General features: G+C 40.3%; 1 protein-coding gene, 1 long non-coding RNA gene and 1 pseudogene across 2 annotated transcripts; 2 read left to right on the top strand and 1 right to left on the bottom strand.

Moving 5' to 3' along the window:
• Positions 1–10,902: 10,902 nt before the first annotated feature.
• On the top strand, positions 10,903–17,071 carry LOC116737897. Its single transcript, XR_004343219.1, has 2 exons — positions 10,903–11,108; positions 16,877–17,071. It is a non-coding gene; the product is annotated as an uncharacterized LOC116737897 (long non-coding RNA).
• Positions 17,072–134,111: 117,040 nt separating this feature from the next.
• On the top strand, positions 134,112–282,208 carry SHROOM4 (shroom family member 4). Its single transcript, XM_032592055.1, has 10 exons — positions 134,112–134,115; positions 134,966–135,033; positions 136,510–136,661; positions 230,010–230,144; positions 232,509–235,005; positions 241,328–241,389; positions 266,642–267,439; positions 273,308–273,488; positions 278,149–278,418; positions 279,714–282,208. The coding sequence occupies exons 1-10, from the start codon at positions 134,112–134,114 to the stop codon at positions 279,981–279,983; spliced, it is 4,437 nt and encodes a 1,478-aa protein (XP_032447946.1). The 3' UTR covers positions 279,984–282,208.
• LOC115507935 lies at positions 217,739–217,838 on the bottom strand (annotated as a pseudogene).
• Positions 282,209–288,358: the final 6,150 nt, after the last annotated feature.

The following is a 288,358-nucleotide window of genomic DNA, read 5'->3' as shown; positions in this document are numbered from 1 at the left end:
TGAAGGAGTCAATCCCTGGCTGAAACTCCTCTAGAGCAATGGCAAACATCCATTACATACCAGCTGAACCTGTATCAGATAACTGATTTTGCCAATGGCAAATTGAGGTTTTCCAATTGGGCTGACATTAGTGTGAACTTAGAATACAAACAAACCAACTCCTGCCCCAACAAGCCTTCTCAGAGAGCACCAATCACCACAGATGTCACCTCTTTTGCACACACACACACACACACACACACACACACAAAAGCTGTCTAAATTTGTCAGTTCAAGGATGAAGAGGCTCTACATCTATAGTCTTAAGCATAATACCAAGTCAAGATTCTGAGATTCCATGAGACAATTGGTATTTTTCCTGAGTGGATAAAAGTATAGCATGATCCAAATGGGATACCTTGACAATAAAAGGACTCTTTATAAAGTCACCCAAGAAGAAATTAAAATTCCATATGTCTTTAGCACTATGTACTTACTACAACCTATTTAACTAAAATAGTTAAATAAGGTGATAGTATACTAATATTATAGTAGCTTTACCTCAAAAGAAACAGTCCTTGACCATAAAATCTTTCCCTAACCCTAGGCAAAATTCTCCAGGAATCAGACTCTTTAATAGGACAGTCTACCTAAAATTGTCCTCTTCTGCACTCCTCCCACCACACCCTTAGATGCATAGCTTGGGTGGAGGGAAGAGCTTGATATTATTTTCATATAATCTGTATATGAATAATACCTGATACATTAAACTATGTTTCCCTTTTCATTGATAATTATCATTGTCCCAGATCTCTCCTCTGTGAGAAATATTCAGAAGAGCCAGGTTAATTGTTGGGCAGGGTGAGGGTAAATCGGGAATAAAGGAAGAGGGGCTGTAGAAGTCCAAGAGGAATAGTCCAGCATATCTAATTGATAAGAGAACTTTTGACATATTTATAACAAAATCCATTTCATTAAAAAATGCTCTGGGTCCCTATTTGCCTATGAGTTAACTGGTCCAGGAATATTATGGGCCCACCAACATTTGATTTTCCAGGGAAGCATGGATGGATGATTAGTAAAGCAATGAATCTATTTTGCCTTTGGTTTCACCTATAAAATAGTGACTTCAATTCTCTTACCTTATTTTTTCCCAAGGTTCTGATGAAATAAAGAAGAGAACTTGATAAAAATTCACTGAGTATGTGCCATACAGCACTAGATAACAATTACAAAACACAGGTTAGATTTATCTAATCTGATCATTTGTCTATGACAAGTGAGAACCCCCCTAGTCAGGAAACAATCTGTAAACTATCTTGGAGCTAGAAGAGAAATGGTTTCTTAAATGGTGACTGTTAGCACACACACAGAAAGAGGGAAGTCTCTGACTCCAGAATGGAAGAAAAGGTAAAGAAATGGGACCAAGCAGCCTTTCTAGGTAAAGCCTGCTTCTATGGGAGAAGGGCAACAATCACTTGTGGTAACTATGGGAAGATGGCCTCAAAGCCAAATTCAAGGAGTGTTCTTGATTCTTTCTCTCTTTCCTGCATACATTCAGATCAAACTCCCTTAAGGATCATATGGAGCTTGGGCCTAATACCCACACACACTTTATTTTTTCTCTTTTATATTCTCTCTTGTTTTCAACATTTATTTATTTATTTTTGAGAGAGAGAGGGAGAGAGAGATAGAGCGCTTGAGTGGGACAGGGGCAGAAAGAGAGGGGGACAGAGGATCTGAACCTGGCTCTGCACTGACAGCAGAGCCTGATGTGGGGCTTGAACTCACAAACCATGAGATCATGACCTGAGCTGAAGTCAGACACTCAACTAACTGAGCCACCCAGGTGCTCCCATACTTTCTTTTTTTAAAAAAAAATCCCATCCTGTTTTATTTTATTTTTCTTAATTCCAGTTAGTTAACATACAATGTTATATTAGTTTCAGGTGCACAATATAGTGATTCAATACTTTCATATATTAATCAGTGCTTATCATAAGTGAACTCCTAATCCCCTTCACCTATTTTACCCATCCCTCTATCTACCTCCCCTCTGGTAACCACCAGTTTGTTATCTGTAATTAAGAGTCTGTTTTGGGGTTTTTCTATTTTTCTCCTTGTTCATTAGGGTTTTTTCTCTTAAACTTCATATATAAGTGAAATCATATGGTATTTGTCATTCTCTGACTGCCTTATTTCACTTAGCATTATACTGTCCAGATCCATCTATGTTGTTGCAAATGGCAAGATTTCATTTTTTATGGCTGAGTAATATTCCTGTGTGTGTGTGTGTGTGTGTGTGTGTGTGTGTACCTCATCATCTTTATCCATCATCTATCAATCGATATTTGGGCTGCTTCCATAATTTGGTTATTGTAAATAATGCTGCAGTAAACACAGGAGTGCATATATCTTTCTGAATTAATGTTTTTCTTTTATTTGGGGGGTAATTACCCAGTAGTGGAATTAATGGATCATATGGTAGTTATATTTTTAAATTTTGAGGAACCTCCATACTGTTTTCCATAGTGGCTTCACCAATTTGCATTCTCACCAACAGTTTTTGAGGGTTCATTTTTCTCCACATCCTCGCCAACACTTGCTGTTACTTGAGGTTTTTATTTTAGTCATTCTGACACGTGTGAAGTCATATCTCATTGTGGATTTGATTTGCATTTCCCTGATGATGAGTGATGTTGAGCATCTTTTCATGTGTCTGTCATCCATCTAGATGTCTTCTTTGGAGACACAGGGAGATGCCTAGTCAATCAGCACTGTGTTAAGAAATAGGCCCATATAGACATTCAGGTGACAATATGGAATATATAAGGACACACAAACTATGTAGAAATAGCACCTATCTCGTTTACTCTCAAGTTCGGAACCAACTGAGAAACACAGGAAACAGACAGGCAGAGATGAAAAATATCTGTTTATTACTGTTAAAAGTTGGATAGTTCGACAAAGAATATAAAGACAGTAATAACAGGCTTCATAACACTCTTCTCAATTAGCCAGACAGAATTACTAATTCCCCCAGGGGTGGAGAAAGAGGTCAAATGAGTTATTCTAGCAGAAGTACTCCGAAGTAGAAATATGAAGAGAACAGAATGGAGGACTCCAATCACTTGCCCCCTTCCTTGCAAAAGGGAAAAATACGACAGAGACACGATTAATACAGTTATCACAGGATGCTTCCCCGCCTCCTTGCCTTGTAATCCTGGTTTTACCATTTCTTGCCTCAGTTGAAAAGTCACTCACTTCTCACTTGGAAAACAGTTAAAAATACCCACTTTGCAGGGTCATTGTAATCATTGCCAATAATGAATGGAAAGTGCTTTACAGAATGCCTAGCATTTAGTAATTGTTCTCTCAATCTAGGGCAACTTAAGCACACCTGAATGAATATTATTAAATTTTCTCTTGAAACACTGTTTCTATAAATATGTAAGTCTTTAAATGAACACATGTTACTTCCATATAACCCAAAGTGATCTATAGATTTAATGCAATCTCTATCAAAATTCCAATGGCATTTTTCACAGAAAGAGAAAAAACTATCCTAAAATTTATATGGAACTACAAAAGACCTTGAATAGCCAAAGCATTCCTGAGAAAAAAGTAGAAAGCTGGAGGCATTACACTTCCTAATTTCAAACAAAGCAATAGTAATCAAAACAGTATAATACTGGCATAAAAACAGACACATACATAAATGGAATAGAATAGAAATCCAAGAAGTTAAACCCAAGCATATGTGGTCAGCTAATCTTTAAAAATGGCACCAAGAATACACAATAGGGAAAAGACAGTCCCTTTAATAAGTGTTCTTGGGAAAATTGGACCTCTACATGCAAAAATAATGAAACTGGACCCCTATCTTACACCACCCACAAAGGTGAACTCAAAATGGATGAAAGACTTAAATGTAATACTTGAAACCATAAAATTCCTAGTAGAAAACATAGGGGAAAATCTTCATGACATTGGTCTTGGCAATGATTTCTTGGACATGACACCAAAGACATAGGCAAGAAAAGCAAAAGTAAACAATTGGGACTACATCAAACTAAAAAGCTTCTGCACAGAAAAACAAACAAAAATAACAAAAGAATAGGCAACCTACATAATAAGAGAAAATACTTGCAAACTGTATATCTCCTAAGGGCTTAATATCCAAAATATATAAGGAACTTCTACAACTTCATAGGAAAAAAAACAAAAACAAAAACAACTCTCCCCCAAAAAATCTTGATTAAAAGATAAGCAAAGGACTTGAATAGACATTCATCCAAAGAACACATATAAATATCCAACAGGTATATGAAAAGATGTTCAACATCACTAATCATCAGGGAAATGCATCATACCTGTTAGGATGATCACTATTAAAGAAAGGAAATCTATATCAACAAGTGTGGGTGAGGAAGCTGAGAAACTGTAATCTTTGTGCACTATTGGTGGGAATGTAAAAAATGGGATAGCCACTAGGGAAAACAGTATGGAGTTTCTTGAAAAAATTAATAGTAGAATTACCATATGAGCCAGCAATTCCACATCTGGGTATTTATCCAAAAGAATTTAAATCAGGATCTTGAAGAGATATTTGCACTCCCATGGTCACTGAATCATTATTAACAACAGCCTAGAGGTGGAAACAACCTAAATGCCCACTGACAGATAAATTGCTAAACAAAGTGTGGTATATACAGACAGTGGAAATTGAATATTATTCAGCCTTAGAAAGGAAAGGAAATATTGTCATAAGCTACAACATGGATGAACCTTGAGAACATTGGGCCAAGTGAAATAAGCTAGTCACAAAAGACAAATACTGCATGATTCCACTTATATGAGGTATCTAAAGTAGTCAAATTCATAGAAGTAGAAAGTAGAATGGTGATTTCCAGGGGCTGGGGAGAGGTGTTGCTGTTCAACAGGTGTTGCTGTTCAATAGGTATAAAGTTTCAGTCATGCAAAATGAAAATGTTCTAGAGATTCACACAGTACATTGTACAACATAGTGCAAATAGTTAACAATACCATAATGTAGACTTAAAAGTTTGTTAACAGGGTAGATTTCATGTTATGTGTTTTTTACCACAATAAAAAAAATCTTATATTTTATTAGAGCAAGGATTCTGAAGCTATGGTCTATAAGCCTCAGCCCAAATTGAATATAACATTGCATGATGATGTGTAGCTCTCTAGGGAGGAGTGCATAGATTTCACTAGAACCTCAAAAGAGTCCTTAATTCATAAAGGTTCTAGAGGAATGGCTCTGAGGAAAATTGTATTCAAATTTGAGTTTACAAAAGTGGAGCTAAGGAAGTTAAAAAAAAAAAAAAGTTCAGGGAACGACTGGTATTTTAGTCTTCTTCCTTCCAAAAAGATAAACTGGTCAATAGATTTTCAATGAAGAAAAGACTCGTGAGGATTTTTTCAATGAGGTGGAAGTAAACAGCCTGTTTTTAATTTCTCTCCCTGTTTCTGCAGATTGGCCTTTTGCCCACCTCCTCTGTCTGCTCCTTTTTAGATCCTTTGTGATCCTTCTTGACTTTTAAATATTAGCACAATCCAAGATTCCATCTAAAACCCCCTTTTCTTATCATTGTGGTACCCCTGGGTGAGATTATCCACTCCAAAAGGCTTCAACTGTAATCCAAATGTGTATTATCAATCACCACTCTTCTTTTGACATGCAGTTTCCTATTTTTACCTGCTTACTGGACTTTCCACCTTTACTCTCACAGGCAATGTAACATACTTTAGAGTGCATTCATTATCTGTCCCTTAGCCACACAATGTGTGCACGCCCACACAGAGAAATACATCCTTGGATTTTTCTCCATTGCATTATTTTCACTTGGTTCATCTCCATCATCAAGGCTTTGTTTTCACATATGCTCTATTTTTTGAGAGAGAGAGAGAGAGAGAGCACGCACTCATGCATGAGCAGGGGAGGGGAGCAGGGGAGGAGAGAGAGAGAGAGAGAGAGAGAGAGAGAGAGAGAGAGAGAGAGAGAGAATCCTAAGCAGTCTCCTCGCTGAACAAGGAAGCCTACACAGGGATTGATCCCACAACCCTGGGATACAACCTGAACCAGAATCAAGAGCTGGAGACTTAACCCACTGAGCCACCCAGGTGCCCCCACATATGCTCTTTTTAGCCACCTGCCAGGAAGTAGTTAACAGAACTTGCAAACTGTAGAGAAACTTAAGAAATCAAGTAGCTCGAACCCTTCAGTTTACAGAGAGGGGGTGTGATCTTTTTTTAACATCACATGTCAATTTAACAGTAGAACAAGCTGAGAATCCAGGCATCTCAAGTTCTACTCAGTACCCTTTCCACTACATAATCATGCTCCCACTAACTGGAAGGAAGAATAAGATCCCTGCTACTAGCAGTGATTTTTACCAGTAAAGAAGGCAACATTATCCAGCCATCTGATGTTCAAAATGTCTACTTGTGTGTTCTTTGCATCAGGGGCAAGGTAATTTAGTCTCTTCTGTTGTAATGATAAAAAGGATAAACTAAAGAGTGAAGGAGGACATAGTGTGTAATAAATCTTGGTATAAAAATAGATTGGTTAAAGGCTAGCTCAGCATTTTTTTCATAATCATGTTATGAGGATTTTTACTCTTTACTTACCAAAGTGTTTTCATACGTATTATTTCATTTTAGTCTTCAACACGCCTGGGAGGTTATGTAGGTCAGGGTTTTTACTAGCTGAAGTTTAAAGATGAAGAAAATGAGACTAATAACAGTTCAGTGATTTTCCCAAGGTCACTGATCTAGTTAGTGACAAGGCCAAGGCTCACATGTGTGTCTCCTACTTCCAAACTTCTTCCTCTAGTCTAGACACATAATTCCAGTAGACTTTGAGTGATGACTACACATTCTATGAACTGAACTTTACAGATTTCAATGTGCTGAGACTGAAACATGCTGAGTTCTAGCAAGGAACAACCATGAAGATAGGAGTCTTATCCTGCAAAGAGAAAAGTTCAGTTTAAAGGTGAGACCAAGCAAATTCATGTCATAGGTTGACACACAATTAAGAATCAAGATATAGAGATGCCATTTTTCTCAAACTTTCTACTTTCTAGGAGGGGAAATGCAAACCAATGAACATGATCAAAATGGTTCCTGTGGGTCTAGAAGTCTAAAAGATTGAAGGTGGTTTCCTATGTGAATCATCTCTAAAGGTTTAAAAAGGAAGGCTATCACTGTTATTCAACATAGTATTGGAAGTCTTAGCATCTGCAATCAGACAACACAAAGAAATAAAAGGCACCCAAATCAGCCAGGACGAGATCAAACTTTCACTCTTCGCAGATGACATGATACTCTATATGGAAAACCCAAAAGATTCCACCAAAAAACTGCTAGAACTGATTCATGAATTCAGCAAAGTTGCAGGATATAAAATCAATGCACAGAAATGGGTTGCATTCCTATACACCAACAATGAAGCAACAGAAAGAGAAATCAAGGAATCGATCCCATTTACAGTTGCACCAAAAACCATAAAATACCTAGGAATAAATCTAACCCAAGAGGTGAAAAATCTATACACCAAAAACTATAGAAAGCTTATGAAAGAAATTGAAGAAGACACACAAAAAAAAATGGGAAAAGATTCCATGTTCCTGGATAGGAAGAACAAATATTGTTAAACTGTCAATACTACCCAAAGCAATCTACATATTCAATGCAATACCCATCAAAGTAACACCAGCATTCTTCACAGAGCTAGAACAAATAATCCTAAAATTTGTGTGGAACCAGAAAAGACCCCGAATAGCCAAAGCAATCATGAAAAAGAAAACCGAAGCAGGAGGCATCACAATCCCAGACTTCAAGCTATACTACAAAGCTGTAATCATCAAGACAGTATGGTATGGCACAAGAACAGACACTCAGATCAGTGGAACAGAATACAGAACCCAGAAATGGACCCACAAACGTATGGCCAACTAATCTTTGACAAAGCAGGAAATAATATCCAATGGAATAAAGACAGTCTCTTCAGCAAGTGGTGCTGGGAAAACTGGACAGCGACATGCAGAAGAATGAACCGGCACCACTTTCTTACACCAGACACAAAAATAAACTCAAAATGGATGAAAGACCTCAATGTAAGACAGGAAGCCATCAAAATCCTCGAGGAGAAAGCAGGCAAAAACCTCTTTGATTTTGGCCACAGCAACTTCTTACTCAACACGTCTCTGGAGGCAAGGGAAACAAAAGCAAAAATGAACTACTGGGACCTCATCAAAATAAAAAGCTTCTGCACAATGAAGGAAACAATCAGCAAAACTAAAAGGCAACCGACAGAATGGGAGAAGATATTTGCAAATGACATATCAGATAAAGGGTTAGTATCCAAAATCTACAAAGAACTTATCAAACACCCAAAAAACAAATAATCCAGTGAAGAAATGGGCAAAAGACATGAATAGACACTTCTCCAAAGAAGACATCCAGATAGCCAACTGACACATGAAAAAATGCTCAACATCACCCATCATCAGGGAAATACAAATCAAAACCACAATGAGATACCACCTTACACCTGTCAGAATGGCTAACATTAACAACTCAGGAAACAATAGATGTTGGCGAGGATGCGGAGAAAGAGGATCTCTTTTGCATTGTTGGTGGGAATGCAAGCTGGTGCAGCCACTTTGGAAAACAGTATGGAGGGTCCTCAAAAAACTAAAAATAAAACTACCCTAGACCCAGCAATTGCACTACTAGGCATTTATCCAAGGGATACACGTGTGCTGTTTTGAAGGGACACATGCACCCCCATGTTTATAGCAGCACTATCAACAATAGCCAAGTATGGAAAGAGCCCAAATGTTCCTCGATGGATGAATGGATAAAGAAGATGTGATATATATATATATATATATATATATATATATATATATATATACAATTGAGTATTACTCAGCAATCAAAAAGAATGAAATCTTTCCATTTGCAACTACGTGGATGGAACTGGAGGGTATTATGAGAAGTGAAATTAGTCTGTCAGAGAAAGGAAAAATCTATATGACTTCACTCATATGAGGACTTTAAGAGACAAAACAGATGAACATAAGGGAAGGGAAACAAAAATAATATAAAAACAGGGGCGGGGACAAAACAGAAGAGACTCATAAATATAGAGAACAAATTGAGGGTTGCTGGAGGGGTTGTGGGAGGGGGGATGGGCTAAATGGGTAAGGGGCATTAAGGAATCTACTCCTGAAATCATTGCTTCACTATATGCTAACTAATTTGGATGTAAATTTAAAAAAATAAAAAAATAAAGTTAAAAAAATAAAAAAAAATGAAAAGGAAGGCTATCAATACCGAAATTGCAGTTTTATTAAAGAAAAGTCTGGTCAGCATCATATAATGCAGGCAGTTTAGAAAGCTCAGAAGAAAGGATTGGGGGGAAGGAGGGGGGCCTGTGAGAGAAATTTCAGTGGCCTGTTGGGCTACACAGCAGGCATGGGGAAGAGTCAGTGACAAGTGAGGGAATGGAAGTAGAGAGTGGAAACCTTGTCTGCATAAAGCTGACTGTAGAAGGCTGGGTGCCACAGTGTGTTTCTTGGAGATTTGGAACAACTTGCACAGGAAGAGGGCAAGAGACTGAACAGGCAAGAGGGAGTGGGAAGGTCCCCTTGAGTCACAACTGACTTGTTAAAACTTTCCCTCCTAGTGTGAGGTCCTTTAAAAACTCACTGCCTGCATGTGGCTCTAGAGTGAATACCTCAGAGAGGGTAGGCAACTTGTCTAGGTCAAGACTATAAAATCAGCATAATATTTAATAACAGATTCACTTTTTGAGACTATTACTGGGCGTTTGCTTGTGTGTGTGTGTGTGTGTGTGTGTGTGTGTGTGTGTGTGTGTGTTTGGTCTGTTCTAAAAGCCCAGCTTAGAAACTACAGCCTCAAGTATGGATAGATGAGCAGAAATATTCTGGACCCTGTCTAAAAGCTGATTCTTCCAAAAGGCACATTGTTAATTGGCCAGCTTATTAATGGATGCTCTTTCCTGTAGGTTTGTTTAGGAGTGGAAACAATAGTAGTAGTCTGCTAGCAGTTTAGTGATTCCTGGCTTGGTCATCTCAGTGGGAGCAAGTGCAAGGCCGTGCCAGGAACTCCAGATGACTGCAACATACACAAGCACAGTGCTACCCATAGACGCCAGCGCTGAGCCAGGGTGCGGCTAAGCCCGGGCAGGGGGCATCCTCAAAGTGCTTCTTTATTTAAACTATGCTCCGGGGCAATGTTTCAAAATGACCCCACACACCTAGTGCATACACACACAGCAGTCTACACGCACAGTCCCACTGTGTTCGCTGGCCTGCTTGCTTTACTTTCTATCCCTCTAGGCAAGGTCCACAAATGAGCAGCCTTGTAACCCTCCCAGGACCCGGTTTGGGGACCCTCAGAAGAAAAAGGAAGTCAGAGAAACATGAACGCACTAATCGGGAAGCCAGAGTTTCAGCCCACTGGGCCACACGGGCTATCCACACTAATGACTTTCACCTCCCCTAGCTTTGGCTGTTCCGAGGGGCGGGGAACCCGGCCGTAAGGAGGAGGACCAAAGGCGGGGGGGGGGGAGCTTGAATGAAACAATGTAACAATTGATGTAAGGCCTCGCCTGGCTCCCGCTCCCCAGCGATCCTATAGGCGAGGTCCCACTGACTGCCCCTCCCCATTGCTCCGTTTTCTTGTCCATTACGCGCTATCCCTCCGCCTCTCCTTCTTTTCTTTTCTTTTTTTCCCCTTCTCCTTCCCCCCCTCCCCCTTTCTCCAGCTCTGTGTCATTTCCTCCTCGAGCTAGGCTCGCCCGCTGCCCGAGCTTCTCCTGCCGGGAGAGTAGGCGGAGCAGGGCGGTGCGGGGTGGCGTAGCACTGGAGGGCGATGGTGGCGGAGCTGCTGGGGGCGGAGGCAACGTAGCCCCCGAGGAAAAGGAGCTCTGCCTCGCCTGAGAGGAGCGGAGGATGGAGAGCCGGCCTGGGTCCTTCCAGTACGTCCCCGTGCAGCTGCAAGGGGGGGCGCCCTGGGGCTTCACCCTGAAGGGGGGTCTGGAACACTGCGAACCGCTCACAGTGTCTAAGGTAAGACCTGGCGCCTGTGTCCCAGCAGTGCCCAACTTTGAATGGGCAAGCGGGTGCGCAGGCTGCCGGGGGACGCGGCCCTCAGACCAACTCTGAAACTTGGTCGGAGCTGGGCGTGAAAGCCCTCCTGTGGAGCATTTAGCTGCCCGCAGGAGTCTTGCCACCAAGGCCAGTCACAGACACCCTTGACGGCGGCTGGAGCACTAGACGGGAGCACGCCTGGCCCTGGGGCGAGAGCCCAGTGCGCGCACACTCGGGAGGCTCTGGGGACAGTTTTTGCTCCCCCACGTCGGGGCGGCTGCTCCCCTCAGTTTGAGCTGGAGGAAGTGGTGGCTGTTGGAGGTTTCTCCTTGGAAGTTCCCGCGCCCCTGCGGGACAGGCAGCGCCGCTTGGCAGCTCTCTTGGAAGCGGGGTCGTCCCACCAGGGCAGGTTGCAGGTCAAGGGTCTGGTGTGGGAACGGAGATGGGGCACTGGTGGCTTTCGTCGGACTCACTTCCCACGGCCGGAGGCGCGCACATCCATTCAGCTGGCGAGGCGTTGCTCCTGCGGCTTCGGCCCGGCCTTTTCCTCCCTCCGGAGTCCTGCCCCAGCGCCGGCGAGACTTCCTGCACGTTGAGAAGTGTGGAGGAAACTTTTGCGCCAGGGAGCGCAGCTGTGCTGGAGCTGCTGCTGCTGCTGCTGCCGCCGCCGCCGCCGCCGCCGCCGCCGCCGCCGCCGCCGCCAGGGTTTGTTTGTTTTAGGAGGCTGTGATCCGCTGGAAGCCAAGTTGCAGCCAAGGGCAGGGGAGAGGAGCTCTCCTGAGTGCTCCAGAACTCCCCAGACGAGCCATCGTCAGCAGGGGTGAGGGGGTGTGGGGGCTGCGGGGGCCGTTCCTGGGAAGAAAGATTTGTGGGGCCACTCACCTTGTGGCGCCAGATTGCCAAGTGAACGGACTTCACGAACTTTATCCCATTTTTTGTTTTGTTTTGTTTTGTTTTGTTTTGTTTTGTTTCTCGTAAACGTTCGCATCTTGAGAAGCTCTTCCCCTGCCAGCCCACGCAGATTGCAGTTGGGGTTGTGGATGTGGGTTTGGGCTGGAGATAGAAAGGTGTGGCTTCTCAGCAGGGCACAAATGTCACTAAGTTTTGGCTTTGTAAGGGATGGTCACGTCTCAGCAGGGGGTGGCTAGTGTCCTGCCACGCCCCCCCCCCCCCCCCCCAGGAACCAGTGCTGCTTTTCCCCTCGCATTGGACCTGCTGGTCAGCTTGTAGTGTAGAGGTCCTTCAGGCCTTGGGGCCCATATCGTCACCCAGCTCTCTCTTCCCCATACTAGTCATGTATTTCTAACCAGCCTGAGATGCCTTTGTCACCCACTGTCCCTCCCCCTCTTAAGGTACTCTCCCTCCAATATTTTCTGAGGGAGTAATAAGCTTTCTTTGAAAAAAAAAAACAACAACAAAACAAAATGAAACAACACTCTCAAACAACCATTTTGGGGAGGGGAATCCTGACCTTCAGGAATTTCTTCTAATCAGACTCCTGTCTTCCCCTTTTCCACCAAGGTCCGAATTGGCTATACAGCCCTCCAGGGTCTGGCAGTTCCTCCCTTTCTTTTTCTCCTTACACCACCCACAGAATTTCCAGTCTGCCTAAACAGCCTATCTTGGAGAGATCATGGTTTCACCTCTGCCCAGGGCTGACCCATCCTGAGAAGTGCCCCAGAGAGTGCTTATTGCTGTGGCCCTTCCTGGATTGTTTTGTGTGCCAGTGCTGAGCATAGCAGGGGGTGTTACTAAGTATGGGGCAGCCAGCAATTTGTGGTCTGGCTGGGGGATTATTTGAGGGTAGATGAGGGTTTCCTTGGCCAAGCAGTTGAGGAAGTGACTTGTGTGTTGAGAGGCAGGGTGCCTTTTAATGATTCCCTTTCCACTGAATGTACAGTTGACCCCTATTATATGAAAGCTCATTATTACACACATTTGGGTATGCAGGGGGTAGAATCATTTCTCCCATCCCTCCCACATAGCCTGGCACCTTACAGTAAAAGCATGGTATTTAAGTTCAGTGGTATTTTTTTTCTTACCAAGACACTCTGTGGCATAGTTCATTAGTCCCCTTTTCATTTTTCTAACTTATTTTTGTTTCCCCTTATGCTTCAGAACAATACAGCTTTCTTCTCGAAAATAGCCTAAGCCCGCACACACTGGTGTGGATGAGATGGAAGGTAGTAGAAAGAGAATTGTATTGGCAGATTGAAAACTTGGGTTCTAATCCTTACTCTCCTGCTTATTTGCTTTGGGGTCCTGAGTTCATCACTTCCCCGCCCGCCCCCCTGCCACGCTGGGCTAAGGTGTGTATAACGAGGTTCAAGTTGGGGGGGGGGGCTTTGAATAAGACTATGACAATCTGGTAGGCAACCCTTTCTGCTAGCTTTGGCCCTTTTCTCAAGGGTTGTGGACTGAAGAAGAGGCTTTGTTCCATTTGCATACAGTGTTACTGTTTATACTGTGTTTCAATATCCCTTGTTTCATTAGCCTCTTCCCGCCACCCTGTGAGGCAGTCACGGGAAGGTTGTGGAGAAACTGATGGAAAAACTGAGGCTGTGATTCACTGAATGGCTTGCCTAGGTCTGCCATACAGTGAGTCAGTGGTAGGCTCTAAGTCTATCATATTTTCTACTACTTGGAGAGTTTCTTGATTCTTCTGGTAGTATTGCAGTTTGTGAAGGGGCATGGGGCAGTACCATTCAGGGACGTACCTAGTCTTGACAGCTTCCCCGGTGACTTTCCGTGCCAGCTTGTGGCTCCGTAGTAGGTGAGGTCCAGATTGCAGACACTCCCTGCTGAAGTCTGGGCTCAGGAAGTAGGAGAGGATGGTTTTAGTGCCTCCAAACCACTGTGATCATTTCAGGTCAGGCAGAGAGAGGGGCAAGGTCCAAGACCCATGGTGAGAAATGCTGGAGAGCCTCCTTTTATGTCACGGGGAAAAAAAATGGGTCTGGTGTGGTGTACATGCTTGGAGATAGCTTGTGGAGACATCTAGGGAGTGGTGGGATTTGAGAAAGGGTGACTAGTGGGAAAAGATCACATTGAGTGTGAAAGTCTATCTCATATTTGTCATGATCAGGTTGGAAAATGGTCAGTTCCTACTGACTGTTGTGATTTTCTTGAATGTGGGAATTCAACTGCCCACGTTTTAGGAGACTGGTGTAGTCTTCTGACGATCAAGTGAGAAAAAAAGAAATGTTAAAAACAAAACAAAACAAAACACCTTTTATTGATTATCCCAAGTGTTAAGGGATGGTTTATGATTTCACCATACATTGTGATGTTTCCAAAGAAACATAACCCACAAGGGCCTTAGGCCCATGACCTTGGTGTTATTAATTCCTTTGGTTAGCATCTTCTACTACCTCCTTGGCCCAGGAGGCCTGTTTAGATAAAGTGGAAATTCTCTTCTAATCATATTTATCTGTTTTGCTATTTGGGGTCCCATCTACAGTATAAACAGCCATCCATGAAGTTGGCTCCCTGCACTGGAAAAGATCTTCTTTGGGGATGGGTGACCCTTCCAAGGTTCTGGCAGCAGTAATTCTGCATCAAACAGGACCTCTCAGAGGCCTCAGAAATTCAGTTGTATCCTCCTGTGGGGTGTGTGTGCGTGTGTGTGTAGGAGAGAGAGAGAGACAGACATACAGATAGACAGACAGATGGACAGACGGACAGAGACACAGAGAGAGAGAGAGAGTTACTGAGCTGTAACTTGAGGTTCCTATACTGATTCTGAGTTCTTGCAAATGTGCCCTGAGGTGAGTGAAAGGTGAAGAAAAGGAGTGGAGACCAGTGGGGATGCAGGAGAAGGAGGAAATTTGGGGAGGAGAAGACAGACTCCTCCTACATATTTGCCATGTTCCTGGCCCATTTTTGGTGGCAGTCTCCATCTGGCATGGTGAAGCAAGCGGGGGGGGGGGGGGGCTAGTTATCGCTGTGGTACAAGGTAGGGTGGGATGGGGGAGTAGCCTGGAGGAGAAGGAAACTTCACTTCCTCCACTTAATGGGTATTGCTATTGCTATATCATTTTACCCTCTGTATACCCAGATGTCTATTTGCTAAATGGGAGTAGGCAGATATCTTTATTATCAAAGATGATGTGAGAATGAATTGGGAAAACTCTAATACTGTTTGCTGTCTTTAGCCTAGAAAGATGGCAGAGCATGCTCTTTAGGTTGTTTTTAACTCCCCCTCACCCATCCCCACTGTGACCTTATTTCTAGGAGAAGCACACAAAGAGTTGGTTGAGATTTCAAGAGGACGTGGGTAAAGTAAAATGGAGGCTTTCATGTGACTGGCAGTAAATTTGTCTGTGAGTTTGAGTTCTTGCTGGCTGCAAAGATAGTGTTCTATGAGAACCATTAGTTACAGTGAAACCTTCCTGGGCCCACCCCAGACCAAGGCTTGGCATTCACAGAGGGACCTTCAAGGGGTGTGCTTCTTGGGAGTTTAGTCCAGTCTGGGTACTTACATGAATACCCTCCTCATCTGCCTCTAGAATCAGCAAACACATCTAGGGCCTCAGTTCCCCAACTGCTACCCTCTCCCAGAAAGTAGAAGGCATTTAGACACATGGAATGGGAATCCATCCAGAGAGATACAAAGAAGGTTGGATGGAGGTAGGGCAGGAAGAGTGGGGAATGGGTGGTGTGTCTGGAAATCCTTGGCTGAGCTTTGGGTACACACTATTTTGGGGCCTGCTAGGCTGTCATAATACACCTGGTACCCTATTGAGATCCACACATGTGCTTCTTAAAGTGAAACAGGTCAAGCCTGTTAGAGGATTTTCCCCCTCCAAAGCCTCAGACAAAGAAAATAATTCAATTCCATCTGGAAGACACTTGAGCATTGTCCCTTTTAAAAAAAAAATTAAAATGATTTCCCCTCTTGCTTTTCCCAACCCTCTCCCAGGATTTTTTTTTTTTTTTAAAGAGGAAAGAGACTCAGGCTTGACATTGGTGTTTATGGAGCGATTATCTGGAGGGAACACCACAGTTTTTATAGTTAAGCTTCTTCAGAACCAGGAGGGGAAAAGGATGCTGACCCATCTGAGGAGAGTTCATCACTACCCCACCCCCATCAAGCACCAAAGGACAGACTTGACTCAGGGCTGCTAACCAAATGCTGTTGTTGGAGGAGGCCTAGAATCATCACAGACTCTCAGAGCCAAGAGGGCCTTTTGGAAGTCACCTGGTCTTAATCTTAACCAGTCCATTAGTCTTCTGTGTATTTTATTATTTTTTTAAATTTTTTAAACGTTTTATTTATATTTGAGAGAGACAGAGAGAGACAGAGCATGAGTGGGGAAGAGGCAGAGAGAGATGGAGGCAGAATTGAAAGTAGGCTCCAGGCTCCGAGCTGTCAGCACAGAGCCCAATGCAGGGCTTGAACTCATGAACCGTGAGATCATGACCTGAGCTGAAGTCGGACGCTTAACCGACTGAGCCACCCAGGCGCCCCATATTAGCCTTCTGTGTAGTAGCTCTAACCTTGTTCTCCTGTGCTTATGCTGGGAGTTCACTGCCTTCTTAGCCAATCCATTTCCTGGTTGGAAAGTTTTGACCATAGACAACTTTTTCGTATATTGAGCTGCAGTCATTATCCCTCTAGCTTCCATCCATGGGTCCTAGCCCTACCTTCTGGGACCACACAAAACAAGAATGCTTTCTCTTTGTCTCAGGACAGTCTTTAGGAGGTCCAAAGACACAGACCACGTCTCCTTGTCTCACTTTTCTAGGCTAAAGAACCCCAGCAACTTCAGCTATTCCTTATGGCATCTGAGATCCAGCCTTCTCTCCTGCTTCCTCCTCCTACTTTGGATGTCGCCTGTCCATGTTTCTCTTGAATTATGGACCCTGCAGCCAAATACAATAGCTGAGGAGAATCTGACCAGAAGGATGATTCTTTAAAAAAAAAATACAACTGAAGACCACTCTGGCTCTTTCTGGTGTCCTTACCTACAAAAGCCCGATGTCAAGCAAGACCTTTTATTGGAAGTCCATGTGCTGCTGTGAAGCCATACCTGCCCAAGGTGTCTACATAGGCATCTGAGATAGCCACATAATAGATTTGGGAGGAACACATTTCATCTCTTATTGTTTAGTTAAAATTGCCCCAGCCCCATGCCTAGCTCAGGCGAGTGTTAAGAAAAGTGTTCTAAGGGAGATGAGAGAGAAGATATAAGCCCTGACCTCAATGAGCATATATGTTTATACAAAAAGGCACAGAGAAGGAAGGTGTATATTAGAAGAAGGAAGCAGCATTTAATGAATAGGGTCAAAACCAGAGTTTCAGAATGTCAGATTTGTTTTATTTTATTTTATTTTATTTTATTTTATTTTATTTTATTTTATTTTATTATCAACTTTTGGCTTGGAATTTGTAGGAGTAGCCTCTCTGAACGGAATGTTCCCTTTCTGAGAAAAACAGGTGTCTCCAAGATTGAAGATGCTGACCATATGTGACATACAGTCTCCAAGTTGCAGAGCCCCTATGTAGGATTTTAGACACAGCAATTCCCATCCCAAACCCCTGTCAGATATTTATCTCCCTGCATATTGCCACTGGCCCAGACTGCAAAAGCTCCTGCTGTTGCTATCATCCCTGGGTTCTGAGGTCTTCTGTCTATACCTTGAATACCCATAAGGGTCACTTCTGCTGGAGGCCTTGCACCCATGGCCTTATCTCCTCATGGCCTTCACATCTACCAGTTTGCCACCTGAGTTGGGCAAATATTTTTTCTTGCTACTAAAGCCCTGATCAGGGAGTGTATTGGATGGAGCTTAATCCTCATTATTATTGAAGGATGAGAAGCCTGGAGGAGACACCATTGGAGAGTAGGAAACATGTCTTTCTGACACAGTGTTATTGATAGTGCCTAGGTTCACAACAGTTCTGGGGAGGCCTACTTAATCCATAGTGTAACTGAAGAAATTATAGAACCTACGGACCATTTATAATATTCTGTCTACAGGAAACCATCCAAAGCTCCAAGCTGTTTATTTTCAAAAAGTATTCTTGAGAAAACAGTTTATTCATAAGTTAGGGACAAGTGCTCTAGAATCTCTGTTACAGAGATCTGGGTGGGTTTGGGGTTTCTACTACTATCGGTGCCCAACATGTTCATATTCTTTTTTTTTTTAATTTATTTATTTATTTTGAGAGAGAGTGCATGTACACAAGTGGAGGAAAGGCAGAAAGAGCGAGAGATAATCCCAAGCAGGCTTCATGTTGTCAGCACAGAGCCCAATGTGGGGCTCGATCACATGAACCATCAGATCATGACCTGAGCTGAAATCAAGAGTTGGATGCTTAATCAACTGTACCACACAGGCACCCCCCTGAACATGCTCATCTTCTTTTTTTTTATGTTTTACTTATTTTTTTTTATTTTTTTTTATATATATGAAATTTATTGACAAATTGGTTTCCATACAACACCCAGTGCTCATCCCAAAAGGTGCCCTCCTCAATACCCATCACCCACCCTCCCCTCCCTCCAAAATGAACAAATCAGGAGACTATAGATGCTGGGGAGGATGTGGAGAAACGGGAACCCTCTTGCACTGTTGGTGGGAATGCAAATTAGTGCAGCCGCTCTGGAAAGCAGTGTGGAGGTTCCTCAGAAAATTAAAAATAGACCTACCCTATGACCCAGCAATAGCACTGCTAGGAATTTATCCATGCTCATCTTCTTGATGCTGGGAACAGATGTATGTCCCCAGTGTATGTATGGTCAAATTTGTCTCTGAAATTGAACTCCAGGTTTACCTGTTACCTTGTAATCAACAACTGATCCTTTTATATTGCTTATGTTGGTACCTAGATCACTTTCACTCAATTTCTGTGAAGCCAGTATTTTGTCTCCTGGTGCTCTCTCTCCTGAAATATCCCCTTCAAGCAGACTTCAGTTAAGTCATTAATGAATAGTTTGAGATATTTTTTTCCTGCCTAAAGATTGTGTTCCAAGGACTGGGATGGGGTAGAAATTTGTCTCTTTATACCCCTTTGCCACATCCATTGTAAATAGGCCAAGTGGAAAGATTGTCTTAGGCATTAGTTTTGCAAGGAATGATCCGTTCTTCCTCACATCACACTGGCATGTTTACTTGGGCACATAGCCATCCCGGCTGGGCACTAAGGTTGCAACGATCAAGACGACTTGGTTTCTCAAAGTGACTAACCCCTCCCCTTTGACTTCACATCCACTCCCTCCTCCATCAGTGCAAGTCTATGGCTATGCTGTGTCGCAGAGTGAGCACTGCCTAGTAGCAATAGAAACACATTTTCCTGGTATCCAGGCTTCTCTCTTCTTTCATGTCCAATCTTTGCTTCCCAGCCCCCACCCATCAGCACCAGTTGCTCGAGGCCTACCCTTTGGACTGGCTTATTCAAGTGCCATTGCCTCTTTGTTCATTCATTGGCCACTCAGCCCTCTGTCCAAAACCCAACTTTTTTTTTCTTCTTTGGTCACAGAGGGCCCTTCTAGTCTGCTGTACCAATGTTGTCCCTCTTGGCTCAGCCATGCTACCAGTGCAAAACTCACAGAGTGAAGGTTGATAAAGTTTGAAAACAGCAAATTAATAGCTGGACATTGGGGGATATTGTCTTATATTGTGTCTCTCTCTGTCCTGTTTCAGTAGAAGACAGGACCTTTGTCACATTACTGATACTCTTTCATCAACTTGCAGAGTAATCTTGGCAAGCTGCTTCACTTCTCTGCACCCTCCTCTTTCTTCTCAGACTCTCTGTGGGGTGAGCTTCTGCTTTATTGAAGGGCTGTTAAGGGCTCCAGGATCCTTGCTTGGTCTGGGCTGTGGAAGTGTGAAGCCTGACTGACATCAGGCAGTTATTACAGGGCATTGCTTTTCTCCACGCTACTACTTCCCATCTTCCCAGAAGTGGCTGTTTCCTGGTATGTTCTCAGGGATGGCATGCGGCATGGTCTGTTAACTTTCACTCAAGTCTTTTAATGTTACATCTGTGAGGAATGCGAGAGGTGGGACTAATTTGACAAGATCAAGGGTTAAGCCCAGTGACGGACAGACCCTTTGTGGTGTCTCCTGGCCCTCACCCGAATGCCACTCAGCAGATTCCCAGCGGTATGCTCAGCTCTCTTCCTGAGCCTCTGGCAGGGAAGTTTTGAATGGTTCTCCTATACTGCCTTTCACGGTCCATCAGAAATTGATTTTTCTTTTGGGGATGGGGGTTGGGGGTGATGTGAGGTAGACCTGGGAGTAAAGCTGGTTCAACAAGTTATTCTGGAAAGCGGTTAGAATCTCATGGCTGCAGCCCCATCTTTGCTTATGAGAAGATGACAAGCTAAAGCCTTGTCTTTGTTGAGCTGCCTTGCTGTTTTCCATTTTGTTTTGCATGTGTTTGATGTCAGTAAAAGCTCCTGTGGAAACTTCTGCAGGTAGGCAGCTTTTGATGGCATATTATCTGACGGAGAGGGTGAGTGATGACATCTTGGAGCCTCAGGGGTGAGTAACTAGATCTTGACTCTCATGTTCTTTGGAGGGCTTTGACTGAGAGTTTGGAGCTCTGTGTTAATTTAAAGTTGAAATCAGGGAGTATCAAGACAACAGGCTGAAAAGTGGACTGGGCAAGGACCTGGGTACTCCACGTGTGTGGATGTGCCTCACTGGCTGGAGGCAATGGAGTTTAGAAGGATCTCAGCAACCTCTCACATCCAAAGGGTAGTCAACACCTAGACATGGTGGGATACAAGAGGTAACAGACCTGCTATGTGGCAAATACTGCTGCTTCTAGGTGTTTTACATGTATTCTCATTTCATTTTTTATGGTAACTCTTTGAGGTAGATACTGATGTCTCCACTGTAGAGATGAGGGGACTGAAGCTCAGGGAAGTTCAGTAATAGATTCTAAGTCACACAGTAAGTGCAAGAGCTGGCATCAAAATTTAATTCTGTCTGACCCCTAATCCCAGATTCTTTCTACAATACCATAGGTGAATGAAAGAAAGAGAAAGACAAAAAGAACTGGATAAGAATATGATCCTGGTGGGGGGATGAAATGAGATAGAGAAATAAGATAGAAATGAAAAGAGAAAAATGAGTGGGAGCAGGGGAGAGAGGGAGAGGAAAGGAGGGAGAAAGAAATGAGAGAAATGGAAATTTGTGCAAAAACCAGTAACATTACCTGTATATGCCCCTCAGGGGCCAAGATCAAAGGAAGGATTTTGTTTCATTTTGTTTTAAATCTCAAATCAGGGTAAGGGGTGCAGGCTCCTATTCAGAAGGCCTGAAGTTTAGTCTGTACTTTGCTACTCAGTTGTGTGTCCTTAGGCAAGTCATTTCCCTCTCTGTGTCTCAATTTCCTGTTTTGCAAAATGAAAATGATAAAACTCACACTTTTTTCCTAAGAGGAAGGGAGATTGATTTTATCCTTTACCTCATATAAATACCAGACGTGTATGTGATTTAGGAGACAAAAGCATTCCACAGTTGTCTCTTATTAAACAAAAATTCTCTTAAGAGAATTTTGAATTTACAAAAATTATTGTATGAAGTTATGGAATCTTTCAGAAGGTGTGAAGTGGCAAGACACCATTAATGGGATGTCTTCTGCGGCCAGAAGTTGGAAGACCAGACATAATTTCTGGCTAATGTCTGAACAGCCAGCAATTTGAAAGGCTATGCTAAACCTTGTTTGGCCTCTACCTAAGAGCTCTCAACTAAGCCTCAAATCAATCAATCAATCAAACGACCAGTCAACACATATTTGTTGAGTACTTTTAAAATGCCTAACTCTAAACTAGAGAATGCAAGAGATAGCCATCATAGAAGACCTGTTCCCTGGAAGTGACAGTTCTGTGAGGAGAGCCACTACTGCAAGCCCAGGAAACAAAAACCTTTAAGTGCTGAAACCATGGTATAGGATCTAAGAACAACATGTATTCAGTGGAGAGAAATTTCACTGTGGGCTGAGGTGGTTAGGGAGCCTTGTGAAAAAAGGAAGAAGAATTGGAGCTAGGCCATGAGGGATATATAGGACTCAGGTAGGCTGGGGAGGAAGAAAGGCATTAATTCTAGTTAGTATATGCTAGTATATATACTGTGTATCCTAAAGACAGGAGATTGAGGTTGGTTTGCTCACCCTACAGTGAACTAACAGCATGAGCTCCCCAAGGACAGGTTGTATGTTGTTTGTTCATTCATTCATTCATTCATTCAATTTATTGAATGTTTGTTCTAGGAACTGAACTAGTTTTCCTCTGGCCTATGAAACCAGCACCGAGCTCCATAACTGTCACTTTTATTTGTTTTCTAACAAGTAAAACTTTCATGGTACATTGTCTGAGCCAGACAGTGGTTTTCCAATTGAACAATTAGGAACTCATTATTAACACCATTCTACAGATATGAAAATTGAGGCATAGAGAGGTTAGTTAACTTGCCCAATGTCATACTGCTTGTATGGTTAGATAAATGAGTCAGTGGAGATCTGCTTGAGGGTTGCAGACTACTGGAATATAAAGGTGAATGGATTTGAGCCAGCTATTCTGAAGAACCCAGAAAAGTTGGATGTAGAATAGATTCAGGTTTGAAGTAGGTAACCATTTTGTTGTTTTGGAGGATTAGAGTTAATGTATTCAAGATAAAGCACCTAGCAGAGTATCAGCCACTTAAGTGCTTCCATGAGGAAAGACCTGAGCTGAACAATATGAAGGGGCATTTTTTTTAAGAGAGAGAGAGAGAATGAGAGAGAGAGAGAGAGAGAGAGGCAGGCAGAGGGAGAGGGACAGAGAGAATCTTAAGCAGTGTCCACACCCAGGGCAGACGGAGCCTGACGCAGGGCTGGATCTCATGACCGACCATGAACCATGTCCTGAGCCAAACAAAATCAAGAGTCAGACACTCAACAGACTGAGCCATCCAGGTGCCCCATGAAAGGTCATTTTAAGGGAATTAGCCATCTTGGCAATGTTCATTAGCAAGTTGACAGAGATTTGTGATAATACACACCATTTGGATCTAAAGAAATGAAGGGGAGGCAGGGGTTAGAGATGAACCCCTTCCAGTATAACTAGAAGGTTCTAAGTGGTGTTAGGGATTGGGAGGCCAATGAGTTTTTGTTCATTTTTGGGTCTTCTGAGACACAGGTCTGTAGGGACTATCTAGTTAAGAAGTTCCATAGACAGTTTGGAGAAGAAAAAAAAAAGATTTGTTTATTTAAGGCCACTGATAGGTTAAAATAACAAATCATTATTTTAGGACCCTAATGGTTAACAAAGGCAATTTACCAATCTGCTGATTGTTTTGGGAATTAGTTAATTACCAGACAATCTCATGCTCCAACAGACATCACAGGCCTGCATTGTTATTTAATGGGCTTTTCTGGTCATAGCTTTGTCTTGTTGTTTCCTCCAGTCTGTGGGATGCCTGGTCACCTGAGGTGTTACTGGCTGAAGTTCCTTCTGTTTAACTTAGTACTTTCAAGTGATGGGAAAGTCCACAAATCAAACAAACAAAAAAAAATAGAAGAAAATGTCAAAATGCCAAACTTCAGACATGGAGCTTGAAATGTTAAAAGGTTTGAGGCTGTTAAAAAGCATCAGTTGATTGCCAAGATGTTTAAGGATTGTTTTCTGTATATGAAAAACAGAATGTGGAGGCATGGTAAAGCAAACCTCAAACCTCTGGAATTTCAAGTCTGTATTGCATTTAAAAATTTATTTTATTTTATTTTATTTTATTTTATTTTATTTTATTTTAAGAGGTGGGGAGGGGCAAAGAGAGCCAGAGAAAGAATCCCAAGCAGGCTCTGCACTGTCAGCACAGAGTCCTATGCAGGGCTCGATCTCACGAATGTGAGATCATGACCTGAGCCGAAACCAAGAGTCAGACACTTAATGCACTGAGCCACCCAGGCATCCCTGTATTGCATTTTTGTTGTTAGCAGTTTTATATTCTGCATAGTGTAATATTATTAATCTGTGAATATCATTCTTAATATTTCTACAGTAGTATTGGTTGTTAAATATGATCTTTGAAAAAGCACTGTTAAACTTGTAAGTATGATTTAACTGCCTTCTGTGGTGTCCTTACCATACTCTGATCCTGATTCTTATATTAAAATAAGGAGGAAATAGAGAATTGCTTCAAAAATTAACTTATTGCCAATCTGGCTGAAAAATGTCACTTTATTATTAAGAGATGTTTAAAAATTTGGGGGTGATTATCTGACCCAAACCTTAGCTCTGATGCTATATATACTTACATGAAATTCTCAGGAGAGGTTAATTTCGTGTGCAGATGGGCTTATCCATTCCTCTTCTGCCCCATCCTTCTGAGATTTGCTTTCTAGATCCATTATTTTTGGATAGTGTCACCTGCTTTTCTCCATGGTGAAGAAGTAAAATTCAGAATGTTGCAAAGATGCTTGTGCTGTGGAACTTGGTCTCTCCACTCCCTCCCTACCTCCTTGTAGACACAGCTCCCTTCCTGCTAAGGGCTAATGGGCAGGCACATGGGTTCCTTTACCTAATTGTTCTCTCTGTCAAGGTGAAATAGTTTAAAATTTATATTTGAAATTGACTTGAATATCTAGCTGCTGAGGCTCTTTTGTGTAAAGGACTCCCTGAATGCTCTGGCTTTTATAAGAGCTGGCTTGCTAACTTCTCTCTGCTGTGTGAGTTCTGGTGGGAGGATGATACTCTCCTCCTCTGGATGTAAAGGGTTAAATATGTAATTTTCATATTTTCCTGTGCCTTTGGCTGGAGAAATGTGCAGTATTCTGAAACCTGCCCAAGCCCTGCATATTCTGTATCTGCTTAAGGAGAGTTTTGGCTCTTAGCCCTTCTCAGCTGCATTAGGGTTCAGGTTACATCCCTCTCCTCTTCCAGCCACTACTAAAAGCCAAAAGAATTAAGGATCAGGGAGAGCTAATTCCCACTGCTAAGACCCAGGTGGGGTCCTTCCAACTCCCATCCTGGCTTCTAGGTTGGAGCCCTAATTTAGGGCTGAGATCTAGTCTAAGCCTATAAGTGGCAGTGATCTGGAACAGGCCCCAGAAATGCATTTGACAATCAGGTTTTGCCCTATGTTGGCCGTTATCCTGTCTCTCTCTGTCTCTGTCTCTCTTTCTCTCTCTCTCTCCCTTCTTCCTCTATCTCCCTTTTTCTCCATCTCTCTCTGCTTCCCACTTTTCTGTTGGGATCTCACAAGAGACCAGTGACCCCAGGGGTCAAGCCACCCAATGCTATTACAGAAATGGAAATGATGTATCATAGTTCCTTTCTTCTAAACTGGAAGACTTGGATAGATGAAGCTTCTACTTTTTACTTCTACTTAAGTCCGTGACCCAACTTCACTACAATATTAGGAGTCTCATTCAGAATAAGAAGTGTCATTCATATCTCACCCAGCTTAAAAGAAATGCATAGTCATGAGCTTTGAAATAGCTCAGAGCGCAACTTTGAAGGAGGATCTTGCAAGAGCTGGGACAGGCAGGAAGAAGCCTCCTTCTGGAGCAACTCTACTACTGTAGTGGCCTCCCTAGTAGTTTCCCTCATTTTGATCATCCCCTCCCCCTGCCACTTAAAGTTAGTGGTTCCCTGCTACCTTTAAAATAGAGCCCAAACTACTTCAGCTTGCTGTATGGACCATTCTCCATCTGGCTCTAGTCTTATTTGTGGCATTCCTTCCTTCCAGAACTCAGGTTTTCAACAAGAATAATTCCCTCTCTGCCCCCCCCCCCAGACACACTGGGGAAATTATGACCTCCAAATACCCCATCCTGATGTTCCTTGAGTGGCTTTGCTTTACACTGCATACTTGGAAGGCCTTCTCTCATCTCTGTCCCTTCCAAATGGGCCTAACCTTCAAGCCCTAGGCTTAAGCCTCAAGGACATCATCTCAGTGTATTCCTGGAGGAAGTAATCTCTCCCTTTTTTGGATGCTGGAGTTCTGATTTTTCCAGTAGAAATCTTTGGGCACTTTGGCTGCCTTGTGTCTGGCTTTCTGGACCAAGATCTTCTAGAGGACAATAGTTATATCTTCTGTATCTTTATTATTATCTTCAGCACTGAGTACCAAATAGACTCTCCATAATCATTTGCTGGAGGATTCAAGCAAAAGTCTTGTACTCAATAATTGGTCATTTTCCCCTTCCCACTTCCAACCCCAAATTAGAAAGAGGATATGATTTGAAAAGGTGGATATACTGGCCAAGTTTTCTAGTCTTTTGGTGACGCCTAGTAAGTAGGGTGAGCCTTAAATGACACACATGTGTGAGCTAGGGACAGGGGGAACATGTAGAAGGAAATAGTGGTTCGGGTAGAAATTGAGAGGGATCCCAGAGGCAACCTTGGATGAGAGGGACAATGGCAGCAGTGGGGGATAGGGGAGGTTACCTGCGTGTCTCAGAGCTGCTTGGAGTTTGGTTTGTAACAGTCGGGTTTCTTGCTGCTGCAGCTCTTGTGTGTGAGCTATGTTCCTGAGGCTTGCATGTGAGAGAGGCCTGCTGGCTGATGATTACAGCACTGTCCTTGCTGTTGGGCAGTGTTGTTTTGAGACTCTGAAAACAGCAGCCACCCCTCCTGTTGCTATGTGTTCGAGGAGGGCATAGTGTGAGTCTTCTGCCTGTCTTAAGTGTTTTTGATGCTTCAGCTTAAAGGAGATAGCTTTATGTGAACATACTGTGTGTGTGTGTTTCCACTTTTGCTTAAGCAAGCCCTAACGTGTTCTGTTTGACTAGCCTTGAATGTGAGTCATCGTCTGGTATTTATACCCAGTGCCTTAAGTGTCCTCATTATTTGACCATGACATTCCTTTTCTCACTATTTTACTCAAAGCTGAGAATGCTGAAAAGGGCCCCAAAGAACCATCTCTGTTCTCCTTCCCAATGGGGTCTAATGTAATTGGTGGCTGTCTCTGTGGAAGTCAGTTAGGTCATGTCAGGGCACCAAAGGAGACAGATTGAAACTCATAGTGGCAGGACTATGACAGTTTAAAAGACGCACTGCAGGGCCTTCTCTTAGTTTGTTCCTGCCCAGGTTACTGCTGGAGAGTTTGAATCACTGGAGCTAACTTTGGGAACAGGGCTCAAAAGGGACCCCAGAAGCATTTGTCCTTATCAGGATCACCTAGTAAGTTTGAAAGGAGTACAACCTGAGAAAGCCTTAGAGGAGATGATTCAGCCTTTGCAGGCATTGGTTGGAGAAGCAGAGACTGTTAGCTTGCTCCTTACCACCCTTTCTATCAGGGTCCTCCCAAAGCTGAAAGTTTTGTTTTGGAAGCATGCTCCTAAAGTGTGGGAATGGGAAACCCCATTAGGGGCACCATTGTTATCAAAGGGAAAGAACTTCAGACAGGAAGGACATGACTGCTAGTATGGTCATTTGGAGGACAGGCAGCCAGTAAATCATTTGAGAATGAATTGAAAGTTCAAAGGGCAGGAGGGAATTCTTTGGGAGACTTCATAGGTGCTTGAAAAATCACAGGGATGGCCGATGCGCTTTTATTTTTTGAGCGCTGGTCCGAAGGCACAAGGGAATGGAAGTGCACAGTAGGAAATGTGCATTGTTGCTTTCGTGTGCTTGGGAGCCCCAGCTCTGGGCTGGGGATGATCAAAGCTACCATTAACTAAATGACAATTATGTTCTGGGAATCTTATATGCATAATCTCCAGTCTTCTCATCACTACTGTAAATTAAGTGACAGTGTTCCCTTTTTACAGATGACAAAACAAAAGAGGCTCAGAGAGGCCAAACAACATTCTCAAAGTAACAGAGCCAGTAAATGGTGGAGCTGTGATTTGAACTCAGCTCTATCTGACTCCAAATCCTAAGTTTGTCCCACTATGTTTTAGAATTTTGTTTTAAAATCATCCTTTTGTGCCTCCTTCTTATACCAATATCAGCTATTCCTATGACCATGTTCTTTGTGTTGTAGCCTTGGAGAAAAGTGGATCACACAGACTGCTTGTTCCCAGGCTTTTCTAGGAAGCTTGTTAAACACAGCCAACCCTTGAACAACATGGGCTTGAATTATGTGGGACCACTTATGTGAGGATTTTTTTCAATAAATATGTGTATGGTACTGTGAATGTATTTTCTCTTCCTTATGATTTTCTTAATAACATATTCTTTTCTCTATCTTAATTTATTATAAGAATATAATATATAATACACATAACATACAAATATATGTTCATTGACTGTTTATGTTATCACTAAGGCTTCCAGTCAACAGTAGGCTATTAGTAGTTATGTTTGGGGGCAGTCAAAAGTTATATGTGGATTTTTGATTGTGCAGGGGTTTGGTGCCCCCAACCCCCACGTTGGATTAGACTCAGGATTACATAATCTGATATATGAGTGGTACTTAGTAGTATCCCTATTCTAAGATGCATAAATCGAGGTTAAGAGGGTTAATTAACTTTCTAGAATTCATGGGGCCAGTACGTGGCAGAGCTAGTATCTAAAATTCAGTTTATCACATTTTAGAGTGTTTGTTCTTCCCAGTATCCTGTTGACTCTTATACTGGGATGGGGGGGAGAATGATAAATGAAAAATCCAACTTGATCCTCTTGGCCCTCTACAAAACCGACCTGTGTTAACCTGCCCTCACTGCAACCAATTTTTGTGAAATGAGGAGTGGCCCAACTTTCGTCCTTCCTTCCTTCCTTCCTTCCTTCCTTCCTTCCTTCCCTCCTTCCCTCCTTCCCTCCTTCATTCCCCTCTTCTCAACACAATCTATTTGTTTAAATTGTTATTTGGGGGATAAGTGATAAATGTTCATGGAAAAAGAATTAAAATTATATAGGTGGGCAAGTGTTTCTTTATCCCTAATTTCTCTTCCCAGAAGCAGCCACTGTTACCAATCCCTTGTTTACCCTTCCAAAGATAGCATGTGCATTATATATAAGTGTGTAGCATATGTTTGTATATTTGTGTGCTCAGTGTGTCTGTTTCCTCATAGCCTGTGTACTCCTTGGTCCTCTCCAATCTGGCTTCCATTGAGGTCTTCGTGAGGGCCAAATTTACTGGCCTTTTCATGGTTGTCATCCCACTTGTCTTCTTTACACAATTATTTTATATTTAAAATTATGTGTAGGGGCACCTGGCTGGCTCAGTCAGTTAAGTATCTGACTCTGGCTTTCGGCTCAGGTCATGATCTTGTGGTTCGTGAGACTGAGCCCCACATTGGGCTCTGCACTGACAGTGTGGAGCCTGCTTGGGATTCTCTGTCTCTGTCTCTCTGAAAATAAATAAAAAATAAACATTAAAAAAATAAAGGGGTGCCTGGGTGGCTCAGTTGGTTGAGTGGCTGACTTTGGCTCAGGTCCTGATCTTGTGGTTCGTGAGTTCGAGCCCTATGCGGAGCTCTGTGCTGACAGCTCAAAGCCTGGAACCTGCTTCAGATTCTGTGTTTCCCTCTCTCTCTCTGCCCCTCCCCTGCTCACACTCTGTCTCTCTCTGTCTTCTCAAAAATAAATAAAGATTTAAATAAATAAATAAATAAATAAATAAATAAATAAATAAATAAAATTATGTGTTGAATAGGTAACATTCACATGGTTCAAAAGCCAGTTAGTATGAAAAGGTAGACAGAGTATGGTGTCCTGCTCTTCATTGTCCTTCATCCTGTCCTAGGTTCTTCACCCCCTACTGTGCTTAGATTTTTTTTTAATGGGTACCTGAGTGTCCAGTTAAGCGTCTGACTCTTGATTTCAGTTCAGGTCATGATCTCAAGGTTCGTGATATTGAGCCTTTGCTGTCAGCACAGAGCCTACTTGGGATTCTCTCTCTGCCCCCCTCTCTCAAAATAAATAAATAAACATTTAAAAAAAGAGTCTTAAATGCATCTTTCCAGAGTATCTCTATACACACACGAACAAATCTGGTATGGATTCTTTATCTTGTCTTTTATGCATACTAAACCAATCTTCTGCACTTTGTTTTTTTAACTTACATATACTGGAGATCTTTCTTTATCAGAATATACACGGCTGCTGCATTTTTTAACAGCCATATTATATTTAATTATTTGAACACTCTTTAATATTACTAGTCATTGGCCTTGTTTCCAAGGTACCCATCTGGTGTTCTCAAAGCCCTGCTGCCAGCATTCTTTTGTGGCACTGAACTATTTTGTTTCTCCACTCTTTCTGTTTTCTCTGTTCTCTTTGTGATTCAACTGCCTCTCCTATCCTTTCTTTTTAAATCTCAAATCCCAATATGTCTAAAATGGAACTTGTTGTCTTCCCCTTGCCAAAGAGTCTCTGTCCTTAGCCTTCTGCCTCCCACTAAACTAGCATTGAAATCTTGGAGTCACTGCTTACTCATTCCCTATATCCAATCAGTTAACACCCCTGTGGTCTTTCTTCCTTCAAGAGAGCCCGCATGTCTACTCCCTTTCTTTCAAGTCCTGCTACTTCCACCCTTTTTGAATCTCCTATTATTTTAATTTCTGGATTTCTGGATTCCTGGCTGGCTTCCCTGCCTCTAGGCTTGCCCCTTTTAAATTTACCCTTTAACTCACTTCCCCAGTCTGAGAATTTTAGTTTCCTTGTCTTTACAGTGAGGAAACTGGATCGACTAGTTGATTTCTACAGTCCTTTCCAGCTCTGAAACTCTAGAGTGTCAATCTTCCAAAACAGTGTGTTCCCACCTCCCACCATTGCCACTCCTAGTAGTACCTTGCACAAGTGTTTCCTCCATATTGTTCCTAGTTTCTTTATCCTAAATCAACTTACAGTTGAAAGGGATCTTAGAGGCCATTCAGTTTGGTCAACACTGACCTATTGCCTGACTACCATTTATAACACCCTTGAATTTGGTTGAACAGGATGTGTTTGAACCCTTCCATTGATGGTAACAACTCTCTCACAAACCAGCCCTTTGCATTCATTGCCAGGTAGCTAGAGTTGTAATCTATCACAAAGTGACACAAATTTCTCTGCCTTTCTGACACTCTGTTATTCAGTACTTCCTTCATTTTGATTTAAGTACCAACCCTCAAGTCAGGCATCACAAGTTCTCCAAAATATGGCTCTTACCTTCTCTTCCAGCCTTAAATCCTGGATACTTCCTTTGCACTTCATCCAAATAAAAAATGGCTAACATTTATTGAGCACTTACTGGATGTCAGACACTATTCCAAGTCATTTTACATGTATTACCTCATTTAATCCACACAGCAACCATGTAGGTTTCTATTATTCTTCCTCATTTTACAGAAGTGGGAAATGAGGTTTACAGAAGTCCAAATAATTTACCCAGAGTCTCATAGCTAGTAAATGGTAGTGCTAGGGTTTTCATCCAGAAAGGCTGTCTCAAGAGCTTATATAGTTTTATTAATGTTTATTTATTTTTGAGACAGAGAGAGACAGAGCATGAATGGGAGAGGGTCAGAGAGAGAGGGAAACACAGAATCTGAAGCAGGCTCCAGGCTCTGAGCTGTCAGCACAGAGCCAGATGTGGGGCTTGAACTCACGGACCACAAGATCATGACCTGAGCCAACGTCGGACGCTTAACCAACTGAGCCACCCAGGCTCAGTTTAAAACAGGAAGTGCAGTGCTTCTGGCTGTGTTCTTCTTTCTCAAGATTGTTTTGTCTATTCATGGTCTTTTTTGGTTCCATGTGAAGTTTAGGATTGTTTTTTCTATTTCTGTGAAAAATGCCATTGGAATTTTGATATGGGTTGCATTGAATCTGTAGATTGCTTTGGGTCGTATGGACATTTTAACACAATTAATTCTTGCAATCCAAGAACACAGGCTATCATTCCATTTATTCATGTCTTCAGTTTCTTTAGTCAATATCTTATAGTTTCAGTGTGCAGGTCTTTCATTTCCTTGGTTAATGTTATTCCTAAGTATTTTATTATTTTTGATGCTATTGTAAATTGGATTGCTTTCTTAATTTCTTTTTCAGATAGTTTGTTGTTAGTGTATAGAAATGCAACTGAGTTTTGTATGTTGATTTTATATCCTGCAACTTTATTGAATTTGTTTATTAGTTCTAACATTTTTTGGGGGGAGAGTCTTTAGGGTTTTCTATATATAAGATCATGTCATATGCAAACAGAGACAATTTTACTTCATTTCCAATTTGGATGCCTTTTATTTCTTTTTCTTGCCCAGTAGCTCTGGCTAGGACTTCCAGTGTTATGTTCAATAGAATTCTTGAGAGTGGGCTTTCTCATCATGTTTCTGATTTCAGAGGAAAAGCTTTTAGCTTAATATTTATTACTTCTCATTTTCCTTCTCCCTTGCCCTTAACATTTATTGCTATTCTATTTACAAATTAATATGAATTTTGCTTTTTGACATAGATGGATGGATAGATACGTCACCACTTGACCTAGAGATTGTGAGGTTTAGTGCAAGTGAGTGCACAAGAGAAAGACAGACAGATGTGGTGGTTGGGTAGTCAGGGAGTGATTCTTTTGGAGTAGAAATGTTCCTTGTCTTCTGTGCTAAGAAAGCTCTTTTAAAATGCTACATCCTATAGATGTAGGATTTCCCCCTCCCTTCCTCTCTCCTTTCTCTCCTCTTCTCTATTTCCTCCCTTCTTTTGGAAGTGATTGTGGTTTCCCACTTGTATTTTGTAAATGATTTCCATCTGAAGTTTCCAAGCTCTCTGGTTGTGTGAGATATTCTTATCTAGCTTGTTAGACAAGGACATGATTTACTACCCAGACAGACAAATTCAGTGGGTAACACATTGTTCTTTTAAGGATCATGATACTGTTGCTAATTCCCTGTGTGTACCAATTTAATTACATTTCAGAAGTCAGAAAAACTTAAGTAGTTCCAGTCGCAGTGTTCCAGTTCACTAAGCATTAACTATAAATCACTAGTGGGTACTTTAAAAAATATGTTGATGGATTGGCTGGTATTTTATATGAGTAAAAGCCACCTACCTAAGGGTTTCTAAGTTGGTTTTGCAAAGTAAAAATGTGCTCTTGATCTCTCTCTCTGGCCTCATAATATCTTTGTCAAACACCCCCTCATTCCATGCACCTTTCACAGGGCCCCCTTTTTTCTCCCTTCATATATTTCATCAGACTCTAAGGGAGTTATAGACTGGTTGTGATTATTACTGAACCATATGGGAACCACACGTCTTATTTTTTTTTCTTCTGTGTTCTTGAATAATAGTTATGTCTTCTTAAATGAATTTTAAAAAACCAAGGCTAGTATACAAGTTTTTAACTATTGAGAAACTTATTACCAAGTAGCCCTGCCTTAATTTCATCATCTCATAAAGCCAAAAGTTAATAGCCCCTCTTTTTTCTTACAGCTAACACCTGAAATCTGTTCTACAGGAGGGGGATAGCAGTTACTGCAATATACATTAGTGTGCAGCCTTCATGACCCCTTATTGTTTTTACTAACAATTTTTTGGATTAGAAAGGTCTGGGAGTCATTATTTAGTCTCTTTTTCCAGAATGAACTGTACATACTGTGTAAAGTTTGACTACAGAATAAGGATACTGATTTTTATTTGCTTGGGAAATCAGTCCCTGTTTTACAGGCATATTCACTATGATGTTGAGGCAAGGTTGAATTAATTTTATATTTTATAGCTTTATTGTAGTATAAGTGGTGTATATAATTATACATGTACAAGTACATATGCAATTTGATGAGCTTTGGTGATGCCTGTGAAACCATCATCACAATAAAGATAATAAACATCTCCATCACCCCCAAAAGTTTTTTGTACCCTTTTATAATCCACCACAACAATCCCCAGGAAACTACTGATATATCTGCTTTTCTGTTGCTACAGATTAGTTTACATTTTCTGGAATTTTATCTACATAATAATATAGTATTATTATATCTTTCAGCATGAATATTTGTACATTTGTTCAAGATCTTGCATATATTAACGGTTTGTTCCATTTTACTGCTGAGTGATATTCCATTGCATGGATGTACCAAGTTTGCTCATTTATTCACTTATTGTTGAACATTTGGATTGGTTATGGCTATTATGAATAGTTTGGCTATTATGAATAAAACTTCTATGAACATTCATGTATAAGCCTTTGTGTGAACACATACTTTCATTTTTCTTGGTTAAATCTATAAGTGAAATGACTGAGTCATATGGTAGGTATATCTTTATCATTTTTAAAAGCTTCCAAGTTATTTTCTAAAGTGGTTGAAAATATCTTACACCAGCAGTATAAGAGAGTTTCATTCCTCCACATCCTCACCAATACTTATGGTCAATTTTTTTAAAATGTCAGCCATTCTGGTAGGTCTGTATTGATATTTTTTGGTATTTTTAGTTTATATTTTTCTAATGACTAGTGATGTTGTGCATCTTTTCATGTGCTTCTTTGCCATACATGTTATCTTCTTAGTGAAGTGTCTATTTAAATATTTTGTCCATTTTTATTTGTTTTTCTCTTCTAATATTGAGGTATAAGAGTTCTTTGTATATTCTAGATATAAGTCCCTTGTTGGATATATGTGATCTGCAAACATTTTCTTCCAGCCTGGGCTTACCTTTCCATTTCTTAACAGTATCCTTTGAAAAGTTAAAGGTTTTAATTTTGATTAAATCCAATGTAATGATTTCTTTTATTTTAAGTTTCATCTTTTTTTGTGCCCCTTTAAAGAATTCTTTGCCTTACCCAAGGTAACTATAATTTTTTCCTATATATTCTTCTAGAAGTTATATAGTTTTAGCTCTTGTACTTGGGTCTAGGATCTATTTTAGGTCAATTTTTTAGGGCCAAGTTTTTTTTGTTTGTCATTTTTTTTTTTTTTTTGCTTATTTGTCTGTTTTGCATATGAACATTCAATTGTTCCAGTACCATTTGTTGAAAAGATTATCCTTTTTTTCATTTAATTGCTTTGGCACCTTTATCAAAATTCAATTGACCCTATACACATGGGTATATTTTTGAACATTTTGTTACGTACCATTAACCTATATGTTTATCTTTATGCCAAAACCACATTGTTTTGATTACTGTATCTTTCTAATGTCTTGAGATCAAGTAGTATAAGCTCTCCAAATTTGTTCTTTTTCAAAAGCATTTTGGCTATTCTCAGTTGTTTGAATTTTCATATAAAGTTTAGAATCAACTTGTCAATTTCTATTTAAAAAGCCTGCTGGGATTTTGATTGAGGTTATGCCATGTCTGTAGGTCAATTTGAAGAGAGTTAACACCTTAACAATACTGACTCTTCCTGTCTAGGAACAAGGTATACATCTCTATTTATTTAGATCTTCTTTTGTTTATCTCAGCCATGTTTTGTACTTTCAGTTTACGGCTTCTTAGACATCTTTGGTCAACTTTATCCCAAAGTATTTCATATTTTTGAAACTATCATAAATGGTTTATATTTTAAAATGTCACTTTCTGATTGCTAGTATATAAAAAATATGATTGATTTATATCTATTGATATTTCAGTCCTGCAACGTACTAATCTCACTTAGTAGTTCTAGTAGGCTTTTTGTAGATTCCTTAGAATTTTTCACCTAGCTGATCATATGGTCTATGAAGAAAGATGACTTCACTTCCTTTCTAATTCATATCCAAACCTGGTTTTAACTAGCAGTGTTTAGGTTAGATGTCATGTAACTTCTCTTAAACCTCTGTTTCCTCATCAGTAATGTGGGGATCATATAGTACCTGCACATAGGATTATTGTGAGGATTCAATAAGATAATGTAAATAATGTTACTAGTACAGGACTTTGCAGAATATATAGCTCCCAAATGCTCATCTTTTCGGTCCTCTTCCTCTTTCACTAAGTCAACATCCATAGTAAGGGATGTCCTCCAAACATTAATTTCCTTTTTACTATCTGTCATCAATGAATTTTTCAAAACCTTTTTACCCCCACATTTCTATTGTCAGACTGTTCTAAACATTGGGGAGCAATGTGGGTTTTCTTTTGAGGGGGGGAAGGGCTGAGGGGGAGGGAGAGAGAGAGAGAATCTAAAGCAAGCTCCATGCCCAGTGTGGGATCATTACCTGAGCCAAAATCAAGAGTCAGCTGCTTAACCAACTGAGCCACCCATGTACCCCAGCAATGTGTTTTATAAGTATACTAATTGTATGAAGTTGAAATTGTATGACATATGGATAAAACTTCATTTTATTTATTGTAAATTTACCATTGTTATGCCTTTTTTTCTAGACATTTTCTAGCCTTATGTTATTGTCCCTGAGATGGGGTGACCAGACCTACACATGATATCCCAGGCAAAGACAACCCAAGAAGAATGAATTGGAGACAGGGTGAGGTGACATAGTGAGGAAATGGAGCATTTTATTTTTTATTATGTTCCTGACAGGCCTAGACCAATAATTACTTTGTTAATGTTTATTTATTTTTGAGAGAGAGAGAAAGAGCACGAGCAGGGGAGGGGCAGAAAGAGAGGGAGACACAGAATTGGAAGCAGGCTCCAGGTTCTGAGCTGTCAGCACAGAGCCTGATGTGGGGCTCGAACACAGGAACTGTGAGATCATGACCTGAGCTGAAATTGGACGCTTAACTGACTGAGCCACCAGGAGCCACACGACCAATAATTATTTTCACTAAAACAGTAAACTAGAAGGGTGTCTTTAGGAGGCAGTGTACAGTGATTTCCAGATCCCTTTCCTTGTTCAGAGCTTATAGCTTGGCATGCATATTCCCAGAGGCTGAACCCTATGCTAAACAAACAAACAAACAAACAAACAAAAAATACCTTATACTTGTCCCTGCTGAGACTGTATCTGGAGTAGCTGGGAGGTCTCTTGGTCTCCTGGCATACAAATATAGGTATCCAGGGTCAGACAAAAGCCTCCTTGAAAGTATCCAAACTCCCCACCTCCCACTTCACTCCCATCTGTGCCCTTCTAACCAAGAGCACTCACTGGAAATATATATTTATAGAGCTGCTTGCCAATATTACCTGCCCACCCCTAATCCATAGTGGACTTCAGCTCTATTTACATGACCAGTGTGGAGCAAAAGAAGAATTTTGGTTTAGAGAAAATGAAAGTAAGATGCCTAATATCAGACTGGCCTTTAATGTTAGTCTTCTATTATACTCCTGGTATATCTTAGAACCTAAAGATATAAAATGAAGGAAATTTTGCAGCTTAACTTGGCATAGTTTGATGACCCTGTGCCAGAGAAGAGAATGTACCCAGGCCATTTCAAACGAACTTTGATAGCTGGTGGGATCAGGTAGGGGTGGAAATAAGGGAAGGAGGATTGGGGTCAGGCGTAAGTTTGATTTGAGACTTTACTGTGGGGTGGACAAAAGTAGCTGGGCTATTTAAATTGCCCCATGGCTTTTATAGCTACACAGGTAGGTCCCTGTCTGTCTCCTAACTTCCTTTCTCCCGAACTACATATGCATTCAGTAAACATGGTTTGCCACCTGCTATGTGCAAGGCTTCCATTTTTGAAATCTGGGTTATTTCCTTCTCTGCCCATTTGCTTGTTTGTTTGGAGGGGTCCTTGGCTTGGCAAAGTGACTTTTTGAGATGATTATTCAATTCACGTCAAGTAGAGAATTGGAAATAGAGAACATGCATGGTCCCAGACTTCAGGGAACTTTATCCCACCCCACCCCACCCTCACCAGATTTTTAAGTCATGTAAAGCAAAAGACCCTACAGTATGCGGTTCACATTATTACTTCCACGATATGTTACCTTGGACAAATTACTACCATTTTCTAGGTCTCATTTTCTCCATCTGTAAAGTGGAGAATTTAAACTAGGGACACTAAGGACCCTTTCAGTCTTGAACATTCTGGTCCCAACCTTTGTTTTTCTTCTTTGAGTACAATATAGGGCATAACAAAATACTGTGAATTGTGATGATGGTGGTTTAGTTTTAGATTAAAAAATAAGTTTAACTACCTATTTGAATCTTAACTCTGTTAGAAGTTTTGCTTTTCAGGCAATCAAGTAAAACTCTTATCCAGCTTTATGTTTTTTTAAGTTTTTATTTAAATTCCAGGTAATTAATACACAGGGTAATGTTAGTTTCAGGTGTAAAATACAGTGATTCAACACTTACATACAACACCCAGTGCACATCCTCACCAGTACCCTCCTTGATCCCCATCCCCCACCCACCTCCCCGCTGATAACCATTAGTTTGTTCTCTATAGTTAAGAGCCTGTTTCTTGGTTTGCCTCGCTTTTTTTTCTCCTATGTTCCTTTGTCAGCTTTATGTTTTTAAAGACATCAAGTGAGAGATGAAGTAGCTGGATCTGTTTGGGGTTAACACATTAATACTTGTCTGTATAATCATGATTTTTATCAATATGAGAGCCCCCGAGGACACAGACTTCTGAGCTTCTGCTAGCCCAGATGGTGCTTTTATGCCATTTACAAAGAGACTTTCCTTTCTTCAGGTGCATACCGCTCTGTGTAGAGGCACCAGTCTTGGTAAGTAGAGCCCAGGTGCCCATTTACTCCCTCAGCATGCGGACCTTTTGTAGTACTTAGATGTTAGGTGATTTCATTAATAGCTCTTTTCATAATGTCCTTTACAGATAGGACTCAATTTTGCTTGTTTTTCTAACTCTTTACATTTGAGTTTTCCAATTGGATCTTATCACTGTCATCACAGACTCATTTTCAGCCACAGCATCCTTTGAGGTTACAGTTCAATCATTGCTTCTTCTTCCTCACATTTTTGCCCTTTGTTTGGTATACATATTGTTGATTCTAGATCTCATGATCTCTGCCTACTTTTTGGTTGACTTTTAAAAATTACCTTGGGGCGCCTGGGTGGCTCAGTCCATTAAGGGTCTGACTCTTGATTTCAGCTCAGGTCATGATCTCAGGGTTCATGAGTTCGAGCCCCATGTCAGGCTCCATGCTGACAGTGCTGGAGCCTGCTTAGGATTCTCTGTCTCCCTCTCTTTCTCTGCCTCTACCCCACTCACTTTCTCTCAAAAATAAATAAACATTTAAAAAGTTATCTTATTCACAATCACTGGATGTCATATATAAGTGATGAATCACTGAATTCTACTCCTGAAACTAATATTGCACTGTATGTTAACTAACTAGAATTTAAATAAAAATTTGAAAAAAAGATCATCTTATTTAGATGGTTAAATAGCCTCTCATATGTATACACAGAGAACTTACTGTCTGTTTTCCTGCCTTTGGTATGCATGGGGCTGACTCAGGACTCTTTTGCATACTTCCTTATCCAAAGGATGTATTACTTAACAGCCATGCACTGAGGCCCTCACCCTTGTGCCAAACACCCTACTGGGAGCCCCACAGCTATGCCTCTGGTTCCAGGGCCCTTTCTTTTCACAATATGCTGCCACTGCTTGCTAGGAGTTTGGAAGATTCCCAAAGGCCACCACTCGCCACATCCCCTTTCCATTAGGGAGGGAACATTATACTACTTTCCCAGCGCTGCCACCAGTCCCATGCATTATCTCCCTGTGATTTCTCTTAAGAGTAGCGTGTGGTTTACCTTAACTGGGGATTATGGTGACTGGGGGAATCCCTAGGGCAAGAAAGAAGAACCAGTGGTAGCAATGTCTAGGAGAGGAGTGTTGGAAGCACACTGTAGGCCTCTCTTCTTCCTGTGTGTTCCTGACTCCCTTATTCCAGCATAGGAGTATCTGTGCTGAATTCCTGTCCAGGAGCAGTCTAGGTAGCTGGGGGTGCAGACAAGTTGCCATTAACCATTTCTTGGCCTAGAACACTGAAGGAGAAGTCCCAGAGGCCCAGATTATTACTTTTGGCTTACCCTCCACAAAACTTCGCTTCATGTTTAAGTCACCGAATGTAATATCTACAACACTATTTTAATTCTTTGTATCAGTGAGCTTGTGAACTCTTACAAAGCCACATCCTGCTTTTCCAAAATCAGGGTAAGCAGAATAGTCTCATCAACTTTAACCTCATTCTATATTATCTTTTAAAACCATCAACTCTTTCTTTATTGCCTATAAAGCCTCCTGCTTACAATTTTTTTTAATGTTTATTGATTATTTTTCAGAGAGAGAGAGAGACAGTGTGTGAGCAGGGGAGGGGCAGAGAGAGAGGGAGACACAGAATTGGAAGCAGGCTCCAGGCTCTGAGCTGTGAGCACAGAGACTGACACGGGGCTCGGAACTCATGAACCGGGAGATCACGACCTCAACCAAAGTTGGACGCTTAACTGACTGAACCACCCAGGCGCCCCCAAGCTTCCTGCTTATAAATATTGGAGAACATGGACTGTGAACTCCTTTGGACCTGAGTTCAAGTATAGCTGTGTAAGCTTTGCCTTTTGTAAAAGAAGACTACCATCAATCTCATTGAAGAGTTGTGATAATTCATTAAGACTATGCCTTTTAAATCTGCAGTGCATAGTCCCTCAAGGAAATAATTCAGTCGTCATGATTATTAATGGCCTGAATTTTGAAATACTTACCATAATGATCTTCTAAGGAAACATGTATAATACCTAAAATTTATATTGTGATAACTGTGGCAGATGCTGTTTAAAGCTTCCCATCACTTTTGCTCATTTAATTCCTTGCAAAAATCTTTTCAATATTAGTATTACTATTTCACAGATGAAGATATTGAGGCACATAGAGGTTAAGAAAAGTGCCCATGCTTACTCAGCTGGAAAATGGCGAAGCCTGGTTTATGATCTCAGGCTGGCAGGCTCCAGATTCCATATTCTTAACCAGTCTGCTATATGAAACAAATTTGATCCTGGTAACTTTAAAATATGGCCTTTAAAATTATTTTTAGTTGATGAGTACTTCCTGGGGGCCTCCTGGATGATAGAAGTTTAGATGAAGGAAGAGAAAAATATGTTACTTCTTTTAATGATCTTACCATATAGGGGAGGAGATGGACAAACACATGAGAGAGGCATAAGGACAGCTTGGAAAGAGTATATAAATCTGTCAATTAATTACAGTTGTCAACACTTTGCTTTACCTTGATAGCTTTAAGGCCTTTTGGGCCAGTGCTTCTCAAACATTACTGTGGAGGCAAATCACCTGGGAATGCTCTTTTTTTTTTTAATTTTTAAAATGTTTATTTATTTTTGAGAGGGGGGAGGGGCAGAGAGAGAGGGAGACACAGAATCCGAAGCAGACTCCAGTCTCTAGCTGTAAGCACAGAGCCTGATGTGGGGCTCGAACTCACCAACCGCGAGATCATGACCTAAGCTTAAGTCAGATTCTCAACTGACTGATCCACCCAGGCTGCCCATGAATACTCTTAAATTAATGCAGACTTTTATTAAAGAGGTCTGGGAAGAGCCAGAGAGTTTGTCTAACAAACTCCCAGGTGAGGCTGATGATTCTGCTCCAGAGACCACACTTTGAATAGAAAGGTATGACACATTGAAGGTCTACAAAGTAACACAGTGCTTTCTAGTTAAGCAAAGACATATTGAAGACTTTAAAGTTGACTGTATGGGGACCGGTATGATAGTTGGACAGTATCTTAGATGATTTGGTTTAAAGATCATTGTGGTATATGTGAAGAGTACTTAGGAATTTCTGTTTGAGTCTGAGGAAAGGATTCATATGGTCAGAAAGGTGATTCTTTATAGATTTTAGATACTAGCCCTTTGTCCGATATGTCATTTGCAAATATCTTTTCCCATTCCGTTGGTTGCCTTTTAGTTTTGTTGGTTGTTTTCTTTGCTGTGCAGAAGCTTTTTATCTTCATAAGGTCCCAGTAATTCACTTTTGCTTTTAATTCCCTTGCCTTTGGGGATGTGTCGAGTAAGAGATTGCTACGGCTGAGGTCAGAGAGGTCTTTTCCTGCTTTCTCCTCTAAGGTTTTGATGGTTTCCTGTCTCACATTCAGGTCCTTTATCCATTTTGAGTTTATTTTTGTGAATGGTGTGAGAAAGTGGTCTAGTTTCAACCTTCTGCATGTTGCTGTCCAGTTCTCCCAGCACCATTTGTTAAAGAGGCTGTCTTTTTTCCATTGGATGTTCTTTCCTGCTTTGTCAAAGATGAGTTGGCCATACGTTTGTGGGTCTAGTTCTGGGGTTTCTATTCTATTCCATTGGTCTGTGTGTCTGTTTTTGTGCCAATACCATGCTGTCTTGATGATTACAGCTTTGTAGTAGAGGCTGAAGTCTGGGATTGTGATGCCTCCTGCTTTGGTCTTCTTCTTCAAAATTCCTTTGGCTATTCGGGGCCTTTTGTGGTTCCATATGAATTTTAGGATTGCTTGTTCTAATTTCGAGAAGAATGCTGGTGCAATTTTGATTGGGATTGCATTGAATGTGTAGATAGCTTTGGGTAGTATTGACATTTTGACAATATTTATTTTTCCAATCCATGAGCAGGGAATGTCTTTCCATTTCTTTAAATCTTCTTCAATTACCTTCATAAGCTTTCTATAGTTTTCTCCATCAACTGATGAATGGATAAAGAAATTGTGGTATATATACACAATGGAATACTAAGTGGCAATGAGAAAAAATGAAATATGGCCTTTTGTAACAACGTGGATGGAACTGGAGAGTGTAATGCTAAGTGAAATAAGCCATACAGAGAAAGACAGATACCATATGGTTTCACTCTTATGTGGATCCTGAGAAACTTAACAGGAACCCATGGGGGAGGGGAAGGAAAAAAAAAAAAGAGGTTAGAGTGGGAGAGAGCCAAAGCATAAGAGACTGCTAAAAACTGAGAACAAACTGAGGGTTGATGGGGGGTGGGAGGGAGGGGAGGGTGGGTGATGGGTATTGAGGAGGGCACCTTTTGGGATGAGCACTGGGTGTTGTATGGAAACCAATTTGTCAATAAATTTCATATATAAAAAAAAATGAAAAAAAAAAAAAAGAAAGGTGATTCTTGTTGCTTCGTGGAGAGTGGAGAGAGGGTGCCACAGACTGGAGGAGGTCTAGCTCTGAGACTGGTGTGGAAATTCAGGCAATGAGGGGCTCAAGGCCTGGAGTGTGATTATGTTAGTGGAAATGGGCAGGAAGTCCTGGCTCCAAGAGAGATTGATTTCTATAAATCACCAAAAATTCAGCATACTTAGGATGTCCTCAAGAATAGCTCAGAAGTTAATAGTACTCTAATGTTTGAAAAAAATCATTTCCATTTGCATTAACTCATTTTTAGTGTTTATTTTTGAGAGAGAGAGAGAGAGCACGAGTGAGCATGAGCGGGGGAGGGGCGGGAGGGGGTGGACAGAGGATCTGAAGTGGGCTCTGCACTGACAGCAGCAAGCTGTATGCGGGGCTGGAACTCACAAACCATGAGATCATGACCTGAGCCAAAGCTGGATGCTCAACAGCTCCTTTAACTCATTTTATCAACACAGCAACTATGGGAGTTTAGTAGTTACTTTCACCCTCCGTTTTACAAATGAAACTGAAATAATGTAGCAAGCAGCAACTTAAACCATGCCTGAGAAAAGGTAAATTTAATGTCTGAGAAAAGACACTGTGAAATGGGTCACAATTATTCATCTTGTTTTTATAAATTGACTTTTCCTCATTAACGGAGTAATATATTTTGATTATACCAGTAATGCATATTTGAAATCCTACTACATGGCTATATTATCTGTGTTCCTCCCTCAAATTCTTCCACTTATTAGGTTTCTTTTTTGTTGTCATTAGAAATATTTTGAAAAGTTTAAATTACAATTTAATTTACTACTTCCATGTAATTGTCCATTTAGGTTTTCCAGTTTTTGTTATTGTAAATAACACTGTGGAAAGCATCTTTGTGCATATATCTTTGTCCAAGCATCCGATAATTTACCTAAAGATGTATGAACTCGCAAATTTACTGATGATTGAATGCTTGTTAGAAGATTGGGTCAGCCTAGGGTTTGAAGAGGTTCTCAAAGTATCTCTAATTGTCTCAGACTACACAGTGAACTCTTGCTGGGCCCCTAGTTTCAGGGAGTCATGTTTTGGAAGATTCTGCTGCATTCTGTTATCATCGCTGATCTTGGGTCTCCTCATGCTGGTTCATCAGCAACAGATAATGAGTATCCATTGGGCTTTAGATAGAAGATGGCATAAAACGACAGTGGGGGTGGAGGGGAGAAGTAAATAGAAGGCCTACTTCCTGCCTGTGAGGGCGTTATCAGCTCTTTGGAGTGAGAGGCCAGACAGAGCAAATCAAGATGCCAGCTCATGTAGCTTGAAAATCTGTAGAGAAAGAAGATATGTTAATGATTTTTGAGTGATTTGTTTCCCACTTTTTGCTAATCTATATTTTCTGTGGTATCTACAGAGAAGAGGTAGGAAGGCATGTAGTATAGGTTAGGAGGCAGAGGTGAACTGAATTTCTGTCATTTATTCCTTATGTGACCTTGGGCAAGGTATTGAACCTCTCTGAGCCTAATTTATTTATCTGTGAATTGATGATAATGTTACTTATATGCAGATTTTCTGATGTGAAGAGATGATCTAAGCCACTGAGTGCTTAATCCTGTGCCTGGCACCCAGTAATGTTTATTACTAGGTAATAAGTACTACCTAGTATTATTATTTAATATTATTGGATACTATTTAAACAAAAGGTTAAAATATACATATGTAGTTAAATATGTGTGCATGTGTGTATATATATTTCTATATTCCTATCTATTCTGTTGTTTCTAAATATAACTATAAATAACATGTGTGTATATGTATATCTATCTATATATACACACATACACATATATAGTTATATTTAGAAACAACAGAATAGGTAGGAGGTTAAAGAAGCCTAGAAATTCAGTTTTGATTTTCTTTCCTACTTCAGGAGGGAAAGCTTTTCTCTGGTACTGGGCTGCCAAGGGAAAGTTGCTGCTACCTTCACCATCACCAGTGTTGGGGGCCCAGTGCCTTAGTTGTGCAGGGCTGGAACTATTCAGCAGCAGGCTGAGTTGAAAGACTACAAGTTGTAGAGCCATAGACATCTGGGTCCAAATCCTGGAAGTTTTCTTTTCTAGCCAGGTACCCTTGAATAATTTCTGTGAAACAGCTCCCTGTATCTCTGTTCCGTCATTTTGTTAAATGGCCATCATATTTAGGTTTCAGGATTGTTGTAAGAAGACTTCAACTAAATAATAATGCTGATGTGACTGTATTTGATCCATGGTTAAGTGAATTATTTTATTGTGCCTTTCTTTTCTCACTGGAATTTCTGCCTGGCTTTTACAATACCACACCCTCCACTGTCTCTCCTAGCCTGTACTAGGGACCACTTCTCCCATTTCTCACACCTTGAAGAGACTTTGGATGCTAACGATATCTCCTTTTACTTGCCCCCCAAGTCAGGATCTGCCACCCCCAGATGTTGGTTTCTTAACATGAGTAAGTAAATATGTTAACAGTCATATGAGCTTGGTAGCAGATCCTTGTCTAGTTGAAGGTCAGATGAAACCCCAGCCCTGACGAACACTTTGATTACAGCCTTGCAAACAGCCCAACGAAGCCATGTCTGAATTCTTTGCCCACAGAAGCTGAGAGATGATAAATGTGTGTTTTGTCCATCCAATATTAAAAATAAGAAAAGAACAAATGGACAGTGTCCAGTTGTCTGGATATTCAAACCATTCTACCTCTATGATGACCATCAAATTTCTAGTGGTGAATAAAGAATCTGTGGAGGGGCACCTGGGTGGCTCAGTCAGTTAAGCGTCCTACTTCAGCTCAGGTCATGATCTCACAGTTCGTAAGTTTGAGCCCTGTGTCGGACACTGTGCTGAAAGCTCAGAGCCTGGAGCCTGCTTCGGATTCCATGTCTCCCTGTCTCTTTTCCCCTCCCCTGCTTGTTCTCTCTCTCTCTCTCTCTCTCTCTCTCTCTCAAAAATAAATAAAGATTTTTAAAAATTAAAAAAAAAAGAATCTGGAGAATTCTAGAGGTTTGGTTTGTTGCATTTGTTCCATTTTGTTTTCATATTAAACTCGTTCCTTAATCCAACTTAACAGAATCATGGCTGTGAAAATTTACACTGTATGTAAAGCATTTAGCCCAGTTCCTGCCACTACCAGTAGGGACTTAATAAAATGTTGGCTGCTATTTTTCTTAGTAGTAATCATAGTACTGCTAATAAGATATGTGACAACACCTAACACAGGGCCTGGTACACAGTCATTGCTCAATAACATTGGCTGGTTTGGGGTAATTGAATCCATATACATACTATTCTTTTAAAGTGTAGTAAAGAAGGATTTGGCTACCTGCCTCCAGTCTTTCCAAGTTTCCTGCTGTGGCCCCTTGGCCAGTGGTCACATTCCAACCTGGAATTTGTTCTCAAGTAATTCTGAAGGTAGAGAGCCTGCCTTATTCATCATGATACCCCTATAGTTCCTGGCAAATGATAGGTGCTCAGTAAAGGAATACATGGATGGAGGAAGCAAGGGTTTAACTCAAACAAGGACTTGCCTTGCCTTTCTGAGATTTTGGGGACCAGGCTTCAATTTGGGCTGTTGTTTGCCCTGGGCTTTTGGAATTAGGTTTTGATGGTTCTGCATATTCCTTGAAAATTTTCTCTGAGCTGGAAATAGTTGTGCTCTTAATGGGGTCTCTCTGGCATGAGTACTCAAAAGTACAGAAGCTGGGTGTGGTAGATTGAGCGGTTCAAGGGAGAATGGCCCTTGAGAACAAAGGTGATAGAGCAGCAAATAAGAGCATGAGATTTAGAGTCAAGAGAAACCTGGGGCACCTGGGTGGCTCAGTTGGTTAAGCTTCTGACTTTGGCTCAGGTCATGATCTCTTGGTTCATGAGTTCGAGCCCCGCAGCAGGCTCTCTACTGTCAGTGCAGAGCCTGGTGTCTGCTTCAGATTCTGCGTTTCCCTCTCTCTCCCCCTCATTCACACATGTGCGTGCACACACACACACAGACACACTGTTTCTCAAAAATAAAGAAATGTTAAAAAAAAATCAGAGTCAGGATGCCCGGGTGGCTCAGTCGGTTGAGCATCGGAGTTCAGCTCAGGTCATGATCTAGAGGTTCATGGCTTTGAGCCCCAGGTCAGGCTCTGTGCTAACAGCTCAAAGCCTAGAGTCTGCTTCAGATTCTGTGTCTCCCTTTCTCTCTGCTCCTCCCCTGCTCACACACTGTCTCTCTCTCTCTCTCAAAAATAAATAAACATTATTTTTTTTTTAATTTAGAGTCAAGAGAAACCTTAGTTCAAATCCTAGTTTTGTCACTTCTAGCTATGTGTCCTTGGGAAGTCCCTTAAACTCTCTGAGCCTCAGTCTCCTCATCTGTAAGATGGGGGATGATATTAAATACCTCTTGCTGGTGGTGCAAGGGCTAAAATATGATAAGTCTGCTTAAAACTATGGATATAATAATTGCCCAATAAATGTTAGCTACTATTGTTGTTGCATGCCTAATCTCTCCTTTTCAAAATGAATATAGTTTGATCACTTTCCATGTCATCAAAAGCAATACTGTCTATTGTTTTAACATCAACTTAGACAATATCTTAAAGTTTAAAGAAAATGAATATTACCTACATGCCTACTACCTAGAGATAACAAGCATTAATAATTAGGTGTATGCAGGGGTGGCTGGGTGGTTCAGTCCGTCAGGTGTCTGACGTCGTCTCAGGTCATGATCTCACGGTTCGTGGGTTCGAGCCCAGCGTCAGGCTCTGGGCTGACAGCTCAGAGCCTGGAGCCTGCTTCAGATTCTGTCTCCCTCTCTGCCCCTCTCCTGCTTGTGCGTGTGCTCACTCTCTCTCTCAAAAATAAATGAATATTGAAAATTAAAAAAAAATTAGGTGTATGCATATCTCAGTTTATTTTTCTGTTTATATATACATGCATACACACATTAAAAATGAGGTTGTATGATATATGTTGTTTTGTAGTCCACTTTTCTATACCTAACAATACATTGTAGAAGTCTTTTCAAATCTACATGATCATTTTAGTGGCTTCATAATATCACACTTTATGACTATATGAGTATGATAAATATTTTATCTAGTACCATATTAATTTAATTTGCTTCTAATGATTTGCTATTATAAACCATGCTACAGCAGCCATTTGTGTACATACATCCTCACACACTTGTCTAATTATTTTATTAAGAAATATTTATAAAGGAAGAATTGCTAGGTAAAGAGAATACACTTTAAAAATCATCCACGGGGCGCCTGGGTGGCTCAGTTGGTTAAGCGACCGACTTCGGCTCAGGTCACGATCTCACAGTCCGTGAGTTCGAGCTCCGCGTCGGGCTCTGTGCTGACAGCTCAGAGCCTGGAGCCTGTTTCAGATTCTGTGTCTCCCTCTCTCTCTCTGACCCTCCCCTGTTCATGCTCTGTCTCTCTCTGTCTCAAAAATAAATAAAATTAAAAAAAAAATCATCCACTTCATTAATTACAGCACACACTGGATTAATCATTATTGAATGGGAGGAATCTTTACAACTGTCAAGTGCTGTGCAAGTGTGAATTATTGCATTGTGGTTGTTATTGTTAGAGGTGTAGCAGATTGATGACCTTAAGGACTAGGAGAGGGGATAAGGCTTGATTTCTCCCCATGACATATGCCTGTATAAACATGAAATACACCTGTATCAACCTGCATCCATAAGTGGATAGTTACTGTCTATTCTAAAGGATATACATCTCCACTCCCTCCCCAAACTGCCAAGATGAACAAAGGCTCTTGTAATCTTGAAGTGAAACAATTGCTTTTAAATATGGCTGCTTCCAGCCAAATGTTGAGACCTGTTCTTTGCCAGCCTCAGATTCTAGGAAAGCACTTGAGTAGAGAGAGCACAAGTTCTCCCAAGCTGCTTCTGTGCTGAGTTGTTCTGCTATACTCTTGAGAAGCAAGCCTGAGGGCCTGCCTGCTTTGTCTGTATGTGTGGTGGTTGGGGGGCAGGGGCGGGTGTTGGGGAGAAATACATTTCTATGGCAAGACTGGTTGGTCAGTGCCCAGCCTAAAGGTACCTGGCCACACCTTCAACTTTCCAGCAAGCCTGACATTCCACAGAGCTCAGTCCAGCCTAGAGAGACTAACTCACCCATTCACTCCTCTGGTATCCTGTTTTTCTAGCAGCCAGAGTGCCTCTTGAGTGTAACTTTATTATAAGCATTGTTGAGTAGGGGGAAGTGTGTGTTGAGAAGTCTTGAATCTGGATCTCCTCATCTAACAGCCTGAATTCTCTCTGACTTCAAAGGCTGGGCACTCATCCAGGAATGATGCTCTTGGCCCCTGCTAGAAGGTGGGGCCAGGTGTGGGAATGCATACAGACTGTGGGGGCCCATACAGGGGCGGAAGGCAGCAGGAGAATATGTGATCATGGAGGCGAGCAGATGCCTATGTGCTTGGCCAGGCTTCACCTTATTAAGGGTGATCTTTGCATGAATGTTTTCAGTGATATCTTTCAGAGAGCTTGGGCTCTTTGTGTGTCTAGGTCTGATTTGGGTGATGTTTGCCATAAGTAGTAATGAGCATGGAAATGGTTTGTTCTGGGGCCTTGACTATATTACTGTTATATCACTGGCATACTGATGGGACCTATTGATCCTACAACTGTTTCCTGAGCTCTCTTTGCAAATCCATTCTTTCCAATCCGATCCCAGCTAATCGGTCATCACTGCTGGCTATGTGTAGGCTGCGATCTTGAAAAGCAGAACCCTGTGGACATTTTGGACTCCATCCTCTCACTTTCTCCCCAGGTCTCCAGCTCACTGAGCTGTGAACTTTCATTACCCCTCCACAATCTGTTTATTGTCTCTTTGGACTCTGTAAGCAAAACTGTGTACAATACCTTTTCTCATGTGTTCAAATGCATTTATGGGTATGCATGCTTGGCAAGACGTATTGCATTGGAGGGCAGTGATTTGCCTTGTTTAGACAAGCAGACTTTGTTGAACCCTTAATTGAATTATGAGTCTAGATAACAGGGAAGTTTATTTCCCAATGTTGGGGAAAAGATGGAAGATTACACTGACTCTGGAAGAAAATTTCTTATTTTTTTTTTCTAGAGCATGTGGGGTGGACTCAGGTAATGAGTGGAGGGTCTAGATTCAAAAGGCCTCTTCTGCTCAGGAAATTGTGGCATTTGAGATGTGCAGGTGGGCTTAAGACAGGTGAAGGTTTTGAGTGGTTCTAACGTTTCCCACCCTCTCTAGACTCTAAGCCCTTTGAAGGTACATTCTTCCATTTTTTGGAATTCCTCTCTAGGCCTTGCATAACACAGATGCCTAATAAACAGTGAATGGATTATTAAGACAGAAGAATAGGGGTGCCTGGGTGGCTCAGTCGGTTAAGCATCCGACTTCAGTTCAGGTCATGATCTCACGGTCCGTGAGTTCGAGACTGGTGTCAGGCTCTGTGCTGACAGCTCAGAGCCTGCTTCAGATTCTGTGTCTCCCCACCTCTCAGCCCCTCCTCTGCTCATGCTCTGTCTCTCTCTGTCTCTCAATAATAAATAAATGTTAAAAAAAAAAGATTAAAAAAAAAGACAGAAGAATAGACTACTAGGCTTAGTGAGACTGTCGATGGCCCTACAGAGTCCCACATGACTCCCTAGGAAGGAAGGCTTAAGCCTGGGAGGTCTTGTTTCCAGAGCTGTCCTTGAACAAGGGTCCCGCCCTCCACAGTCATGAAATAATTGGCAGAATGGCTAGAACAAGTGAATAATTGTGCCATAATTAGTTTATGACCTGAGGGCATGCCAGTTTGTAGCCCTGCCAGTCTGCTAGCTGCCACCAGCACAGATATGCCTCATAAAAGTGCAAGTGACAAAACTATGGTACTATTCCCTGGGCCTGCTTAAGCCTAATGACTCAGGCCCATGAACTGAGAGTAACTGAGCTAGTGTGTTAACATTTCGAACACTGACATTTTGTATTTTCATTTTATGCAAAAGTAACCTTTATTTCGTACAATTGTTAATCCTTGCTTTGACTTAATTGTAATGTTCCTCCTTCTCTGTCTTATTTCCTTCCTTCCTCTTTGTTTTGGAAAGGGGAACATAGTGAGGCTAGGGTAAGACAGAGCATTTGGCTCATTGTGTGACAATAATTGAAATCATTCTGTTCTGATATGCTCAGGAAATGGCTCAGCCAATATCTCCTGCAGGTCCCCCCATCCTGCCCTACTACTAGGTTGATATTCTCTTCCAGTGTCCTAAGAGTTCAAGAAACCAAACTTTGGTAAGAAGAAATCTATCAATCTGACAACCTAATAGAGTGTCAGTGTTAGGTGTCAGTAAATCTGGACTCTGAAAGTGGGCTTTGAGTCTGCAGTTCTTTGAGCTCTTCTTTCCTTTCCTGCCCATCAACGTGAATTGCATTTTTATTTCACATGCTTAACATATGGGAATATTTGAACCCCATTAAAGCTGAATTAAGAGTGTATAGGGGCTCCTAAGTGGCTCAGTTGGTTAAGCGTCTGACTTCGGCTGAGGTCATGACCCCGTGGGTTTGTGGGTTCAAGCCCTGCGTCAGGCTCTGTGCTGACAGCTCAGAGCCTGGAGCCTGCTTCCAATTCTGTGTCTCCCTCTCTCTCTGACCCTCCCACTGCCTCTCTGTCTCTCTCTCTCAAAAAAAAAAAATAAACATTAAAAAAAAAGTTTTTAAAAAAAGAGCATACATAGTATTTGTAGATGGCCAAAGCACTAAGCAGTTTATGTTCATAGGTAAAGAAAAGAGATTTATAGATTCACTAACACTGTTTTTACAGAAATAAAGCAATTTGCAGAATGACCAAAATCAAAGAATGGCTCTCATTCAGGGATTCCTTTCAGAACTATTAGGATTATTGTTTCCAACATTATAGAAGCAGAATTAACACCCCTCTCCCCATCCAGGGAATAGACCCAAGGTGGGAAATTTTTCACTTTTTGAAATCTTCATGTCATCACAGCCAAGTTATCATAGCTTGAATTTCTTCTAAGTGTTTTTGTTTTGTTGGTTGTGCTGCTCAAAATGAAGGTGTCATTCTCTTTTTTTAAATTAAAAAAATGTTTATTTATTTTTGAGACAGAGACAGAGCATGAAGGCGGGGGGGGGGGGGGGGAAGGCCAGAGAGAGAGGGATACAAAGAATCTGAAGCAGGCTCCAGGCTCCAAGCCATCACAACAGAGCCTGACACGGGGCTCGAAGCCATGAACTGTGAGATCATGACCTGAGCCAAAGTTGGATGCTTAATCAACTGAGCCACCCAGGTGCCCCATGTGTGTCATTCTCTTTCAACATCGCCAACAATCATTTTTCCCACCCCAAAATGTTATTTCTGTTTATTTTGAGTTGCTTTTAAAGTATCTTCTAACTTCTTGATGAAGCTGGCATCCATGTCTTTCACAAAAATGCTCTAATATGTTCATGTTATGGTCTATATTTGAGTCATTCACTGATTTCAGATTTGAAGGCTAATCATGTACGACTTTAAGTAATGCCTATAAATTGCAGAGTAGTGACATTTTGCTTTAAAAAATAAGTTTGAGATTGGGTGCTTGATGAAAATGTAAGACCGTGTTTTACATATTTGTGAAATTCGTTTCTATTATTTCAAAGCAGTAGTAAGCTGTAATAAGCCAAAGAAACCTAAGTGTAAATAAATGTATTTTGGTTGATAATGGGCATTTAAGAATGACTCTAAGGAATGAATTTCCTATTACTTGTCCCTAAGTTTCTCTTTAATCACAGCATGACCATATGTATTTTCAAGACTTATTTTTTACTTTAATTTCAGTGTAGTTAACATACAGTGTTATATTAGTTTCAGGTGTACGAATAGTGATTCAACACTACGTCACCTGGTGCTCATCACAAGTGCACTCTTTAAATTTTTTTTTTCAACGTTTATTTATTTTTGGGACAGAGAGAGACAGAGCATGAACGGGGGAGGGGCAGAGAGAGAGGGAGACACAGAATCGGAAACAGGCTCCAGGCTCTGAGCCATCAGCCCAGAGCCTGACGCGGGGCTCAAACTCACGGACCGCGAGATCGTGACCTGGCTGAAGTCGGACGCTTAACCGACTGCGCCACCCAGGCGCCCCTTCACAAGTGCACTCTTTAATCCCCATCACCCATATATATATGTGGTATATATATATACCACATCTTCTTTATCCACTCATCTATCAATGGACACTTGAACTACTTCCATAATTTGAATATTGTAAATAATGCTACTATAAACATAGGTGTGCATGTATCCCTTTGAATTAGTGTTTTTGTGTTCTGTCGGTAAATAACAAGTAGTGCGATTGCTGGATCATAGGGGAGTTCTATTTTTAACTTTCTGAGGAACCTCCATACTGTTTTCCACAGTGGCTGCACCAGTTTGCATTCCCACCAACAGTGCACGAGGGTTCCTTTTTCTCCACATCCTCACCAACACTTGCTGTTTCTTGTGGGGGTTTTTGATGTTAGCCATTCTGACAGGTAAAGACTTACAATCTATAGAGTTTAAGGCTATCTTTGCTGATCAGAGGTGTTTCCATTAGAAAATATTTCTAGTATGGGGGCGCCTGGGTGGCGCAGTCGGTTAAGCGTCCGACTTCAGCCAGGTCATGATCTCGCGGTCTGTGAGTTCGAGCCCCGCGTCGGGCTCTGGGCTGATGGCTCAGAGCCTGGAGCCTGTTTCCGATTCTGTGTCTCCTTCTCTCTCTGCCCCTCCCCCGTTCATGCTCTGTCTCTCTCTGTCCCAAAAATAAATAAACGTTGAAAAAAAAATTAAAAAAAAAAGATTGTTTAAAAAAATATTTCTAGTATGAACTAGAAGAGTTTTATTCAAAAACAGTGTTCGTGAAACGCAGTGTTACTAAGGGCCTGTAATTAAGGCAAAACCATTTTCAGTAATGCCTCAATTATTTGGAAGCTCAGAACATAGTCTGGGCCCCAGGAATTAAGTTTAAAAAATAAGGATTTGAGATTTTCAAACAGCTACCACAAAGCCCATGGTATAGGGGAAGAGGCCCCCATGCCTTGACATTAAAGAGATCCACTGATCCTTCATTTACTTAGAGCCTATTAGAGGTATTCCCCACTTTTCAAAAGTTCACACCATGCCACCATGCTTTTATGAAAGATTTATATTACTACTCATTTTTACTATTCAAAAGAATTTGAAATGGATTTTTGCTTTTGAAAAAAAGGTGAAAAGTGAAAATAGTGTTCAGTGTGTGTGTGTGTGTGTGTGTGTGTGTGTGTGTGTGTGTGTGTGTTTACAGCAAGCTAGTATAGAGGCAGCAAGAGTGGCCCCACCAAGCTCCTTCCCCATGAAATACACTCAGCATTTCAACATCAACTGCCATAGTGTTGAACCGTGTCTGTGAGCATCTGTACTTTATCTCGACTTATTTTGTACCTCCATTAGCAAAATGTAACCTAAGGTATCAGAAAAGCCTAAGAGACATTATTTTTTGGGTCTGTGAACACTCAAACATTTTTCCATATATAGCTGTCCCTTGAACAACATGGGGTTGGGATGCCAATCCCCATGCAGTCCAAAATACGTGCACAACTATTGACTCCCCCAAAACTTAACTACTAACAGCCCACTGTTGAGTGGAAGCCTTACTAATAACATAAACAATCAACACATATTGTGTATGTTATATGTATTCTGTAGTGTATTCTTACAATATAGTAAGCTAGAGGAAAGAAAATGTTAAGAAAGGCATGTGGAGGAGAAAATACATTTACAGTACTGTACGGTATTTATTGAAAAATCTCTGCATATAAGTGGACCCATGCAGTTCAGACCCATGTTGTTTAAGGATCAGCTGTACATTAATAATAAGTGCTTCTTCCCTTTACAGCATTTCAGCTTATTGAAGGTTTCATAGAAACAGTCTACTTTCAGATAACAGGAAACCTGTATTCCTTCAGTTATAGCAGAATACAAGCAGATTAGAACTGGGGGTGGCAAGTTGCCTGGGTTTTGAGGAGGTAGTTTACCCTAGAAGTAAGCACAGTGACAGTTGTGTACTAGACACGTGAGATGGAGAGACTACAAAAGGAAAGACCTGGTAGTATGGAATAGGTAGATAGCCTTCCACACAAAAATATAACATTGTGGTATTCTGTAGTACTGATATGCCAGGTTTTGCTTAGCTATCCTGTGACTATTGGAGATTTAAGTTCTCTAAAAATTTTCACTCTCATGAAAAGTGATGCAGTGAATGATTTCTGTACAAATTGCCTCTATTCCGTTTAGAGTTATTGCTTTCTGGTATCTTACTAAAAGTATAACAACCAGCTCAAAAGGTATGAGCTGTTTTATAGCTGTTGTTACAACATGTTGCCAGATTGTACTCCCCAAAGATTATAAACTGTGTAAGTATGTCTATTTTCTCCCAGTCCTACAACACTGTATGTTATTATTTTTCATATATTTGTTTAATAGGTATGTGAGTATACTATTCATTTTAATTGTTATTTAATGAGGCTTTACATTTCTTAATGTCATAATTCCCTTCTTCATTTTCTTTGAGCACTTATCGTGCAAAATCTGTTGACCTTCTATATTTTTATCCATGCTTTATATTTTGGGTAGTCCAACTGTGTGATCTGTATTTGTCACATGTTTTTCCAATTTTATTGCTTTCATTTTTGTGTGAGCTTTATTATATTTCACTATGCAAGAGTGTTCTTTTTCACATTTATGTATTCAGATCCATCAATCCTGTCTGTGATGTTTCTTTCATTTTTCAATATTCAGAAATCTACCACTCCCCCACAGCTGGGACAAATATGTGGTTCTGTCCTTTCCACTCCCCCAGGGTGTTTTTCTTTTTTGTGTTTAATTCTTGGATCCATCTGGAATTTATTGAAGTGTATGGTATGAGGTATGGATCTAAAGTACAATCTCCATACTGATATTCAAATGTTTTAGCAATTTAATTTGGCAAATATTTCTTGAACTCCTTCTGTGTGCTAAATATTGTGCTAAGTACCACAAGAAGGTTTTTTAAAAAATGACGCAAAGCCCAGGGTCTCCAAGTGTGTGATCCCATGTCTGTATCTGTCTGTTTCTCACTCTCCCTGTTTCCCTGAAGATGGGAAGGGTGGCAGTGGTAGTAATAAGGTAGATATTTAAATAATTATAACAAAGTACAAGGAAGACTATGATAGGTATCATTAGAGAGTTTAAAAACAAGAAGCTGTGAGAATTTAAAGGAGTAAGAGATTCCACCTGACATAAAGAAAGGCCTCAAGATGGAGGTGATGTTTAAGAAGGGCACAGATAGGGGCATCTGGGTGGCTTGGTTGAATGTCTGACATCAACTCAGGTCATGATCTCACAGTTTGTGAGTTTGAGCCCTGAATCAGGCTTGCTGCTGTCAGTGCAGAGCCCCCTTCAGATCTTCTGTTCACTTCTCTCTCTCTCTCTCTCTCTCTCTGTTCCTCCCCAGCTTGCACTCCCTCTCTCTCAAAAATAAATAAAACATTTTTAAAAATTAGAAAAAAGGAAGGGCACAGATAGCAGGATTTCATTCATTCAAAAAACATCTACCAAATATCTCTTCTGCCAGGCCTTATCCTTTTGCTAGGGATAGAGATTAACAAGACCTAATCCTGACCTCAAGGAGCTCTCAGACTAGCAAGAAAGGGTGCTGCTAAAGGAAACATAGAAGAAGGAGGTAGGACAAAGGGAAATGGATGTCTTTGGAGAAAGTTAAGAGTTGGAGAACAGTAGAGATTGAGACTAGAAAGGAAGGGTGGGGCAGGTTTTGGGTGGACCTTAAATGTCAAGAGGAGGCATTGATTCTTCCTTTGTTTTTGTATGGAGAGGGTTTAGGAATATGAAAGAGTGCCAGGATCAGAGTGGTTTTCTAGGCCAGTCCATTTCATTTGGAAGGTTGTTATCTGTTTGCCAAACTGTTCTCTGAAATGTGAGTGAGGTAAATGTGTGTACCATTTTGATATTTGGTCTCCTTGACAGTATCAAGTCTACCCTTTATAGAGTCTATCGATATTTCTGATACCTCTCTATAATTGACAGCGTTTGTGACATTTTTTGTATATTACAGCTAGTTCTTTTTTCTGCAGTTCTTCATTCTGTTTCAAGGAGTAGTTTCAAGTAGTCTATGCCTTTTGCCTAAGTTATTTAGGAGACATTTTAGAGTGAATACATCAAGATGTCTATAATGAGACTGGTGTTTGAAGGAATAAAGTCCAGGTATCAAGAAGATTCAGTTATGAGAAAACAGCTCATTCCCACCTTCTGGAAAAATGAGAGGCCAGTATACATGAGACAAAATTAACTTGAATGTGGCTGTTCACATGAACATATACTTAGTGAATTTGAGAAATGTTTTCTTTCCTGTTGTGGGCATGAAGACTACAGTATAGAAATTAAACTGTTGGTAAAGGGGCCCAAGGCATCTACAAATTTTAAAATTGATTGTTTCTCAGAGGCCAAGAGAAGCTTAATCAGAGGCTTTAAAAATTAATGGTTTGGGAGCAGGACTTCCAGAAAGGCTGTGTGAGGAGCTTGACAGACCCTCTTCCCGGTGAAATAAGTACTTAACTGGTGATAATTATCATAAACAACCAGTTAATGTCTCTGGAAATTGACCTAGGGGAATTCAATATATTGAAAATAATTTATTCCAAGAAATCTGCTAAGTCTCAGTAAGAACAATGGGAGTCTAGTTGTCACTTCTCCCCAGACCCATGCTATGGGATGCTTTACTCTGGGCAGGTGTAGCCAAGAACATGGAGCTCCCTTTACCTCTAGGTCCCAGTCACAGGGTTGTGGTTTCATCCCAGGCAGTGTGGGGAGGGAATAGTCTATCAGCATCTTTCTTTCCACTCTCTTAGCTTCATGTTGTAGAAACTTTATTTTGGGCTGGCATGGACAAGAAGATTGGGCTCCCCTCCCAGTTGTAAGATAAGAGGTTCCATGCCAGGGGAAGCAAGCTTAGAAGATCACAGGGTACCAGCCTCCCCCAGGTCCTGCTTGTAGGGTAGAGATTACATACCAGGAGAGACCTACCAAGAAGATGAGGACTATCATTCCCACCTTACAAATCTTGGTTATAGAGTGAAGGAATCACTCAGGGATAATCAGGCCACCACCAGACCCTCATTCTAGTGAAGTAATACAGAGATCTGGCTTAGGGGTTAGGCAAGATGGGAGGATTGGCAGCTCAGCCTCTTTGTTGAGGGAGCTAACTTTATTTGGGAAAAACACAGAGGAACTCATTTCTGAAGGTGTTGTCAAAAACAGTAGAGATCTTTGTGTTGAGCGATTCTTAGAAGGCTAATAGTTCCATGAAACTAGGACCAACAAATGAAATGGCACACTAGCCAGAAGCTTAATAGAACCGGAGAGAGAGAGAGAGAGAGAGAGAGAGAGAGAGAGAGAAAGAGAGAGAGAGAACGCGCTAAAAAGAGCCATGTTAACATCAGACTTATCCCTGGAGATCAGGAAGGCTGTGCACATATCCTACACTGCATTCACTCAAAATCAACCAGAGTGGGCATTTGAGAGCTAATAGTCACTGCTTGAACATGGATCTGACTTCCAAGCATTTCCCAAGCCACACAGAGATCTAGCATCTTACCAACTCAAGGGGAATAAGCATAACCTCTGACCAATCATTAGCTGAATATTATGAAGTTATGCTCACCTAGGAGCCACTCTGAGGTAGTTAACACACAAATAAGGAGGAAAAACTGAGTAGTAACATCAGAGGTACAATGCAGAGGAAATGGACTTCATAACTTTAATTCAGGCAAGCCACCAGACAACAAGGTCTGTGGTGTTGGTGGTGGTACTAATCAGAATCTGGAGCTGCTATAAAATATGTAAAATGTCCAGTTTTCAGGGGTGCCTGCGTGGCTCAGTTGGTTAAGCATCCGACTCTTGATTTTGGCTCAGGTCATGATCTCACAGTTTGTGAGTATGAGCCCTGCATTGGGCTCTGTACTGACGGTGTGGAGCCTGCTTGGGATTCTCTCTCTCCCTCTCTCTCTGCCCCTCTCTCTCTCTCTCTCTCTCTCTCTCTCTCAAAAATAAATAAACAATAAAAAAGTCCAGTTTCAACAAAAATTACAAGGAATGCAAAGAAATAATGTGATGATATAGGAATAATATGGGGGAAAAAAGCAGGCAATAGAGACTACTTTTGAAGGGGGGCACATGATATATTTAGCAAACAAACACAAACACTTCAAAATAGCTATTATAAATATTTTCAGACAACTGAAGGAGCCAGTTTGAAAAAAATGATGAGAGGAAGATGTAACAATGAGTCATCAAAGGAGAATATCAGTAAAGGGATAGAAATTATATTAAAGAAACAAATGAAAATTCTGGATTTGAAAAGTACAATAACTGAAATGAAAAATTCACTAGAAGGGCTCAGCATCAGAATTAGGCTGGAAGAAGAAAGAATTAATGAATTCGACAATAAGTAATTAGAGATTATACACTTTGAACAACAGAAGAAAAAAATGAACAGAGCCCTCAAAACCTATGGGATAGGCATTATTAAGTGCACCAACATACACATGATGAAAGTACCAGAAGGTGAGAGTCAAGGGAGCAGAAAAAAAAGATATAATGGGTGATAACTTACAAAACATGATGAAAAACATTAATCTATACCTGCAAAAACCTCCCAGAGCTACACGTAGGCATATCAGTTAAAATGTTGAAAGCAAAAGGGAAAACCATAAGATCAGCAGGAGAAAAAAAATATAAGTGAACCGCACCCAATAAGATCAATAGCTGGCTTCTCATCAGAAAAAATGGAGACCAGAAGGTAGAGGGGTGACATTCAAAATGTTTAAGTGGAAAAAAATCAAATAAGAATTCTATATCCAACAAAACTGTCTTTGAAAAATGTAGACAAAATTTTATTTGATATTCTCTGATAAACAAAGATGAAGATAACTCATTGATAACAGACATGCATTACAAGAAATATTAAAGGAAATTCTTCAGGCAAAAAGGAAGCGACACCACACAGAAATTCAAATTTACATGAAAAAAAGAGTGCTGGTAAAAGTAATTATGTAGTAACTATAAAAGAATATAATTTCATATTCTCATTTTTCCTCAACCAATATGAAAATCATTTGCATAAAAATATCTGTATAACTGAATTTTTTGGCCTGCAGTCTATGGAGATATACTTAATAATGATAGCATGAAGTAGTGGGAAGGGAAGGATGTGACATCAGAGAGTACCTCAAATGCACAGGAAGAAACAAAGAGTATCATAAATAGTAAATAAGAAGCTTAATATTAAAAAACCCTTTGTATAATTTATTTCTTTTCCCAGTTTACTTAAACAGCATAAAATTATTAAAGAATAGTTATAACATTTTGTTGGTTTTGTAATATATATAGATACAATATATATGACAATAATGCAAAGGAGAGGGAGAGAATGGAACTATAGTGGAACAGATTTTTTAACTAACTGGAATTAAGTTAGTATAAAACATAAGTGGAATATGATAAGTTATGGTATGTATTGTAATCCTTAGAGCAACAAATAAGAAAATGACATAAAAATACAGTTAAACATTAAATAAAGGAATTAAAATGGTACATTAGAAAATACCCATTTAACACAAAACAAGACAGTAAAGACAGAACAGAGAAATAGACATGTGACACATAGAAAACAAGTAGCAATATGGGAGATGTTATTTCTATATTCACAATACTGTTAAATATGAATGAACTAAATGCAATGAAAAGGCAGAGATTCACAGACTGGATGAAAAAAACTTAAATCAAACTGTAGGCTGTCCAAAAGATACACCTTCTGTTCCAAAATCCAAATAGGTTGCAAGTAAAATGATTTAAAAAATGCATCATTCAAACTTCAATCAGGAGACAGCAGGAGTAGCTATACAATATCAGACAAAATACACGTTAAGACAGAAAAAATACTACAGATAAAAAGGGATATTTTATAATGATAAAAGGGTCAATTCATCAGTAAACAACTATGAAAGACACATATGAACTTAACAGGGCCCCAAAAATACATGAAGGAAACTAACAGAATTAAAGAGAGAAACAGACAGTTCAACAATAATAGTTGGGGACTTCCAAATCCATTTTTAATAATGGATAAAATACTTAAAAATCAATAAGAAAATACAAGACTTGAATAACTATACAGACATTTGCAGGCCACTCTACCCAAGAGCAGAATATGCACTCATCTCAAATGTGTATGGAACATTTCCAGAATACATCATATGCTAGGCCATAAAGCACTTAAAAGCCTCAAAATACTTAAAATAATAGAAATCTTACCAAGTACATTCACAGACCACAATTCAGAAATGAACAACAGATGAAAATTTGGGAAATTAAAAAATATGTGTAAATTAAACAACACACTTTTAAATAGCCAATAAGTCAAAGGATAAATCACAAAAGAAATTAAAAAAGACATTGAGATGAGTAAAATGAAAACAGCATATCAATACTTAACAGGATGCAGCTAAAACCATACTTACATGGAAATTTAGAGCTGCAAATGCCTATATTAAAAAGAAGAAAAAGCTAAAAATCAAAAACCTAACCTTCCACCTTTAGAAACTAGGAAATTAAGAGCAAAGTAAATGCAAAGAAAGCAGGAAAGAAATAATAAAGATTAGACTGGAAATAAATGAAATAGAAAACAGAAAAACAGCATGGTGAATCAACAAGACCAATAGTTGGTTCTTTGAAAATATGAAAAAAAATGGTGTTTTGGTTTGCTAGGGCTGGCATAATGAAATACTATAGATTAGGTGGTATAAACAACAGAAATTTATTATTTCGCAGTTTGGAAGGCTAAAAGTCAAAGATTAAGGTGTTGACAGGTTTGGTTTCTACTGAGACTTCTGAACTCTTTGGCTTTCAAATGGCCTCCTTATTGCTATGTCCTCACATGGTCTTTCCTTTGTGCATGTGTATTTATCTGGTGTCTCTTTTGTGTCCACATCCCCTATTCTTATAAGGACACCAGTCAGATTGGATTAGGGCTCACTCTAAGGGCATCCTTTTAACTTAATTATCTCTTTAAAGGCCTTACCTCTAAACTCAGTCACATTCTGAGGAATGGGGAGTTAGGGCTTCCATAAATGAATTGAGGGTAGACACAATTCAGGCCGTAACAATTAACAAAACCTTAAATATACTGATTGAGAAAAATAAGACTGAAATTACTGATATCAAGAATGACAAGGGAATATCACTACTGAACTTACAGAAAAATGACTAAAAGATGATAGAGAAAACTGTATGCCAACAAATTAGATAACTTAGATGAAATGGACAAATTGTTGGAAAAGTAAAAATTTCCAAACTGCTCAAGAAGAAATAGGAAATTTGAAAATATTTCTAACAAATAAAGTGATTAGTATTTAAAAATCTTCCCACAAAGAAAAGCCCAGGCTTAGAGAGCTTCACTGGTGAATTCTACCAATGAATTTCACCAGCTCTACTTAAAGAATAGTTAATGACAACCCTTCACAGACTCTTCCAGAAAATAGAGGAGGGAACAAATTCCCATGTGTTCTCCAAGTACTGCTTTGATACCAAAGCCAAAGATATCACAAGAAAAGAAAACTAGAGACCAATTTCCTTTATGAATATAGATGCAAAGATCCAAGACAAAATACTTAAACTGAATCTAACTGCATAAAAAGGATTATACATCATGACCAAGTGGGATTTACCCTAGAAATACAAGGCTCCATTAACATAAAAAAATCAATCAATGTTAACATTGTGTTAGTAGAATAAAGTACAAGAGCATGATCAACTCAATAGATGTAGAAAAAGCATTTGACAAAATCCAACACCTGTTTGTGATAAAAACCCTTAAATTTAGAAGAGAAAGGGACTCCTCAAGCTGATAAAGGGCATCTGTTAAAACCTACAGGTAACATCAAATTTAACAGAGAAAGATTGAATGTTTCTGTTTTAAGATGGGAACAAAACAAGGATATCTGCTGTCACCAGTTTTTTTTTTCAACATTGTACTGGAGGTTCTAGCTAGGTCAACTAGACAAGAATAAGTAAATCTGTCTTTATTTGTAGATGGCATGATGTTATACATAGGAGACCCTAAGGAATCCACTAAAAACTACTAGGACTAATGACAAGTTTATCATCTTTGTAGAATATAACATCGATATTAAAATGCAATTGTATTTTTTTTTTACTGAAACAATAAACAATCTGAAAATGAAATTTTAAAAAACTACATTCACACTAGCAAAAAAATAAATAAAATAATTAGGAACATATTTGGCCAAAAAGTACAAGACTTGTACACTGAAAACTATAAAACATTAGTGAATGCAATGAGAAAGAAGACCTAAATAAATAGACATCTCACGTCCATGAATTAGAAGACTTACTTTTTTTTTTTTTGCAGAAAATGATAAGTTGATCCTAAAATCCACATGGAAATACAAGGGACAAAACTGTCTTGAAAAAGATCATACTTGGAAGACCCTACACTTATCCATTTCAAAACTTACTACAAAGCTACAGTAGTCAAGCTCAGTGTGGTACTGGCATAGTGACAGACATACAGATGCGTGGAGATCACTTGAGATCCCAGAAATAAACCCTTACATTTATGATCAATTGATTTTTGATAAAATTACCAAGAAAGTTCAAAGGGAAAGAAATTGTGTTTAACTAATAGGGGTTAGCCAATAGGATTGGCCAAGATTGGTTTTTAGCCAAATGGTGTTTAGCTAATAGGATATCCACATGCAAAAAAAAAAAAAGAAAAAGAAAAATTGGTCCTTTACACACCATACACAAAAAATAATTCAAAATGTATAAGAGGCCTAAGTATAAGAGGTTAAACTATAAAACTCTTTGAAGAAAACATAGGAGTAACTTTTCATGACCTTAGGTTACACAAAGCTTTTTAGACATGACACCAAAAACACAAGTGATAAAAGAAAAAGAAATGAACTGGATTCAAACAGAATTAATTTTTTTTTACTTCAAAAGATACCACCCTGAAAGTGAAATTTCACCCCAAAGTCTGGGAGAATATACCTATAAATCATTTATATTATAAAGTATTTGGATTCAGAACATACAAAGGCCTCTTCCAACTCAATTCTAATTTTTTTTAATGATTATTTTTGAGAGAGAGACAGAGTGTGAGCAGGGGAAAGTCAGAGGGAGAGGGAGACACAGAATCCAAAGCAGGTTCCAGGCTCTGAGCTACCAGCACAGAGCCAGACGCGGGCCGAACCCATGATCTGTGAGATCATGACCTGAGCCGAAGTCAGACGCTCAACCAACTAAGCCAACCAGGCTCCCCATCTTCCAACTCAATTCTAAAAAGACAACTTACCCATTATTGGGGTACCTGGGTGGCTCAGTCGGTTAAGCATTTGACTCTTGATTTCGGCTCAGGATGATCTTACAGTTCTGAGTTCAAGCCCCACATCAGGCTCTGTGCTGGCAGCACGGAGCATGTTTGGGCTTCTGTTTCCCTCTGCCCCTCCCCTGCTTGCTCTCTCTCTCTGTCTCTCAAAAATAGATAAACATTAAAAAAATTAAAAGACAACTTACCCATTAAAAAACAGGATAAAAATTTGAATTGGGTCCTGACTTCGGCTCAGGTCATGATCTCACAGTTCATGAGTTCGAGCCCTGCATTGGGCTCTGGGCCTGGAGCCTGACAAGCTCAGAGCCTGGAGCGTTCTTCAGATTCTGTGTCTTCTCTGTCTTTCTGCCCCTTCCCCACTCACTCGCATGCCCCCTCTCTCTCAAAAATAAACAAACATTAAAAAAGAATTTGAATAAATATTTTCCAAAGAATACATACAGATGGCTAATAAGTACATGAATAGATACTCAACATTAGTCATTAGGGAAATGAAAATCAAAACCACAACTAGATAACATTTGTCACTCACTAAAATGGCTATATTAATAAAAAAGACTATAAGTGTTGGTGAGGATGTGGAAAATTTTGACCTCTTTCATACATTGCTGTTGGGGATGCAAAATGGTGCAGTTTTTGGAAAATAGTTTTGTAGCTCCACAAAATGTTAAACATAGAATTACCATGTGATTTAGCAATTCTCCTACATACCTGTGCATCCAAGAGAAATGAAAATATATGTCCTCATCAAAACTTGTACAAGAGTGTTCATAATGTCATTGTTCATACTAGCCCCAAAGCAGAAACACCCCAAATGTCCATCAAATGATGAACAGATAAATACAATAGGTATATCTATACAATGGAATATTGTTCCATGACGAAAAGAAATTGAGCACTGTTACATGCTACTAATGTGAATAAGTCTCCAACACATTATGCTCAATGAAAGAAGCCAGACACATAAGGTCACACATTGTATGATTCTGTTTATATGAAATGTTTTGAGTTTTTTTTTTTTGTTTTTTTTTTTTGTTAAAAGCAAATCAGTAAAGACAAAGTGATTGGTGGTTGCCTGGGGCTGGGTGTGGAAATGGAGACTGTAAATGGCAAAAGGATTTTTTAGGGTAATGGACATGTTCTAAAATTAGATTGGATTGATAGTTGCACAACTCTGAATATGCTAACATTCATTAAATTGTACATTATAAGTGGGTAGTTTATCATGTATAAATTACATATCAACAAAGCTGTTAAAATGCAGTGGTTTAAGATAATAAATTTGGATGGTTTTATAAAAAATAGGATCACTAAAACAAATTAAACTATTAAGTCCATTCCCAGATAGAGTATAACTCTCCAATTCCTGTTGCCTTTTCAGGACCTTGTTCCATTTGTCAATTTCCCCCATGTACTCTTTCCGTACCCTACCATAGACCTCTTGCTTTGGATTTTATGCTCCATCTTTTCACTTGCCTTGAACCTATTTACTCTTCCAAAACTTCTTTCACCCCCAGCATCCTGGTTTGTGCTCTGACTTCTCTCCTAAAGCCCTTTTTCCTTGAGGTTTATTTCATTTCCCAATCCTGAGTGTTTTTCTCAAACTGCTGGTTCTATCTCTTTGGTGAAAAGTGATAAATAGTTTCTCTTGGATTTATGCATTTGACAGACATTTACTGAACATGGGCTGTGTGCTTTACCCCATTATGATACTTGTTGTGGCTTATGTTGCTGATCCTTATATTTGGGGAGAATACGAATTTTTAATGTGTCACGTAAAATATTCTGTGTAGAAGCCAGGACAATGGCTATATTTTATGGCAATTTTTGCTCAACAAATAGAAGGTTCTCTATTTAAAAGCCACAAAAGGGTGATGGGTATTGAGGAGGGCACCTTTTGGGATGAGCACTGGGTGTTGTATGGAAACCAATTTGACAATAAATTTCATATTTAAAAAAATAAAATAAAAGTGGCAAAAGTATAATTGCCTTCTCTTTGTCCCTGAGTTGTCCTTGTGTCTTAGGGCTTAAGGCACTGGAGTGCTAGTAATGGCTCTCCATGGAAAATTAAATAAATAAAACCTGATTTGTAGTATTTGTGATTTCCAGAGTGGCTATACTCCCGCCATAGCCAGTTTCAAGTAACTAATGTGATATTACTGAATGCAGAGTTGGGAAGCTAGCCAGTTTGAACCCTCTACTAAGATGCAATTGTTTAGTCCTAATGCCCCAAGAATAACTTTCACACTGTCCCTGAGATACCACCCAACCTAGTATTGGAAGGACTTTGGGACGAAGAGAACTAATGCTTTTATAGTAGCAACTCTGTGCTAGGCACTGTGCCATTTAAATACTCTTTTTCATACCTGTGAGGAAGATACCAAATTCACAGGTGAGTATATGGATGCTAAGAGAGTTAAAATAGTCTGCCCAAAGCCACACAGTACACTTCCAAGCTAAGATTTGAATCCTGATCATTAGAATGCCAAATCTGATGCTACTTTCATTGAACCATGATACTTCCTAGGGCAAAGATAGCAATGGAGATGATGAGGCAATGCACTTTTCCAGTGATAGTGCTCTGGATATTGTTCACCTTCTGAGGATTTAGTATCAGGACATCGTTTATAGTGAATTTGGCTTGCTAGAGAATATTTGGGTAATCCCTCTGAGCAGCAGGCAAGGAAAGCAGTGAAGACCAATGCATGATGTGGGACAGAGAACTTCTCAACTCTGATTGATTTGAGTCTAAGGAGGGACTGAGTTGAATGGCTAGGAGTTCCTGACTTTTGTGGAGGAGTGGAAGAGATGCTGAAGCAGCACATTCTTTTTCAACTTAAGGCAAGGTCTAGACCTGTCCATTTGAGAGACCCATGCTGTCCCTGGAGGTAATGGTTTACAAATCATTCAGGAGGTATAAATGATTGAAGCAAATTTCTGAAGACAGGTATATGCCTATTTTTCACTAGAAACAAAACTCCCTAACAACAGGAATCTTTGTTTTATTCATTGCTATATCCCTGCTGTGTAGAAAAGTGCTTGACACTCAGTATGTTGCATGGATGAATGGATGGATGGACAGATGATTTGCCTCCAGGCCTGTAGGTCTTTCCATTTTGGTTACTACCTGAAACCAAGTTTTTTCTCAGATCCATAGCAGGCCAATACTTAAGTTTCTCACATTTTTTCCAGCTAAGGATCCCTTTAGCAATTAGGTAAAGACAAATGATGTCACTTGAGTGATGAGATGTGTAACATCGCTTTGGGAAGACCTTTTTATTTTCCTTGAGTAGCATAGCTACCAATTATTGAGTGTTTCTATGTGCCTGGTAGAGAGATAAGTGCTTTACATCCATTAACCCATTAAATCTTCATAATGACCTTCTGAAATAGACATTTAATTAGGCACATTTTACAGATGAGGAAACTGAGACCTGAAGAGTTTAAATAGGTTGCCCAAGGCTGCACAGCTAGTATGAGGAAGAGCCAGTAATCAAACCAAATTCTTCCATTAATCCTGATCTTCTTCCACTATTCTACATTGTCTCCTTTTCTGTGTTACTACTTATTCAGTGATTCAGGGAACATTTATTAAGGCCCAAACTCTACTCTATGCCACACACTTAGACCTACTTAAGGGAAAGGGGAATCTTGCCTTGCTGAAATGTCATAAAAAACACTTATATTTTCTAATACCATGTCTTCTCTTTCCCGTAACAATGATTACCTGGTGATTTGGAATTACCAGGGATCATTAAATAACTTCATCCCTCCTCTTCCAAAATGCTTCAGCAAGTTCCCTGGGGTGAGAGTGTCTTATTTAGCCCCAGAAGATTAATGAAATCTCAAGCAATGGTTTTATAAACTCTATTATGGCCAAGTCCCAAAAGTTTTCTTTTTGCTTTTAGAACTTGAAATTCTCTCCTCCAAAACATTTACCTTCTATCCGATGGGGTCAGGGTCTTACGAATACAGCCTTTCCTTTCAAGAATGTTCTTTCAAACATGCTAAATACACTTAATGCTAGTAAAAGGGGCTTTAAAGTGTCACATAAGGAGTCCACAAGCACAAATTCCTCATCTTGGGCTTGGAGACTCAGAAAGAGGTAGAAAGAGATTGGGTTAAACCCAGGGCTGAACCAACTGTTCCTTGATACCCCTGTTAAGGTTCTTGTCCTTTTTCTGTTGCTGTTGTTCTTTTGTTCCTTCAACAAACATTTATAGAATATCAACTATGTGCCAGGCAAGGTGCTAGGCTAGTGTTACCCAAAAGAAATGTAATGAAAGCTACATATATGCCATTGTAAATGTTCAAGTAATCATATTAAAAAGGTAAAAAGAAACAAGTAAGATATATTTTAATAATATATTTTATTTAACCCAATGTATCCAAAATGTCAACATTCCAACATGTAATCATTATAAAAAATTATTCATGTGATATTTTACATCCTTTCTTTCATATTAAATCTTTGAAATCTGGTGTGTATATTAAACTTACAAACACATTTCAATTTGGCCTAGTAACATTTAAGTGCTCAAAGTCACACATGTCTAGCATGTAGCTACTATACTGGACAACTCAGAGCTAGGTCTTCCTCTCATGGATACTGAAATGTATTAGATACCTTTCTGTAGTGATGAGGAAAGGCACATCAGCTGGAATGAGTCTGATAATTTGTTTAGCAGAAATATGTTCTTTCAATTATTACCTAGATGGGCTGCAAATCAGGAGGCCAAAATCCCATGTAACATTAACAATCTTTTAAGTTCCTTCAAAGTCTCTTCCACTGCTTCTGGGAGAGTAATTATCTTAAATCAGGACATCATTTTGATTCTGCAAACATTTTCCAAGGCATGGAGGTCACAGACCTCTGCATGGTGACCGTGAACTGAGGCAGGAAGCAATTTAAGGTAGGGACTTAAGGGTCATCAAAGAAAAGGCCCCTGCCACTCAAGTCCTTCAAGTGATCAAGGAGAAAGACCAAGAAAGAACTACCTACCAGCCTGACAATTCTCTCGTTTCTCTATCTACCCTTACCTTGCTCGATCTCTTCTCCCAGGACATTCCATCTCTTAGAGGCTCCCTGTGTTTCCTCTATGATCTGGTGTGGGGAGGTGGGGGGGGGGAATGTGTAACTGTATGTGGGAGGGTATGCAGTCACACAGTGACTGTGTGAGGGTGTATGACTGTGTGTGGGCTATCATGGCTCAGCTTTGTAAGTAATGGGTAGATGGATAAGTTTATAGGGCCAAAAGTGTATCTAGAAATAAGCAAGGGAAAAAAAAAATTCTTTCTAGTTTGTGTCCTCTAAGCAGGAGACGCAAGTTAATGGAGACTGAATTTGGACCCTGAGCTCACCTGACAATTTCCAGTGATAGACTCTCCCTATAGTTGCAGGGGCTGTCTATCACAAAGGAGGATTCAAAACTGAAATTGGGTTCTTCTTTGGAAGACAATATTTTAAATCTATTTTCTTACATAAAGGACTGTTAGAGTTGTCTTAGGTGGTCTTAGGTCTTCCTTGATTAGAGATTTAGATATGTGTTTTTTAAATGTTTATTTATTATTGAGAGAGAGAGAGGAGAGAGAGAGAGAGAGAGAGAGAGAGAGAGAGAGAGAAGGAGGCAATATCCCAAGCAGACTCTGCACTGTTAGTGCAGAGCCTGATTTGGGGCTCGAACCCATAAACTGTGAGATCATGACCTGAACTGAAATCAAGAGTCAGATGCTTAACCGATTGAGCCACCCAGACACCCTAGAAATGTGTTTTTATTTAAACATTTTTTTAATGTTTATTTATTTTTGAGAGAGAGAGCACAAGCAGGGGAGGGGCAGAGAGAGAGGGAGACAGAATCCGAAGCAGGCTCCAGGCTCTGAGCTGTCAGCACAGAGCCCAACACAGGGCTTAAACCACAAACTGTGAGATCGTGACCTGAGCTGAAGTCGGACGCTCAACTGACTGAGCCACCCAGGCACCCCTAGAAATGTGTTTTTAAAGAGGGCCCTTTGAGAAGGAGGGTTTCTTTTTTTAACCATTTGGGGTAGAATGGAAAGGCGTGATGAGACAGCAATACTTTTTAGGAGGGATTGTTTGAAGCAGCCCTTGAACTACATTAGACATTCTCTTAGACTGCTTATGAAGACACTTTAGCTAATGGGGTTAATCATCTGAAAAGTAAGACAGGTGGCCATCTTGCTGCCCTGAAACAGACACAATCACAGATTGTTGTCTGCTTTCTCCAGGGAGAAGATGTTGCTGTAAGTCAGCACATCAAAACAGAAGAAAAAAGGCACATTCCTTAGGATTTAGGTATGAGTGAGACTTACACTGTTTGCTCTATCAGAATAGGAAGTGTTTATAGACCACATTTCCCAGAGGGATTAGTCTGCTTGTTGAAGAACCATGTGCATCCAGCAGTGACTAAATCTGGGTTTAAAGCTGGAGGGGGATCAGGACAAGGAATCCTTGTAATATTGGACAAAAAAAAAAACCCATGAAACAAAATGTTTATCCTCTATGTTTAGTCAAGATTTACTGAACGCCTGATCATAACATTCTGTGTTATCTTGCTAGATGTAGGGATTATAGAGAAGAAAGGAGGTAACTTTAATTTACAGAGATGTGGCAAGCACTTTACATATTCTTAAGGCCATCCTGTGGGGTAGATGGCATATTCCACAGTTCATAGATAAGGGGACTAAGACCAACAGTCCTTATGTGACTTATAGCTAGTAAGGAAGGGAGTTAAACCTAGATATGCCTTATTCCAAAGCCCATTCTTCCCACTGCCCTATGCTCCTGTCTTAAATCTTACTGTTTAGGAAGATATAACTTGTATTCTTAAGAAACAATCAGAGGAAAAAAAGTACTATGTTAACTATAAACTCTAATAAGAATGTAGAGACAATTATATATTTGACATGATTAGGAATACTTCTAAGGTCAGGCAGGGAACACTTTATATTTCCCTGATAGTGTTAGTTACTATTATGTTGGGTAGTAGGAAAAGTAGACAAGGAGCTGTCAATAATGCAGCTTACTGTTGCCTAAAGAAAGTGACTATGGTAACTCTCCCCTCAAACTACTGCAGAAACAAACTTGTACCAAAAATCTAACAATGAATCCCACTTCTTCTTGATAGACAGAGTATCATTAGCTCTTTAGCTGACACTATTTTGCCATAGTGATAGACACCCTTTGGGTAACACTAGGTCTGATTTCTACCAGTGGGTGGAGAAATACTAGTCTTGTATTGTTCCCCCAGGACCTATAGCTGAGGATTTAATGCCTGATAGTTCTAGAAGATAAAAGCTCCATTATTCTTTTATTCTATTGTCACAGCACCCTAGGAGCAAAAATTTCACAGTTGGTCAAAGTGGTGGTACCACATGGGCCCATCTATATTCTCAACTCTGTTTAGCATAGAGTATGTGATTTCAGTTAGAGTGACAGGATTCTTTTTTTTAAGTTTATTTATTTATTTTGAGGGAGAAGAGAGAGTGAGGGAGGAGCAGAAAGAGAGGGAGAGAGAATCCCAAACAACCTCTGCATTGTCAATGAGAAGTCTGATGCAGGACTCGAACTCATGAACTGTGAGATCATGACCTGAGCCAAAATCAAGAGTCAGATGCTTAACCTATTGAGCCACCCAGGCACCCCTAGAGTGACAGGATTCTGTTATTGCCTCATAAGTCTTGATAACAACAATTACCTTGTTATAAATTAATAAAGACAGGTTTAATTAGCATGCTTCCAAAAATACATTCTTCTATGTGTTTGTCTTTATGAAAACATGGGTGAAGATGAATGAAGGCAAGTCTTAAAATTTATCCTATTTTGGGGTGCCTGGGTGGCTCAGTCTGTTAAGCAGCAGATTTCAGCTCAGCTCATGATCTCACAGTTCGTGGGTTCGAGCCCCACATTGGGATCTGTGCTGACAGCTCAGAGCCTGGAGCCTGCTTCAGATTCTGTGTCTCCCTCTCTCTTTACCCTTCTCCTGCTTGTGTTCTGTCTCTGTCTCTCAAAGATGAATAAATGTTAAAGAAAAAATTATTTTAAAAATTCATCTTATTTTTACTGAGCAAGTCAGATACACTTGTGATGAACATAGCATAATGTATAGAGTTGTGGAATCACTATGTCACACACCTGAAACTAATGTAAAATTATATGTTAACTATACTTCAATAAAAATTAAATTTTCAAAAAAGAGTCTTACTGTTGAATATGGAATATCATATGAAATGGTGTTTTAATGGCTTGGCAGGTCTTTTGTGTTGATGATTTATGACCAGCTTAAAGTTCTCAAGAAGCATCTCTGTTGTCCATTACTAGTTCACTTTGATAACCCTCAAAGAGATAGATGATGGAGATCTGTCTTCTAAAAATCAGATTTCTGGTGGCCCAGTCTGCGATCACCAGTAGAAGGCATGTCATTGTATCAGCAATTGTTAAGTTGGCTGAAAGTCTAGTTTTAGAGAGAATCTCCCTGTAATGAGAATACCAAGAAGTTGATTCATCACATCCTTACACATCCTATACCCTAACCAATCCATATCTGAAAAGCAGTCTTCTTCTTTTTTTCAATATATGAAGTTTATTGTCAAATTGGTTTCCATACAACACCCAGTGCTCATCCCAAAAGGTGCCCTTCTCAATACCCATCACCCACCCTCCCCTCCCTCCCACCCCCCATCAACCCTCAGTTTGTTCTCAGTTTTTAAGAGTCTCTTATGCTTTGGCTCTCTTCCGCTCTAACCTCTTTTTTTTTCCTTCCCCTCCCCCATGGGTTTCTGTTAAGTTTCTCAGGATCCACATAAGAGTGAAACCATATGGTATCTGTCTTTCTCTGTATGGCTTATTTCACTTAGCATAACACTCTCCAGTTCCATCCATGTTGCTACAAAGGGCCATATTTCACTCTTTCTCATTGCCACGTAGTACTCCATTGTGTATATAAACCACAATTTCTTTATCCATTCATCAGTTGATGGACATTTAGGCTCTTTCCATAATTTGGCTATTGTTGAGAGTGCTAAAGCAGTCTTCTTCAAATGTACCAAGATCTTTCCCACTTCTTTGTCTTTGCACATGTTGCACCCTTTGCTAGAATGTCCATTCTTCAAGGTCCACTCTTCAACGTTCTTCGAGGTCCAGCTCAAATGATATATCATCTGTATACCTTTCCCTCATTCCCACCCTACCCTTTCTGTGGTCCCAAAGCCTTTTGTATAGATCTCTATTCGAGCATTGCTCATATGAGGGAGTAAGTTATCTATGAGGGTACCTCTCTGTTAAACTGTGACCCTTTCAAAAGTGGAAATTATGTCTTATTATCTCTGTTATCTCCAATAGCCAGAACAGAGACTGGCATACAGCAGGCTGAACCAAGTAAATTCTGATTGAGTAATTGAATTATTTATTCAGATTCAGCTTGGGTTACATATTTCTGGGTTCTATCATTCTTAGGCTTGATTTGGTATCATACCTTGTGTGTGTATTTCAGGGACGTCTTGTTTAATGAAATGGTTAGGCTTTTTGACCTTTTTGGTTTGTTTGTTTCCTTGAGAAAAACGTACGCTTGTAGGCTTCAAGTGAATTGGTTCAATGCCCAGATTCCAATGGAACACCACTGGCTCCCTCTTGTGAGGCAGGCTCAGATTTTCTCCTATAATTAATTTTTAAGGAGACCTGTGAACAAGTTCCTCTTAGTAGAGTTGTTCCAGTAGTATGAATGCTTTGGCTCCTAAGTGTTGCGAACCAACTAGTTCCTTCTTGGGAAAGGTTAAGGCCTTCAATTGAAAAGGGTAAAGGAGCCATTCTGGGAATCCTGACCAGCTCAAAATCTGAGCATCCTAGAGTTGAAAGGGTTCCTGGAGGTTATATTCAAAACCAAATTTCACAAAACAACTCATGCCAGTTTTGAGTCGCTGCCTTCTAGAGGTTTCTCTGTATTTTAGAAGAATATTCCTTTTGAGGAACTAAAATCTGCCTCCAACTGGTCCAAAGCCTAGCCTTTGGAGCCATATGAAATAGCCTATATGTTCTTTTTTTCAATTTTATTTTTTAATTTCTAAAATTTACATCCAAATTAGTTAGCATATAGTGAAACAATGATTTCAGGAGTAGATTCCTTAATGCCCCTTACCCATTTAGCCCATACCCCCTCCAACAACCCCTCCAGCAACGCTTTGGATTTTAATGACCTTTTTTTTTTATGTGCAGGTTTTTGTTTTGTTTTGTTACATTTATGAACACTTTTCTAGTGCCAGGCACCCTGGTCTAATCTTCTCCAGGTCCCTCAACAATTTCCCATATGTCAGGTTTCCACTCCTTTGAATCACTTCTTCTAGATAATTTCCATCTTGTCACTGGCTCCGAAGTTTATAACTTGTTTCATGTTACGCTTGTTAAATGCTTCCCGTTTTTTCCAGCCAGTCCATATGTTTAGGATCCCATAATATGTAGGACCTACTATGTCTTGGTTGAGCTTGCTCTTTTTAGTTTACCAGTATAAGTTCTTAGTTATGGGACTTTGGAATAGCACTTCTCACGAAACAGCATGGTAGAGTTGAATTGGAGGGCACCAGATATGTGTTCAATTCATTTAACCTCTTTGAGACTAAAATAGTGATGATTATCCTTCCTTCATAGGATCATTGTCAGAATTCATTAGATATTGTCTATAAGGCATTAAGCACTGTGCCTGAACACTTAGTGGGTGCATGACAGAAGTTAATGTCCCTCTTTTCTTTCTGCCATCCTTGCCCTACCCACCACTGCCCTCTACTGAGAAGAGTCAGTAACTGCTTTGAACTTGAATTTTGAACTTGAATGTCTGGTTTGAGCCAAGTAGCTCTGTTCCAATTAATTTCTTTTTAGCCCTTTAGAGAATGGCAATCTTGCATGAAATATTACACAAACTGACAGACTGGCTCCAATTTTGTAAAGTAGTTCCTATAAAAATATTGTGGTAAGTATCTTTGCCAATTTCTGACACAGCATAACTGAGTTAGAGTTCTATATTGCATGGATAGGTATTGGTGAGAACTTTCTAATATCATAAGATCTCAAGGTGCTAATCATGGATGCTTGGAATATAATCAGTCCAGTTTGTGTTGTTCACTGTCATGTAAACAGTCAAAATCACACCCCTAATCTGAATTCATTCATAGGTTTTCTGGATAATGTGATTCCTGTATTTTTTGAGGAGGAACATTTATATGACTTGATGCTTTTAATTCCTCTGCAAGGATGATGTAGGTTTGAGTAAAATCAATAAAAATATAGATAACAAAATGACACTAAGTGCCACACTGATAAAAGGTCATATTACTGGAATTCTCTTCTATGAGAGGATTTGGGGATGTGGAGGAAAGTCTCTAAGCTTGGCAATCAGACATATAGTAGAATGAACAGAGGGTCATCTTGGTGTTAGATTTAAGTTTGGAATTTATATCTGCCATTCACTAGTTGTATGGTCTAGGACAAGTTCTCTGACCTCATGTTACCACAGCTTTGTCTTATGTAAAATGAGAAACAATTATATCAACCTTGAGGCTTACTGTAAGTATTATAAATGGCGTTAACAATTCTGTACCACTTAACACAGTGCTTGGCGCCTAGTAGGCAAACATTAATCATTGCTCTTAAGATCAATTCCAGTTAATAGCAGCTAAGCACTTGGAGCTACAGTATCATTTCCCTGTTGGAGACTTAAAGGAGTAATATGTCCAGGATTGGAGATTTAATTCCTGGGTTCATGGAGAAACTGAATATCCCTGAGTCCTTCAGATTTTGCTAAAAGTTTATAACCATTCCCCTGAAGGGCAATGGGAATACGCTGGTTTGCTTAATAGCCCTTGGTGGCACGTAGATAAAGATAGTGAGAAGAACCCTGGAGAGTTAAGGCACCTCTTAAGCTATGGCCCACAATTCTTTAGATGCAAAAACTTGGGTTTACCAACCCAAACAAGAGTGAAATGCTGCTGCCCTTTTTTATTTTTATTTATTTTTATTTAAAAAATGATTTTTAATGTTTATTATTTTTGAGAGAGAGAGAAAGAGAGCGAGCAGGGGAGGGGCAGAGAGAGAGAGGGAGACACAGAATCTGAAGCACACTCCAGGTTCTCAGCTGTCAGCACAGAGCCCAACATGGGGCTTGAACTCACAAACCATGAGATCATAACCCAAGCCGAAGTCAGAGGCTTAACCGACTGAGCCACCCAGGTGCCCCATTGCTGCCCTTTTTAGATGTCTATAAACATATATTCATGAATCTGGTGAGCTAGTCACCAAGGCTCCCTTTGGAGGGGAGGGAGGTAGCTGGAATATTTGTTTCCTGTTGAGGAATCTTGACCTAGAGACAAAAATAAAATCCCTAAAATATTCTGCTCACAAGAAAAGAGCAATCTGGCTGATATGGGTTTCTTAGTGAAGGATAAACTTCATCACCAATCATCTTTTTAAATTAGAAATACGCCCACAAACTAACCAGTAGTGACAGAACGATGATCAATGGTTGCCTGAGGAAGTGAGGAAAAGAAAGGTAGGTGGCAGTACAAAGGGCAGAAATAAACTTTGGGGTTAATGTGTATATATATATATATATATATATATATATATATATATTCACTATCTTGATTATGGTGACGATGCATACATGTCAAAGCTCATCAAATTGTACACTTTAAATATGTTCAATTTAATGTATGTCAACTGTGCATTAACAACGCTGTTACTTAGAACAAACTCAGTGCACATAACACCTGGCACATGGTAGGTGTTTGCTAAATACATGTTGAATTAAATAATTGTGGCAGGCCAACTTTTGGAATGGCTGTGTGAGGAGCTCAGCAGTGCCTGTTATCAGTGAAATAACCACTAAACTCTGGTAAAAGTTATCAAAAACAGCCATTTAAAGTATCTGGAAATTGGTTTAAAAGCATGCAACAAATTGAAAAACATTTATTCAAGAAAATTTATGGAATCTTGGTAAGAAAAATTGGCATCTGTGACAATTTGAGCCAGGACTTGCTCCTACTCCTCATCTAGCTTTATGTTGCAGAAGATTTATTTCAGGTGGATGCAGCCAAAAAAACAAAAACAAAAAAAACAAAAAACAAAACAACAGGGGTTCTCCTTTTTACCAGCTCCAGGTTGTAGGGCTATTGTTGCACTTCAGAATGGGGAGGCTGCTAGTACCTGTCATTCCACCCTCTAGTTCTGTGTTGTAGGTGATTTATTTCGGGTGGGAATGGCCAAGAACATTGAGGGCTCCCATCCTTTGCCAAGCTCCTATTCTTAAGGTGGAGTCTATATCCTGAAAGATGCAGCAAACTCTGAGTGGTATTTAGAGAAGACTGGGGGCTACCATTTTCTCCCTTCCAGGGCCAGGGCCCAGATTTACTTGTCAGATAAGGATTTCAAGAGCTCATATTGTCACTCCAGAAGAAGCAGGCTGCCATATCACCCTCTCCCCATCTAGCTCCAGCCTAGTGGCACAGCCTATGGAGGCTTTTTGTTTTAATACGGAGCATGAAGGAACTCATGCCTAAAGGTGTTGTTGAAAACCATAGAGATAATAGTAGTGAAAATTAGAATATCAATTACAAATTAATAGCAGACATAAAAGAGCAGACCAGCAAGATTCTTGTCAGACAGACCTAAGGAAAGAAAACATAAAAAAGAGATCTTGCTAAGATCAAACTCATCTCTAGTAGACTGGAAGGCTATACACATGCATTAGAGATGTTATTTGTGAACTGCTAAACTCTGTTTGAATGTAGGGTAGAATCAAAAACTGTCTGAACTGTGAAAGCAGTCCCCAAGCTATACAAAGATACACTGGATAGAAAGTTTACTGGATCTAGGAACTTAAGAAAAACCTCTTACTGTTTTATCACAGGTTAAACACTAACTATGCTGAACTAGAGGTGACTTCTAGAAAGCCAAACTTAAAAATAAAACAAAAGGGAAAATGAGCATGATGTCAGAGGCTGCACACTGCAGAGAAACTAGACTTCAGAGAGAATTAAACCAACAGAAAGTCATTAAACAAATAGAGCAAAACAAAGCAGAACAAACACAAACAGGACCTGTGGGTGGGTAAACAGAATCCAGAGTTACTACATAATATATTTAAATATCTAGTTTGAAACAATGATGATCCTTGTCAAAAATAACAATAATAATGAAAGACAAAGAATGGGAAAGTATGAACATGGAAAAGAAGTAAATCAGGCAATAGAAATTACTTCTGAGGGAGCCCAGATGTTGTGCTTGTCAGATAAAGACTTATAAGCAGTTATAAAAATGCTCAAAGAACTAAAGGAAAGCATGTTTTATGATATAAAGAAAAGTATGATGACAATGATAATGAAATAAAGAATATTAAATGAAAAGAACATATTTTAAAAAGACAGAGAACCATGTGGAAATTCTGGATTTCAAAAGTATAATAGGGGCGCCTGGGTGGCTCAGTCGGTTAAGTGTCTGACTCTTGATTTCAGCTCAGGTCATGATCTCTTGGTCTGTGCTGACAGCACAGAGCCTGCTTGGGATTTTCTGTCTCTGACCATCTCCTGCTTGCATGTGCGCTCTCTGTTTCTCTCTAAATAAATAAATAATAAAAGAAAAGTACAATAACCTAAATGAAAAATTAATAAGAGAGGATCAACAATATATTTGACATGGCAGAAGATAGAATTACTGAACTGGAAGACAGATCAATAGAAAATATACATTATAAAGAAGAGAAAGTAAAAAAAAAAGTGAAGAAAAATAAACAGACACATGTAGAACACGATTAAGCCCATCAACATAGGTATAATGGACTACACAAAGGAGAGGAAAGAAAGGGACAGAAAAAGTATTCATATAAATTATGGCTTAAAAGTTCCCAAATATGATAAAATATGTTTATCTAAACTTCCAAGAAGTTCAGTGAGCTCCAAGTAAGATAAACTTAAACAGATCCACACCTAGAAATATAGTCAAAATGTTAAATCTAAAACCAAAGACAAAGTCTTGAAAGCAGCAAGAGAAAAATGACCCATCACAAAAAGGAACCACAGTAAGTTTGGAAACTGTTTTTATAATAAATAAGTCTTATTTAAAAAAAAAGAAAAGAAAGAAAACTAACTTTTCATGAGAAACCATGGATATCATGAGATAAGAGGATGACATATTCAAAGTTATAAAAATTAACCAATAACGCTATATGTAGAAAAAGTAACTTTCAAAAATGTAAGTGAAATAAAGATGTTCCCAGATAATCAAAGATAGAGAGAATGTGTATATAGCAGACATCCATTATAAAAAAAATGAAAAGAAATCCTTCAGGCTGAAAACAAGTAACATTGGGCAATAATTTGAATACACATGAAAAAGAATGCTGATAAAGTAATTATGTAATAACTATAAGAGGCAGTATAAATACATATTCCTTCTCCCTCTTAGTTGATGTTAAAAGCAATAGCATACTAAAACAGTAATGTGCACTCCTAATACCCAGACTGTATACCATTGTCCAATAAAAAGAACTGGAGAATCCTTGGATAATTGGCTGATTCTAGAACCAGGAAAAGAAAACATACAAGATTAGCCTGGAAAATCTTGTAGTTCCCAAAATAAAGAAGAGCTAAAGTGCTAACACACACACACACACACACACACACACACACACACATACACACACACACACTCACACACACTCACACTCACACACACACAAACACAATGAAGGGGGTATATCAAAGAGACACTGGAGTCAACTGAAAGAGGTCCCAATGGCCAAAGCTGGAACAACTTAAGCATAAAAAATAATAGTAATAAGGTAGCAATGATCTGTGTCCCTAGGTATAAAATGAATATCCATGAGTTTATACAGGTAGAAATAAATGATTGAACAAACATATAAATAGGGAGAATAGACAACTCTTTCATGTGGAAGAATTCCAAATAATTTATGTTGATCCTCTTCCTTCAGGTCCACAGAGTATAACTTCCCTCTCTTTAAGTAAGATCTGTTCATAGTAGCCACTTTGTAAAAGTACAGTTTGGAAAGGAAAAAATAAGAGTAATTTATGGTGAGGAAAGCTGACAAACACTACCTCAAGCCAGGTGATGAAGGTTAACATCAGCAGACAAGTCTTATTGATAATATGTCCCTTGATATAATGTGATGAAAGGGAATTTCACTTCTGTGATCTTCCCTTTAAAAACCCATAACCCCAGCCTAATCATGAGAAAAACATTAGACAAATACCCATGAAGAAACATTCTACAAAGTGCCTAACCAGTACCCTCAAAACTGTCAAGGTTATCAAAAACAAAGGGAGTCTGAAAAACTGTCAAAGGAAAGAAGAGCCTAAAGGGATGTACCAACTAAATGTAATGTCATATCCTTGGCTGGCATCCTGGAACAGAAAAAAAGGACATTAGATAAAAACTAAAGAACAAACAGAGGGTTACTGGAGGGGTTGTGGGAGGGGGGATTGGCTAAATGGGTAAGGGGCATTAAGGAATCTACTCCTGAAATCATTGTTACACTATTTGCTAACTAATTTGGATTTAATTAAAAAAATAAAATTTAAAAAATTAAAAAAAAATAAAGCTTTTGTGCTCCTCAAAAAAAATCTGAATAATATGGACTTTAGTTGATGATAATGCATCAATATTGGTTAATTATTTTCAATATATTAATGTAATATATTAATAATAGGGGACATGGGGGTATATGGGAAACCTCTGTACTCTATTTGCAATTTGCCTGTAAAGCTAAAACTATTCTAAAATAAAAGTTTATTTAAAATAAACTTTTTAAAACAATTATTTCTTTTAACAGAGAGAGTGTATACACACATAAGCACGGGAGGGAGAGAAAGAATCCCAAGCAGACTCCATGCTGACCTGCTGTCAGTGCAGAGCCTGATGGGGGTCTCAAACTCACAAACCGTGAGATCATCCATGACCTAAGCCGAAACCAAGAGTCAGACGCTTAACAGACTGAGACACCCAGGTGCCCTCAAATAAACTTTTAAATAGTATTAACATCAGATTTAATGGTAAAAAGCTTTCCCACTAAGATCAGGAACAAGGCAAAGAATTCCCCTCTCACCATTCCTCTTCAAAATTTCACTGGATATCCTAGATAACACATTAAAACAATGAAAAATATACGTTTTGGGATAGGAGAAAGAAAACTGTCTTCGTTTGCAAATGACATGGTGGTCTGTAGGAAATTTGAAAGAATTGACAAAACTGGAACTAATAAGCGATTATAGCAAAGTTGTAGGATACAAGGTTAATACTGTATATCAGCAATGAACAAGTGGAGTGTGAAATTAAAAACGCAATACCATTTACATTATCACCCACCAAAATGAAATACTTAGGTATAAATCAAAATATGTGTAAGAGCCATATGAGGAAAACTACAAAACCTCTGATGAAAGAAATCAAAGAAGAACTAAATAAATGGATAGATATTCCATGTTCATAGATAGAAAGACTTGATATTGTCAAGATGTCAATTTGTTCCTACTTAATTTACAGATTCAGTGCAATCCTAATCAAAATCCCAGGAAGTTATTTTGTGGGTATTGACAAAATAATTTGAAAGGTTATGCTGACGAGGCAAAAGACACTAAATAGCCAACACAACATTGAGGAAGAACAAAGTTAGAGGGCTGACACTATCTGACTTTAAGACTTACTATAAAGCTACAGTAATCAAGACAGTGTGGTATGGGCAAAAGAATAGACAAGTAGATCAATAGAACAGAATGGAGAGCCTAGAAATAGATCCACAGAAATATAGTCAACTGATCTTTGCAAAAGGAGAAAAGGCAATACAATGGAATAAAGGTAGTATTTTCAACAAATGGTGTTGTAACAACTGTACAAAAAAAAATGAATCTAGACACCGATTTTACATTCTTCACAAAAAATTAACTCAAAAATAGATCCTAGACCTAAGTGTAAGATGTAGAACTATAAAACTTCTAAAAAATAACATAGAAAACACCTAGTTCACTTTGGATAAGGCAGTGAATGAATTTTTACATATAGCACCAAAGGCATGACTCATTAAATAATTGATAAGCTGGACTTCATTAAAATTAAAAACTTCTGCTCTGCAAAAGACATTGTCAAGAAAATGAGAAGACAAGCCACAGACTAGGAGAAAATATTTGCAAAGATATATCTGATAAAGGACTGTTATCCAAAATATACAAAGAATCTTAAAACTCAACAATAAGAAAACAACTCAAGGGGCACCTAGGTGGCTCAATCGGTTGAGCTTCCAACTCTTGGTTTTGGCTCGGATCATGATCTCACAGTTCGTGAGTCAAGCCCTGCATTGCGCTCTGCGCTGATAGTGCAGAGCCTGCTTGGGATTTCCTCTCTTTCCCTCTTTCTCTGCTCATCCCCCACTCACTCTCTCTGTCTCCCTCAAACAAAAAAAAGAAAACAACTCAATCTAAAAATGGGCCAAATATCTTGACATCTCACCAGAGAAGATATTAACATGGTACAGAAGCATATGAAAAGATGCTCCACCTCGTATTTCATAAGGTAATGCAAACTAAAACAACAATGAGATACCACTACACACCAATTAGAAAGGCCAAAATCCAGAACATTGACAACACCAAATGTTGGCAAGGATGTTGAGCAACAGAAACCCTTTTTTATTGTTTGTGGGAATGCAAAAGGGTACACTTTGCAAGACAGTTTGGCACTTTCTTATAAAATGAAACATACTCTTAACCATATGATCCAGCAATTCTACTCCTTGGTACCTACCTAAAGGAGCTGAAAACTTATGCCCACATATAAAACATGCACACAGATGTTTATAGGACCCTTATTCATAATTACCATAATGTGGAAGCAACCAAGTTGTCATTCAGTAGGTCAATGGATAAATAAACTGTGGTATATACATATAATGTAATATTATTCAGCACTAAAAAGAAATGAGTAGCTATCCATGCATGAAAATACACGGAGGAAACTTAAATGCATATTAATAAGTGAAAGCTAATCTGAAAATGTTACATACTGTATGATTCCAACTATATGAAAGGCAAAACTATGGACATAGTAAAAAGATCTGTGGTTGCCAGGGGTTTGGGGTGAGTGAGGTTGGGATGAATTATCAGAGCACAGAGATTTTTAGGACAGTGAAAATACTCTGTGATAGTATAATGATGGATACATGTCATTATACATTTATCCAATTTATAGAATAGTCAACATTAAGAGTGAACCCTAAGGTATACTATGGACTTTGGGGGATTGTGATGTATCAGTGTAGTTTCATTAATTGTAACAAAAGTACCACTCTTGGGGGATGTAAGTATTGGGGAGGCCATGAATGTGTGGGGCAAGGGTATATGGGATATTATCATAGTTTTCTATCAATTTTGCTGTGATCCTACAGCTGCTCTAAAAATTAAAATACTTTTAAAAACCAATAGCATAATATAATATCTATAATATTGACAATAATAGAACAAGGCAGAGGAAAGGAAAGAAGTTAGAGTAGAGCAAGGAAATGACACCAGAGAGCAAATTCATGCACAGGAATAAATGAAAAATAATGGAAATGATTAATAATGTTAATACAAAAACATATTCTCCTTCTTTGTCTTTCGTTAAATTTTCTTTATTTTTTTAATATAATTTATTGTCTAATTGGCTAACATACAGTGTGTAAAGTGTGCTTTTGGACTTTGGGGTAGATTGTCGTGGTTCATCCCTTACATACAACACCCAGTGCTCACCCAACAAGTGCCCTCCTCAATGCCCATCACTCATTTCCCCCTCTACCCCCACCCCAGCATCCACCCTCAGTTTGTTCTCTGTATTTAAGAGTCTCTTGGGGTTTGCCTCCCTCCCTCTGTTTGTAACTATTTTTTCCCTTCCCTTACCCCATGATCTTCTGTTAAGTTTCTCAAGATCCACATATAAGTGAAAACATATGATATCTGTCCTTCTCTGCCTTATTTCACTCAGCATAATACTTTACAGTTCCATTCACATTACTGCAAATGGCATGATTTCATTTTTTCTCATTGCCAAGTAGTATTCCATTGTATATATAAACCACATCTTCTTTCATCGTTGATGGACATTAGGCTCTTTCCATAATTTAGCTATTGTTGAGAGTGCTGCTATAAACATTGGGATACGTGTGCCCCTATGCATAAGCACTCCTGTATCCCTTGGATAAATTCCAAGTAGTGCTATTTCTGGGATGTAGGGTAGTTCTATTTTTAATTTTTTGAGGAAACTCCACACTGTTTTCCAGAGTGGCTGCACCAATTTGCATTCCCACCAACAGTGCAAGAGGATTCCCATTTCTCCACATCCTTGCCAGCATCTGTTGTTTCCTGAATTGTTCATTTTAGCCACTCTGACTAGTGTGAGGTGGTATCTCAGTGTGGTTTTGATTTGTATTTCCCTGATGATGAGTGATGTTGAGCATCTTTTCATGTGTCTGTTGGCCATCTGTATGTCTTCTTTGGAAAAGTGTCAAGTCAATGTCTTCTGCACATTTCTTCACTGGATTATTTGGTTTTCAGGTGTTGAGTTCAGTAAGTACTTTATAGATTTTGGATACTAACCCTTTAACCGATATGTCATTAGCAAATATATTTTCCCATTCCGTTGGTTGCCTTTTAGTTTTGTTGATTGTTTTCTTTACAGCTCAGAAGCTTTTTATCTTGATGAAGTCCCAATAGTTAACTTTTGTTTTTAATTCCCTTGCCTTTGGAGATGTGTCAAGCAACAAATTGCTGTGGCTGAGGTCAAAGAGGTTGTTGCCTGCTTTCTCTTCTAGGGTTTTGATTGTTTCCTGTCTCACATTTAGGTCTTTCATCCATTTTGAGTTTATTTTTGTGAATGGTGTAAGAAAGTGGTCTAGTTTCATTCTTCTGCATGTTGCTGTCCAGTTCTCCCAGCACCATTTGTTAAAGACACTGTCTTTTTTCCATTGGATACTCTTCACTGCTTTGGCAGAGATTGGCCATTCATTTGTGGGTCCAATTCTGGTTTCTCTATTCTATTCCATTGGTCTATGTGTCTGTTTTTGTATGCCAGTAGCATACTGCCTTGATGATTACTGCTTTGTAGTAGAGGCTAAAGTCTGGGATTGTGATGCCTCCAGCTTTGGTTTTCTTCTTCAATATTGATTTGGCTATTTAGGATCTTTTGTGGCCCTATACACATTTTAATATTGTTTGTTCTAGCTTTGAGAATAATGCCAGTGCAATTTTGATTGGGATTGCATTGAAAGTGTAGATAGCTTTGGGTAGTATTGACATTTTAACAATATTTATTCTTCCAATCCATGAGCATGGAATGTTTTTCCATTTCTTTGTGTCTTCTTCAATTCCCTTCATAAGTTTTCTATAGTTTTCAGCATACAGATCTTTTACATCTTTGCTTAGGTTTATTCCTAGGGATTTTATGGTTCTTGGTACAATTGTAAATGGGATCAGTTTCTTTATTTCTCTTTCTCTTGCTTCATTATTAGTGTATAAAAATGCAACAGATTTCTCTATGTTGATATTGTACCCTGCGACTTTGCTGAATTCATGTATCAATTCTAGCAGTCTTGGTGGAGTCTATCGGGTTTTCCATGTATAATATCATGTCATCTGCGAAAAGTGAAAGTTTGACTTCCTCTTTGCCAATTTTGATGCCTTTTATTTCATTTTGTTCTCTGATTGCTGAAGCTAGGACCTCCAACACTATATTAAACAACAGCGGTGAGAGTGGACATTCCAGTCATGTTCCTGATCTCATGGGGAAGGCTCTCAGTTTTCCCCTATTGAGGATGATACTAGCTGTGGGATTTTCATAAATGGCTTCTATGATATTTATATATGTTCCTTCTATCCCAACTTTCTTGAGGGATTTTATTAAGAAAGGATGCTGTATTTTTGTCAAATGCTTTTTCTGCATTTGTTGACAGGATCATATAGTTCTTATCCTTTCTTTTATTAATGTGATGTATCACATTGATTTATTTGCAAATATTGATGCAGCCATGCAGCCCAGGAATGAATCCCATTTGATCATGGTGAATAATTCTTTTTACTTGCTGTTGAATTTGATTTACTAGTATTCTTGTCGAGAATTTCTGCATCCATGTTCATGAGGATATTGACATGCAATTCTCCTTTTTTGTGGGGTCTCTGTCTGGTTTGGGAATCAATGTAATGCTGGCTTTATTGAATGAGTCTGGAAGTTTTCTTTCCATTTCTATTTTTTGGAACAGCTTGAGAAAGATAGGTATTAACTTTGCTTTAAATGTCTGGTAGAATTCCCCAGGGAAGCCATCTCGCCCAGGACTCTTATTTTTTGGGAGATTTTGATAACTGATTCAATTTCTTCATTGGTTATGGGTCTGTTCAAATTTTCTCTTTCTTCCAATTTGAGTTTTGGTGGTGCGTGGCTTCTAAGAATTTGTCTATTTCTTCCAGGTTGTCCAGTTTTCTGACATATAATTTTTCATAGTATTCTCTGATAATTAATTGCTTGTATTTCTGAGAGATTGGTTGTGATAACTCCATTTTCACTTGCGATTTTATCTATTTGTGTCCTCTTTCTTTCCTTTTTGAGAAGCCTGGCTAGGGGTTTATCAATTTTGTTTATTTTTTCAAAAAACAAACTCTTAGTTTCACTGATCTGTTCTACTTGTTTTTTTTTAATTCTATTTTGTTTATTTCTGATCTCATCTTTATTATATCTGTTTTTCTGCTGAGTTAGGGGTTTCTTTATTTTTCTGCTTTTAGTACCTTTAGGTGTGCTGTTAGATTTTTTATTTGGGATTTTGCTTGTTTGTTGAGATAGGCCTAGATTGCAATGTATTTTCCTCTCAGGACTGCCTTTGCTACATCACAAAGGGTTTGGATTGTTGTGTCTTCATTTTCATTTGTTTCCACATATTTTTCAATTACTTCTTTAATTGCCTGGTTGACCCATTCATTCTTTAGTAGGATATTCTTTAACCTCCATGCATATGGAGGTTTTCCAAACTTTATCCTGTGGTTGATTTCAAGTTTCATAGCATTGTGATCTGAAAGTGTGCATGGTATGATCTCAATTCTTTTACATTTATTGAAGGCTGTTTTGTGACCCAGTGTATGATACATCTTGGAGAATGTTCCATGTGCACTTGAGAAGAATGTGTATTCTTCTGCTTTAGGATGAAAAGTTTTGAATATATCTGTCAGTCTGTCTGGTCCACTGTATCACTCAGGACCATTGTTTCTTTATTGATTTTCTGTCGAGATGATCTATACATTGTTGTAAGTGGAGTATTAAGGTCCCCTGCAATTACCACATTCTTAACAATAAGATTGCTTATTTTTGTGATTAATTGTTTTATATATTTGGGTGATACCGAATTTGGTGCATAAACACTTATAATTACTAGCTTTTCTTGATGGATAGACCCCATAATTATGATATAATGTCCTTCTTCATCTCTTGTTACAGCCTTTAGTTTAAAGTCTAGTTTGTCTGATAGAAGTATGGCCACTTCAGCTTTCTTTTGACTTCCAGTAGCATGATAGATGGTTCTCCGTCCCCTCACTTTCAATCTGAAGGTGTCCTCAGGTCTAAAATGGGTCTCTTGTGGACAGCAAATGGATGGGTCTTGTTTTTTTATCCATTCTGATACTCTATGTCTTTTGATTGGAGAATTTAGTCCATTTACATTCAGTGTTATTATTGAAAGATATGCATTTAGAGTCATTGTGTTATCTGTAGGTTTCATGTCTGTAGTGATGTCTCTGGCCCTTTGTGGTCTTGCAACATTCCACTCACAGAGCCCCCCCCCCTTAGGATCTCTTGTAGGGCTGGTTTAGTGGTTATGAATTCCTTCAGTTTTGTTTTTGTTTTGTTTTTTTCTGGGAAACCCTTTATCTTTCCTTTTATTCTGAATGACAGGCTTGCTGGATGAAAGATTCTTGGCTGCATATTTTTCCTATTCAACACATTGAAAATTTCCTGTCACCCCTTCTAGCCTGACAAATTTCAGTCGATAGGTATGCTACTACCATTATGTGTCTACCCTTGTAGGTTAAGGCCCATTTATCCCTAGCTACTTTCAGAATTATCTCTTTATCTTTGTATTTTGCCAGTTTTACTATTATATGTCATGCAGAAGATCGATTCAAGTTACATTTAATGGGAGTTCTCTTTGCCTCCTGGATTTCAATGTATGTTTCCTTCCCCAGATTGGGGAAGTTCTCAGCTATTATTTGTTCAAGTGCACCTTCAGCTTCTTTCTTTCTGTCTTCTTTTTCTGGAACTTGTATGATACAGATATTGTTCCACTTCATTGAATCATTTAGTTTTCTAATTCTCCCCTCATGGTCCAGAATATTTTTATCTGTCTTTTTCTTGGTTTCGTCTTTTTCCATAATTTTATCTTCTATTTCACTTAATCTCCCCTGCCTTTTCAATCCTCATTGTCACCACCTCTAGTTTATTTTGCATCTCATTTACATTTTTTAATTCATCATGACTATTTTTTATTTCCTGGATCTCTGCAGCAATAGATTCTAAATTCTAAAATCATTCTAAATTCTTGTTCAGTTATATTGTTTATATCTGTTTTGATCAATTCTTTAGCTATCATTTCTTCTTGGAATTTCTTCTAAGGAGAATTCTTCCATTTCATCATTTTGGCTAGTTTTCTGTCCCTTATGTTTTTTACAAGCTTACTATGTGCCCTGCACCTGCAAGCACTATGTTTAAAAGGGGTCTTACACTCTCCAGGGCCTGGACCTTCAGGAGTGTTTTTTGGAGAGTGTTACTTGCTCTCTGTTGTTGTGACTTTGGTCCTGTATCTCCCCCACTCGTATTAATGTTTTGGACCTGCCACCAGGTGTGCTTTGGTTTGTTCACTGAAGTAGCCCAGGAAAGGAAAACAAACAAACAGAAAATAAACAGAAAACAAAAACACAAACAAAAAACAAAAACAAAAAGCCAGAAACACCAGCTACAAGTAAATAACAGGGTGGAGGCAGTGCTGATGGAAGAGGCCCATACAAAGAGAGAAATGACAGGGGCAGGGAAAAATAAAATAAAACAAAATTGACCAGACAGCAAAACTATAAGGCTTAATCCAGAGAGAGAGAGAGAAAGGAAAATAACGAAGGAGGTGTAGAACATGTATAAAGAGAATAGATTAAATATGTCTGCTTAAAGAAACCAACAACCAGAGTAACCAGACTAGAGGAGGGAAGAGATAAGGAGAAAAGGAAGGAAGAATATATCTATATAATAAGAATTGTCAGAGAGTTAAATCAGGCAATGCAACAGCACTGGTCTGGAGGAGGGGCTGTCTGCTTCCTCAGCGTCAATCTCACTCTAGTAGATACTCAGTTACCAGGCACAGAGGGGCGTGGTTTGGTGTAGGCGGGTCCTGCCTCCACTGTGGGTGGGCTGTCTGTTCCCTGAAGCCCCACCTTGTTGGTGATGGCTAGAAAAATAGCAACACCCCAGTCTCTCCTCCACCAACCGGGTATCCCAAACCCCTCCTTCCAAGCGGTCCTCATTGTGCCGTGGGTGTGAAGGAGGCGGTTTGTCCCACTCCACTGACTCCTGTGCTTCCCTGGTGCTCAGCTGGAATTTAAACTCCGCTGTCTTAAAGATTCCCACTCCATGCACCCCTCCTCCAGGGAAGTGCTGCTCTCTGCCACTGATATATGGCCTCTGGCTGGCAGGCACAAGAAATCTTTGTCCTTTGAACTGTTGGATATCTTCTTCCCACCGCCCTCCAGGGAGGGGATTGCTTTCTCCCACTGTGGACTGCACCTCTGAACTAGTTACCAGGGCTGGGGCTGGCTCCCTTCCTCTCCAGGTGCAGAACAGGGCAGCCAGCCCCCATCTGGAGAAAGCCCCACAGTTAGAGATTGGATCTTTCTCTGTCCTGGTCCGTGGTTTTTCTCTTGTCCAGATACAGTCTTAAACTTCCCAGCCTCTTTTTCTTCCCTTTTTCTCCGAAGATGGGGATCCCTCCCCTCAGTTCTTCTGCCTCCCATTTTATCTCTCCCATTTCACAATCACACACCAATGGCCTGTCAGATTATCCTGGTGGGTCCCTGGAGGCATCTCTGTCACTCTGCCACCCGGACTCTTGGAGTTCAAAGTCCTTTGGCCTCAACACTGCTGTGTTGAGAGACGAGGGAACTTCAGATCCCCCTACTTCTCTGCCATGTTGGCCCCTTCTCCCCTTCTTTGTCTTAAATTCTTCAAAATACACTAGATTAGAAAGCAATCATTATAATACTATTTTCTTGGGTTTGCAACATTTAAAAGTGTATGTTTTAATATATAAACAGGAATGCAAGGCTGGTTTAACATTCAAAAATCAAGTAATGTGGGGCACCCGGGTGGCTCAGGTGGTAGAGCATGTGACTCTTGATCTCAGGGTTGTGAGTTCAAGCCCCACATTGGGTGTATGACTTACTTTAAATAAATACATAGATTAATATGAAAAAAATACAATGATGAGGGAAAAGTCATGGCCCACAAATACTTAAAAACTACACCAAAAATCAACTCATGTAACATATTAGTAGAAAAGAGGGCAAAAACATGATTATCTCAATAGATAAAGTCAAAGCATATGAAAAACATGGGAAACACTCATGTAAAAACCCTCAACAAGCTAGAAGGGTAACACATTTTCTTCAAAATGATAATGAGAATCTATTAAAAACCCATAGCTAACATGATAACCATGCATGTCTAATTGATTCCCCCAAATATCAAACGAGAAAAGGATGTCAACACTTGACTCTTCTATTCAACATTGTACTGGAGATTCTAGCCAAAGTAAGTGAGCAAGAAAAATAAATAAAAAACATCCAGATTGGAAAAGAAGAGATTAAACTCTATTTGTAGATGACATGATCTTGTATATAGAAAACTCTAAGGACTGTTTAAAAAACACCCAAATCTAGTGAGTTAAACAAGGTAACAAAATACAAGATAAGTGTACAAAGGTCTATTGTATTTCTATACACAACAATGAACAATTCAACAATAAAATCAAGAAAACAATTCTCTTCATAGTAGCATCAAAAAAATTTAAAAAAACCTTCTGAATAAATATAACAAAAGAAGTACAAATATTACACATTGAAAACTACAAAATGTTGGCCAAAAAATTAAAGAAAACCTCAGTAAATATAAACACATCCCAATTTAATGGATCAGAAGTGTCAAAGTTGTTAGATAGCAGCAGTCCACAGTTTGGTTCAATGCAAACCATATCAATATCCAAGATTTTTTTTTTTTAGAAATTGAAACATTTATACCAAAATTCATATTTAAAAGAGAAACAAAACAGTGAAAACAATCTTGATAAAGATGGAAGAGGATTTAAACTTACTGATATCAAAACTTACTGTAAAACTACTGTAATCAAGATAATGGAATGGATTTGAGATTTCGGAAAGAAATGCTTACATTTATGGTAAATTGATTTTTTGACCAGATGATGTATGAAGGAAGAAAAACATACAGTTAATTCAACTGACTCAGAAAGAAGACTTGATAAAATTCAACAAACTTTCATGAGAAAAACATTGAATAAAAGGGCATCTAGGAAAAATCCACAAGCAACAGCATATCTAATTGTGAAAAACTGAAAGCTTTCCTTTATTCAAGAATAAGACAGAGATTTCCACTCTTGCCACTTCTATTCAACATTGTTCTAGAATTTTTAGCCAGGAGAATTAGGCAAAAAAAAAAAAAGAAATATAGGTCATCCATACACAGATGACATGATATTTATTTATATAGAAAATTCTAAGTAATAAGAAAAAAATCTATTAGAGATTGTAAACAAAATGAGCAAACTTTCAGGATACATGATCAACATTTAAAATATCAGTTGTTTGGGGCGCCTGGGTGGCGCAGTCGGTTAAGCGTCCGACTTCAGCCAGGTCACGATCTCGCGGTCCGGGAGTTCGAGCCCCGCGTCGGGCTCTGGGCTGATGGCTCAGAGCCTGGAGCCTGTTTCCGATTCTGTGTCTCTCTCTCTCTCTCTGCCCCTCCCCCGTTCATGCTCTGTCTCTCTCTGTCCCAAAAATAAATAAACGTTGAAAAAAAAATTTATAAAATATCAGTTGTTTAATGAAAAACCATGGGAATCTACCCCAAAAACCAAGAACACATTTTACACACTATATGTTAGCCAATTTGACAAAAAATTATATTAAAAAAATAAAAACCAATAGTACAAAATAGATAAAATAAAATATCAATTGTATTTCTACATGTATGCAATGAACAATCCACATATGAAATTAAGAAAATTCCATTTCCAATACTATCAAAACGAATACTTAGGAATAAATTTAACCAAGGAAGTGCAAGACTTGTACACTGAAAACTACAGAATGTTGTTGAAAATAATTAAGGAAAACCTAAAATAAATTGAAAGACACTCTATGTTCATGGATTGAAAGACTTAATATTGTTAAGATGACAGTACTTTCCAAAGTGATCTGCAGATTCAGTGCAATTCCCATCAAAATTCCAATGGCCTTTTTTTTTTTTTTTGGCAGAAATGGACAAGCTGGATATTCATTTCATTCATTCATATTCATTTAATGTTAATTCTGAAATCAACATTGTTACATGTATTCTCTTTAGCCAAAACAATCTTGACAAAAAAAAAAAAAAAAACAAAGTTAAAGGACTCACTCCTCTTAAAATTTAGTACAAAGCCACAGTGATCAAGACAATATAAGGAAAGGCATATATAGATAAATGCAATAGAATTGAGAGTCCAGCAATAAACCCATACATCTATGGTTTATTACCATATGATCTAGCAATTCTACCCAGAAAGAAATGAAAACATTTGTCCACATGGAAACTTGTACATGAATGTTATTCCTAATAGCCAAAGTGTGGAAATGTCCCAAATATCCATCAGCTGGTGAATGGATAAACAAAATGTGATATATCCATACAATGGTGAACTATTTGACAATAAAAAGAATTGAAGCGCTGATACATGTCACAACATGGATGAACCTTGAAAACATTATGCTAAGGGAAAGAAATCGGACATAAAAAAAACATGTTTTATGATTCCACTTATAAGGCAAATCTATATAGACAGAAGTGATTAGTGGTTGCCTAAGGCTGGGAGCGGGAACATGGAGTGTGTATGAGCTCAAGGTTTCTTTTTGACAGTGATGGACATGTTCTAAAATTAGATGTGGTGATGGTTGCACAACTTTACAAACGCACTAAAAATCATTGAATTGCACTTAAAATTGATGAGTTGTATGGTATAATTGTATGGTATGTAAACTATGTCAATAAAGCTGTTAACTAAAATATTATAAATAACTGTTCCCCTAAATGCTACACATTGTCACAAGACTTCATTGTACTTTAAGATATATATCTCTATCTCTCTCTCTTTCTTTCTCTCTCTCTCTCGAGAAAGGAAATGATAGGAAGGGAGCAAGATAGAAAATAAAATCTACCCCCCTAGTCATTTTTCTGTAATTGGGATTTCAAAACTGAAATTGTCTGTGAGTAGGTTCTCAGTCTGGGATAGACATACTCATGACCAGGTTTCTCATTTGGGCTCTATTTCAGAATTGTACAAATATATAAAGAGGGAAGCCTGGGACGTTTTTGTAAGACCCTCCTGTTCAATTAGGAGTGTGGGCTTCCCAGGAGTGCATTGCTGGCTGCCTTTGCCTATGAAGTGCTTTTGCTACATTTTAGGGCTTTAATTTCCTCGGTTAATGGGGCAGAGCTGGGAGCCCACATCTTGGGGCTGTGCTGACACTATGGCAGCTGCTGATGACTGGAGCAAAGTCAGTCTGAGTGTTGATGGCAGAGGAAATAAAGGCTGGATCTGGCCAGGGTGTCAGGGGCCACTTCCCTTAGGTAAGATTTTGCCTGACTTCTATACACTTGCCCTACCTGAAAACCTGCCCTGCAACAGCATTCCTTGGCCTTCCCTGAACATTGCTGTGGGCCCCCACACTGGATTTCCCTCCCTCCTCCGGACTTTTCCAGAAACATCTTTTCTGCATTGTTGCAAACCTTCACTTTCTTTCCCCACTCTGCTATTACTTAACTCAAGGACAGAAGAAATAGCTGCAATACAGAAACACACTTAATAATAGTAAGAAGAAGAAGAAGAAGAAGAAGAAGAAGAAGAAGAAGAAGAAGAGGAGGAGGAGGAGGAAGGAGAGAGGAGGAGGAGGAAGGAGAGGAGGAAGAAAAAGAAAGGGCAGAAGCCCCAAACCCATCCCAAATCTTTAAGAAAACAATCCTGGAGGATTTGGCTTTGAATTGCCATGCAATGTGGGGAATGTGAAACATGTGCTAACCAAGGCCCCCTTCTGCTTGGAGCCTACCTGACTTCTCCCCACCCTCCCTAGCCAGCTGGGCTAGGCTGAGCCCAGGGGAGCTACAACGCCGCTAGCTTAGAAGATGGAGACAAATGGGGAGGCCCCAAAGGACAAAGCAAGACTTGTTACTAGTCTTGAGGCCAGAGCTACACAAGCAGTGTTTAAGGGCCATAGGGGTAGGTGCTGCAAATCCTGGAATCCCAGCTTTGAAGTTAAACTGAGGCTGACTTGCAGTGACTGCTCTGGAGGCAGCATTTTCTGAGCTGGGCCCCCATTTCCTTCACCACTCTGACTCTTGCTTTCACTATTGCCATACTTTTCCAACTCAGCCTCCCTGCAGCGAATCTGCCCACATGGCTGCCACAAGTGCTCTTTCCGATACAGAGGTTCAATTTCTACTCCTTTCTCATCTCTAATCTTCAGGAGAAAACCTGCAATTCTTAATATGATATATGAGACCCTGTATAAACTGGCCTCATGTTCCATCACCTATCCTCACCCTCAGGTAACCCCACAAGACTATTTACCATTTTTCTGAACATGTTTTTTTTCTTTCCTGCATCAGCCCCTTTGCATCTGCTATCCCTTCAGCCAGTAATGGATAACTTTTCTTCTTTTTCTCCCATAAGGCATGTCCCACTCATCATTTAAGACCAAGTGCCTCTGTGAAACCTTAGGCTTACTGGGGAGGGGTTTTCATATTCCTTCTTGTTGCCAGAGCTCAATGAGTATACCTCAGAAAGGCAGAGTAGTGCCATGGAAAGAGCCCAGATTAGCCAGACTGTGTGATAATGGGTAAATTACTTAATCTCTCTCTGAGTTTCAGTTTCCTCATCTGTAAAATGGAAATATGATTCCCAATAGGGCAAAGGAGCTGATGACGATAAGTGCCAAGCACAGTGCCCGATACATGTTAGGTACTTAGGTAATGTTGCATGTTGTGAAAGAAATAGAAAAATGATTCTTTAATCCTTAGTTGGGACTCTCAGAAGGCTTTTATCACCAGGCAACCCACTGGGTGGTGTTCACTGGGACCTGCTTTACCTATTTGTCTTCTTGGGGTTCACCTGCCTTTGGCCACACCCTTGTCTAAAGGGTGTTTTGTAAGTATCCTGCCTTGCTGGGAGCAGCTATCAGGTCCTTTCCCATTCATATCCCTTAGAAATATGTATGGGTAGGTATGAGGGAGGAGAGATGAAATTTTAGCACCCCTTTATTCTTTTCCTCATGCCCTAGTCTTGCCCTCAAGCCTCAAAGAGATTGTCTAGCAGTCACTCCCATGTTGGCCTTGCTCTTTTCTACAACCTGGCTCCCTAGTCCTTTTTCTGAAATTGGGGTTTCAGAAATGAAAATATCCATGAGTAGGAATATACCATTCTAAGATTGGGATGGACATGCACATGAGCTGGTTTCTCATCTGGACTCTATTTCAGAAATGTACACAAGATGTCAAAAATATACCACTTGGAACCAGAGCAGTATTTATTTTTTAAAAATTAAGGGAAAAAATTTCCTTGCTTCAGTTCCTGCTGGAATGTAAAATAACTATGTGCTGATGCTGCACTTTGACAGCATTGATTTAGTTACCCTCAGGGTCACTAGGTGAGTGGTGCATGCATGCACACACACACACACACACACACACACACACACACACATACACACACACACACATCCCGAGTGCTTTGTTGTGAACTGGGAATTTCAGCCATTCTAATGGTGGAGTAAGGCTTTATTGGATCAAGTCATCCATTAACACTTTACTAGGTGTTCCTTTGTGTGCCAAGTATTGTGCTAGGCAGAAAGAAGAAAAGAAGCCAGGGCAGCAGAAGTCACAGATGAAATAATGAGAACACAACAAGAAAGCATAAAGAAAGCACTAAGACAATGATACAGACTAAATATTAAAGGAGAAGGGCTTGAGGTTACTGAACTGGAGTCCCAGGGCAAATTTCCTGGAGGGGATGATGAGACCAGAGCAAGGCTTTGAAGGATAGGACTGGAGTCATCTGCAGTATTCTCTTAGAAATGTCAATTAGAATGGATTGAATGAGGGGCACCTGGCTGGCTCAGTCAGTGAAGTATGTTTCTTTTGATCTCAGCGTTGTGAGTTAAAGCCCCACGTTGGGTGTAGAAATTACTTAAAAATAAAGTCTTCGTTTCAAAAAATAATGGATTGAATGAGTGTTGGTTTGCAGGAGGTGAGAATAAGAAAAATCTGGAATTCTGAAGGAGACCATATGGAAGATTGAGGGGAACATGAGACTAAGAGGCAGAGGGCATCTTAGTCCTCATGCCACCACTGATTAATTGTGAGTGATGTTGGGCAAGTCCATCCTTCTGAACCTCAGTTTCCCCAACCATACATTGTAACTAAATAATACCAGTCTTACCCACCTCCTAGGACCATTGTTAAGAAAACAAATGAGATAATTGTGTGACTGCTTGGAATAGTAGACAGGACTATCCATAACATAGGGTGGTATTATGAAGGCAGGTGTTTATACTGTAGCCACTCTCCTACAGCTGGGAGTAGGATGACCTCAGTATTTGAATGAATTTTTCTTGGCATGCCTCTTGCCTGCCATAATTATAGCCTGCCAGCCACTGGTTTAGTGTGTATACTTAAACAGAATCTGTCACATAAGTATACACCTGTGTGTGTGTGTGTGTGTGTGTGTGTGTGTGTGTGTGTAATGTGTGTAAGCTCACATTGAGCTAGGATAGTGGCGCCATAACAGCAGAAAGACTGGAGAACTATTAGGAACAAAGGTGATAGGCAGAGATGGCAATTTGTGCAAGCATCTTTGCGCCTCTTACAGAAAGAACATGCCCTGTTGCAACTGCACTAAGCCCCGTTATCTGTCTTCCTTGGTGTATTGCAAAGCCTTTCTACTACTCCCAGACTTCATGCTACTCCAATCTAGTCTATCCATCACACTGCTGCTAAAGTGTTCTTTCCAACACATATGGAATTCCTGTGCTTCTGGATGCCATGGGTAACATTCGTGCTCATTCACATGATATTGAAGGAGGATATGGATACAGTCACACATTTTGTTAAAATTGTGGAATACTTTGATACCAGCTTCTCCTTTGAGTCCCCTCAAGACCCCTTCTGCTACCTTGTTCCCCACTCCTGGACCTCTTTTTGACCTCTTCAGAACTCAGCAACTAAAGGGATAGTGCCCAGCACAGCAGGGAGCCTGGTGATCACTATTCCATGGGTTGACCTGCATCCATACTGCTTGCTCGGTGCTCCTGCTCTTTCGGTTTTTTAATATTTTGAGGATTACCTCTGCATTTATTATTCTTCTTATCCCAGCTTATCTTTCTGGCCTCATCTTATTTATTTATTTAAAAAATTTTTAAAGTTTATTTATTTTTGAGAGAGGGAGAGAGACAGAGCGTGAGTGGGGGAGGGACAGAGAGAGAGGGAGACACAGAATCGGAAGCGGGCTCCAGACTCGGACCTGTCAGTGCAGAGCCCGATGCGGGGCTTGAACTCACAGACTGTGAGATCATGACCTGAGCCGAAGTCGGACGCTTAAGCGACAGAGCCACCCAGGCACCCCTCTGGCCTCATCTTTAATAAGTTCTCTAGACAGATGTCAATAACACTGAAATTCTCATATTCCATGTCTGGATTTATACACCTGTCTCTCTCACTATACTGGAAACTCCTTGTGTTTCCAGGCTTCCTTATCAATGTAGTACCAACGCCCAGCTTAAGACTGAACACATAGTGGAAACTATGTTTGTTTCTTAACATAGAGAATGCTAATAGATAGGACCATTCTGTTTGTAATCTTATAAACCACTCCAGGGTCCAGACCTGAAGCTGGTGCAAGGCACTTTCCTGGTCTTTATACGTACCTCATGAATGCTATTCACATTTCCAGTATCCTTGAAAGAGAAAGAAAGAGAAAGTACTATTTCCATTCTATTACTGGAGAGATGGAAATATTTCAAGAGTGTGTCTCAACCACACAATGAATGCTTAATAGAACTGAGACATAAAGTCATGTCTCTGGAACTTTTCCTTACCCACAGTGCTATAAATCCCTTTGGGATTTGGGGGTGAAAACTGCTGCCCTAATGTAAGTAATTATAGACAGCTGCCTTCTGGGGAGTTGTTGGCTTGCAGTCTCTCTAAGGGGACCCGAGGACTATCTGTTGGAAGTGATATAAATGTTCTTGCCCCTTCTCCTCTAGTACTGCCAGGAGAGACGCTGGCTTGTGGAGCTGGGGTGGAGAATACATTATGTCTCTCTTGATTTAGTTGCCAGCTTCTGCTTCATTAACATGGCTCATAACTGGTGGTCCCTTGAACAACAAGCTAACTTTTGTTTCAGGAATCTCTGACAACCTTTCCATCTGTTGTACCCCCATAAGAATAGTCAACGGTAGCCATCCAAGTTGTGAGTTTTGTCAAGAAGTTAAGACTGGTAGAATGGGTGAGCCCTATCTTCAAAGAACATAGTCTTCCTGAGGAAGCAGGCCTCATACATCAAGTATGACTTAGGCTGAAAGTAACTAAAAGTCTGACTCTGACTGGAAATTATGTCACATAACAGGAAGTCCAGGGAGAGGTTGGTTGTTCACCTGCTCATGACTGTCAGAAGGTACTAGGATGATTAGTTACCTTGTTCTCATCTAGCAGGAGAGAGAAGAATCTAATAACTAGTAGTCTAGGAAACCACATTGGCATCAAATGTACTCAGTTTCATCTTTATAGATAATAGAGAAACATGGGCACTGGAGAAAATAGGGTAGACTCAGAGTACCCACTGAGTTCATATTAACTGTGTGGCCTTGAACAAGTCAATTAACTGCTCTGAGCCAGTGTCTGCATGTGTCAAGTGACAATCATTATAGTATCTGACTTGCCTCCTAAGAGGCTTGCAGTGGGGATCATATAAGTTAATGTGAAAGCATTTGGTAAGCCATATAAAGTGCCATATACCTTTGAGACCTTTTTAAATTACTATCATCAGAGAAGATATACATGGAACACCTACTGTGCACAAGGGACTATTAGATTACAAGGTTAGAATAAAATCTACTTAATAACCTCAAGATCCCCCTCTTGCATTATGGGTGGGAATGCAAACTGGTACAGCCACTGTGGAAAACAGTATGGAGTTTCCTTAAGAAGTTAAAAGTAGAATTACCTTACAATTTGGTAATTTTGCTTCTGGGTATTTACCCAGAAAATACAAAAACACCAATTCAAAGGGATGCATACATACCCCTATGTTTATAGCAGCAGTATACAATAGCCAAGATGTGGAAGCAGCCCAAGTGTCCATTGATAGATGAATGGGTAACGAAAATGTGGTGTGTATATATGTGTGTATGTATGCACACACACACATATATATTCTGTTATATATATAGATATATATACATACATACACACATAATATTCTGTTATATATATAGATATATATAGATATATATATAACAGAATATTATTCAGCCATAAAAAAGAATGAAATCTTGCCATTTGCAATGTCATGGATGGAGCTAGAGAGTACAATGCTAAGTGAAATAAGTCAGAGAAATAAGTTAGAGAAAGACAAATACCATATGATTTCACTCAAATGGAATTTAAGAAACCAATGAGCAAAGGGGAAAAAAAGAGAAAGACAAAACAAGAAACAGACTCTTAACCATAGACAACGAAGTCATGGTTACCAGAGGGGAGGTGGGTGGGGTGATGAAATAGGTGATGGGGATTAATGTGCACTTGTCGATGAGCACTGGGTGTTGTATGGAGGTGTTAAACCACTATATTGTACACCTAAACTAATATAATACTGTAAACTAACTGGAATTAAAATTAAAAACTTAAAAAAAAAATAACCTCAAATTCCCCTAAACAGTTCAACAAACATCTACTAAGCACCCATGAGTGCTGAGGACAAAGATACGAGAAAAGACCTAGTCTCTGCCTTCAGGGAGCTTCTATTAGAGCAGGAAACAGGCCCATGAACAGACAGTTTCAATAAAATTTGGTAAGTGAATGGAACAGTAGAGGTGTGTGCAGAGTACATTGGGAGTACACAGGAGTTACTGAACTATCCAGGCTACATAGTGAAGGGATAGGGGTAGTGTCAGGAATTTAGAAAGCAATAAGAAGATAAGAAAAGTGCCACATAATATAGATACATGTATAGCAGAACCTCCAAACAGCATTCTTAATTTATACTTTAGGAGAAAACTAAGGAGTAGACTCTGTAGAAAACAATGAGTAAACAATGGGGTGATGAATTCTTTTGTCCCTCCTCTCCATATATTGTGGTTAACCCACACATGCTCCCTAGAGCTTCCCATCCACATTTACAGTATCAAATCTAAGCATCTCCATGTGTAATAGGGTCTCAGACTGTCACTGAATACTGATCCTCACTGGCAGGACAGTATCCTCTGAAGTTGCTTCATGATCTTCCATAGCATGTCCCCTGGGAATTGCAGAAGATTAGGCCCCTGATAACTTACTGGGGCATGTGTATCAACTTTTTTCAGAGGAGATTATTTAGGACTGTAGGGTCTCACATATCCTGCCATTAAAAATTACCATCTCCTATCACACATTTCTATCTTACCTTTATTTATTTATTTATTTATTTATTTATTTATTTATTTATTTATTCATTTATTCATTCATTCATTCATCCATTCATTTATTATTTTTTTAACAATTGTTTTTTTTAATTTTATTTATTTTATTTTTTTAGAATTTACATCCAAATTAGTTAGCATATAGTGCAACAATGATTTCAGAAGTATATTCCTTAGTGCCACTTACCCATTTAGCCCATCCCCCCTCCCACAACCCCTCCAGTAACCCTCACTTTGTTCTCTGTATTTATGAGTCTCTTCTGTTTTGTCCCCCTCCCTGTTTTTATATTATTTTCCATCATCAGGGAAATACAAATCAAAACCACAATGAGATACCACCTTACACCTGTCAGAATGACTAACATTAACAACTCAGGCAACAACAGATGTTGGCGAGGATGCGGAGAAAGAGGATCACTTTTGCATTGTTGGTGGGAATGCAAGCTGGTGCAGCCACTCTGGAAAACAGTATGGAGGTTCCTTAACATACTTTAAAACTATATTTATTCTTTCTCATTGCCAAGTAGTATTCTATCGAATATATAAACCACATCTCTTTATCCATTCATCAGTTGATGGACATTTAAATCATGCCATTTACCTAGTATCCAAAATCTATAAAGAGCTCACCAAACTCCACACCCGAAAAACAAATAATCCAGTGAAGAAATGGGCAGAAAACATGAATAGACACTTCTCTAAAGAAGACATCCAGATGGCCAACAGGCATATGAAAAGATGTTCAACATTGCCTTTCATCATGGAAATACAGATCAAAACCACACTCACATATCACCTCACGTCAGTCAGAGTGGCCAAAATGAACAAATCAGGAGACTATAGATGCTGGAGAGGATGTGGAGAAACGGGAACCCTCTTGCACTGTTGGTGGGAATGCAAACTGGTGCAGCCACTCTGGAAAACAGTGTGGAGGTTCCTCAAAAAATAAAAAATAGACCTACCCTATGACCCAGCAGTAGCACTGCTAGGAATTTACCCAAGGGATACAGGAGTACTGATGCATAGGGGCATTTGTACCCCAATGTTCATAGCAGCACTCTCAACAATAGCCAAATTATGGAAAAAGCCTAAATGTCCATCAGCTGATGAATGGATAAAGAAATTGTGGTTTATATACACAATGGAGTACTACATGGCAATGAGAAAGAATGAAATATGGCCCTTTGTAGCAATGTGGATGGAACTGGAGAGTGTGATGCTAAGTGAAATAAGCCATACAGAGAAAGACAGATACCATATGTTTTCACTCTTATGTGGATCCTGAGAAACTTAACAGAAACCATGGGGGAGGGGAAGGAAAAAAAAAAGAGGTTAGAGTGGGAGAGAGCCAAAGCATAAGAGACTCTTATTTTTTTTTAACGTTTATTTTTATTTTTGAGACAGAGAGAGACAGAGCATGAACGGGGGAGGGTCAGAGAGAGAGGGAGACAGAGAATCTGAAACAGGCTCCAGGCTCTGAGCAGTCAGCACAGAGCCCGACGCGGGGCTCGAACTCACAGACTGTGAGATCATGACCTGAGCCGAAGTCGGACGCTTAACCGACTGAGCCACCCAGGCGCCCCATAAGAGACTCTTAAAAACTGAGAACAAACTGAGGGTTGATGGGGGGTGGGAGGGCGGGGAGGGTAGGTGATGGGTATTGAAGAGAGCATCTTTTGGGATAAGCACTAGGTGTTGTATGGAAACCAATTTGACAATAAATTTCATATATTAAAAATAAATATAAAATAAAATAAAATAAAATAAAATAAAATAAAATAAAATAAAATAAAATAAAATAAAATAAAAATAAATCATGCCATTTACAGCAATGTGGATGGAACCGGAAGGTATTATGCTGAGTGAAATAAGTCAGTCAGAGAAGGACAGATATCATATGTTTTCACTCATATGTGGATCTTGAGAAACTAAACAGAAGACCATAGGGGAGGGGAAGGGGGAAAAATAGATACAAACAGAGAGTGAGGGAGGCAAACCACAAGAGACTCTTAAATACAGAGAACAAACTAAGGGTGGATAAGGAGGTGGGGGAGAGGGAAAATGAGTGATGGCATTGAAGAGGGCACTTGTTGGGATGAGCACTGGGTGTTATATGTAAGCCAATTTGACAATAAATTATATCCATTAAAAAATAAATGCTAAATAAAACTATATTTATAAATGGTTTTTGTGCATTTTTTAAAACAAGATATACTTTACATATAAAGCAAGCTTTTAGTTTCTTCACATACTGTTCTCATTGACCTTATCCATTCCTTGAACTGTGTAAAGCCCTGATGGAGGTGCTATGGTGATAGGGTATATAAAGTCTGTGGGATCTAATCCTTGAACAAAACCTCAGGGGTAAATGTTGAGTCCCAGTGACAATGTCTTGCCCAAGGTCATACTTCTACTAAGTGGCAGAACTAGGATTTAAAATATGGCCTAGCACATAGTAGAGTCCCAGCTCATGTATATTGTTTGTGGAATAAATGAATGAGAGGCCTTTCTGATCACTCTTCTGCAGAGATCTTTGCTGCCCAAGGCTGCCTCCTACAATATCCTAATTAGAATCTGATTGGATTTGACCACTAGAAAGTCTGCTGTGCTTTTGGTGCATGGTTTCCTGTGCTATGAAGAGTATTGCTGTTCAGTAGGCTCATAAAGCACTCTCCTGGACAGCTTCTCAGGCCCAAATTTCTGCTCTTTGGCAGACGCTGTGCTTTATTACCTCCTGAGGTACCTAGCCACCTGCCTGTTCTCAGGTTGCATCGCCAGGCCCAAAGTTTGACAGTGCTTTCCTGGGGGACACAGTTGTTCCCCTGTTGCCCCAGACCAATGAGGGGACTCACAAAAGCCAGAGGCAACCACTTGCAGGGTCCTGGCCTTAAAAAGTGGAACGCTTCACCTCTTGCACACCAGTTAGTAAATGATGTGATCTGCATTAAGTGGAAGAGGGCTGAGAGAATCCTTCCAGAAAATAAACAGAAACCAAGAAGGGGTGTACACTTTCTCCAGATGGTAGGGCTCCTTTTCTTTTGGGACTCATCCAGGAGCTGGAAAAGATGCCAGAGCTGTAGGAGAGGATGAACAAGTGAGCTAATTATAAAGGATTTTGACCATGGGTTCAAATGGGTGTGGCAGAATTACCTTAGACCACATTCCAACTTCACTATTTTTCTTAAATTTGTCTTCTACTCCATTCAAAAAAATAAGTTGCTTTCTAGCTTTTTTGTTTATTTTTTTGCAAAAGGGAATTTGCAATCCAAAACATGGTTGAATATCAGACTAATCAGTTAAAAACATTTGAGTCCTATACAAACACCATAATCTAAGGTCTTGGCCCAAGCTGCAAACAATTTCCAAGAAACAAAAAGTGCTCAGCAATTAAGTTGAAGCTGTCCTAAAAGGATTTCCAAGGTTGAAACACTGTGGGTCTCAAGGGAGTGAGGAACAAGAAGCATTTCATTGAGAGTTCCCTACTCAATATAGTTCTCATTGGGGCGCCTGGGTGGCGCAGTCGGTTAAGCGTCCGACTTCAGCCAGGTCACGATCTCGCGGTCCATGAGTTCGAGCCCCGCGTCGGGCTCTGGGCTGATGGCTCAGAGCCTGGAGCCTGTTTCCGGTTCTGTGTCTCCCTCTCTCTCTGCCCCTCCCCCATTCATGCTCTGTCTCTCTCTGTCCCAAAAATAAATAAACGTTGAAAAAAAAAATTTAAAAAAAAATATAGTTCTCATTAAGAGCTCAGCAATTTTAACGTAATTCCAACAATAACCAGTCTGTGATGAAGGTGGTGTTATTCTCCCCATTTAACAGAGAAAGAAGCAAGTTTCAGAGAGGTGGAGTGACTTTCCCAAGGTTAATACTACTAAATGGCAGAGCCAGGATTTGAACTAGTGCCTAGCACATAGTAGTTTCATCTCATGTATATTATTTGTGAAATGAATAAATTAATGAAAGGTATTTCTGACAATTATATCCAGTAGTATTTTTCTTGCCTGTTTATGTTTCTGACATTTCATAACAAAATTTTCAAACATAGAGAAAAGTTTAAAGAATTTTACATTAAACACTTATACGCCCATCATTTAGATTCTATTACTAACATTTTACTATATTTGCTTTATCATATTATCTATTCATTTATTGATTCCCTCTGTCTATTCATAACTCCCTATTATTTTCTGGTACATTTCAAAGTAAATTGAGGACATCAGTACAGGTCCCTATAAATATTTCAGCATGCATATCACTAACATTTGTTTACAGTTCTTTCTTTTTTCTTTTGAGGTAAAATTTACATACGATGAAAGGCACAAACTTTTAATGAATCTTTGGGTGAGTTTTGACACAAGCGGCCCCTGTATATCCCAAATCCCTATCAGTATATAGAACGTCACCATTGTGGTGCTTGGGTGGCTCAGTTGGTTAAGTGTTGGACTTCAGCTCAGGTCCTGGTCTCAAGGTTCATGAGTTTGAGCCCCGAGTCGGATTCTGTGCTGACAGTGCAGAGCCTGGAGCCTGCTTTGGATTCCATGTCTCCCTCTCTCTTTGCCTTCTCCTGCTCACACTCTGTCTCCCTTCCTCTTCCTCTCTCAAAAATAAATAACCATTAAAAAGAAAAGAACATCACCATCAACCCAGAAATTTCCCTCATGTATGTTCTTAAATGCTGTGCAACTTCCCCAATTGAACCAGCGGCTCTGTTGGCAGCCAGAAGTCATCAATGATTCTAACTGGGAAGCTGTGTTGAAATTGCTTTTCTTTCATTGACTGATACTCTGGGGGAGAACCAGGTGGCATTTAACAAGATTTGGTCCTTAGGGCCTTCACTTTGATAAATTTCACCTGGAAGCATTTCTTCTTTCAAGTCAACATTTGTGAAAGATTGCCTGTTGATTATGGCAATTAACTTTATCAGTTTAAACTGAGGTGAAACAATAAATTTATTTTATTGTGATTTAATGTCAGTAAATGCACAAATACTAGCATTAATGGCTGCTTTTTTCAGCAGGGACTCTTTCATCTGTGTTTGTTTAAAAGTAAAAATAATGCTGCTAAACATAAAATGTTCCCAGCTTGGTCCTCAACATGAACTCCACTCAGTTCATTGAAACTCAGATCAGGGCTAAGAGCTGAAATATACACACAACACTCAAAGGAGAATGTGTACCTGAGTAGGATTTAGATAACCAAAAGTGCCTTTCACCTATTTTAAAAAGCAGATAAGCTTTTTGGAGCAGATAAGCTGTGTTACCTCCTGGAAACCCAGGATTCGAGTAATTTGGTATTAGGTAAGAATCTGGCTATTCCATGATTTGGGGACTGTGAGAGGCATTATAGGTTGAATTGGCAGAGATAATGATGGGCCTACCAAACATACCTGTGGCTTTGGTCCTTTTGGTTAATGGTACTGTTGCTGGTTGGCAGTGTGAGCATTGTCACTAGGACTTCTTATGTAGGGATTTTCACAATTTAAAGTTTATCAGAATTGCCCCCCAACGGATTAAAACACATATTGCTGTCCCACCCCCCACCAGAATTTGTGACTCTGTAGACCTACAGTGGGTCCTGGAAATTTGCATTTCTTTTTTTTAAGTTTATTTATTTTGAGAGAGAGAGAGAGGGAGGGAGAGAGTCGTGGGAGGGGCAGAGAGAGACGGAGAGAATTTCAAGCAGGCTCTGCACTGTCAGCGCAGAGCCCAACATGGGGCTTGAACTCGTGAACCGTGAGATCATGATCTTAGCCAAAACCAAGAGTCAGATACTTACCCGGCTGAGCCACCCAGGTGTCCCCTGGAAATTTGCATTGCTAATAAGCTCCCTGGAGATGCTGTTGCTGATTCAGAAACTACACTTTTGAGAACCACTGCTTGAATGAATGAATGAATGAATGAATGAATGAATGAATAGGATCCCTTGTGTGAGAACACATTTCTTCCCCTCCATAACCCTTTGGCATTATTTATAGTTGAGTGAGAATGGGCAGCCCCTGTGTAGCATGTGCCTGTTCCTGCTAAGTTTTAGAGTTGGGGGATGCTAGGGAGGAGAATATATACATTACCTGCTTCTCCAAACTACACAGCAAGAATTTGTGCTTGGCTTATGATGATCCTGTTTTTTTCACAGTTATAACTCATCTTGCCACAGACAAGGAAAGAACCCAGGCCCCAAACCACATGGCATAGTTTTAATTAACTCCCTCCTGTGTCAGGACCCTTAGAAAGAGATAATATGTAGCCATGGAGACCATACGTCCCGTATTTCCTAGGACAGCTCTGATTTCACATATTATGTCCTCTTGTCCCCATAAATATAATTGTCAGACCATGTCCTGCTTTTGGGTTCAGAAAAGATTGTTCCCATATGCCTGGCTCTAGGGAGCCAAAAGCAAGTCTTTGCTTTCTTTCTTAAGATTGTGGGGGCCAGGGCAAAAGCTTGGCTCTTGGAAAGGACTAGAAGCTGGGGTAAATCTAAACATTTTAGATGAGCAACAAACTGCTTGTTACTTTTTTTTTCTTTTTTTTTTTTTTTTAGGTGTCTCTCAGTGATCCCAATTATAGATCCTTGAATGTTACAAATGTGAGATTTGGAGTCCTGAAAAGGACTGAATTGGACCTCTGGCTGCCTCTCTTTCTTCCTCCCCCTCCCTACTTCCACTCTCACCCACTGGAAGGACCACACAGAAATAGCCCAGACAGAAGAGCCACTCCAAAGAAGGAAATCCCACAACCTTCATTGACCGACCGCTCAGCCTAGTATTTACCTACCTTCTCTGGCAGGAAGCTCTTCCTTCTTGCTAGCATCAGTCCCCATCATTGCAATTTCAGTTTCTTTTCCCTTGCTCTGCTTTCAATAAAAATTAACAATAGCTGGTCCTCACCCTCTGTGTTCTTTATGTGCATAAAAAAACCTAGTAAACCATCCTTCCTGGGCCCGGGTTTAACCATCCTTGGAGCTCCTTTTTTCCTTCCTGCATATATCTGACTTGCCAACCATTTAATGATCTTTTGCCATAGGGAAGCAACTTAGGCAGTTTGGGCCAACAGTGCAGCAAAGTCTAATGCTTTATGACTTGTGCTAATGGACGTGCTAAATGTTTAGTAGAGACTATTTTTGAGCACACAATTGTGAACAATTTAAAGTGGACTGTACATGGAACCCATTTCCTCTCCCAGCTCCTCCAACAGGGCCTCCCCTTAGCAGCTGAAATGAGTTAGTGGCAATCAGTGCAGAGTAGGAATCCTGTGGTTTCTTCCCTTCCCTCCTGCTGGTTCAATGGCAGCTAGTCTCTTTAAAATGAGCTTTCTCCTTAGTATGGCTGGTAAATGTGACTTTAGAATCAGCTGGGCATGGAGTCTAGAAATCACCTTAGCCAAAAAGCAGGAGGTGCTAATAGTGCTGAAGCTCCACATGAATGTTAGTAGATGGTGGGGGGACAGGGGTGAACAGGGACCCATGAGCGAAAAATTGGACCCAGCATGTTTGCCATCTACAGAATGATTGCACCTCAGAGTTGTACAGGCCAGATTTGCAAGTTTGCAGAGAACTTGTCTGGCTTTTGTTTGGGGACTTGGCCTTGGTCCACTGTACCAACTCAGTGAAAGTGATGCCTACAGTCTGTGGCAGAAGTCCAGCCTCAGAGCCTGTTGGGTTCCTAAAGAGAGGAGGTCACTTGCCCATGCGATGGGATTCTCTTTTGTCAGGTGGATTACCTGCCTTTGATGGGATGTGTTCCTGAACTGTTTGCATGGTGTGGGATGCTATCTTAGGTCACGCTGCAGGCTGATCAGGGTGAACTAGATCTAGCTGATGGCACTGCAGGGAAAGGGATAGGGCCAACCCCTATTTGTCCTGGTCTCATCTTCTCACTGTTGGCTCCTCCCTTTTAATCAAACCTTAAAAGGTCTTCTCTTCATAAAGGTTAGCCAGGCAGTTTGTCTCGGCAAAGCTGCAGAAGCAATTCACAGACCTGGCCATAAAGAAGGAAGAGAAAGTGACAGAGAAAAAAAAAGTTGGCATTTGTATTAAGGTGTCATTGAGGGCTTCATCACAGATACGCTCAAGACACAGACAGGAACAGAAATTGTCTTGGGGTGGTGGGTGGGGAGAGCAGTTTGATTGAAGCATCAGCTGCCTTGGCACTGAACCAAGGCAAATTGCCAGAGAACCATTATACTTTGTGTAATTCCATATAATTCACAGCAGCAATAGGTAATCTGAATCAGACCTGACAAAACTTCCCTATCACTTAGCGTCCATTAGTGCCAAATGCATACTCTACAGTTAAACCTTTTTAGTCATATCATGGTGGCTATATTGTCCAAACACCAAATCAGGAAACCTGCCTTGACCAAGGATTTTTTTTCCCTGACTTGTGAATTTGTTTATATGAAAAGCCTCACAAAGACATAAACACTAAACTGTGCTTAAACACTGAACAAATGGCCTTTAAGGAAGGAAATATAGTCATATGAAATTGGGTTAGCGCAAACTCCCATTCAGACATTGGTGAGCCCCCCACCCCCTGCCATCATACACCTTTTTAGGGGTCTGAAGGAATTGGTTAACTAAGCACTAAATCAAATTAGAATCTGTTTTAAACCCATCGTCTGGATTTGCTCTTAAAATTTTCCAGGATGGTAGACTGAAAGGGCCTTGTTGTAATGTCTGTACACAGGAAGGTGGAGTAGATGTTACTTTGAATTCCCAGATGCTGGGAGCAGTTAAATCTCCCAGTATTCATGGTCTGTTTGTGAGGGCTTGTGTGTGTTTTAAATTAACTTCCTAAGGCTGAGAATGTTAAAAACTAAGGAGAATCCTATATGGAGACAAGGTATTGTTACCATGTGCCTAAGTTTACTTAAAAGCTTCATTCCTCCCATCAAATTAAGAGCCTAACAGTCACCTCTGGGCACTCACCACAAACAGGAGACAGTTAGCTCAAAGGATAATTATTTTGGAATACTCTGAGCCAATAATAATAATGCTTTTTAAAAGGCTTGGTGATTTAAGTCCCTCTTTAACCAGAGCTCTTTGCATTGCTAGTTAAGGGTCATGAGTAGCAATATAACTATGGAAAGCAAAAATATTTTGTTGCATCCTCACAGAAGAAAATATCTTAAACCTCATAGATTCTTTATCTTGTGCAAGTCACAGAACATCCATGAACCTCAGTCAGATGATCAGTGAAGTGAAAATGTTACTTGTCCAGAAGCAGGCATGAAGTAGGATGACATCCTGAAATTATTTGAATTCTATTTTCAACAAATACTTATTGAACAACTACTACACAGCTCAATACAGACATTTGTTTTTGTAGGTGCCAGTGATAGAGCTATAAAAATATGGTCTGTGTTTCCCACTATAATGTAGGTATCCTGCTGGAAAGCAAACATATCCAGAAATAAATGAGCTAATGTAAAATGATAAATTCTGTGAAGAAAATAAAACAAGATAATGTGAGGGAGAATGATGAGGATCGGGGCTGGGGAAAGAGAGAAGGCGTCTACTTTATATTGGTGGTCAGGGAAGGCCTCTCTATGGAGGTAGCATTTGAGCTGACCCTTGCATGATGAAAGGAGCTACATACGGACCTAGAAAAAGAATGTTCTCAACAGAGAGAAATGCAAGGGCAAATGTCCTAGATGAGGATGGCTTTGACCTCTCTGAGGAACAGAAAGTTCAGTATGACTTCAGTGTGTGTAGGAAATGAGGCCAAAACGGCAGGCATGGCCAGACTGTGTAGTGTTTCTAATCTTCTGCTATTTGAATTGTAAGAATCTTTCCTTGGTCTCCCTGTCTTATTTAATTAGTGAACATAAGTGCCAGATGTTAATGATAGGGCTTCTTCATGTTTGCTCATAAGAAACCCAGGAAGAGGCACTGCTGGGGGGTGAAGGAGAGGCTAAGACAGACAAGACAAGCTCAGATGTCTGGTGGGGGAAAGAAGTGTGGATGGAAGAGAGTGTGTACTCAGGAGAAGTGGTTAGGGAGAGGTGTAAGAAGTCTGGAGGAAGAAGGGAAGGCACCAGAGTGACCTTGGCTATGAGGAACATCCTCAGTGCCAAGGTTTGTGGCATCTGCTGTCAGAAGGTGTCAACCATTACAGGAGAAGGTGCAGGGCTCTATCCTTGTGTTTAAGGTTAGAAAGTGGGGATGAGCAGGGACAGGAGCTAAAAATCTTCTGGAGGTGGGGGGGAGGTAGTGGTGGTGGAGTGGGCCAAATGGGTGAAGGGGAATGGGAGGTAGAGGCTTCCAGCTGTGAAATGAAGAAGGCATAGCATAGGGAATATGGTCGATATTCTTGTAATAGTCTAGTTGTATGGTGACAGATGGTAGCTATATTTGTGGTAAGCCCAGCATAACATGTAGAAATGTTGAATAATGATGTTGTACATCTGACACCTAATGTTAACTAATGTAACATTGTGCATCAACTATACTCAAATAATAATTTAAAAAGCTGGTTCTTTTCATCCAGCCATAACCTGTAAAGCAAACCTGCTACCAGGAGAAAGGTTTCTATACTACTTTACCCTTATCAATTCCCCAGATCTTGAACTCAAATGCCCACCATGTTCTGCTTCATTTGCTTCTCAGACTAATCCTGGCATTGCAAAAGGAAATGCACTCTGATGTAAGAGTCCCTCCCCCCCACTAACACACAAAAAATTGACTGTATCTTCTCTCCCTTTTTTTCAACTGTGGAAGCACAGTTTTGTTTTATGTTATTTGATACATCTTGCTGGGCGGGGTAAGAGATATGTCACTTCTCAGTCACCATGTGAACAGGACAGTAGCCTGGAACAGAATGGTGTGATGGCTTATGTGTTCCCAGATTTGCACACTATGTGAAAACAGCAGTAAGTGGGCCAGTTTAATTTAAAATTGGTTCTACCCTAGGGTCAGTAAAGCATATTATTGTTATTGCCTTTGCAACATACATGTATACCTTGGTAGGTTATTTATGTGGGAACTGTTGGCAGTTATGCAGAAGTATGGGAGGAAATTAAATGTCCCTTTTCCTCCTTCTTTGTCTAACACTGTTCAGAGTGCTCAGTGAAGACCAAAGATTAAAATCACTGCTGGAGAAAGGGGGCCTGGGCAGAGGTAAACAATGTTCTGGAAGCAGAATGCAGGGGCCAAGCTGTGGAAAATAGAAAGCAAACTCCCTCTTCCTTAGTCCACATCTGGTAGAAGGCATGCGGGTGCCCAGTAAGCTTGACAAGTGGTTTCCAGACAGTAGACCAAGCTGAGTGGTTTCCAGAGGCAGCTTTTTGTCCCTTTCCTGAAGGGTGTTAGTCCTTTGGTCTTTTTCCAGTCAGAAATGACTAATGTTGGATTTGTGCACTCTTTAGAAACTGTCTTTGGCTTTTTGCATAATGGGTTATAAATAAATGGCTTCAGGGAACCAGCAATGAGTTATTGAGTGAACCTGGCTTTGGGATGGTTCAGATTCCGGATAGTTAATCACATCATCTTGGGCTGAAAGACTGTATCTAACTCATTTGTATTCAGCTGGAAAGTTAAAAAGATTCTTTGGGTCAACTTAAATAGTTTTAACATCAACCATGGGTTGATGCTGGAGAAATAAAGATTACATTAATCCAAGTAGAATTATTTCCATCTCTTTCTAGTTATCTGCTGGAATTTAATGTCCATTTTTGGTTTAATTGGGGCATTTCTTACAAGCATTCATTGTACAGTTCATAAATGCCAATAAGTTAATATATCCTATTTCTAGCAGTTTTATATTAGGTGGTATGAAAAAGACTTTTGGTGTTTCCAGCCATGTAGGCTCACCCACTAGATTTGCACACTGTTCTATCTTAATGCTGGGGGCCATCATATGGACTTTCTGGTTTGTCTTCAACTGTTTTAACCCTATACAAGGAAGCTTATATCATGGTTGTATATAGTGAATTCTGTTACTGCTTCTAGAAGTTAGGAACAAAGTCTTTAACACACTACCATAGTCTTTCTTCTCCTTCCTTGCACCCAGTCTGCCCTGAACTCTCTTCTACATCACCGTTGCAAGGTTCTTTGCTCACTTGTACCACTGAAATGCAGAGTTTATTAGACAGCCAACTTCATAGGCAATCCAGTAGGAAGCCGTAATGATTGATGCCTAAAGAAGAAATAGTTGCCTATATGGCCTTGGCCTGACCAGGAGTTCTGGTTCTCACAGTGGGTATTAGCAATTCTGAGGACCACAAGAAAGAGATATATCTGGGATAGGCAGAGCAGAAGTAGATGTCTCTGAGACTAGATAAGGGATTGATTCCATTTCTATGATATGTCAGGATAGAAATGAGTTGGTGATTAAAAAAAAAAAGTCTTCACCATTACCAGTTGGCAGATTAAAAAATGAAGTGTTTGTCTTCATTTTCATTTCCTACTGAAATCATTCACTTTATGAACACGCACTGTCTCAAAGCAGAGAGGAACAATGAGGACATTCATAAATTATAGCCCTATCATGAATGATTACCCTTTAAAGTGAAATGCTTTGCCTTGATTAAAGCTATAAGTATGTAGAAACAGTGGGTGGTTGTTGGTCCCTACCTTAGAAATATAATCTGTAGTCTAGTGCTCTTTATTTTAAAAATTCTTAAGAAATAACATATACAGAGAGTAAAATGCACAAGTCTCAATGAATTTTTATTTTATTTTATTTTAATTTTTTTACATTTATTTATTTTTGAGAAACAGAGTGAGACAAAGCGTGAGTGGGGGAGGGGCAGAGAGAGAAGGAGATACAGAATCTGAAGCAGGTTCCAGGCTCTGAGCAAGCGGTCAGCACAGAGCCTGATGCGGGGCTCGAACCCATGGACTGTGAGATCATGACCTGAGCTGAAGTCGGATGCTCAACTGACTGAACCACCCAGGAGCCCTTAAATTTTTTTTAATGTTTATTTATTTTTGAGACAGAGAGAGACAGAGCATGAATGGGGGAGGGTCAGAGAGAGAGAGGGAGACACAGAATCCGAAGCAGGCTCCAGGTTCTGAGCTGTCAGCACAGAGCTCGAAGCAGGGCTTGAACCCACGAACCATGAGATCATAATCTGAGCCGAAGTCAGACACTTAACCAACTGAGCCACCCAGGTGCCCCTCAATGAATTTTTAGATATGTATAATGTTCCAGGTAATCAGCACCCAGATCAACATGTGAAACATTTCCAGCACCACTGAAAATAATGCTCATGTACCTTCACAGTCAGTACACACCCACTCCAGAAGTAACCAATATTCTGAGTTTTGTCAACATAGATTAGCTTTGTCTGTTCTTGACCTACATCTGAAATGGAATCACACAGGATGTATTATTGTAGTCTGCTCTCTTTTACTAAGCATAATATTTTTGAGATTCATCCAATTTTTTGTGTGCATCAATAGCTTGTTCTTATTGCTGTGTAGTGTATAATTTTGTGTATGTGTGGGTTTTTAAGTTTTTATTTTAATTCCAGTTAACATACAGTGTTCTATTAGTTTCAGGAGTATAATATAGTAATTCAATATAGTGATTCACACTTTCCTACAATACCCTGCCCTTATCACTACAGGTATGCTCATTAAGCCCCATCACATATTTAACACATCCTCCCATCCCTCTCCACTCTGGTACCCATCAGTTTGTTCTCTGTAATTAAGAATCTGTTTCTTGATTTCTGTCTCTCTTCTTTTTTGCCCTTTGCTCATTTTTTTTTGTTTCTTGAATTCCATATATGAGTGAAATCATATGGTACTTTTCTTTCTCTGTATGACTTATTTTGCTTAGCATAATACTCTCTAGCTCCATCCTTGTCTTGCAAATAGCAACATTTCATTCTTTTTTATTGGCTGAGTAATATTCCATTATATATATTTATAATACATTTCATATATATAAAAAATAACATAAGGATGAAGGGAAGATGGCGGCGTAGGAGGACGCTGGGCTCACCGCGCGTCCTGCTGATCACTTAGATTCCACCTACACCTGCCTAAATAACCCAGAAAACCGCCAGAGGATTAGCAGAATGGAGTCACCGGACCCAAGTGCAGACGAGAGGCCCACGGAAGAGGGTAGGAAGGGCGGCGAGGCGGTGCGCGCTCCACGGACTGGCGGGAGGGAGCCGGGGCGGAGGGGCGGCTCGCCAGCCAAGCAGAGAGCCCCGAGTCCGGCTTGCAAAAGCGGAGGGGCCTGACGGACTGTGTTCCGACAGCAAGCGCGACTTAGCATCTGGGAGGTCATAAGTTAACAGCTCTGCTCGGAAAGCAGGAAGGCTGGAGGACAAAGGGAGGGAGAGCTGCGGAGCCCCCGGATGACAGAACTCAGTTTGGTGGGGAACAAAGGCGCTCGCCAGCGCCATCTCCCCCGCCCATCCCCCAGCCAAAATCCCAAAGGGAACCGGTTCCGGCCAGGGAAATTGCTCGCTCCGCGCAAACACCCAACTCTGTGCTTCTGCGGAGCCAAACCTCCGGCAGCGGATCTGACTCCCTCCGGCTGCCACAGGGCCCCTCCTGAAGTGGATCACCTAAGGAGAAGCGAGCTAAGCCTGCCCCCCCTGCCGCCGTGCACCTTGCCTACCCACCCCAGCTAATACGCCAGATCCCCAGCATCACAAGCCTGGCAGTGTGCAAGTAGCCCAGACGGGCCACGCCACCCCACAGTGAATCCCGCCCCCTAGGAGAGGGGAGGAGAAGGCACACACCAGTCTGACTGTGGCCCCAGCGGTGGGCTGGGGGCAGACATCAGGACTGACTGCGGCCCCGCACACCAACTCCAGTTATACACCACAGCACAGGGGAAGTGCCCTGCAGGTCCTCACCACACCAGGGACTATCCAAAATGACCAAGCGGAAGAATTCCCCTCAGAAGAATCTCCAGGAAATAACAACAGCTAATGAGCTGATCAAAAAGGATTTAAATAATATAACAGAAAGTGAATTTAGAATAATAGTCATAAAATTAATCGCTGGGCTGGAAAACAGTATACAGGACAGCAGAGAATCTCTTGCTACAGAGATCAAGGGACTAAGGAACAGTCACGAGGAGCTGAAAAACGCTTTAAAGGAAATGCAAAACAAAATGCAAACCACCACGGCTCGGATGGAAGAGGCAGAGGAGAGAATAGGTGAACTAGAAGATAAAGTTATGGAAAAAGAGGAAGCTGAGAAAAAGAGAGATAAAAAAATCCAGGAGTATGAGGGGAAAATTAGAGAACTAAGTGATACACTAAAAAGAAATAATATACGCATAATTGGTATCCCAGAGGAGGAAGAGAGAGGGAAAGGTGCTGAAGGGGTACTTGAAGAAATCATAGCTGAGAACTTCCCTGAACTGGGGAAGGAAAAAGGCATTGAAATCCAAGAGGCACAGAGAACTCCCTTCAGACGTAACTTGAATCGATCTTCTGCACAACATATCATAGTGAAACTGGCAAAATACAAGGATAAAGAGAAAATTCTGAAAGCAGCAAGGGGTAAACGTGCCCTCACATATAAAGGGAGACCTATAAGACTCATGACTGATCTCTCTTTTGAAACTTGGCAGGCCAGAAAGAATTGGCACGAGATTTTCAGTATGCTAGACAGAAAAAATATGCAGCCGAGAATCCTTTATCCAGCAAGTCTGTCATTTAGAATAGAAGGAGAGATAAAGGTCTTCCCAAACAAACAAAAACTGAAGGAATTTGTCACCACTAAACCAGCCCTACAAGAGATCCTAAGGGGGACCCTGTGAGACAAAGTACCAGAGACATCACTACAAGCATAAAACATACAGACATCACAATGACTCTAAACCCGTATCTTTCTATAATAACACTGAATGTAAATGGATTAAATGCACCAACCAAAAGACATAGGGTATCAGAATGGATAAAAAAACAAGACCCATCTATTTGCTGTCTACAAGAGACTCATTTTAGACCTGAGGACACCTTTAGATTGAGAGTGAGGGGATGGAGAACTATTTATCATGCTACTGGAAGCCAAAAGAAAGCTGGAGTAGCCATACTTATATCAGACAAACTAGACTTTAAATTAAAGGCTGCAACAAGAGATGAAGAAGGACATTATATAATAGTTACAGGGTCTATCCATCAGGAAGAGCTAACAATTATAAATGTCTATGCGCCGAATACGGGAGCCCCCAAATATATAAAACAATTACTCATAAACAGAAGCAACCTTATTGATAAGAATGTGGTAATTGCAGGGGACTTTAACACCCCACTTACAGAAATGGATAGATCATCTAGACACACGGTCAATAAAGAAACAAGGGCCCTGAATGAGACATTGGATCAGATGGACTTGACAGATATATTTAGAACTCTGCATCCCAAAGCAACAGAATATACTTTCTTCTCGAGTGCACATGGAACATTCTCCAAGATAGATCATATACTGGGTCACAAAACAGCCCTTCATAAGTTTACAAGAATTGAAATTATACCATGCATACTTTCAGACCACAATGCTATGAAGCTTGAAATCAACCACAGGAAAAAGTCTGGAAAACTTCCAAAAGCATGGAGGTTAAAGAACACCCTACTAACGAATGAGTGGGTCAACCAGGCCATTAGAGAAGAAATCAAAAAATATATGGAAACAAACGAAAATGAAAATACAACAATCCAAACGCTTTGGGACGCAGCGAAGGCAGTCCTGAGAGGGAAATACATTGCAATCCAGGCCTATCTCAAGAAACAAGAAAAATCCCAAATACAAAATCTAACAGCACACCTAAAGGAAATAGAAGCAGAACAGCAAAGGCAGCCGAAACCCAGCAGAAGAAGAGAAAGAATAAAGATCAGAGCAGAAATAAACAATATAGAATCTAAAAAAAACTGTAGAGCAGATCAACGAAACCAAGAGTTGGTTTTTTCAAAAAATAAACAAAATTGACAAACCTCTAGCCAGACTTCTCAAAAAGAAAAGGGAGATGACACAAATAGATAAAATCATGAATGAAAATGGAATTATTACAACCAATCCCTCAGAGATACAAACAATTATCAGGGAATACTATGAAAAATTATATGCCAACAAATTGGACAACCTGGAAGAAATGGACAAATTCCTGAACACCCACACTCTTCCAAAACTCAATCAGGAGGAAATAGAAAGCTTGAACAGACCCATAACCAGCGAAGAAATTGAATCGGTTATCAAAAATCTCCCAACAAATAAGAGTCCAGGACCACATGGCTTCCCAGGGGAGTTCTACCAGACGTTTAAAGCAGAGATAATACCTATCCTTCTGAAGCTATTCCAAGAAATAGAAAGGGAAGGAAAACTTCCAGACTCATTCTATGAAGCCAGTATTACTTTGATTCCTAAACCAGACAGAGACCCAGTAAAAAAAGAGAACTACAGGCCAATATCCCTGATGAATATGGATGCCAAAATTCTCAATAAGATACTAGCAAATCGAATTCAACAGCATATAAAAAGAATGATTCACCATGATCAAGTGGGATTCATTCCTGGGCTGCAGGGCTGGTTCAACATTCGGAAATCAATCAACGTGATACATTACATTAACAAAAAAAAAGAGAATAACCATATGATCCTGTAAATCGATGCAGAAAAGGCCTTTGACAAAATCCAGCACCCTTTCTTAATAAAAACCCTCGAGAAAGTCGGGATAGAAGGAACATACTTAAAGATCATAAAAGCCATTTATGAAAAGCCCACAGCTAACATCATCCTCAACGGGGAAAAACTGAGAGCTTTTTCCCTGAGATCAGGAACACGACAGGGATGCCCACTCTCACCGTTGTTGTTTAACATCGTGCTGGAAGTTCTAGCATCAGCAATCAGACAACAAAAGGAAATCAAAGGCATCAAAATTGGCAAAGATGAAGTCAAGCTTTCGCTTTTTGCAGATGACATGATATTATACATGGAAAATCCGATAGACTCCACCAAAAGTCTGCTAGAACTGATACATGAATTCAGCAAAGTTGCCGGATACAAAATCAATGTACAGAAATCAGTTGCATTCTTATACACTAACAACGAAGCAACAGAAAGACAAATAAAGAAACTGATCCCATTCACAATTGCACCAAGAAGCATAAAATACCTAGGAATAAATCTAACCAAAGATGTAAACGATCTGTATGCTGAAAACTATAGAAAGCTTATGAAGGTAATTGAAGAAGATTTAAAGAAATGGAAAGACATTCCCTGCTCATGGATTGGAAAAATAAATATTGTCAAAATGTCAATACTACCCAAAGCTATCTACACATTCAATGCAATCCCAATCAAAATTGCACCAGCATTCTTCTCGAAACTAGAACAAGCAATCCTAAAATTCATATGGAACCACAAAAGGCCCTGAATAGCCAAAGGAATTTTGAAGAAGAAGACCAAAGCAGGAGGCATCACAATCCCAGACTTCAGCCTCTACGACAAAGCTGTAATCATCAAGACAGCATGGTATTGGCACAAAAACAGACACAGAGACCAATGGAATAGAATAGAAACCCCAGAACTAGACCCACAAACGTATGGCCAACTCATCTTTGACAAAGCAGGAAAGAACATCCAATGGAAAAAAGACAGCCTCTTTAACAAATGGTGCTGGGAGAACTGGACAGCAACATGCAGAAGGTTGAAACTAGACCACTTTCTCACACCATTTACAAAAATAAACTCAAAATGGATAAAGGACCTAAATGTGAGACAGGAAACCATCAAAACCTTAGAGGAGAAAGCAGGAAAAGACCTCTCTGACCTCAGCCGTAGCAATCTCTTACTCGACACATCCCCAAAGGCAAGGGAATTAAAAGCAAAAGTGAATTACTGGGACCTTATGAAGATAAAAAGCTTCTGCACAGCAAAGGAAACAACCAACAAAACTAAAAGGCAACCAACGGAATGGGAAAAGATATTTGCAAATGACATATCGGACAAAGGGCTAGTATCCAAAATCTATAAAGACCTCACCAAACTCCACACCCTAAAAACAAATAACCCAGTGAAGAAATGGGCAGAAAACACGAATAGACACTTCTCTAAAGAAGACATCCAGATGGCCAACAGGCACATGAAAAGATGTTCAGCGTCGCTCCTTATCAGGGAAATACAAATCAAAACCACACTCAGGTATCACCTCACGCCAGTCAGAGTGGCCAAAATGAACAAATCAGGAGACTATAGATGCTGGAGAGGATGTGGAGAAACGGGAACCCTCTTGCACTGTTGGTGAGAATGCAAATTGGTGCAGCCGCTCTGGAAAGCAGTGTGGAGGTTCCTCAGAAAATTAAAAATAGACCTACCCTATGACCCAGCAATAGCACTGCTAGGAATTTACCCAAGGGATACAGGAGTACTGATGCATAGGGGCACTTGTACCCCAATGTTCATAGCAGCACTCTCAACAATAGCCAAATTATGGAAAGAGCCTAAATGTCCACCAACTGATGAATGGATAAAGAAATTGTGGTTTATATACACAATGGAATACTACGTGGCAATGAGAAAAAATGAAATATGGCCTTTTGTAGCAATGTGGATGGAACTGGAGAGTGTGATGCTAAGTGAAATAAGCCATACAGAGAAAGACAGATACCATATGGTTTCACTCTTATGTGGATCCTGAGAAACTTAACAGGAACCCATGGGGGAGGGGAAGGAAAAAAAAAAAGAGGTTAGAGTGGGAGAGAGCCAAAGCATAAGAGACTGTTAAAAACTGAGAACAAACTGAGGGTTGATGGGGGGTGGGAGGGAGGGGAGGGTGGGTGATGGGTATTGAGGAGGGCACCTTTTGGGATGAGCACTGGGTGTTGTATGGAAACCAATTTGTCAATAAATTACATATGTAAAAAAATAATATAATAATATAATAAATTTATATACACACACACATACCCCACATCTTCCTTTCCATTCATCCATCAATGGGCACATGGGCTGCTTCGATATCTTGGCTATTATAAATAATGCTGCTATAAACATAGAGGTGCATGTATCCCTTTGAATTAGTGTTCTTGTATTCTTTGGGTAAATACCCCATAGTGCCATTACCAGATCATAAAGTAGTTCTATTTTTAATGTTTTGAGGAACCTCCACACTGTTTTCCAGAGTGGCTACCCCAGTTTGCATTCCCACCAGTTGTGCAAGAGTGTTCTTTTTCTTCACATCCTTGACAGAACCTGTTGTTTCTTGTGTCGTTGATTTTAGCTATTCTGACAGGTGTAAAGTGATATCTCATTGTAGTTTTGATATCTATTTCCTTCATGATAAGTGATAATGAACATCTTTTCATTGTCTGTTGGCCATCTGGATGTCTTCTTTGGAGAAATATCTGTTTATTCCTTCTCATTTTGTAATTGGATTATTTGTTTTTGGGTGTTGATTTTTGTAAGTTCTTTGTATATTTTGGATGCTAAGTCTTTATCAGATATGTCACTTGCAAATATCTGCTCCAGTTCTGTAGGTTGCCTTTTAGTTTTGTTGATTTTTTCCTTCACTGTGCAGAATCTTCTTATTTTGATGAGTCCTAATACTTTATTTTTGCTTTTGTTTCCCTTGCCTCAGGAGACCTATCTGAAAAGAAGTTGATACAGCCAACGTCAAAGAAATTACTGCCTGTGTTCTCTTTTAGGATTTTTATGGTTTCAGGTCTCACATTAAGGTCTTCAATCCATTTTGAATTTATTTTTGTGCGTGGTGTAAGAAAGTGGTCCAGTTTCATTCTTTTGCATGCTGCTGTCCAGTTTTCCCAAGACCATATGTTGAAGAGACTTTTTCCCATTGTCTTTTCCATTCTTTCATGATTTGTTGACGATTAATTGACCACATAGTTGTGGGTCTATGTGTCTGTTTTTGTGCCAGTACCATACAGTCTTTTTTTAAAGTATTTATTTTTTATTTGAGAGAGAAAGAGAGAGAGAACATGAGCAGGGTGGAGTGGCAGAGAGAGAAAAGGAGAGAGAAAGAGGGAGAGGGAGGGAGGGAGGGAGGGAGAGAGAGAGAGAGAGAAGAGAATCTCAAGCAGTCTCCATGCTCAGCATGGTGCCTGTCATGGGGCTTAATCCCACAACCCTGTGATCATGACCTGAGGTGAAATCAAGAGTCAGATGCTCAACTGACTGAGCCACCCAGGCACCCCCAGTACCGTACTGTTGTGATCACTACTTTTGTAATAAAACTTGAAGTCTGGAATTGTGATGCCTCAAGCTTTGCTTTTCTTTTTCAAGGTTGCTTTTACTATTCAGGGTCTTTTTGTGGTTCCACACAAATTTTAAGATTGTTTCTTCTAGTTCTGTGAAAAATGCTATTGGTATCTTGATTGGGATTGCATTAAATGTGTAGATTGCTTTGGGTAGTATAGACATCTTTTTAAAAAAATATTTATTTAGTTTTGGGAGAATGCAAGCATGGGAAGGGCAGAGAGAGGGGGACAGAGGATCTGAAGCGGGCTCTGCACTTGCTGACAGCAGCAAGCCTGATGCGGGGCTTGAACAAACCATGGGATCCTAACCTGAGCCAAAGTAGGATGCTCAACTGACTGAGCCACCCAGGCGCCCCATGGGTAGTATAGACATCTTAACAATATTTGTTCTTCCAGTCCATGAGCATGAAATGTTTTTCCACTTCTTTGTGTCCTCTTCAATTTCTTTCATCAGTGTTTTATGGTTTTCAGAGTACAGGTCTTTCACCCCATTGGTTAGGTTTATTCCTAGGTATCTTATTATTTTCAGTGCAACTGTAAATGAGATTGTTTTGTTAATTTTTCTGCTGCTTCACTTTGGTGTTTAGAAATGCAAGAGATTTCTGTGAATTGATTTTTGTATCCTGTTACTTTACTGAATTAATTTATCAGTTCTAGCAGTTTTTTGGTGGAGTGGTTCAGGTTTTCTATATAGAATATCATGTCATCTTCAAATAATGAAAGTTTTACTTCTCCCTTAACGATTTGGATTCCTTTTATTTATTTTTGCTGTTTGATTGCTGTGGTTAGGACTTCCAGTACTATGTTGAATAAAGGTGGTGAGAGTGGACGTCCTTGCCTTGTTCCTGACTTTAGCAGAAAAGCTCTCAGTTTTTCTTCATTAAGGATAATATTAGCTATGGGTTTTTCATATATGACCTTCATTATGTTGAGTAATGTTTCCTCTAAACCTACTTTATTGAGGTTTTTTTTTTTAATATCATGAATGGATGTTGTACTTCGTCCAATGCTTTTTCTGTGTCTATTGAAATTATCATGTATGGTTCTTATCCTTTCTCTTGTTGATTAGCTGTATAATGTTGATTGATTTGTGAATATTGAACCACACTTGCAACCTAGAAACAAATCCCACTTGATTGTGGTGAATGGTTTTTGTAATGTATTATTGAATTCAGTTTGTTAGTATTTTGTTGAGGATTTTTACATCCATGTTCATCATGGATATTGGCCTGCATTTCTCTTTTATTTTATTTTTTTATTATTTTATTTTATTATTATTTTTTAATATGAAATTTATTGTCAAATTGGTTTCCTACATTTCTCTTTTTTAATGGTGTCTTTATCTGGTTTTGGTATCAGGCTAATGCTGGCCTCATAGAATGAATTTGGAAGTTTTCCTTGCTTTTCTGTTTTTTGGAATAGTTTGAGAAGAATAGGTATTAACTCTTCTTTAAATATTTGGCAGAATTTGCCTGTGAAGCCATCTGGTCCTGGACTTTTGTTTGTTGGGAATTTTTTGATTACTGCTTCAATTTCTTGGCTGGTATTAGTCTGTTTAAATTTTCTATTTCTTTCTGTTTCAGTTTTGGTAGTTTATATGTTGCTATGAATTTATCCATTTCTTCTAGGTTGTCCAATTTGTCGGCATATCGTTTTTCATCATATTCTCTTATGATTGTTTGTTATTTCTGTGGCGTTTGTTTTTCTTTCTCCTCTCTCATTTGTTATTTATTTGAATCCTTTCTCTTTTTTCCTTTGTAAGTCTTGATATGGGTTTATCAATTTTATTAATATTTTCAGAGAACCAGCTCTTGGTTTCATTGATCTGTTCTATTGTTTTAGTTTCTGTATTATTTATTTCTGCTCTAATCTTTATTATTTCCTCCCTTCTTCTAGTTTAGGTTTTGTTTGTTGTTCTTTTTCTAGATCCTTTAGGATCCTTTAAGTGTAAGGTTAGGTTGTTTGAGATTTATCTTGCTTCTTGAGATAGGCCTGTATTGCTATAAACTTCCATTTTAGAACTGCTTTTGCTGCATCCCAGAGGTTTTGGACCATTGTGTTTTCATTTTAATTTGTTTCCATGTACTTTTCAATTTTTTCTTTGATTTTCCATTGACCCATTCATTGTTTAGTAGCATATTGCTTAAAACCTCCATGTATGTGTGGCCTTTCCAGATTTTTTCTAGTGGTTGACTTCTAGTTTTGACACTATTGTGTTGTTGTCAGAAAAGGTGCATGGTATGATTTCAACCTCTTTGTATTTGTTGTGGCTGGTTTTGCAGCTAGCATGTGATCTATTCTGGAGAAAGTTCCGTGTGCACTTGAAAAGAATACATATTCTGCTGTTTTTGGATGGAATGTTCAGAATATATCTGTTAAGTCTGTCTGTTCCCATGTGTCATTCAAAGCTATAGTTTCCTTGTAGATATTCTGTTTAGATGATCTGTTCATTTATGTACATCAGGTGTTAAAGTTCCCTGCTGTTATTATATCAATTAGTTCCTTTATGTTTGTTATTAACTGTTTTTATGTGTTTGGGTGCTTCTGCTTCTGTGTTATGTGCATAAATATTTTCAATTGTTACATCTTCTTATTGTAATGTCCCCTTTATGATTATATAGTGTTCTTATTTGTCTCTTGTTACAGTCTTTGTTTTAAAAGACTGTATTGTCACATGTATTGTGACTCTGGCTTTCTTTTGACATCAATTTGCATAATAGATGTTTCTCCATCTCCTCATTTTCAATCTGCATGTCATTAGGTCTAAAATGAGTCCCTTGTAAGCAGCATACAGATGCCCCCCTTTTTTATCCATTCTGATACCCTATGTTTTTTGATTGTCCCATTGAGTCAATTTAAATTCAAAGTAATCATTGACAGATATGTATTTATTTCCATTTTATTACTTGTTTTGTAGTTGTTTCTGAACTTTTTCTCTGTCCTTTATTTCTCTCCTTCATGATCTGCTGATTTTCTCTAGTGATGTATCTGGATTTCTTTCTCTTTATTCTTTGCATGTTTAGTAGTGGTTTTTGATATATGATTACTATTAGGTTTGTATATAACCTCTTCTGCATGTAGAAGTCTATATTAAGTCGATGGTCATTTAAGTTTGAACTCATTCTTTTCTCCTCTCATCCCCACATTTTAGATATATGTTACTATATTTTATATCCCTTTTTTGTGATGTCCTTGACTGTGTTCTTAATAGAAATACTCATTTTTAAAAATTTTTGGTGGGTGATGGGTATTGAAGAGGGCACCTTTTGGGATGAGCACTGGGTGTTGTATGGAAACCAATTTGACAATAAATTTCATATATAAAATAAAAAAAATTTTAAATGTTTATTCTTGAGAGAGACAGAACGTGGGTGGAGAAGAGGCAGAGAGATAGGAAGACACAGAATCCAAAGAAGGCTCCAGGCTCCAACCTGTCAGTACAGAGCCCAACACGGGGCTTGAACTCATGAACTGTGAGATTGTGACCTTAGCCAAAGTCGGAGGCTTAACCGACTGAGCCACCCAGGTTCCCCAGAAATATTCAGTTTTTAATGCTTTTCTGTTTCTTACCCCTATAGTGTCACTTTTGGTCTCTCCTTTCCACCCAGAGTACCCTTTAATACTTCTTGTTGGGCCAGCTTAGTGGTCACAAACACTATTTTTTGTTTTCTGGGAAACTCTATCTCTCCTTCTCTTCTGAATGACAGCCTTGCTGGATAGTGTATTTTTGGCTGCAGATTTTTCCCTTTCAGCACTTTAAATATATCATGCCACTCCTTCTGGCTTTCCAAGTTTCTATTGAAAAATCTCCTGCTAGCCTTATAGGATTTCTGTTGTAAGTTAGTGACTTCTTTTGTCTTGCTGCTTTTAAGATTTTTTTCTTTATCACTATATTTTGCCAATTTAATTACAGTATGTCTGGATGTTGGTCTGCTTTTGTTGACTTGGATGGGAGTTCTCTGCACCTCCTGGATCTGGATGTCTGTTTCCTTCCCTAGATTACAGAGGTTTTCAACTAGTGTTTCTTCAAATAAATTTTCTGTCTCCTTTTCTCTCTCTTCTTCTTCTGGGATTCCTATAATACAAATGCTATTACCTTTGGTGGAGTCACTCAAGTCTCTGAGTCTACTTTTGTTTTGTGTAATTCTTTTTTCTCTCTTTTTAACTTGGCTGCTTTCCATTACTCTGGCTTCAAGGTCGCTAATTCATTCCTTGCTTCTTCCACCTTGCTATTCATTCCATCAAGCATATTTCTAGTTTTGTTTATTGAGTCCTTTATGACTGCTATGTTATTCCTTATCTCTGTGTTAAGGGTCTCTCTCCTGTCTTCCACTCTTTTCTCAGGTCCAGTGAGTATTCTTATGATCACTGCTTTAAAGTCTCTCTAAGGCATGTTACTTATATCTGTCTCACTTAGATATCTGGCCATTGCCTTGTCCTGTTCTTTCATTTGGGATAAATTTCTCTGTCTCCTCAGTTTGTCTGCCTCTCTATGTCTGTTTCTTTATGTTAAGAATGTCAGCTGTGTCTTCTGCCTTGAAAGGAGTGACTTCATGAAGAGGAGTCCTGGAATGCCGTGCATTGTAACATCCCCTGTTCACCAGTACTTGGCACTTCAGGAGAGTATCCTGTGTGTTGCTTACACGTTGGTGTTTTGTCTAAGTCACTTTTACTTTCAGTGTAGTCATCTGCACTGACTCTCTGCCAGTTGTGGTGCTTGCTGTCAGTGGTGTTAGTGGGACCATGGCAGGCCAGCTATGAGGGAGGCATGCCCTCCTGGCAACTTGGGAGCATGGCAGCCTTGTTAGTAAAACTTGTGTTGGGCCACTATTCCTAAGCACTGTGGTGGATGGGGGCAAAGGTGGGTGCAGCACATGTTGGTGACTGGGGGAGTGTGACTGGGCTTGGTGCAGGGGCTGGGCAGGGAATGCAGTGGTCACTGTGCTCCCAGTGACTTGGTGGGACATGTGCAGAGCTTTAAAAAATTTGCCCTGAAATAACTCACCAAACTCCACACCTGAAAAACAAATAATCCAGTGAATAAATGGGCAGAAGACATGAATAGACACTTCTCTAAAGAAGGCATCCAGATGGCCAACAGGCACATGAAAAGATGCTCAATGTCACTCCTCATCAGGGAAATACAAATCAAATCCACACTCAGATATCACCTCATGCCAGTCAGAGTGGCCAAAATGAACAAATCAGGAGACTATAGATGCTGGAGAGGATGTGGACAAATGGGAACCCTCTTGCACTGTTGGTGGGAATGCAAACTGGTGCAGCTGCTTTGGAAAACAGTGTGGAGGTTCCTCAAAAAATTAAAAATAGATCTACCCTATGACCCAGCAATAGCACTGCTAGGAATTTACCCAAGGGATACAGGAGTGCTGATGCATAGGGGCACTTGTACCCCAATGTTTATAGCAGCACTCTCAACAACAGCCAAATTATGGAAAGAGCCTAAATGTCCATCAATTGACAAATAGATAAAGAAGTTGTGGTTTATATATACAATGGAATACTACTTGGCAATGAGAAAGAATGAAATATGGCCTTTTGTAGCAACGTGGATGGAACTGAAGAGTGTTATGCTAAGTGAAATAAGTCATACAGAGCAAGACAGATACCATATGTTTTCACTCTTATGTGGATCCTGAGAAACTTAACAGAAGACCATGGGTGAGGGGAAGGGGAAAAAAAGTTACAGAGAGGAAAGGAGTCAAACCATAAGAGACTCTTAAAAACTGAGAATAAACTGAGGGTTGATGGGGGGTCGGAGGGAGGGGAGGGTGGGTGATGGGTATTGAGGAGGACACCTTTTGGGAGGAGCACTGGGTGTTGTATGGAAACCAATTTGACAATAAATTTCATATTAAAAAAAAATTTGCCCTGAGCCGAGGCTACAAGTGTCTGTGCAGACTTGCCTCCTGCAGGTGGCTCTGTGTTTATGCTGGAGGATGGGAGAGGGAAATCGAGCCTACCAATTCATGCATTCTCAAAGAAGTCCCACAACACTCTCCAAAATCAATATGAATAGGTCTGCCTCCCATTTGCCAGCAGCATTTTGTAAACTGCTGTTTTTATGTTGCCTGTCTGCATAGACTGCTGTCTCTTTAAGTCAGCAACTTAGCAATCACTAGCTCTCCCAGCTAGCCCAGTACTGAGGCCGCTGAATATTAAAGCTCCAGGCTCCAAGTTCCACTGGTTTTAAAAACTCACAGAATTAATCCCCTCTGGTTTTTAAAGCCAAAAGTTATGGGGATTAGTCTTCCCTGTGTGAGCTCCCTGGTACAAGTTCCTGTTTCTCTTCTCCTTGCATACAGCTCCCTTTCTCCTGCAGGCAACCCCCATCTGCCTTTTCTTTTTTTTAAAAATTAACATTTATTTATTATTTTTGAGACACAGAGACAGAGCATGAGCAGGAAAAGGGCAGAGAGAGAAGGAGACACAGAATCCAAAGAAGGCTCAAGGCTCTGAGCTGTCAGCACAGAGCCCAACGTGAGGCCTGAACCTATGAACCACAAGATCATGAACTGAGCCTAAGTCTGCCACTTAACCAACTGAGCCACCCAGACACCTCCTGCCTCTGCCTTTCTGACCTTCCTAACCTTTTAGATGCTGCTTCTTCTCTATATTTGTTTGTGGAGTTTGTTCTGCCAGTCTTCAGATCACTCTCCTGTTTACTGACTTGGATGTAGATGATAACTAGTTGTAAATGTGGGATGGGGTTAGCTCAGGGTCCTCCTGCACCATCATCTTCCCAAGCTCTTGGATGTGTGTGTTTTGATGGACATTAGGGTTGTTCCTACTTTTTTTGTCTATTATGAATAAAGCTATTATGTCCAATCACATCTTTTTGTGGACACCTGCATTTCCTTCTCTTGGATATACCTAAGTGTGGGATTTCTGGGTCCAACAGAGGGTGTACAGAATTTCTACACTGAATGTACAATTTTATACTCCCACCAGCAGTGTAGAGTTCAAATGCTATATGTTCCTGCCAATACATGGTATTTTCAGTCTTTTTAAGTATTCTAATGGATACTTTAAATTGCATTTCTCTGATGAATAATGATATTGAGTACCTTTTCATGTGTCTATTGGGTATTTGGCTATCGTTAGTGAAGTGTCTGTTCAAGTCTTCTGCCAATTGTTAATTGGCTGTGTTTTTCTTCTTGATTTGTAGGAGTTCTTTTCATATTCTGGATACAAGTCCTTTGTCAGGTATATGTAGTATGAATATTTTTTCCTAGTCTGTGACTTGCCTTTTTACTTCTTTAGTGACATTTTTGATGAATATATACGTATGTATGTGTGTATATATATATATATATATATATAATTCTGATGAACTCCAATATAGCACTCATTCTTTTATGGTTATTGCTTTTGCATCCTGTCCAACAAATCTTTGCCCACCTCAAGGTCACAAAGATATTCTCCTATGTTTACCTCTAAAAGCTTTTTGGTTTTAGCCCTCTCATTTAAGTCTATGATTTGGCCAAATTTTTAGTAAAAATTTACACCAGCAAAAATGTTTTAAGTTTGTGTCTCCAGTACACATAATTTTATTTATGAATTATATAATTTACTACCACCGATATTAAATATTAATAATGTTTGATTTTTAAATTATTTTTGACTATTTTGGAGAGAGAGAGAGACAGAGCATGAGCAGGGGAAGGGCAGAGAGAGAGAGGGAAACACAGAATCCAAAGCAGGCTGCAAGCTCTGAGCTGTTATCACAGAGCCTGACGCAGGGCTCAAACCCACAGACTGCAAGACCATGACCTGAGCTGAAGTCAGACGCCCAACTGACTGAGCCACCCAGGTGCCCCTAAATTATTTTAGATAAAGGTAAACATAAACAGAAGTTCAAATATCTCCCCTTCCAGTAGATTATCTTGTGCATAACCTGGGATTTATACACCCCACTCTGGAGATCATTGTTCTGAACCACCAAAGGCTGATTTTTTTGACGAACACTGAGAATATTATTAATGTCAGCAAAAGACTTCAGTGTAAATAAGTAGCTAGAGTTGACAAAGTGTCACCAGGACCTCAATGAGCATATTTGCTGATAATGTAAGAAGCCCTGAGCTGACTTTTGCACAGTGATGTTTGTTTCCCCTTACTTGATTTATGGAGATAGCAGGATGATCTGAATTGGTAGGAGTAAAGACCAATTTGCTTTTGATTGCTGATGTAGGATGCAGTGCTTTTGACTCTACTCCTTTTTTTATCACCAAATTCCTAGAACTGAGCTTGGTTCTGGACTAAGTTTTTGGCAAAGATACTTAGAATTCAACTTGGGCTAATCCCTAGGGAAATTTAATGATTCAGAGCTTAGGGGACCTTTGTTGTAAGGATTAGTTAACTAGATGGTGATTAAGCAGCTAGGGAGGAAGGCACTGTCTGTAAGGATAGGTCATGCTGTGTGGCATAGCATAGTTCCATTGGTCCAAGATCAGGGGAGACCATGGGCCTTATCTACAGAACTTTACACTCTTGGAGCAGCTCTATGTAGGATTTGGGCATCTGCTTCTGAGATAGTAGAGGGGAAAAAATCTCCTCACTTGGTGTCCACCTCCTCAATCTATCTGCATAAAGGGATTACCACATAGAACCAGGCCCACTTATATCTTTTTAATTGGTGGTTGTTTTTGAATTCTTGTTTAAGAGACAGGTTATGTTTTCTGTTTTGCCTTTGGGTAAAGTAGGGAAGATGAGGAAAAGCAGAGTTTCTTGTTTTTCCAGTCTAAACTACTTTGGAAATTTGAGAGGGATTTTGAAGGAAGAGAGTTGCTAAGAAAAAGAAGTTACGGCAGCCAGTATGTCCAAAGCCTGGCATCAGAGTGTTGAAAGCTATGGCAAAGAGATGGCAGATGTTTCAAGGCCTCTGTCTTCCCTGTCCAGGGCACTCTGATGAATTTTTCCTAGCATTATCAAATTCTAAGGGATACCAATATGGGAGAGAGGGCAGATCAGAAACAGATATAGCTCAAGATTTCAAACTAAGTTTCAAAATAAGCATGGACTGTATTGATTATTTTATAATCCTACTTCCTAATATAACTACTTCCTAATAAACTTCTTTTTTTAATGTTTGTTTATTTTTGAGAGAGAGAGAGAGACAGAGAGAGACAGAGCATGAACATGGAAGGGGCAGTGAGGGAGGGAAACACAGAATCCGAAGCAGGCTCCAGGCTCTGAGCTGTCAGCACAGAGCCCAACCTGGGGTTGGAACTCACAAACCATGAGATCATGACCTGAGCCGAAGTTGGACACTCAACTGACTGAGCCACCCAGGTACCCCAAAACTTCTTAAATCCACCTTTTATCCCCTCTCTACATTTTCTCTCAGTTGATTCCCCCAAAAAGACTGAATTACTGAATTGGTGTCTAAAGTGTCACTAAAAACTTGAAAATCTTTTGAAGGGTGTTAATAAGACATTCAGAGGAGATTCTTTTTTTTAAGCAATATGACCACTATTTAAGGTGGACCTTTTCTGTCTATTTGCAAAAAAAATAAATCAATGTAAACAATTGACTATATTAAACTATGTTTAACTATGTTGTTTGCCTTCTTAGACTATAGACAAGCTGGTGGAAGTAGGAGTGTGGGCTGGTAATTTGGCCAGAAACTCCTAGAACTGGCCAGGAAAGTTTTAGTCAATACCTATTTTTTTTTACAATAAATTTTGTGTAGCAAGCTGAGGTATTCACAGTCATGCCATTGATTTTTAATGCTGCTCTTACACTATTATAATAAGCATTCAATACATGTTGGTTATTGTTGCAGATGTGTCTCCTGATGACTGCCTTTGAAAAGATAAGCCTTATTTAACTTTTCTTTCCTTCACTCTCTTTTATCTCCTAAATCTATTCAAAAGCCCCAAGCAAGTACCTGCTAGCATCTGACTAAATAAAAGCTACTACTAAAAAGCCAGTAAGTGTTTCTAAGTCCATTTTTCTTTGCCTTGACTCTCAAGGGGCCAGCTTGTCACTTTGTTGACAGGTATCAGAGCACTTCATGCTTCATTGGAGATGCATCAAAAATTTCCAAGTTGCCAGCTCATTAGCACAAAATTGGGCTTCATTCAGGAATCTCTTTCTCTCAGTGCCCCAACTGTGCTTTTCAAAGTGTTCCAAACTTGATGGCCCACTCCAAAACAATGGATAAAGACCACAGGGAAATGAGATATGGATGTTAATTAGTCAGTCTTGAAGGAGTGAAACATGGGTGAAGGCAAAGTACAGTGGGGCAAAAAGCTGGGATTATCTGTGCCAGCAGAAGGATAATGCATGATTTTGTTAACTGTTCACAGGTCACTGGATGTCAGAGCTCCAAGGGCCCTCAGAGATCATCTAGTCAGATCCCCATGTTTTATCAGTAAGGGTAAAAGAAGCCACAAGAGGGGAAAGGGACTTGTCCAAGGTCAGTCAGCTCTTCCCATTTTCCAGACATGAGCTGGCTTTTGGTTATATGACCTTTATGCAATCCATTTTCAGTTACTCAGGCCACTCACTGCTAGCCCAGAAATCGCTTAGAAAATCCAAAATGACACCTAAGTTAACCATCATTTACATTGGTCTTTGTGATGTGTGTTTATACTGACATTCCAGTGTGTCTGGGTCCAATCTGAGAATTCCCAACACTTGAAATGAAACAAGAAAGCCACCCTAAAAGTCTGATTCAGGAAGGGCTAGGATGTTTGTCAGCTTTACTGAATAAGCAGTATCAAATAATGGTACACAGCCCCTCAAGCAGGGCATGTTATCCTCAGCAAGTTTGTTGATTCACAGTTTCCCTGGGCCTCAGCCAGACTTATGAATGGGGTGGTGGAAAGGGAAAACAAAACATTTTATAAAAGAATATATGCATCTTCTCTCCCTGCCTCCCCCCTTCCTCCTTCCTTCCTTTCCTTCCTTCCTTCCTTCCTTCCTTCTCTCCTTCCTTCCTTCCTTCCTTCCTTCCTTCCTTCCTTCCTTCCCTTTTCATTTTTTTTCCTTGATAGAAAAATGAGCAGCTGTTTTATCTTCTATGTAAGCAAATATGCAGTTGAGCCATTGACCTGGAGAACTGGCTATCAGGAAGCAAAAAAATAAATGGAAGACATGCTGTAACGAAGAGGTGGAGTGGAAGAAAGACTAGTAAACAATAATTTTTAAAAGCATCAAAAAGTCAGGAGAAGTAAAAAGGAATCAGTTGCATAAATCAGTAAGTGCCCAGGGTCTCAGAAAGGATTGGTTTGGAGTATAGTCCGAGGGACCTTCAATCAATTTCATCTCCTGATCCAGACTCATCTGGACTCTAGGATTGTGCCAGCTACCCATAATTTACTGGTTTGTTGTCTGCAGATTCTTGCACTTGTGCTAAATTGGTATTATTACACTCAACACATCTGTTCTGAGGAGGATGCTGCTAGTGACTGAGAAAGGGCAGTAAACAGAAAAGCGGCATGCGTAGTTGACCTGAGGCTTACAGTCCAAGAAAGAGTCCCTGCAAGGACTCGGTGGCATCCCCAGTGGCAGAAGGGAATGCAAAATGCTTAAGCTTTTCCTGCAGCAATAATTAAGATTTTAGTTTAAAAGGTCCCCCCTCCTTTCATTTTCTGGCCTAGAATAAACAGAGATCTTGTTGATGTAACAAAGTGCTTAATTAACTCGAGGTGGTACTTAATATCAATACTTAATGAAGGGAAGACTTGCTATTGGTAACAGTAATATAGATAATTGAGTTGCATGAATAAAAAATGGGTAGAGTGAATGCAGACTAATGTACATTAACAGGAAAAATCTATTAGTATTCATTAGTTAGGCTCCTGTTTATGGCGCTTTGTTAGCCTAAGGAAGCCCTTTTAGATGGCTGATCCTTTTTGAAAGTCCTGCCTGTTGCTGAGGGCCTTCTGCAGATGCCAAAGGAATGAGTCATTCAAATAGAACTTCTGAAATTCAAGTACAGCACTTTTTTTTTTTTTTTTTTTGGCAGCAGGCAGCACTGACTGTGAAGTAATAATGATAATGACAATGGGAATAAGAATGTGATCCTAATTAATTTGCTGAAAGTTGTTCCCCATTTACCAATATTGGCTTGTTTTATCTTGAGTGGTGGCCCAAGTACTGGAACAAAAGTATATATATATATTCAATGTCACTTGGCTAACCTATGATTTGTCAGACAAAGGTTAATTAAAAAAAAACACAAATGTTGGGTTAGCAGCAATAAATTTAATAAGTCTGTGATTTAACTTAGAATTTCAATTTATTTGATGGAGTTTTAAAATCCTGAATTAACATTTTTCTCTGTATTCAGGAGGTCTCAACTGCCAAATTGTACATGAGCTGGCCAACCTAAACCTCAACAATATTCTGACTTTCATGGTGGGGGATAGATTGGAGGGGTGCTATAAAAGACTGAGAAAAAGATTGGAAGAAGAGTAGAAATGTAAAAACACCTGCAGAAAGGACCAACCTTTAGTTGCCCCACTTAGAATCTGCCTTTCCCTAAACACTGAATGGCTTAATCATCCTCACCTCACTTGTCCTGAGGAGAAAAACAAACAAGCAAACATCTCTTCCTGATTTTATCAGTGGAGTGGACTTTTTTTTTTTTTTTTTTTTTTTTTTTTTTTTTTACTTAACCATCTCTGTGGACATATGAACTTCAGACAGTAACCTAACCTTGAGCCTGGGTGCCATGTGTGCTTTGTTCATTTCAGTATGTCTAGCACTTAGCATGCTGATCTGTGCATGCTAGAAATTTACTAAAAACTTGAGGAATGATTAATGGATGGATGAGATGACTTCTGCCACCATGGATGGAACTGGTGTTCTAATTGGTAGACTTCACCTTGGTGGTAGAAGGAATATAAAAGTAGCCATAATCAAGCCCACCCCCCCCACCGCAGCAGGGACATTCTGCTTTGCTTTTCTTTTGCCTACCCTACCTGCCATTATTTATCCCTTTGCTTTCAATGCCCTCCAGCCTGAATACCTCTCTGCCAAGATTGCCCTGGTCAATGGAAATTCTGTAGGCTGTGGTGAAATGGTGAACACCCATGTTTCCAGATTTTGGTGAATTCCCACTATGTTCCAGGACCCTAGAAGCACTGTTCTAGGCACTTGTTGGAGACATAGGTAAATGATCAGGTACTTTGTACATACTTTTTTGAATTTGCAATGCCACTCACAGCATACTGAGCTGGAAGCTCAAGGTCTTCAGAGTCAACTCCCTTGCTATGATCATCAGAGTTCACAATGATTGAGGACTTAACTGCTCTCCGATATTTCATGTGTTGACAACCCTGTGAGGTAGGTACTCTTGTTATTTATACTTCACATATCAGGTAATTGAGACACAAAGAGGTCAGGTAACTTTCTCCGGGTCACACAGCTAGGAAGTACTAGAACCAAAATTCAAACTCAAATTTATCAGACTTCAAAGGCTGACCAAAGATAGGAAAGGACTTGCCAAAGGTCATTTTGCTGCTGCCTAGCTCTTCTGTCTGTAATTTGTGGGCATGTTTTGCTATGCCATGCTGCTCCTTCAGCTCACACTGTCCCATTCCTTCCAAACATTATTCTCATTTAGAAGCACTTGTCTTCCCAGATGAACCGTGGTTTCCTCCAGAGCAGAAATTGCATTATTTCTGTGTTGTCTCCTTCCTGAAGGGTTTGCCCAAGCTTTGCCTTCAGTAAGTAATGACCTGTGATGAGCTTCTTAACTGTTTCTTGGAGCTTCCTGGAGCCATCCCCCAGTACTACTTGAGGCTCAGAGGTTGGGAGGAACCAGGATGTCGAATTTTGGGTAAGGGGTCGTCTCACCACCTGCTATCTGTTTTGTTCTCTACAACACAGATTGAAGATGGGGGCAAGGCAGCCTTGTCCCAGAAGATGAAAGCCGGTGATGAACTGGTGAATATCAATGGCACTCCACTGTATGGATCCCGCCAAGAAGCCCTCATCCTCATCAAAGGCTCCTTCCGGATCCTCAAGCTGATAGTCAGGAGGTAAGGCACAGGGAGATTTTCTGTAAGGAACAGGGACCGCTGAGACCACTTGGTTGGTACTAAAGCCTCAATACAGTTATGTCTCTTATCAGTATCATCAGAGAAAGAGGTGTTTCTCATAAACCGAATTTTGCAGACAGCTGAAGCAGAGTGGCATAGGAGAAAAGGTCTTTGGTTCAACTCATGACACTGCCACATATTACCCATGTTACCTTAGTTCACATCGATGACACTACCCGTGTCATCTTGGTTAAACTTATTTCACATCTGCAAGACTTGGTCTCCCTATTTGCTACTGAGAGAACTAAATGACTCCATACACACCAAGAGCCTATCTAACCTGATGTTCTTCTGTACCCTTCATAACAGGCTGCCACTGCTCAATCACATAGATTTATTTCTTTTTCAAGTTTTTATTTAAATCAATGACACCTATTTAAAGAGACCCTACTACCAGCCATGATAGGCATTCTGGAAGCTGTGACAGCCTCTAAGATAGAAACGCTGCCCTTAAGGAATATATAGCCTGATAGGGGAGAAAAGACACACGTGTGACAAATTAATTAGCGATACATTTTTGAAAAAAAGCAATAAAGGAGATTTCACAGGGTGAAGGGTGATTGTCAAATGGATTGTTCAGACAGAACTTGCTACTATAATTCAAGAGAAAGTATTTCAGAAGAGATTGATAGGGTAAAAGTTCAGAGAGGAGGTGGAATTTGAGCTAAAGGTTAGGTAGAATTAGACAAATAAGACATCAGGAGGAGAAAGGCACTCAAGTAGAGTGGCATAAGCAGAAGGAAGGTAAAGACATATTTGAGCATAGTTATGCTGTTGCTACTACATATCTGGTTGTTGGTAAATTTTCCATATGGCTTCTCTTTCATTTTGCTGCTGTATCTTTGCTCTGTACTACTGGAGCTCATACTTCTCCCTTCTATTAGTTTCCTGCATCCTGTATACATGCCTGAGTTTCTCCATCTTAATTATTTTTTATTAAAAATATTTTAAGCCATCTTCCCATCATCATACCTCCCCTTCTGGCTACTGCCCCATCTTTCTCCTTTTGTTAATACTTAGTCTCTTAAAAGAAGAGTGTGTACTCACCACCTTCATCTACAGTTTGGCTTTCCACCCACCGCAGTCCGAATTGTGCCTCTAGAACCCCACTGAAACTACTCTGTCAAAAGCTACATATTACTTCCTAATTGTCAAAGTCAATGGATTATTTTCAGTCTTTATCATGTGTGACTGGCATATGACATTTGACATTGTTGCTCTGGATTATGTCCTCCTTGGTGAAATTCTCCTTTCTTGCTTGCACGACACATTTTCTTGTTCTTTTCCTACCTCTCAGCTCATTTTTTAAATATTTCTTTTTATTTCAAGTTTTTATTTAAATACCAATTAGTTAACATATATGGTAAAATTGGTTTAGGTGTAGAACTTGGTGATTCATCACTTACATACAACACCCAGCACTCATCACAAGTGCCCTCCTTAATACCCATCACCCATTTAGCCCATCCCCTGCCCACCTCCCTACATCAACTCTCAGTTTGTTCTTTACAGTTAAGAGTCTCTCATGGTTTGCTTTTTTTTTTTTTTTTAGAATTTCTTTCAAGAGTAATCAGATTTTTTTAACTTAAATTCAAATTAGTTAACATACAATATAATCTTGGCTTCTTGACTAGAACCCGGTGATTCATCTCTTACATACGACTCCCAGTGCTCATCCCAAAAAGTTCCCTCCTTAATGACCATCACCTATTTAACCCATCCCCCCACTCCATCTCCAGCAATCCTCAGTTTGTTCTCTGTATTTAAGAGTCTCTTATGGCTTGTCATCTTCTCTGTTTGACTGATGAATGGATAAAGATGTGGTACAAGGGATACAGGAGTACTGACGCATAGGGGCACTTGTACCCCAATGTTTATAGCAGCACTCTCAACAATAGCCAAATTATGGAAAGAGCCTAAATGTCCATCAACTGATGAATGGATAAAGAAATTGTGGTTTATATACACGATGGAGTACTACATGGCAATGAGAAAGAACAAAATATGGCCCTTTGTAGCAACGTGGATGGAACTGGAGAGTGTGATGCTAAGTGAAATAAGCCATACAGAGAAAGACAGATACCATATGTTTTCACTCTTATGTGGATCCTGAGAAACTTAACAGAAACCCATGGAGGAGGGGAAGGAAAAAAAAAAAGAGGTTAGAGTGGGAGAGAGCCAAAGCATAAGAGACTGTTGAAAACTGAGAACAAACTGAGGGTTGATGGGGGGTGGGATGGAGGGGAGGGTGGGTGATGGGTATTGAGGAGGGCACCTTTTGGGATGAGCACTGGGTGTTGTATGGAAACCAATTTGACAATAAATTTCATACATTGAAAAAATAAATAAAATAAATACATGAATCACTTGTTTAAAAAAAAGATGTGATATATATATATATACATACATATGTATGTATATATATATATATATATATATATATATATATATATAATGAAATACTATTTGACAATGAAAAATAATGAAATCTTGCCATTTGCAACAACTTGGATGGAACTCGAGTGTATTATGCTAAGCGAAATAAGTCAGCCATAGAAAGACAGATATCATATGATTTCACTCACATGTAGAATTTGATAAACGCAACAGATGAACATAGCGGGAGAAATCATTTGCTTTTTAACACCAGGCTCCTCTACTACCTGATCTTCCTCTGATCATCCATTAAATGTTGGTGTTTTCTCTAGTTCCACTCTTTCTAACTTCATTAATATACCATGGAAAACCTCACTCAGTTATAGAGCTTCAATTATCATTTATATGTATCTGTGACTATATCTCTTGAGCCCCAGACCCATAGAGTCAACTGCCTACTCGACATCTATACTTAAATATCTCAAAAGCATTTCAAGCACAATATGCTCAAAATCTAACATATAATCTTCTCCTCCCAAGCCGTTATCTCTGTGCCTGAGATCAACTATGCCCTCAACGAAACCAGAAACACAGAAGCCATCTGTAATTCTTCCACTGTTCTCATGCTGTACATCCAAGTGATTTATCTTGAGGGAATACATAAGGGAGAAAGGGTTTTAAGTTAGTAAGGGTGAGGTTACATAGGATCCCATTGATTTATTGGATAACTTGCTGGTACCTAAGATTAAGCTATCCCTGCTCACATACCTGGATAGGAAGGGACATGTTAATAAATGCCTTACACAACAGACACATTGTTACTGATTCAGTCTTGAATTGGTCAGGATTTACATTTTAGGTAAGGCTTCTTGGAGAGGTCGCTTGGTAGTTTTTCCTTTAGAGTCAGATCCATGTATGGCACTGCCTAGTTCCATCACGTGGGAAATAATAGTTCCTATATAATGGCACTGTTGTGATGATTATATAAGGCAATTTATATAAAATGCCTTTCATGTAGTGAATTCTCAAGGAATCTCATTCCCATTCCTTTCCCTGGGGTATAAAAGAAGCATAATTGGAGTAACTACGCATTATTAAATAAGGAGAACATCAGAACTCTAGTGTGCTTTGCAGCCTAACCTTCAAAGCACAAAATTCACAGGGAAATCATTAGGGGTGACAAAGATGTGAACATGAAATAGAGGTCCCTGTGAGATACTGGTTATACATAGATACCAGCACTTGGAGGGAGTGTAGATACCATCCATGGTGGCTTCTGAGTCAGTCCTAAAAATGAGAGTATCTGGGTGTGTCACCTACTCAATCTCTCCTGGTGAGTTCCATGTTCTCTTTGTTCCTGCTGTAGCAACATCTCAGGAATGGTTGTAATACTGGCTTTGGAGATAGTAGGGCCCTTTGGTTTTCATGGTGTGGCAGGTCCTATGGCTCCCAGAACCTACTCTGTCTACCCTTTCAGCCTCCCATCTCAGCCGCCTATTGGAGGAGGGGCTCAATGACATAATTTATTAGGTGATGCTGCCCTCTTGTGGAAAACTGAACCTTCATGTATGGATTACCCCAGGAATGGTATAGGGCATTTATTTATTCCCCCTTTCTTAGTCCAAATGATTTCTTGGATTTATGAAGGAACTCTTAGCACATAAAAGAAATGTTATCTCCCTGGGATTTAATATTTAGCCTAGTGTTTTATACTAAAGTAGAAAAACTTTGGTTTGAGTAAGCAATCAACTGGCAAAGATTCAACACTCAGCTTTAGGTCTGTACTTGAGCCCTTTGGGATGAATATAATGAGAAAGAAGAACTTTAGAAAATGGCCTATTTTACCTCCTTCTAATCAGTCCATTTTCCAAATAAGGCCAAATAAATTTTCCAAATAAATGACCATGTCATTTATCTATTTGGAAACAAAACAAAACAGGAACAATAACCATATAATCATGTTGGTCCCAAGAGATTTATTTTGCATTTATATTTATATCCTTATATTTAAGTATTTTATATTCATGAGACATATTTTTACATCCAAATATTTAAATAAATAACTATTGGCAATACAAGAAGAAAACTTACAGAAATGTCTTTATGGAAGACTTCCCACAATTTAGCTATGACATATAAAGTAAGTAAAAATAAGTACTTAGAATATATGAAAAACATAATTCATCAGATTTAATTAATACCAAAAATTATATTTGATGGACAGTGAATATACCCTCTTTTCAAATATCCAGAGAACATTTTTTAAATGATCATATGGTATACAACAAAGAAAATCTTTGCATACGGTTACAAGTAGAAATCATACTTGCCCTGTTCTCTGATGATAATGTAAAACTTCTACAAATTTAGAAACAAAGCTAAACAAAAGTCTTCCATTGCTATAATATTTCAGAACACATTTATATGCAAGTATTAGACAAAAGAAACACTAGCTTCTAGTGACTAATAAAAAAAAACAAAAATGAGATCAGGACTTATAAAAACTTTGAGAGCAATATTCAGAAGTAAATTCATAACCTTAAATATTTCATTATTAAAAATGAAGAATGAAATTACATGATTAAGAATCCAATATAATATTAAGCCAAGGGCTATGTTGTTTTTATGGGGAGATGAATTAAGTAGATAAGCCTCCAGCAAATTTAATTAAGAAAACAAAGATAAATTATAAATAAAATTTAAATGATAAATGGAATATAACAACAAATACAAAGAAGTTTTCTTAAATTATAGGAAACTACTGTAATTTTACCTCAATAAATTTGAAAATCTCACCAAGTTTGAAATATAAAATGTTAAACACCAAGCATTAGTAAGAAATTCAAAACTTAAATGGGCCTGCAACTGTAGAAACCTTGAAAACAATTATCAAAGAGAAACTACCAACAATACTTTAGGGCCACATGTTTTTTTTCTTCACATTTTCTAGGAATAGCCAATTCTATAACAGTATTATAGAATTGTTATAGAACACTGTTATAGAAATGAAAATCTTACAGAGTTATTCACATTGATTTTGAAACTAGCATCATTCTAATACCAATATCTGATGGACGGTTCCAAAAAGAATATTCTCTTCAGTTTGTAAGCTTAGATACAAAACCTATAAATGAATTTTATCAAATCTATTTCAATAAAATTGCACAATAACAATTCATAGCAAATGTTAAAAGGTAATTTTTTTTAAAGGTAAAAATCTTAACTCATAATGATATAAAAATGAACATATGTTAAAGATTTTATTGAGGAAATTGTAAGGTGTTACAACGAGCTCAAAGGATAAGTCAAAGAAGCACAAATTTAATTTAAAACAACAATAGACCAGAATAACCAATTAGGAGCTATAAGGAGAAATATATTCCATTCATGATAGCAACCAAACACAAAAAATTCTTAGGAATGGCCTTAATAATAAATATGTATGACAGAAAGAGGATGTATATGGTAAAAATTATAGAACTATACAGAATGAGAAAATGTGTATAAGTAATTTTTGATCATGTGGGTAAAGTCTCAGGGCATTGTATTAAATGATAAAATAAAAAAGCCAAGACACAATTTAATGGACAGTGTGTTCATATGCCCTGATTTAGGCATGCTCTCTATACACAACTTCCAAAGCATTATTCCTCCACCCTCATGCAGAATCTCTTCACTTTTGAAATCCAAATATGCAGGCTTTGGCATTTTCCTTTCCCTACCACTGGCATCTATCAGCCTCCAGGTCATTCTCCCACTTCCATTTTATACTTTGGCACCTGCTTCACCATCATCTTCCCTACCTCAATTCATACTGTCATACTGAAAGATTTCATTGTCCTTGTAAAGGATCACAAATTTTAGTTTTATGAGTCTTTGATTATAACTTCAGCAATGAACTCTCTATAGCAGGAGCTTCCTCCTCCTGGAGGAGGACCTTGGTACTATGGACCTTGCCAATCTTTCAGTCAACATGTATTAATTGAATGTCTAACTTATGCTAGAATCTGGAGAATCAATCATGAATAACATAGGTATGGTCTCTGTTCTCATGGCCTCTGAAACTTTCCAGTCTTTCTGACAGGGTTCCTTGAATCACAGGACAAAGAAAGTCAGTTGAGTCCCATTATCTTAGTATCCTCAAGGATGACACATAACTAGAAGCGTTCTAGATGCATAAAAGAGAAGTTAACTTATTGCATACAATGGATGCTTTGGGGCTGTGATTCTTGCTGGTGAACATCACTTAAGAACAGATTATTAAAATGCAGATTATTGGGTACCACCAGAGACCTACTGACTCAAAACTCTGGGGCATGGTGCCAAGCAATGTGTTTTAACAAAGCTTTCCAGGTGAAAAGCATATAGTTTGAGAACGACTGCCTCAAGGCATTAAAGGATTAATTAAAGGATTTTCAGGAATCTGTTGTGAAAGACTAAATTCACCTTTCTGATAACAATCTCTTCTTTTAGCTTTCTCATACTCCATTCTCTTCACAGCTACTTTTTAATATCATCAAAGTCTCAAATATCATTTTCTCCTATTCTTCCAGTCTCCTATAATCACCATGGCCCATGACTCTCCTTACTCTACTCACTGAATCTGAGCATCTTCATTCATTCATGGTTTTAACTACCACCTCTGTGCTCATAACTGTATCTCTAGTTCTAATCTGTCTCCAAAATTCATATGTACAGTAGCCTGGTAAAAATATCCATGGGAAAACCCAACAGTAAATGCATTGCAATGTGTACAAATCTGAATTCATTATCTAGCTTATAAAACTCTCCTTCCAATAGCATTTGGTGATACTTTCATCCACCTAGTCATCTAAGTGAGAAACCCAAGTCGTTCTTGACTTCTTCTCTCCTCACTAAGCCATGTTAATTTTACCTTCCAGATGCTTCTATAATTTATCCTCTTCTCATCATTTCCATTACTTTTGCCCTGGTTCAGGCCCTCATTATCTTACCCTTGGACTTTTTCAGTAGCCTCTCAGCTATCTCAGATCTGTCTGCCAAAGTGTTGCCACAGAGATATATCTAAAATACAGATTCAATTATATCAATCCCCTGCTGAAAACTTGTCAGTGGTCGTCATTGCCCAAAGGCATGGTGTGTGTGTGTGCGTATGTGTGTGTGTGTGTGTGTGTGAGCCTATGGTATATATATACTCACCATGGTATATATATTTTATAGCTTCATCCCTACCCTTACCTACAACTTCATCTGTCATTCCTTATATTTTATTTTAGAGCAATAACATTGCCCAAGAATTTCATGCTGTTTATCAATTCTGTGACTGTGTTCATTCTCTGCTTTTTACTTGGAGCCTACTTTCCCCTTTCTTTGCTTACTTAATGCCTTCATATTAACATTCTTTAAGACTCAGCTCTGGGGTTAATGTTTATAGGATACTTTCTTTAATGCCTTGGGTTAAGTTAGGTGGCCTTCTTCTGACTCCCAGAGAACCATAGAACTCTAGCTTTTATCACATTGTATTGAAATAATTTGTTTCTGTATTAATCTTCCACATTAGACTAGACAGGGGTAGGCACACTTTAGCCCATGGGCTAATTCTGGCCCACTACCTGTTTTTGAGTGGTCTGCTAGCCATGAGTGTTTTTTAAAAATATATTTTTAAATGGTTGGGAAGAAAAAAAACAAAAGAAAAATAGCATTTCATGACATGAAAATTATATGAAAGTCAAATTTCAGTGTCCATAAATAAAGTTTTATTGGAACAAAACTATGCCTATTCAACAACAGCACAATTTAGTAGTTCTGATTGAAACTCTATGACCTGAAAAGTCTAAAAGTGCTTTTTATGTGGGCCTCTACAGATAAAACATTTTGCCAACTCTTGGGGGCATGAGAGAAGGCACTGCTTTGTATGTATTGTTGTATCCCTAGCATCTAATATATGTATGGCCCATCGGAAGGATTCAGAATTTTTTATTTATACATCTTGACATAGGGAAGCAGAGAATATAAGTAACTGGTCCACTTGGTAGTTATATTGTCATGGTCACCTGAACTGGCAGGTAAGATTGTATTCAGTCTCTTGTGAGTATGCTTATTTGTGACTCTTGTTTTTCAGTAACTGATCAGCTCTAGACATACTGATCAAAAAACAAACAAAAAATCTAGTTTTTGTCCTGAAAACCTGATGTCCAGATCTTAGGTCAACATGAATATGAAAAGGAACTATCATATTTTGGGGCTTTGTCCAGTCTACCTGCCAACTTCCCTAGTTACCTCTCTCTGTTGTTTTCATTATACCCATGTGATCTACAATTAAATGGAAGCTGTTAAACTGTTAAAACTGATTAAAACTGTAATTATCCTGTTGTGTATTAATATACCAGGGATATGCTGCCTAACTAAAGCCAATAGGCATGTCCCAGCTCTGTGTCTTCCCACTGTTCCACTAAAGCCAGTGGGCATGACCTGGTCCTACAGTCTTGCTCTGCCTTGTTAAAGCCAGTGGGCATGTGTAGTCCACACAGGAGAAACCCCTTGATCTCCTGGATATTATGGCCAGGGGCCTTGCATCTCTATGTCAATAAGACTGAAAAATTCAGAGACGCAGTTCTTGGCAGGCTACCACTACCAGGGCATTGCACAGGCAGCAGGCACACCCTGAGTCTTCCCGTGAAAAAGGCCTATTTACTTGTCCTGGAGCTTCAACCTTAGGGATAGGTGTCAGGTTTCCCATACATATAGAGGCTAAGGAGATACTCTTAGGGAACATAGGCTGGGGAATGCCATATTTGCCTTGTGACACTTTGCTGGTGCCCTCCAGAAAGGTGCTTGTACATTGTTCAGAGCCCTGATTTTTACAACTGTTGCCTAGGGGAAACCTCCAGATTGCTGGGACAGGCCAGCAAGGATTATGACTGCAGTCCCACATGCCTGTATATATTTGCATACATTAAAACCTGCTGCCTGAGGGGCTGACTTCCAATCAGCCTGAAACTAGGTGCTGATTGAGAGGACAGATCTTGGCATACCCTCAAAAACTGGCAACTATTAAGAATAAATCAGGCTAGTTAAATAATCACAAACATTTCAGAGACAACTAAAAGCAAGGGCAAAGTTAAATGATAAGGTTTATCACCTACACAGGCTGCTCCTCTAAGGCTGGGAGATAGAGCTGTTTCACCTAATACATAGAAACAAACAGACAGTCAAGCAAAATGAGGAAACAGAAAAATATGTTCCAAGCAAACTAACAAGATAAAACCTCAAAAAGAAATCTTAATAAAATAGACATAAGTAATTTACTTGATAAAGAGCTTAAAGTGATAGTCATAAAGATGTTCACCAAACTTTTAAAGAACAATGGATAAACACAAGAACTTCAACAAAGAGATAGAAAATATGAGAATGTATCAAAAAAGTCACAGAGCTGAAGAATACAATAACTGAACTGAAAAGTACACTAGAGGAGTTCAATGGCAGACTAGATTAAGCAGAAGAAAGTATCAGTGATCTGGAAAACAGGGCAGTAGAATTCACCCAAACGGAACAGTGAAAAGAAGAACTTTAGAAAGTGAAGATTACTTAAAGGACTTATGGGGAAACACCAACCAAAATAACATTTACATTATAGGGGTTCCAGAAGGAGAAGAGAGAGAGAAAGGGGCAGAAAACTTATTTGAACAAATAATGGCCAAAAACCTCCCTAACCTGAAGAAGGAAATAGACATCCAGATACAGAGAGCCCAGAGAGTTTGAAATAAAATGAACCCCAAAGATCCACACCAAGACACATTATAATGAAAATGTCAAAATTTAAAGAGAAAATAGTAAAAGCAGCAAGAAAAAAAAACTTTCACACACAAGGAAACCCCCATAAGGCTATCAGCAGATTTTTCAGCAGAAAGTTTGCAGACTAGAAGAGAGTGGCATGATATATCCAAAGTGCTGAAAGGAAAAAACTTCCAACAAACAATATTCTATCTGGTAAGGTTATCGTGGAGAATTGAAGGAGAGGTAGGGTTTTCTAGACAAATAAAAGCTAAAGGAGTACATTACCACTAAACTGGTCTTATAAGAAAGTTTAAGGGACTTCTTTAAACTGAAAAAAAAAGGTACTAATTAGTAATGAGAAAATTTATAAAAGTAAAAATCTTATTGGTAAAAGTAAATATATAGTAAAGGTAGTGAATTAATCACTTATACATCACTTAATATGAAGATTAAAACAAAAAAGGAGTAAAATAATGATGGCTAAAATAATTAGCAAAGAGACACAAAATAAAAATATGTAAAATGTAACATCAAAAATATAAAATGGGGGGATGGAATAAAAAGGTAGAGCTTTAGAATATGTTCAAACTGAACTTGCTATCAACTTACAATTGACCACTTTATATATATAGGCTATTACATGTGAGATTCATAGTAATTACAAAATAAAAACCTATAGTTGATACACAAAAGATGAGAAAGGAATATAAGCATAACACTAAACAAAGCCATCAAACCACAGGGGAAGAGAGCAAGAGAAAACTAATGATGAGAAAGGAACTAAATAGGCAGAAAACAATTAACAAAATGGCGGTAAATATATACTTTACTTTAAATATAAATGGACTAAATTCTCCAAGAAGATATAGAGTGGCTGAATGGATTTAGAAAACAAGACAAATTTATATGTTGCCTACAGGAGACTCACATCAGATGTAAGGACACACATAGATTGAAAGTGAAGGGTTAACAGACTCTTAACTATAGAGAACAAACTGATGGTTACCAGAAGGGAGGTGGATGGGGAGATCAGTGAAACAGGTGGTGGGGATTAATGAGTGCACTTGTCAATGAGCATTAGGTGATGTATGCAGTTGTTGAATCACTATATTGTACACCTGAAACTAATATAACACTGTTAACTATATTGGAATTATTTTTTTTAATTTTTAAAAATTTAAAAAAAAAGTGAAAGGATAGAAAAAGATTTTTCATGCAAATAGGAATCAAAAGAAAGCTGGGTTAGCTATACTTATATCAGACAAGATAAATTTTAAAACCAAATAGTTAATAAAAGACAAAGATGGGCATTATATTATGGAATAGAGATCACTTCAACAAGAAGAGAAATAAAATTTGTAAATATTTATGTACCCAACATAGGAGTGCATAAATATAAAGCAAACATTAACAGACCAGAAGGGAGAAATTGACAATACTACAATAATAGTAGGGGACATTAATATCCCACTTACATTAATGGATAGATCATCCAGATGAAAATCAATAAGGAAACATCGGCTTTAAATGACAAATGATAGCAGATGGACTTAATAGATATATCCAGAACATTCCATCCAAAATCACCAGAATACACATTGTTCACAAGTACACATGGAACATTATCCAAAATAGATATGTTAAACCACAAAACATGTCTCGATAAATTTAAGATTGAAATCATATCAAACATCTCTTCCAATAGCAATGGTATGAAAGTAGAAATCAATTACAAGAAGAAAACTATAAAAGTCACACATATATGTATATTAAACAATGTGTACTGAACAACTGATGGGTCAATGAAAGAATCAAAGGAGAAATAAAATATCTTGAGACAAATGAAATTGAAATACAACATAGAAAAATCTATGGGATGCAGCAAAATCAGTTGTAAGGGAAGTTCATAGAGATAAAGGCCTACTTCAAGAAACAAGAAAAAATTTAAATCTAGCAGTACACATAAAGAAACTAGAAAAAAGAACAAATGGGGAACCTGGGTTTCTCAGTTGGCTAAACCTCTGACTTTAGCTTAGGTCATGATCTCACAGTTCGTGAGTTTGAGCCCCGTGTCAGTTTCTGTGCTGACAGCTCAGAGCCTGGAGCCTGCTTCAGATTCTGTGTATCCCTCTATCTCTGCCCCTCCCCTGCCTTCTCTCTCTCTCTCTCTCTCTCTCTCTCTCTCTCTCTCTCTCTCTCAAAAAATAAAAAAAAACATTAAAATTGTTTTAGGAAAAAAAAAGAACAAATGAAACTTGAAGTTAGTAGAAGGAAGGAAATAATAAAGATCAGAGACGAAATAAAGACTAAAAAGACACTACAAAAGATCAGTGAAACTGAGAGTTGATTATTTGAAAAGATAAAATTGATAAACCTTTAGCTAGATTAAGAAAAAAATAAGGGCTCACATAAATAAAATCAGAAATAAAAAAGAAATTACAACTGATACCACAGAAATACAAAGGGTCATACTAGACTACAATGAACAATTATACATTAACAAATTGAACAACCTAGATGAAATGGATAAACTCCTAGAAACATAAAATCTTCCAAGATTGAATCATGAAGAAATAAAAAATCTGAAGAGACTTGTTACTAGTGGGGAGTAAAATAATCAAACAGTAATAAAAACAGTAATCAAAAGCCTCCCAACAAACAAACTCCAGGACCAGCTGGCTTCACTGATGAATTACACCAAACATTTAAAGAAGATTTGATACATATCTTACTCAGACTCTTCCAAAAATTTTAAAAGGAAGGAGTGCTTTCAAACTCTTTTTATGAGGCCAGCATTATCCTGATAACAAAGCCAGATAAGGACACCACACACAAAAAAATAAACCTACAGGCTAATATTCCTGATAAAGATCAATGCCTTAACTCTCAACAAAATATTAGCAAACTGAACTCTACAATAAAAGGATCCTACATCATGATCAAGTGGGATTTATACTAAGGATGCAAGGATGGTTCAGCAAATCTGAAAATCAATCAATGTGATACAACACATTAAGAAAGTGAAGGGGAAGGGGCCAAGATGACAGAACAGCATGAAGTCTTGTTTTCCTCTCTTGTCCCTGAATTACAGCCAGATCAACACTAAACCATCCTGCACATCTAGAAAACTGATTTGAGGATTAACACAACAATCTACACAACATGAACCACAGAACTCAGCAGGTACGCGGTGAAGAGAGGTGAACTGTGGGAGACAGGAGCCACAGAGTGCACGGAGCTGTTTTTGCTTGCAGAGAGGGGACAGAGATGGGGGAAAGTATGGGAAAAGCACCCCCTAAAGCACCTGGAGAGAAAGTGGAAAAGTGGAAACAGTCACAGGGACTGAACAAAAAAGGGAGAAAGGATAAAGGAGAGGGTTTAAATTCCATTAAGACTCCATAAACAGGGGGGGCACAGAGTCTGAAACTCTGCAGCTCGATACCTGGTGATGCTCTGGTGAGAAGGACAAATCCTCAGGAGCAGAGAGCGAGGTCTGAAGGGTCACACAGGGAGAGACTCTTCCCCTGCTGGGAGGACATTTGGTAGAGGCGGTGCAGCCACCCCACAGGAAAAGGTCCCAAGGGACCCCAGAGAACAACCACATTCACTGGTAATGGAAAAAAGACATTAAGGGTGAAGCCTGGTGCCAGATGTGTGTTGTGATTTACCATAATCCCAGAAACGTTGCTGCTACATGATCATGTGTACTTTTTTCTGGGGTGAGCTGGGACCCAGCCACAGTCTCTGGGCATCTGCAGCAGCATGGTTCTGCAAAGGTTCCTGGTGGTGTGCAGACACCCAGCCACTGCTCGGTGAGACCCTCCCCCAGATGGTCTGAGCAGGTCAAAGCCTCAGTCCCTCAGAAGTGAGGGGTTGGAAAACACAGCTGCATCTGAGATAAAACTCAGGAGGGAGGTGCCTCCTGGAATCCTGGTAGCCTGGTCACAGATAATATAAAAGTAGGGAGTGGATGGAAGCCAGAGACAAAGGAGGGATACAGATTGCTGCTCAGGGAGAACAGATTTCGGATACTAGAGACTGAGTAGCTGGATGATGCCATTTTCACCCCTCCCACGCGTGCGCATACACACCTACAAGCACCACAACAATCCGCCACGGTAAGCTAAGCAGTGCCATCTACTGGAGAGTGAAGCTATTGCACTAAGCCCCGCCCAACTGGGCCAACCTCGCTCTTCATGAACACCACAAGTCTCTCTGCCTGCTTAGTTTACAGACTATAAAGTGCTTCACAGTTTAACATCTAGGGGAAACTGATGTAATTTCAATAGTACTTCAGTCTGTTCGCTGGTCCATCTATTCAATTTTTTTCTTCTTTTTTTTCCTTTTCTTATTCTTGTATACAGAAAGAGAAAAATATTTTTATATTCAATTTTTATTAAAATATTTTTCTTTTTTTATACTATATTTTTTACTTTATGGTAATTTTTTCAAATTCTATTTTACTTCCATCATGTCATCTTATTCTATTTCATTGTAATCATTTTTTCAAATTTTCAAATGTTTTCCTTATTTTTTCTTTTTCCTTTTTCTTTTTCTTCTTTTCTCTTCTTTCCCTTTTTTCTATAATCTATCAAGCTCCTATCAACCAGACAAAAACACACCTAGGATCTAGCATCGTTATTTGATTATTTTGTGTGTTGTTTTTAATTAGTTAATTTTATTTTTATTACCTTATTAATTCCTTTTCTTCCTTCAAAATGATGAAATGAAGGAATTCACCCCAAAAAGAAAGACCAGGAAGAAATGACAGCCAGGGACTTAATACAAGCAAGATGTCTGAACCAGAATTTAAAATCACAATAACAATACTAGCTGGAATTAAAAAATAGATTATAATCCCTTTTTGCGGAGATAAAATAAGTAAAAGCTAGTCAGGATGAAATAAAAAATGCTATCACTGAGCTGAAATCACTAATGGTTGCCAAGGCAGCAAGGATGGATGAGACAGAGCAGCGAATCAGCGATATAGAGGATAAACTTATGGAGAATAATGAAGCAGAAAACAAGAGGGAGACTAAGGCTAAAGAGCACAACTTAAGAATTAGAGAAATCAGTCACTCATTAAAAAGGAACAACATCAGAATCATAGGGGACCCAGGGGATGAAGAGAGAGAAAAGGGGGTAGAGGTGTTATGTGAGCAAATCATAATGGAAAACTTTACTAACCAGGGGAAAGACACAGACATCAGAATCCAGGAAGCACAGAGGACTACCATAAGATTCAACCAAAAATGACCATCAAGGCATAACATAGTCAAATTCACAAAATACTCAGGCAAGGAAAGAATCATGAAAGCAGCAAGGGGGAAAAAAGCCCTTAACCTACAAGGGAAGACAGATCAGGTTTGCAGCAGACCTATCCACAGAAACTTCGCAGGCTACAAAACAGTGGCAGGATATATTCAATGTGCTGAATTAGAGAAAAATTTGCAGCCAAGAATTCTTTATCCAGCAAGCCTGTCATTTAAAATAGAAGAGATATTGGCCTGTAGTTCTCCTTTTTTACTGGGTCTCTGTCTGGTTTAGGAATCAAAGTAATACTGGCTTCATAGAATGAGTCTGGAAGTTTTCCTTCCCTTTCTATTTCTTGGAATAGCTTGAGAAGGATAGGTATTATCTCTGCTTTAAATGTCTGGTAGAACTCCCCTGGGAAGCCATCTGGTCCTGGACTCTTACTTGTTGGGAGATTTTTGATAACCGATTCAATTTCTTCGCTGGTTATGGGTCTGTTCAAGCTTTCTATTTCCTCCTGATTGAGTTTTGGAAGAGTGTGGGTGTTCAGGAATGTGTCCATTTCTTCCAGGTTGTCCAATTTGTTGGCATATAATTTTTCATAGTATTCCCTGATAATTGTTTGTATCTCTGAGGGATTGGTTGTAATAATTCCATTTTCATTCATGATTTTATCTATTTGGGTCATCTCCCTTTTCTTTTTGAGAAGCCTGGCTAGAGGTTTGTCAATTTTGTTTATTTTTTCAAAAACCCAACTCTTGGTTTCGTTGATCTGCTCTACAGTTTTTTTAGATTCTATATTGTTTATTTCTGCTCTGATCTTTATTATTTCTCTTCTTCTGCTGGGTTTAGGCTGCCTTTGCTGTTCTGCTTCTATTTCCTTTAGGTGTGCTGTTAGATTTTGTATTTGGGATTTTTCTTGTTTCTTGAGATAGGCCTGGATTGCAATGTATTTTCCTCTCAGGACTGCCTTCGCTGCGTCCCAAAGCGTTTGGATTGTTGTATTTTCATTTTCGTTTGTTTCCATATATTTTTTGATTTCTTCTCTAATGGCCTGGTTGACCCACTCATTCATTAGTAGGGTATTCTTTAACCTCCATGCTTTTGGAGGTTTTCCAGACTTTTTCCTGTGGTTGATTTCAAGCTTCATAGCATTGTGGTCTGAAAGTATGCATGGTATAATTTCAATTCTTGTAAACTTATGAAGGGCTGTTTTGTGACCCAGTATATGATCTATCTTGCAGAATGTTCCATGTGCACTCGAGAAGAAAGTATATTCTGTTGCTTTGGGATGCAGAGTTCTAAATATATCTGTCAAGTCCATCTGATCCAATGTCTCATTCAGGGCCCTTGTTTCTTTATTGACCGTGTGTCTAGATGATCTATCCATTTCTGTAAGTGGGGTGTTAAAGTCCCCTGCAATTACCACATTCTTATCAATAAGGTTGCTTCTGTTTATGAGTAATTGTTTTATATATTTGGGGGCTCCCGTATTCGGCGCATAGACATTTATAATTGTTAGCTCTTCCTGATGGATAGACCCTGTAACTATTATATAATGTCCTTCTTCATCTCTTGTTACAGCCTTTAATTTAAAGTCTAGTTTGTCTGATATAAGTATGGCTACTCCAGCTTTCTTTTGGCTTCCAGTAGCATGATAAATAGTTCTCCATCCCCTCACTCTGAATCTAAAGGTGTCCTCAGGTCTAAAATGAGTCTCTTGTAGACAGCAAATAGATGGGTCTTGTTTTTTTATCCATTCTGATACCCTATGTCTTTTGGTTGGCGCATTTAATCCATTTACATTCAGTGTTATTATAGAAAGATACGGGTTTAGAGTCATTGTGATGTCTGCATGTTTTATGCTTGTAGTGATGTCTCTGGTACTTTGTCTCACAGGGTCCCCCTTAGGATCTCTTGTAGGGCTGGTTTAGTGGTGACAAATTCCTTCAGTTTTTGTTTGTTTGGGAAGACCTTTATCTCTCCTTCTATTCTAAATGACAGACTTGCTGGATAAAGGATTCTCGGCTGCATATTTTTTCTGTCTAGCATACTGAAAATCTCGTGCCAATTCTTTCTGGCCTGCCAAGTTTCAAAAGAGAGATCAGTCACAAGTCTTATAGGTCTCCCTTTATATGTGAGGGCACGTTTACCCCTTGCTGCTTTCAGAATTTTCTCTTTATCCTTGTATTTTGCCAGTTTCACTATGATATGTTGTGCAGAAGATCGATTCAAGTTACGTCTGAAGGGAGTTCTCTGTGCCTCTTGGATTTCAATGCCTTTTTCCTTCCCCAGTTCAGGGAAGTTCTCAGCTATTATTTCTTCAAGTACCCCTTCAGCACCTTTCCCTCTCTCTTCCTCCTCTGGGATACCAATTATGCGTATATTATTTCTTTTTAGTGTATCACTTAGTTCTCTAATTTTCCCCTCATACTCCTGGATTTTTTTCTCTCTCTTTTTCTCAGCTTCCTCTTTTTCCATAACTTTATCTTCTAGTTCACCTATTCTCTCCTCTGCCTCTTCCATCCGAGCCGTGGTGGTTTGCATTTTGTTTTGCATTTCATTTAAAGCGTTTTTCAGCTCCTCGTGACTGTTCCTTAGTCCCTTGATCTCTGTAGCAAGAGATTCTCTGCTGTCCTGTATACTGTTTTCCAGCCCAGCGATTAATTTTATGACTATTATTCTAAATTCACTTTCTGTTATATTATTTAAATCCTTTTTGATCCGCTCATTAGCTGTTGTTATTTCCTGGAGATTCTTCTGAGGGGAATTCTTCTGCTTGGTCATTTTGGATAGTCCCTGGTGTGGTGAGGACCTGCAGGGCACTTCCCCTGTGCTGTGGTGTATAACTGGAGTTGGTGGGCGGGGCCGCAGTCAGTCCTGATGTCTGCCCCCAGCCCACCGCTGGGGCCACAGTCAGACTGGTGTGTGCCTTCTCCTCCCCTCTCCTAGGGGCGGGATTCACTGTGGGGTGGCGTGGCCCGTCTGGGCTACTTGCACACTGCCAGGCTTGTGATGCTGGGGATCTGGCGTATTAGCTGGGGTGGGAAGGCAAGGTTCACAGCGGGAGGGGGGGCAGGCTTAGCTCGCTTCTCCTTAGGTGATCCACTTCAGGAGGGGCCCTGTGGCAGCTGGAGGGAGTCAGATCCGCTGCCAGAGGTTTGGCTCCGCAGAAGCACAGAGTTGGGTGTTCGCGCGGAGCCAGCAATTTCCCTGGCCGGAACCGGTTCCCTTTGGGATTTTGGCTGGGGGATGGGCGGGGGGAGATGGCGCTGGTGAGCGCCTTTGTTCCCCGCCAAACTGAGCTCTGTCGTCCGGGGGCTCCGCAGCTCACCCTCCCTTTGTCCTCCAGCCTTCCCGCTTTCCGAGCAGAGCTGTTAACTTATGACCTCCCAGACGCTAAGTCGCGCTTGCTGTCGGAACACAGTCCGTCAGGCCCCTCCGCTTTTGCAAGCCGGACTCGGGGGCTCTGCTTGGCTGGCGAGCCCCCCCTCTGCCCCGGCTCCCTCCCGCCAGTCCGTGGAGCGCGCACCGCCTCGCCGCCCTTCCTACCCTCTTCCGTGGGCCTCTCGTCTGCACTTGGGTCTGGTGACTCCATTCTGCTAATCCTCTGGCGGTTTTCTGGGTTATTTAGGCAGGTGTAGGTGGAATCTAAGTGATCAGCAGGACGCGCGGTGAGCCCAGCGTCCTCCTACGCCGCCATCTTCCTGTCGAGCCTTCCCTTATGCCTTTTAAAAGCTTGTGTGCTCTGCACCTGCAAGCACTGCTGTATTAAAGGAGAATCATATAGTGTTCAGGGCCTGGCCCTTCAGGAGGTTTTTTTGGGGGGGGATTGTTACATATTCTCTGTTGTTGTGACTTTGGTCATTTTATTACCCTACTTGTAGGAATATTTTGGACCCTCCACAAGATGTGCTTTGATTTGTTCCTTGGAGTAGCTCTGTAAAGGAAAACAGATAGACAAACAGGAGACAAAAACATGCAAACACACAAACAAATAACACAAACAAATAAAAACAAAAATCTAAAGACTAAAAACAAAAAACCCAAAATCACAGACTACAAGTAAAGAAGAGGGTGGAGGAGGTACTGAGGGAAGAGCACATACAAAGAGAAATGACAACAATGGGGCGGGGGATAAACGTTGATTAGGCAGTTGATTATTCAGAAAGACTAAAAGGCTTAATCCAGAGAGAGAGAAAGGAAAATAAAGAAGGAGGCAGGGAAAAATGAAACGAAGATATAATTACCCATAAAGAGAAACTATATGGCTTGATTATTCCATAAAGAGATAAAGGAGTGTAAAGAAGTATAGAACATGTATCAAGGCAATGGATTAAATATGTGTGTTTAGACAGACCAATAGCCAGAGTAACCAGCCTAGGGGAGGGAAGAGATAAGGAGGAGAAATGGGGCAGGGAAGAATATATGTATGTATCCAGAATTGACCTGGAGTTAGTCTAGGCAATGCTGCAGCGCTTGTTGGGAGTAGCTGTCCACAGGGTCTGTGCCGCTCGGGTAGATATGCAGTTACCCAGTGCAAAGGGGCGTGGTTTGGCGTTTTCTGAACCCACCTCCCCTATGGGGCGGGGGTGGGGGTGGGGGGTGATCCCTGAGCCCCGCCTTGGTGGTGGTGGGGGCAGGAGGGGAATGGTGATTCCCTAATCTCTTCTCCTTGAAGCCCTGCCGGTGGACTCAGTTTGAGTGGTCCTCACTGTGCCATGTGCGCAGATGGGCAGTCCTTCTGTCTCCACCAACTCCCCTGACCCTGGACTTGGCTAGGATTCAAAGTCCTGTTCTGTGTGCTCTGGCCCTCGGGAAACACCTCTCAGTGATGCGATATGTGGTCCTGGCTGGCTTTGTCTGTGCTGCCGCTCTTCAGGGAGGACCGCTTTCTCCTACTGTGGACTGAGCCACTGCCCTCACCTCGAGCCCCCAGGGTGGCAGATGCAAGCAGGCTTTGTCTTTTCCCACAGCACTCCAGGGAAATGGTGGCCTTACACTCCTGCAGATTGAGCCCTCAGCCCAGCCACTGTGCCTAGGGGTGAAGGACATAGGCAGGTTCTGTGCTATCACGCAGCCCTCCAGGGAAGGAACCACTTTCTCCAGCTGTGGACTGAGCCCCTGACCTACAACCGCACCCAGGCCTGGCTCCCCTCCTCCCCAGGTGTGCAAACAGGGAGCCGGCTCCAGTCTGAAGAAAGCATAGCAGTTAGAGATCGGATCCCTCTTAGTCTCAGTCCAAGGTCTTTCTCCTGCCCAGATAGCGTCCTGCACTCGCCTAGCTGCTCTTTCTCTTCTTCCCTTTGTCTCTCTCCTCAGAAGGGGGTCCTCCCCCTCCATGCCCATGCGGACTTTTTTTCATTTCCCCCAGTTCACAGTTACCCACATATCTTTTTTCCAGCTTTCTCATTTTCTTCCTAATAGATTCAGTCTCTTTTCCTCCCAGGCTCTGGTGTTCAAAGTCCTTTGGCTTCTACACTTCTTTGTTTGAAAGATGCAGGGCATATGGATTCCCCCTACTTCCTCCGCTATGTTGGCCCTCATCCTGTGATGATTGTTTCTTAGTGTGTACAAATATCAAATTAGTATGTTGTATACCTGAAATTAATATAAATTTAAAGTCATATTGAATATATATATATATATAATTTCATGGATAGGAGGAGTTCATAGTTGACACAGTTTTAGAGAAGTCCTGGAAAGGCCATAGGTGGAAGTATCAAAGTAATATTATAAAGCAAGTGTAGGTAAACTATGGCCAGATCCGGCTTGCCACCTGTTATTGTAAATAAAGTTTTATTGGAACACATGCTTGCTCTGCTATCTATGTGTTGTGTGTGGCTGCTTTTATACCAGTGTTAAAGAGTTGAGTTGTTGCAACACAGAACATATGGCCCTCAGAGCCGAAAATACTTACTACCTGGCCCTTTACAGAAAAAGTTTGCTGGCTTCTGATATAAACATCCTCCAAAAAGAAGACCTTGAGACTCTGTATAAAGGCTAAAAAGACAGAAAGAGAACCATCACAGTCTATAAGTGAGAAGGAATAAAAAAATCACCGAATATTTAAACCAACGAACACATGAGGAATAAAATAAAGTTTTGAGATTGTAGTATTCTTTATTGAAGTACAGTTGGCATACAATGGTAGTGTCAGGTGTACAACATAATGACTAAACACTTGTATACACTAGCATGTATAGAATGTACTTATTACAATAAATGTAGTTACCATCTGCCACCATAAAAAAGTTTCACAATACTATTGACTCTATTACTTGTGCTGTACTTTTCTTTTGAATTTGGGTGATGGTGTGGTTAGTATAAGGCAAAATGAGTGGTATTTGTGTTCACATAAGTATGTACTTGCTTGCTTGCTTCCTCCTATTAAAAGATATTTATTGAGTACTACTATAATCTAGATACTGAGATACTGGCTGGGAATATTATGGAGAATAAAACTGACACATTCCCTGTCCATATAGAGCTTATAATGTACTGTATTTGACCTGGTACTACCCTACTAGCTGTGTGACTTTGAGTGTATAGAACTTCTTTTAGCCATTCTTTTCCGAACTTTATAATGAATACTAATGCCTCTTTTGTAAATTTGTCATAAGGATTGAAGAAGATTTTGTATATCTTTTCCAAGTCATACAAAGAATATTATTGAGTTTCAACTAATGTGTTAGGCATTATTCCAGATATTGTTGATACAGCAGTTAATAAAACAGATTTAAAAAGAAAATCTTTCCTTCATAGAAATTGCCTTTTAGTCCAATAATTGAAAGTACCTGAAATAAAAAAAGTAGGCATTTGATAACTGTCCTTTTCCTTTTCCTGAATTAATAAGAGATAGACAATGTGTATTCTTCAGTACTGATTTTAGCAGGGAGTGCAATACTGGTTAAAACCTTATTACACAAATTTCCATTAATGGCTAGAACTTTTGACAATATAGATTATATATTATTATCAATCATTTAGTACCTTAATAATTGTGAATCAGGGTAATTGTTAGTTTGGATATTTCAAGGTGTGAAAAACAACTAGTTCCAAGTTGGCTTACTTCTCATTTCTTAAATGCGCCTCTTTACCTTTTCTGTTTTCCTTGACCTAGAAAGTTTTCCATCCCTCTCTGTCAATCCAAAGACTGGACATACACTAAAGGCCAGTTGCAAAGGAAAATGCATCTTTTTTTAATGTTTATTTTGAGAGATATTGTGTGAGCCGGGGAGGAGCAGAGAGAGGGGGAGACACAGAATCTGAAGCAGGTTCGAGGCTGTCATCACAGAGCCCAATGCAGGGCTCAGACTCATAGACCACGAGATCATGACCTGACCTGAAGTCGGATAGTCAACCAACTGAGCCACCCAGGCACCCCAACCAAGGCAAATGTAATGTCAGAATGAAAGGGGTTTCTGTAATCACTATATTCAGAGGCACCAATTTATAGGTGAAAAAACTGAGGCCCAGGACAAAAAAGAACTTTCCTAAGGCCACACATCTTGGAAGTGATAGGGGTAGGACTAAACCAGCAGTTTCTGCTTACCAGTCAAGCGTTCTTTGCCATGCTTCTGGGATGTCTCACATTTACTACCTCCTCTAGGAATCCCTCCTGCACTTGAGGGAAGTGTCTTCTTCTTACACCTCAAAGTACATTCATGATTCTTTTACCTTATCTTTTTCTTCTGCCAATTCTTCCTTTATGAACTGTTACATTTCCAAGGGTTTTACCTCTCCTGTATACAGGAGACTGCCAGATTGCTCTTCCCAGCCTTATCTTCTTCCTAAGGTGCAAACTTTCATTCCAAAGTGTGCATTACCCCTCATCCAGCCTCCCTCCTGATATCTCTACTTCTGTCCGTAGCATATTTCCCATCCCTGTAAGTCAAGCTCATGACTGTAGAATCCTTTTCTCTTCAATTTCCTCTTATGTAAGTCCCAAACATTCTTTAAGACCTTTCCGAGCTCCTTCTGCAGTATTTCTATTATCCACTCATCTATCTCCTTTGCCTTCTTCCTGCTACTGCCAGGGACTCATTACCCCTTATCTGGATGTCCTCCAAACCATTCTATGCAATTCTGCCAAGTGAATCTCCCTAAAGCACATTTCTGTATTCATTTCAATCAGCAGTAATTGTGCTCTGGGTAAACCTCATGAGTTATGAGATCTTGATGGTGTTTAGCCTGGGTCATATCATTCCCTTTATCAAAAAGAAAAAAAGAAAGCCCCAATTGCCTCCAGAATTAAGTCCATAAACTTCATTCCAGCATTGAACACACTGCATAGATGGGTCTAACTGACTTTTTTTCCCTATCCTTATCTTTCTGAAACCCAAACGGTTATGTATTGAAAGAGTTTATCTCTTCACCTGGATATATCCCAATTCGTCCATTTGTGGCCTGGACCTCATTCCCCTCTACTTCCTGAAGAAATCTTGGTCCTTTGATTCCCACTCTCCCTTTTTCATGTATGGTCAGCCTGTTATACTTTCCTTTGCCCTACTTCCATCCTTTGGTTTACAGACTGGCTCAGGTCTTCCTAGTCTTGAAAACAACCTTTCCCAGACCTGTATTCATCTTTAGATAGTACCGTCGCTTCTTTCATAGCTAAACTACTTTGAAAAGTTGTCTACACTCACTGTTTTTATTCTACCACCTTCTGTTCACAAGTACAACCCATAACCATCTAATTCTGTCCCCCCACCACATCCCTCAAGTGACTCTGGTCAACATTAGCAATTATTTAATTATTTACAGTAATAAATTTTTCCAGTTCTTATCTTACTTCACCTCTGGGTTAGTGTGCTAAGGCTGCCGCAACCAAGTATCACAAACTGAGGACCTTAAAACAACAGAAATCCTGTCATAGTTCTTGGGACTAGATGTCTGAAAGCAAGGTGTTTACAAGGCCATTCTCATTCTCAAGCCTCTAGAAAAGAATCCGTCCTTGCCTCTTCCTAACTTCTGGTGGTTGCCAGCAACCCTTGGCATTTTTTGTCCCATAGATGCATCACTTCAATCTTTGCCCACCATCTGCATCACAGCGTTTTTCCTGTGGCCTCTGAATCTGCATGGCCTTCTTATAGAGACACCATTCATTGGATTTAAGGCCTGCTTGAATCTAGTATGACTTCCTCTTGCCTAATTACATCTGCAAAGACTCTGTTTCCAAATGAGGTTGAGGTCCTGAATGGACATGAATGGGGGGTGGGCACAACATTCAACTCAGTACATCCTTTCCTCAGCACTTAACACTGTTGACCACTGCTTCCTGCTCAAAATTCTCTCCTTCCTTTGTTACGGAATCAGGCTGGAACGCTGGCCTGGTGGAAAAACCAAGCAGCACTCAGAGACCTTGGTGGATTGGAGATTTATTTAACACCAGTGGGCTCAGACGAGACTGTTTCTCCAAAGGTCTGAGCCTGGAATGCAAGTGGGGAAGGTAATTTATAGCCGACAGCCTCCATATCCGTGGGGGGGTTTCCCACGCACAGCAAACAAAGGAAGAAGAAAGCGGAGGAGGGGTCTCTAAGCTAGAGACCAGAGTTTGTTTTAGTCCAATCAGCCATCTTTGGTGTACTTTATCTACTTCTCCAACATTCCCACCATTTGATGCCTTAAAAAAAAAAAATTTAGTAGGTATCACCTTTCAGTTGTACAGGTTGGTACTCTTGGAAGGCTAAGATATGTGCAGTAGTTTGGCAAGCAACAGTGTTTTCAATAAAATGTACAATGGCATTCAGTATGCAGGGGCTGATGGATACAAGTAAAATTATGGAGAGGAGGGGCCCCACCAGGGCAGGAAGCCAGGATGCCCAATCTGTGAGATCCCATCCTTTCCATTGATTGATATTTTCCTGTTGTCTATGTTGAATTCTTTCCTTGAGTTCCTTAACCTTTGTTGTAACTATTCCTGGCTAGTTTACAAAATAGCAACATCCCTTCCCCAGAAAGATGCAAGTCCCTCCTTTTTCTGAAGTAAGGAAGTTGAGGGCTCGCCTATTTTGGAGGGTCACTGCCACCAGAGAGTTTATTTGGCTTTGTAAGGTTACAGAGAATCTGCCACCTGTTCCATGTCTTCATTTAGCTCTTGAGATAGTCTATGGTAGAGTCCTATGTATGAACCTATGCCCCCTATTCGAGTTCCTATTCCTGTCGCAATTCCTGCTCCTATCAGAACAGGTAGCAGGATGTCCTGTTTAGTCCGAGACTTGGGGCTAAAGGCTGTTAGGAGCTGATCTTCAGTGTGTACGGATATCTCTGGGGTTAGGAAGATGGAATAACATATCTGAGTCCAGTTGGCCTCTAAGCATCGGTAGCCCAAATTAGAACATAGATAGAACACCCCAGGGGTTGAACAAAGGGTTGTATTCCTCTAAGGTTATATTTATTCCGTATAGAGAGGTACCATTCATACCTTCAGGGACTGCACAGATTAGATTGTTGGCATTTTTGAGACAGATCCCAGTGGCCAGGGGTCCAATTAAGACAGAAGTGTTGGTTTTGAGATTTTCAGGAGCTTCCCAGGTCAAAGGGATAGTAGTGACTAAGTAAGCCCTCCAGCTAAGGGGAAGCACATCCAGCAGGTTTTGATGTGATTATCTATTTTATAGAGGACTGGTAGAGTAGTGTTAGTCCAACACTGGAGTGGGGAATTGGTAAGCATCTGATTGAGGGCTGAAAGGCTCAAATCCTGGTAGGCTGCCAGGGGTAGTGGTTGCCTTTATGGCTTATATTACTCTGTCCCAGGTATCCTTTATAACCTTTTGAAGGGTCCTGTCTTGCATCCCTTTCCTATCCAAGATTCCCCCATTGAGGAAGGTAAGTGTAGCAAGCTTACCTCTCTGGAGGCCCTTGTTGTGACATGGGTTCCTGACATTTTGGGTGATCTCTATGGTCCAATATTTAGTCCTTGGGGCACCGGCTGACTGACAGACAGTGGGTGTTTTTTTTTTCCTTGTAGCAATCTTTGTGGAGGGAGGTGAAGACACTGGACGCCCTTGACCCCCTTATTGTCATATAACAATCCTGGGGGAAAAGTGGGTGAGCGGCAGTTGTGAGGGTGAGAGAGGTTATTATATCAAGGCAATATTTAATAATCCTCCCATCCAGAGGAGGTATGTGAGATCCAGCATGCATCTTTTGTCCCATGTCCAGCTTGTTGGTGCAGTCTCTATCAGCCAACAGTAAGAAGTAAGATCAGGGCTATGACACCAGTGAGGGGCAAGGGCTGGCAGATTTGCATCTGAACCCCTGGGCTCGGTCCATGTGTTGACTCCTCAAGCCACTGCCATGCGCAGGCCAGCCAGCTTCCAGGGTGTGGCTGGAGCAGGGCTGGAGATCTCAGGGGCCAGTGTCTTTTTGAGGGTCAGTTTAAGCAGGTTGACTGGATCTGGATCACTTCGCTAGGTTGAGGGTTCCTTTGAGTTGGCCTTCTTAGCTCTGGAGTGATGGACCCATGGGGTGATACCTGAAAATGAATCCTGTATTTGGTTGTATATCTGTAAAGTCCACCTCCAAGTCTTTGAAAGTGGTGGGTTTCTGGTAACTGTCAGATCAGGTTTAGGGAAGATATGGTTTGCATATTTAGAGATCCATCCTGTCTTCCAGTTGTTTAAATAATCATATACCCATGGGGTCTTATTATTATCCCCATAGTATAACAAGCACAGAAAATTGCCTATATATGAAATACTGTGACAATTTTCTGAAGGTTATCTCAAGTTGCCTAGTTTAGGCAAACAACAAACATTTAAAGGCAATTATAACTAGAATTTGACATCCATAATGGTGCACTGTTGAAACAGTTGTTCTCTCTAACCCCCCCCCCCCCAGAGATAGCCAAATTGAGACCAATGCATTTGTAGGACAAATCCAGTCTTAACAAATCTGGCCTAATTATTTACATAAGCTCAGCAAGAATAGCGATTGATCATGAGGATCTTTTAAAGTTTGCTTTCATGGAACCTTTTATAAGGAATCTCCGAGTTGAACTTTTAGTAGCCTCTCCAGGCCAGAAGCCAAGCCAAATACTTGCCATCAGACAGGCCTGCAATACCTGTAGAATTGGGCAAATTCCTCTTCTTGAGGTCCCCAAGATATCCTGAGGTTCCTGCACCTGCCAGGAAGTGACCTTCTTTATTTACCTGGTGAGGCTTCTGGGAACTCTGTAAGCAAGGCACCAGGCCAACATTTCCAAGGGGCTTTATGGCTCCATTCTTTATAAAGCTGATCCTAATTCCTTAAAGCTGTCTGGTCATATCTGAGTCTATGAATGTTATACTCAAATATGATATTCCAGTCAAAGCCTTGGTAAAGTAACCAGTATTTCCAAATGGTGACCTGTTATAAGATGAACAGATTCTTTTTTTTTTTATGAAATTTATTGACAAATTGGTTTCCATACAACACCCAGTGCTCATCCCAAAAGGTGCCCTCCTCAATACCCATCACCCACCCTCCCCTCCCTCCCACCCCCCATCAACCCTCAGTTTGTTCTCAGTTTTTAACAGTCTCTTATGCTTTGGCTCTCTCCCACTCTAACCTCTTTTTTTTTTTTTCCTTCCCCTCCCCCATGGGTTCCTGTTAAGTTTCTCAGGATCCACATAAGAGTGAAACCATATGGTATCTGTCTTTCTCTGTATGGCTTATTTCACTTAGCATTACACTCTCCAGTTCCATCCACGTTGCTACAAAGGGCCATATTTCATTTTTTCTCATTGCCACATAGTACTCCATTGTGTATATATACCACAATTTCTTTATCCATTCATCAGTTGATGGACATTTAGGCTCTTTCCATAATTTGGCTATTGTTGAGAGTGCTGCTATGAACATTGGGGTACAAGTGCCCCTATGCATCAGTACTCCTGTATCCCTTGGATAAATTCCTAGCAGTGCTATTGCTGGGTCATAGGGTAGGTCTATTTTTAATTTTCTGAGGAACCTCCACACTGCTTTCCAGAGCGGCTGCACCAATTTGCATTCCCACCAACAGTGCAAGAGGGTTCCCGTTTCTCCACATCCTCGCCAGCATCTATAGTCTCCTGATTTGTTCATTTTGGCCACTCTGACTGGCCTGAGGTGATACCTGAGTGTGGTTTTGATTTGTATTTCCCTGATAAGGAGCGACGCTGAACATCTTTTCATGTGCCTGTTGGCCATCTGGATGTCTTCTTTAGAGAAGTGTCTATTCATGTTTTCTGCCCATTTCTTCACTGGGTTATTTGTTTTTCGGGTGTGGAGTTTGGTGAGCTCTTTATAGATTTTAGATACTAGCCCTTTGTCCGATATGTCATTTGCAAATATCTTTTCCCATTCCGTTGGTTGCCTTTTAGTTTTGTTGGTTGTTTCCTTTGCTGTGCAGAAGCTTTTTATCTTCATAAGGTCCCAGTAATTCACTTTTGCTTTTAATTCCCTTGCCTTTGGGGATGTGTCGAATAAGAGATTGCTACGGCTGAGGTCAGAGAGATCTTTTCCTGCTTTCTCCTCTAAGGTTTTGATGGTATCCTGTCTCACATTTAGGTCCTTTATCCATTTTGAGTTTATTTTTGTAAATGGTGTGAGAAAGTGGTCTAGTTTCAACCTTCTGCATGTTGCTGTCCAGTTCTCCCAGCACCATTTGTTAAAGAGGCTGTCTTTTTTCCATTGGATGTTCTTTCCTGCTTTGTCAAAGATGAGTTGGCCATACGTTTGTGGGTCTAGTTCTGGGGTTTCTATTCTATTCCATTGGTCTGTGTGTCTGTTTTTGTGCCAATACCATGCTGTCTTGATGATGACAGCTTTGTAGTAGAGGCTAAAGTCTGGGATTGTGATGCCTCCTGCTTTGGTCTTCTTCTTCAAAATTCCTTTGGCTATTCGGGGCCTTTTGTGGTTCCATATGAATTTTAGGATTGCTTGTTCTAGTTTCGAGAAGAATGCTGGTGCAATTTTGATTGGGATTGCATTGAATGTGTATATAGCTTTGGGTAGTATTGACATTTTGACAATATTTATTTTTCCAATCCATGAGCAGGGAATGTCTTTCCATTTCTTTAAGTCTTCTTCAATTACCTTCCTAAGCTTTCTATAGTTTTCAGCATACAGATCCTTTACATCTTTGGTTAGATTTATTCCTAGGTATTTTGTGCTTCTTGGTGCAATTGTGAATGGGATCATTTTCTTTATTTGTCTTTCTGTTGCTTCATTGTTAGTGTATAAGAATGCAACTGATTTCTGGACATTGATTTTGTATCCTGCAACTTTGCTGAATTCATGTATCAGTTCTAGCAGACTTTTGGTGGAGTCTATCGGATTTTCCATGTATAATATCATGTCATCTGCAAAAAGCGAAAGCTTGACTTCATCTTTGCCAATTTTGATGCCTTTGATTTCCTTTTGTTGTCTGATTGCTGATGCTAGAACTTCCAGCACTATGTTAAACAACAGCGGTGAGAGTGGGCATCCCTGTCGTGTTCCTGATCTCAGGGAAAAAGCTCTCAGTTTTTCCCCATTGAGGATGATGTCAGCTGTGGGCTTTTCATAAATGGCTTTTATGATGTGTAAGTATGTTCCTTCTATCCCGACTTTCTCAAGGGTTTTTATTAAGAAAGGGTGCTGGATTTTGTCAAAGGCCTTTTCTGCATCGATTGACAGGATCATATGGTTCTTCTCTTTTTTTTTGTTAATGTGATGTATCACGTTGATTGATTTGCGAATGTTGAACCAGCCCTGCAGCCCAGGAATGAATCCCACTTGATCATGGTGAATCATTCTTTTTATATGCTGTTGAATTCGATTTGCTAGTATCTTATTGAGAATTTTTGCATCCATATTCATCAGGGATATTGGCCTGTAGTTCTCTTTTTTTACTGGGTCTCTGTCTGGTTTAGGAATCAAAGTAATACTGGCTTCATAGAATGAGTCTGGAAGTTTTCCTTCCCTTTCTATTTCTTGGAATAGCTTGAGAAGGATAGGTATTATCTCTGCTTTAAACGTCTGGTAGAACTCCCCTGGGAAGCCATCTGGTCCTGGACTCTTATTTGTTGGGAGATTTTTGATAACCGATTCCATTTCTTCGCTGGTTATGGGTCTGTTCAAGCTTTCTATTTCCTCCTGATTGAGTTTTGGAAGAGTGTGGGTGTTCAGGAATGTGTCCATTTCTTCCAGGTTGTCCAATTTGTTGGCATATAATTTTTCATAGTATTCCCTGATAATTGTTTGTATCTCTGAGGGATTGGTTGTAATAATTCCATTTTCATTCATGATTTTATCTATTTGGGTCATCTCCCTTTTCTTTTTGAGAAGCCTGGCTAGAGGTTTGTCAATTTTGTTTATTTTTTCAAAAACCCAACTCTTGGTTTCGTTGATCTGCTCTACAGTTTTTTTAGATTCTATATTGTTTATTTCTGCTCTGATCTTTATTATTTCTCTTCTTCTGCTGGGTTTAGGCTGCCTTTGCTGTTCTGCTTCTATTTCCTTTAGGTGTGCTGTTAGATTTTGTATTTGGGATTTTTCTTGTTTCTTGAGATAGGCCTGGATTGCAATGTATTTTCCTCTCAGGACTGCCTTCGCTGCGTCCCAAAGCGTTTGGATTGTTGTATTTTCATTTTCGTTTGTTTCCATATATTTTTTGATTTCTTCTCTAATGGCCTGGTTGACCCACTCATTCATTAGTAGGGTATTCTTTAACCTCCATGCTTTTGGAGGTTTTCCAGACTTTTTCCTGTGGTTGATTTCAAGCTTCATAGCATTGTGGTCTGAAAGTATGCATGGTATAATTTCAATTCTTGTAAACTTATGAAGGGCTGCTTTGTGACCCAGTATATGATCTATCTTGGAGAATGTTCCATGTGCACTCGAGAAGAAAGTATATTCTGTTGCTTTGGGATGCAGAGTTCTAAATATATCTGTCAAGTCCATCTGATCCAATGTCTCATTCAGGGCCCTTGTTTCTTTATTGACTGTGTGTCTAGATGATCTATCCATTTCTGTAAGTGGGGTGTTAAAGTCCCCTGCAATTACCACATTCTTATCAATAAGGTTGCTTCTGTTTATGAGTAATTGTTTTATATATTTGGGGGTTCTGGTATTCGGCGCATAGACATTTATAATTGTTAGCTCTTCCTGATGGATAGACCCTGTAACTATTATATAATGTCCTTCTTCATCTCTTGTTACAGCCTTTAATTTAAAGTCTAGTTTGTCTGATATAAGTATGGCTACTCCAGCTTTCTTTTGGCTTCCAGTAGCATGATAAATAGTTCTCCATCCCCTCACTCTGAATCTAAAGGTGTCCTCAGGTCTAAAATGAGTCTCTTGTAGACAGCAAATAGATGGGTCTTGTTTTTTTATCCATTCTGATACCCTATGTCTTTTGGTTGGCGCATTTAATCCGTTTATATTCAGTGTTATTATAGAAAGATACGGGTTTAGAGTCATTGTGATGTCTGTATGTTTTATGCTTGTAGTGATGTCTCTGGTACTTTGTCTCACAGGGTCCCCCTTAGGATCTCTTGTAGGGCTGGTTTAGTGGTGACAAATTCCTTCAGTTTTTGTTTGTTTGGGAAGACCTTTATCTCTCCTTCTATTCTAAATGACAGACTTGCTGGATAAAGGATTCTCGGCTGCATATTTTTTCTGTATAGCATACTGAAAATCTCGTGCCAATTCTTTCTGGCCTGCCAAGTTTCAAAAGAGAGATCGGTCACGAGTCTTATAGGTCTCCCTTTATATGTGAGGGCACGTTTACCCCTTGCTGCTTTCAGAATTTTCTCTTTATCCTTGTATTTTGCCAGTTTCACTATGATATGTCGTGCAGAAGATCGATTCAAGTTACGTCTGAAGGGAGTTCTCTGTGCCTCTTGGATTTCAATGCCTTTTTCCTTCCCCAGTTCAGGGAAGTTCTCAGCTATTATTTCTTCATGTACCCCTTCAGCACCTTTCCCTCTCTCTTCCTCCTCTGGAATACCAATTATGCGTATATTATTTCTTTTTAGTGTATCACTTAGTTCTCTAATTTTCCCCTCATACTCCTGGATTTTTTTATCTCTCTTTTTCTCAGCTTCCTCTTTTTCCATAACTTTATCTTCTAGTTCACCTATTCTCTCCTCTGCCTCTTCCATCCGAGCTGTGGTGGTTTGCATTTTGTTTTGCATTTCCTTTAAAGCGTTTTTCAGCTCCTCGTGACTGTTCCTTAGTCCCTTGATCTCTGTAGCAAGAGATTCTCTGCTGTCCTCTATACTGTTTTCAATCCCAGTGATTAATTTTATGACTATTATTCTAAATTCACTTTCTGTTATATTATTTAAATCCTTTTTGATCAGCTCATTAGCTGTTGTTATTTCCTGGAGATTCTTCTGAGGGGAATTCTTCCGCTTGGTCATTTTGGATAGTCCCTGGTGTGGTGAGGACCTGCAGGGCACTTCCCCTGTGCTGTGGTGTATAACTGGAGTTGGTGGGCGGGGCCGCAGTCAGTCCTGATGTCTGCCCCCAGCCCACCGCTGGGGCCACAGTCAGACTGGTGTGTGCCTTCTCTTCCCCTCTCCTAGGGGTGGGATTCACTGTGGGGTGGCGTGGCCCGTCTGGGCTACTTGCACACTGCCAGGCTTGTGATGCTGGGGATCTGGCGTATTAGCTGGGGTGGGAAGGCAAGGTGCACAGCGGGAGGGGGGGCAGGCTTAGCTCGCTTCTCCTTAGGTGATCCACTTCAGGAGGGGCCCTGTGGCAGCCGGAGGGAGTCAGATCTGCTGCCGGAGGTTTGGCTCCGCAGAAGCACAGAGTTGGGTGTTTGCGCGGAGCGAGCAATTTCCCTGGCCGGAATCGGTTCCCTTTGGGATTTTGGCTGGGGGATGGGCGGGGGAGATGGCGCTGGCGGGCGCCTTTGTTCCCCGCCAAACTGAGCTCTGTAGTCCGGGGGCTCCGCAGCTCACCCTCCCTTTGTCCTCCAGCCTTCCCGCTTTCCGAGCAGAGCTGTTAACTTATGACCTCCCAGACGCTAAGTCGCGCTTGCTGTCGGAACACAGTCCGTCAGGCCCCTCCGCTTTTGCAAGCCGGACTCGGGGGCTCTGCTTGGCTGGCGAGCCGCCCCTCTGCCCCGGCTCCCTCCCGCCAGTCCGTGGAGCGCGCACCGCCTCGCCGCCCTTCCTACCCTCTTCCGTGGGCCTCTCGTCTGCACTTGGGTCCGGTGACTCCGTTCTGCTAATCCTCTGGCGGTTTTCTGGGTTATTTAGGCAGGTGTAGGTGGAATCTAAGTGATCAGCAGGACGCGCGGTGAGCCCAGCGTCCTCCTACGCCGCCATCTTCCTGCGCCTTCTCTCAAGATGAACAGATTCTTATTGAACTTATGCAAACAATTGTAATTGCCATGAAAGAAAGAATACTCATTGAGAGTTTTGAATTTCATGGGAATTATGTAGAGACAAAAGATAAATGCTTCAGTTTACAAACGCATACTTTATGAAATTTTTGTATATCATATATATTTTAAGAGAAAGTTTCCTTAATCTGGAAGAAGAAACATTAGGGAACCAACAATATTTTCAACAGAATCACAAAACTATAATCTTCCTCAGTTTATTTAATCCCATGTTTTTAATTCTTGTTCAATTTGAATGCAGCATTTTAGTTCTGGAAATTTTTACCCATTTTAGTATTAATGTTAAAGATGTCGAATACCTGTATTTATCCACAAAGTCCTTTTTATAAATCTCCTTGAAGAAGAAATATGTTTTGTGAGAGAATAAGAACAATTATAAATGGCAAAATCTCAGAAATAGACATCGTTAAAGATCTGATAAGAGTTCATTATGATGCAATTGACAAAGAAATTCGGTTATTTCTGTGACACATAACATCTCAAGTGATCAGAATATTAAGTGATGACCTTATATCAAAACATTAAAATTTTAGGAATTGCATATATTCGGGCAGTTACAGCATTTACCTGTGCAATAAAATCTAAGGTTTACCATTGTATGACAGAGCTTTTCCAAGTAACTTAACATCCCAAATAAAAGGGCCTAATTGGTCAAGAAGACTTCATTTACCATTTAAATCCTGGGAAGTTTGTTAAAACCCCAGAAGTCATAAGTGCATCCTAAATAGGATTACAGATCATTACAAATCCTACAATTTTATATATTCAACCAAAGTGGAAATAAAAGATTCCAAAGGTAAATGTATAGCATTATACAGTTGTTATCAAAACCTAGCTCCTTTAACATTTAGAGGTTTTCACTAAGTAATCAAAGACCTGATAGAGATGAGACCTAAAACTTTGATTTTCATGGAGGATAAACCTTTGTTTGCATGGTCTTATCAAAAGTAGATCAACAGTTCAAGAAAACTTTGTCATTTGAGCAGAGAGAAAAACAGGATTTTAACCTTATACCAGTGTACTATTAAAATTTCATTCATCTCAACTTTCTATAACTTTCTTTTGCTTCTAAATTTTGTTCCAAAGCCATTTTTTTTCCAAATAACCAGTCTCATTTGGGACAAAATTACTTTATTCTACCCTCAACAAAACTGTATTTCCACTCCTTATATCTTTGTTATATACCTCCTATTTTTTTTACATACAGAGTTGTTTTCTTTATTTTTATCAGTCTTAAGTACATTTAGCAGAATTTTAACTCTTAGGAAACCTTACTCTCCAACTGAGGACTTAGTAACCAATTGAGAGGTGTTTACATCAGAATTTTCTTGGATGGCAAATTCATGAACCAATTAAGTACAAAGTATGATTTCCAATTGTTCCGAATAGCCTTAATTTCTCAGCAATAAGAAGTTAAAAACACAAACCTATGTTCAATAATCAAAGCTTTAGCATTCCATCCTATTTGGAAACTTTCAGGTTACCAAGGTCCTTGACAGTTATCTTAACAATTATCCATGAAAACTTTGACACAGACAGAACTAATTATCATTAACACAGTGCAACAGAGATAACATGAGCTTATTTGACCTTTGCTGATAACTTTAAAGACAGGTCCAATAAACTTATATTAGTTTAAACAATGAATATGTTTCACCTGCATCCACCTAAAAGTCAATTTTTCCCCATTGTCAATTTTCATTTGGGGCACCAGTGGAGATATCCGAAATGGGTGGTCCAAGGTGGGGGTGCACTTTGCTCCTTGACTTGGAGGGTGGGAGGAGGAACCAATGGTGCCTGAGACACTGAGGATGTTACAGAGCCACACCCAAGTTGGTGCAGAAACATGAGGGGGAGGGGAAGGCAGAAGCAGCAACTGCTTGGAAATATTCCTTAAAGTCCCTGTCCCGAGGTAGACTAACCACAGTTGGCTCCAATTATAGCTGTTAACCTGGGAAATGAGGGAGAATCCCTCACATCTATTAAGCAGAGGAAGAGGGAGAGAGAGTCAGTGTCCCCTTTTAGTCTGGTTCTATCTCAGCTAGACCAATAAGGTCCTCTTCTCAAGGTTTCTCCTGATTTCCACTGGGTTTTGGGGACTTTCCCTGGTTGGGGCATTTATTCTTTTTAATATCCTTTCCCCTTGCAGCTGGACATATTTATGGCCTTCTCAGCCCCCTACTCTGATCTCCATGAGGGCCTCTTGATATCAGCGGTTGTGGACCGGTATCTGGAGAGCACCTGCACCTGGTCGAGGGCACAATCTGGCTGTGGGCCTTATGGGGGAGGGTTTTCTGGCCTGGAAGGGGAGGAGAAATGGGTGGCTGCCATGGGTAGGAGTTTCAAGCTCAGGGGAGAGGGGAGGGAGCCTAAAGAGTCATGAAGAGGGGAACATTAGGGGAGTGGTGGGTCGCTTCTTTGGTTCCCTGGGTGAGTCTCCAGATAAAGCGGCTAAAAGCTTGACTGGCTCTCATGGCTCCGTCCCGACCCCCAATGCTCCCATGAGTCGGAGTCACAAAGACAAAGAGACAGGGGCACTCCTCCCAATGAGGAGACAAGCCAGATGCCCACCTGGCCATGTCCCGAAGGAATCCAGGCGACGCTCAGCCCACGGGTCCCAGACCTGCGACCCACGATCAAAAACATTCTGATACCACCACAGACCAATCGCCATCCATCATGGAATTGCAGACGGGCCCACTCAGACTCCATGGCCCCCTGAGGACCCCAAGGCCACCTGCCTGTTGAGCCACAGAATCGAACTCTGCAGGCAAGCTAGATCGAATCCCACATTCACATACACATACACACCAGAGGATATTATATTCCCTACCAAAGAATCCCTACCTATGAGACTTCTGAAGTCTTGGGAAGTGATCAGGTCCCCCTTCCACTATTTTTTTAATTATGAAATTTATTGTCAAATTGGTTTCCATACAACACCCAGTGCTCATCCCAAAAGGTACCTTCCTCAATACCCATCACCGACCCCCACCTCCCTCCCAACCCCCATCAACCCTGAGTTTGTTCTCAGTTTTTAAAAGTCTCTTATGCTTTGGCTCTCTCCCTCTCTAATCTCTTTTTTTTTGTCCCCTCCCCCATAGACTTCTGTTAAATTTCTCAGGATACACATAAGAGTGAAAACATATGGTATCTGTCCTTCTCTGTATGACTTATTTCACTTAACATAACACACTCCACTTCCATCCACGTTGCTACAAAGGGCCATATTTCATTCTTTCTCATTGCCATGTAGTATTCCATTGTGTATATAAACCACAATTTCTTTATCCATTCGTCATTTGATGGACATTTAGGTTCTTTCCATAATTTGGCTATTGTTGAGAGTGCTGCCATAAACATTGGGGAAAAAGTGCCCCTATGCATCAGCACTCCTGTATCCCTTGGGTAAATTCCTAGCAGTGCAATTGCTGGGTCATAGGGTAGGTCTACTTTTAATTTTTTGAGGAACCTCCACACAGTTTTCCAGAACAGCAACACCAGTTTGCATTACCACCAACAGTGCAAGAAGGTTCCCGTTTCTCCACTTCCTATCCAGCATATATACTCTCCTGATTTGTTCATTTTGGCCACTCTGACTGGCATGAGGTGATATCTGAGTGTGGTTTTGATTTGTATTTCCCTGATGAGGAGCGACGTTGAGCATCTTTTCACGTGCCTGTTGGCCATCTGGATGTCTTCTTTAGAGAAGTGTCTATTCATGTTTTCTGCCCATTTCTTCACTGGATTATTTGTTTTTTTGGGGTGTGGAGTTTGGTGAGCTCCTTATAGATTATGGATACTAGCCCTTTGCCCAATATGTCATTTGCAAATATCTTTTCCCATTCCATTGGTTGCCTTTTAGTTTTTTGGATTGTTTCCTTTGCAGTGCAGAAGCTTTTTATCTTCATGAGGTCCCAATAGTTCATTTTTGCTTTTAATTCCCTTGCCTTCGGGGATGTGTCAAGTAAGAAATTGCTGCAGCTGAGGTCACAGAGGTTTTTTCCTGCTTTCTCCTCTAGGGTTTTCATGGTTTCCTGTCTCACATTCGGTCCTTTGTCCATTTTGAGTTTGTTTTTGTGAATGGTGTAAGAAAGTGGTCTACTTTCATTCTTCTGCATGTTGCTGTCCAGTTCTCCCAGCACCATTTGTTAAAGAGACTGTTTGGATATTCTTTCCAGCTTTGTCAAAGATTAGTTGGCCATACTGTTGTGGGTCTAGTTCTGGGGTTTTTATTCTATTCCATGGGTATATGTGTCTGTTTTTGTGCCAATACCATGCTGTCATGACTATTACAGCTTTGTACTAGAGGCTAAAGTCTGGGATTGTGATGCCTCCTGCTATCGTCTTCTTCAAAATTACTTTTGCTATTCGGGGCCTTTTGTGGTTCCATACAAATTTTAGGATTGCTTGTTCTAGCTTCAAGAAGAATGCTGGTGCAATTTTGATTGGGATTGCATTGAATGTGTAGATTACTTTGGGTAGTATTGACACGTTAACAATATTTATTCTTCCAATCCATGAGCAGGGAATGTCTTTCCATTTCTTTATATCTTCTTCAATTTCCTTCATAAGTTTTCTATAGTTTTCAGCATACAGATTTTTTACATCTTTGGTTAGGTTTATTCCTAAGTATTTTGTGATTCATGGTGCAATTGTGAATGGAATCAATTTCTTTATTTGTCTTTCTGTTGCTTCATTATTAGTGTATAGGATGCACTGATTTTGTACCCTGCGACTTTGCTGAATTCATGTATCTGTTCTAGCAAACTTTTGGAGGAGTCTATCGGGTTTTCCATGTATAATATCATGTCATCTGTAAAAAGTGAAAGCTTAACTTCATCTTTGCCAATTTTGATGCCTTTGATTTCCTTTTGTTGTCTGATTGCTGATGCTAGCATTTCCAACATTATGTGAAACAACAGTGGTGAGAGTGGACATCCATGTCATGTTCCTGATCTCAGGAAGAAAGCTCTCAGTTTTTTTCCCATTGAAGATGATATTAGCTGTGGGCTTTTCATAAATGGTTTTTATGACGTTTAAGTATGTTCCTTATATCCCAACTTTCTCGAGGCTTTTTATTCAGAAAGGATGCTAAATTTTGTCAAATGCTTTTTCTGCATCGATTGACAGGATCATACGATACTTATCTTTTCTTTTATTAGCGCGATGTATCCCATTGATTGATTTCCAAATGTTGAACCAGCCCTGCAGCCGAGGAATGAATCCCACTTGATCATGGTGAATCATTCTTTTTATATGCCGTTGAATTCGATTTGCTAGTATCTTATTGAGAATTTTTGCATCCATATTCATCAGGGATATTGGCCTGTAGCTCTCTTTTTTTACTGGGTTTGTCTGGTTTAGGAATCAAAGTAATGCTGGCTTCATAGAATGAGTCTGGAAGTTTTTCTTCCCTTTCTATTTCTTGGAATAGCTTGAGAAGGATAGGTATTATTTCTGCTTTAAATGTCTGGTAGAATTCCCCTGAGAAGCCCTCTGGTCCTGGACTCTTACTTGTTGGGAGATTTTTGAAAACTGATTCAATTTCTTCACTGGTTATGGGTCTGTTCAAGCTTTCTATTTCTTCCTGTTTGAGTTTTGGGAGTGTGTGGGTGTTTAGGAATTTGTCCACTTCTTCCAGGTTGTCCAGTGTGTTGTCATATAATTTTTCATTGTAGTCTCTGAAAATTGTTTGTATTTATGAGGGATTGGTTGTAATAATTCCATTTTCATTCATGATTTTATCTATTTGGGTTATTTCTCTTTTCTTTTTGAGAAGCCTGGCTAGAGGTTTGTCAATTTTGTTTATTTTTTGAAAAAACCAACTCTTGGTTTCGTTGATCTGCTCTACAGTTTTTTTAGATTCTATATTGTTTATTTCTGCTCTGATCTTTATTATTTCTCTTCTTCTGCTGGATTTAGGCTGTCTTTGTTGTTCTCCTTCTATTTCCTTTAGGTGTGCTGTTAGATTTTGTATTTGGGATTTTTCTTATTTCTTGAGATAGGCCTGGATTGCAATGTATTTTCCTCTCAGGACTGCCTTCGCTGCATCCCAAAGGATTTGGATTGTTGTATTTTCATTTTAATTTATTTCCATATATTTCTTCATTTCTTCTCTAATTGCCTGGTTGACCCATTCATTCTTTAGTAGGGTGTTCTTTAACCTCCATGCTTTTGGAAGTTTTCCAGACTTTTTCCTGTGGTTGATTTCAAGCTTCATAGCATTGTGGTCTGAAAGTATGCATGGTATGATTTCAATTCTTGTATACTTATGAAGGGCTCTTTTGTGACCCAGTTTGTGATCTATCTTGGAGAATGTTCCATGTGCACTTGAGAAGAAAGTATATTCTGTTGCTTTGGGATGCAGAGTTCTAAATATACCTGTCAAGTCCATCTCATCCAATGTATCATTCAAGGCCCTTGTTTCTTTATTGACCGTGTGTCTAGATGATCTATCCATTTCTGTAAGTGGAGTGTTAAAGTCCCCTGCAATTACCACATTCTTATCAATAAGGTTGCTTATGTTTGTGAGTAACTGTTTTATGTATTTGGGGGCTCCCGTATTCAGCCCATAGACATTTATAATTGTTAGCTCTTCCTGATGGAAGCTAATTATTATATAATGCCTTTCTTCATCTCTTGTGACAGCCTTTAATTTAACGTCTAGTTTGTCTGATAGAAGTATGGCTACTTGAGCTTTCTTTTGACTTACAGTAGCATGATAGATAATTCTCCATTCCCTCACTTTCATTCTGAAGGTGTCCTCAGGTCTAAAATGAGTCTCATGTAGACAGCAAATAGATGGGTCTTGTTTTTTTATCCATTCTGATACCCTATGTCTTTCAGTTGGAGCATTTAGTCCATTTACATTCAGTGTTATTATAGAAAGATATGGGTTTAGAGTCATTGTGATGTCTATAGTTTTCATGCTTGTAGTGATGTCTCTGGTACTTAGTGGTCCTTGCAACATTTCACTCACAGAATCCCCCATAGGACCTCTTGTGGGGCTGGTTTAGTGGTGATGAATTCCTTCAGTTTTTGTTTCTTTGGGAAGACCTTTATCTCTCCTTCGATTCTGAATGACAGACTTGCTGGATAAAGGATTCTTGGCTGCATATTTTTTCTGTTCCTCACATTGAAGATTTCCTCCGGTTCCTTTCTGGCCTGCCAAGTTTCAGTAGATAGATCTGCCACCAGTCTTACGGGTCTCCCCTTATAAGTTAGAGCATGTTTATCTGTAGCTGCTTTCAGAATTTTCTCTTTATCCTTGTATTTTGCCAGTTTCACTATGATATGTCATGCAGAAGATCGATTCAAGTTACATCTGAAGGGAGTTCTCTGTGCCTCTTGGATTTCAATGCCTTTTTCCTTTCCCAGATCAGGGAAGTTCTCAGCTATGGTTTCTTCAAGTACACCTTCAGCACCTTTCCCTCTCTCTTCCTCCTCTCGAATCCCAATTATGCTTATGTTATTACGTTTTATTGTGTCACTTATTTCTCTAATTATCCCCTCATACTCCTGGATTTTTTTAGCTCTCTTTTCTTAGCTTTCTCTTTTTCCATAATTTTATCTTCTAATTCACCTATTCTCTCCTCTGCCTCTTCAATCCGAGCTGTGGTCGCCTCCATTTTATTTTGCGTCTCATTTTTAGCATTTTTTAGCTACTCCTGACTGTTTCTTAGTCCCTTGATCTCTGTAGCAATAGATTCTCTGCTGTCCTCTATACTTTTTTCAAGCCCAGCGATTAATTTTATGACTATTATTTTAAATTCATTTTCTGTTACATTGCTTAAATCGTTTTTGATCAGTTCCTTAGCTGTCGCTACTTCCTGGAGTTTCTTTTGAGGAGAATTCTTCCATTTGGTCATTTTGGGTAGTCCCTAGAGTGGTGTGGAACTGCAGAGCTCTTCCTCTATGCTGTCTGGAGTAACTTGTGTTGGTGGGCGGGGCCACCGTCAGACTTGATGTCTGCCCCCAGCCCACCGCTGGGGCCACAGTCAGACTGGTGTGTACCTTATCTTCCCCTCTCCCAGGGGCAGAACTCACTGTGGAGTGGTGTGGCCCCTGTCTGGGCTACTTGCACACTTCCAGGCTTGTGGTGCTACTTCTATGGGTCCTGGTGTATTAGTCGGGGTGGATCCACAAGGTGCACAGGGGCAGAAAGGGCAGACTTAGCTTGCTTTGCCTTCGGTGGTCTGCTTCAGGAGGGGCCCTGTGGCACTGGGAGGAAGGCAGACCTGTTGGAGGGATGGATCCGCAGAAGCACAGTGTTGGGTGTTTGCAGGGTGCAAGCAAGTTCCGTGACGGGAACTGGTTCCTTTTGGGATTTTGGCTGGGGGATGGGCGAGGGAGAAGGTGCTGGCTAGTGCCTTTGTTCCCCACCAAGTTGAGCTCTGTCCTCCGGGGCTCTACAACTCTCCCTCCCATTGTCCTCTAGCCCTCCTGCTCTCGGAGCAGAGCTCCGAGACTTATAACATTCCAGATGTTAAGTCCCACTGGCTGTCAGAACACACTCCATCCTGCCCCTCTGCTTTTGCAAGCCAGACTCAGGGGCTCTGCCTTGCCACCGCCCTGGCTCCCTCCTGCCAGTCAGTGTAGCGTTCACTGCCTCTCTGTCTTTCCTACCCTCTTCCGTGAGCCTCTCATCTACACTTGGCTCTGGAGAGTCTGTTCTGCTAGTCTCCTGGCAGTTTTCTGGGTTATTTAGACAGATGTGGGTGGAATCTAAGTGGTCAGCAGGACACGGTGAGCCCAGCATCCTCCTACGCTACCATCTTCCTCCTCCTCAACCCCCCTTCCACTCTTGCGAGTGGTCCTGAATAGATTTGGCCCCAGGCTTACCAGTTCTGATGTCAGGTCCAGGTCCTTGCCTGCCATGTCTCCTTGAGACTGGTGGGAGTGGCAGAGTGGGGCCGGCCTGAAGGGGACAGAGCTGGAGACTGCCAAAATTTAGTCAGGGTGCGTGCTCTCCCTTGTGATCCATCATTCCTTCACTGCCTCACTGTTCTCCCAAACTGGTGGCAACAATAAGCCAGCACAGTTGGGTTTCCTGGTCAGGGAACCAAGTATGTTATGTAATCAGGCTGGAACGCTGGCAGAAAAACCAAGTGGCACTCAGAGACCTTGGTGGATTGGAGATTTATTTAACACTGGTGGTCTCAGAGGAGACTGTTTCTCCAAAGGTCTGAGCCCAGAATGTAAGTGGGGATGGTAATTTATAGCCAACAGCCTCCATATTTGTGGGGGTTTTCACATGCAGAGCAAAGGAAGAAGAAACTGGAGGAGGGGTCTCTAAGCTAGAGGCCAGAGTTTGTTTTAGTCCGATCAGCCATCTTTGGTGTACTTTATCCACTTCTCCAACACTTTAGCTCCAGTAATACTGTGCTTCCCCTGTTGTTTCTTTGGTTTCTCTTGTCTATATTTTTTCTGTGGTTCCTCTTCCTCCACCTTTCCCGTAAGTATTATATTCTCCAAAGTTCAGCCCAAGGTTCTCTACTCTTCTCACACTACACATTCTGGGTGATTTTAATTCATTCTCATGATTTTACTTAGCATGTAAGACTTCTAAATCTCATTTCACCCTATGCTACTCTCCCATATATCCCACTTCTTTCTAGATACCTCCGTTGATTATCTCAATCTCTACACATGTATATTAAACTCATTAATCTCTACCTCCAACACGTGATTCTCCTCCTACTTACCCCTGTATAAGTTACTACTTCAAAGTGAACTCATTTTTTTAACTACTTCCTTTTGTATCTGTTGATCAAGTCTTGGCAATTTTTACCTATTCACCATTTTTCAAATTTCTCCTCTCTTGTTTGTTCACTGCAGTAATCTCTCAACTAGTTTATCTATCTCCAGTCTTGCCATGTTTTCTTCTTCCTGAATTTGTTCTCTACTCTGCAAACAGAGTTTTCTTTTAAATGTATATCTGGTCTTGAAACTCTTACTCACTAAAACCCTTCAAGGTTCCCTACTGTGTTCAGTATAAAATCCAAACTCTTTAATTTGGTTGAAAAAGGCCCTTTAAATATCATCCTTATTTATCTCTACACAAGCTTTTAGTGTATGCTATAGCCATATTCAACTGTGTGTACCTTCCTAACTATAACATCATCTTTCATATCTGTGTCTTTTCACATTCTGCTCCTTATTCCTGGAATGACCCCTGCTCCCTCTTCTTTGCTTAGCTAACTCTTACTCAACACTCAAGAGTTGACCAAGGCTTTAATCCCTTGTAAGACTATTTCTTTAGCTCTTTCATCCTTGGACTATATTAAACTTCCCTCCCCTAAACAACATCCTTTAATTTCCTCTATCTAGAACTGTCTATTCTATACTGTATAGCCTATTTACTTGCCTGCTTCCCCCTGTAAAATTTGGTCAGTATCCATGTGTTATTCATCCTTATATCTCTAGCATAGCCATCATAGTGCCTAACAGGGTTACAAACTTAATACTCATTGAATAGCTAATTGAATTGAAGGAATGTGTGCCAGGAAAGGGCAATCAGGGTTACTGGAGTGAAGATTAAAAGCTGAGAATATCAGGGGTGTTGGGTTGTCAGACTTCCAAATACTTGAAAATTGAGGTGGTGGGTTCAATAAAGGAAATAAATATGAGTCAAAGATGAGTCCAAAAAATCCTGCTTAATAGACTAGATGGAACTACAAGAACTAGCACTTACTGAATGCCTACTAGGTACTGAGGATTTGACTCAGTATTTCATTTGTATTATATCAGAAGGAAGGAAAATAATGTGTTTAGTTTTAGACATGTGGAGTCTTATGCATCTGTAAGACCTCTGAGTAGAAGTGTCCATCAGGTGATTGTAACTGTAATTCTTGGGCACAGGAAAGGAACAAGGATTCAATAATTAGATTGGGGGTTATTCGGATAGATGGTAATTGCAGCCATGGGTCAGGCGTGGAGGATCTTCCAAAAAGCATAGTGTAGAAGGGAAGGAAAGAGGACTGGGACATGATCTTGGGTAACATATATTTAAGAGCTGAGCATAGGCAGAGGAATCCTTCCTTCCTGCTTTCATTCCTTCCTTCCTTCCTTCCTTCACTCCTTCCTTCTAAAAATATTTATTAGGGCCATATTCAGTGGTAGGTGTACTCGTGTAGGAACTGAGGATATAGCAGTGAACAAATAGTCCTTCCCCTTGATTTGATATTCTAATGGAGATAGAAGAAGTTGATAATAATCATAAACAGGTAAATATATAATAGTGATAAGTGCTATAAAGAAACCAAAGCAGTATAAAAGCATATAAAATGGCTGAATGTGAGTATGGTGGGGGCCTTCAGAGGGGTCTTCCCTGAACTAGCTAAAGGCCTTCTGAGGATATTTGAACTAAGAATTAAATGATGAGAGAGAAGCGGCCATATAAATATCTGAGAGGAAGAGCATTCCAGACAGAAGGAAATCAAATATAAAGGCCCTTAAATGGGAAATACCTGATACATTCAAGGATCATAAAGAAAGCTACTGAAACTGGAGTGTAGTAAGCAAAAAGAAGCATAAAAGCAGATTAAGTTGAAGAGGTAGTCAGGGACACAATCCCCTAGGGCCTTATAAGCTCTTGTAAAAAGTTCAAATTCATTCTAATTGTGGAGGGAAGGTGTTCTAAGCAGGGCAGTGGTATGATTTGTTTTGGACTTGGAGATGAATGCCCTGGTTGCTGTATGAGGAATAGACTATAGGAGGGATATAGGAAAGCAGAGGAAATTTGTTAGAAGGCTAATTGCAATAATTCAAGCAAGAGCTGGTTATGAGTTAGGGCTTGGGTTTTAGTAATAGAGATAGAGAAAAGTAGTTGTATGTGGGATTTGTTTGGGAAGACTTGTTAATGGATTCAGTGTGACTTGGGTAGAGTTATAGTATGGAGTGGGTAGGCAAGGAATAAAAACTTCCTTGGTTTGGGCCTGAATAACTGGATGATGCCAGTTACTGAGAGAAAGACTGGAAGAGGAACAAGTTTAATGGGTGGTATGAAGAAGTAAGAAATAAATAGGTGTCTTTTGTATATGTAAAGTTTGAGATGTTCATTGGGGAGCTACATGCTAATGTTTAGTAAGAAATTATAACTGAGTCTAAAGTTCAGGAAATAATTCAATATTAAATATATAAATTTTGGAGTCACCCTCTGTGAAGTAAAGCTTTGAGACTAGATGAGATGGCTAATGAGTTAAGTGGAGACAGCTAAGAGGAGAGGTTCTTGGACTGAGCTAAGGATTTAGAGATAGAGCAGATGAGGAGCAGCCAGAGAAATAAACTGAGAAGTGGCCAGTGTGGTAGGAGGAAAACTAAGAGAGTGGTATCCCACAGTCCAAGTGAAGAAACTGATTAAAGAAACAGGAGTACTCAACTGTGTCAAATGTTGATGAGACATTAATTCTGAGAATTGACTATTGATTTTGGCAACATGGAGGTCATTGGTAACCTTGACAATAAAATGCTGGAGACAAAATCCTGAACGAATTGTTTCATTAAAGAATGAGAAGTGAAGACATGAAGACAGTAACTCGTTTTAGGTGTTTAGTTGTTACAGGGTAAAGAAAAGTAGAGTATTAGCTGGAAGGCAATTGGGATCAAGAAAGTGATATTTTCTTTTAAATAATGTATATTGGAGGCGCAGGAAGATGGCGGCGTAGGAGGACGCTGGGCTCACCGCGCGTCCTGCTGATCACTTAGATTCCACCTACACCTGCCTAAATAACCCAGAAAACCGCCAGAGGATTAGCAGAACGGAGTCACCAGACCCAAGTGCAGACGAGAGGCCCACGGAAGAGGGTAGGAAGGGCGGCGAGGCGGTGCGTGCTCCACGGACTGGCGGGAGGGAGCCGGGGCGGAGGGGCGGCTCGCCAGCCAAGCAGAGCCCCCCGAATCCGGCTTGCAAAAGCGGAGGGGCCTGACGGACTGTGTTCCGACAGCAAGCGCGACTTAGCGTCTGGGAGGTCATAAGTTAACAGCTCTGCTCGGAAAGCGGGAAGGCTGGAGGACAAAGGGAGGGAGAGCTGCTGAGCCCCCGGACTACAGAGCTCAGTTTGGCGGGGAACAAAGGCGCTCGCCAGCGCCATCTCCCCCGCCCATCCCCCAGCCAAAATCCCAAAGGGAACCGGTTCCGGCCAGGGAACTTGCTCGCTCCGCGCAAACACCCAACTCTGTGCTTCTGCGGAGCCAAACCTCCGGCAGCGGATCTGACTCCCTCTGGCTGCCACAGGGCCCCTCCTGAAGTGGATCACCTAAGGAGAAGCGAGCTGAGCCTGCCCCCCCTCCCGCCGTGCACCTTGCCTTCCCACCCCAGCTAATACGCCAGATCCCCAGCATCACAAGCCTGGCAGTGTGCAAGTAGCCCAGACGGGCCACGCCACCCCACAATGAATCCCACCCCTAGGAGAGGGGAAGAGAAGGCACACACCAGTCTGACTGTGGCCCCAGTGGTGGGCTGGGGGCAGACATCAGGACTGACTGCGGCCCCGCCCACCAACTCCAGTTATACACCACAGCACAGGGGAAGTGCCCTGCAGGTCCTCACCACACCAGGGACTATCCAAAATGACCAAGCGGAAGAATTCCCCTCAGAAGAATCTCCAGGAAATAACAACAGCTAATGAGCTGATCAAAAAGGATTTAAATAATATAACAGAAAGTGAATTTAGAATAATAGTCATAAAATTAATCGCTGGGCTGGAAAACAGTATACAGGACAGCAGAGAATCTCTTGCTACAGAGATCAAGGGACTAAGGAACAGTCACGAGGAGCTGAAAAACGCTTTAAAGGAAATGCAAAACAAAATGCAAACCACCACAGCTCGGATGGAAGAGGCAGAGGAGAGAATAGGTGAACTAGAAGATAAAGTTATGGAAAAAGAGGAAGCTGAGAAAAAGAGAGATAAAAAAATCCAGGAGTATGAGGGGAAAATTAGAGAACTAAGTGATACACTAAAAAGAAATAATATACGCATAATTGGTATTCCAGAGGAGGAAGAGAGAGGGAAAGGTGCTGAAGGGGTACTTGAAGAAATAATAGCTGAGAACTTCCCTGAACTGGGGAAGGAAAAAGGCATTGAAATCCAAGAGGCACAGAGAACTCCCTTCAGACGTAACTTGAATCGATCTTCTGCATGACATATCATAGTGAAACTGGCAAAATACAAGGATAAAGAGAAAATTTTGAAAGCAGCAAGGGGTAAACGTGCCCTCACATATAAAGGGAGACCTATAAGACTCGTGACTGATCTCTCTTTTGAAACTTGGCAGGCCAGAAAGAATTGGCACGAGATTTTCAGTATGCTAGACAGCAAAAATATGCAGCTGAGAATCCTTTATCCAGCAAGTCTGTCATTTAGAATAGAAGGAGAGATAAAGGTCTTCCCAAACAAACAAAAACTGAAGGAATTTGTCACCACTAAACCAGCCCTACAAGAGATCCTAAGGGGGACCCTGTGAGACAAAGTACCAGAGACATCACTACAAGCATAAAACATACAGACATCACAATGACTCTAAACCCGTATCTTTCTATAATAACACTGAATGTAAACGGATTAAATGCGCCAACCAAAAGACATAGGGTATCAGAATGGATAAAAAAACAAGACCCATCTATTTGCTGTCTACAAGAGACTCATTTTAGACCTGAGGACACCTTTAGATTCAGAGTGAGGGGATGGAGAACTATTTATCATGCTACTGGAAGCCAAAAGAAAGCTGGAGTAGCCATACTTATATCAGACAAACTAGACTTTCAATTAAAGGCTGTAACAAGAGATGAAGAAGGACATTATATAATAGTTACAGGGTCTATCCATCAGGAAGAGCTAACAATTATAAATGTCTATGCGCCGAATACCGGAGCCCCCAAGTATATAAAACAATTACTCATAAACAGAAGCAACCTTATTGATAAGAATGTGGTAATTGCAGGGGACTTTAACACCCCACTTACAGAAATGGATAGATCATCTAGACACACAGTCAATAAAGAAACAAGGGCCCTGAATGAGACATTGGATCAGATGGACTTGACAGATATATTTAGAACTCTGCATCCCAAAGCAACAGAATATACTTTCTTCTCGAGTGCACATGGAACATTCTCCAAGATAGATCATATACTGGGTCACAAAACAGCCCTTCATAAGTTTACAAGAATTGAAATTATACCATGCATACTTTCAGACCACAATGCTATGAAGCTTGAAATCAACCACAGGAAAAAGTCTGGAAAACCTCCAAAAGCGTGGAGGTTAAAGAACACCCTACTAACGAATGAGTGGGTCAACCAGGCAATTAGAGAAGAAATCAAAAAATATATGGAAACAAACGAAAATGAAAATACAACAATCCAAACGCTTTGGGACGCAGCGAAGGCAGTCCTGAGAGGAAAATACATTGCCATCCAGGCCTATCTCAAGAAACAAGAAAAATCCCAAATACAAAATCTAACAGCACACCTAAAGGAAATAGAAGCAGAACAGCAAAGGCAGCCTAAACCCAGCAGAAGAAGAGAAATAATAAAGATCAGAGCAGAAATAAACAATATAGAACCTAAAAAAACTGTAGAGCAGATCAACGAAACCAAGAGTTGGTTTTTTGAAAAAATAAACAAAATTGACAAACCTCTAGCCAGGATTCTCAAAAAGAAAAGGGAGATGACCCAAATAGATAAAATCATGAATGAAAATGGAATTATTACAACCAATCCCTCAGAGATACAAACAATTATCAGGGAATACTATGAAAAATTATATGCCAACAAATTGGACAACCTGGAAGAAATGGACACATTCCTGAACACCCACACTCTTCCAAAACTCAATCAGGAGGAAAGAGAAAGCTTGAACAGACCCATAACCAGCGAAGAAATTGAATCGGTTATCAAAAATCTCCCAACAAATAAGAGTCCAGGACCACATGGCTTCCCAGGGGAGTTCTACCAGACATTTAAAGCAGAGATAATACCTATCCTTCTCAAGCTATTCCAAGAAATAGAAAGGGAAGGAAAACTTCCAGACTCATTCTATGAAGCCAGTATTACTTTGATTCCTAAACCAGACAGAGACCCAGTAAAAAAAGAGAACTACAGGCCAATATCCCTGATGAATATGGATGCAAAAATTCTCAATAAGATACTAGCAAATCGAATTCAACAGCATATAAAAAGAATGATTCACCATGATCAAGTGGGATTCATTCCTGGGCTGCAGGGCTGGTTCAACATTCGCAAATCAATCAACGTGATACATCACATTAACAAAAAAAAAGAGAAGAACCATATGATCCTGTCAATCGATGCAGAAAAGGCCTTTGACAAAATCCAGCACCCTTTCTTAATAAAAACCCTTGAGAAAGTCGGGATAGAAGGAACATACTTACACATCATAAAAGCCATTTATGAAAAGCCCACAGCTAACATCATCCTCAATGGGGAAAAACTGAGAGCTTTTTCCCTGAGATCAGGAACACGACAGGGATGCCCACTCTCACCGCTGTTGTTTAACATAGTGCTGGAAGTGCTAGCATCAGCAATCAGACAACAAAAGGAAATCAAAGGCATCAAAATTGGCAAAGATGAAGTCAAGCTTTCGCTTTTTGCAGATGACATGATATTATACATGGAAAATCCGATAGACTCCACCAAAAGTCTGCTAGAACTGATACATGAATTCAGCAAAGTTGCAGGATACAAAATCAATGTCCAGAAATCAGTTGCATTCTTATACACTAACAATGAAGCAACAGAAAGACAAATAAAGAAAATGATCCCATTCACAATTGCACCAAGAAGCATAAAATACCTAGGAATAAATCTAACCAAAGATGTAAAGGATCTGTATGCTGAAAACTATAGAAAGCTTAGGAAGGTAATTGAAGAAGACTTAAAGAAATGGAAAGACATTCCCTGCTCATGGATTGGAAGAATAAATATTGTCAAAATGTCAATACTACCCAAAGCTATCTACACATTCAATGCAATCCCAATCAAAATTGTACCAGCATTCTTCTCGAAACTAGAACAAGCAATCCTAAAATTCATATGGAACCACAAAAGGCCCTGAATAGCCAAAGGAATTTTGAAGAAGAAGACCAAAGCAGGAGGCATCACAATCCCAGACTTTAGCCTCTACTACAAAGCTGTAATCATCAAGACAGCATGGTATTGGCACAAAAACAGACACACAGACCAATGGAATAGAATAGAAACCCCAGAACTAGACCCACAAACGTATGGCCAACTCATCTTTGACAAAGCAGGAAAGAACATCCAATGGAAAAAAGACAGCCTCTTTAACAAATGGTGCTGGGAGAACTGGACAGCAACATGCAGAAGGTTGAAACTAGACCACTTTCTCACACCATTCACAAAAATAAACTCAAAATGGATAAAGGACCTAAATGTGAGACAGGAAACCATCAAAACCTTAGAGGAGAAAGCAGGAAAGGACCTCTCTGACCTCAGCCGTAGCAATCTCTTACTCGACACATCCCCAAAGGCAAGGGAATTAAAAGCAAAAGTGAATTACTGGGACCTTATGAAGATAAAAAGCTTCTGCACAGCAAAGGAAACAACCAACAAAACTAAAAGGCAACCAACGGAATGGGAAAAGATATTTGCAAATGACATATCGGACAAAGGGCTAGTATCTAAAATCTATAAAGAGCTCACCAAACTCCACACCCGAAAAACAAATAACCCAGTGAAGAAATGGGCAGAAAACATGAATAGACACTTCTCTAAAGAAGACATCCAGATGGCCAACAGGCACATGAAAAGATGTTCAGCGTCGCTCCTTATCAGGGAAATACAAATCAAAACCACACTCAGGTATCACCTCACGCCAGTCAGAGTGGCCAAAGTGAACAAATCAGGAGACTATAGATGCTGGCGAGGATGTGGAGAAACGGGAACCCTCTTGCACTGTTGGTGGGAATGCAAATTGGTGCAGCCGCTCTGGAAAGCAGTGTGGAGGTTCCTCAGAAAATTAAAAATAGACCTACCCTATGACCCAGCAATAGCACTGCTAGGAATTTATCCAAGGGATACAGGAGTACTGATGCATAGGGGCACTTGTACCCCAATGTTCATAGCAGCACTCTCAACAATAGCCAAATTATGGAAAGAGCCTAAATGTCCATCAACTGATGAATGGATAAAGAAATTGTGGTATATATACACAATGGAGTACTATGTGGCAATGAGAAAAAATGAAATATGGCCCTTTGTAGCAACGTGGATGGAACTGGAGAGTGTAATGCTAAGTGAAATAAGCCATACAGAGAAAGACAGATACCATATGGTTTCACTCTTATGTGGATCCTGAGAAACTTAACAGGAACCCATGGGGGAGGGGAAGGAAAAAAAAAAAAAAAGAGGTTAGAGTGGGAGAGAGCCAAAGCATAAGAGACTGTTAAAAAGTGAGAACAAACTGAGGGTTGATGGGGGGTGGGAGGGAGGGGAGGGTGGGTGATGGGTATTGAGGAGGGCACCTTTTGGGATGAGCACTGGGTGTTGTATGGAAACCAATTTGTCAATAAATTTCATAAAAAAAAATAAAAATAAATAAATAAATAAATAAATAAATAAATAAACATTAAAAATAAATAAATAAATAAATAAACGTTAAAAAAATTTTTTTAAATGTAGATAACCCTTATGGATTTAGGGGTTTTCTTTCAATATTTTAATATTTGTTGATTGAATCAATAAAATCCTGGAGACGGAAAAAAAAATAAAAAAAAAAATAAATAATGTATATTAATTATGTGACTGCTAATGGGATAATCTAGTTGTGAGGGAGAAGTTGATGGTATAGAAAAAAAGGGATGGGGCACCTGGGTAGCTCAATCAGTTGAGCGTCCAACTCTTGGTTTTGGCCCAGGTCATGATCTAATGGTTCATGTGTTCAAGCCAACTGTCAGTGGGGAGCCTGCTTGGGATTCTCTCTTTCTTTCTCTCTCACTGCCCCTCCCCTTCTTGTTCTCTCTCTATCTCTCTCTTTCTGTCTCAAAATAAATAAACTTTTTAAAAAAGGGGATAATTTTAGCAGTAAGGTCCTTCGGGAGGTCAGAACAGAAGTCGGGGAGTGAACTTTGACTTTTTTTAAAAAAGGATTATATATATATATAATGATGGGGATGTTCTCAGTGCTTCTCTTTTTTAACCAAATGGAAGGGAAGTCATCAGCTGAGTGTGAGAGGAGAAAGGGAGTATAAATTAAGAGAAATAAAGAGCAATAAGAGATATAGGAAGAGACATATGGGAGAGTGGTTTCATGGAAACCAAGGGCAGGGGGAAGACTTCAAGAAGGAACAGGCTGTTAAATTCTCTTGCGTTCAGGTTGTATGAATATTGAAGAGAGGCTATTGGGTTTGCTAATTAGATTGTTATTTCACCTTGGCAGAAGAGGCTTCATTAAAATACTAGGTAGGGGTGGGGCACCTGAGTGGCTCAGTCGGTTAAACATCTGACTTCAGCTCAGGTCAGGATCTCACAGTTTGTGTGTTTGAGCCCTGTATTGGTCTCTTTGCTGACAGCTCTGAACCTGGAGCCTTCTTTGGATTCTGTGTCTGCCCCTTTCTCTGCCCCTCCCCTGCTCACGCTCTGTGTCTCTTCTCTCCCCAAAATAAATAAACATTAAAAAAAAACATTAGGGGCAGAGGCACAATTTCAATGAAGGGTAAAATGGGAGGTAAGGAATTATATATGAAAATAGTATTTTTTAGAAAAGGGGGTGGGGTATAAGTTGAAGATGAAGAGAAGGATTTATTTATCTCCTTTATTAGACTGCAGATTCCTTGAAGAAGAAGAATATGTTAGATTCACATGGTATACCTAGTGATTTGTACACGGTGTGTGCTGGTTTCCAATAAAAGTTGAATATGTGGGTAAATAAATGAACTCTGTACTCAGAGTCAACAAAATCTTCTAAGATGGTTTTTAGAGAAATTGGATCTGTTCTGTGCTCAAAAAATGTAGTTGGAAAAAAATGGTTAAAGAGGTGCTTCTATACCCTAGAGGAATAGAAGAATGGAGATGACAGAGGAGGTAGTTCAACATAATCTGTGGTCTCTGGACACTCACAGCACTGTGCAGCTTATGGGCAGAAACCTGGAAGATCTGACCCCAGGACTGTAAGAAATTACAGAACTTCCTTGACTTATGATGGGCTATGTTCTGATAAACCCATCGTAAGTCGAAAATGCATTTAATGCACCTAACATACCAAACATCATAACTTATCCCAGCCTACCTTAAACATGCTCAGAACAGTTGCATTAGGCTACAGGTTGGCAAAATCATCTAACATCAGACCTATTTTACAATAAAGTATTGAGTATCTTATAATTTATTGAATACTGAAAGTGAAAAAACAGAATGGTTGTAAGTGTATCAGTTGTATATCCTCATGATCACATGGCTGATTGGGAATTGCTTCTCACCGCCCCTGCCCAGCATTATGAAAAATATCGTACTGTAAATTGCTCACCCAGGAAAGGATGAAAATTCAAAGTACGGTTTCTACAGAGTATGTATTGATTTTCTCTGCATAGGGTAGGAAATACTGAGGTGGCTAGAAGTTGTGGTAGAGATGCAGAGTTTCCTCTGCCAAAGTTATCATGAGTCACCCAATGGATTCTTAGAGACGGGAGGGAATAGGGTATGATAGCCATGTAGCTATATTTCAAGGGTATAAATATAACAACAAATGAGGAATTGTATAGACTGGGATCAGAGCAGATGAGAGCATAAATCAAGACAAGGGCTATTTAGGCTATCAGATAAACCATCTTGACACTGAAAATTTCTGGATTGTGGGCTAACCTTTGAGAGGAAATAGTGGAAACCCTGCCACTGAGTCATTTATAATTATTTACAATTAGGCAAGACAATGTAGTTGAGAAATAATGTGGCATAATACAAGGAGCGGTTTTAGTTCCCAAAGGGATGGACTGGATATGACCTAATAGCTTTTTCCTACATTAATTTGGTTGATTGTGTAAGAGAAAAGTCTGGTTGAACATTTTGTTTTCCTCCTGTTGAGTGAATCATATTTGCACTGACCACAAGGATATAAATTTGAGAATTCCCATTGATTAGGCAGGTGACAGAATGTGGACTGGGAGGCCAACAGACTAGAGAAGACTCAAACTAATTTGGCGAGTTGGTCAAGAACAGGTAAAGCTCCCTAAAGATAGAACCTGTTGCTGTTCACCATTAATTTCATGACATGACTCCAGAGCCTGGAATATATTATTTGATGAATATACAGTTGATGAATGAATGAATGACACCTTGGGAAGAAAACTTAGAACACCAGTGTAATCCAAGTAGTAGGCTGACAGGTTAAATCTGTTCCTTAGTATCTCTAAGGTAGCTCTCTCATCTTTTCAGTGGGTTCTAGGGATGAAGTGAGAGCATATAGATAAGATACTTGAGATTTAGCATCTTAAGAGGTAACAGCTGTCTTTCCTCTTTATTTTTCCAGATTTAATATCTACAGACAAGTCAAACTTTCTGTTTATGTTTGACCACATTAGGAAAAGAGAAAATTATGCCCTTTCTCTTGAAATAATAATAAATATTAATGTTAGAACAGCTGAGGTTGAGGTGCCTGGGTGGCTCAGTCGGTTAAATGTCTGACTCTTGATTTCGGCTCAGGTCATGATCTCAGAGTTCATGAGTTTGAGTGCCACGTGGGGCTCTGCACTGACACTGCAGAGCCTGCTTGGGATTCTCTTTCCCCCACCCCTCTCTCTGCCCCTCCCCTGCTCACTTGTGCTCTCTCTCTATCTCTCTCTCTCTCTCAAAATAAATAAACTTAAAAAAAATCTTAAAATAAAAAGAACAGCTGAGGTTAACACCACAAGCAATTTTAGAGCAATTTTTAAAAAGAATAAATAGCTAAGCCATTGCCAGGTATGATACTCCTTTACTTTGTTTTTATCAACTCAACCCCAAATCTTAATGCAAACAAAATAAAAAAAGCTCTTTGGCAACATGTTCTCATCCTTGGTATTCGCTCAGTATCCAAAATACCCAATCTGCCTTTCTCAGCGATTAGCTGTAATTCACACTATGTTGGCCATAGATAAGCTATTTCCCTAGCCTTAGCCATTGGAGCTAACCAGTGAGAAACTCCGATATTACTTTTTCAACCTCCTTGCTTCTAGATTTCCTTCTATCATTTTTTTTTCTCCTTCCATACCAGACAGAATTTGTAAGGAAAACAGTAACTTCATTAAATAAATAAAAATCTCTTTTCTCTCTTTCCTTAAGCAGGAAATATTTTCTATTTTTCTCTTTTGTATTTCTTTCCTTCCTTCTACTTTGCTGTTTTTTTTTTAAACTGGAGTTAGGAGACACCAGTTTAATTTGAATAAAATAACTGGACTTAATTAATACCCCAAGGTAGTTTATCTTCCTTAGTAACACTGTCTGACACTTTTTTCCTCTGAAATATTTTCTTCAAGGGATTTTTTAAACAATATTTAAACACAGTTTTTGATCATAGAGTTAAAGTGATCCTATCATAACAGCTAAAGATGGGTGCAGAGAGTCTGATGAACAATCCAGAAAGTGCTATAAAATGATTAATGAAAGAAAAATCATCTAAGTCAAGGCTTTGTAAAATAATCAAGATTATTCAATCCAGAGAAGATAAAGTTTTCAGCCCCTTAGAAATAGCTACTTGCCATGGATAGTTAAAAAAAAAAACACTTCAACTTAATTTATTTCACAACAAATTGAATGTTCACGGAGGATTTTTGCCTTGCAAAGTAAATATGCTATGTGTTGGATTTTTTATATACTTGTTTTGTAAGACAGGAAGACATGATTTAATAAGTGGTTTTAGGCAGGAAAAAAAATCTGCTTTTCTACAGTCCCATGTCTCCTCTATCCACTCCTTTTTTGCTGTTAACTCTAAGACTTCCCATCAGCCACTTTATTTTTAATTTTTCTGAAAAACCTACTTTCCCATGCTGTCCATACCAGAAAACACATTATGTGATGTACACAACATGATGTCTGTTGTTTTTCCCCCATTAAGGAGAGTATACGAAGAAATGGCATCATTTGTAGCAGGGGGTATTTTAGCTAGGTCTTCTAAAGGACTCCCAAATTACTTTCTGTAGTCAATTATAATTTACCAAAGAAAGCTATGGAATTTTCTTTACTGACCTCAGCAGATCCTTACCTCCCCAGAGATGCCACACTGAGACTAAAGAGGAGAAAGGAGTTGGCAGTGATCGCTGAGAAATGGGTGAACTACAGCCTTTTCATCTCTTTATTTTATTCAATCCAGAGTTCTCTAAATGTTAATGCATTGAGGGGAATCTAAACTACTTTTGTGAAGACTAGCAAGTAGTCAAAAAAGAACATTCGACTTTTTTCCATCATTTGTTTTGTCACACACACACACACACACACACACACACACACACACAGCTTCTCAGTCTGTCTTTTCAATATGTAACATAATTTACTGCCATGGTTTCAACAACCTTAAGACTGATGCCACTCACATTTACATCTCGAGACTGGAACTATTTTCTGAATACCAACCGCATACTTCCAGTTGTCCAAAGGACGTTTTTGTCCAGAAACACAGCTTCTAAACCTCATCATGTCCTGATATTACCCCCCACCCCAAAAATAAAAGCCCCCCTTGCTTTCCTGTTCCCAATCTCATCGAATAGTCCTACTTCCCTAAAGTAGGACTTGGAGAAGCATCTTGATCCCTCCTTTATCTTAGCTACCCATCTCACTTTTATCAAACCAGTTAGAAAATCCTTTTGATTCTACCTCAAATATATCCTCTTTCACATCTCATGCTTTTAACCTCTTGAACATCTTAACCATTCCCTGAGCACACAGTATCCTTTCACAACTCTTGGCCTTACAGATGCTGTTTTCTCTGCTTGGAATAGTCTCCCACTCCTTTACCTGGTAAGCCCCTACTCAGCGATAAAGGGCCCTACTGTATATTACAAGCCATTACTCATTTCCATAGAATTGCTCATGGTTCTCTCATCTGTGGACTTACCACATGTCATCATGACTACCAGGTTAAGTATCTGTTTTCCCTGCTAAACTATCAACTTCCTGAAGGCTGGGACTGCATCTTAATCAGCTTTAAAGTTGCAGCACCTAGCATGTAATACTCTGTGATAACAGTTAATAAAGAATAAATGATGTAACCTAAATCCAATTTATCAATGTTTCCTTTAATGGGTCATGCTTTTGGTGTCAAGTTTAAGAACTCTTTGCATAATCTTAGGTTCTACAGATTTTCTCCTATTTTTTTGATTCTAAAACATATATAGTTTTATGTTTACATTAAATGTATGATCCATTCTGAGGGTTTATTATGTGTATGAGACTTATATTGAGGTTCAATTTTAGGCCAGTAGATGTCCAATTGTTACAGCACCATTTGTTGAAAAGGCTAGCTTTCCTCCATCGAATTGTTTTTGCAACTTTGTCAGAAATAAGTTGGGCATATCTGTCTGGATCTATTTCTGAGTTTTCTGGTTTGTCCCTATTTCCTCTGACTCTCTAGAATAATTGTGTCTATACATATAAAATATCTTGATGATATTTTGATGGGAATTGTGCTAAATCTGTATATGAATTTGGAGAGAGTTGACATCTTTACTATGTTGAGTCTTCCAATCCATGAACACAGTGTGTCTCTCTATTTAGATCTTTGTTTTATCAGCACTGTTGCAGTTTTCAACATGCGTGTCCTATACATGTTCTGTTAGATTTACATCTAAGTATTTCATTTACTTTACAGCAATTGTAAATGCTATTTTTAAAAATTATTTTCCATATCCTCATTGTTAGTATATAGAAATGTGATTGCTTTTTGTGCGTTGATCTTGTGTGCTTCAAGTTTGCTGAATTTATGAGTTATTGGAGTTTCTTTGGCTTGTTTGTATTTGTTTTTATATTCCTTGGCATTTTCTACATATGTCATCTGCAAATAGGGACAGTTTTATTTCTTCCTTTGCAACCTGAATGGTTTTTATTGCTTTTACTTACCTTATAATGCTGGTTATAAATTCCAGTGCTGTGTTGAATAAGAGCGCAAGAGTAGATATCATTTACTTGTTTCTGATGTTAGGGGGAAAGCATTCAGTCTTTAATTATTAAGTATGATGTTAACAATAGGATTTTTTTTAGATGCTCTTTATCAAGTTGATGGAGTTTCCCTTTATTCCATATATGCTGAGAGTTGTTATCATGACAGAATGTCGGATTTGGTCAAATGTTTTTCTGCATCAGTATTATTATATGAGTTTTCTTCTTTAGCCTGTTGATATGGTGTTATGTTGACTTGATTTTTGAAAGTTGTATCAGCTTTATATCACAGGAATAAACCCCACTTGGCCAATATAACTCTTTTTATATATTGCCAAATTCTATTTTCTGATATTTTGTTAAGGATTTTTAAGTTAAATATGTCATTATTCATGAATTCTATAGTTTTATATTTCATACTATCTTTGGTTTCTATATCAGGATAACACTAGCTTCACAAAATGAATTGAGAAGTGTTCCATCCTTTCTGATTTTCTGGAATATAATGTGTAGAATTGGTGCTAATTCTTCTTTAGTCATTTGATAGAATTCTCCAGTGAAACCATATCACCTTGGAATTTCTTTTCTGATAATTTTCAATTTATGTATTAAATTTCCCTAATAACTATAGGAGTATTCAAATGATTTATTTCATATTGGGTAAGCTGTGGTAGATTGTAGTTTTCAAGAAATTGGTCCATTTCACCTAAATCATCAAATTTATGCATATAGAATTATTCATAGTATTCCCTCATTGTCTTTATGATGTCCACAAAGTCTATAAGTGATAGCCCCTGTGTCATTTTCTCTTTTTTCTTTATCCATCTTGCTAGAGGTTTTTCAATTTCATCAGCTTTTTCAAAAAATCAGCTTTTTTCTCATTGGTTTTCTCTAATTTTTTAATTTCAATTTTATTGATTTTGGTCTTGCCTTTACTGTATCCTGCCTTCTGCTTGCTTTGAGTTTCTCTCACCCTTCTTTTTCTTGCTTTTTGCCATCGTAACTTAGATTGTTGATTTGAGCCTTTTCTTCTTTTCAAATACAAACACTTAGTGCTATAAATTCTCCTCAACACTGTTTCAACTGTGTCTCACAAATTTTGATATGTTGTGTTTTTGTTTTCATTTAGTTAATGTAGTTTGTGATTTCTTTGGAGAGTGCCTCTTTTATTCATAGATTACTTAGAACTATGTTGTTTAGTTTCTATTTATTTTCTATTATTCATTTCTAGTTTGATTTCATTGCGTTCAGAGAATATACTGTATATGATTTCAATTATTTTAAATCTGTTCAAGTTTGTTTTATAGCCCAGGATATAGTCTATCTTGGCGTATGTTCCATGGGCGCTTGACAATAATATGCATCCTACTGTAGTTGATGGTAATGTTGACTTCTTCTATATCCTTGTTTTGTGTCTAATTGTTCTATTAACTGTTGAGAGAGGAGTGTTAAAGTCTTCAAGTATAACTATGGAGTTATGTATTTCTCCTTCCAGTTTTATGAGTTTTTGTTCATGTATTTTTAAGTTCTGTTGTTTGATATATACACATTTAGGATTGTTATGTTGTCCTGGTGAATTGACTCTTTTATCATTTTGCAGTGTTGCTTTCTTTCTCCAGTAATTTTCTTCACTTGGAACCTGCATTATCTGCTATTAATATAGCCATTCCTTCCTTGTTTTGATTAGTATTTACATGATATATTTTCCCATCCTTTTATTTTCAACCTGCCTATATTATTTTATTTCAAGTGAATTTATTTGTACAGTATATAGATGGGTCATGTATTTTTATGCATTCTGCCAGTCTTCATCTTTTTTTTTTTAATTTTTTTTTTCAACGTTTATTTATTTTTGGGACAGAGAGAGACAGAGCATGAATGGGGGAGGGGCAGAGAGAGAGGGAGACACAGAATCAGAAACAGGCTCCAGGCTCTGAGCCATCAGCCCAGAGCCCGAGCCCGACGCGGGGCTCGAACTCCCGGACCGCGAGATCGTGACCTGGCTGAAGTCGGACGCTTAACCGACTGCGCCACCCAGGCGCCCCCAGTCTTCATCTTTTAATTGATGTATTTAGACCATTCACATTTGGCGTAATTACAGATATGTTAGGATTTTATCTAACGTTTCATTTTGTTTTCTCTTTGTACTTTTTGTCTTTCGTTTCTCTGTTTTCTTTTTTCATACCTTACTCTAGGTTACTTAAACGGATTAGAATTAAATTTTTATTTATCTATAGTTTTTAGATATATCTCTTCATATAGATTTCTAGTGATTGCTTTTAGGTATTATGTTATTTATACATAACCTATTTAAGTTTATTGGTATTGTCATTTTATTAGTTTTTGTTAAGTATAGAAAATTTATCTTTCTTTATATCCATTTATTCTCCTTCACTTATAATAAAACTGTCTTCAATATTTACTCAAATATATACATTTAGAACCATATAAGACATTGTTATAATGTTTGTTTCCACCATCACACATAATTTAGAAAACTGAAGAGAAAGAAGTCTAGTGTGTCTGTGTGCACACACACCCACACTTTTCCAAGTTGGTTCTTCCTTTCAGGTATTCCAAGATTTCTTATTTTGTCATTTCCTCTTTAGAGAACTTCCTTTAGCCACTCTAAAGGAAGCTTATTCTAAAAAGAGCACATCTGCCAGTGATGAATTACCTTAGTTTCCTTTATTTGAGAATGTCTTTATTTCCCCTTCATTCCTGAAGGATATTTTCCCTGGATATAGGATTCTGGGTTTACAGTTCTCTTCTTCCAGCAGTTGAAAATTTTGTGCCACTTCCTTCTGCTTGCATTCATTCATGATGAGAAGTCATGCCTTTCAAATTACCTTTCCTATATGGGAAAGGTATCATCTCTCTCACTATTTCTGTCTCTCCTTTCAAGACTTCATCTATAGCTTTCAGACATTTGGCTAAGATGTGTCTTGGTATTAAATTTCTTTGAGTTTATCCTATTGGAGTTTGTTTAGCTTGCTGAATTTGCAGGTTTATGTCTTTTGCCAAATTTGAGGGAGTTTTCATGCATTGTTCACATACTTTCTCCTACTTTCTTCTCTCCTTCTGGGACACCAGTGCTGTGAATGTTAGATCTTTCATTATAGCCCCACAGGTCCCTGGATCTCTCTTTATTTTTTCAGTCTAATTTCTTTCTGTTTTTCTTATTGGGTAATTTTTGTTGTTCTATCTTTAGATCCACTGATGCTTATATCCCATCCATCTTGCTGTAGACTGTTTACTTAGGTTTTTTTCATATTATATTTTTAAATTCTAAAAATCCATTTGATTCTTATTTTTATCTTCTGTTTATTTGCCAAGGCTTGCTACTTCTTGGCTTAAAATTTATACTTCTTTATTTGTTTCATGTATATCTGTAATTGGTCATTGAAATGTTTTTTTTTTTTTTATGATTGCTCCTTTGTCATATGATTCTAACATTTCTATCATCTTGATAATGGTCTCCTCTGATGTTCTTTTTTCTTATAGTTTGAGATCCTCCTTGTTATTAGTATGACAAGTGATTTTCAATTGAAATCTAGAAATTTTGAGTATTATATTATGAAACTTTGAATAATACTTAAAATTTCTATTTTCTGGTTTCCTCTAACACCACTCTGGCAGGGAAAGGGGGTTTGCTGCCTCATTACTGCCACATGGAGGTAGAAGTCCAGGGTCCCTATTTGGCATTTATTAATAACAAGGAAGGAGGCTCCCTTTTCCTGCTAATCAGTCTCCACTGATACCTCCCTTACTGGGAGGGGTAGGATGCTTCCTTGCTATATCCACTGAGGCTTCCCTTGACACAGAGGGATGTGGCCTCCTTACTGCTAGGCAGTGGTAGAAGTTCTGACTGTCCATTAAGTCTCGTCTGACACCACCTCAGTATGGAGAGGGAGTGGTTCCTTATTACCACAAGGTGGGGGTACATGCCCATGCTCCTCACATGGTCTCCATTGACAATGTGAGTAGGGGAGGTTTTGTTACCACCCAGCATGGATTAAAGTCTTGTCTTCATATCTAGCCTCTTCTGCCACCATCTTGGCCATGGTGATGTTAGAAAAGACCAGGACAGGGCAGAGGTCTAAGCTCCCCACTCAGCCTTTGTTGGCATGAGTGGAGATGAGGCCACGGTTTTTCTGTGGTGTTTGGCTGAAGTAGAGCAATTATTGTCTAAATTTTTCTCTTTCTTATTAGGCTTATTAGGAACCCTTTCCTGGTTCTCTGGATAGGGAGAGGAAACTTCTGTTGGGACTTATTTTATCTGTGCCCATTAGCATTTCCAGGTTGTTGCTCCTCAGTTTCAAACCTGGCTACATAAAGCAAAAAAAAAAAAAAAAAAGTAACTTACTACTGAGTTTCTAGCCAGTCTGCTTTCTTAATGTAGTAGAAGTCTTCTTCATTACATTAAGACTCTTCTAATTGGATTATTTTTTACTCTTGAATTTTAAATATCCTTTATATATTCTAGATACTAGTCTTTTGTCATACATGTGTTTTGCAAATATTTTCTCCAAATGAATGGTATTAGAGGAAACCAGATGAGAGTCTTTTTGTGTTTGTTTTACATGTAATATCCAAAGCTTTTAGTTGTACTTAGTGGGAGGAATAGGGAAAAGTTTACTTCATTTTCATAGAAGCAGAAGTCTCAATTATAATCCCTCATCTTGATATTTATAAAACTTAATTCCACATATCTTTAATAATTCAAAATTAAACAAATATCTAACTTGAATAAATGTCTTTATTAAAAATCAAATATCTTACAAAAATAAAACTAAAAAAATATAGACATAGACCCTACACCATTCACAAAAATTGACTCAAAATGGATCATAGAAATAAATGTAAAAGTATAAAACTCCTAATATATAACATAGGAAAACTTAGATGACCTTGGGTATAGTGACTTTTTAGATACAGCACCAAAGGCATGATCCATGAGAGAAATAATTAATAAGGTGGACTTCATTAAAATAAAAAATTTCTGCCCTGTGAAAGACATTATCAAGACAATGAGAAGACAAGCCACAGACTAGAAGAATATATTTTCAAAAAATACATCTGATAAAGGACTGTTATTCCAAATATACAAAGAATTCTTAAAACACAACAATAAAAAAAAAAATAGGGGCACCTGGGTGGCTCAGTTGGTTAAGCGTCCGACTTCGGCTCAGGTCATGATCTCATGATCTGTGAGTTCGAGCCCCACGTCAGACTCTGTGCTGACAGCTCAGAGCCTGGAGCCATCTTTGGATTCTGTGTCTCCCTCTCTCTCTGCCCCTCCCCCACTCAGGCTCTGTCTCTCTCTGCCTCTCAAAAATAAAGAAACGTAACAATAAAAAAAATTAAAAAAAAAAACTGAATAAGAAATGGGCCAAAGACCTGAACAGACAACTCCATGTCATATGTCATCAGGGAAATGCAAATTAAAACAACAGTGAGATATAATTACACACTTACTAGAACAGCCAAAATATGGAACACTGACAATACCAAATGTTGGCAAGGATGTGGAGCAACAGGAACTCATTCGTTGCTAGTGAGAACACAACGTGGTACAGCCATTTTGCAAGACAGTTGGCGGTTTCTTACAGAACTAAATATACTCTTACTAAATGATACAGCAATTGCACTCCTTGGTATTTACCCAAAGGGGTTGAAAACGTATGTCCATACAAAAACATGTACATGGGTGTTTATAGCAGCTTTATTTATATTTTCCAAAACTTGGAAGCAACCAAGATGTCCTTCAGTAGGTAAATGGATAAATAAACCATAGTATATCCAGGCAATGGAATATTATTCAGTATTAAATAGAAATAAGCAGTCAAGCCATGAAACTTAAATACATATTACTAAATGAAAGAAGCTGATCTGAAAAGTCTCGTTATTGTATGATTCCATCTATATCACATTCTGGAAAAGGCAAAAGAAAATGGAGATAGTAAAAATATCAATGATTGCCAGGGGTTAATGAGAAGGGAGGGAGGGATGAAAAGGCAGAGCACAGAGGATTTCTAGGGTAGAATATCATACTATTCTGTATGATACTCTGATGGTGGATACATGGCATTACACATTTGTTCAAACTGATATAACATACAACACTAAGAGTGAACCATAGTGTAAACTATGGACTTTGGTTAATTATGATGTATCCATGTAGGTTCATCAATTGTAAAAAATGTACCACGCTCTAGGGGGATGTAGATAACGGGGGGGGGAGGTTATGCATGTGTGGAGACCGGGGATATATGGGAAATCTCTGTACCTTTCTCTTAATTTTGCTGTAAACCTAAAACTACACCTCCCCAAAATAGTCTCCTTAAAAATCTAATGTCATTATTAAAAACAGCTAACCTAAACAAACCTCAAGTACCAAAGGTGTTTCTTTTAGCTGATGAAAGAAACATATGAATCCTAAAGATGGTCAGTATGTTTTACCAGCTCTTATTACTTAACAGCTTCTTCAAGCTCTAGTCTTGATGAGTATGCCAAACCTGGATCTTAGTTCAAGTGTCAAGATCCCTTCTGGGGATTTGTCTCTGAACTGCCAGCTTTCTGGACTTCAGGCCAGTTTCTATTTTGAGTGAAATCTCCAATCTAGCAAGAGTGCATTGATTGCTTTCCAACTAATCAAAGGGAAAGCATTGGTTGGCCATTCTAGCATGCTTGTTCAGCTAAAAATGATTATGTCTCTGGCTCCTAATACAAAGATATATTCTTTCTTATTTTCCCCTGTGATGAGGGTGCAGTATATCCTTCAATTTTGTTAAGTATACAGCTAATGTATGCCTTTGAATAATCTTTGAGAAGTTATACAGTGTAGGTTTTCTCTCTAAGGGAAGGAGTAGAACATCACCTGCCCTTCTCTTTTTCTCAGTCATAAAATTTGTTTGACGTAAATTTACATACAGTGAAAGTTACTTACCTGAAGTTGACCCTCTTTGCACTTCAGGAATACATTTCTTAAAGTAGCCATGGCCCTTCCAACAGAATGGAATAAATTTTGAATAAAAATTAAAAACTAGTTTTGGTGCATGAATTTTGTATGAGATTAGGATTTTTTTCTTGTGACATCCTTCCTTCTCTCCCTATCCCTCTCTCTCTCTCTCTCTCTCTCTCTCTCTCTCTCTCTGCATACGTGTGTGTGTGTGTGTGTGTGTGTGTGTGTGTGTGTGTGATTCTTTGCTATTTGCTACTCTGTACTTCTTGGAAGAAGCTTGGTGCTTGATAAAGGAAAGTTTAAGGTTGAGTGGGAGAGGACACTCATGAAGTGATAAGGAGTATTACTGATCTCTTATATGTGATTCAGGATCACTATTATGATTAATCCACCCAAAGAAGAATTTTTAGAGGCCCCTTTTCATGCCACAGTAAAAATAATTTTTTCTTCCCTCCAAGTTGCTTATCAGGGTAGTCACTTGCAATTGCCATTGGTTTGTCACAGCTGGACAGGGAAAGTAGCTTTGTGTTGCTTGTGTATTATATCACAGGATCTGATTAGTTTGCTTGGACTGAGACCCCGTGTGACCATAAGAATATAATAGTGATAGCAACTTACATTCCCACCACAGTTCTACAAAGTCTGTATCATCTGAGGAAACCAAGTCTCAGAATGGATGTGTCAGTTGTCTAATGCCAAATAACTAATAAGCATCAGAGCTGGGACTCAAATGCAGTCTCTGTGTGACTCCAGAACCCATCGATTTTCCCTGTATCAACATTGCTGAGTTTTTATGAATTCCAGTCATTGGGACTATCATAGTTCCATAGGATGGTGCTGTATTACTCCTTTCCTGAGTAGTTGGTTTAAAATGTTAATACTAGTAAGGGAGGAATGGCGTTCTCTTTAGGAATTTGGAGTCAGGTGATAAGGTCCCACCAAGGAGCCTTCTCACCTAAGTTTGAAGAGGTTGAAGCAGAAATATGATTCCTTTCAGATTTAATAAACATGCTTTAAATGTTAGTTTCTGTCCTTCTATCTCAGCACTCACTATGGATCAGATACAGTGCTAGCAGCTCTGAAGTACATAGTGTCATTTAATTATCATAGCTCTCTTATGAGGTATTGGGACGAGCGTACCCCCATCGTACAGATGAAGAGATTGAGGGACAAATAAATGAGGTGACTAGCACATATACTATCTTATAACCAGGTCTGTCTGATTCTGGATATAGTTTGCTCTCTAAACACCTCAGTTGGTTTCTGCCTACCTACCTACTTTGCTTCTGTCTCAGTAGTACCTTCAGAGGCCTTAAATTGAATATTTTAGTTGAGATCTTCAAGAAATCTTTGTATGACTTTACAAATCCTTAGGCTGTGCATGCGTTCTCCCTTGCCTCACCCTGTGAGTATTATCCTCAGCTGTAACCTTGCATCCCAGTAAAGCCCAGAGAAAAATCAAGTGTAAACTGGCCTGAGAGGATAATTGAGTGTTTCTCGGTCACCCAGGCTTTAGCTTTGCCTTGATCTGGAATGCTTGCTAGTTTCAAAAGGAGAATAAACTGAGTTATCCAAGAGTTAGCTCTTGGATAGGGTGAGAGTTAAAGTTCTAGGTGTGGGTCTGTGCAACTGAACTGATGGCTGTTGGCTTCTTAAGATATTCAGTAGCCATCTGACAGGTGAAGACATCTTCTTTTCTGACCTGAAGCTGGGTCAGTCTCAGTCCATGGGAAAATGTTGTCATTTGTATTTTGCATTCCTCCTGTTTCTTTGGGGTGTGCTCTGTTTAATAAAGCACGCATTAGGAGATACTGAAAAGAAAAAAGAGTTTTTAATCTAGTCTTTTTTCCCCAATAGGTTTAAATTGCCCCAAAGTGTGTGTTTGTGTGTGTGTGTGAGTGTGTTTTAGACTAAGTATCACTGAAGAAGTTGACACCTCATTATGTGTAGGTTATTGCATTTGTGGAACAAAATCTCCCTTAAGTGATATATCTACTATGTGTCATAAAAAATTAACTCACTTTATGTGTGCATGTTTTCATTTCAGGCATCTTTAATAGGGAAATATATTCTGGTAGATTAGTTTATGGTGTTTCTAAATAATAAATCATAAACACCAATAAAAGAAAACATCTAAAATGTGCAAATTCGTGAGTCGATTATATGTTGATTAACCTTATGTGCTTTTGCCATAATTTTTATTATTGTCATTTTCCCTTGCTGTCAAACAACAATTCATTTTTGGAACATAAGATGCATAATTATGAATGTTAATACAGCACCCTGCTGCATCTCATCTCCCTTTGCATTGTGGCACAGGTTTACTTTGGGGACACAAAAGTACTTTCTCTCATTATTCATAGGAACTGTAATTAGACACTAAACTTGAGATGTAAATATATTCATTATTTACCTGTTTTGTTAATTAGAATTTTTCTTACACCAAGACTCTAGAAAAATATTGTTTATAATTCAACTAAGAACAATGGGACCGTGTTTAAAAAATAAAAATAGAAAGAAAGGAATCTGTGTTATGAAGAATAGAGCAATGGACTTGGGCGTTTTAAGTATAAACTCTGAGTACTCAGTGAAAATAGTGGAAATACTAGGCAAGCCTCTAACCATCATGTAGTCTTGTCATTATGGGTAATTCAGGGATGCAATTCCCACCTGATGGGTATCTGGTAAAGATTAAACAGGTACTTCATGAGAAAATGCCTAGAACAATACCTGATACCAGGTACATTACCGGTGAATGTATATTGTTTTTAATATGGCATTTGAAAGTTAAAAAGAAATAGACATTTTCTACACAGTAACTCACCAAATATCTCTTTAAATAGCAAATTCCCATGATACAATTTCACTGATTTAATAAATATTTTTGAGTGTGAGTATTTAGCACGTACTTAGCAATATGTTAAACAATGTGGTGGCGATCATAGCAAAAGTATGCTCTAGGGGTGCCTGGGTGGCTCAGTCAGTTAAGCATCCAACTTGGGCTCAGGTCATGATGTCACAGCCCATGAGTTCCAGCCCTGTGTTCGGCTCTGTGCTGACAGCTCAGAGCCTGGAGCCTGCTTCAGATTCTGTCTCCCTCTCTCTCTCTCTCTGCCACTCCCCCACTCACATTCTGTCTCTCTCTCTTAAAAATAAATAACCATTAAAAATTAAGAAAAAAAAAAGAAGTATGCTCTAGCCCTGAACTCTAGGGGAGGGAGATGAGACATGTATAGGTAAAATGGTTGAGTAAGGAAATAGATGATTGTCAAAATGAGTGATAACCAGCAACAAGTGATTGTGAACGCTGGAAGAACACCACAAGGAGCTTGCAAAAACAAACAAAAAAACAGAAAACAAAAACAAAAAAAAAACTAAAACTAAACAAAAAACAAAAAGAGGGGGAGCTTGGCCAAATTCCTATAAATGTATGTGGGAAGGCATAAAGAGAAGATAGAGAGAAATGTAGGTTTGGGGACTATTAAGGAAGCCCATCCAACGTAAGATTTATGTAGGGAATCAGTAAGAGGAAAATTTGGGCAATCTATAGAAAGCCCAGAAAAGCAAACTTTACCTAGTATGCAGAGGCAACTATTGCAGGATTGTGAGTAGGTGAATAGGAATGAAATTGGTGTTTGTGGAAGATTGGTGTGGGTTGGATTGTATGTAAGGAGGCCACGTGGTGTGATTGCTTATATAGAGTAGTGACAGTAGGAATAGACAGGAAGAGTTAATGGGGGAGACATTTCAAAGCCAGGACTTAGTGACTGATTCAATACACAGGCTAAAGGAGAGGAGAAGTAAACTGGTTACGAGGTTTGAGCCAGTCAGACCTTTAAAGATTTAAAGCAAACAAATAAACAAGATTTTTTAAAAAAATGATAAATTAGGAAGAGTTGGGCTTGGTGTCAATGTTTTTGTTTTTTTTTTGTTTGTTTGTTTGTTTTCTATTTATTTTGAGGTGATTGATCAGATATGTAGAGATTCAACTGGCAGTTGAACAGCATAGGTAGATCAAGACCAAAGATTGTTTTAGACACACAGAATGCTATTCCCAATATAAACTAGTCTCAATTACATGTAAGTATCTTTAGGTAGGCACTTCCTCCTAAAAATATCACCTGCCCTTAACCTTCATCCTCCTCCAACTACCAGTGTCTTTCCCTTCACATCTCAGCTGCTTAGGCTCTTGAAAAGTATTCTTATATTACTTGTCTCCCTTTTTCCCCCTCCCATTTCCTCAATGCATTCTGGCTTCTTCCACTACCATAACCCTCTTCTCTGTGTTGCTCCAAGATGAATTAGTGTCTTCAAGATTGAAAAAAGATGAAGGGCATCTTTCCTTCTTTTCCAGTTGGCAATTTTCCAATTGAGTTTTTCAGCAGTGTAGTATAGAGGAAGGAACGTAGCCATTAGTATATAATAGCACTGGTGCCAAATCATTTACCAACTGGCCAACCTTTAGCAATTTACCTAATCACAATTTCTTCATCTGGAAGATTTCTATAGCCTTATGGAGTCATATGAGTAAATGAGATGGTATGTATAAAGCTCTTTGGAAGTATTTGTTGCGTAATAAATATTAGCCTGGTTGAATACCTCTTTTCGGAAATTTCTTCTCTTTGATTATTAAACATCTCTCTCTTCTGGTTTTCTTCCTACTGATTATTTTCAGCTCTTTTTCCTTAATCTGTCTCCTAACTACTGGTATACCCTAAAACAGTGGTCCTCAAATTTCAGTGTGCATTAGAATTCTCTGGAGTATTTAAAGATCATATTGCTGCCCTCCTCCCCATACAGTTTCTGATCCAATGAGGGCCCAAGAAGTTCTCAGGTAGTGCTGGTGCTATTGGTCTGAGTACTGGACTCTGAGAACCACTAACCTAAAGTTCTATCTCAGGCCCTGTTTCTCATTCTATGAACTTTTCTCACGAGACTTCAGGTACTGCTGATAACTGTCAGATATCTGTATCCAGAGAAGACCACGCTCCTATATTCCAGATTCAACCGCGTATTACATGTCTCCACAAAACTGTCTCCCAGACACATCCTAATCCAACATGCCCTAATCCAACATGCCCATGATTCCAAAGTACATATGGAAATATACATCTGTAAGATTAGTCAGGAAAGGTTTGAAAAAGAAGAGTAATAAGGGAGAAAGGGACCAGTCCTTTTGGAACATATTATAAAACTACAGTAATTAAAACAGTTTAATTACAACTGGCATATGAGTACACAGATCAGTGGACCATAATTGGGTCTAGAAATTGATCCAAAGACATATTTTAGTACATGATTTTTAATATATGATTTTATCTTGAAATATTAAAGGTCTTTCTAAACAAGACACAGAGGAAGCCAAAAAGGGGAACATTGTTAAATTCGACTACATAAAAGAATGTACAGCACTGCAAAAATACATAAACAGTATCTGAAGACAAAAAACTGAGAAGGTTTTGCATCTGGTATGGGCAAAGGCTTTATATATAAATAGCTCTTCAGATTGAGAATCACTAAGGAAAATACCAGCAAACCATTATAAATGAGAAAAAAGGACCTAAACAGGCAGTCCACAGAAAAAGAAAGTCGGCTTATAAAAATAAATGGAAAGATGCTCAACAAAACTCATAATTAAAGAAATGAATATTTGTTTAAGCAACAACTCTTACCTTAAGATACAACCTTCACCTATCTCAGTGGCAAAAATCAGAGCGTTTAGCATACGCTATTTTTTTGGCAAGCATGCAGAGAAATGCACTCTCACACCTTGCTATCTACCTTGTTACTTAAACTGTGATCCTTGGACCAGCAGTATCTGTATCAACCCAGAGTTTGTTAGAAGCACAGTCCCAACCCAGATCTACTAAATCAGAATCTGCATTTTAACGAGCTCCCCAGGCAATTTGTTTGTACATGGAAGTTTGAAAAGCATTGCTGTAAAGCAATTCAATGCATTGAAAAGCATTCTTGGTGGAAGTGCAAATTAGCATAACCTCTTTGGATTTCAGGAGACTTTATCACAAATATTCGCATATTCTGTGAACCATAATTGCAGTGGAATTATCTAACAGATATAATCATCTGTGTGTGTGAAGATGTACAGAGATATTCACTGCAGCATTATTGGTAATAGCAAAAAAGAAATAGAAACAACCTCAATTTTCATTAATTGGGTAAAAGTAAAATAAACTGAACAAAATTTGCATGCTGAAATACTATGCAGTTATTAAAAAATATGTGAAAAAGCACATACAGATATGAAATTATCTCCACGATATATTGTTTAGCACAAGCATCAAGTTTCTGAACAGCATTCTAGTATGCTTTTTGTGCTCTATTATTATAATCCCCATTTTACAGATGATGTTACCGAGGCACAGATATTAAATAACTAGCCCAAAGCACCCATACAGCTAGCAATGATGGATTCAGATCCAGTCTGGCTACAGAGCATATGCTTTTAATACTACTGTACCATACTGCTACCCAGGGATAAATAAGAAGCTGTTAATAGTGGTTTCCCCCGGAGTGTGGGAGACTCATTTTTTATTGTATATGCCTTTGTACTGTTTGAATGGTTTGCCTTCTGTGAGTATTGCTTTTAAAAAAAGAAATAACTAAAAATGAACTTGTCTAAAATTGGATTGATTTCTCTCTCCACTCTTCTGGTATTGGTGATGGGCTGAATCATTTACTGAAGTGAGAAATCTGGGAGACATTCTGGACTCTCTCCTCTTCTTTACTCCTCACATCTGTCCAATCAGGCACCAAGATTTATTGGTTCTACCTCCCAGACAAGATAATTCTCAGATATACCTCTCCACTCTATCCCTGAATTACAGATAACTTGGACTGTAACATTTATTTCCTGAGTGGCCCACCTGCCCCTTTTCTCCCTATGAAACGTCAACTGATAACATCTTTCCAAAATGTAAATCTGGTCCTGCCACCATCGTTCTTAAAATCTTACACTGGCCTTCCAGTGCCTGTGGGGAAAGTCCAAACTCATTAACATGGCAACTTAGTTCTTCCATGTTCTGGCCCAGCCTGCTTCTCAAGCCTTACCTCTCACCACCCCTCCTCTCACATCCTATCCTCAGAACACCATTTTTCCCACACGTTTCCATAATTTTCACATGCTATTCCTTCTACAGAAGTGCCTTTCATCTGGGTCAATCCCTACACTTCCTTCAAGACCAAACCTCAAGCATGACGTCCTTTATGTAGATTTCTCTGCCTGCAGGTTATTAGACGTTATGTATTCTATACTGGGAAGGTCAGGATACCCCAAAGTCCCATGGTATCTCAGTGTCCCACAGGAAATATCTCCAATGTCAAAGCCCTCCTACCTGAACACTGTGTATTCACACTCCTTGCAGACTCCCAACATGGATGCAGTATCCTGCAGCCTGCTCCTCTAGCTCTCTCCCCATGGCTAGTTCAGGGTCTTTTCCCCAGGTCTCCTTACACCTCCAGCACTCTTCTTGGTCACCTGGGACATTTGAGAGACTTCCCCTTTAATTCTTAACTTTAGATTCATCATCCTCCCCTCCCCACCCTTTTGTCTCTATCTGTAGGCAAGGCAGGTGAGAATAGTGGTTAAAAATGTGGGCTCTGGAGCCAGACTCCGTGGGTTTTAGTTCTGTGATCTTGAGCAAGTTACTCAGCCTCTCTGAGCTGCTGATATTCCCCTCTGTAAAATGTAGATGACAATAGTAGTGCCTGCCTCGTAGGGTTGTTATGAGTATAAAATGTTTTAATATTTAGAACACATAGTAAACATTGTGTTTTTGAGATTAAAATGCCCAAATTATGAAGTGGGAGAATCTTCTCAAATTGGCATAGGAGGCAAGCCTCTTTCTCCTTTGGAATTCTTTTCTACTAAAGGTGGCTCCTTTGTTTTTTTGTTTTTTTTTTAATATATGAAATTTATTGTAAAATTGGTTTCCATACAACACCCAGTGCTCATCCCAAAAGGTGCCCTCCTCAATACCCATCACCCACCCTCCCCTCCCTCCCACCCCCCATCAACCCTCAGTTTGTTCTCAGTTTTTAACAGTCTCTTATGCTTTGGCTCTCTCCCACTCTAACCTCTTTTTTTTTTCCTTCCCCTCCCCCATGGGTTTCTGTTAAGTTTCTCAGGATCCACATAAGAGTGAAACTATGTGGTATCTGTCTTTCTCTGTATGGCTTATTTCACTTAGCATCACACTCTCCAGTTCCATCCACGTTGCTACAAAAGGCCATATTTCATTTTTTCTCATTGCCACGTAGTATTCCATTGTGTATATAAACCACAATTTCTTTATCCATTCATCAGTTGATGGACATTTAGGCTCTTTCCATAATTTGGCTATTGTTGAGAGTGCTGCTATAAACATTGGGGTACAAGTGCCCCTAGGCATCAGCACTCCTGTATCCCTTGGGTAAATTCCTAGCAGTGCTATTGCTGGGTCATAGGGTAGGTCTATTTTTAATTTTCTGAGGAATCTCCACACTGCTTTCCAGAGCGGCTGCACCAATTTGCATTCCCACCAACAGTGCAAGAGGGTTCCCGTTTCTCCACATCCTCTCCAGCATCTATAGTCTCCTGATTTGTTCATTTTGGCCACTCTGACTGGCGTGAGGTGATACCTGAGTGTGGTTTTGATTTGTATTTACCTGATAAGGAGCGACGTTGAACATCTTTTCATGTGCCTGTTGGCCATCCGGATGTCTTCTTTAGAGAAGTGTCTATTCGTGTTTTCTGCCCATTTCTTCAGTGGGTTATTTGTTTTTCGGGTGTGGAGTTTGGTGAGCTCTTTATAGATTTTGGAGACTAGCCCCTTGTCCGATATGTCATTTGCAAATATCTTTTCCCATTCCATTGGTTGCCTTTTAGTTTTGTTGGTTGTTTCCTTTGCTGTGCAGAAGCTTTTGATCTTCCTAAGGTCCCAGTAATTCACTTTTGCTTTTAATTCCCTTGCCTTTGGGGATGTGTCAAGTAAGAGATTGCGACGGCTGAGGTCAGAGAGGTCTTTTCCTGCTTTCTCCTCTAGGGTTTTGATGGTTTCCTGTCTCACATTCAGGTCCTTTATCCATTTTGAGTTTATTTTCGTGAATGGTGTGAGAAAGTGGTCTAGTTTCAATCTTCTGCATGTTGCTGTCCAGTTCTCCCATCACCATTTGTTACAGAGACTGTCTTTTTTCCATTGGATGTTCTTTCCTGCTTTGTCAAAGATGAGTTGGCCATACGTTTGTGGGTCTAGTTCTGGGGTTTCTATTCAATTCCATTGGTCTATGTGTCTGTTTTTGTGCCAATACCATGCTCTCTTGATGATTACAGCTTTGTAGTAGAGGCTAAATTCTGGGAGTGTGATGCCTCCTGCTTTGGTCTTCTTCTTCAAAATTACTTTGGCTATTCGGGGCCTTTTGTGGTTCCATATGAATTTTAGGATTGCTTGTTCTAATTTCGAGAAGAATGCTGGTGCAATTTTGATTGGGATTGCATTGAATGTGTAGATAGCTTTGGGTAGTATTGACATTTTGACAATATTTATTCTTCCAATCCATGAGCAGGGAATGTCTTTCCATTTCTTTAAATCTTCTTCAATTACCTTTATAAGTTTTCTATAGTTTTCAGCATACAGATCTTTTACATCTTTGGTTAGAGTTATTCCTAGGTATTTTATGCTTCTTGGTGCAATTGTGAATGGGATCAGTTTCTTTATTTGTCTTTCTGTTGCTTCGTTGTTAGTGTATAAGAATGCAACTGATTTCTGTACATTGATTTTGTATCCTGCAACTTTGCTGAATTCATGTATCAGTTCTAGCAGACTGGAAGCCAAAAGAAAGCTGGAGTAGCCATACTTATATCAGACAAACTAGACTTTAAATTAAAGGCTGTAACAAGAGATGAAGAAGGGCATTATATAATAATTACAGGGTCTATCCATCAGGAAGAGCTAACAATTATAAATGTCTATGAGCCGAATACCAGAACCCCCAAATATATAAAACAATTACTCATAAACATAAGCAACCTTATTGATAAGAATGTGGTAATTGCTGGGGACTTTAACACCCCACTTACAGAAATGGATAGATCATCTAGACACACGGTCAATAAAGAAACAACGGCCCTGAATGATACATTGGATCAGATGGACTTGACAGATCTATTTAGAACTCTGCATCCCAAAGCAACAGAATATACTTTCTTCTCGAGTGCACATGGAACATTCTCCAAGATAGATCATATACTGGGTCACAAAACAGCCCTTCATAAGTTTACAAGAATTGAAATTATACCATGCATACTTTCAGACCACAATGCTATGAAGCTTGAAATCAACCACAGGAAAAAGTCTGGAAAACCTCCAAAAGCGTGGAGGTTAAAGAACACCCTACTAAAGAATGAGTGGGTCAACCAGGCAATTAGAGAAGAAATCAAAAAATATATGGAAACAAACGAAAATGAAAATACAACAATCCAAACGCTTTGGGACGCAGCAAAGGCAGTCCTCAGAGGAAAATACATTGCAATCCAGGCCTATCTCAAGAAACAAGAAAAATCCCAAATACAAAGTCTAACAGCACACCTAAAGGAAATAGAAGCAGAACAGCAAAGGCAGCCTACATCCAGCAGAAGAAGAGGAATAATAAAGATCAGAGCAGAAATAAACAATATAGAATCTAAAAAAACTGTAGAGCAGATCAACGAAACCAAGAGTTGGGTTTTTGAAAAAATAAACAAAATTGACAAACCTCTAGCCAGGCTTCTCAAAAAGAAAAGGGAGATGACCCAAATAGATAAAATCATGAATGAAATGGAATTATTACAACCAATCCCTCAGAGATACAAACAATTATCAGGGAATACTCTGAAAAATTATATGCCAACAAAGTGGACAACCTGGAAGAAATGGACAAATTCCTAAACACCCACACTCTTCCAAAACTCAATCAGGAGGAAATAGAAAGCTTGAACAGACCCATAACCAGCGAAGAAATTGAATCGGTTATCAAAAATCTCCCAACAAATAAGAGTCCAGGACCAGATGGCTTCCCAGGGGAGTTCTACCAGACGTTTAAAGCAGAGATAATACTTATCCTTCTCAAGCTATTCCAAGAAATAGAAGGGGAAGGAAAACTTCCAGACTCATTCTATGAAGCCAGTATTACTTTGATTCCTAAACCAGACAGAGACCCAGTAAAAAAAGAGAACTACAGGCCAATATCCCTGATGTATATGGATGCAAAAATTCTCAATAAGATACTAGCAAATCGAATTCAACAGCATATAAAAAGAATTATTCACCATGATCAAGTGGGATTCATTCCTGGGATGCAGGGCTGGTTCAACATTCACAAATCAATCAACGTGATACATCACATTAACAAAAAAAAAAGAGAAGAACCATATGATCCTGTCAATCGATGCAGAAAAGGCCTTTGACAAAATCCAGCACCCTTTCTTAATAAAAACCCTTGAGAAAGTCGGGATAGAAGGAACATACTTACACATCATAAAAGCCATTTATGAAAAGCCCACAGCTAACATCATCCTCAACGGGGAAAAACTGAGAGCTTTTTCCCTGAGATCAGGAAAACGACAGAGATGCCCACTCTCACCGCTGTTGTTTAACATAGTGCTGGAAGTTCTAGCATCAGCAATCAGACAACAAAAGGAAATCAAAGGCATCAAAATTGGCAAAGATGAAGTCAAGCTTTCGCTTTTTGCAGATGACATGATATTATACATGGAAAATCCGATAGACTCCACCAAAAGTCTGCCTCACCAAGTATAGGTGAGAAATCAAGAATCCCCACCCCTCCTCAAGTCTCCTGTAATTCTGGCTTGTTTCCTCAAATGTATGGATTGAAAGCTTCTCTTTTTTTTAATGTTTATTTATTTTTGAGAGAGAGAAAGAGTGTGAAAGAGTGCAAGTTGGGGAGGCGCAGAGAGAGAGAAAGAGAATCCCAAGCAGTTGGCAGTTTGGAGCCAGAAGCAGAGCTTGAACTCACAGAACCATGAGATCATGACCTGAGCCAAAATCTAGTCAGACGCTTAACTGACTGAGCCACCCAGGCACCCTGGATTGAAAGCTTCTTGAAGGCAAGGATCATGGTGCAGACTTTTAGACTCTTTGGCCCCCTCTAGACACATAGTAGAAACAGGGTTTATTTCCATGACTCTTAAAATTAAATCCAGAGTCCTTAGAATGAGCCACTCACCTGGCCCCAGGCTCCTTCCTCAACCTCATTTCCTCCCCTTCTTTGTCTTGCTCATTCCATTCCAGCCACGTTGACTTGCCTGCTGTTCTTGGACGATGGCAAAGCGATCCTATCTCAGGACCATCACCTTTGCTGATCCTTCTGCTCAGGCACATTCTTATGTGCCTGACTACTTCCCTGACTTAGGCCACTGCTCAAGTATCACCTCCCAACAGAGGCCTTCACTGACCACACTTTCTGAAATAGCATTGGCCCCCACACACTCCTGTCAGTCAGTCCACCTTTACCCTGCTTTCTCTGTCTTCAGAGCATTTACCACGACCTGACATATATTTCATATTTTTTGAGTTGAACCCCATGAGGACTGAGATCTTGTCTGTTTTGTTCATTGCTTTGTCCCCAGCACCCCAGAATAGTGCTTGCTTGGCTCTCAATAACTAACCAATGAATGAATGAATGAATGAATTCAGTGCGAGTACCTATGAAGAAAAGGGAATAACAACAAATTCTGTTCATTGCTAGAATTTTGAATACTTTATAATTTTAATTCCATGATTCTTTTAGCTTTAGCATTTTCAGAATAAATCTATATTTATGTATGAGTTTTGTTTCAATTTTACAAACATTACCCTGACAAAATTTAAAATCCGGTTTAAGTCAAGTCCAATTTAAAAAAAAAAAAAATACATGATCTGTTTATTCTCCATCCCAAGGGAAAGGAATGTGTATGATTGAGTGCATGAGTGTATGTATGTATGAGAGAGAGAGAGACAGAGAGACAGAGAATGAGAGAGAGAACAGTTACCTGCAGTGAGGAAATTGGATAGGGAGTGGGTTGGGGAGGCATGAGTAGGGGAGTTCATGCTACCCAGAAGGAAAATAATTTTGTATCAATTGCTGCATTTTTTTTCTAAATTTTTGTTTGAAAATCCTGTAAAAAAAAATGAAAACCAAAGAAATGAAAAGCTTGGTCAACCAGAGGTTTGTAAATGTAAATACATGGATCAGGAAATTTCCCAGGGGCTCATGCAGGACATTGTGGAACCACGTGAAAGCTTTTATGAAGTGAAACTTCAGAAGAGGAGATAAATATATGGCAGCTGCTCTCCAGCTCATATCCCCTTCAAACAGGGAAGATGTGAGCAGGGGATTGCCCTCTTGGTTCTGGGACCTTCCTCACCATGAAGTAGTATGTTCCCACCCACCCCTGGAGCCCGCATTCTATTCAGGCAGCCCCCTATATTGTGTATACAGCCACTGACAGTTGAAGAGAGTCTCCCAGCCTGCCCTGGAAGACAAAAACCCACTTAAGTCAAAGCATCAGCAGCCAGTATTTTAAAGAAGCCATTTAAAAATCTGTTTTAAAAAATATATGGTAGCATTCTTTAAAGCAATGGCTTTCAAACTTGGGTATGCATCAGAATCACTTGGAGGGCTTGTTAAAATTCAAACCCACTCCCAGAGTTTCTGATCCAGAAGGTCCAGAGTAGGGCCCCAGAGTTTCGTTTCTAAGAAGGTCTCTGGTGATGCTGATGCTGATCTATATAACAAACTTTGAGAACCACTGTTCAGGGAAAAAACACAGGAATTTGGAGGCAAAGAACTTCATTTCAAGCCTTGTGTGATTTATTTCACCTCTGAACCTGAGTTTCTTCTTTCCTGAAGTGGAGTTTATAAAGTTGTTTTAAGAATTAAATGGAATGGTGTCTATGAAAGTTCTGTGTGAACTGTGAATGTGGTGTACAAATATTAGCAATCAGATGACTTTACAGATGGTACTTACTGCCACACACCCCCACCAGATTTTCCTGTGGCTTGTCCCCTCTCCATGCAATTTTGTCCCACCAAGTTCATGAGGCACTTGGGAAAAAACTATAGCCAACAAGGCCTTGAGTAGCAATTTTTTTCAATCCACTGGGCACAGCCTTGATGCTGGCTTTGACTTGACCTTTCTTTTCCTTTGCCTGGTCTCCTTCAACTTGCCCCTTGTTCTTCCAGCCCTGGCCACCTCTGACAGCAAAGAACAGCTCCCATTGCTAATATTGTGGTAAAAAAAAAACTGTCAGATGGAGGTTTTTTTAATTAGTACAATAGACAGAGGAATCCACCACCAAAGAGCAAAGCATTTGTTGGGGAAGCATTTTGTTAGGTTGGCGTGCTCTAGGCTGATTTATCTGAGGGCAAAATACAGATGTTTGAAATAGTTAAGTATACGAGTATTACAATTATACAAGTATTATGAGTATTGCATATTCCTAACTTAGGAATGTATCAGACAGTTGCATCAGATGATTGTCAGGGTAAATGATATGCCCATGTAGAGTGGTGTCTTTTTTCTTTGAAAACTTTTTCTCATTCAGCTCTAATACATGTGTAGTGTAGAAAGCTTTGAAATTTTTTAAAGGTATAAAAAACAAGAATGACCCTTAATTCTGCCACATAGAGACAAACACCTGCTGGTAAGATATTGATGTATTAGCATTCAGCCCTATAATATGTGTAGGCTTGTATATGAATATATATGTACATCCATATATATATTTTTAAATGGGCTGATACTATGTACAGGTTTGGATGCTTTTTCTTTCACTTGCCACTATATTGTGAGCCTTTTCCAGGATCATTAAGTAGTCTTGAGAAACATGGTTTTTAATGGCAGATTATTTTTCCTTCATGTAGATGTACAATACCTCCCTTAACTCTTCCTAAATGTTGGACAGTTAGGATATTCCTGTTTTTACCTTTATAAATAACTCTGCAGTAGATGACACTTCATGTACACAAATCAATGTGTGCATCTCTAATTGCTCTCTTAGGGTAGAATCTTAGGAGTGGAAAGACTGTATCAAAGGGTAGGAACATTTTTTAAAACAGATATAATTCACATATCATAAAATGCATTACCTTCAAGTGTGTAATTCAGTGGCTTTTAGTATATTCACAAGGTTGCACAACCGTTAATACTGTCTAATTCCAGCGAAGAAAAAATGGAGTGCTTCATAAATTTGCATGTCAGCCTTTGCAGGGGCCATGCTAATCTCTGCATCATTCCAATTTTCATGTATGTTGGCTGAAGCAAGCACAATAGGAACATTTTGATGTCTCTTGATATGGCACATTTCTTTCTAGCAAATGTATACCCATATCCCTTCCCACCCAGGAATGTACAAGAATGCCCATTTCCCTGAAATTTTACTGACACTTAGTTTAAATATATATATTACCAATATCATTGAAAGTGACGGGGCGCCTGGGTGGCTCAGTCGGTTAGGCATCTGACTTAAGCTCAGACCATGATCTCACAGTTCCTCAGTTCAAGCCCCATGTTGGGCTCTGTGCTAATAGCTCAGAGCCTGGAGCCTCCTTTGCATTCTGTGTTTCCCTCTCTCTCTGCCCCTCCCTGCTTGCACTCATGCATTCTCTCTATATATATCAAAAATAAATTTAAAAAACATTTTAAAAATTTAAAAAAAGAAAATGACATTTTATTGTTTTGTCTCTTTGATTAGCATGTCTTCTTCTCCCACCTAAACTCTAGCTGTTCTACAGGGACCTGTCATCCACGGTCTTTCCTTTGCACACATTTACCATGGGCAGTCATAGCCAATGCAGCATGTCAGCTGCCTTCTCTCAGAATAATGACCACATGTCCATACCCTGCCCTAACCTCTTTCTAGCGCTGTGGCCCAGACATTGAGCTGCTTGCTGGGCGTGTATATCTACATAATTTGATAGCATGTTAAACAAATTCATGTCTAAAATCAAACATTTCTCTGGCTCCTGCTCCAACTTCCCTATCTAGGTTGGCACTACCACTTTTCTTCCACGTGCTTCATGGTCATGTTAACCCCCTTCTCATATTTAATGAGTAGTCCAACCTTGTTGGTTCTGTGTCTCATGTTCTCTTTCCGTCTTTCCCTTCTGTCATATCCCCACTGTCGTGTTCTAGCTCTACCTTTTATTGTATCTATTGTGTAAGCCTCCTCACTTCATGCTTTCAGTATTTATCCACACAATTCAACCTACACATGACTACCAAAATAACCTTCCCAACATACTGCTTTTACCATGTTGCTCTCCTATTCTGTATCTTCCTAAGCCTCTCTCTTGCCTATTGGGTTATGTGAGGTAAATACACTGACACTTAAAGTCCACCGTTTTCTTGCATCATTTTAACTTTACTTCCTGTGTGCCTTATATAAACTGTGCTTCATTCAGCATATTCCTTCTTTTCCCACTCTTACTTATGCAAACCTGGCATGATGTCTCCAGTCTCCTCCAGTTTAAACCGAGACTGGGTTTAAACTGGAGGAGACTGGAGACGTCATGCCAGGTTTATATATACAATGGAATACTACTTGGCAATGAGAAAGAATGAAATCCTGCCATTTGCAACAATGTGGATGGAACTGGAGGGTATTATGCTAAGTGAAATAAGTCAATCAGAGAAAGACAGAGTTCACTCATGTGGAACTTGAGAAACTTAACAGAAGACCATGGGGGAGGGAAGGGTAAAAAATAGTTTCAAACAGAGAGGGAGGCAAACCCAAAAGAGACTCTTAAATACAGAGAACAAACTGAGGGCTGATGCGGTGGGGGGGTATGGGAGAGGGGGAAATGGGCGATGAGCATTGAGGAGGGCACTTGTTGGGATGAGCACTGAGTGTTGTTATGTAAGTGATGAGTCACAGGAATTTATTCCTGAAACCAAGAGCACAATGTATACGCTGTATGTTAGCTAACTTGACAATAAATTGTATTAAAAATAATAAATAAACTGAGTCTTCAAGATTTAGCCCAGAGGCACTGTGAAGTCTTCCTTAATTAACCTTTGCTTTCTCCTTTTTTAAACCCTCATTTTGTTAGCATTTCCTTCAATGACATAACTTTCTGGTTAGGGTTTAGTGGTTACTTAGGTATTTCTATTCATCCCCTCTCACATTGTAAATTCTTTAAGCACAGGGATTATATCATCTTCATTTTGGCATGTTCCATAGTACCTCTCCAAGCACCTTAAATTGTGGATGGAAGCTCCATAAATGCTTGAATAAGAGAATGGTGAAGATTGCCGACATTTTAATATATATATATATATATATATATATATATATATATATATATACTACTAATGAGTCAGTTTCAGGAATGAACTCTGTGTTAAGAAGGTACAGATGCCAAAAGACCCAAATATCATGGCTTCTTCTTTCTCCCTCACTCTCCACATTCAGTCCATCAACAAGTACTGTCAGCTCTACCTCTTCAAGATCTCTCGAATCAAACTTCTTTTCTCTACCCTACTGCTTCTTCCCTAGAACAAACCACTATTATCTCTTACCTATGAGAGCCTTTTTAACTGGTTGCCTGGATTCTACTCTCATCCTGCTTAAATTCATCAGCCAAGTGAGATATTTATAAAATGTAGATCATGGTAGTCCCCTGCTTAACAATGTCCAGCAGCTTCCCATTGCACTGAGAATTAAATGCATACCTCTTGCTTTGGCCTTTGAAAACTCTACAATCTGATCTTGGAATTTTCCCAACCTCATCTCCCACTGCTTTCCACCTGGCTCACTGTGGTCCAGCTCTGCTGAGCATTGACCCTTCCTCATTTTCATGTTTGCACAAAGCAGAGGGAGTGGGTACTGTTGGTTCTACCAGGGTCCTCACTATTGTTGGCTATTGTCGTAGGGCTCCATGTCCTTCGTAGTGGAGATGAGTTGAAGACTGGCCAGAAGTAATTCTAAGGGCTTTGAGACTTAACTTTAGGAAAAACCTTTGTGGGTTTCACCATCCTCTTGAAAAAGTGGCATCTCCAGTACTGAGTCTAAGCTGAAGAAGATATTTGGCTTAAAGGGAAAAGAAAGGAAATCTTGTATTATTCCCATATCTTCCTTCCCAAGGGATACTACAAATATTACTAATAGAAACCAGAGCTGGAGGACAAACCTCCTCCACCTTCTTTATCACTCTGGGTGTTGGCTTAGGAAATTGGGCATCACACCAGAAGCTGGCTCAACAGATGATTCTCTGTGAACCTATTGTCATTTTCCCTATATTCTCTCCTGAAGTCTCCCTCAGCCCTCTGGTGTTTCACTCTTAGCTTTTGTATATACAGGGAAGTGAGAAAAACTCTCTTTCATTATTCAGATTCTTGATTTGCTCACCTTGTTTCTCGAAGCTGTGAAATATGAACCGTCAACCTTCTTGCCTTTGGGATCATTGACAACAAACAGTCTATGATGGCTATGTCTTATTAGACTGTACATAGAAATAAAATATACTCTCTATCCCACTCTGAAAGAGAATTACAGGTACTGTGCTTCTAAAATACTAAGCACTTTTTAGCCCCTAATATTTGCAAAGCTCTCCTGCATCATTCATAGGTTGCCTCTTTCCAGCCTTCTTTAAAAAAATAGGTGTCCCCCTGTTTTAAAGATTTCAATGTGAAAATTGATACATGAAAACAGAAGGTCAAATATAAAGACCGTTATCAGATAAAGTTATCATTCTCTAATTGGAGAGCCCAAAGGTACCTCCTGACACATACAACAGCATTTGAGGGAGTCTTTATTTCCACTGCAATATTCCCTTTCTTATTCACTGTCCTTGGTTTCCTTTTAGCCAGGGACGGATCCTGAGATGGAGGGTGGAGAGGTGGATCCAGCATATTTACATGAAAGAGCTTGACCTGACTGTTCAGAGAGGTGAGGGAAGGTTGGAGGAGGTAGGGAGTGTGGGGAGACAGAAGTATACATACCAAAGACCCTCCTATGTAAAATACCCACATTTCAGATGACCGAAACTATGACTTTCCCAGACAGACAAGAAAGCCACTGTTGTAAAAGTTGTCTTTAAAATTATATATACACATACACACACACACACACACACACACACACACACACACACACATTCCCTCTTGATTTGGTCTGTAATAAGAAAGGGTCCCTGGATCACCAGGCCGCAAGGTCCCCCACTAGCAGTGGGGTGTGAGTGGACCTTAGTAGCTCTGTATCCTTCCATGGTGATCAAGCAGCTTTTCCCCTATTTTGTCAGATAAACAAGCCATGCATTGTTCTGTCCACCGGTCTGTACGCAGGCTTCCCTTCCTGCAGAGCTGGCCAGAATAAGCTTGGACTCCTTCATGTGGGGCAAGTGGAATGTACTGTTCAGGGGGAGGCTGGAAGAACCACAGAAAGTAAACAAAACTAATCAAGGACACTCTTTTGTGCTTCTCTTATCTAAACACTTTCAAAAGAGGAAAGAGCCTGCAATAGGTTATATCCCAGACCTCGGATTAAGCACAATCCCAAGCAACACAGGCCATGTTTTCCTTCTTGCCCTGGGTTGGGGCAAAGCCATGGTTCTCTTTCTCTGTGTGCCTCTAAGTATTGCTTAATGGGTCTGCTGGGAGCCAGAATCAGAGATGGGTAATGCTGTCAGAAGATACTGGGGCAAGAGCCCACTAAGGCACCCCATCCAGAATTTTTGCATCTCCCTCTCCTCATCTCTCACAAGTGTTTACCAGAGGACTCTTCTGGGAGCTAGCTTCTGGCTTATCTGCCACTTTCACCTTCATGTGCCCATCCTCATCTTGCATCCATGCCAAGTTCTTATTTTCTGAGTGCTTGTGAAAGAAGCAGTCATCTTTACCTTCCCCCAAATATAGGAGGTTATACTTGATAATGTAATCTGGAACTCAGCATTGCTAAGTGAGAGGATTCCCCTTTTACCCTCACCCCAACCCCCAGCCTCTTTTCCAAATCCCAAATTGGCCACACTGTTAAGTGTTCCTATTTTATCTTCCTTTGCCCAAGAATTTTTCAGGTATATTCCACCTGTGCCCACCTGCCTATCATATCACCTCATTTGGTGATTCCGCATCTCCTCTGCCTGCCCCACCTGTACCTCAGGAAGTCCCATGAACATGCTTGCTCCTCTACTCATAATTTTCTCAGCCTCACCTGGCTACAGACAGGACCCAACTCCTATCAAACTCATTGTTCTTTATTTTTTTAGGATGTGGGGATCAGCAGATCTCATCAGGAAAGCACTGTTTTGCACTGGGTTCCTGAGTGAAAGGAGGAAGGTACTTGATAACTAGAAGATTAGGGAAGGCTGGGCACCCAGGCCTGAGGAATGACATGAGAAGAAACTGTTCATCCTCATGCTTTTTCAGACCAAGAATTATTCTTTAGTATACTGTTAATGGTACTGTATTCCCCAGTGTATTGTCAAAGGATGGTGATCACACCAGCAGCATCAGCATTACTGTAGAGCTTGTTAGAAAGTTAGATCTGGAGCCTGCTCTAGACCTGCTAAATCAGAATCTGCATTTTAGCAAGATCACAGGCGATTAATATGCCTATTAAAGTTTGAGAAGCTCTTCTCTAGAGTATAGGTTTGGCTTTTGAACCTTCTTTTCTTCTTTTAAATGTTTTAATTAAGTTTTTATTTAATCCAAGGGTAGTTAACATACATCCTTATGTGAGCTTCAGATGTACAATGTAGTGATTCAACACTTCCGTATGTCTTCCGGTGCTCATTCCAACAAGTGCATTCCTTAATCCTCATCTCCTGTTTAAACCATCCCCCCACCCACCTCCCCTCTGGTAACCATCTGTTTTGAACCTTCTTTAAATTAGTCCTTTCTCATTAATCTTCATTTGGAATGAAGAAGTCATTTTTCATGCTATTAACAGTACTTTGCCCATTGCTATTTTGTGTAGAAGATAATATTAACAGAAGGTACCATTTGTTGAATGCCTGCAGATGAGAAAATGAAGGCTCTGTGACATACCCAAGACCAAACAAGTAGTGAATGGTAAAGCTGAGACTATAAGCCATATTATACACCCATAAAATCCCCAAACTTTGCCCATACAGTACTAACTACCAAAGGAGAGCCTATGGGCTTACTTGGATGGCACCTGTCTTTTAGGGAGTACACAAAAAGTCAACCCAGACTTCACTAGGTGGTACAGAGGAAAGAGAAGGGAAGGGGCCTCCAGGCATGATTTCCCAAGAGAGAAATGTCCTGAGCATACTTCTTGTCCTGAGGGAGCTCACATAAGCCTTCTTGGGCCAGAAATTGCTGGAATTAGGACCAGACGCCAAGGGAACCTGGAGTGGGGATCAGGAGTATTACAAAAGGAAACCCCCAACCCTAAATTCCTGAGAGAAATTAAACCCTGATGCCTGATTTTGGGCCTGGGATATACAACAAAATCATGTGGGGCCACTCTGGTTTCTGGCTATCACATAGGTCAGTGAGGACATCATTTGAAGCCCCAGCCTGGGGCCTAGGACTATTACATCATAACATGCTATAGCTGGAAGGGTTGTTTGTGACAATGGAGTCCAATGTTTTATTTTGCAGAGAGGAAACAGAAGCTCAGAGAATGGGAGTAAGTTGTCAGAGTTCAGAGAGAATTCATGGCAGGGCCAGGGATGCTGACTCCAAGCACCACCATCTCAGTTGCAAAATGAAGTTTTCTTTGGATCTCTCCAGGTGCCCATAGGAAGTGCAGACCCTGTAAATATGACTGAGACTGGTTTGTAAGTCTGTATAGCTCAGCAGGACATTCACCTTGGAAAATCTCTAGGTCACTATCCCCCAGCCATGTAAAATAAGCTGTAGTACTTACTACTTGCTCTTCAGGACCTGGAGTCTGCTAGGCTTGGCTGCTCCAGGCTTTCCTTTTCTGGGGCCCAGAGGACCCACGGAGATGGCTGGGTGGGGTCAGCTCAGTTCAGGAAGCACAGGAATTCTTTTAAGTGTATGTGTCTGGGGTATTTTTCTCTCTTACGTGTATTTTTAAAAATTCTTTTTAGACACTAGCTTTATCTTTCCCAAACATCATTTCCTTGCTCCTTTCCTGAGTTCTAGCAGTGGCTGGGGGCCCAGCTTCCTTATTGGCCCCTGAGCTGTGGAAGGGGGTGGGCCAGGGCTCAGAGGAGGCTGGAGTAGGGAACAGGGGGACTGTTTGTGCTTCTGGAACTGCCTTTCATCCTTCCCTTTGCCACCAGGGTACTGGCTGGTTTCTGGAGCAGCGTCTTCACTCCTATCCTGCTCTTGACACTGGCTTTCCTTCCTCTGGCTGTGGCTGCATCTGGGTCCAACGGTTGATGGCCATACCTTGCCTTCAATGCCACTCCTCTCTGTTCTTGGAACTGGGACCTGACTGTGCCTGAGCTCTTTGCATCGCACTCAGCAGCTTGGGCTGATGGCCCCTCATCTCAGGAGGTCTTAACAGGAAGGCAGATGGGTCTCACCTAAGGGAAGATCCAGCCTGCAGAAAGAAGCACTAGGAGCTGGCTGGAGGGGTTGTTGAGCACCTGAGCTGGCTGGATACCCAGTTTTTCTCCTAAGCCGTCTCCCCACCAGGAGCAACTTCCATGGTAGGTGCTGCTGGTAGCCATGGCTGCTGCCTCTCTTCCCCCTTCTGCTTTCTTTCTTCAGTATCCCTTTATCTTTGCTTTCTAAGAAAGGAACTTTGGAGTAATGAATGGTACGGTATGTGTTCATGACAGTACCTGAGCCAGTCTTGGGAGAAAGGGCAGGCACTGACGCCATTCCTTCCATGGCTAGGCCTGGAGCTGCATGTTTGGTGGTTGGCATTTTCTCAACTGTCTGCTTCTTTCTCTTCATCACTCTTCCCCACTGCCCGAAGAGGGTATGGTTTAAACTCAAGGACCACCATGACTTTCCCTTTCTGACTGCTTCTTGTAGAAACAGCTAGAAGCCTCAGATATACAAGCTTGTTGAGTCAAGTCCCTCTTTGGGGAGGAGGAGTCCTGTGGTATCCTAGAAAGGGCTGGAGGTTCTGAGCCTCATCCTCATTATGTGTGCTCTTGGAAAAGCAATTTATCTGTGTCTCTGTTTCCTCATCTGTAAACTGAGGATAATAATAGCTCTTACTGATAAGGTTGGAGTGAGGACTGAATCAACTAATATATACAAAGTGCTTAGTGCCTGGCACATCTAAGTGGTCAATTAATGGTCCCTGTTCTGTTTTTGTAAAGTTCATGGTATGTCAGGTACTACACTGAGTGGTTTCACACACAGGGTTGCATTTAATCCAGGCTATAATTCGTGAGTAAGGGGTTCTCTTCATAGTTTTACAAAGAACCTACAACTCAGAGAAGTGACTTGCCCAAGGTAACACAGCTAGGAGTGGAATGTCAGTGTAGACTGTCTCCAAGTCTAGGGATGTTTAGTAATAATACTAGACTGAGTATTAGACCCTATTGGTAGTTTCCTCTCCTTTTCCAAACTAGGGCTAGAAGTCTCCAGCTCTGGCTACAGTTCCTCTGCTAGGATTTTCCTTCCCATAACTTGTGGTTTTCTCTCAGTGGTCCCAAATCCCTATTGCCTTGCTTCTGTCTCTTTGGGATTGTTTCCAACTCCTGGAGAGACCCTAGATAGTAGATGCCTTTGTTAGCTACATTTCAAATTGTGGCTGAGGAGTGGTGTAGCCAAACCTTGATAGCAGATAGACAAATCTGGTGGGAGTACTTTTGAACAATCCAGAAGGACAAGCCTGAGCTGATAACCTTTATTATAGTACGTGCTATTTATTGACCACTTGTTATGTATCAGGCTGTGTCTCAGATGCTTTGAAAATATTATCCCTAATCCTCACCATAACCTAGCCAGGTAAGGATTATTGTTCCCTTTTTCAGATAAGAAAACCAAAGCTCAGATGGGTTAAGTGCCTTGCGTACAGTCACACATCCAAATTGGTAGAGTTAGGATATGAACCGAGATCCATCTCACTCATGTTTGTTTCCTTCCTTACTGGCCTGATACAGTTGGTGGGATGAGACTGTCATACATGGAATTATGATGTGCAATATAAAACATAATATTATTATAAGATAAATTGTGAGGACTAGATTAGTAAGGGCAAGCACCCTGGAGGACATGGTACTTGAGCAGCACCTTAAAGAATAGGTGGGATGCAGACTGACAAAATTAGAGGGGGATTCCAGCTGAAGAGAATAGTCAGAGTAATAACTAAGATAGGCTGAGGGCTTACCAGACCTTGTTCTAAGCATTTGACATACATTGTCTCATGTGATCTTTACAACCCCACGAATTAGGTTTTTTATCCCCATTTTAGAGCTCTGAGAAGTGAAGTCATCTGTGCAAAGTAATAGTCTCATAAGTGGGAGAGCTGGGATTCAAACCAAGGTGGTCCATCTACAGAGCCTGTGCTAGATTCTGTTGGAGAACCAATGGCAAAAGTGCAAAGTTGCTTACAGGACATGACTGGAGCACAGATATGGGAGATTGGGCCAGGTGGGTAAAGATAGCTCATAGACAGCTTTGAACATCTCACCCGGTTTATATTTGATGCAAGACAGGGGAAGAAACATGGAGCCAGGGAAGATTCTTGAATAGGTGAATGCCACAATTCAATTGGTGTTTGATGTGATATGACCCAAAAGCAATTACTGGAGATGGAACAATGAGAGACTGGCTGGCAGACTGACACGGTATTTTGGACATTATAGTGTTAAGGGCCTGGACTAGAACAGAAGGTGTTGGTGGTGGGTTCTGTGGAGAAGTGTAATTATGTAGAATAGAATCAATGAAAATGGAGAGAGAGAGAGAGAGAGAGAGAGAGAGAGAGAGAGAGAGAGAGAGAGGCAAAGCCAGAAAGATATAAAAGAAGACCCAGTAGAACTCAATGAAAGATTGGATGGCTGGGGGAAGATGGTATCAAGGCTGACCACTCACATTTTAAATCCTGGACTCTTCAGAAATCCTGGATGTGGAAGAAGGGCCCAAAATAAGAGAGGTGCCTTGTTCTCCACTGTATCTCAGCGCCTGGAAGCATAGTACCTAGTAGAAACACATGGCTCTTAGTATGTAGCAATACACAGTACTTCTGTCAGCTGCTTTATCTACAGTTGTTATTGGATGACTACCAGGTAATATTAGCTGGAAAGATTTCTAACAACATGGCTTTGTGTGTGAAACTCTGGAACAGGCACCCCCACCTCCTCCTGCTCTAAGGTCTTCTTGTACCTCTAGATTCCCTGCTGGGCATTCTGAAACCCATAATAGAACACTATAGTTAAAAGTGGGGGCCTCACTTGGCTTTCCTCCCCATAAATCTAGCCAGTGCTGCTGACCTGTCGCTCTGGTTCCTGACCTTTGACAAGCAGCTTCCCTTGCCCTTCCTCTTACACCTCCTTGTCCATGTCTGGCCTGTTACCACTCAACCCTTGTTTTCCCTAGCAAGGCTGTTCTCCTCAGGACTGCCTTTTTAGGCCTTGGGCCTCTAGAACCTTGTACTGCTGGGATTTTCTGTGTTTCCACTAGGGTGAGGGGCATTCCCAGCCAGGATGGAATCCAGCTCAAGTCTATCCACTACTGCTCCTAGGAGGTAGAGAGCTGATTTATCTCACTAGATTACAAGCTTGTTCAAAACAGGGGCCATTATCTTAGTCAACTCTGCACTGTTAGTGTCTAGCATGGAGCCTGCCACAGCAAATGACTGAATAAATTAAAGAGGCTATCATCTCTCTCTCTCTCTCTCTGTCTCTGTCTCTGTCTCTGTCTCTCATCTACTTATTTATCCTCCTCTTACTCTGTCATTCATCCCTTTCTCTATCACCATTTCTCTCTACTATGTATTCCTCTATAATCTCTCTCAGTTTTCTCCCACTGTGTCATTTGTTTCCTCTCTCACTCTTTGTTTTTAATTTTTTTAATGTTTATGTATTTTTGAGAGAGAGAGAGAGAGCATGAGTGGGGGAGGGGCAGAGAGAGAGGGAGACACAGAATCTGAAGCAGGATCCAGGCTCCAAGCTGTCAGCACAGAGCCCGATGCAGGGCTCAAACTCACGAACTGTGAGATCATGACCTGAGCTGAAGTAGGACACTTAACTGACTGAGCCACCCAGGTTCCCTCCCTCTCTCACTCTTCTCTTCTCTTTCTTTCTTTCTTTCTTTCTCTCTCTTTCTTTCTTTTTCTCTGTTTCCTCCCCCCCCCCCCCCCCTAATCAACCTTCTCCTTATCTTCTGGTGAATTACCCAGGTCCCACGTGTGCTCTTCCCCATGTCATTCTTCTCCACTTGTAAGGGTGGCATCTATTCATGGGGAATATACCAGAGGACAGGAATGGGTCTTGTCTATGCCAGTCAGTACAAGAGTATGGCTGCAGCCTCCAGCACCAGACACCTTGTGGTTGCCTCCAGGGCATTGGCCTCAGACCTGTATCCCTCTATGTACCCCCGCCATGCAGAGCAGACAGTCTGTCAGCCCAGCACTGCATCACTCACCACTTCGTGCTGTTTTCCCTGGCAGGAGTTGGGGCTCCTTTTCCCTCTCTGCCTACAAACTCAGGCATCTCACCTCTGTGCCCATCTTATCCTTCACTCCCTCAGTGCCTTCACCATGCTTTATTCAAATTAGCTCTCTCTCCCACTAATCTGTAAGCAAAGACTATGTTTGATTCATCTCTGTATCCCCAGAGCTATACACAGACGGTACATTGTGAAGAAGTAAACATATAACGAATGCTTATCACAGGAACAAGTGAAAATTGGAGGATTTGCAGCCTGGTGTTGACTTCTTTGAACTTCTCTATCACTTGCCTATTTTTTTCTTTAAAAAATTTTTTAATGTTTATTTATTTTTGAGAGAGAGTGTGAGTGGGGGAGGGGAAGAGAGAGAGAGAGAGAGAGAGAGAGAGAGAGAGAGAATCTGAAGCAGGATACAGGCTCCCAGCTGTTAGCACAGAACCCGATGTGGGGCTCAAACTTGCTGACCACAAGATCATGACCTGAGCCAAAGATGGACACTTAACTGATTGAGCCACCTACGCACCCCTTGCCTATTCTTTTCTTAGAGAAAAATGGGATGTTTGTCCAGATTGATTTTTTTCCTCAAAGACAACTTAGGGTAAGCTCACTGTTGATTGGGCAGCAGTACTCATTTATTCCACAAATACTTACTGAGCATCTACTATGGGTCTGGCACTGCTGTGTGTGCCTGGGATACACCCATGAGCAAGATAGCCCTGTGAAACTGACATTCTGTATGTCCATGCCTCATCCTCAGCACGAAGGAGATTTGAGTGCTGGGAGCCGAAGAGGGCCACTAAGATTCCCATACCAGCTCCTTGCAAGATGTTTTACTTCATTTAAAGGAAAGAGGGGGTGGGGGTGGAAGCTGCATGGGAAGTGATTTCAGCTCTGGTTCCCTAAGCTGACTTCCTGTCCCTTTCTTGCTGTAGGAGAAACACCCCTGTCAGTAGGCCACACTCATGGCATGTGGCCAAGCTGCTGGAAGGATGCCCTGAAGTGGCTACCACCATGCATTTCCCTTCTGAAGCCTTCAGCTTGTCCTGGCATTCCGGCTGCAACACAAGGTGAGTCTAGAGCCCTCCCCTTCAAGATGAACTGGAGGGTAGACCATCTGGCCACTCCTACCCTTCTGCTCTAGTTCCAGATGCATGCTATAGAGCCCAGAGTGCTATAATGGAAAATGGAGTGGGAATCCATAGTACTTGGGTTCTAGTCCTAGGCTACTTACTGCTAATTCTCTGTGACTTTGGGACAGTCCCTTTCCTTCTAGAAAATGTTTCCCTGAAATACTGCACTTGGCTTGCAAGACACAACACTCTTCTACTTTTCATCCTATTTCAGTGGCTGCTCATTTTCAGTCTTTTCCCCTAGTTCCTCCTAATCCCCCCGGGTCTCAGTGCAGGAGGGCACTGGGGCTCAGTTCTGGTTCTCTTCTCTAGCTACAATGACTCACTGGTGATCTCATCCAGAGTTCACCAGCTCTGTCACAGGGCCAAAGCCCTCAGAATGGGCACCTCTCTGAAGAACAGGGTCTATTTGCCATGAGGATCTCTCAATTCAGGGGGCCTAGTATTGTCTGTTGTGAAAACAGCTGCCCAGAAGGGGAAGAGAAATTTTTCTGCAAACTCAGAGCCCAGAGGGCTGCTGGCCTCAGCTATATTTTCCATTCCACAATAAGAACTTCCATCTAAGAAGGAATTTCTGGTGATGAGGCTCAGGGAAGCTAAGGGTTGAGTTTGCCCTCAGTCAATGACTTTATTTAGCACCAAAAGACAGGAGCTCCAGGCAGAGGCAGTTCTGTTCTGGAAGAATACACTGAAACACATTCTTAGCTTGGCTCCTGTTTGAGTGGGAGTGTGGTTGTCTGCAGCAGGAAGGGTGGTAGGGTGGGTGGCAGGTTGCCTTACTAACAAGTAATTGATGGATTCTTAGTCCAGAAGTCACATGAGCAGAGTGGCTAAGTGGCAAGGCAGGAAGCAAGTATGAAGGGAGGCTGATCTGGGGATCTTGGGAGCCCTTGCCACCTCTCAGTTCTGGGTCTATGAACTATGGCCTTTCTGAGAACAGTCTGTGACCTCAGAGGTTCTAGGCATAGGGAGTTACTGGCATGACTTGGCTCACTTTGGCTTTGTTTGTGGGAAATGGTACTTAAAATTCAAGATTGTGTCTTATCCCGGTTCCTTCCTTGGTCTCCCTGGTTTGGCTTTGCTATCGGGGATGAGGGAGTGATGGGTATGCAGGGCCAGCCATAATATCAACACTAGTGATACAGAGGGTGCTGATAACAATATAAATTAAAACAAAAAGCAAGAGAGCAGCAGCTAGCTGTGTATTGAACCTTTGCTAGGTGCCTGGGCTGTGACAAGAGCTTTACATTTATTAACTGATGCCACCAACAAAGCAACCTGATATTATATTATTATTATTAATAATACAGATATTATTATTATTCCAATTTAACAAATAGTATAGCAGAAGAGCTAAGACATTGGACTCACAGAGGCTTGGGTTCAAATTCCAGCTTTGCTTCTTTAGCAGCTATGTGAGCTTGTCAATTTACATTGCTAAGCTTGTTTTCTCAGTTATTGGTGGGGGGATAATAATCTGTCCCCTTCAGTCTGAAATGAGACATTGTAAAGTGCCTGGCACATTGTAGGTCCTTGGTAAATGGTCACTACTACCAAGAAGAGAACCAGACGCTGCCTAAATTCCAGCCCTGTCTGGGTCACAAGCTACAGCTGGGTGATCTTGAGAAAATCACCTCCACAAAATCACTTCCTTTTGCAGGGCTCGCTTTACTCCAGCAATTCTCAAAAGTGTGGTCCCTGGACCAACAAAGAGTACCAACATCACCTGGGGACTTGTCAAAGGCAAAAATTCTCAGGATTCACCCAGACTTAACACTCTGGGGATGGGGCCCGAAAACCTGTGTTGTTTGGACAAGTCCTCCCTGTGCGTCTGATGTACATTCAAATTTGACAGCCAGTGATTTACAAAGTGGGCTGGCTGAAATTGAATCAACCCTTTAGAGTCTCTCTCTAATACTAATATTCTGTGATTGTCTCTCCTGGCAGAGAGCCACATGCTGACTTCCTAAGGACAGTGACAGGCCAGAAGCAATTCTAGACTCACTGGCGGCAGGGAAACAGAGCACAAGCCCCAGTGGAGTTCTTACACTTTTACTCTTTGGGATCTTGCCCTCTCCTGTTTCCATATGTTGTTTTGTCTCCCATTTTACCACGTCTCTCTGGCGCCCCAGTATCCATATCTTTCTCTGTTTCCCTTCTTCCTTTTTTTGCCTTATCTCCTTCTTATATGTGGCACGGGTGCCTCTGAGTTGTTCTGCCTTCTCCCATGGCAGGGCTGGCCATGGCGGGAGAGGGATGTGGTAATTTGGCTAACTAACCAGTGTGCCCTGTGTCTTGCAGTGACGTGTGTGTGCAGTGGTGTCCACTCTCCCGGCACTGCAGCACTGAGAAAAGCAGCTCCATTGGCAGCATGGAGAGCCTGGAGCAACCAGGCCAACCTTCCTATGAGGGCCACCTCTTGCCCATGGATCAGAACATGTACCCCAACCAGCGTGACTCAGCCTATAGCTCCTTCTCAGCCAGCTCAAATGCCTCTGACTGTGCCCTTTCCCTCAAGCCAGAAGAGCCAGGCTCTGCAGACTGCATCATGCTAGGCCCGGGGCCAACAAAAGCTGCCAGTGGCCGGCCCAATGTGACTGAGACCTCTGGAGGTAGCCGGCGCACCACCAATGGGGGTCACCTGACTCCCAGCTCCCAGATGTCATCCCGTCCACAGGAGGCCCACCACTCTGGGCCTGCCAAGGCTATCAGAGGCCCACCACAGCCTCCAGTGAGGCGAGACAGCCTTCAGGCCTCCAGAGCCCAGCTCCTTAATGGAGAGCAGCATTGGACCTCTGAGCATGTGGACTCCTTGCAACAGAAGGAGATAGTGAGCTTAGACACCATGCTATCCCCAAGGAACCCTAACAGGTTCTGCTGCCTCAGCGGGCAAGACCAAGTGACAAATGAGGGCCATCAGAACTGTGAGCTCAGCCAAGGTCCTGAATCCGGCCAGCAGGACTCTGAGCATCTACTGATGGAGGCCTCAGCCAAAGCCGTTGGATTCCCAAAAGTGTATGACAAAGCTTCCAGCATAGATTCCAGCCCACTCAAGAAGGCTTCAGCAGAACCAACTAAGGCTGCTTCTCTTGGAAGCCCTCCACACCTCACAGGACCCATGGGGCATCGTCATAGTGCCCCTGAACAGCTTCTGGAATCCCATTTACAGCATGTACACCTTGATATGAGGGGCAGCAAGGGAACGGAGCTCCCAACCGGGGAGGATGGGCATGAGTGGACTCTGTCACCTTTGCATAGCAGCCACACAGGGAAGAAAAGTCCATGTTCCTCCACAGGAAGAACCCAGGACCAGCCTAGCAAAGAGAGAAAGACCAGGCAAGTGGATGACAGGTCTTTGGGTTCAGGACAGCAGAGCCCAAGCAGTTCCCCACATGGAGAGGCTGATGGACACCCTCCAGAGATAAGTTTCCGGGACCCAAACAGAGCCTGTAGAGCAAGCAGTGAATTAGCCAGCCAGCAGCCCTCTGCCTCTGGCTCCCTTGTTCAACAAACCAGGGATTGTTATTCAACCACTAAAGTAGCTGGCATCATGGAGGCTACTGAAGAAGGGGACAGTGAACCCAAGGAATGTGGCCAGGTAGGTGAGAGACGAAATAGAGGGCCCCGGGGCCGCTCAATCCAAAACCGGCGTAAGAGTGAGCGTTTTGCTACCAATCTGCGTAATGAGATTCAGAGGAGGAAGGCCCAGCTCCAGAAGAGCAAGAATCCCTTGTCACAGCTGTGTGACACTAAGGACCCAGTGGAAGAGACTGAGGAGCCCCTAGAAAGTACTCCACGTTCTGCCTCGAACTCATGTCTTCTATCTTCATATAAAAAACCACCTAGCCCCAGGGACAAGCTCTTCAACAAGAGCATGATACTCAAGGCTAGGTCTTCAGAGTGCCTCACCCAAGCCACTGAGAGCCATGAATCCAGGACAGGCTTAGAGGGACAAATAAGCCCTGGCCAGAGGCCTGGCCAGCCCTCTTTTGGCCTGAACACCTGGTGGAAAGCATCTGACCTGTCCTCCTCAGACTCTGAGAAAACAAATGTTCACCGTGGAGTCTGTGGAGGTCACTGGAGATGGTCTCCAGAGAACAACCTACAGCCACATGTGGCACTATCCATGGAAGGCCCTTCTAACCCAAGTGACAGCAAGGAATTGAAGGTTTCTACTGCCCAAGCTGGGGAGGAAGCCATCCTCCTTCCCTTTGCAGACAGAAGAAAGTTCTTTGAAGAGAGTAGCAAATCCTTATCTACATCACATTTGCCAGGTTTAACCACTCATAGCAATAAGACTTTTACCCAGAGACCAAAACCTATAGACCAAAACTTCCAGCCAATGAGCTCCAGCTATAGGGAATTGAGGTGCCATCCAATGGACCAATCATATCATTCTACAGACCAACCATATCATGCCACAGACAAATCATATCATTCGGTGTCACCCCTTCAGTCAGAAACTCCTACATACTCAGAATGTTTTGCAAGCAAAGGTCTAGAACCATCCATGTGCTGTAAGTCGCTGCACTGTGGGGATTTTGACTACCACAGGACCTGCTCCTACTCCTGCAGTGTCCAGGGAGCCATAGTCCATGACCCTTGCATGTATTGTTCTGGGGAAATCTGCCCTGCTTTGCGAAAGAGAAATATGATGCCAAACTGCTACAACTGTCGGTGCCACCACCACCAATGCATCCGGTGTTCAGCTTGCTATCATAATCCCCAGCACAGTAGCCCTGAGGATGGCAGTTTGGCACCTAGCAACACTTGGAAACCCAGGAAGCTGACAGTGCAGGTAAGGACTTGGTTCTTGGATAGTTTTGCTTCCATTATTCTCTTGGTGAGGAAAAAGTGAGGCAAATCATTGGAAAATGTAATGATTACAATTCCTTTAAACTGTATAGCCCTGGCTTATCCAAGTGGTAGCTTAGTAACCTTGGGTAAGACACTCAGCCACCAAAGTTGCAGTTAACCCATCTTTAGATGAAAATGACATTTGCCTCACAAAATGGACAGAACTGGGATGTATATCCTGACTGTAAAATTGGTATCTGAGTGACCTTGAGCAAGTAAGTCATTCAACCACCAAAACTTGCATTACATGACCTTTTAAAAATGTTATTTATTTATTTTGAGACAGAGAGAGAGAGAGAGAACATGAGCAGGGGAGGGGCAGAGAGAGGGAGAGAGAATCCCAAGTGGGGTCCACACTGTCAGCGCAGAGCCTGATGTGGGGCTTGAACTCACAAACTGTGAGATCCTGACCTGAGCCGAAACCAAGAATCACATGCTCAACCGACTGAGCCACCTAGGTGCCCCACAGGTACATGATTTTTAAAGGGGAAAAAAACAGAACTTTTACCTCATAAAATGGCCAGTACTGAGAGAAGTCTTATTACCTCATCTCTAAAGTAGAGGAAAATAATGGCTGCCTCATATATCAGTTGTGAAGATCAAACAGGTCTAATGCCTGACAGAAAATAGCACTTATTCCCTTCCAATTCCTGCTTGAAAAACTACTTGGACCTGCAAAACTTGTAAATGTCCCCCAGGTTTTCTAAAAAACAAATCCTTATGCCCTTCTCCAGCCTATCTTTGTCAGAGGCCCAGGTCTAGACTAGCTGTTGTTATACTCTGGTTATAACCTACCCCCCACCCCCAAACACAGGCTACTGCCAATCCCCCAAGGGACTCCTGAGAGGATCCCCTATGTCCTTACCAGCTCACTGCCAGGTTCCTTCCCCATGGCTTCCCTAGCACCACCTTTTGGCTGGTGCACTCAAATCAGAAGTTAATTCCTGTGTTGAACTGTTGTTGCAGAGGCAGACACTCCTGAATGACTTAGTGTGTGGAGTTCTTCAATACACATTCTTTGAAGAAAAAAAAAAGGAAACTTAGGGGTGAAAGAAGCCTTACACAAAAGAGTATATGCTATTCCTTTTATGTAACATTCTATAACAGCTATTCTGTGGGAAACAAGAAAACACTGGTTACCTATGGAAGGTGCCACAGAGACTGAGCAGGAAAACGCATGAGGGAACTTTGTCAGATGGTGGTAGTGTTCTGTATCTTGATAACCATTTGAGTTACACAGGTGTATGCATTCATTGAAACTCAACAAATGTGCACTTAATACTTGTGCATTTCCTTGCAAGTAAATTTTGCCTACAAATATTATAAACAAATATCAAACTTTATTTAATATGTATGCTGATGTTTTTGAAGTATATTGATGTATACAACTTATAGTTTTCAGCATACAAATGTTGCAAATATTTAGCTATTATCCCTAGAATTTCATGTTTTTGATGCTATTGTAAATGGTATTGTTTTCTTAATGTCAAGTTAAAATTCATTGTTAATACTATATGGAAATACAATTTAATTTTGTATATTGGTCTTGTATCCTGCAACCTTGCCAAACTCACTAGTTCTAGTAGCTTTGTGGTAGATTTTAAAAAGATTTTCTATATAGACAATCATGTCATCTGCAAATGAAATTGTTTTTTATCTTCCTTTCTATTGTGTATACATTTTCTAGGGGGGGGGGCCTTCTTGCACTGTCTAGGACCTCCAACACAATGTTTAGTAGAAATAGTAAGTGTGGCTAGTGTTGCATTGTTCCTAATCTCTCCATATTAAGTTTGATGTTAGCTATAAGTTTTCATAGATGCCCTTTGACGGCTTGAGGAAGTTCCCTTCCATTCCTAATTTGCTGACAGCTTTCGTCAGGAGCAGATGCTGGATTCTTTAAAATGCTTTGTCTATATCTATTGAAGTGATCTTATAGTTTTCTCTTTTACTCTATTGATACGGTGAATTCTATTGATTGATTTTTGAAATAAGAACAAGACTAGATTTGCTAATATTTTGTTAGGGATTTTTGTGTTTATGATGATCAGGGATTTTGGTCTGTAGTTTTCTTATAATGTCCTTGTCTGGTTTTCATGACAAGGTGCTGGCCTTACCAAATATGTCGGGAGGTTGTTCCTCCTCTTCCATCTTCAAAAAGAGTTTGCATACTACTGGTATTATTTCTTCCTTAAATGTTTAGTAGAATTTATCATCGAAGCCATCGGGACCTGGAGTTTTCTTTGTGGAAATATTTTAAACTACAAATTCCATTTCTTTAATAGATACAGGTCATTTCAATTATCTTTTTCTTTTTGAGTGAGCTTTGGTAATTCATCAAGAAAAATCTGTCTATTTTCTTTAAGTTTTCAAATTTATGGGGATAAATCTCTTTGTCACTTTAAAAATGCATCAAGAGGGGCGCCTGGGTGGCACAGTCGGTTAAGCGTCCGACTTCAGCCAGGTCACGATCTCGCGGTCCGTGGGTTCGAGCCCCGCGTCGGGCTCTGGGCTGATGGCTCAGAGCCTGGACCCTGTTTCCGATTCTGTGTCTCCCTCTCTCTCTGCCCCTCCCCCGTTCATGCTCTGTCTCGCTCTGTCCCAAAAATAAATAAAAAACGTTGACAAAAAAAAATTAAAAAAAAAATGCATCAAGAATGTAAGATAGATTGGTGGATGGGTAGAGGAGTGAATAGGTATGGAATCAGGCAGATGTAGTAACATAATCATTGCAGAATCTAAGTCGTGGGTATATAGATGATTGTAAACTTGTTCAACTTTTCTGGATGCTTGGAAATACTTAAGACAAAATGTTGAAGCAAAGAGGAGAGGAAATATAAAATAATGATTAAAAAATCACTGATGCTGGAACCAGACTGCCTGCATTCAAATTCCTAAGCTTCCCCATGTGAAAAAAAAAATGCAAGTAATAACTTACTTCATAAGTTGGTTGAGAGGATTAAATGGTGGAACATGGGTAAAGCACTTAGAACAGTGACTACCAGAGAGTTATCATCTTTTGAGTGTGAGTTATTGTCTCCTAAACTAAAGGGAGATTTGAGCTTAGTTTGAAATGTTTGCTGAAAGAAGGTCCTGCGAGTAGACAGTAGAGGAAGTAGGCTGAAGTTGGGGGAAAGGACATGATGGCTTGCAGGAGTATTGGCCCAGAGCTGGTAGCTCCATAAGAGAAGGAGATGAAATGTGAAGGTTGCAGCAGTTGGTAGCAGCAATGCAGGTGTGCCTGTGCCCACACCATGCCTCTCCTTTTGTACTCTGAAGGAAGGGGACACAATGGGTTCCCGATGCCAGTTAGACCAGCTCAGCAAGTCTGCTTATACACTAGGCTTTCAGATATGTGAAGCCACTTCATGCCTGTTTCTTCCCCTGCCACCTGAACACACACATGTACATGCCAGACATAGGAAAACTTACAATATGGGATAGGACACCCCAGGTCAAATGACCAAGGTGGTTGTGATGGTCGGTGGCTGTCTGAAGTAGGGTTGAGATTCTGCTCCTTATGGCCCCTGAAAGAGGTTAGGGAGCTAATTAGCTCCTTAGTACTTTAAGAGAACTAAAATCAGCATGCACTTACATTCCTCATACTTCATGCCAGTTAGTTTTTCACATATTATCAGATTATTTCATTTAACAATTGTTTGAGATTAAGGTATAATAGGATCCCCATTTTTAAATAATTTTTTATTTTTTATTTTTTTATGTTTATTTATTTTTGAGAGAGACAGAGTGCAAGCAGGGAAGGGGCAGGGCGAGAGGGAGACACAGAATTCAAAGCAGGCTCCAGTCTCTGAGCTGTCAGCACAGAACCCGATGCAGGGCTCGAACTCACGAACTGCAAGATCACGACTTGAGCTGAAGTCGGACACTCAACTGACTGAGCCATCCAGGCACCCCTAGAATCCCCATTTTATAGCCAAGGAAGCTGAGGCTTACAGAGGTGACACATCTAGCAAGTGGCAAATGCAAAACTTGAGCAACATAACCATAACTGACATTTGAGTATCCACTTTGCACTCAGTATTATTCTAGGCACTTTATATGTATCAACTCATTTAGTCCTGGAAGCAATCAGGAAATAGGTACTGTTATTATGATGATCTCACTATTAAATAGCTGGGGGAGATAAGCTAAAGAGAAGCTGTGTAGTTTGCCTGAAGTCATACCACTAGGGAAGGGCAGGTGTGGTATTTGAATCCATGTCATCTAGCTTCAGAGGCCAAGCTCCTAGTTGTGCTACACTGCCTCTCCATAAGCTAATTGAAAAGCCCAGGCCCAAACTGAGGGTTGATGGGGGGAAAGGGGAGAGGGGAAAATGCATGATGGGCATTGTTGGGATGAGCACTGGGTGTTGTATGTAAACGATGAATCATGAGAATCTACACCCCAAACCAAGAACACACTGTAGACACTGTATGTTAGCGAACTTGGCAGTAAATTATATTAAAAAAATAGAATATACTATTTAAAAGATAAAAAAATAAAAACCTTTGTTGATATTGTCAAATTCTCCTCCTGAAGACAGTGCTTGTCTTCCCCATAACCTTGTTAATATTTAGCATTTTCATTAAGTTTAACCTGGGCCAATCAAATAAAGAGAAAATTGGAATGCAAAAAGAAAGAGAAAGAAAAGCCCAGGCCCTCTCCAGTATGGCAGGATGCCTTCTAGCAGTATAACTTCGATTGGGGCAACAATTGAACCCCGTCTGCGACAAGCTGTAGGGCTCACTGCCTCATTGGTCCATAGAGTACAGGCAGTTTACACCAACTTAAGTGATTCAAGGAAACAAAGTAAGGTGATACTAGGGAGCTGACAAGGAGGTTGCAAATTGGGACAGGACTTTGGTTTGGCCACTGCTATTTACTGAGCACTTTCCACAGGGCATGGACAGGAAATCCTGGCTCCCACTGTGCCTGAAGGAGTAATAGTGTCTTTGAGGGCAGGAACATCTCAGAAGGGTGTTGAGGCAGAGTTTGAAGTCTAACAAGTGGTCAGAGCTGCTCTAATATGACAAGTACAGGCAGGGACCGCTCTGGTCTTGGGAAAGCTATAAAACCTCATCTTTCTTGTGACTGCTAACATCTACAGCCTCTCGCATGCCAAGCATTGTGCTAGGCATTCTCTATGCATATCCCATTTTGTACTCACTCCGGGGAAGCCAGCAAAGCTTGATGGCATAGCCCTTATTTACTAGATAGGAAGCTGAGGTTCAGAGAGGTGATATAACTTCCCTCAGACAGCACAGCTAATAAGTGTCTTAGCCAGAATGACAGACACTAAGTATCTTACCCCCAAAAGGGAGCAAATTTTTTTTTACTGGGGCAAAGGTTAATAAAACTTTGAATAGGACTAATGACAGCATTGGAGGAAGAGGGAATTTGGGAGATCAGTGAGGTTTAGGAAAAATTGTGCTTTCCTGTTGAGTTAAGCTTTGGGTTGCCAGGTACAGAATGCTGCATGCAAAGTCAGGGAGAATGTCAAAAGGCAAATTTGCATCAGGTTTGGAGCTAGAATAGGAAGGGAGGAGCATTTTTACAAATGGCACATATGGCTTGAGCTACAGTTTGCTTGGGCAAAGCCCTTAAGGAAAAAATGGCCAGGGTGGAGAGCATGCTTCTGTAATGTGGGGACCGTGGCACCTGGCACTCGTGTTCCCCAGAGATGAGCCCGCCTCAGCCACTACCAGTGGATCTGGGAGGAGAAGGAAGGGCCCCTGCAGTACAAAGGTGTACTGGCATGCATGCTCTGTGTGTGCCTCACCTTGGGAAAAGGTTAGAGCAGCACGGGGCTTCAGGCCTGAAAGCCCCTTCAAGGGCCAGGGCTTCGAAGAAGATGCTTTCTATGTTAGAAGAGGCAAGAGGAATGAGCAGGTTCATGTGGCAGAATAAACAAAAAGACCTCCTTCACAAGAGCCAGAGCAAACAGCAAACGTGCTAAACTGGTTTACGAGATGGTTTGGGAGGGGAGTGGAGAAAGAGAGGGAAACACGGAGTTTCTAGAGCACATGATCCAGGTCTCTGAGTACTCTCTTAGTCTCTGCATGCCCCCAGCAGTTCACCAGGCCTCTGAACAGAAAGGCAGCAACTCCAGGTGCATATTTCTCTAGCCTGTGTGGGAAAGTAGAAGAAACCAAGTGCGGGGAGCGGGGTCTGGCCAGGGACAGGCTTCTGACCTCTTCACATTTTTGAAGACATCTGGATACCTGGCTGCTCAGAGCTCCCTAATTTATCAGAATTTTGCTTTGCAGGAATTTTCTGGGGATAAATGGAAACCAGTAACAGGAAACAGGAAGACCAGCCCGTCAGGGAGGTAAGTGATCACTCAGGGAGTGGGGTGCGTTGATGTCTCTGAGACTTCTATAGAAATTGCTAAGATCTTCTGTTTGCTCAGTTTCCTTTGAGGAACCTGGCCTGGTGTGTCCATACCAAGAACTTCATACCACAGATGTAATCTAGCCTGCTCCCCAGACAGCTGGGCTACAGACCAAACTGATCACTATGACGTTTTGGAATACATAGTAGTCAGTATGTTGTGGGGAAGTGTGCCCATCAGCTCAGAGGCCTGGGGCAGTCTTGCCCACCCACAAGGACATGTGGGAGCAGATCATGCTGAAATATAGGTGAGACGGCATAAAGTATGCTCACATCCACAGCAGCCACTGGACAATTAATTGGAAAGGACAGAGACGAGATAAGACTGTCCAGCTACCACTGTGCCTTTGCCTCCTTTGTTGGAGCCACCCGTTTTTTGGCCTCTGCCACCTTTCTTTTTACAGGGCTTGTGAAGAACTTAAGGCATATCCAGGGGCAGATCATGCTAACGATAGATTAAAATTCCTGGAAGAAGGTAGGGACATTTTTGCAAACAGCACATATGGCCTGGACTAAAGGGAAGAGAGTTGCTTGGGCAAAACCCTTAAGGAAAAAAAAAGTAGAGAGTCTACTCCTGTAATGTGAGGAGCTTGGCACCCAGTGCTCATGCTCCCCAGAGATAAGCCATAGGTGACTAGAAGGAGTGGACAGTTTTTCCAGTTTGCTCTCCATCAATCAGCCTGGCAGCCTTCTTTTTCATGAAATTCCTTGATGTGTTCTTTTAGCCAGTTCTTCTCTAGGTCAAATTATACAAGATACCCTGAAATTATATTGATTCTTTAACTCAAACTCTAGAAATGAAGGAGGAAGAAGGCCCTTAGTTGTGCCTCTGTGGGGGCACCAATGAAGGGAGCATCAAGGAAGTGGACTAGAATCCCGGTCTTCTGACCCCCTGTGATTTGGTGGTACATTCAGGATTAATTTTGGCTTTCTTTTGACTCCAAAGTATGGGACACCCATCAGGTTTCTGGTTGGCCATGAGAAAAGAGAGGAACCCAACATTTTTGAATAATCTACTAAGTGTCAGTCACTGGACTGACTTTTTTAACCCATAATCTCATTTATTCCCCACAACAATTCATTTCATTACATATTTTATAGATGAGGTCACACAACCAATAAGCGATGAAGCCAGAATTTGGACCCAGGTTTGTCTGGCCCCAAAGTTTATGCTTTTCCCCTTACAACTTCATCGATTAGGATCCCAAAGGAAACCTTTCAAAAGGATCCCTCAGCATCCTGTCTCAGAAGTCTGAGGCCTTTGGAACTCTCTGGCTGGTCTGATTCCCTGCTGTGGATCTGCTGAGTTTCCCATATTAGACTGAGACCTTTGAGAGAGGAGACCACATCTCGGCCTTATCTTCTTACCACAGAGACTTATCCTCTGTGCCTAACATAGCGCCTGACACAGAGAAGTCCCTCAAGAGGTATTTGCTGTTGGCTTACCAACTGAGGAAACAGAGCCTCCTCCACCATTGAATGGGTGAAATGACACAAAAATAATAATGCTAACTAGCATTTCTTGAGCACATTGCTCTATTCTAGGCACCAAAGCACTTTACAAATATTTACAGCTGACCCTTGAATGACACAGGTCTGAACTGCATGGGTTTGCTTATACATGGATTTTTTTTCCAATGAGTACAATACAGTACTTTAAATATATTTTCTCTCCTTAATGATTTTTTAAAATGTTTGTTTATTTATTTTGAGAGAGAGAAAGTGAGGGAGGGGCAAAGAGAAACGGAGAGAGAATCCCAAGCAGGCTCCACGCTGTCAGCACAGAGTCCTACACCTACATGGGGCTCAATCTCACAAACCATGAGATCGTGACCTGGGCTGAAATCAACTGACTGAGCCATCCTGGTGCCCCCCCCCACAACTTATGATTTGCTTAATGACATTTTTCTTTTCCCTAGCTTACTTCCTCATAAGAACATAGCATACGATACCTAAGACATACAAAATATGAGCTCATTGACTATGTTATCAGTAAGGCTGCCAGTCAACAGTAGGCTGTTAGTAGTTAAGTTTTGGGGGAGTTGAGAGTTATACATGGATTTTCAACTGCATGGGGGGTGGGGATTGGTGTCCCTAACCCCCACGTTGTTCAAAGGTCAACTGTGTCTATCACCATAACCTAAAGGGGTAGTTATTATTAGTCTCTCTGGCAGAAGAAACTGATAAATTCACTTGCCTAAAATCCCACAGGTGTAGTGAGTTGATTAGACCCAGGTGGTCTACCTTTAGAGACACTAGACTCAACTACAGTGCTTCTACAAAATGGTTCTCTTCCCAGTCAGCCAGTGAAGTAAGAGGACTTTATTCAAAACCTAGTGTATGCACTGCCTTTCTCTAGGCAAGCAGGGGAATATTAGAGAGCGAGCATCAGGAAGCACAATGCCTGTCCACCCACAGCTTGGGCAAGGAAGACTAACCCACACAAAGTTAAGTAGCAATAATCATAAATTACCACTTACAAAACAATGTGCTGCAAGCTAAGTTACACATGTTATGTTTTATATTTTCCAAGATCCTGTCAGGTATGTATTATTATAACTAGAACAGTGGCTTTCAAACTTGAATGTGCTTTAGAAACACCTGGATGGCTTGTTAAAACACAGACAGGTGGATCCTACACTTACCCCCCAACCCCTTCCAGAAACTGTGATTCAGTAGGTATGGAATAAAACTAAAAATCTGCATTTCTAACAAGGTCGTCCAGGTGATGCTCATGCAGCTGGTCCTGGGATCACACTTTGGGAACCACTGACTCAGAGAAAGATATGAGGCTCAGAGAAGTTATAGTAGTTTACTGAAGGTCTCATGGCTATCAAAGGGACAAACCAGGATTTAAACTTAACTTTTGCTTACTCTGATAAGTTGTTGTAAGATGAAAAGTGTCAAATACATGGTTTAAACAAGAAGTATCTGGCACGTGGTAAGGAGCCAATACATGATAAATTGTTTTCTATTTAAGTTTACTGGAGGGTAAGAAAACTGAAGGCTGGGACCTACAGGAGGAAAAACCCAAGGGGGCTAAGCAGAGTATGTTGGAGAAATAAACTTCACGGGTTAATGGTTCTGGCCTTGGAATCAGCCTGCCTGGTTTCAAATCCAGATTCTTATTTTCTCTAGCTTGTGTAACCTTGGCAAGTGGGTGGCTCTTCCTCTCTCTGCCCTATCAGTTTCTTTATTTGTGAAATGGGGTAAGAGTACCTAGCTCAGGTGATTGTTGCCAGGATTAAATTAGAAAACAGGTACAAAGCATTTGGAACAAAACCTGGCACAGTAAACCCTCGGTAAATGTTAGTTGTAATAATAAAGAGGAATACGGGGGAGCAGCAGCAGCAGTAACAGTAGAGGAAAGGGGTGAAGAGTGAAATATTGGACCAGGATAGGTAGGCCTTGAAAACTATATAGTATCACAAATATGAGAGATACTGCAGGTTATCGATCAGGTAAATGATATGATAAATGTGGTACTGAGGCAACCTTGCTGCATTTGTAGCCTAGATAGGTTGGAGGAAGAAAAATTAGGGTAAGTGATCCAGGCATGAAAGAGGAGGGCCTTGGATTGGGAAGGTGAAGGTGCAATAGGAATGAAGCAGAAAAGATAGATAAATATGTGTGATATTTTGGAGGGGGGGCGCGGAGATGTTTATTGTGAAAACGAAATTACAGAAAATTAAAAACAGAAGAAAAAGGCTCTCGACAGGAAGATGGCGGCGTAGGAGGACGCTGGGCTCACGGCGCGTCCTGCTGATCACTTAGATTCCACCTACACCTCCCTAAATAACCCAGAAAACCGCCAGAGGATTAGCAGAACGGAGTCACCGGACCCAAGTGCAGACGAGAGGCCCACGGAAGAGGGTAGGAAGGGCGGCGAGGCGGTGCGCGCTCCATGGACTGGCGGGAGGGAGCCAGGGCCGAGGGGCGGCTCGCCAGCCAAGCAGAGCCCCCGAGCCCGGCTTGCAAAAGCGGAGGGGCCTGACGGACTGTGTTCCGACAGCAAGCACGACTTAGCGTCTGGGAGGTCATAAGTTAACAGCTCTGCTCGGAAAGCGGGAAGGCTGGAGGACAAAGGGAGGGTGAGCTGCAGAGCCCCCGGATGACAGAGCTCAGTTTGGCGGGGAACAAAGGCGCTCGCCAGCGCCATCTCCCCCGCCCATCCCCCAGCCAAAATCCCAAAGGGAACCGGTTCCGGCCAGGGAAATTGCTCGCTCCGCGCAAACACCCAACTCTGTGCTTCTGCGGAGCCAAACCTCCGACAGCGGATCTGACTCCCTCCGGCTGCCACAGGGCCCCTCCTGAAGTGGATCACCTAAGGAGAAGCGAGCTAAGCCTGCCCCCCCTGCCGCCATGCACCTTGCCTTCCCACCCCAGCTAATACGCCAGATCCCCAGCACCACAAGCCTGGCAGTGTGCAAGTAGCCCAGACGGGCCACGCCACCCCACAGTGAATCCCGCCCCTAGGAGAGGGGAAGAGAAGGCACACACCAGTCTGACTGTGGCCCCAGCGGTGGGCTGGGGACAGACATCAGGTCGGACTGCGGCCCCGCCCACCAACTCCAGTTATACACCACAGCACAGGGGAAGTGCCCTGCAGGTCCTCACCACACCAGGGACTATCCAAAATGACCAAGCAGAAGAATTCCCCTCAGAAGAAACTCCAGGAAATAACAACAGCTAATGAGCTGATCAAAAAGGATTTAAATAATATAACAGAAAGTGAATGTAGAATAATAGTCATAAAATTAATCGCTGGGCTGGAAAACAGTATACAGGACAGCAGAGAATCTCTTGCTACAGACATCAAGGGACTAAGGAACAGTCACGAGGAGCTGAAAAACGCTTTAAATGAAATGCAAAACAAAATGCAAACCACCACGGCTCGGATGGAAGAGGCAGAGGAGAGAATAGGTGAACTAGAAGATAAAGTTATGGAAAAAGAGGAAGCAGAGAAAAAGAGAGAGAAAAAAATCCAGGAGTATGAGGGGAAAATTAGAGAACTAAGTGATACACTAAAAAGGAATAATATACGCATAATTGGTATCCCAGAGGAGGAAGAGAGAGGGAAAGGTGCTGAAGGGGTACTTGAAGAAATAATAGCTGAGAACTTCCCTGAACTGGGGAAGGAAAAAGGCATTGAAATCCAAGAGGCACAGAGAACTCCCTTCAGACGTAACTTGAATCGATCTTCTGCACGACATATCATAGTGAAACTGGCAAAATACAAGGATAAAGAGAAAATTCTGAAAGCAGCAAGGGGTAAACGTGCCCTCACATATAAAGGGAGACCTATAAGACTCGTGACTGATCTCTCTTTTGAAACTTGGCAGGCCAGAAAGACTTGGCACGAGATTTTCAGTGTGCCAGACAGAAAAAATATGCAGCCAAGAATCCTTTATCCAGCAAGTCTGTCATTTAGAATAGAAGGAGAGATAAAGGTCTTCCCAAACAAACGAAAACTGAAGGAATTTGTCACCACTAAACCAGCCCTACAAGAGATCCTAAGGGGGACCCTGTGAGACCAAGGACCAGAGACATCACTACAAGCATAAAACATACAGACATCACAATGACTCTAAACCCGTATCTTTCTATAATAACACTGAATATAAACGGATTAAATGCGCCAACCAGAAGACATAGGGTATCAGAATGGATAAAAAAACAAGACCCATCTATTTGCTGTCTACAAGAGACTCATTTTAGACCTGAGGACACCTTTAGATTGAGAGTGAGGGGATGGAGAACTATTTATCATGCTACTGGAAGCCAAAAGAAAGCTGGAGTAGCCATACTTATATCAGACAAACTAGACTTTAAATTAAAGGCTGTAACAAGAGATGAAGAAGGACATTATATAATAGTTACAGGGTCTATCCATCAGGAAGAGCTAACAATTATAAATGTCTATGCGCCGAATACCGGAGCCCCCAAATATATAAAACAATTACTCATAAACAGAAGCAACCTTATTGATAAGAATGTGGTAATTGCTGGGGACTTTAACACTCCACTTACAGAAATGGATAGATCATCTAGACACACGGTCAATAAAGAAACAAGGGCCCTGAATGAGACATTGGATCAGATGGACTTGACAGATATATTTTGAACTCTGCATCCCAAAGCAACAGAATATACTTTCTTCTCGAGTGCACATGGAACATTCTCCAAGATAGATCATATACTGGGTCACAAAACAGCCCTTCATAAGTATACAAGAATTGAGATCATACCATGCATACTTTCAGACCACAATGCTATGAAGCTTGAAATCAACCACAGGAAAAAGTCTGGAAAACCTCCAAAAGCATGGAGGTTAAAGAACACCCTACTAACGAATGAGTGGGTCAACCAGGCAATTAGAGAAGAAATCAAAAAATATATGGAAACAAACGAAAATGAAAATACAACAATCCAAACGCTTTGGGATGCGGCGAAGGCAGTCCTGAGAGGAAAATACATTGCAATCCAGGCCTATCTCAAGAAACAAGAAAAATCCCAAATACAAAATCTAACAGCACACCTAAAGGAAATAGAAGCAGAACAGCAAAGGCAGCCTAAACCCAGCAGAAGAAGAGAAATAATAAAGATCAGAGCAGAAATAAACAATATAGAATCTAAAAAAACTGTAGAGCAGATCAACGAAACCAAGAGTTGGTTTTTTTCAAAAAATAAACAAAATTGACAAACCGCTAGCCAGGCTTCTCAAAAAGAAAAGGGAGATGACCCAAATAGATAAAATCATGAATGAAAATGGAATTATTACAACCAATCCCTCAGAGATACAAACAATTATCAGGGAATACTATGAAAAATTATATGCCAACAAATTGGACAACCTGGAAGAAATGGACAAATTCCTGAACACCCACACTCTTCCAAAACTCAATCAGGAGGAAATAGAAAGCTTGAACAGACCCATAACCAGCGAAGAAATTGAATCGGTTATCAAAAATCTCCCAACAAATAAGAGTCCAGGACCAGATGGCTTCCCAGGGGAGTTCTACCAGACATTTAAAGCAGAGATAATACCTATCCTTCTCAAGCTATTCCAAGAAATAGAAAGGGAAGGAAAACTTCCAGACTCCTTCTATGAAGCCAGTATTACTTTGATTCCTAAACCAGACAGAGACCCAGTAAAAAAAGAGAACTACAGGCCAATATCCCTGATGAATATGGATGCAAAAATTCTCAATAAGATACTAGCAAATCGAATTCAACGGCATATAAAAAGAATTATTCACCATGATCAAGTGGGATTCATTCCTGGGATGCAGGGCTGGTTCAACATTCGCAAATCAATCAACGTGATACATCACATTAACAAAAAAAAAGAGAAGAACCATATGATCCTGTCAATCGATGCAGAAAAGGCCTTTGACAAAATCCAGCACCCTTTCTTAATAAAAACCCTTGAGAAAGTCGGGATAGAAGGAACATACTTACACATCATAAAAGCCATTTATGAAAAGCCCACAGCTAACATCATCCTCAACGGGGAAAAACTGAGAGCTTTTTCCCTGAGATCAGGAACACGACAGAGATGCCCACTCTCACTGCTGTTGTTTAACATAGTGCTGGAAGTTCTAGCATCACCAATCAGACAACAAAAGGAAATCAAAGGCATCAAAATTGGCAAAGATCAAGTCAAGCTTTCGCTTTTTGCAGATGACATGATATTATACATGGAAAATCCGATAGACTCCACCAAAAGTCTGCTAGAACTGATACATGAATTCAGCAAAGTTGCAGGATACAAAATCAATGTCCAGAAATCAGTTGCATTCTTATACACTAACAATGAAGCAACAGAAAGACAAATAAAGAAACTGATCCCATTCACAATTGCACCAAGAAGCATAAAATACCTAGGAATAAATCTAACCAAAGATGTAAAGGATCTGTATGCTGAAAACTATAGAAAGCTTATGAAGGTAATTGAAGAAGATTTAAAGAAATGGAAGGACATTCCCTGCTCATGGATTGGAAAAATAAATATTGTCAAAATGTCAATACTACCCAAAGCTATCTACACATTCAATGCAATCCCAATCAAAATTGCACCAGCATTCTTCTCGAAATTAGAACAAGCAATCCTAAAATTCATATGGAACCACAAAAGGCCCCGAATAGCCAAAGGAATTTTGAAGAAGAAGACCAAAGCAGGAGGCATCACAATCCCAGACTTTAGCCTCTACTACAAAGTTGTCATCATCAAGACAGCATGGTATTGGCACAAAAACAGACACACAGACCAATGGAATAGAATAGAAACCCCAGAACTAGACCCACAAACGTATGGCCAACTCATCTTTGACAAAGCAGGAAAGAACATCCAATGGAAAAAAGACAGCCTCTTTAACAAATGGTGCTGGGAGAACTGGACAGCAACATGCAGAAGGTTGAAACTAGACCACTTTCTCACACCATTTACAAAAATAAACTCAAAATGGATAAAGGACCTAAATGTGAGACAGGAAACCATCAGAACCTTAGAGGAGAAAGCAGGAAAAGACCTCTCTGACCTCAGCCGTAGCAATTTCTTACTCGACACATCCCCAAAGGCAAGGGAATTAAAAGCAAAAGTGAATTACTGGGACCTTATGAAGATAAAAAGCTTCTGCACAGCAAAGGAAACAACCAACAAAACTAAAAGGCAACCAACGGAATGGGAAAAGATATTTGCAAATGACGTATCGGACAAAGGGCTAGTATCTAAAATCTATAAAGAGCTCACCAAACTCCACACCCAAAAAACAAATAACCCAGTGAAGAAATGGGCAAAAAACATGAATAGACACTTCTCTAAAGAAGACATCCAGATGGCCAACAGGCACATGAAAAGATGTTCAGCGTCGCTCCTTATCAGGGAAATACAAATCAAAACCACACTCAGGTATCACCTCACGCCAGTCAGAGTGGCCAAAATGAACAAATCAGGAGACTATAGATGCTGGAGAGGATGTGGAGAAACGGGAACCCTCTTGCACTGTTGGTGGGAATGCAAATTGGTGCAGCCGCTCTGGAAAGCAGTGTGGAGGTTCCTCAGAAAATTAAAAATAGACCTACCCTATGACCCAGCAATAGCACTGCTAGGAATTTATCCAAGGGATACAGGAGTACTGATGCATAGGGGTACTTGTACCCCAATGTTCATAGCAGCACTCTCAACAATAGCCAAATTATGGAAAGAGCCTAAATGTCCATCAACTGATGAATGGATAAAGAAATTGTGGTATATATACACAATGGAATACTATGTGGCAATGAGAAAAAATGAAATATGGCCTTTTGTAGCAACGTGGATGGAACTGGAGAGTGTGATGCTAAGTGAAATAAGCCATACAGAGAAAGACAGATACCATATGGTTTCACTCTTATGTGGATCCTGAGAAACTTAACAGGAACCCATGGGGGAGGGGAAGGAAAAAAAAAAAGAGGTTAGAGTGGGAGAGAGCCAAAACATAAGAGACTCTTAAAAAGTGAGAACAAACTGAGGGTTGATGGGGGGTGGGAGGGAGGGGAGGGTGGGTGAGTGGTATTGAGAAGGGCACCTTTTGGGATGAGCACTGGGTGTTGTATGGAAACCAATTTGTCAATAAATTTCATATATATGTAAATAAATAAATAAATAAATAAATGAAATATTCTCATAAAAAAAAACACAGAAGAAAAAGTAGCCTTATTCCTACCACCCAAACACCCTGATTGTTTTTATTTCCCTACCAGCTTTTATCTATAGGTATGGAGATTTTTTTGGCATAGTTATATAAAAACTACGTAGATGCGATTTTTGTGTGTCCGGCTTCTTTTTTTCCCCACTCAGCATTACTTGGCAAACAATTTTTCATGTTACTATACAGGCCTCCTCAATCGTTATAAATTTTAATGGCTGCATATTTCACCAGCTTAATGTGCTGTAATTTGCTTAATCATTCCCAAATTGTTGGATAATTAGGTTGTTTCAAATTTCTTGCTATTATAAAGTAATGCTGCAGAAAAATTTGGAGTAGCTATAACCTTTTTGTCATTGTGAATTATCTCATTAAAATAATTATCTAGAGTTGCGATTACTAGTTGAAGCAATATGAACATTCTTCTTGTTCTTGATAGATTTCACCAAATTGTTTTCCCAGGAGGCATTAGCAATATATAAGGATACCAGTTTCCCCCAAATCTTGCCATCTGTGGAAAATGTTTCTAATGCAATGGGCATAAATGGCACCTATTATAATTTTAATTGGCTTACTTTGATTATTCTAGTTTGAAATGTTTTAGTGTGTTTATTTAATATTTGCATTGTTTCTCAAGTGAATTGTCTGTTCAAATGATTTGCTTACAAATAAGTGACACGTTTTGAGGGAAGGGTAGAGAGAACTGGTGACTGGAATTTGGGAAAGAAAGGAAATAAGTCAAAAATAACTCTGGGCAAAACAACAACACTCTGAGCCCCAGGTGACCTGGAGAAAGTTATTGAAGTAGCTGGGACAGGTGAGAGAGGGGAGCTAGCTTGGTGCAGAAGATAAGCTTGAGTTGAGATATGTTGAACTTGAAATTAGTGAGGAAGACAGGTGGATTCTTTGCAGGAGGTTTGTCAATCATCCAGGCAGGGAGTAGGATGAGGAAGAAGAACCAGTAAAGGAAACTGAATGGGCAAGCAGCTGGTGTGGCAGAAGAGGTTGGCCAGTGCACCATCACAGAAGATACAGAGAGAATCACTACTGGCTCTGACAATTGGGAATCGCAAGTGACCTTCAAGAAAGCAAACTTAGTAAAGCGGTGGGCATAGCAAGTAGATGGCATGATGGTCTGTGACGGGTATTCATAGAAGAAAAATGTATAGAACTTTACACATCATAAATTCACCTATTTTAAGTGTAGAATTCAGTGAGCTTTGGTAAATTTATGATGCTATGCAATCATCACCACAATCCAATTTTAAGACCTATCCATCTCCCTACAAAGATTCCCTGTGCCCATTTATAGTCACTCCCCATTCCCACCATCAACCTCAAGCAACCACAAATCTACTTTCTGTTCCCGTGGATTTGCCTATACTGTACACTTCCAGTAGATGGAATGATACAATATGAGGGCTTTTGTGTCTGGCTTCTTTCACTTCGTGTGCTAAAATGGTTCATTGTGTTGTAGCCTGTATCAGTATTTCATGCTTTTTCTTTGCCAAATAATAGTCCACTGTATGGATATACCACTTTTTTATGTATCCACTTATCTATTTAGTGGACATTTGTGTTATTTTCACTTTTTAGCTGTTGTGAATAATGCTGCCATGACCATTCATGTACAAGTTTCTGTGTGGACATGTTTTCAGTTCTCTCATACTTAGGAGTGGAATTTGGGGGCCATATGGTAATTCTATTAACTTTACAAGGAACAGCCTGTTTTTCAAAGTGGCTGTACCATTTCCCATTTCCACTAGCACTGTAGGAAGGTTTCAGTTTCCTTTCATTAATTTTAATACAATGAATATGTGTTAGGGTGACCGTGTGATTTGAAAAACATTTTATTTATTTATTTTTTTTAATATAAGAAATTTATTGTAAAATTGGTTTCCATACAACACCCAGTGCTCATCCCAAAAGGTGCCCTCCTCAATACCCATCACCCACCCTCCCCTCCCTCCCACCCCCCATCAACCCTCAGTTTGTTCTCAGTTTTTAACAGTCTCTTATGCTTTGGCTCTCTCCCACTCTAACCTCTTTTTTTTTTCCTTCCCCTCCCCCATGGGTTTCTGTTAAGTTTCTCAGGATCCACATAAGAGTGAAACCATATGGTATCTGTCTTTCTCTGTATGGCTTATTTCACTTAGCATCACACTCTCCAGTTCCATCCACGTTGCTACAAAAGGCCATATTTCATTTTTTCTCATTGCCACGTAGTATTCCATTGTGTATATAAACCATAATTTCTTTATCCATTCATCAGTTGATGGACATTTAGGCTCTTTCCATAATTTGGCTATTGTTGAGAGTGCTGCTATAAACATTGGGGTACAAGTGCCCCTATGCATCAGCACTCCTGTATCCCTTGGATAAATTCCTAGCAGTGCTATGGCTGGGTCATAGGGTAGGTCTATTTTTAATTTTCTGAGGAACCTCCACACTGTTTTCCAGAGCGGCTGCACCAATTTGCATTCCCACCAACAGTGCAAGAGGGTTCCCGTTTCTCCACATCCTCTCCAGCATCTATAGTCTCCTGATTTGTTCATTTTGGCCACTCTGACTGGCCTGAGGTGATATCTGAGTGTGGTTTTGATTTGTATTTCCCTGATGAGGAGCGACGTTGAACATCTTTTCATGTGCCTGTTGGCCATCCAGATGTCTTCTTTAGAGAAGTGTCTATTCATGTTTTCTGCCCATTTCTTCACTGGGTTATTTGTTTTTCGGGTGTGGAGTTTGGTGAGCTCTTTATAGACTTTGGAGACTAGCCCTTTGTCCAATATGTCATTTGCAAATATCTTTTCCCATTCCATTGGTTGCCTTTTAGTTTTGTTGGTTGTTTCCTTTGCTGTGCAGAAGCTTTTTATCTTCATAAGGTCCCAGGATTTCACTTTTGCTTTTAATTCCCTTGCCTTTGGGGATGTGTCGAGTAAGAGATTGCTACGGCTGAGGTCAGAGAGGTCTTTTCCTGCTTTCTCTTCTAAGGTTTTGATGGTTTCCTGTCTCACATTCAGGTCCTTTATCCATTTTGAGTTTATTTTTCTGAATGGTGTGAGAAAGTGGTCTAGTTTCAACCTTCTGCATGTTGCTGTCCAGTTCTCCCAGCACCATTTGTTGAAAAACATTTTAAAGGAAGAATTTGAACACTTCAAAATGCTCTAAAAGAAAAAGTTGGCCAGGGAAAGGAAGGAGATAAATGGGGTAGTAATTAGAGCAATGAGTTTTAAGTTGGTGGTTCTCAGAATGTGTTCCTAGCACCAACACCCTCAGTATCTCCTCTGAATTTGTTAGGGATGAAAATCCCAAGGCCCCACTCAGACCTACTGAATCAGAAACTGGGATGGGGCCCACAGTCTGTGTTTTAACAGCCCTGCAAGTGATTCTGATTCCAGCTACTGATGAGAACCACTGGTTTAAGTGAAGGTTTGGTCAGGATCTGGGAGACTGGTTTAAATTTAAAACCAGAAGAGAGAGGTCAATGGAAGGAAAAAGAGTATGGATTCTTAAGACGGATGACAGTTTATGACCTCAGGGAAGATGAGAAGGTCAAGGGCAGAGATGACATTTAAGAAGAGAAATCTTGATGGAGTTTCCGCTCACCTTCCCCTCCAACCACCACAACACAAATTTTTAACATTTCTTATGTCGTTTCTGTCTCAATTGGAATGATGGGTGTAGGTGGGAAAATCAAATGTATATTCTTGAGCCACTGTCTTTGTTTGAAAGCCTGCAATGAATTTTAATTCCAGGTAGTTACACTCTTGGTTGTATCCCTCCACTGTTATTTGGTTTGTGTGCAGAGAATGCAAATGCATTATAATATTAGCAGGAGGGAAAACCGGCGGTGAGTAGCTCTGCTGGGAGAAAAAGCTATATACATAAGCTATGTATTTAAAAGCCAAAAGAAAGTATTTTCCAGATTATCTCTTTTGGTTTTCTGTACCTACAATTGCTTCCTGTGATCCTTTCCATTTTACCACTTGGCACAGAGCTTTAAAGTGTGTAGAGTGTTTTTATACACATGGCCACATTTACAGTTAATCCTCACAACAACCCTATGCAGTAAGCCTTATTTTTTCCCATTTCACTGAAGGAAGCTGAGACTCAGGAAAGGTAGTATTATACTATTATTAGCAGCGACAACAAAAGGTATAATAGCTAACGTTTATTAAGTGTTTCTTATGTGTCAGGCACTGCTATAAGCATTTCCCTTTCATTATTCATTATTTATCATGACCCTACAAGATAGTTACCATTTATTGACCCAATTTTACAGACAAGGGAACTTACAGATAGATTAAAGTCCTTTTCCCAAGGTCAAACAGGCATCTGACTCCAAAGCCCTTTGCTTCTGGGATTATAAAGCAAGTATGTGACAAAACTGGACTACTACCCAGTTGTTTCAGTTCTCAGCCTAGGGCTTTCTTCCTTCCTTTTATCAAACCACACCATGAGCAGAGTATAGAATATCTAGTACACATTTCCTATTTGCTGAGTGAAAGAAAATGGATAATTCAGAATTGAATCTCATTGTATTAGGAAGAGTACACTTTTCAGGAAGGCTTTGCATCTAAGAAGAATGCAGTCTTCCGAGGCATGGAAGGATTTGTCAAAAGCGTGACAAAGGGAATTTAAATATCTGGGTATTAATTTAATCCTGGATACACAAAACTTATCCAAGGAAAATTATAAAACTCTAATGGGAGAAATAAAGACCTGAATAAATGTATAGCTGTACTCTGCTTCAATTTCGGAAGACTAAATATAGCAATGATTATAACACTCCCTAAGTTAATATATAGATGTAATGCACTACTGATTAGAGTCACTGTGGGACTTTATAGAACTTGCCAAATTCATAGTGAAATTTATCTGGAAGAACAAGTAGGCAGTAATACCAAAGAATACATTTATTTAAAAAGGCAATGATGGTAGACCTACCCTATCAGATTTTAAAGCCTGTCATAAAGTGACAATTATCAAAACCATATGATAGTGGGTTGAAAACAGGAAAACAGTGAAATGTTTTTTTTAAAGATTCTAGGAATAGATTCAAGCTATTCTAAGAATATAGAGCACTGGAAACATCCCTGAACTGGAGAAAGCAATCATTCTTTCTTTAATGTTGGAATTGTAGGTATCATTATGGAGAATAATTAAATTTTTTAACATTTATTTTATTTTTGAGAGACAAAGACAGAGCACGAGTGGGAGAGGGGCAGAGAGAGAGGGAGACACACAATTTGAAGCAGGCTCCAGGCTCTGAGCTGTCAGCACAGAGCCCACCGCGGGACTCAAACTCAGGGACCATGAGATCATGACCTGAGCCAAAGTCGGATGCTTAACCGACTGAGCCACCCAGGCACCCAAGAATGATTAACTTAGATAACTAGTACACACTTTACTCCGTAGTAAATTCAAAAAAGCAGACAGTGAAACAGCATATTTATTCCAGCTTGGATAGAAGATAAATTTGTGTCTGTTAAATGGAGGATACCATTAGAGACAAGATGGATGATTTTAAATATATGAAAGTTGGGGGGGGGGAGACCTTTGTACAACAAAATGTAATAAAAAGCTGAACAACAGAATGAGAAAAATATCTGGGGCCAGCATCACTGATAACAGTTGACTGTCCAAAAAATATAAAGAACAGATATAGATATAGAAAGTCAGCTTTCAGATTCAGCTTCATAAAAGAGCAAGGAAACTGGGCAGGGACTTTACACATGAGAAAAGAAAGGCAGTAAAATAACTGCATGGAAAAGTACAAGCTCACTAGCAATTAAAGACATGCAAACAAAAACAACTTCCACATATCACAACTTGCTTATTAAACTATCAACAATTAATGGAAATGATCAATAGAAATTACAAAACACTATCTTGACAAAGCTGTGGGGAAACAGTTTCTGGGAGCAGTATAAGTTGATTCAGTTTTTCTGGAGGGCAATCTAGAAATATGTGACAGAAGTTATAAAGCTATTTGTTCATACTCTTTGGCCCAGCAGACCCCCAAGGGAATAACCTAAAAAGGAAAAAATGATTTGTTTAAATATATTCATAATAGTGCTATTTATAATTGGGGAAACCATTTACCATGCTAATATATTATCATCGTGGAACAGAATATAGCCATTAATAATGGCAGGTGTACAAATATTGGGTCTTGCACAGAAATGAGTATTTGTAATTATATTAACCAAAAAAGGGCTAAATCCTAAATCACATGTTGAATCTGATAGTAGCCATACACAAAGAAAATTTAGAAAGGCAACTGGCAAAGTGTAAGTAGCTGGAATTGAATGTGCATGGTGTTTTTTGGGTATATGTCAAATTGCTGGATTTTTATAATGAAAAAGAAAATCTCAAGAAGAGAACTGGTTGCTTTGATTTAGGCCTGGGAAGTTAAAGATCAAAGACTTTGGAAAGATCCACATACTAATGACAGATAGACAATATTACTTACTAAACACATTTGATCTCACTGTTACTTAGAATTCAGTTTGATAGAATTCTCCATCAACCAACACTTCTGCTTATTTAAATCTGTGAGCGCTTTGATGTTTCTGAGGGTGTACATCACCAGACCTTTGGGAATTTCCAAATCTGTCACTACCACCCCAACATACAACCTCCCCAACCCCACAAATAAACATTGTATTTTCTAGCTGAGAAGCATCACTTTCTTAAGAACTTTCCATCACTTCTGTGTCCAGTACTAGCTTGCAGATAATTTGCATTTCAGTGCCATTATTCAAAAGAAGCACATTTTCTCTCTGCCACAGTTACTGCACCTGTGTACCTCAATTGCAAATAGAAACCCATCAAGCCACATTGAAATGCCAAGTTGTTGACTAGGCTCTCTCCTTTCTTTGGTGACTTGTCCTATAAGCCAGTATTGTGATGCCTTGAAGTCAAATTCATATCCTTTGCAAAATGACCAGTTACTACATTTCCTGAATTTTTAGGATTACTCTTAAATGTTAAATACATGCATCACAGAAAACTACTCCATAATAATAATTCTCATTAATAATTGAACAAGAATGTCTTTTTTTATTTTTTAAATGTTTATTTTTGAGAGAGAGAGAGAAATAAAAAAAGACAGAGAGAGATCACAAGAGCATGAGCAGGGGAAGGGCAGAGACAGAGGGAGACATAGATTCTGAAGCAGGCTCCAGGCTCTGAGCTGTCAGCACAGAGCCTGATGTGGGGCTTGAACTCACGAACCGCGAGATCATGATCTGAGCTGAAGTTGGATGCTTAACTGACTGAGCCACCCAGGTGCCCCAAAAATGCCTTTTAAACTTTTAAACAAGATAGAATCATGTTCTTTATAACTTTCCCATTGTATTCTTTAAAATTCAGTACATTAACATCTGGTATACATGAGGACTCAAATAGACAACACTCCCTCTCTTTCCCTGACCCATCCATTGCTTAACCATGGTTGGGCACCAAATTTCCTTGAATAACATCAGGATTCCCAGAACTTTTTGGACCTCCAGTATTCCCATTATTTTATTTTGTAAATCTTCAGCCCAATTGTCACATGGATGGTATGTATATATATATATATATATATATATATATATATATATATATAGTTACTTGAATGAATTTAGTTTTGAGAAGTTTTTTTTTTTTTTTCCAAATGGCTTTATACCTCTTAAGATAACCTGATGAGTTGGGAACCTGGTAGGTAATGATGATTAGAGCAGATCTCAAAGTGTGGTCCCAGACCAGCAGTACCATCATCATCTGGGAAATTGTTAGAAACAAAAATTCTCCACCCTTCCCCAGACTTACTAAATCAGACATTCTGGGGATAGAACCCAGCAGTCTGTGTTTGAATAAGCCCTCTAGGTGGCTCTGATGCATGCCCAAGTTTCAGAACCTCTGCATATCAGAGAATAGAACCTTGATTGCCTTGGCCAGCCTGATCCTCAGCGGAATTGTTCTTGTGGATATCAGACCATCCAGGTCCCTTGACAGTGTTTTATTTATTCCTAAAATGCCTTTTATTAAATCTCTTGAGGAGGTTATCAGAACCCTGGCGAGGCAGCATGTTTTATTAGCAAAAGCGTGGGCATCGAAGTCAGACCTCAGCTGTTACTTCTCCTGGCCCCTATTCCCTTTGTGTTCACCCAGTTGTTTAACTTCTCTGAGCCTCATTTCTAACATGGACAAAAGAAAACCTATGCCAGGAGATGTTTTGGGAGTTAAATGAAATCAGGTCTGTCTGCTGTCCAGCCCTGTGCCCGATGCATGATGGACTCTCAGTAAACAAGACCGATTGTTATCATCCCTTGCCACCATGTCCATGACACTATGTAAAATCCAAAGGAGTAATGGGAAGACCTCTTCAAAATTCTAAGTTGGGGCCATTGGAGAAAGGGAGCTAGTCTTTACCCAGGACAGTCCCAATAATACAATGACTTCTCTGATGTCTTCAAAGGACACTTTACAACAGCCTCCTGGGGGGCTGTAGAAGGTTCAGGATGAGTCTTGCTACTTGCATTTGTCATTGCCAGATGAGTTGTTCTTTACTTTAAGTTCTGTGATGCTAGAGGCAGAGAAGTGTGGCAACAACAAACTCTTTGGCCCTTCTCCCCTCCCTGTGCAAGCCTCCTTGTGTCTCACTTCCTGGATCTTGCAAATATTTCCTTCAGCAATAACCTGGGAGTGGCTGTTTCTCTTGGAGCAACCTTATCTTTTGGCTGCTGAGGAAAGGGAAAGGGGAGAGGGGCTGACCTGTGTGCCCTTGCTGCCGAGATCCCGGAATGCCAAGCTATTGTGGTGGGTTTAAAAGTAAAATTTCCAAACAAGAAAACTTCAGAAGAGCTGAGGAAGAGGCAGGGGAGATTTTTCAGTCTCGGCAAATACTGGGTTTCATTTTCAGTCATTATTAGGCTCAAAAAAAAAAAAAGAAAGATTTTAACAAAACAGGCAAATCTATTCATCAGAAGAAAAGGTAACCTGTGCCAAGAGGAAAAGAGAAGAACAGCCCAGGTCTTGGCAGGCAACTTGCTTTTGTTTTTGAGATGTAGTCTCCTTGCTGGTGTCAACAAAGCCCTTTCTTACACTTAGCTTTCATGATGCCATGGAAAGAGCTAATGTCTCCATGGACACCTGGAAATGACTGCTGTGCAAGTACCTTTTGCCTCACCTTAGGAGTCCTTGATTCGATGGGATTGTCCCTTGGAGTCAGATAAGGCAATTTTCAGTCTGGACACTACTGTTTCTTACTAGCTGGGAAAATGATATACTCCTTCTAAGCCTCGGGATTCTCATCTGCCAACTGGCAATAATGGCACCGACTTTGATGGGTTGATGGGAAGACTAATAGAAATACATACATGAAAGTGCCTGAAACAGTGCCTAAGACACACTTGAAAGAAACTCTAGTTCTTTTTCCCTTCATGAAACTCCTTATCCTTCACTCCACTCCACTTGGTCTCAAAGCCACAGATGTAGATATCTGTGCATATAGAAACCTCGAGCCTGCTGAAAATAGGACCTCTAGGGGCCAGTATCCTTCTTTGAGCCTGACACACTTCAATGGCAGCCTTCTGTTCACCAGTCTGCTTCATCTGTAGTGCCTGGAAGGGAGGGGCTATATCGGTTTTGCTCCCCTTTGATCTGGTCACCTTGCAAAGAATATGTGCTCATTGACCAAGCTGATCCCATTGAAGGTTCTTTTCCTTTGTGGAGTCATTCCCACTTCTGCTTCCCTGTCAGAAGTGACTCTGCAAAGCTCATGCTGGCCCTGTAAGTAGGGAGAGGGGAGTGCCTTTAAAATCAGTATTGATGCAGAGAATAGAAATTTCCAAGTTGCCTTGCCAGAGCCCAGTGCCTCCAGATAAGGTTACAGTGCCAAGAATTGGGACACCAAATGTCTAGAAGGGCACTGTATGTTTCTTCCGACTGATTCTGGGGTTGGCTACCTATAGGTAAATTCTGTAAGGCTGACATAAGCAATTGGTGCCCAAACAAGATAACTTAGAATATCTAATCCTTTTGATTTTCACACTGCTCTTAAGCCTCAACTTGCCTTTTATTATATGTCCATTTTTAGTAGATGAGAACAGTGAGTGAATGAGGCTCGCGTTAAAATCCTTGGTTGGTGAGGGCCTCCTGGCTAGCAGACATGTGGCTGAGCTGAGACCCAAGATCTCCTGGTTTCTTGGCTATTGAGCAGGGCTAAACATTAACCAGGGGACCTTGCAGTCCAATTCCTTTGATGAGAATGAGGAAAAAGGCTGAAACACACAGCAGTGAAGGTAGTACACTGCACAACTTGCACAACGATATGCTGTGGCCCTGAGTTAGGGACTTTGTTCTAACAATAAACATAGTTCTGTTATTATTAATCATCTTTCCATGTGCCCAGCATCATTTCTAGGTCCTTTTTATATAGTTAATCCTGACAGAAGCTTTGTAAGATAAACATTTTACTGAAACTGAGATAAATTACTGTGCTCAAGGTCATGCAGCTTTTGTGTTATGGAGCCAGATTTTAAATTTTTACTGGAACTCAGACCCAAGTCTTTCTGACATTGTTCTTTCCACTCTGCTCTATTGCCTTTCCTGTGCCCTTGTGAGGGAAAAGGAAAGAGTGGTAAATTTGAGTGCTATCATGGAGATGTGGCTGCAACCACCTGCATTTCATAAGATCTAGATTGGAGATGAAGGTGGAGAAGGGGGAGAGAGGCAGGGAAAGGATGTGGGAATGTGTGTGGTGAGAGATGGAAGTCAGGCTGTATAGATTGGAAACCAACCTAACTGTAACAAATAACTCTGCCCCCAAACCTCCACCCCAGACCACGGCACTCCCATCCTTTTCACCCTGGACCTTTGTTTCCACAGTGTGGTCCCTGAACCACTTGTATTAGAATCCCTTGGGGCAGTTGTTAAAAAGGCAGGTTCCTATGCGCCACCACAGAGGTAGTTAGTCCAAATTTGCGGGGCGGGGGGGGGGGGGGGCTGTGAATTTGCATTTTAAACAACCTCTCCAGGTAATTTTGATCAGGAGCCATGCTGATTAGGAACAACTGTTCCAGACTGGTGTTTTCCAACTTTCTGGATCATGCACCTTTTTCAGAAAGAATTTTTTGAGCATGCACTTTCAATATATGTTGGTAGTTTATAAATAAATTCCTGATATATACTAATGTCCTAATACTTATGTTTTTAAATAGAAAAAATGGTGAGAATTTTGCATTCATATTCTTAGGTGAAAATGGTTTCCAGTTTTTCATTATGTATGTTCTAGTTGTTGAGTTTGGGTATTGACATTACACAGGATTCTTTTCTTCTCCCTCAATAGATTCTAGAGTCTAGGAAGTATAAATAGTATTGAGGTTGTCTGTTCCTTGAAGGTTGATAGAATTAATGCAAGACCATGTGAGTGTGCTTTTTTGTCAAATTTATCAACATTTTTTCCAATGGTTAACAGGTGGGTTTAGATACCCCCCATTCTTTGGCAATCGGTTTTGGTAATTTTTGTTTTCCTAGAAAACCATTCTAAGTTTTCAAATTTCTTTTCATAGAGTAGAGCAAATTATTCTCCTACTCTTTTCATTTACTCTGTAACTGTGGTTATTTCTCCATTTCTAATTTTGTGTGTTTAGGGTTTTAATTAGATTGGCAAGTGGTTTATCTTTTTTATTGTTTTATGTTTTCTTTTGAAGAAGTAGCTTTTGGCTTTAATTATTAATTCTATCATTTATTTCCAAGTATGTTAATTTCTGCCATCAGTTCTCTTTCTGCTTTGTTTGGGTTGATTTTTGTGGCTCTTTTCTTGACTTCTTTTGCTCAATGCTTAATTCAGTGATTTTAATTTATTCTTATTTATTAATGTAAGCATCAAAGGCTTCAGATTTTCCTTTGACTGCTGCTTTAATTGGTCATATTCTCTAGTTTCTGATATTTTTCTTGTTGTTATTTTCTAGGTATTCTACAATTTCAGATTAGAGCTCTTCTTTGACTAGAAGGGAGAATATTTTTTTTCCTTTTATTTTCTATGTACTAGAAATACATAGAAAATTTTCTCATTTTTGTTACTAATTTCTAGTGTTGTTGTGTTATGAGTAGGTGCTGTAGTTTGTACTTATTTTACCTTTTGGCTTAATATGTAGTCAATTTTAAAAAGGTTCAATGGACCCTTGAAAATAGAGAAGTTGAAATGTTCCCATTATCTTTGTTTTGACTGTCATGTCTGTCATCAGCTGAAACAGTCTCGTAGTTTATTTCTCCTTTTTTCTGCCTTTGCATTTCCTATGGATTTTGCTTTCTGAATTGTGATGCTATGTTATTTGATACATAAAGATTCAGAGTAGTTAGATCTTAATCATGCATTCTAACCACTAATTTATAGCACCATTCTTTGTCTTATTTGTTGATTTTTGCCTTTAATTCAACTTTTTTATGCTATGAATATCATGGCTGTTGTTTTTTTTTCATTTTTGGCATGAATTCATTTATTTTTTTATTGAATTATAGTAGATACACAATGTTACATTAGCTTCAGGTGTACAACATGGTGATTTGAGAAGTCGATAAATTATGCTATGCTCACAAAGGTAACTGGAAGCCTGTATCTCCCACTTCCCTTTACCAGTTTTGCCCATCAAGCTCACCCCCACCCTCACCTGCACCCTTCTGGCAACCATCAGGTTGTTTTCTATATTTATGGGTCCATTCCTGCTTTTTGTTTGTTTGCTTTGTTTTTTAGATTCCACATATGAAGAAAATCATATGATATTTATCTTTCTCTATATGACTTAGTTTACTTAGCATAATACCCTCTAGGTCCATCTTGTTGCAAATGGCAAGATCTCATCCTTTTTTATGGCTGTGTACAATTCCTCTGTGTGTGTGTGTGTGTGTGTGTGTGTGTATACACATACCATCTTTTTTATCCATTCATCTTCTTTATCCATTTATCTGTTTTCTTTATCCATTCATCTATTGATGACACTTGGCTTGCTTCTATATCTTGGCTATTGTAAATAATGCTGCAGTGAATGTATAGAGGTACGTATATCTTTTCAAACTAGTGTTTTCATTTTCTTTGGCTAAATACCCAGTAGTGGAATTACTGGATAATGTGGTATTTCTGTTCATTAATTTATTTATTAAGCAAATATTTATTAAATACCCACTGTGTACCAGGCACTAGGTACTAGATAAATTAGACACACAAGATCTCTACTCTCATGGAGCTTACATTTTAGTTAGTAGAGCACAAAATAAACAAGTAAAATTAGATATGTGATATAATATTAGGTGGGGATGTATGTACTGAGAAAGAACAAAATAGAAAAAGGATAATTAAGGATAAGTCATCTCTATTTTAGATAAGGTGGTCAGGAAAGGCCTCTGCTTATAGCATTTGTCATCCTTTTACTTTACAGTAACCATCATGTTTGTTTGTTTCCTGATGGAGGAAATGCCAGGTGGAACAGTTTGCACACAAGGAGTTGTTATAATCCTAAGGAACTATAGGTGGCCAAAGGCCCAAATGAGATTATGGATGTGAATTTCTGATCCATGTGGGTGATGAGCTAGCCAGGATGGGGACTGGAGATGAGCTAAGTGAAAGAGATTTTGTTCTTCATTCTATCTGAGCTTGGCTATCATTATGTATATTATTATTTCTTAAAGAAATATTCTCGGTTTTCAACATGACTATTGAATGGGTATTCTGTCTGATGATTTAATTAAACTGCTGGAATTTCCTGTCACTAAGCAGTACTTACTTAGCATGATGCTGATTGCTCACAGGCTACAGCAGGAAGCCCAGATCTTCTGGTATAGAGGGCTTAACTCTTTATACTCTGAGCCTAAAGAGATGTCCTTTGACTTTGGTCACTCTTTATTAGACAGAAGTTTGCCTTTTTATGCATGTTTTTGTATATATTTAAATAAACCTGTACTTCTTTCTTGAAATATTTTTTCTATTGCTTATAAGAATCTCATTTTGCCTCACAAGTGATAGTCTTTTTAATTTTCTCATATAAACATATACTATATATACATGTATACACATATATCTATTAAAATACACACACACACACACACACACTCTTAACTCTTGAAGCTGCAATTTATTTTGGTATATAATAGAAGGTACAGCTCTAAATGTCACTGCTCTGCAGTTATCTCAAAACATTTTTTAATATCATTTTTTATCTCCTTGTTATGGAAGGTGAATTATAGATGATGTTTTTATAGATAGCTTGATATGTTTCTGGAGTTTTCATTCTGTTATATTAATCAGTAACACACTGTTTTAATTATAATTGCTTTATAACATGCTTAATCCCTTACCCTCAATTCTTCTGTAGCAAAATACTTTTTAATATTATATCTTACTTTATGTTGCAGGTTAATAAAAAATGCTGTTGTTAAAAATTCCTGTTGAGAATTCTGAGGAGAATTGCATTAGGAGGATCTATTTTAAACCCCAAGTAGCAAGCATTTGTAAATTTCCTGCTTGATATTTTTTGGTGCTAATATAAAAGCTTGGACAGAAAACATGTCATATTCATGATATAGCTTGCATCTGGAGAGGCAGCAGGGGAATAGAAGTGGGGAGTGAAACAAAGGCTATTAGCATTTCTTTAAAAAATCATAAAGTATAGATGGCATGGTATTAAAATGTGCTAATCCGGGGTGCCTGGGTGGCTCAGTCAGTTGAGCGTCCAACTTCGGCTCAGGTCATGATCTCATGGTTTGTGGGTTCAAGCCCCGCATCAGGCTCTGTGCTGACTTCTTGCTCAAAGCCTGGAGCCTGCTTCAGATTCTGTGTCTCCTTCTCTCTCTGCCCCTCCCCTGCTCACGCTTTGTCTCACTCTGTTTCTTAAAAATAAATAAATGTAAAAAAAAAATTTTTAATAAAATGTGCTAATCCTGGGCAGTGGGTGGGAACATGAATATTTATTATAGCAATCTCTGTATGTTTCTAAATATTTAAAATTTTTGTGACTAAAAACAAATCAAACAAAAACAATATAACAGGATAACCAGATTTGTAAGCCCCAGTACACAGCACATTCAATCTGAGTGCTACAGAGTGGGCGTAGTGCATGTATCCAAACTTTGGAGTTAGACTGTCCAGGTTCAAATCCCAGCTCTACCACTTACTAGCTTTACAACCCTGAGCAAGTTACTTAAACTGCCCATGCCTCAGTTTTCCTGGCTGTAAAATTAGGATGATAATAATAGCTATCTCCTAGGGTTATTCTGAGTATTAACTAAGTTAACACTGGGAAAGCACTTAAAACAGTACCTGGCATTTAGTACACACTCAATAAGTGTTAGCTATCAATATTATGTGTTAGTATTACTATTCTTATTATTGCATCTACTATGAATATTTGCATCTGTTTTTGGCCATTGTAAATTTTACATAAATGATTTTATCCAAAATAGGGGGCCACCTGCAACTTGCTTGTTTTACACAATCCTCATCTTGCTGTTTTGCAGAGAAATGGCTCATTCCAAGGCTAGCTTTTCGTGGGCAACTCCGTTCGATCCTTGCCTTGAGAACCCAGCACTGGGCTTGTCAAGCTACCGAGCAGTCTCTTCTCTTGACCTCCTTGCAGACTTCAAGCACTCTTCAAAAAAAACAGAGGAAACTTCTGTTTATGAGGAGGGGAGCTCCATGGCCTCCATGCCCCACCCACTGCGCAACCGTGCCTTCTCTGAAAGCCATATAAGCTTGGAGCCCCAGAGCTCCCTGGCCTGGCGGCAGCATAGGAGAGAGCTCTTTACCAAGGTTGAGATCCAGCCGAATCCTCTGGGAGCCAGGAAGAAGGCCTTTCCTCCTCCTCGCCCTCCTCCTCCCAACTGGGAGAAGTACAGGCTTTTCCGTGCAGCCCAGCAGCAGCAGAAGCAGCAGCAACAGCAGCAGAAGGAGGAGGAGGAAGAGGAGGAAGAAGAGGAGGAAGAGGAGGAAGGGGCAGAGGAGGAAGAGGAGGGGGAGGAGGAGGAGGAGCTGCCACCCCAGTATTTCAGTTCAGAAACCACTGGTACCAGTGCCCTCAATCCTGAAGAGGTCCTGGAGCAGCCACAACCCCCGGTCTTTGGCCACGTGGAGGATTCAAGGCAGGGCTCAGAAAGCCTCTCAGCAGAGCAAGAGTCCTTTGGTCTCCATTCCAGCAATCTCCTGCCTCCAATAAGGGGACACTTGGGCTCTCAACCTGAGAAGGCTCAGCCCCCTTGCTATTATGGTATTGGTGGCCTTTGGAGAACATCAGAGAAGGAGACCACTGATTCCCCCAAGTAAGTGCTTATGAAAGAAAGTTCCCCAAAGAGGCTGCACCATGAGTTTGCAATATCACCTCCCAGCTGTGTGACCTTTGATCAATGAATTAAACTGTTCCCAGCTTCATTTTTCTCACCAGGAAAATGGGCATGATTATATCCATTCTACACAGTTGTAAATATGAAGATAATCTGTATAAAGCCGAGAGCCCCACGTGTAGCTCATAGTAGGTGCTCAGTAAATAGTAGCTGCTGGTGTTCTTAAATATCACTATCAAAATACACTATTATTCCTCAGTTTGTCTTTAAGGTATGCATCAGTTTCAGGCTTGTGAGCCAGAAGGCATTACTTTTTTTTTTTTTTTAGTTTATTTATTTTTGAGAGAGAAAGCAAGGGAGGGGCAGAGATAGAAGGAGAGAGAGGATCCCAAGCAGCCTCTGCACTGTCAGCACAGAGCTCAATGTGGGGTTCGAACTCACAAACCGAGAGATCATTACCTGAACCAAAATCAAAAGTCAGATGTTCAACCAACTGAGCCACCCAGGCGCCCCTGAGCCAGAAGGCATAAACCCTTGTTCCCTTATGGCATTTCCCAAAAGCCTGGCTCAGGCCCTTTTCTGCCTTCTCTTTTGCTTGCTCTCTAGAATAAGAGGCCAGCTCACAACCTGACCTACCTCCATTCTAGGCCCTGCCTGGGCTTCTAAGCTCTTCCCTTACCCCCAGCAGCAAAGGTATACCTGGAGTTGGGCCCTTTATGCCCTGCTTATTCCTTATAATAGGTAATGGCACTCTTTTCCTCTTCCACATTCTCTATTCCCCCCACCCTTGTCCCCCCGCCTCTTTGCATTTGCCTCAGTGGGCAATAGGTGGTAGTTGATTGGGTGAGCTGCCTGGGCAGAGAGACCAAAGCAGGAGTGTAGTCTAGCCCCAGGACTGCTGGTGTCGGCTTCCCTGTGCCAGTGCTCATCTGCATGCCCTGTAGCACCTGGTTGTCTGCTTGGTTCGGAAGCAGAGGAGCTTGGGCCTCAGTTCTGCCAGTCATCCTTCTGAGAGCTCAGGCAATGCTCTGATGGGGGTGGGGGGTGGGGGGGCCTGGTATCTATCCCAGAAGTGCTTTCTTTAAATCCCTTTATAGAAGGAACTTGCCTGAGATTTGTTGCTATTAGAAGTACCTTGTTGGGGGGCACCTGGGTGGCTCAGTCGGTTGAGCGTCCGACTTCGGCTCAGGTCATGATCTCATGGTTCGTGAGTTCGAGCCCTGCATCAGCCTCTGTGCTGGCAGCTCAGAGCCTGGAGCCTGCTTCAAATTCTATGTCTCCCTCTCTCTCTGCTCCTCCCTGGCTCATGCTCTGTCTCTCTCTCCTTCAAAAATAAATAAAAACATAAAAAAAAAAGAAGTACCTTGTTGGGGCACCTGGGTGGCTCAGTCAGTTGAGCATCTGACTTCAGCTCGGGTCATGATCTTGAGGTTCGTGAGTTCAAGCCCTACATCGGGCTCTGTGCTGTCAGTGCAGAGTGCACTTCAGATCCTCTGTCCCCCTCTCTCTCTGCACCTCCCCCACTTGTACGCTCTCTCAAACATAAATAAAGCATTTAGAAGAACCTTGTTATCATGTCTTTTACTGGCACACAAATCCTTTACTGAGATCTGGGCTATCTGGAGCTAAGTGAGAAGTTTTCTGGCATAAGGTGCCACCAGCAAGGCACTACAGGGCCTGGCTCCTAGATACTGTGAGAATCTATCAGATCCCTAGCACCTGCTTCTCAAGCTATCCATCTAGCCAGAAGTGTTCTTACTGTAATTAGAAAACATTTTGTGGAAAGTGACTGTGATTGTTACTGGTCACAGCAGGGAGAAGGGAAGGCGACCTAGCACACAGTAGGCACTTAACATTTCAGAAGAAAGAACAAAAAAATGAAGGGTCAAACATGTATTAAGCATTTGCTGTGTGCCAGACACTAGTAGTCATTTTACATGACTGCGGGCCATTAATTACTCCCATTTGACAGATGAGGAAACTAAAGCTAAGAAAGATAAGAGACTAACTCAGAATTACACAGCAAAGATTCCAAAGTTAGATCTTTGTGACTCTAAAACCTATGCTTAATTTGCCATTCTAGGCAGCCTTTCTCAGAGAGATCTTGTTCTTGCAATAGGCTGGGCCTTTACCAGGCCCTCTTGTTCCCTGTAGGGCAGTGTGTACAAGAGGTAGTAGTTCCAGGCCCCAGACTTGCCCCTTTCAGCCTCCTAGTCCTTCCTCCTTCATGTGCCTCCTTCATGTACCTTGGCCCCTTGGCCAGAGAGAAAGAAACTGCTATTACTAGAGATCTTGTAACTTGTTCCAGAGATTTATTTCTTTTGATGACTTTGGGATGCGAGGAGAAACATTTGTTTGCACACAGCTTTAGCTTGTGGCTGCAAAAAATCAATTACAGATGCTTCTTTGAATGATTTAGATTTAAGGAACAGCATTATTCCCAACATAGCTAATATTTTTGGCCTGCTTAGTATGTGCCAAGCATTGTTCTAAAGTAAGCACTTTTATGTGTTGATTGATTTAATCTTCACAACCAACTTATGAAATAGATATCATTGGTGTGCTACATCTTTTAGAATGAGGAATTACAGGTGGCTAAAGGAACCTGCAGAAGATCACAGGTAGCCAGAACCCAGGCCGTCTGGTTCACTGTGCCCATTGCATCCTCATAGGATCTCTGGGCTCCTTGAGATCTTATTCCAGATTCTTGCAGAACATAGAGTTCTAACCAGGAGGAAGTGGCTTTAAGATTTTGTAAGGGAGGGGCACCTGGGTGGCTCAGTCAGTTAAGTGTCGGACTTCGGCTCAGGTCATGATCTCGAGGTCCATGAGTTCCAGCCCCACGTTGGGCTCTGTGCTGACAGCTTGAGCCTGGAGCCTGCTTCAGATTCTATGTCTCCCTCTGTCTCCACCCCTCCCCCGTTTGTGCTCTCTCCTTCTCTCTCTCTCTCTCTCAAAATAATAAACATTTTAAAAATTTTTAAAAAGATTTTGGGGTGCCTGGGTGGCTCAGTCGGTTAAGCGTCCGACTTTGGCTCAGGTCATGATGTCACGGTCGATGAGTTCAAGCCCCGTGTAGGGGTCTATGCTGACAGCTCAGAGCTGGAGCCTGCTTTGGATTCTGTGTCTCCCTGTCTAGGCCCCTCCCCTGCTTGTGTGCTCTCTCTCTCTTTCTCTCTCAAGAATATATAAACATTAAATTTTGTTTTAAAAAAAGGCTTTGTAAAGGGAGAAGTGTTAGAACAAGTAGATACATATTTTGAATCTAAAATGCAAAAAACCCCAAAGACATCCTAATTTCAGCCAAGTCAAACCAGAGTGTCTCTGTAACCCACCTACTATTCAGTTAGAAAACACTATGATACATGTAGGAGCAGGTTAGTGAAATTTCCGAGTGTTGCTTAAGTCTCAAAACTGGTTCAAGTATAGGTATAGTTTGCTTCCTGAACTCCATGCATTTCCTCTCAGTGCTCTGCAGAAGGAAACTGATTTTTGCTTCAATGTTCATTATCAACTGCAGAATATGTTCTCAAAGATCTCCTGTACCCCCTGCCCTATTAGTGGAGATTATGAGGAAAGGAACACTAGGACATATGGTGCCTAATATGATACACTGTAATATGGTGCAGGGCTGTGTCTGCTGTGAACTCAGTCTATAATTAGCACATCCTTTTAAAAATATTTCCAGGTTTTTTTTTTTAATTTTTAATGTTTATTTTTGAGAGTGAGAGCAAGATGGAGCATGAGTGGGGGAGGGGCAGAGAGAGGGAGACACACCATCTGAAACAGGCTCCAGGCTCTGAGCTGTCAGCAGAGTGAACCGTGAGATCATGACCTGAGCCGAAGTCAGATGCTTAACTGACTGAGCCACCCAGGTTCATCAAAATACATATACATATATCTACATATATATATTTCCAGTATTACTGAGATATAATTGACATACAGCCACATCCTTTTTCCTCTTCATTCTGTGTTTTTAGTAACTTCTGAGTCAGAACTCTCACACATACCCTAAATATATTTTTCTTATAAGTAAGAATTCCCTAAGTTCATACATTCATATTCCCTCCAGAATGTTCTCTTGTTTGCTAATATAGATATAGTCCAGCCAGAAAAGCCCTTACATGCAAAGTTTTATATTATATCAAGTTGTCCCTTTGGCAATATAGCATTATGGCTAAAAACATAGATTCTGGAGTTAGCTTACCTAGGTCTAAATCCTGGATCTGTCGTTTACTGGCTGGTGACGTTGGTGAACTCACTCTCCCTCTCAGTTCTCATGTTCCTTATCTATAAAATGGTTGTCATGAGCATTAAATTTTATAGATATATCTACACACACACACACACACACACACACATATCTTAAGACAGCTTCCAGGGCATGGTAAGCACTATGTGAATATTAGCTAGTATTGCTCGTCTATTAGTGTTATTAGCTTAAAAACCTACATGTAAAATGAATACCTCAGATGAGCAATATTGGCATGCCTAAGTTTCTTTTGTGTGATGAATTAGAAGACAGCATAGCATGAATCAGTAAATAGCTGTGGAGCCTTTTAACCATTATTTTTGACCTTTATCTAAGAGCTGCAAGTAGCTGCGAAAATGACTAATGAGTTACTCCTATTTTTCCTTTCAGACAACTAGAGGTTAGCAAAGGTGCAGTGACACAGACAGGTGGAGGGTAGAGGTGGCTGGTAGGCAACAAGAATATACTGGGGGGTTGGCCTCCTTCTCACATAAACCATGGGTGGAATTACTTGCCCTTCCATCACTGAAACCTGACATTGAAGCTTTTCTATTTCCTTCCTCACACCAGACCAGAAGCCTTGATGGCAGAAGAGTCCAAACCCAAGCCAGCATGGAGCCAGAGCTGCTTCTTTCCTGAGGAGCAGTTCTCTTTCATGGGCTGGAGCTCTGAGAAGCAGCACCTCAGTCCCATGGGCTTCAGTGAATCCAAGACAACAGGGTCTGCCATTCCACTTGTCAAGCCCCTGGGTGCCACTGGTCCCATTTTTTCCCCATTTCATTCTGCAACCATGGAGGAGACTGGGGCCACTGGGGATATGCCAGAAGTGGAGAGATCCTATCCCTTCCCAGGCCGAAGGCCTGCCTCACAGGCAGTCTCAGAAGAGCTCATGAGATATGCGGTAGGCCGTGACAAGTCCCTGGCATGGGTCTTAACCCCGGCTTCCAACATGGTGACCACTGCTGAGGTCATGGGTGACCTCTTTGCTGTGGGAGATCTGCAGTGGAGGGGCCATTTCAAGCAGGAGTGGCACCATCAGGAAAGAAGAAATGATGAGAGTGTCCAGGAAAGCCACAGGGTGCTTTTGTAAGCAAGCCGACTAGATAGAGCAGAAGCAGGTGGGGATCTGGGATGGGTAGGAGGGAGGTCAGCAGTCTTGGAGGATGAAGAGGTAAGGTCTCAGCCATATCCCTATCACCGCCTCCTTCCCTGGGGATTCATACACTGGGGCCATAAACCCATGGGCATCATGGAAGATCAGAAGCCCAGAACTTTGGGGACCTGCCAGTTTTTCTGGATCTTAGTGGGGTGATGAACAAACCAAATCATCTCTAAAGAAGTCCCCCTACCTATGAAAGTCAGGGGCATAGAAATAGCCTCCCAAGTTCTCAAAGTTGGCCTTGACTTGGCTTCTAGGTAATCTTCATGTGGCCTGTTTACGTTTCAACAGTGCTTCCTGGTCCATTATTTCCTTATTTCATAGCTCCATTGGTGAAGCAGGGTCCCATTTTTACAAATGGGGAAATCAAGAAGCAGAAAGGTCAAGAGCCTCTCAGCAGAAGTGCTCAAATGGTCATTCTTTGTTTCCACAGACAAGAGTTTCAGCACGTCTCACCTCCTCCAGGGGCCCCAGGGATCCCCACCTCTTACTCAGCTTATTACAATATTTCGGTGGCCAAGGCAGAGCTGTTGAACAAGTTGAAAGACCAACCTGAGATGGCAGAGACTGGCCTGGGAGAGGAAGAAGTTGACCATGAACTGGCTCAAAAAAAGGTGACATTTTTTTATATGACTTAGATTTTCAGCATTTAGTTTAAGTATCTGGAAGTTGACCTGTCTTCTATGCTTCTCCAGAACAACTTGGTATATTCCCATATTTTCAGTATGGAAATCAAATAGCTTCTCTGTTTCTCAGAAATGTTTCTCCAGTCTCCTTTTGACCCAGCAAATACTAGTAATAATAGTAGTAGAAATCATAATCATCATCACTGTGTCTCTTGAATCTTTAAAATAATTCGACAACGATCCCCTTTTTGCTGGTTGAGAGGATTAGATTGCCCAGGGTTACAGACTAAGTGGTAGATCTAGGACTTGAAGTCAAGACTGTCTCACTTTCTACTTTATCATGACATCCCCCTCTGAAATAAGCCAGCCTTGCAAGTAACTCACCTCCCGTGGCACATCAGAGTTTTTGCCAATGAGTTCTAACCAATCCAGCCACTGACTGTATTCTCTGTAACTTTCTGGGAGATGGAATAGATTGACTAAGCAAGAGAAGGAGAAATTATGGCCTGGTAAACTTTAGTATTTATTTGCAAGAATAATCAATAATTTCTTAAAAGCACTAGAATGATCAACAGAAATTATGTTGTTCTGAAGCCTACCCATTCTTCCTCTAAGCATCACTAGGCTGGTTTTCTTTTTTTCTTTTTTTTTTTTCAATATATGAAGTTTATTGTCAAATTGGTTTCCATACAACACCCAGTGCTCATCCCAAAAGGTGCCCTCCTCAATACCCATCACCCACCCCCATCAACCCTCAGTTTGTTCTCAGTTTTTAAGAGTCTCTTATGCTTTGGCTCTCTTCCACTCTAACCTCTTTTTTTTTTCCTTCCCCTCCCCCATGGGTTTCTGTTAAGTTTCTCAGGATCCACATAAGAGTGAAACCATATGGTATCTGTCTTTCTCTGTATGGCTTATTTCACATGGATGGAACTGGAGAGTGTTATGCTAGGCTGGTTTTCTAATCAAATTCCTGGAATCACTTTGCCCTCCCTGTACTTACCCATTTTATTTCATAAGCAAATAGGATTTCCATGGCAACCCCAAAGGCCCAATTTGCCACTTTGTGGACAACTGAACTCAACATAAATTGCTCCTCTGCCCATAATTTTCATTCAGGATGTGACCTGTAGGAAAACTGAAGGCCATTTGCAAGAGACCCCCCCACCACTTTCAAATCTGAAGCAAAATGTCAGGGAAGTAATTGAAATCATGGTGGTATCAAAGTTTTATTGATCCAGATGCCTACCTCCTTGGATTCTGTGTTCTCTGAGCATGGCAAGGCTGCTCCTGGCTTACTCAGGACCTTTCTTTAGGAGCAAACCTAATAAGAGTCTGACCAGGAAAAGAGAAAAATGACCAGAAATGGCAAAGGACAGAACAGCAGATAGTGATTTGAAGTGATTATCAGGGTGGGGGGGGGCGAGGGGGAGGGGCGGCTAGGACAGTTTTTGTCTCTGAGGACAGGTGAAGAAGGTCACCTATTTGCAATATCCTAGAAAAGCAACTCAACTCAAACAGGGTCTGTGATGACTCCTCAGATCTATCCAGTACACTTTCTCCAGGGTTGAAGTTCAGGTTGCAAAGCCCAGGTGCCAAGAAACAAAGGGTTCTCTTTTCTTGCATCCTTCTAGATCTTGGGAACTGAAGAGCTGGGGTGGGTAGGTGATTTTCCAAGTTGACCGTTTGGCCCCCACCCCTCCCTTGACCCTGGCACTGACTTCTGTTTGGGAGAGCAGAGGGTAGGTATATAACTGGGAGTCTTTGGTATCTAATTGTGTTGCCTTGTTTCTATCATTGATTCCTAATTCCTAGTAGGTTTTAGAATTTCCCCTAAATGTAAACCTATGACACTTCAGATTTAAGATCATGGTGATCTCCTGACCTTTGACCAGTTCTGAAATATGATAATAGGCCCTGGACTCAGATCAGGCTCTCTTGGTCTTGGTCACCTTGGACATGTCTAAATAGCTTACTAGAAAGGAGCACATGCTAGAAAACTACAAACCTATGTATGGTCCCAGAGTACCTGGGAAGGAATAATAATAAAACAAGCACTGAAGCAGACTTCAGTATATACATACAAGATACAGAATACTATTGTAAGCATGTAACCTGTATTAGAACAATACTATGAGGTAGGTGCTATTGTTGTCCTATTTTTTAGATGGGGAAATTGAGGGGCACCTGGGTAACTCAGTCTGTTGAGCCTGACTCCAACTTACGTCATGATCTTGTGGTTTGAGTTCGAGCCCCGTGTCGGGCTCTATGCTGACAGCTCAGAGCTTGGAGCCTGTTTCAGATTCTGTGTCTCCCTCTCTCTCTGCCATTCCCCTGCTCATGCTCTGTCTCTCTCTCCCTCTCTCACTCTCTTTCTCACTCCCTCTCTCTCTCTCTGTCTCTAAAAAATGAATAAACATTAAAAAAATTAGATGGGGAAATTGAGTCACAGAAAGGTTGAGTAATTTGCTAAAGGTCACACCAGTGCTTTGTGGCAGAACTAGGGTTCAAGCCCAAGTAGTTCTTGCACTAGAGTTCATGCTCTTAACCATGATGCGATGCTTGATCTGCTGGGGCAGGTCAATTCTCGTTAGGACTTTGCAGTAGACAATCATCTATTATCTCAGAGTGCCTGGTAATAATAATAATAACAATAGCAGCAGCAGCAGCATCCACTCTACCACACTACCTTCCTGGGAGTGGAGTTCCAGAACTGGTTATACCTACAGGGAAGACAAATTAGAAGACACAGGCAGTGCTTCCCTTAAGAAACTTACCATCAATAGGAGAGGGATCAGACGTACCCACATGAAACAGGGAATGAGCCACTTCAAATTACACTATAGGTCCTATTTCTGAAAGGCAGGAGAGTTCAGAAAAGAAAGACATTATTAAGGGAAGCAGAAGCTTCCAGCAGGGAGGGTGGGAGCAAAGCTGGGCTCTGAAGAAAGAATGGGAATAGCCAAAGTGAAGGAAGAGTTTGAGAGCAGGTAGAACTGCATGATGCAAATCAGGAACACCAGGGTGAGTGTGGTGAACACAGAGGAGAACGAGAAGCTAATCATGAAAGTTTTGGAGCCCTGAGATTGGAATGGTAGGGCAGGGCCAGACTGAATAATAACAATAGCAGCCAGCCTTGATTAAACACTTAGTCCATGTTAAGTCCTTTGCATGCATCATGTCGTTCAGTCCTTATTACAGTTCAGCGAAGTGGGTACTACAATTTGTACCCACTCTGCAGATAAAGAAAGTAAGACACTGAGACATTCACACATGTCACACAGCCAGGAAGTTGGCAGAGCTAGTAGTCCAAGCTAGTCATTGGGACTTCAGAACTCACAGTCTTAACCAAAAGGCCTCAGAGGCCAAATGGAGGGAGGGAAGGAAGATCCGGCACAGTGTCATACACACCAGAGGTACTTCAGTGGATTGAAGGGGAATGAATGAAGCCATAGGCAAATATTTGACAATACTTTTCCAAACTATGCTCTCACAAGCATTCCAGTTCCTGTTTATTAAATAGTCTCTTTTCCAAAGAAGACATCCAGGTGGCTAACAGACACATGAAAAGATGTTCAACATCACTCATCATCAGGGAAATATAAATCAAAACTCCAATGAGATACCACCTCACACCTGTCAGAATGGCTAACATTAACAACTCAGGCAACAACAGGTGTCGGTGAGGATGCAGAGAAAGAGGATCCTTTTCACACTGTTGGTAGGAATGCAAACTGGTGCAGCCATTCTGGAAAACAATGTGGAGGTTCCTCAAAAAGTTTAAAATAGAACTACCCTATGACCCAGCAATTGCACTACTAGGTATTGATCCAAAGAATACAAAAATGCTGATTCAAAGGGGCACACGCACCCCGATGTTTATAGCGGTGCTATCAACAATAGTCAAATTATGGAGAGAACCCAAACAAATGTCCATTGACTGGCTAATGGATAAAGAAGATGTGGTGTGTGTGTGTGTGTGTGTGTGTGTGTGTGTGTGTGTACAGTGTTCAAAAAGGATGAAATCTTGCCATTTGCAACAATGTGGATGGAACTATAGTGTATTATTTTAAGTGAAATAAATCATAGAAAAATAAATATCATATGATTTCACTCATATGTGGAATTTAAGAAACACAACAGATGAACATAGGGGAAGGGAAGGAAAAATAAGATAAAAAGAAAGGGAGGCAAGCCATAAGATACTCTTAACTACAGAGAACAAACTGAAGGTTGCTGGTGGGGATGTTGGGTAGGGGGATATACAGATACATATATGCTGGTTCAAATTTATTTTGAAAATACAGATTTCAGCAAGTATAAATTAAACAAGACTAAGCTATTAAAAAATAGTCTCAGCAAGTGTTTATTAAGTTACATCTGGCAAATGAGAATTAGCCCATGGGTATCACTTATCTAATGCCAAGAAGTTTGGTGGTGACTGACTCCTGCAAGATATGAAGAGATGAGAGGGAGAGTGGCTATTCAAAAAACTTGAATTGCTCATGACTTGCTTGGGTTTCCTTTGTTTCTGGTAATGGGTAGAGCCTGCCATCTGTTCCATGGATCCCAAAACAGAGGTTACAAGCACAGATCAGTTTCTGTCAGTCCCCATTCTCATCCTTTGCCTTCTCCTGTTTATTTCTCCTAGATACAGCTTATTGAAAGCATTGGCAGAAAACTGTTGGTCCTGCAGGAGGCCCAGCGAGGACTGCTAGAGGACATCAGTGCCAATTCTGCCCTTGGGGAGGAGGTGGAGGCCAACCTGAAAGCTGTCTGTAAATCCAATGAGTTTGAAAAATACCGCTTGTTTATCGGGGACCTGGACAAAGTGGTCAACCTGTTGCTGTCACTCTCTGGACGACTAGCCCGGGTGGAGAATGCTCTCAACAGCATTGATTCAGAAGCTAACCAGGAGAAGGTAGAGTTGGGGTCTCTGGGGTATAGATGGAGGTAAATGCCATTGGCTTCTTCTCAGGGCCCCCTCTTTCAAGTTTGGCTTGTCTTGGAGACAGTAAAGGATAATGTTAAGAGTGGGGGCACTGGCTTTTAAGTGCCTTGCAATTTTGGCTCTACCAGTAATTAGCTATGTGACTATGGGCAGCTTACTTAACCGTACTCTACCTCAGTCTCTTCAAAAATGGGGTGAACACACTACCTAACTCATGGGATTGTGAGAATTAAATTAGTCCACAGTAATTACTTAAAGCAGGTCCTGGAATAGGGTAAACACTGAATCAGTTCTAGCTGCCAGTAGTAGTAGTAGTAGCAGTAGTAGTGGTGGTGGTGGTATTGATAGTGATAGTGGTAGTAATAGTAGTAATGGCGGTGGTGGTATTGATGGCAATAGTGGTAATAATAGTATTAGTGGTGTTTGTACCGATGGTGGTAGTAATAGTAGTAGTAGCAATAGTGGTGTGGGTATTGGCAGTGATAGTGGTAATAATAGCAGTAGTGGTGGTGGTAGTGGCATTGGTGGTGATAGCAGTAATAGTAGTAGTAGTGGTATTGGTACTGATGGTGGTAGTAATAGTAGTAGAATAGTGGTGGGGGTATTGGTGGTCATAATGGTGGTAGTAGTAGTACTAGTACTAGTACTAGCAGTGGTAGTAGCAGCAGCAGCAATTTTACCTCACTTTCTCTCTGAGTTGGAGGAAGAGGTCTCACCAAGTAGTTGAAATTGGGAGTCTGTCATTTTCATGGGTTGGGCCACACTGTGTACATTCCAGAACCAAACCTACATCACCTTTCCATATACAAGTGGTTTGGGACACAAATTTGAATCCACAATAAGAAGCACTCAGGCATGTGCATACACACATGGACACATACACTCACACATGTACACCCACACAGAGACACATACCATCTTGAAAGTACTGTCATAGTGATACCTATTCTCCAGGTGGAAGGGGTCTGAGCTGGCTTTGTCAGAGCTTTCCCCCACCCTAACCCCAGGGGTGGTCCATGGATTAAAGACAGCTTAGAGATGGAAAGAGGTGAATGCATGTAGCCCCGCCCAGTATCACTGTTGTGTTTATCCTCCCCCTGCCATAGCACAGAAGAGCTTTTGCCATGAAGGTGGACTTCAGGGCAGGAAATATAGGACTGATCAGTTAGCAGCGTGGGGAGCTGCTGTGCTCCACTGTGGAGCAGTGAGTTAGGGAGATGACTAGTAACTGGGATGGCTCTTAATTGGTCTATCTGATTCCCCAGTTGGTGCTGATAGAGAAGAAACAGCAGCTGACAGGGCAGTTGGCAGATGCCAAGGAGCTGAAGGAGCATGTGGACCGCCGGGAGAAGTTGGTGTTTGGCATGGTCTCCCGCTACCTGCCTCAGGACCAGCTCCAAGATTACCAGCACTTTGTGAAGATGAAATCTGCTCTCATCATCGAACAGCGAGAGCTGGAAGAGAAAATTAAGCTTGGGGAAGAACAGCTCAAATGTCTCAGGGAGAGCCTACTCCTGGGGCCCAGCAATTTCTAATTCCACCAGCAGACTGTCACACCATCCCCGCCCAGCCACAATGGGAAGTGCTTTCAGTCTTCGTTAGCAGTTTGTTAGCAAGTAGATAGCAGTTTAGTTAGCAGTTTGTTCCATATCCTCTACCTTGGACATCTCTCACTGCCCCTTACCTAGCATTGCTCCCAACCAGCTAGGAGTTCCTGAGGAGGCCCCCAAGCCTCTACTCTAGGGAATAGATGCAAGAGCTAGGAGCTGCCTGCAGCAAAGGGTGATCATACAACCACACTCCCCTTCCCACGGTTGGCACAGGCAAGTGCTCACCACACACAGAACCAACAAAGTGCCTTCATTCTTCTTGGTCCAAGGACTGCAAAGACACCATGCACTCACCACCCACCCATACCCCAATCAGCCTCTCAAGGCTCAGAGAGAAGCTGCCTGTGCAGCTCCATTCTGCCCAAGGCTCAAAGCCCAGCCATTTCCCACAGAGATCTGGCTGTCTTGAGAGCATCACTTCCCACCAGTTTAAGGGCCTCACCTAAGCTTTACAGTGGGAAGCACAGAAGGAGAAATTACACTAAACAGAATGTGAGCAAAGATCAGGAATCCCTAGGTGCCCTGCCGAAGCTAGGTTTAAACAAATGGGCTCCACCTCCACTGGCCCCAGCATCTGGTTGAGGGGGAAGAGGCCTACTCCAACTAGTGTGGCCCTCCTCCTGTCCTCATACTTCTGGTTTACCACTTCCTGTTCCATCTTGCCTTTTCATTGCCAGTGGTCACCGGTGCCTACCCTAAGGGCTTCACACTATGGACCATTAATAGCTCTACTAAAGCTGACTTCTGGATACCCATTTCATTATTGGGGTGAGGCGTTCTTTGTTGTATTTTAAATGGCCTTTTGATTTTATTTATTTTTATTTTTTGATTTATTTTTTTCCTTTTGTAACTAATAAGGTGAGAAGAGGGGAGGTGGAAAGGGAAAAGGAATCCTAGAAGGAAAGCGTGTTCTGCAGATCAGCCTGGATTCACCATGGCTAGATGAGGGAATGCCAAGGCCTTGAATTCTTCCCACCAAACACTACAAGTGTCTAAGAAAGGAGTTCTCACCTTGAACTTAATTTACTATGGCCTGGCCCTATACTAAAGTCAGCAATGACCATAAGCTTAGCATTCCCCAATGGATTTCAGTTTTTTACTTATTTTTTCTCAAAACCAAAGATATCCAAAACTGACAAAAGTTCATCACCCATTTTTCTACTATCTCCCATCTAAGGAAATGGGTATAAGTGAGCTCAGGAGGAGATTCCTCTATCTCACAATTGCTTTCTCAGCCTGTGGCCTGACTCAGGGAACTGAAAGTCATGGTAGCTGGAAGCTCCAGCCAGGGCCAGCCCCCCAGAGCAAATTATGATCCAGCCAGGATCTTAGGCACACAAACAACTAATGCTGCTGTTGTTGCCAATTCCCTGACACCACTAGCCAGTTTCTGTCCTGGAAAATCCCTCAGGTGGGTGATGGCAGGAAGGGAATTGCGGCCAAACTCTGGCTTGTTATCCAGCTCAATTCCCCATTCCTTGCTCACTGGCACCCACGGTTCATATTGCACAGCTCTGCCCAACAAACCTGGGCATCTCTTCTAGTTACTGCTGAGTTCCTCAGGATCCTTGGAGGTTAACTGTAGCAGCAGGGATGCCTCATTTAACCAAAGGATTTGCCAAAGAACTTTGCTGCTGCTACAAATAGTGGTCTCTAGCTTCTGTTTCCTTTTCATTGTATTTGAAAACAATGGAAGAATCTTGGCCAGCAGGGTGTCCTGAGGGGGGCCCTGGGTATGCTCTTAGTACACTGCTGCTCTCAGAACCACTGTTAAAATGTCAACCTGCCATTCTCCCCTCAACTGGGGAAGTCTACCCTATTCACGAAGGCCGATGGCTCGTAAAGGGCTAGGCTTACCCAAGCCACATTTGAGGAAGGTGGGGGAGTGCTATGAATAGAAGCTATGGTTGCCATCTTTTTTTTTTTTCTTAAGCAGACTCAGGATAAACAATGAGTAAGTTGAGACATCCTATATTGGGGGGTGAGGCCAATGTAGTCCATCATTCTAAGATTTTCTGGGGCCAGAATAGCTTTTTGGGAACACAGGCCAAGGCAAGAGTGGTCACTTGCCTGGGCATGATGACTGTGGTCTGGGTTTCTCTAGTCAGTGTTACATTGCTTGTACATTAAATTTCTCACACAAAAAAGTACTATTGATTGTATTATTTTTGTCCCTTATCCCACCTGAAATTAAAGTTGAAACCAGAACACAAGGATGCTCACTTTCACACAGAGGAAGGGTGGTTTCTAAAACAATATAACCACCAACCTATACCGAGCAGTGAAGCTTGGCAGACAGGTGAAGTACCAAAAGGGAACTAATGCCCTGCACTGCTGAGGCAGCAGTGCCATCATGCCTCATAGTGCTTCAGAGCTGCGATGTGGTGTCTCTCTCCTGTTCTCATTTCCTGGGCTCAGCCCTCTTGCAAGGCCTGCCAGGGGTAAGCAGTTTGGAAGGCAGGCCAAGGGATTTCCCCAAAAACAATTACTGGTCTTAATTTTTGCCCTCTCTCTTCAGATACTCATATAGGCCCCAGTGGGTAATAGGTTGATCTAGAGAGAGGAATCAGTACGAGTTACTATCACTTGTCCCTTCTCACTCCCCCACCCCCACCTAGATAATTGAGTCTCCTTGAGTCCCACCAGTTGCAGACCCAGCCAGGGTATAGTGGTAAATGCTCAAGGGAAACCTGAGAGAAAGAGGCAGACACACTAAAAGCTCTAGAAAGGGAGAGACTGGAAGCAGAGGAACTGAGAGGGTGAAAGACGAAAAGTTTTTTTCAAGGCCAGAGTCAGGTTCTGTTTTCCATTTAACCTCGTGTCAAAAAGCTGCCCTGGGCACTAGAGCCATAACCCCCCATCTCCCTGAAGGTGCTGCTCTGTCAGTAGTACCAAGTCCCAGATGGAGGAAGCTGGGCACATATATGGCCACTCCCTTCTGTCTGGAGCTTGGTGACTCCCACTGTCTTTGCCAAAGGAGTTGTCTATGCCAATAGTATTTCTGTAACAGCCTATTGTATTCTTGGAAGATTAGATCTTTAGAGGGGGGTGGGGCAGGGGACAGTTTCTATAAAGAACCAGTGTTTGTTGTACAACTGTTGGGGGTCATCTATGCCATATTATTATTTTTCTGAATCTTATAGTTTCTGCAATTGTGTCCTCCACCATTCCCTTCTTGGCTGACATTGATATGTCTGCCAGATGGTCATCAAGGGTTATACTTCAATAAAAGGTGCTAAGGACAAAAAAAAAAGAAATTATCTCACGTGTTTTGACTGAAGTGATGGAAATTCTCTAATATTCTGCTGAAAAATATTGGAAAACAATTTGGTCACATATCAATAGTCCTTCATATGTAACTGTATGACCAGAGTCTTACCCACATCCCTAAACTCTTACCCTGGCCCATTGGGGATAGCATTGATGCTATACCATTCATTATCCCCAGTAAAATAATTCAGAATTCAGGAAGACTCAACAAGTGTAATCTCAAGTATAGACCTCAGTAGTATACAGAGTGCACTTCTGGAGTCTAGCCTAATCAGAGAGCTGAGACACCTTCTACACCTCCTCCAATCTTGAGTTCTACTATCTTCTACCTAATAGTCCAGTCTTATACCTTCCCTCTTAGCAACCTGGAAAACAAGGTTCTCACTGACCAGCTCTCTCTAAATAACCTCATTTAGACCCAAATGCACTCCAGGAACCAACTCTGACACTTAAAAGCATACATTTTCCCTCAGTCTACACATTGTTTAAATTCCAACTGATCTCCTAGGTATCCAGTGTGGTAGAGTGGAAAGAGCCCAGCTTTGGCATTAAAGTGAAATGTGTTCAAATCCTGGTTTTGACACTTATTATATGAACCTGGGTTATTTTTTCAACTTTTGAGTTCATTTTTTATCTGTAAAATGGGAATAATAATATGTACCTTGCATAGTTGTGGCTTGAAAATAATAAATGAAAGTTACCAGCTGTCTACTGAGAAATGGATAGAAAGGCAGAATCCCAGCTCCACCCCATGCCCACTAATAGTCTGCATTTTAACTAGATTCCCAGAGGATTTGTATGTATATTAAAGGCTGAGAAGCGCTAACCTATCATAAACTTAGTACATGGTAACAACCTAATATTCTAGTCCTGATTTATTCAATTCATTCTTTTCTACTCCCAGGCATATTCTTGATCTTCTCATGCTGCTCCCAACTACCTGCCTAAATGAGTTCAGCAACGTTGAGGATACAAGTTTGATACATAAAACCACTTGTGTCTCTACACACTAGTAATCAACAATTTGGAAACAAAATTAAGAAAATTCCATTTAAAAAATTATAAAAAGAAAATAGGGACACCTAGGTGGCTCAGTCCATTGAGCATCCAAGTCTTGATTTTGTCTCAGGTCATGATCTCATGGTTCTGAGATGAAGCCTCATGCTGACAGCACAGAGCCTGCTTGGGATGCTCTCTTCCTCTCTGTCTGCCCCTCCCCCACTCATGCACTCAAGCACATGTGCACTCTTTCTCTCTCTCAGAATGAACTTTTTTTTAATTATAAAAAATAAAACAATTCCACTTACAATAGCATCAATAAGAACAAAACAGGAATACATTTAATGAAAGAAATGTAAGAATTTTATACTGAAAACTACAAAAATATTGTTGAAAAAAATTAAAATCTAAAAAATTACTTAGACTAAAATCTATTTTAGATAACAATACTCCCCAAATTGATCTACACATTCAATCTGAAAGAATCTTAGCTGTCTTTCTTGCATAAATTGAAAAGTCAAACCTAAAATTCATATGAAATTGCAAGGGACCCAGAATAGTCAAAACAATCTTTAAAAAGAACTTGGAGAACTCACACTTCTCAATTTCAAAACTTATTACAAAGCTACAGTAATCAAGACAGTATGGTACACATACAAGGGTAGACATGTAAATAAATAGAATATCATTGACAGTACAGAAATAAGCCCTATATTTATGATCAGTTAATTTTTGATAATGGTTCCAAGACAATAAAAAATAGAGAAAGAATAGTTTTTCAACAAATGATGGGGGGACAGCTGGATATCCACATAGAAAAAAATGAAATTAGACTCCTTCCTTACAACACACAAAAATCAACTAAAAAGGGATTATAAACCTAAATGTAAGAATTACATTTACATGGGGTACCTGGGTAACTCGGTTAGGCATCCGACTTTGGCTAAGGTCATGATCTCAAAGTTCATGGGTTCAGCCCTATGTCAGGCTCTGTGCTGACAGCTTAGAGCCTAGAGCCTGCTTCAGATTCTGTGTCTCCCTCTCTCTCTCTCTCTGCCTCTCCCCTGCTTGAGTTCCCTCTCTCAAAAATAAATAAATAAATAAATAAACAAATAAATAAAACATTTAAAGAATTACATTCACAAAAGAATTACAAAACGCTAAAAAGAAAACATGGGAATAAACCATCTTGATACTGTGTTAGGCAATGATTACTTAGAACTCCAGAAGCACAAGTGGCAAAAGAAAATATAAATAAATTGGAGTACATTAAAAGTAAAAACTATGCTGCAAACAATACTACCAATAAAGTGAAAATATAATCCATATAATCAGAAAAATATTTACATATCATATATCTAATATTAGACTTTTATCTATAACATATAAAGAACTGTTACAACTCAATAATAAAAATAACCAAAAAATGGGCAAAGAATCAGAATAGACATTTCTACAAAGAATAATGTAAATGGGCAATAAGCATAGGCAAAGATGCTCAACACTGAGGAAATACAAATCAAAACAATGAGATACCACTTCATACACTATGATCAAAAACACAATAACAAGTGTTGGTGAGGATGCAGAGAAATTGAAACAGTCCTACATTGCTGGTCGGAATGTAAAATGTAGCCACATTGGAAAGCAATTTGGCAGTTCCTTAAAATGTTAAATACAGAGTTTCCATGTGATTTAGCATTCTTCTTCTAGACATATACCCAACAGAACTGAAAACAAGTGTTCAACTCATGCAGTAACCTCTTTGACATCAGCGATAGCAACTTTTTTCTTTTTTTTTTTTTTTTGGTGATTTATTTATTTATTTATTTATTTTTTAAATATATGAAATTTATTGTCAAATTGGTTTCCATACAACACCCAGTGCTCATCCCAAAAGATGCCCTCTTCAATACCCATCACCCACCCTCCCCTCCCTCCCACCCCCCATCAGCCACAACTTTTTTCTAGATATGTCTCCTGAGCAAGGGGAAAAAAAGCAAAATTAAACTATTGGGTCTACATAAAAATGAAAAGCTTCTTCACAGCAAAGGAAACAATCAACAAAACTAAAAGTTGGGGCACCTGGGTGGCTCCATCAGTTAAGCATCCGACTCTTGCTTTTTGCTCAGGTCATGATCTCACAGTTTGTGAATTCAAGACCCATGTTGGGCTCTGAGCTGACAGCTCAGAGCCTGCTTGGGATTCTCTTTCTCCCTCTCTCTGTCGCTCCCTTGCTCACTTGCACACAGACACACACACTCTCTCTCTCTCTCCCTCTCTCTCAAAAATACTATTAAAAAAAAAAAAACCCTAAAAGGCAACCTACAGAATGGGAAAATATCTTTCCAAGTGACATATGCACTAAAGGGCTAGTATCCAAAATGTATAAAGAATATAAAATTCAACATCCAGAAAAATTAATAATCCAATTAAAATGGGCAGAAGACATAAATAGATATTTTTCCAAAGAAGATATCCAGATGGCCAACAGACACATGAAAATATGCTCAACACCACTGATTATCAGGGAAATACAAATCAAACACAATGAAATATCACCTCACAACTGTAAGAATGGCTAAAATCAACAATACAAGAAACGAGGTGCTGGTGAGGATGTGGAGAAAGGGGAACCCAGTTGCATTGTTGGTGGGAATGCAAACTGATGCAGCCACTCTGGAAAACAGTATGGAGATTCCTCAAAAGTTAAAAATACAACTACCCTATGATCCAGCAATTGCACCACTAGGTATTTACCCAAATACAAAAACACTAATTCAAAGGGATACATGCATCCCTATATTTATAGCAGCATTATTTACAATGCCAAGATATTGAAGTATCCCAAGTATCCATTGATTGAAGAATGGATAAAGAAGAAGTGATATATATATATATACTTTATGATATATATATGGTATACATATACAATGGATTATATACATATTATATATAATTATATATATATATATGTATATATATATATATAAAATGGATTACTCAGCCATAAAAAAGAATGAAATCTTTCCATTTTCAATGATGAAGATGGAGCTAGAGTATATTATGCTAAGTGAAATAAGTCCGTCAGAGAAAGAAAAATACAGTATGATTTTACTCATATGTGGAATTTAAGAAACAAAACAAGTGAGCCAAGGGGGGAAAAAAGCAGGAGGCAAACCAAATACAGCCTTTTTTATTTTAGAGAGGAAAAGAGAACACAAGTGGGGGAGAGGGGTAGAAGGAGAGAGAAAGGAGAGAGAGAGAGAGAGAGAGAGAGAGAGAATGTTAAGCAGGCTCCATGCTCAGCACAGAGCCTGATGCAGAGCTCGATCCCACGACCCTGTGATCATGACCTGAGCTGAAATCAAGAGTCAGATGGTCAATTGACTGAGCCATCCTGTTACCCCTTAACAGATTCTTAACTATAGAGAACAAGCTGATGGTTATCAGAGAGGAAGTGGGTGGGGGTAGGAAAAATGAGGAGGATTAAGGAGTTCACTTGCTGTGGTGAGTACTGGATGTTGTATGGAAGTGTTGAACCACTATACTGTATACCTGAAACTAATATAACATGTATGTTAACTAACTATAATTATAATAAAAACTTTTTAAAAAGATAAAGCTTAGCATGAAAAAAAAAAACAGGCATTAAAAAAAAACCCACATGTACACAAATGCTCAAAGTGTCCTGTATATTAACAGGAATTTAAGTAAAAATTAAAAAAAATACAGCTACCTTACAATCCAGCAACCACTGGATTGCGCTACCAAGCATTTACCCAAAGAATACAAGAACACTAATTCAAAGGGATACATGCACCCCTATGTTTATAGAAGCATTAGCTACAATAGCCAAATTATGGAAGCAGCCCAATGTCCATTGACTAATGAATGGATAAAGAAGATGAGGTATATGTATATACAATGTATATACAATATGTATATACAATCCATAAAAAGGAATGAAATCTTGCCATTTGAAATGACATGGAAGGAACTAGAGAGTATAATGCTAAGCAAAATAAATT

Source organism: Lynx canadensis, chromosome X (assembly GCF_007474595.2).
Source record: "Lynx canadensis isolate LIC74 chromosome X, mLynCan4.pri.v2, whole genome shotgun sequence".
Lineage (NCBI taxonomy): Eukaryota > Metazoa > Chordata > Mammalia > Carnivora > Felidae > Lynx > Lynx canadensis.
The sequence above is the reverse complement of the archived record's forward strand: the minus strand, read 5'-3'. Positions and strand labels throughout refer to the sequence as shown.

What these genes read in the sequence shown, in the direction of transcription:
- SHROOM4 (XM_032592055.1), top strand. An exon ending in ACAATATTCTGACTTTCATG is followed by an intron (nt 135,034 to 136,509) that starts GTGGGGGATAGA and finishes TCTACAACACAG; the next exon opens with ATTGAAGATGGGGGCAAGGC. An exon ending in CAGAAGCTAACCAGGAGAAG is followed by an intron (nt 278,419 to 279,713) that starts GTAGAGTTGGGG and finishes CTGATTCCCCAG; the next exon opens with TTGGTGCTGATAGAGAAGAA.